General features: G+C 45.3%; 2 protein-coding genes across 2 annotated transcripts; one reads left to right on the forward strand and one right to left on the reverse strand.

Moving 5' to 3' along the window:
* Positions 1 to 81,884: 81,884 nt before the first annotated feature.
* USP24 (ubiquitin specific peptidase 24) lies at positions 81,885 to 243,351 on the forward strand. Its single transcript, XM_036758123.1, is given in 69 exon segments — positions 81,885 to 82,157; positions 82,160 to 82,311; positions 113,237 to 113,402; positions 118,353 to 118,420; positions 131,171 to 131,314; positions 133,460 to 133,582; positions 138,272 to 138,307; positions 138,737 to 138,802; positions 140,845 to 140,910; positions 142,472 to 142,546; positions 144,131 to 144,289; positions 146,726 to 146,840; positions 146,982 to 147,085; positions 153,154 to 153,261; positions 153,956 to 154,051; positions 154,157 to 154,318; positions 154,466 to 154,513; positions 159,439 to 159,546; positions 160,146 to 160,295; positions 160,637 to 160,768; positions 162,689 to 162,800; positions 163,259 to 163,335; positions 166,654 to 166,794; positions 166,951 to 167,004; positions 171,136 to 171,251; positions 173,015 to 173,081; positions 173,222 to 173,332; positions 177,158 to 177,256; positions 177,345 to 177,515; positions 178,887 to 178,972; positions 181,942 to 182,035; positions 183,069 to 183,224; positions 186,967 to 187,064; positions 188,877 to 188,972; positions 189,142 to 189,370; positions 190,710 to 190,869; positions 191,337 to 191,492; positions 192,102 to 192,172; positions 195,032 to 195,192; positions 196,472 to 196,533; positions 199,980 to 200,171; positions 200,758 to 200,875; positions 203,511 to 203,655; positions 205,822 to 205,941; positions 208,267 to 208,392; positions 209,075 to 209,173; positions 210,452 to 210,534; positions 212,842 to 212,983; positions 213,447 to 213,566; positions 214,275 to 214,495; positions 214,800 to 214,924; positions 215,656 to 215,797; positions 216,734 to 216,884; positions 217,576 to 217,671; positions 219,086 to 219,189; positions 220,002 to 220,115; positions 226,246 to 226,342; positions 228,403 to 228,519; positions 228,928 to 229,020; positions 230,791 to 230,893; positions 231,868 to 231,989; positions 233,650 to 233,763; positions 234,052 to 234,117; positions 236,155 to 236,221; positions 238,038 to 238,116; positions 239,238 to 239,313; positions 239,636 to 239,722; positions 240,370 to 240,480; positions 242,404 to 243,351. Coding segments are annotated over 69 exon segments (7,917 nt in total). The 5' UTR covers positions 81,885 to 81,928; the 3' UTR covers positions 242,467 to 243,351.
* Positions 243,352 to 255,138: 11,787 nt separating this feature from the next.
* Positions 255,139 to 268,038, reverse strand: PCSK9 (proprotein convertase subtilisin/kexin type 9; the record flags this gene model as incomplete). Its single annotated transcript, XM_036758212.1, is given in 9 exon segments — positions 255,139 to 255,978; positions 258,423 to 258,604; positions 259,558 to 259,735; positions 261,418 to 261,566; positions 263,832 to 264,002; positions 265,292 to 265,475; positions 266,625 to 266,821; positions 267,486 to 267,627; positions 267,905 to 268,038. Coding segments are annotated over 9 exon segments (1,541 nt in total), but the record flags the coding sequence as incomplete, so codon positions are not given.
* Between the last annotated feature and the right edge of the window lie 4,633 nt (positions 268,039 to 272,671).

Here is a 272,671-nt window from a genome sequence, read left to right on the forward strand (position 1 = left end):
AAGAAATTAAAGCTGAACTACTACAGGAAGATGGCGACAGGCCCCAATTTATGGGACCAGCCAGGAATAAAGCCCCAGATGGTCTAAAGAAGAAAGTGGCCGACCCAGCCCACCTGAAGAGGTGATCCAGCAGAGTTGCACAAACTAGCAGAGTCTCTCAGGGAGGTCCATGTAGAAGTTGCCAAGAGCTGCAGCTGGTGGAAGAGTGATAGCTAGGAGCTACAAGCAGTGGTTATCTGAGGCGGTCTAAATCCTGATTCCTGAGATATGCAGACAGGCTTCATAAGGGATTAGCCTCACCTGCAGAGACTTTGTCCCGGTTTAGTCCATTTTCAGGAAGGAACTTGGAGACCGAAAGCTTTCTTCCCAGAATACACTGAACAAGAAATGGGAGGAACGGTACTTGTTTAAGGAATGGGTGCTTAAAAATGCTCCTAATGATTTAGATGTCCGCTTCCATTTCAAGTATTTTTCTGAGGCTTTGCTGTTCTGCCCTTGTGCATGGTAATAACTGTTTAGCCTGGGGTGTGAGCAGATGAATGTTTAGCCTGGAAGAGAGGAGACTCAGGGGAGACATGATTGCTGTCTTCAACTATTTAAAGAGTAATCTTGTAGAAGAGATATTCAACTTTTCTACTTGGCCCTTGAGGATGGAACCAGGAGCAACCATGGAAATTGCAAACAAGCCAATTTAGATATGACATCCAGAAAAACTTCCTAACCATTAGAGTTCCCCAAAGGTGGGGTGGACTGCCTTCAGAGGTGATGGGCTCCCTTTCCTAGGATGTCTTCAATTTTAAACAGGATGCCCACTTGTCAGTTATGACATAGTAAGGATTCCTTTGGGGAATGGGTTGGACTAGATGGCTGCTGAAGACCCTTCTAACTCTCAGATTCTGTGATTCCGTAAATTCCAGGGTTCTCCAGGGGTTCCTGACCTGGAGTCCATGAACTTGTTGCTTTAATATTTTGATAATGGTATTTCAATATAATTGATTTCCTTTGTGATACCTTGTATTTTATTTTATATATTTTAAAAACATGATTTTGAGAAGGGATTCTCTAGGCTTCCCAGATTGCCAAATGGTTCCAGGACATACAAAGAAGGTCAAGAATTCCTGATTGAAACTCAAATTAAAGTCTCTGTTAAAGAAGAGGAACAGCAAGCCCAGATGGGTAACTTAGCAGAGAATGCTCCACAAACATGGGTCTAAGTGTATGTGAAGGGCTAGTGGTAATTAGCATTCAGATAATAGAGAGAAGTGGTGGAGAGGGTCAAAAATACAGGGAAGAGTGGAAGAAGGAGAAGGGAGAGAGAGAGAGAAAGAGAGACAGAGAGACAGAAAAAGAGAGAGACAGAGACAGAGAGACAAAGACAGAGACAGAGAGATAGAACAGATTGGAGAAAGAAGGAGGATGAGAAAAGAGAGGGGAGAAGGAAGTAGAGGAGAGAGGAAAGGAAAGCAGTAGAAGAGAATGGAGAGGTCCAAAGGTGGGAAGGATAAAAGGGGAAAATCTTAGCTCAAGAACAGGAAAGTCTGATCAGAATGGGAGCAGCCAACTCAGTGCCTCATTTACAGACAAGGAAGCTAAGGCCCACAGGGGCTGAATGACTCGCCCAAGGTCACAGGGATGGTAAGTAGCAGAGCAAAGATTCAAATCCATGATGGTTCATCCCTGAGACAGCACACTTTCCATTGGGGCCCTCTGCCTTCTATCAAGAAAAGGAGCTGTAAAGAGAATAGGAAAATAGGAAGGGGGCACAGTGGGGTAGGGGGAAGAAGTGGAGAGGAGAGTAATTTCCTGACCTCAGACCATGTGCTACCCCCTTCCCAAGGGTAGAGGTCCCTGCTCAGCTACTGATTAATAAGCCCAGACAGTCCTCCTGTGGAGGATAATTGCATCCATATAGCCTCCTCTCAGCCCTCTCTAGCCAGGGGAGCCAGAGTTGCTGCTGATGGGAGTGATGCTTCCCTGGTCAACTCTGCTCCCCAAGGAGGCCCCGCTCTGCCCAGCTCTCCTGGGGCTGATGCCTCTCCAAGCTCAGTGATTTACACCCCAAATCCCAGGGGAGACAAGAGGGGGGTATGACGGGAGAGAGCTGCTACAGATGACGGTCACCAGAAAGAGATTAGCATCGCCGTGAGACACCTGCAAGCTCAGCCCACTCTGGTTTCCATTACTGGGAATCTGTCCAACTGGCAAGCTCAGGGAGAGGCCTACACAGAAAAGGCAGCCCCACTTCAGGGGAAGCCAAAGGAGGCCCTAGAAACTCACTCCCCCCTGTCCAGGGCTTGTGCAAAAGCTGTGACTGGTGGGGGATTTGTAGAAACATGGGGTGTCAAAGCTAAGAACCTTGGAACAGGGGATGTCAGGGCTGGGAGGGGCCTTAAAGCAGAGAATGTCAGGGCTGGGAGGGGCCTTAGAACACAGGATGTAGACAATTCCATTGTGAGCTCTGATTTTCAGAAGGTTGAACTGAAATCTGCCCTTTCCAGCCCCCCTTCCCCTAACTTCCACATGTTGGTTGCAATACATATCAATATTTATTCCTGTCAATGTATCCATGGGTTTTTGTTTTTACAAATTGCCTGAGCTTGGGGCCTTATCTGGAGCGTGTTGATAAGAGTCATTAGTCCCAGAAACCCTGGTTTAAGACTGCGCCTCCTGGGGAGCAGATATGGAGTACTGTGGCCTTCCCCTTCTGCGCCTCTCCTTCCAAAAAGATGGGTAACTGGGCTAAGAAGTCCTGGGTGTCCCTGGAGCTGCAGTTCTGGGTTCTGGGGGGTTGGGGTCAGGCTGGAGTGTTGGAAAGTCCACCAAACAAGGAATGAGGTGACCCAGGTCCTAGTCCTGGTGCTGGCACTTACTAGCCACATCACTGTGGGCAGAGCCCATGGGTGGTGGTCTCCACCAAGAACAGTGGCTATGAGCCCGGGCTCTGGAACTTAGCAGCTGTGTGATCTTAGGGAAGTCCCTTAGCCTCTCTGAGACAAAGTTATCACCATCTACAAAGCAAAGAGGTGAGACAGCCAGGTGTCAAAGCTCTTGGCCAGGGGTTCAAATCTGATCTCAGTCACTTAGGAGCTGTGACTCTGAGTAAAACACCGGAGGAGGTCAGACTCAATGTCTGCTGAGTTTCTTCCAGACTCAGTTTATCATCTTGTGATCTCTGGGCTCCCTTGATGTTGCTGTGGTCCTACAGGTAATATTACTTGCACAAAGTAAGGTTTCTGCTCTGACCTGGACAGGTGAGACTGGCAAACCAAACCTCTGGAATGGAGAAGGTAGATGGGGGCAGGGGAGAGGAGGGAGAAGGCCCACGTTTTCTGCCATCTTGTTTCTAATAATGAAAGTCCCTCCCACAGGACCTGAGCCCTGCTCAGCCATCCAGTCTCACTTAACTCATCACCCAGCTCTGAAATGTAAATGAACAGGCAGCAGATGGCTTCCATTTCCCTTAAAACACACGGCCAGCCCCCAGCCCGGGGCTCCTCCAATCCTGGGGCCTCTGAGAATGGAAGGATCGAGCTGCCATAGGAGAACAGGATGGATGAGCCGGCAGCAGCTCCAGAAATGCGTGCGGGATGGAGCTCGGCAGAATTCCCACAAGGCCCCGGCTGAGTGCTGAGGACCCCAAGCAGCAGCCCCTTCCCCTCTTTCCTCCACTCTCCAGATTCAGAAGGAGAGGAAGAACCAAATCAGTCTGAATGTTGGGACCCAAGACATGATCTAGTGCAGAGGCCTGGAGAGGGAAGGGACCAGGCTAAGGTCATAGAACTAGCTACCAGTGATGGCTGAGAGGAGACTCTGAGGCCCCTGGCTCTCAATCCCACTCTGACTGTAAAAGAGCATGGGAAGGGAGGATTCTGATCTAGGAGGTGGAGACGGTGAGATCTAGCCTCAGGCTCTGCCCCTGTGAAGAAACACTGAGTCTCTCTGGTATGTTTCTTTCCCTGAATATTAAAAAAGATGGACTAAATGCCCCTTTAAGCTTTGACACCATGTTCTAATGTTCTTCCCAGCCTTGACATCTCTGTTCTAAGCTCCCTCCCAGCTCTGACATTCCCTGTTCTAAGGCCCTCCCAGCTCTGACATTCCCTGTTCTAAGGCCCTCCCAGCTCTGACATCCCCTCTTCTAAGGCTCCCTCCCAGCTCTGACATCCACTCTTCTAAGGCCCCCTCCCAGCTCTGACATCTCCTGTTCTAAACCTCCTCCCAGCCCTGACATTCCCTGTTCCAAAGGCCCTCCCAGCTCATCTGGGAGGGCGCTTAGAGCATAGAATGTCAGGTCTAGAAAGGGCTTTTTATCATCTCGTGGAACAATCTTACAAAAGAGGAAACAGAATCTGAGAGAGAGGAAGTGCTCTCTGCCTGGAATTCTCTACCTCCCCCCTACCCCACCCCACAATGGCCACCTGGTTCCTTCAGTACTCAGCTCAAACACCACTTTTTGCCAGAGGCCTTTCCGGGTCTCCTCCCTCACCCTCCAAGCTAATGCCTTCCCTCTGGGATGACCTCCCATCTACGCTGTCTCTATCTTACCTGTCCATGGTTGTTTGAATGCTATCCGCCCCCCTCTTTAGGTTGTGAGTTCCTCGAGGGCAGGGGCTGCCATTTGTATCCCCAGCATTTAGCAAGGGGCTGGGCTCACAGTAGGAGCTTTATGAGCGCTCGTCGATAATGATGATGATGAAGCGTTTCCCCCAAAGTCACACACACACGACGTTGGCATCAGAGCCAAGACTAGAAGCCCAGAGTCTCCGGGCTACAAACCTTGTGCTCTTTCTTCTCCTAACTTCAAGGGGATTTTGTTTTTGTTGTGGATTTTCCAATGAGGGTGATTCCATCATTCAAGAAAAACACCACTGTCTTCCTGACTCAAGACATCACTTAATATCCTCTGGCACCATAAGACAAACACAAACAAACAACTCAGGGACCTAGTTCTGCTCTACCACGGTCTGGGCTTTGGCCTCGCTCCCTTGGGGCCATTAGAGGTCATGAGATGAACAACCCAGCATGGGGAAGGGAGGAAAGAGAAGGGCTTGGAGCCTGTGGAGTGGCTGCCTGGGGCCTCCCAGCAAGCCTCAGCCCTCACCAGGTCAAAAGTAAGTACTGGGCAGGGGCTGGCTGGCCCAGGTCCACCTCTTGCCCAAAGGTCTCCTGGAGAATTGACATCTGCAACCCATCAGCACAAAGGGGTTTGTCTTCCCCAACCCCCAAAGTAAGAGAAGGTCACCAAAGGAGAGCTACTGCAATAAGCTGGTCCCTCACTTTGCAAAAAAAAAAATCAGTATTATTATTAGGAAAGCTATATGTCTTATTAAAATATTATTATTGTTACTATCATGGAAAGACATAAATAGAGGAAACATGGACTGAGGAGTCTGGAAGCCCTGGGTTCAACTCCCACCCCTGATATAGTATACAGGTTGTGTGACCCTGGGGCAAGTCACTTGCCCTCTCAGTCCCAGACAACTTTCTAAGCTTATCAGTTACAGATACACCGCTCAGCATCTCTGGAGGAGATTTTCATACTGGAAGTTAGCTAAACCCACAAAATCATAGATCTGGTTAAAAAAATAGAGAGAGAGAGAAGCATCACAGGTGATCAGGAGGCGTGGACGGGCTGCCACCTGCATTAGTGAAGAGAGTCAGCACATTGGTGATGTCCCAGAGCCACCCAAGTTTTAAAACGCCATCTCTAGAGCACTGGGTTTGATCTGGTTGCCATGTTTTCAGGAGCTTGTGGGTGAGTCGGCTTGTGGAAGCAGCCAGGTGCCACAGTGGATTGGAATAAGGACGGCCTGAGGTCGAGATCAGACTAGGATATTGGCTGGCTGGGTGACTCTGGGCAGGTCACATCCTCTCTGAGCCTCAGTTCTCTCATCTGTAAAGTAGGGGGAGGGGGGTAATAATAGGACTTCCCCCCCACCGGGTTGTTCGGAGGATCGAAGGAGATAATATATTGTCACAACAATTCGGCTAGCAGCTGTTGTGGGGGTGAAAGACCAACACAAGCCCAACAACAAGAACGCTGCCAGCACAGGTTCTTTGATCTGCTTTACTAAGGAAAGCAACATTAAGGGGTTACCAGTCTTGCTTAATCCAACACATACGTATAAACTCACTTGGCTCAGGAGGAAAAGCCAGCAGCCTGAACTTCAGAGCAAATACAAACAAGTTACAAACATACACGATATAAATGGACCAGATCACCATTCATAGTGACCAAGAAACCATCCACATCTGGGCTGACGAGCGGGGGAGCTCTTAGAGCGGCTGCCCAGAGTCCCAAGCCAACATCCCTCCGGGAACGAGAGCCTCAAGCAGATAGGTCTGTTCTCTCTTTTTACACAGTCTTCGGAGGCCATCAAACATCATCTGAGCGACCAGAACTTAGGCTCCTACTATTGGCTCTGGTCTTAGCACCTCCCCTTAGGGCCCTGGGGGCTTCACACCCACATAGGCTTAGCGCCTAGTTAAAGGGTGTGGGCCTGGGGCTTAGCACCTAGTAAGACTCAATCAAAGAGACTTAATTAATGTATCGTTATAAAACAGTAAGAAAGTCCCACCTTAGTTACCAATGCATATAGGTAAAGTGCTTTATGAATACTATTTATTATTATGATTTCCAAAAGAGGGAAGCCAGGATGGTGGAGAGCCTAGAGGTCATTTCTCTGTTCTGTGTGACCTTCTGCGTTCTAAAGACCCTTCCAGTTCTAACAGTCTGTATTCTGCCCCTGTGAGGCAGATTAACATTATGATTAACATTGAAAATCTTTCTAAATTTTTCCCTTAATGTGAGGAAACTCCCCCTGGTCACACCCTCTCCATCCCAGTGATGCCGAGCCCACGTGGGTCATCGTTTGAGCCCCATTCCCCATCCCCCACCGCCCAATTCCTTATTGTCCCTCGACCCAACCTTCTAGTGTCCCCCCAAAGCTGCCCACCCCCTCCTCTGCGCCCTCTGGAGCGCCTGCTCCGTAGGTGACAAACTCGCTTCGTCTTAGGGCTTTTCTCTTCCCGCTCCTCCCACACCCTGGTCCTCGCTGAGACTCGGCTCTCTGTGACGGCACAGCCTCCTGGCCGCTGCTGCCCCTACACTCGGTCCCCGCAGTCCAGCTGTGACAGCTCATGGCCGCCTCTGTCTCCATCACTCGGTGACCCCTCCTCCTTTACAGCTGGCTCCATCCACATCTAAACGATGGAGATTCTGGCGGCTCTAGTCTGCGCAGCTCCCTCAGGGGCGCCCCTCACTGAACTCAGTAGGTGGCTCCCATGCTCCCCTCCTCAGCTCCTGCCCTCATACCACGGGGCTTCCACAATGCTCTCAGACTCCCTAAATTCCCCGCTCCTCAAGGGACACCCCCCCCCCCACCCCCCCCACCACCCCACCCCCCCCCCCACCCCCCCCCCCCCCCCCTCCTCAGGTCATCCCCACCCTCTTGCTCCCCCCCCCACAGAGGCCCCACCCCCTTGTTCATGAACTCCAAAATCCCCTCTAGCAGCAATGTAGATTACAAGATCTTCCCCACCCACTGATGGGCCACGTGACCTGATGACATCATAGGAAGTCACATGTGATGGGAGGAGCTTCCTGACAGGAAAAGGAAGTTATGTCACAGGAAGTGCAGAGAGAGAGAGCAGTTATGGCTGCTAATGGCCGCCCTCCTGCTTGTTTTAGGGAAGACTCCAGCAGGGGGTGGGAGAGGTTTGGGGAGGGCCCAGGCTGTGACATTGTGTGTGGAACATCTTACTGCCGTGATGGACTGGATAAACGGCTGGTGGGACATGGTTCTCTGGTGTCTGAATAAATGATTTACTTTTTCCTTCTCTGCGGAGAGTCTCGTGTACTTTGCGATAGAGAACCACACCGGCACTTTGACAATTATCATCTGTGTCCATCCCCTTAACGGACTGTCTTTTGACCTTCCACCTCTGCCTTTGCCTTCTAATACCAAGCCCTATTCTTCATCCACACCATGACCCCCAATCCCTTGACCCCTCCATTCTCTACCTGGTCATCGCCCCTGCTCTGGCCATCTCTGCTCTTTCCCCCTTTGGCCCCTTGGTGAGCCAACCCGTTTCTCCACTTCCTCTTCTCTTGAGCCTTGTGCTCCTTTATTATGTTATCAATTTTGCCCTACCAAGCCTCAGCCCCGCGTCCCTCGCACCATCCACTGCCTTTTTTCCCACTCGTGTGCTGCCAAACAAAGCTGAAGAAAACCACAAATCCTGGCTCAATGGATCTATCACAAAGGGATGCTACATAACCTCACCCAGGCCCTCGCTGCAGCAAGACAATCCTTTTGTATCTCCTTAATTAACTCACTTTCCCACCGTCCACAGCAGCTCCTCCAAACCTTTGCACCCCTCCTCAAACCTTCCACAGCTCCCTCTCCCCTCACCTCTCAGCGATGAACCTTACATTGTGTTTCACTGAAAAAAATTAGGCCATTCACAGAAAGAGAACCCACCAGCACGGTGCCCGGTGCATTAGTAGGTGTATAATAAATGCTTGTGGAATGAATGAATGACCAGATGACCAGGTCCTTCCAACTCTGAAAGAAAAGCAGCACTCCAGAGTAGACAGAGTGCAGGACCTAGAGTAGGGAAGACTTGGATTCAAATCCTACTCCTGATATTTATTAGCAGGCCCTCAGAGGCAGCAACATGGTAGAGAGAGTGCTAGACCTGGATTCATGAAGACCTGAGTTCAAATCCAACCTCACATACTCACTAGCTGTGTGACCCTGGGCAAATCATTTAGCTTCTGTATGCCTCAGTTTCCTCATCTGTAAAATAGGCATAGTCATAGCACCTACCTCTCAGGGCTGTTGTGAGGACCAAATGAGATAAGGTGGGCAAACATGTTGCAAACCTGAAAGCTCTGTGCAAATGCCAGCTGCCTTCTGAAATTCTGTGGTCCCAGATCTTCCCACCCCACCGTGGGAAAGGTCTCTCCTTGATGGAAGAACCAAACTACAGAGATTCCTGCTTGAACCTCTCAACCATCATCATGTTGTCCTCTCCACCAACCTCCTCCATGCCCTTTCACCACCCACATCGGTACCCACCCTAGGTGCCAGCTGCTCACCTCCCCAGGGAAAGGCGAGAAGAATCAGGGAAACAGGAGACCAGGTTGGAGCCAGGAGGGAAAGGCTTCCCAACTGAGCTTCTAGAGGGGGGATGGTTCTGACTTTGATTAAAAACCAGAGTTGTTTGGCCCAAAGCAAGCAGTCGGGCATTCCACAGCCTAACAGAAGGGGATATCAGATCTAGAAGATTCAGGACTTTCCCAGTGGTAGAGAGGGGATTTCTTTTCTTCTTCTTTTTGAAGACCTGTATACATAGGGGACCCATTTTTCCCCTCAAGAGACAGTGCGGAGCAGTGAATACAGCTAGTGATGACCTCCTCCACTGGAGGGTGTTAGCCGGTGCCATGCCCAAGGCCACAGACGTGCTTAAGAGCCACGTCTGGGACTTAAGCCGAGGCTTTCTGACTCCTGTCTCCCAGGCCTGTAATCTCCCTGTTAATCTATGCGGCTTCTCTGTCCCCACTATCTGCCAGGCTCATTCCAACCTCCAAATCTCCTCCCTGACCCCTCCACTTAGCCAAATTCTATTTGAAGGAGTATGCTTTAACTGGCTCATGAGAGTTGATTGTTAAATTTTCAGTGTGAGCATTTACCTCCCTCAGAAACTGAAGAATGCTAAAAATCAGGGCATATTTTATTATATTGACTAACTAGACCTAAGAAAGTGATGTAGAAAATGTTAATGAATACAGATTAAATTTTACAGTGTCGGTACTTTTTTTTCAGAAAGCGAGTTGTTAAACATTGACCAGCACACCTGGTAAGTGCTTGAGGGCTAGATCTGCTATGAAGCCAAATGCCAAAGGGCACTGGACCAAGGATCAGTAATCCTGAGTCCCAGGTATACCTTGGCCCCAATTCTTCCCTTCTCTAGGTTTCAACTCTTTCTTCAATACAAGGGTTAGAATAGATGGTCTCCAAGTCCTCGCTACCCTTAACATGTCAATACACTGGGCAATGGGAAGGGGGAGTGGGAATATTGCAAAGAGGTCAATTTAGGTGGAAAAGAGGAGAGACCTCCCAAAATGAAATGGCCCACCTCAAGAGGCAGTAGATGACCCCTCCTGGAGGCAACTCAAAGGGCCACTGAGGTCTCCTCCAACCTTCAAATCCCATGATTCCAAGATTCCAAAAGTCCGTATTTGTCAAGCTTGTCTCCACCCAAAGAATGGAACATAAGGACACAGCCACAGTTACCTCTCCCAATCTCCTCTTCTGCAGCAGGCATAGGGCTGAACATTAGGGGGCGCCATAGAGCCTGATGGAGGGGAATGGCATGGTGTCCAAGCACTTACTGGTCACTATAGATGGCATTCATGCATTAGGTGAGAACATGGTGTTTAACTGGGTTTAAATCCTGTTTCTGCTACTTACTTGTGTGACCTTTGGCATGCCACTTAAGTCAAGCCAATAACATGAATCGTTTGCTATATGCCAGGAATTGTGCTAAGTACTCATATTGCAAAAAGAAAAAAAAATGGCAGGGGTGGTGGGATGGGTTAGGGTTAGGCTCCCTGTATTTAAAGAACTCACTATTTAGTGAAGGAGATAACAAGTCACACACAGCATAAATGGAGGTCACCGCGGAGGGAAGGCTCAAGTAGTAGGGAGTGCCAGGAAAGGTTTCCCATAGAAGCTAGGATTTGAGCTGAGTTTTGAAGAAACCAGGAGCAGAGGGAAGGAGGGAGAACCTTCCAGACTCTCCCTGAAGGATGGCCAATGAAAAAGCAAAACGTGAAGGGATGAAGTGCCTTGTGGGAGAAACAAAAAGGCCGATGCTTCTGGATCACAGAGAGCATGGAGGGAAGCCATGGGTCAGAAGCCTGAAAAGGTAGGAAGGTGCCAAGTTGTAAAGGGCTTTAAAAGTCAAGCAGAGGATCTAATATTGGTTCCTGGAGGAAATAGGGAGCCAGTGCATTTTACTGAGTAGAAAATAGTCAGGCCTCCACGTTAGGAAAACACTTTGGCAACTAAGTGAGGAAAAACTAGAGCAACAAGACCAAGCAGCTTGCAAAACTCCGACCACACAGTGATGAGGACCTGCACTAGGGAGGGAGGAAGGAATATGAGAAATGGTGGGAAGGTAGAAACAACAGGTTTAGGCAACAGATTGGCAATGCAAATGCAGAATTGAGGGTGACACCTAGGTGGTGAGCCTGGGGAATAGGAGGATGATGGCACCCTTGAGAGGAATAGAAAACTTGAAAGAGGGGAGGATTAGGGGTGGGAGTGGGGAATTAATGAGTTCAAATTCTGACATGTTGAATTCAAGATATCTATGGGATGTTTAGCTCTAAATATCTAAAAGGCAATTGGTGATAGGAGACTGGACATCAGAAGAGGGATTCAGACTGGATAAAAGATCTGAGAATCATGGACATAAAGATGATCATTGAATCCATAGGAGTTGATCATATATAGAGAAAGGAGGGCACAGGAGAGGGACTTTAGGGAAGCCTGCATTTAGTAGGCATGACCTGGATGGAGATCCAGCAAAGGAGATGGGTCAGCTTGGTAGGAGAAGAACCAGGACAGTGAATATCATGAAAATCTGGAGAGAAGAGAGTATCAAGAAGAGAGTAATTGATGGTGCCAAGGGCTTCAGAGAAGTCAGGAGGGATGAGTTGAGAAAAGGCCATTAGCTCCCTGGTCATCTGTTTCCCTCTATGTAAAATGGGGGTTAAACTAGATGTTCTCCAAGGTCCTTTCCAATTCTAGATCCAAGATCCTATGATTCTGTGAAATCAAGCTTCCCTGGCAAAGTCCTGCCTTCTGATTTATTGACTGACTAATGACTGTTGGCCAACAGAACCCAACTCTGTCAGATAGGTGAGTTCCCACTGCTAACAATAAAATTATCTATTATCTATCTATTATTAGTAATGGAGCTCAAGATGTAACAGGGGTCTGATGTACACAGGTGCCTCAGGTGACTGAGGAGCCTGCTTCAGGAGAGTCAGGAAGATGTCGAGTAACGGGGCCGTGGGAAGGTCATGGAGCCTGCATAGACATTCTGTAATTGGATCCCATTAGCTCACCCCCTGTTAAGTCTTTAGGGGGGTCTAGCTGGCTGCAGACTCAGCATAGGCCCGGTCTCTGTTCATACTCTGCTCATTCCTTCACTCACAGCATCCAGAGAGAGATTGTCCTATAAGGGTAGAGGCCTCTGTGTCTGTTCCTTTCCATTCTAGGGGAAGGGAGTAGAGCTTCTGATCTTGTGGACTCAAGAGGCCAAGAGGACTCCTCACCATCCCATCATCCCAGGGCACAAGTGTGCACCCAATAAAGCATCGACGCTCCAAGGAGCAGGGAGCGACCTTTGGGAGGGACTTTGTGCATCAGATCCCACAGCAGCCAATGTGAATACTCATCCAGCAGTCAGGCCCCTTCTGGACATGGCCTTGGTGGGACCAACGTCATGGAAGAGTCACGCTATGCCTTAGCTCACTCCCACCAGAGACTGAGCTGATGGGGCTCAGTGCGGGAGCATAGAGGGAAATTCTCTTCCTGTATCTTTGAAATAAATATCCCTTTGTAAAAGCTAATTGATTTTAGGTAGTTAAAATTCAGTGGAGATTATTCAATGGCACTTAAAAATTTGAGGAATGCAGTAAGAGCCACATGGCTCAGTGGACAGAGTTCTGGACCTAGAGTCAGGAAGACGTGAGTTCAAATACGGCTTCAGTCATTAACTAGCTGTGTGACCCTGGGCGAGTCACATGGCCTTTGTTGACTTCATCTTCCCCCACTATGAAAGGCAGTAGTAATGGCACCCCCTTTCAGCATTGTGAGGATCGACGGTGACATGGGTAAAATGCGCCGCATGGGGCCCAGCACATGTTCTCATTGAGTTGTGTCTGACTCTCTGTGACCCCATTTGGAGTTTTCTTGGCAAAGATACTGGAGCAGTTTGCCATTTCCTTCTCCAGCTCCTTTTACAGATGAGGAAACTGAAGCCAACAGTGACTTGTCCAGGGTCACGCAGGTAGTAAGCATCTGAGGTCAGATTTCAGCTCAGGTCCTCGTGACTTCAGGCTCAGCACTCTGTCCGTTGTGCCGCCTAGCTGCCACCCCCATGGTAGGTGCTTAATAAATGTCTGATTCCTTACTTCAAGCCAACAGTGTTGATGGAATCCCAATAAAGCTGCCCCCAGCCCCAAATATTCTAACTTCCTTTTGGGCCCCACTGAACAGCAGCCATGTCCTGATTTAACCACACAATCTGACTGTAACCACACCTCAGACCCCAGACTCAATATAGCCACTGTCCCCAGATTCAATTCAGGTGTGACCTTGTATTCAACCACAATCACCTCCTCCATTTAGCTCAAGACAGGACCATAAGACCTAAGTCTCCATCTTGACCAGAGAGGATCACAATAGCAAGCCAATCAGAAAGCAGCATGACCAGGATGTTTGACCACCGAACCATAGAAGGGACCCCTCCCCACTGCCTAATCCCTTATTAACAAACCCCTCCTGCCTCTTTAATATTCATGACTTCTGTTGTGTAATCAGCATCTTTACACTATAAATTTATCTGTGTTGTCCTACTAAGTTGCTGGTTCCTCTTGGAACCTAGCCCACTTCTGAGGGGGATCAATCCTCAGTAAATGCCTATACTTGGATTAGAGGTGGTCTGACAACCCCAACAACAAACCATGAAACCACAACAGTTTGGGGCATTCCTGGGTGGGCAGATTCTCTGACTCTGGCACCCACTAAGGTCCCACCACAACACACCATGAAACCACAACAGCATTAAAGAAGAGATACCCCCTCAGGGTACCCTAAGGGGGAAATAAAGCAGCCTGGCTCTGGAACAGTCAGCCAGAACAAAGAGTTGGAGGCAACCTCAGCGATCCTTTAGTCTAACTGATACCTCAGCAGCAATCCACTCCATCATTTTCCTAGTTAGTGGTCTTGCAGACTTTTGTTGAGGATCTCTAGCAATGAGGAACTCACTACCTACCTACTGAAACAGCCAGTTCCACTTTAGAAGAGACAGAACACTGCTTGTTGAATTAAATTGAGAAGGCAGCATTTGGGATGAACTGGGCAGGAACTCAGGAGGTGACGGGGGAAGGGAGTACATTCCAGGCCTAGGGAACAGTGAGAGAAAAGGCTCCCACTGGGAAGTGGGAGAATCTATACCAGGTGATGGACAGCTCATGTCCCTTTCCACCCCAATACCCAGGCTTCCTGGAGACACCAGCTGAACCTTGGGAAGGAAGAAACCTGCCTCCTTTTTAGAATGAGCTGATGGTTAAGGAATTAGCCCAGATGGACTCTCTCCATCAGGCCTCCAATCAGCGGGGAATAGGAGACTTTCTGTTCTGTACCTTCAGCAAGGCCATCCCACCAGGACCCCACTGCCCTTCTGGACACTACCTGGAGTTGAAAAATTTCCTCATAAACAGAGACAAAATGTTCTTCAAAGTTGCTTTTGTCATTCCCAGAGGAGGGAAGCGGGGGCCCCACCCTGCAATGTCTGAACATCAGCCAAAGTTCAGTTGAACAAACACAATACTTCTGCTCTGATAACTCCCACGAACACTTCACTCTGTAGAAAGAAATGTCAGTCTCTCCATAAAAGGCAGTAGTGGTAAGGTAGAAACTGACCCAGATGGGGACCCAGGAGACTGTCGACCACCTTCTTGTGCAAAGCAGGGACAAGCTGCTTCATCTCTGAGACCATGATGCTTCATCTGGCAAACGGAAGGGAAGGTAGCATAAGCTATGTGCATCCTGCCTCCTGTTTCCTGACATAGATGCATGGCCATTTGATTGATGCTATACACAACTGCGTTCATTCAACAAAAATGTGTACACACAAGGGGTCTGTCAAGCCTACTGAGATGGAGAAATAGCAGAAGTGAAGGCATGGGACAGAAAAGAAGCAGCCATAGGCATGCAGGTGGGACAAGTTAACATCAATTGACGTCTCCCCCAATAACATCTATAAGATCCAGAGGCAGGCAGGTCCTGGCACTGATGATGCAGTATGACTACCTGCATCTGCTTTGGGAGGGCAAGTTTTGATGAGTGGAAAGTTCTTGGGCTCCAGAACTGGAACATTCAACGTCATTAGCATATTAGAGAAGAAGTGGATTCTCCAAACTATAGGCAAGTGGTTTCAAATCTGTTCCTGGCAAAAATTCTTTAGATCATTATTAAAGAAACGGTCTGTGAGCTCTTAGAAAGGAAGGGGGTGATTGCTACAAACCAGAAAGTGTTCATCAAAAACATATGATGGCAGACTAGTGTCATTTCCTTTACTGACAAGATTTCTAGACAGGTAGATTAGGGGAATGCCATAGATAGAGCACATCTGGATTTTAGTGAGGCATTCAAAACATTTCTCAAGGAAGAAAGGAGACAAACTAAGTTAAGTGAGATTTCTTTGTTAGGAGCTGGGTTGCTCAGTATGTCTGCTGTTCCTGAGTGTCCATCCCTGTGGGACTTTGTGCCATATGTCTCTGGGAAATTCTTATGTATTAGACTCTGCAGCTCCCTGCCCAAGGTTTGAGCCATAAAGGGTTTGAGTTACATGTTACAAGGTCAAAAATAGCTTCAGTCTTGACAACACGTTCAATTTAATTAAGCAAGCATTTATTAAGTGCCTACCATTTACCAGATGCCATACTGGGTCCTAGGAGATACAAGCCAAAAAATAAAAGCCACTCTTGACCTGAAAAGTTTATGTTCTGCTGGAGAAATCTGATATATTTGTCCAATCACTGAAAGTCTTGCCTTCAATCTACAATGAAGTGGTTCCAAAACCAGCATAGAAATAGTGATGGAAGGCTTTGTTTCATTGTTCTGTGTTACAAGGGTCAACAGACTGAGTGTTAGCCAAGGTGGTAGAGAATAATATATAGGCAATTCAGGGCAGAGCCTAAGAAATGAGGGTTTTGTCCTGATCTAGAGGAGACAACTCAAAAGAGAGCCTGCTATCTCCTTCCTTAGGTCATGAAACCCTCACTTCAGTATTATGAGACCCAGGGATAGCAAAGAATCTCTGACTTGGACAGGACCTCAGAGGCCATACAGTTTAATTCATAGCTGACCAAGAATTCTCTCTACAACACGTGGGACAAGTTGCCATCTAGCTTATTCCTGAAGACCTCTACTGAGCGGGAAGCCACCTCCTAAACCCACCCTTCCCTCCTTTGGACAGCACCAGCTGAGAGAGAGCCTTTCCTACAGTCGTGGGGTATGGTACAGCCTTTGTCTTAGTGTGAAAGTTTTCATGTAGCCCTCAGAATCTGCCTAGTTGGATCTATGTCCAGAAAGCCATGTCGTATCTTTGTGTTCTTTAGGAAAAAAATAATAGTTTATTGAATTGTTTAATGTTTTATTTTATATTTTAATACCTAAAGGAAAATAATCACCTTTCTATATGCACATTAAAATGGGGGGGGTGGGGGGAGATAGTATGTGAATATGCAAATCTCTATCACATACAGCTTTATTTTTACATGATAAATTGACCATGCTACTTTCAAAGTTGTCCTGTTTGTCTCCATTCCTTCTGAACTTTCTGCTGTCCTCTTTTTGCATTTTATTTTAAATGCTTCAACTATTCTTTTTATTCTTTTGGGGAGAGCAACCAAAAAGAGGGCTTCCCTCTCCCTTCCAAATCTTTCTCCAATTCAAAAAAGAAAACAAAAATCCTCGTAACAAATACACATATTCATGAAGACCCAATCCACACAGGGACCATTTCTGTAAAGTCTTGTCTCCTTCTGTATCTGAGTCCATCCCTTTGGTCAAGAGGTAGGTGTCTCGCTCCATGATTGACCCTTTGCATTTGTTCATCCTTGGATTCATGAGAGGCCTTAAGACTTTGAAAATTGTTTTTCTTTACAATGTTATTGTGATTATATAAATGAACAAAGATACTTTGGAAGGAGTCCCATTAGTCTGTCTATCTGTGGGCAGTAAGAAATCCCCCTGGGGAGTTCCAGGGACTGATCTGAGTTTGCAGGATTACAAAGGATAGACTCTGCTAATAAAACCTGACTCCAGACTAGACCAAGCTGGCTCTTGTCTGAGAAGGTCACTCTGAGGTCCCTTCTGCTTTCATTTTTTGTGTGTAATACCCAGGGGAGAAACAAATATTCTCATGATTAACCTCTAACATCCCTAAGATTCTATGAAGATAGATAGATAGATAGATAGATAGATAGAGGGATGGATGGATGAGTAGACAAATGGATGGATGGAAGGATGGATGATGGATGGATGGATGGATGGATGGATGGATGGATGGACAGAAACAGACTTCAACTTTAATACTTCAGCTTGTCAATTTTCTTCCTAAAGTGTAGCCCCCTGAACTAAGCATAGGACTTCAGATGTAGGGACAACAGCGTTATAACCACCATCACTCCCTACTCCTCTGTGAGGCTTCCAAACAAAGCCAAGAAGTATCCACCATGGGACCTTGTGAGACACTAGACTATTATAATTGAGTTGCTGCTGAATAGCAAATACTTGTTGATTCTTCTTTCCCTTTGACAAAACTTCATCTCAATACATTACGGACAAAGAATGTCAAGGCTAGAAGATGACTTTGAGAAAATCTCAATTCAATCCCCTCATTTTACAAAGGTAGAAAGTAAGACTCAGAGAGGAGAAGTTACTTACCCAAGGTCACACAGCTGGTAAGTGACAGAGCCACATCCAACCCACACCTACCCACATCTTCTGGATTCACTTTCAGCACTCATTCTAATGCATTGTACCTAACCAATGGGAAATTGGTGTCAGCCCTGTCTGGAGGGATGGATGGAGAGGTTCTTTCCCAGGCTACCAGTTTAAAACACCCTTAAAAGAAAACAAAGTCCTTTCATGCTGTGGCAGCTCTAACACTAAGGTCACCAAAGTCTCTGTATCTATTGTGTATAGACCCTATGCTTAATGCTGGAAAAGATACACAGTGCAGCAGGGTTCCTGCCATTATGAAGCTCACAGTATGGGACGGGAACAAGACACAAACACAAGTAACTATGATACACAGCTTTCCGTGATAAGAACATTGGATTTGAGTTGGACCTCTGGTTTTGTTGGCCTAGTACCCTTGTGATAAGGAAGCTTCCTCGGCCAATAGATGCATACCTACTCTGGGACTGAAAGTCTTAGAGTTGTTTGGATCTCTGAGAGGTTGAGTGACTTGCCCAGAGTCACCCAACCAGTATTTTCAGAGGTAGCTCTTGCACCCAGATCTTTCTGACTCAGGGGCTTGCTCTTGGTACACTATCCCACAATGCCTCTCTTACAAGAGTATCAAAGTAGAACAAGAAAACTGCTCTCTGAGGCCAGAATCAAAAGTTATGAATGAGGCAATGCTGGGAAAGGTGGTTAAGACTTTGGGGATTCCTCCTAAGGTGAGCTGGAAACACCTGGAACAGCTGCAGCTCTTGATGTCCACTCCAGTCTCTATCCCTGATGAACTGGCATGAACAATGGTGCCACGTGTGACTGGCTGTCCACGGGAGTATCAGACTGCTAGAATGGACGTATGAGTTAGGGAACATCCTTGACAAATAAGAGGAACATGAAAGAAATTAACTGTCAGATCTATGGATAGGGGAAGAGCTCATAACCAAACAGGGGATTGAAATGACCATAGAGGATAAAATGAATAATTTAAATCATATAAACCTGAAAATGTTTTGCACAAACAAAACCAGTGCAGCTAAAATTATAAAGGAAACAGATAATGTTTGTAAAGGAGCTTGCTCTACAACCTTCACTGGCCCAGATCTCCCAACATGGAGTTATCCTGCTTGGAAAAAAAAATTCTGCCTCAAGTTTTTTTTCCTAATAAAGGTATCATTTCCAAGATATATAAGGAACTGATTCATCCAGGGGCAGTGACAGTGCCCCTCTTCTGTCAAAGGCAATTTTCAAAGGAAGAACTACAAGATATCTACAGACAAATGAAAAAATAACCCCAATCGCTAATAACTAGAGAAATGCAAGGTAAAACAAGTCTGAAGTTTGACCTCACTCTCCTCGGATTGGCAAAGTTGACAAAAAAAGGAATACAACAAATGTCAAGGAGGTTGAGAAAAACAGGTACATTAATACATCATTGGTGGATCTGTGAAATGGTCCCACCATTCTGGAAAACAATTTGCAAATGTGTCCCAAAAGTCACTAAATTGCATGTACCTTTTGACCCAGTGATACCACTACCAGACCCATACTCAAAGACAGCAAAAAAAAAAGATGAAAAGACCACCGTATTAAAATATTTGAAGTAACCCTCTTTTTGTAGTAGCAAAGAACTGGAAACTAATATGCTGCCCATCAAGTGGGAACCAGCTCAACCAATTATAACATATAAATGTAGTAAAATACCATTATCTCATAAGAAATGGTGAAGGGAACCATCTCAGAAAATCCTTGAAGGTTAAACTGATGCAGAGTGAGGTGAGCAGAACCAGGGGAACAATTGATGCAATAAGAATTTTGTAAAAACACACGACTCCGACGGATGCAGAGACCAACCACATTTCTAGAATAGTGTTAATGTAGCAGGCTACCCACCTACTCAGAGAGAGAGGTGGTGAACTCAAGATACAGAATGAGTGGTACGTTTAAGGACATGAGCAAAGTAGGAATTTGTTTTGCTCAACTATGCATATTTGTCAAGATGGCTTCATTTCTATTTTTTTCTTTTTCGGGGGAGAAGATGAAAGAAAAACAAAAGCTTGTTAATTAAAATAAAATAAAAGCTTGTTTTAAAAGTTTTTTTTTAAGTAGACAAGTTCCTCAAGGGCAAACAGTGCCCCTCTTTTGTCTCTATATCCCCAGTGCTTTGCAAAGTAAGTGGTGCCTAGTAATAGCTTAATAAATGCGTGTTGATTTTGGACTGTTAGTATAACTTTTATTTACTGAGATCACGCTAAGTTTGAAGCTGACTGGACCTTAATGACTTCTCTAGTCAACAAATAATCAAAGGTAATTTCAATGCGTCAGAGAAGAAAGAACAGTGGCTTTGGAGTCAGAGTGTTTCGATTACGTAATTTTTTATTTTCTTATTTTTATATATTACTTTTCCAATTACATATAAAAATCACTTTTAATATTCATTTTTTTAAATTTTGAGTTCCAAATTCTCTCCCTCCCCCCACCCTCAGAAGGCAAGCAATTTGATATAGATTGTACAGATTACATAAAATTGAAAGGTTTGTGCATAAATGAAATCAATGCAGCTAAAATTACAAAGGAAACAGATGATTTGTATAAGGGGGGCTTATCCTCACACATAAAGCATGTGGATCTGAAACCCAGACCCATCAGGCAAACACACATACTGCTCCTACACAGTTTCCAGGTGAGAGCTCTTCATGACAGTGGCAACAAGGGTCTGATCATATCAGCAGAGGATGGACTTGGAAGGAACCTCGGAAATCATTTCCTTCATCAGCATTATCATCTCATCTTACAGAGCAGGAAACTATCACCTAGAAAGGGAGTCTTGTCCAAGGTTCCTCAGGCAGTAAATGGGAGACAAGACTGAAACCTACATCCTTCAACTTCAGAGTCTTTCCTTGCAAGCTTCCTGGGTGGCTTCCCATATGGCAGGGGTGGGGAACCTGGCATAGGTGCCTATGTATAAATATACATATATATAATACATAATATACATATGAAGATATGTACATATATACATGTGTGCATATACATACATGTATACATATGTGTGTATGTGCATCTATACGTGTGTGTGCGTTGTGTGTGTCCCAAAGGAAATCTTGTGTGCTTGGCTGGGCTGAGAGCTACGTGCACTGCTTAAGAGACCAAGGGGATAGGAGGAAGAGGGTGTGATGACAACCGCAACCTTGCCACCACCTTCTTAGTCAATCCTCCTCCCAAAGGACATGTCATAGTCAAGGTTATAGAGACCCTCAAAGTTCTGATCCGTCTGTGGAAAGGAAAACAATTGTCTTTCAGTCATCCATGAGAGTTTCAAGGAGTAAAGAAGTTACGCCAGAGGAGCCATTTCTGACCTGGGTCAGACTCTGAAATTCAAGAATAAACAGACATATTGGCCAATTAGCCAAAGGGGGCATTCGGCATACCTCACAAAGCTCTTCTTCTTTATGAGGGATTTTAATTAAAAAACCAGAGGAGGGCTGGCAGGGCAAATGAAAAATGGGAGGGGGAGGTCGCCTCAGAAAAGCCACGGCTGGCATGGAAACACAAGGATTCCAGACTTGCCAGGATGTTCAGAATTTATTAAAATTCCCACTGAGTGAACTCAGAGCTGAATGAGACCATCCAAGAGCTGCCTGGGAATGGAGGCAGGCTTCTAATGACTTCTGCAGCCACAAGCCTTTCAAACAACTATCGTTCAAGGCCGACACAGACACCAGCAAGGTAAAAACCTACTATGTAGACATTTGACATCTAAACAGCCAGGAAGCTTGGGTCTAGCATGCACAGGGTCTCACAGCCTGCAGAAACGTTGGGGATCATCCCATCCTCTCTATAGCATTCTGAAGAGGTCTCTCGCCAGTTTTGAATACCTCCCATGACAGGGAGCTCACTACCCCTTCAAGCAAATGGTTCTATGACTGGACAGCTCTGTTTCTTGTGAAGGCCATCCTTCTATTAGCCTGAAATTTGTTACTTTGTAACTTCATCCAAATAACTTCAGTAACTTCATCCTGTAAGCCAAGTCTAGCTATTCTGCCCATGACAATTCTTCACATATTCAGAGAAATCACTGGGTCTCCTCAAGTTTTATCTGCTCCAAGCTAAACATCATAATGGCTGAGGTTTACATAGTGGCTTGCATATATTATCTCATTTGAGCCTCACAATGGCCCTGTGAAGTAGATGCTACAGCTATTTTTGGTCCCAACATATAGGGAACTCCTTGTATGAAAATCCTTTCCATTTATGCAGGCAGGTCAGTCCATCAACAAGCATTTATTAAGTGATTAGTATCTGTCAGACACTGGGCTGGGGATAGAAAGAAAGGGAAAAACAGGGTCCCTACTGTCTAGGAAGGGCAGCAAGGCAGTGCAGTGGATAGAGCCCTGGGCCTGGAGTCAGGAAGACCTGAGTTCAAATCTGGCCTCAGACACTTACCAGCTGTGTGACCCTGGGCAAGTTGCTTAACCTTGTTTGCCTCAGTTTCCTCAGCTGTAGAATGAGCTGGAGAAGGAAATGGCAAACCCCTACAGTGTCTTTGCCAAGAAAACCCCAAATGGGAAGAGTTGGACACCACTGAAATGACTTCATAACAACATCGCTCTTGGAGCTCACCTTGGAATACGGCAGAAAATGTGAAAATAGCCGTGCCTACGTATCCAGTACAAATGGAAGGCCCCACAGCTGGGGCGGGGGCTGGGAAAGAGCTTCTGCAGAAGTTTGGGTTTGAGCTGAACACTGAAGGAAACCAGGGGGCAGAGAGGAGGAGGGAGAGTATCCCAGGCCTGGGAGACAGCCGGTGCAAACACTGTTGGGAGAGGGAGTGTTGTACGTGAGCGGAGCCATACTGGTGAGCAGGCCGATATCCTGAGCCATAGACTTTGTAAGAAGACCGAAGGGCCCAGATTACGGAGGTCTTTAAAAACCAAACAGAGGGCCTTCTATTTGCCCTCCGTGGCACTAGAGGGCCACCATTGCTGTTGTCGTTGTCCTTCGTTCTCAAAGAGGAGACCGTGACATCAGGGAGGTGATGCCATGATGTGCAAGTGAATTGGATTAAAGTGAGGAAGAGCTGTGCAAAGTCACCAGCCTCACTTTCTCCTCCCAGAGAGTCCCTAGAGTGTATTGAATAGGAAGGTGGCATCGTCAGCCCTATACTTAAGACAGATCAACGTGACAGCTGAGTGGAGGACGAACTGGAGTGGGGAGACACTCAAGGTATGCAGACCTACCAGCAGCAATAGTCCAAGCCTGAGGTGGTAGGAGTGTCAGAGGACAGAAGGGGACATATTGGAGAGATGTTGCAGAGGTGAGCTCAATGGGCCTTGGCACCATATTGGATATGTGAGGGTGAGAGAAAATGAGGAGTCCAGGATGCCCCCGGGGCTGTGAGCCTGGGGGGCTGAGAGTTTGGTGGTGCCCTCAACAGTAATAGGGAAGTCTGGAAGTGGGAAGAGTTCGGGTGTAAGGATGATAAGTTCTGTTTTGGACATGTTGAGCTTAAGATGTCCACAAGGCAATTAGAGATGCAAGACTAGAGGTCAGCAAAGAGGCTAAGGCTGGATAAGCTGACTTGAGAGTCACTATCATAGAGATCATTGAATCCATGGAAATTGATGAGATCACCAAGTGAAGTACCGTAGAGAGAGGAGGCCTAGGACAGAGTCCCTGTATGCTAGGGGCCACTCACAGTTGGTGGGTGTGACCTTCGATGGATGAAGATCCAGCAAAGGAGACTGAGAAGAAGCGGTCAGATAAGTAGGGGGAGAACTAAGAAAGGGTGGTGTCCCAAAAACCCAAGAGAGTATCAAGGAGAAGAGGGTGATGGAGAGTGTCAAAAGCTGCAGACAGGTCAAGAAGGATGAGGATGGAGAAAAGGCCATTGGGTTTGGCAAATAAAGAGGTCGTTGGTAACTTCAAAGATAGCAGTTTCTGTTGAATGATAAAGTTGGAAGCCAGGTTGTGGAGAGTTAAGAAGAGAGTGAGAGGAGAAGTGGAAACACCTATTACAGATGGCCTTGTCAAGGAGTTAAGCCATGAAAGGCAGAAAAGATATGGGATGATAGCTGGGGAATGAAGGATCAAGTGAGGAGTTTTGGAAGATGGTGGAGACACAGCCATATTTGTAGGCCATAGGAAAGCAGCCAGTCGACAAAGGGCGCGCAATCTGCTCAAGGAGACAGGATGGAGTGGATTGCTTATGCTAGAAGAGGAGTCAGCCTTGGTAAGGAGAAGGGCTGCCTCTTCATTTGAGACAAAAGTGAGGGAGGAGATAGTGTCAGAAGGTTACTGAGTGATAGAAATAAAGAAGATGAGAGAAAGGGGAGCTCTCTGTGAATGGCCTCAACTTTTCAGTAAAATAAGAGGCAAGGTTCTCAGCTGAGAGGGTGAGGGAAGAGACCGTGGGAGTCTTGAGAAGGGAGGAAAAGCTCTGGAAGAACTACTGTGGCGGGTGGGATGGTGAGTTGATCAGGGAAGTGCAGGATTGCCGAGCAGCAGAGAAGGCCCAGCTGAAGTAGCGTAACATAAATTTGTAATGGACCCAGTCAGAATGATTGATTTCTCCCCTCACCTTCATTTAGCAGCATGTGTGTAGACTGATGGCGGCAGATTATTTTTTTCCTGTATGTGACATTTGGCTTGGTAATGTCCCCACAAGCATACAGGTGTGAGTGATGATAGTGCAGACCCCCAGGGTTATCCCTAGAACTTGAGCTCCCAGCCAGCCTCTGGGAGCCAAACCATAAGTTTAAGTGCAAGGTTGGAGAGGAGGCTAGAGGCAAATGTTAGAGAGACCTCAACCTGCCAGCAGGCTAGACTACATCCTGGGTGGCTTTCAGTGAGCACCCAGGCCTGATGGTTCTCCTCTCTGGTGACCAGCTGGTTTTTCCTTTCACTGCTTCTTCTTGAGCTCACCGTCTGGACCAGAGTTCTTTTCATCTTTCTTTTGTCTTAGATGCCTTTGACAGTCACTCTGGTGAAGCCTATGGACCTCTTCTCAGAATCAGGTTTTTAAATGCGTAAAATAAAATACCAAGGATTATAAAAGGAAGCTAAATCTATTGAACTATATTAATCAAAATATTCAAAAAACAAATTTACAGACTCCCTGCCCCAGACCTCAGGGGGTGGGCATGGGGAGTGGCAAAGCAGTGGGGTGTCTGTGGACTCCAGGTCAAGAAGCCCTGATTACAGAATATTAAAAATAATTGTTCAATTACCTTGACTCAACCTCCATCTCCCTTTTAATATTTTTCTCTCCATTTCTCTCCTTCTTACATTTTTTGTAAATGCTGATAATGCATTGTTGGTGGAGTTATGAACTGATCCAACCATTCCAGAGAGCAATTCGGAACTATGCCCAAAGGGCTATAAAACCCTGCATACCCTTTGGCCCAGCAATACCACTACTAGGTCTATATCCCAAAGAGATCATAAAAGAGGGAAAAGGACCCGCATATACAAAGATACTTATGGAAGCCCTTTTTGTGGTGGCAAAGAACTGGAAATTGAGGGGATGCCCAGCAATTGGGGAATGGCTGAACAAGTTGTGGTCTATAAATATAATGGAACACTATTGTGCTATAAGAAATGATGAGCATGCAGATTTCAGAAAAACCTGGAAAAACTTATATGAACTGATGCTTAGTGAAGTGAGCAGAACCAGGACAACATTGTACACAGTAAGAGCAACATTGTGTGATGACCAACTTTGATACTTAGCTCTTCTCAGGAATGAAATGATCTAAGACACTTCCATGGGACTCATGATGAAAATGTTATCCACATCCAGAGAAAGAATTATGGAGTCTGAATGAAGATCAAAGCTCTTTTTTATTTGTTTGTTTCCTTTCTCTTGGTTTTTCTCTTTGGTTCTGATTCTCCTTTCACAACATGAGTGATGTGGAAACATGTTTAATATGATTGTACATATATAGCCTATATCCAATTGCATGCCATCTTGGGGAGGGGAAAGGGAAAGGAGGGGAAAAATTTGGAACTCAAAATTTTTTAAAAGTGAATGTTGAAAACTAAAAATAAATTTTTTAAATCAAAAAAATACTGACAATATATGGGTTTAGGGCAGATTGGGTTATCTAAGATTAAAAGAAAGTATAATCTATTCCCACACATGTACAAGGTAATCTAATTGGGCTCAGTGGATAGAAAACCAGACATGGAAGAATTCAGGAAAACCTGAGTTCAAATCCATCATCAGACACTTGCTAATTGTGTAACCTTGTAACTTAACCTCTATCTGCCTCAGTTTCATTATTTGCAAAAACATAGGGATAATAATGGCACCTACCTCTCAGAGTTGTTGCAAGGATCACAAAATATTTGTAAGGAGCCTTGAAAACCTTAGAGGACTATATACATGTAAGCTGTCATCATCATCATCATCATCATCCTCTAAGGCATCCCCACTTCTTCTCCACCTTCACCCCAATTCATTCTTCTATGCTAAAGGCATCCCCATGAACACCCATGGCTGGTGGGGGCGGCACTGAGGGGAGGGGGGAGGAAGCAGAGCGTAGCATTTCCCCAAGGAGTAGGAGCATAGAGGATCAAAGACTCTCCCGTAGGAATTCTTAATCTAGGTTTCCTGATCTAATTTCTTAGATAATCTATTAACTGTATTTCCATATTATTGGCTTTATTTGTAGTCCTATGTATTTTATTTTATGCATTTAAAAACACTATGTTGTAAAGGGATCGATTGCCTTCACTGGATTGCTAGAGCACACCATGACAAGTCAACCCCTACTTAGCTGGCTCACCAGGACAATCTCAGCCAGTCACAAGGTGGGACCCATCACCATTGTTTGTGGTCCTTAGAAAGCTCTGGGAGCAGGTGATCTTGTTTCCTCTTAGGCTTGTCTATGTGCTGTGGTCCTACCACTGTCTCCTCCTGGCTCTATCGTTTGCTGTCCTGACTCCATTTGGCAGACCCTATTATAAGTCAGTCACCCTTTTTGTTTCAATGTTCTCTGTCATAACAGAGATTATTGTGATCCTTGGGGATGTCCTTTATAGTAGAAATGTACAAAATTCTATCTAGTCTTGCTCCTTATTCCTCACTCTGAATCACCAGATGCCCTGGAGAAAGCCAGAAAGGCAGAGACAGCAAAGCCAAAATTCCCCTGAGGTACATGTGCATACTGAGTCCTGAGCACAATACTGTGTACATAGTAAATGCATCATAATTATACACTGAACTTGTCAGATTCAAGGTCAAGGATAGCTTTCCCGCCAAGACCACAAAACCAATTATATTCTCAAGTCCTGAATCAGAGACATATCAGAGTTGTTGTTCAGATATGTCTGACTTTTCATGACCCCATGGTCCATAGCGCACCATGCCCTTCTGTTCTCCACTACCTCCCAAAGTCTGACCAAGGTCATATTTGTTGTTTCTATAACACTATCTTTCTGTCTCCTCTGCTGTACCCCTCTTTTGCCTTCAATCTTTCCCAACATTAGGGACTTTTCCAATGAATCCTCTTTTCTCATTATGTGGCTGAACTGTTTAGACTTCACGTTCAGTATTTAACCTTACAAGTGAACTGCCTGAGTCAAATTCTTTAAGTATTGACTGCTTTGATCTTCATGCTGCCCAAGGGATTCTCAAAAGCCTTCTCCAGCGCCATAACTCAAAAGTGTTGATTCTGCAGCACTCATCCCAACTCTCACATATATACATTGCTACTGGGAAAGCCATAGCTTTGACTACACAGACCTTTGTCAGCTTGGCGATATCTCTGCTTTTTAGTGTGCCGTCCAGATTTGCCATGTAGGGGGCCGCCATTTTGTTTCAGTAAAATCACTGTGTGATAAATCACATCTAGAATGAAAGACATGATAAACCCACTGCCCTCTGCCCTAATCAGGACATACTTACAGTACTTTGTTCAGTTGTGGGCACTATATTTTAGGAAGGTCATAGAAAATCTGGAAACTCTCCAGGAGCAGGGTAATTGGGTGTCTGAAAACCACATTCTAGGAAGGTCATTTGAAGATATTAAGGAAGTTTAACCTGGGGAAGAGGCTTAGAATGATCTTCCAGACTTTTGAAGGCCTGTCACATGGAAGAGGGCTTAGCCTTCTTCAGCTTGGCCCCAGATGGTAGAACAATGAGTGGAGACTGCAAACAAATAAACTCAGGTTTGATGGTAGGAAAAACTTCCTCACAATTGGAGCTGTCCATCAGTTGAAGGGACTGACCTGGGGAGATAGTGGGTTTCCTGTCACTGGGTGGATGACCATTTACTAAGCATGCTATGGTGAGACTCCTTTCAGGTATGGATTGTCCTAGATGCCCACTGAGGGATTCTGGGATTCTGTTATCACTGCAGGTCTTCACGCAGAGACTAGGTGGTCATCTGTTGGGTACTTTTAGAGAAAATGGCCTCCAAGGTACCTTGATGCACTGACACTTTATGATTCTGTCTGATTTCCATGATAATCCCTGCACATTTAGAGGAGGGGGCCCCATTTCCCCTCAGTGAGCAACTGTTTCTTCAAACAATCAGAGGGGAGGGCAAAGCCCATCTCGTGTCAGCATAAGAGAGTACCTCCAAGTACACGACAGTCAACTGGAGTCTGTTTCAGGAACACTATTCTCCCTCCAGAGGCCCATTGAAATACAAAGGGGTCATGTTACAGCATTTGGAATGTCCGAGACGCTAAATTGCCCAATCTCCTGGGAACAGGCTTACTGGGGACAGTTGGGCCTAAACTTTCCGTACTCCCTGCCTGGGCCAGATGGGTAGTATCTAACCCCCCTTCCCAGCAACCTCAAGGAATTCCAAAAGAGCTCTCACCAATAATGGCCCCAGGACTCAGGAGGCCAGATGTGGCTCTTCAATATGTTTGCTTTAGGAATTTTTCTGTTTTGTTTTGTTTTGTTTTGTTTTGTTGCTCTTTGAGAGAAATTGCCAGTTCCTAGAAGAGAAAAACAAAACCTCCTTCAGAGAGAGTTCACTAAAGTTTGCTGACCCTCCACTGATCCATCAGCTGCCTTGGGCACTGCCATGACTTCTTAGGGCAAAATCTGTTTCCCCTTCATCAGTGGAAGGAAAATAAAGCTTATTTTATTTCATCTCTCATGTCTCTTCATTGCCAATAGGGTAAAGTCCAAATTCCTCATCCTAAAATCCAAGGCCTTCCATAGACTGGTCCCAGCTAACATGTATAGCCTTAGCTGTCATTACTCCAATATATGAATGGATGGATGGATGGATGGATGGATTGATGGATAGGTGGATGGATGGATGGAATTTATTAACTATTATCTATGTGCTAAGTGCTGGGGATATAAATAAAAAAATTAAGGCAGTCTCTGCCCATAAGGAGTTTATATTCTAAATAACACACGTGGTAGTGTTAATGATGACCTAGAAGAAATATTTTGGTTTGGAAAATTGGAGAGATGGTGAGTAGAACCAAATAAGAGTAGATTAACATACCTTTTCCAGTAGCAATGATAGTTAATTTGATTATGGTTTCAGAATAAGAAAGGCAGTAGGGGACTAGCAGGAGTACTGGATCAGGTTACATGGCAGCTAGTGAGATGACCAGGAGTTTAGTAAAACATGGCTGGCACTTGTCCTAGATGGCGTGGGTAACTGAATCAACCACCAATCACCAGGAGTTTCAGTGATGAAACTCCACTCCAGCCAGACCATTTCCCACTATGTCCTCTTAAATATGCTCTGATCTTTGCCACATCCATTTTTTACTCCTGTTTCTTACCCTCACGGTGCCTTCCTGAATGCCCTCTCTCCTCTCCATCTGTCTGATTCATGCCCATTGTTAACACAATCAGGGAGGCAGAACAACCGAACCATTGGAGCAGGAAGACCTGTGGCCAATAGGCCTGAGTCAAGCATGAGTCTCTCCATCATTCTAGGGCTGCCCAGGACTACTACATCAAAGCTGGAAGAAGCAAGACTTCTTTGCTGGTATCTTCAGGATGACCCATTAGACTGTCATGGCAAAGCTGGTTGTCCCTGAAGGAGAAAGGCTTACAGAGAGAGCAAACGAGAGAAAGAAGGGGAGAGAAGAGAAAAAAGAGAAGGGGGAGAGAGAGGAGAGAAAGAAAGAGAAGAAAGAAGTCTTTTTTCCAGGCCAACCATGTCCAATTCCTTCAATCCACCCCTACGTGACATAAACTTAAGGCCTTAGCTGCTTTTCTCTAGACACTCTCGAGCAAATCAATGTCCTTCCTGACCTACGATCCCCAGAAATGAAGACAATCCTCCAGGCTGAGGACAGAAGACCTTACGCCAGTGACAACTTCTCTAGGCCTCAGTTTCTCCATCTGTAAAATGAGAAGGTTGGACTAGATGGGAGGTTCCTCCCAGCTCTAGGTCTAGGACAAAGCAGTAAAACTGAAAGGAAAGGTCCTTTAAGTAAAGGTCTCCCACCTTCCCAAATATGAGGACCTCTTTTTAACATTAAAAATGGCATAGACTCCCCACATAGAAATGGTTGTCCTGTTAATGAGCTCATCAGGATAATGCCCCGTGCCCCAACATTACTACGAATTCCGGAACTCTTCTAGATAAATTTGTCTTCTCTCACCAACATCAACCACACATGCATTTGAAAACTAGTGACAGAAATATGGCCATGCCGCTTCTTCAGGGGACAGAAGATAGATCTGGTCAATCATCACTCTGAGTCACACCGTGCATTTTGTCCATTTTTTTTTAAATGTATCAGAAGGTAGCTGCAGGAAGCCCAGGTGTGTCTCCACGGCTCCACAGCAATAATACTTCTGCTTCTGGACCCCAGACAGAGACCCCTTGCCCTAGAGAACAGAGTGAAAGAGCAGAAGTTTAGAGTTGGAAAGGATGGCAGAGATAAATTCCCATCCCCTCCTTTTCATAAAGGGAGAAACTGAGGGTCTAGAAGGGACCCCAGCAGAGGTCTCCTAGCTGGTCAGTGACACAGCTGGTGTTTCCTTCCCTAGGCAGCACCCCATGTTCTCTCTCTCTCTGTGTAAACTTACCTGTCCAGTGTTCCATTCTCTCAGAGAACAACTCTCAACTGTCTTCCCTTTCAAAGCAAATGAAACAATCCAGTAAACACTTCACATACAGCTGCTGGGTTCAAGGCCTCCTCTAAGGGAGACACAAAAATGAGTGATGGATGGTGCTTAATGGTTGATAATAAGCTTACTTAGCACCTACTGTATGCAATGCTCTGAGTCCAGATCCACCCCCTCCCCCCACCCTCTGCCCAAGAATTTACATTTGAAATCCATTGACATTGAGTCTCCAATTTAGTCCAATTCCATTAAGCAAGCTTTTATTAAGCATCTACTGTGAGCCTGGTGATGTCTTTGTTTCAGTCACTTTCAGATGTACCCGACTCTTCATGACCCCTTTTTAGGGTTTTCTTGGCAAAGATAGTGGAGTGGTTTCTCATTCCCTTCTCTAGCTCATTTTACAGATGAGAAAACTGAGGCAGGGTTAAATGTCACCAAGGTGCCCAGGGTCACAAAGTCAAAAAAAATAGCCCCTGGCCTCAAGGAGCTTCCATGGGAAGATGAAGAAAGATGAGGAGTCACAACATGCACAGACGAGTCACCACCTGCCTATTGGACCTTCCAAACTACATTCCATCAGTCATCGGACACTCAACATGTCCAGCTCAGATCTCATTATCTCTCCCCCAAAACCTTCTCCTCTTCTAAGCTTCCCTGTTACTGCCAAGGACATTTCCATGCTTCCAGTCATCCAGGCTCCGTCTCTCACAGTCCTCCCCTTCTATCTAGTCACGTACATCACCCTAATTCAGTTCCTCCCCTGCTCACCTGGACTATTGCAACAGTCTCCGTGCCTCAAGCCTCTCCCCATTGCTGCCCATTCTCCATACAAATCATTTATTGAGAGCCTGTTATGTGCCAGGCATTGGGCAAGCACAGAGGATATAAAGAAAAACAAAGGAACTCCCCATTTTAATCAAATACAGACTCCTGGTTTGAGAGTTAGAATCCTTCACAACCTGACTCTCTCCTACGTTTCAAGGCTTCCTGAATATTATACCCTTCATACACCCTATGACCCAGTTAAACTGGCCTCCCTGATGATCCTCACATATGATATCTCATTTCCTATCTCCTTTCCTTTGCACAGGCTGTCCCTCATGCCTAGAATGCCCTCTCTTTTTCTTTCTGCCTCTTAGAATCCCAGGCTTCCTGCAAAGGTCAGCTCAGGTGCCACCTCCCATATTTGAGGTCTTTCTCCATCACCCCATCTGCTAGCATACTCCTCTCCAGTTTATCCTGAATTTACTTCACATGTATTTCATGTATAAGGTTGCTGACTCTCTGAGTTCTCGAGAACATAGACCCCATTACCACTTCTGCCCAAAAAGTTGTGCACTCATGTTCCAGGGGGACCTTGGGACTCCCCAGTGAATGGCTCTCAGCGCCACCTGGTGGTGACACACGGCTCCAAGATTCTGATTCTCCATTCCTCAAGGAGAAAAATCACACTGAAAACAAATCTATGTTCCTGCGCCCCCCAACCAGAAAAATCACACCCGAAACGATCTGATAATCTCGCTTCATAAAACGGAATAAAAGTCACTGATTAGTAGGCCAGTGCAAATCATAGCAAAGCCCCCAGAGTCTTCCAGAGGGGCCGAGGGAATCAGGAAGGGAGAAATACCAGCATCTCCGTGACGCCATTTTAGAGAGAGCTTTATAGACTGTCCAACACCTCCATCCAGTGGTGAGACCTGGGAAATTAGGAAAATAGATGAGCATAAAATGGAAAGAGGTTAGGGCTAAAAGACACTTTGTTGTTCACTTGTGTCTGACTCTCTGTGACCCTGTCTGGGGTTTTCTTGGCAAAGATACTGGATGGTTTGTCATTTCCTTCTCCAGCTCATCTTACAGATGAGGAAACCGAGGCAAACAGGGTGAAGTGACTCGCCCAGGGTCACACAACGAGTAAGTGTCTGAGGCTGTATTTGAACTCAGGTCTTCCCGACTCCAGCCCTGGCACTGCGCCACCTAGACTGGAAGACACTTCAGGGATCATCTAAACCACCTCCACTGTAGGATCATAGACCTAGAGATGGAAGAGAACTTGGAGGCTGGCTAGTGGGCCAGAAACCATTCCTGCCCACCAACCCCCTCTTCTTACAGACGAGGAGACTTGGGCCCAGAGAGCTGAAGGCAGCTAGGGGGCACAGTGGATATAGACCACAAGTCAGAAAGCAGACCCGAGTTCAAATCCGGCCTCAGACACATGAGTGCGACTGTGAGCAAGTCACTTAACCTTTGTCAGCCTCAGGCGCTGCATCTATAAAGGAGGTTAATATTAGGCCTTTCCTCCCAGGGCTGCTGTGAGGGTCAAATGAGAGAATATATGTAAAGTATTTAAGCCTTAAAGATCGATAGAGGGAAAATCTGAACCCAGGTCTTGGGACTCCAGAGCCGGTGTTCTTTCCACCGTCCCATGCTGCTTCCTCATTGTAGAGGAGAGAAAAGCTAGGCCCGGAGAAGAAAAATAGCTTCCCTACATCACTAAGACAGCGCGGAGCAGGGCTCCTGCCCGATAGCCCAATGCACCTTCTCCAGTACCTTGAGTGGGCGTCACAGCGTCATGTTGAGGGACGAGAAGTTCATTGTGGTAACAGAGGGATCTGGCCCTTAGAATTCACAAGATCCCATACTTAGACCTGGATGGAGCCTTAGAAAGCATCAAGAACCACCCCTTTGTTTTCCAGAGGAAAACCCAAGACCCAAGGAGGTTAAGTGGATTGCCCAGCATCCCTCAGGCACAGTCAGCTCCTGGGATGTGAACTCAGACTCTGGGACTTTGAATTGCTTCTCCTTGGATCAGGTTTTTAAATCACTAACTATGCAGTTCCCAGCTCTTCCAGGGCTCGGGAGGCTTTTGGGGCCATGGCTGGAGTCTACCGGTCACCTGGCAAAGCGACTGGCTCAGAAGAGGTGCCTTCTCCAATGCATCTTTGTCCCTTTCCAAGGGGAGGGAAGAAAAGGCACTGACCTTTCCCCTCCCCCAAGCCCCTCAGGGCTTGGCCTAACAGAATCTGCTTGGGAACCTTCAAAGGCCTGTGAAAATAGAATTTGGAAGCACAGGTGTAATCAGAAAGACATCATGGTCCAGTAGAAAGAGCCCTGACCTGGGTTTGAGCCAAAGCTCCAACACTCACAATCCAAGGTGACCCAGGACATGAAACCTCAACACAGTCCAACAAACACGAATTAAGCACCTAGGCCCCAGAGAAGCAAGAGCAAAATGAAAACAGCCTCTGCCCTCAAAGAGCTTCCAGTCTGCTGGATAAATACAAGTCCACAGCTAAGTAAACATGAAGTCGCTGGAGGCAGAAGAGAACACTAACAACTGAGAGGCGCAGAACAGGCCTCCTCTGGAAGGTAACATGTGGGCCTGAAAGAGACTTTAGGATTCTAAGAGACAGCAGTGAAAAGGAAGCGCTTTCCGGGGATGAAGCACCTTGATGAAGGAACAGTGAATGGGCCAGTATAGTAGCAACGAAGGAAAAAAAATAACATGAAATAAGGCTGGAATGATAGGATGGAGCCAGACTGCTGAGGTCATGAAAGGCCGAGCTGAGGTTCATTTATTAGAGGCCATAGGGAGCTACTGAGGGTATCCCAGCAGAGGAGTAACATGGCCATACCTATCATCGGATATTTTTGGCAACCGTGTGGAGGAAAGAACATAGAGAAGAGATGGGAGTGAGGAGGCCATTCTAACAGTCCAGGTAAGTGTTGATGAGAACCTGAGTTAGGGTTATAGCTGTGGGAGTGGAGATAAGAGAACGGATGTCCAAGAGAGCAGATAGATGCTCATTGGATACCGAGAGCAAGGAAATAATATAGAGGAGAAGAGCCCAGAGTGAGGAGGCCATTCTAACAGTCCAGATAAGTGTTGATGAGAACCTGAGTTAGGGTTATGGCTGTGGGGGTGGAGATAAGAGAACGGATGTCCAAGAGAGCAGAGAGGTATATACTGATGACTCACTGGATACCAAGAGCAAGAAAAGAACAAAGGGTGACTGAGTTATCTGTGTTGTGAACTAGGTATTTCTGTACTCAGGGTATATACCCTCCCTCATATACTTGTCCCCCTTGTTCCTCCAATACTTTTATTCCCCGCCCCTTTTTTCATTTAAAACTCTAGAATCTCAGAATTGGAAGGGGTCTCCCCTATTCATGAACAAGAGTCTCCCCTATGACATGTCTAGCAAGTCCAACCTTTGCTTAATAATGCCAGTGATGGGGGAACTCCCCCCACCCATCCACCACACACCCACACACACAGGTCTGTTAGGAAATCACCTCTCATTCTCAGTTTGAGCCAGCTCTAGCACACTCCTGAGCAGAACTGTCACTTCCCCACTCCTAGACAATGTCATATTATCAATGCCATCCAAGATCACATTAAATTTCTAGGCTGCCATATCACATGACTTGTACTGAGCTTGTGGGCCACTAAACTCCCGGATCTTCTTCAGATAAACTGCTATCTACCCCCGCCCCATGCCCCCTATCTTGTACTTGGGAAGCTGATTTCTTAAACCCGGGTAGAAGATTCCCAAAGGCAATCCTCCTTTCCTCCTCTTTTTAAAATCTGGGCTCAATCCATTATCTGTTTTTAGTGTATGTCACAGGCCAATGTACTGATGGATGAACTTTATGGGCTATTTATATGAGGTATGTCACAATCAAAGTCACAGACACTATTCATCCACTTGGTGTTTTCTGTATCGGTAGCCGGGCTAGACCCGTATGAGTAGGGTTCTATAGAAGGTTTTATACTGTCCTGAGGTTTGATGAAACCAGCCTGATAATACCTGCAAACAAGCATCTCACAGTCTACCATCCCTCCTCAACTTGGAAACAATCAGTCCACATCTATTTAGTGCCTACTATGTGCCAAGCACCGTGCAATGGTAAGTACCTTCAGTGAGAACGCGTCTCCCTATTTTATGCCTCATCTGGTGCTCCAAGTTATTGCTGTTAGCATATCTCTCAACGGATCGTGAAGGACTCTCCTGTGTGGATGGGAGACATCCTGGAAGAGAACCTCTAAGGTAACCTTTGGTTCTCCTCATTTTTTTTAATTAACACACAATAAACATGGTGGGACCTTTTATTCTCTACATCAATTTCAAACTGTTAAGGATGCATATGGCCATCATGGAATATCCCTTGGGAAAATTCTGTTCATTCTCTACTGATACTCTCATCAAAGATGCCCTCGATTCATGTGCAGACGAATCACATAGAGATTTTGCAAAGATGAGAAAGTAGGCATGGAAACCAATAGCTTTGGGGGATGGGGAAACCAATAGCTATGGGGAGGGGAGGTACCTCTTTTTGGTATTCATAAGGTTCAAGGGTTTTTCCACACTTTCAGTATCTTTTTCTCCATCGGATACCTTGTCTCTCACTTTCTCAAAGTCCCTCATGATTGTGGCATCTCTAGTGTGGACCTCCTCTATAGACACTTGACCCAATCTGGTTACTTTTCCTGTCTTTGTTCTCTTAAGTGATGTCTCCGCCTCCCCTATAAGTGTGACGTTAGAGTCCAGGTAAACTGCCTGTAATGTCCTTGATTCTTAAAACTGTTGTTAATGACAATGTGGTGGAACAGTGGTTAGAGCACTAGAGCTTAAGTGAGAGAGACCTGAATCTAGACACTTACTAGCTGTGTGACCCTGGACAAGTCACTCACCTTCCACTTATCTGTATCTCATTCCTATCTTGAAGGTTTGTCACAAGGATCAATATTGAGATAATATTTCTCAAGTGCTTTGCAAACCTTAAAGTACTATATAAACATAGCTATTATATTATTATAAAAATCTCTGTAGATTTTTTTTTTCCTGCTTCTGGTCCTTTCCCTTTTTTGGCCATAAACGCCTCTGAGATGACTTTTCTTGGTTGCCAAGCTTTCTTCAAACTAGTTTTAGCTGTCACCTCCTCCCTCTGTCTTATGAGGTGATACTGCTCATAATCAAAGATCTTCCTTCTTTGTAAGATTTTACCAAGGAGTTCCCATCCGTGTGGCTGTTAGTCACCAGCTCTGCTCGGCAGAACAGCTGAGAGCTTGGGAACCAAGGCACTTTTTGTGATCTTTTAGTCAAAGTGATTTTGATTTACACTGGTTAAACTCCTGTATAAAATTTTGATAATCAGTACTGATATTTCTGTTGCCTAGTTCCCATTTTCAGTTACCAATTATTTGCCCAAATAGTTACAGATTGAGTTGTTTTAGTTGCACATTGTATCTTTACCTGATCATTATTCTTTCTTCTACCTTTTTGCTCTTTCTAATCTTTCCTTTGAGAAGTTGGTGGCCTGACTGTAAACAGAGAGTTGAATCAGGTACAACTCCAAAACCAATAACAAGCCTTTTCCTGCCTGTTAAAATGTAATCGGGGGGGGGGGGGTGGGGGTGGAGCCAAGATGGTGGCAGGAAAGCAGGGATTCTCTTAGGCTCTCCCCCAAATCCCACCAAACACCTGTAAAAAAAATGGCTCTGAACAAATTCTAGAGCTGCGGAACCCACAAAATAACAGAGGGAAGCAGGTCTCCAGCCCAAGACGCCCTGGTTGGTTGCTGAGAAGGGTCTATTGCACTGTGCTGGGAGTGGAGCACAGCCCAGCATGGGCCACACCAGGACAGACCAGGTGCTGAGGAGATCGGGTGGAGCAGGCAGGCTGTAGGGCCATGAACACTGAGCTGTGGCAGCTACCAGACTTCTCAACCCACAAACGTCAAAGACAACTTAGTAGGTCAGGGTAAAACTGCTGGATCAGGGTGAGAGGAGTCTGTGGTTGGCTCCAGCCCTGGGGGTGGCAGAGGTGGTGCAGTGTGGCAGCTGCAGCAGCAAGCAGGAAGCTCCTGTGGCTGCTTCCAGAGCTCCAGCTGCGGTTGCTTCTGCCCCAGGCCCACCTGGTGGGAGGAGTCAAGCAGCAGATCAGAGTAGGAGTGCAGGGTTCTCTTGCTTTGCCCTGCTTGGATCTGGGTCACAGTCCTGGTTGGCGGTCTTTGGGGGAGGAGGAGCACCCGGTGTGGCAGAGCTTGCCATGTAGAAGTAGCTCTGAAAACATCAACACGACGCCCCTGAAGCTTGGGACAAAGCACTCGTCATTCTGAAGGCAGTAATACCCTGACAAAAACCTCAGGGGTCAAGTAGTTGGCTGGGAACATGGACAAGCAGTGAAAACTGACTCAGACTATTGAATCTTTTTTTGGTGACAAAGAAGATCAAAACATACATCCAGAAGAAGTCAACAAAGTCAAAAAGCCTACATCAAAAGCCTCCAAGAAAAAATATGAATTGGTTTCAGGCCATGGAAGAGCTCAGAAAGGATTTGGAAAGGCAAGTAAGAGAAGTAAAGGAAAATTTGGGAAGAGAAATGAAAGTGATGCAATAAAGTCATGAAAAACAAGTTAATGACTTGCTGAAGGACACCCAAAAAATACTGAAGAAAATAACACATTAAGAAATAGACTAACCCAAATGGCAAAAGAGCTCCAAAAAGCCCATGAGGAGAAGAATGCCTTAAAAGGCAGAATTAGCCAAGTGGAAAAGGAGGTCCAAAAGACCACTGAAGAAAATACTACCTTAAAAATTAGAATGGAGCAAGTGGAAGCTAGTGACTTTATGAGAAATCAAGAAATTATAAAACAAAACCAAAAGAATGAAAAAATTGAAGACAATGTGAAATAGCTCACTGGAAAAACCACTGACCTGGAGAACAGATCCAGGAGAGACAACTTAAAAATTATTGGACTACCTGAAAGCCATGATCAAAAAAAGAGCCTAGACATCATCTTTCAAGAAATTATCAAGGAAAATTGCCCTCATTATTCTAGAACCAGAGGATAAAATAGAAATTGAAAGACTCCACTGATCGCCTCTTGAAAAAGATCCCAAGAAGAAAACTCCTAGGAATATCATAGCCAAATTCCAGAGTTCCCAGGTCAAGGAGAAAATATTGCAAGCAGCCAGAAAGAAACAATTTGAGTACTGTGGAAACACAATCAGGATAACACAAAATCTAGCAGCTTCTACATTAAGGGACTGAAGGGCTTGAAATATGATATTCTGGAGGTCAGTGGAGCTAGGATTAAAACCAAGAATCACCTATCCAGCAAAACTGAGTATAACACCCCAGGACAAAATATGGATTTTCAATAAAATAAAGGACTTTCAAGTATTCTTGAAAAATAAAAGACCAGAGCCGAAGAGAAAATTTGACTTTCAAATACAAGAATCAAAAGAAGCATGAAAAGGTAAACAGGAAAGAGAAATCATAAGGGACTTACTAAGGTTGAACTGTTTTAGTTACATTCCTTCATGGAAAGATGATGTTTGTAACTCATGAAACATACATACATACATATATATATAAACAAAGGGCACAGAGTGAGTTGAATATGAAGGGATGATATCTAAAAATAAATAAATAAATACAATTAAGGGGTGAGAAAGAAATATATTGGGAGAAGGACAAAGGGAGAGATAGAATGGGATAAATTATCTCACATGAAAGTGGCAAGAAAAAGCAGTTCTATTGGAAGGGAAGAGGGGGCAGGTGAAACGGAATGAATGAATCTTGCTCTCATCAGACTTGACTTAAGGAGGAAATAACATACACTCTCAATTGGGTATCTTACCCTACAGGAAAGTAGGCAGGGAGGGAAAGGGGATAAGAAAGAGGGGATGATAGAAGAGAGGGCAGAGCAGGGAAGGAGGTAATCAAAAGCAAACACTTTTGAAAAGGGCCAGGGTCAAGGGGATAAAATTGAATAAAGGGGGATGGAGGGAAATATAGTTAGTCTTTCACAACATGACTGTTATGAAAGTGTTTTGCATAATGATACATGTGTGGCCTATGCTGAATTGCTTGCCTTCTCAAGGAGGGTGGATGGGTGGGGAAGAAGGGAAAAAATTTGGAACTCAAAGTTCTAAAAACAAATGCTCAAAAAGAAAGTTGTTTTTTACATTGAACTGGAAAATACAATATACGAGCAATAGAGCATAGAAATCTATCTTGCCCTACAAAAAAGTAAGGGGAAAGGGGATAAGGGGTGTGGGAGTGGAGTGACATAAGGGAGAGCAGACTGGGAGAAAGGGCAATCAGAATATATGCCATCTTGGGGTGGGGGGAGGGTAGAAATGGGGAGAAAATTTGTAATCCCCTATCTTGTGGAAACCAATGTTGAAAACTAAAAAATATTAAATAAAGAAATAAAGAAAAAACAAAAAATGTAATAAGTTTTCATTTTTAGTGATATCATTTGATGTTTACCATGTCCAATATCTGTCATGTTATAAAGACAGGAGGCTTTTGTATGGTGTACAAGTCTTTGTCTTCTTCCCTCCCTTCTTCCAGAACCAAAGGTACAAATGCTGGAGGGAATGTGGAAAAATAGGAAAACTAAAACTCCATTAGTAGAGTTGCGAATTGATCCAACCATCCTGGAGAACAATTTAGAACTATGCCCAAAGTGTTATAAGACTGTGCCTTCCCTTTGACCCAGCGATACAACTATTAGGTCTCTATCCCAAAGAGATCAAAGAAAAAAAAAGTTAAAAATAAGTAAATAATAAATTAGAAAACAAAAAGAAATAAACAAACATGGGTGGGGGAAGACTCTAGGAGAGGAGAAAGCAGGCCCTTCTATGAACCTCCTTATCTCCCTACCTGAGTTGCCATGTGGCTATGAATGCATGACAATTCTGTTTTATCTCTGTGATTTTAGGTGACTCACACACACAATGGACCAGGATACAAGACTCTGAGTTTCAAAAGGTTGTCAGAGACTTCAGGGGACCCTGCATCAACAGAGCTGCAGGCGGCTGCGGCAAATCAACCCTGTGAAACAATCTGCTTGATTCAATCCAGCAGTGGATCAAATCAGTCATTGGTCAGTTTCCTGTGAGCAAGGGAAGAATTCCTTTATCAGCATGCCACACCCAGAAGTGAAATTGGTGGGAGTGATGCTCTGTAGCCTGTACTTAAAGTTGGAGGCCAGGGACAGGAACTTAGATGAGAGAGTGTGCCCTAGGTGTAATGTTAATGGAGCGGGGGGGGGGGGGGGGGGGGGGGGGGGGTGTTAGTGTAAGATTTTCCCCGCCTGTTAATAGGCCTCATGTGGAGTCCACTAAGGGAAGCTTGCTTGCTTATAGGAAGCCTTGCACACCTTTTGTTGATAAGCTAAATTAGGGAATGAGTCGGGTTGTGATGCCTTCTGGCTCTGAGCCTATCTGCTGAAAGAGTATATATTGTAAGAGGTGAGCTTTTGCTTTGGGGGCTCACTTATTTTTTTTTTTGAAATTTATTTTTTTTATTTTTTTTCTTAAATTTAAATTTATTTATTTAACATATTTAGTTTTCAGCATTGATTTTCACAATAGTTTGAATTACAAATTTTCTCCCCATTTCTACCCTCCCCCCCACTCCAAGATGGCATATATTCTGGTTGTCCTGTTCCCCAGTCAGCCCTCCCCTCTATCACCCCCCTCCCCTCTCATCCCCTCTTCCCTTCCTTTCTTGTAGGGCAAGATAAATTTCTACGCCCCATTGCCTGTGTATCTTATTTTCTAGTTGCATGCAAAAACTTTTTTTTTGAACATCTGATTTTAAAACTTTGAGTTCCAAATTCTCTCCCCTCTTCCCTTCCCACCCCACCCCTCCCTAAGAAGTCAAGCAATTCAACGTAGGCCACATGCGTATCATTATGTATAACCCTTCCACAATACTCATGTTGTGAAAGACTAACTATATTTTGCTCCTTCCCAACCCATCCCGCTTTATTGAATTTTCTCCCTTGACCCTGTCCCCTTTCCAAAGTGTTTGTTTTTGATTACCTCCACCCCCATCTGCCCTCCCTTCCATCATCTGGGGGCTCACTTATGAGAAAGATGCTGTGATACCCTGGTCGAGACTCTGACTGGCTGTATGTTCAGAGCTCCCCGACTCCTCAGAGGTAAAGACTCTCTTGATTCAGCGGTGGATGTAGAGCTTTGATTCAGGCAGTAGAGCCCTATCTGTTCGTCTTTATTTCTCTTTTCTGTATTTCCTGTGTTTGTATTTTATGTGATTAAAAAAGAAAGTTTGTTGACCCCTGAAACAGCTGTCTTTCCTTAGTAAAGAAGAAAAGAACCTGCACTAGCCGCCGTCCTGGGCGTCCTAGTGTGGATGCCCTTACATTAGGTCAGAGGAATGTGTTTATACTTTAGCTCTAGTTATGTCTTCTCAGTAAATGTCCCTTTGTAAAAGCTAATTGATGTTCATTGGTTATCAATGATATCAAGTCAAGTCAACAAGCACTTATTAAACGCCTCCTGTATGCCATGTACTATACTAAGTGCTAGGAATACTAAGAGAAGAAAAAGATAGTCCCTTCTCACAGTCTGACAAGTGAGACACAAAATGCAAACAACTATATACATACATACATACACACCTACACCCATAAGCTACACCCATAGCATAAACTGAAGAAAATTAATAGAGGAAGGTGCTAGCATTAAGGGGAACTAGAGAGGCTTCCTGTGGAAGGTGGAATTTTAGCTGGGACTTGAAGGAAGCCAGGGAAACCCAGAGGTGAAGAGGGAGAGCATTCCAGGCAGGGGGCACAGCCAGTGCAAATGCCCAGAGTCCCAAGACGGCAATCCATCTTTCCAGAACCCTTCCACATTGCTTTTCTTTACATTCCATGAGGCAGCCAAATGGGCTGTTTTGCTGTTTCCTGGATGTGATGTTCCGTCTCTCATTCCCATGCCTTTGCACACTGACCCTCAGGCTTGGAATGAATTCTTCCCATATCTTTGTCTCATAGAATCCCTGGCTTCCTTCAATGCTCACTTCAAGGGTCACCTCTTACAGGAGGCATTTTCTGATGCTCCAATTATCAGGGCCCTTCTCCTCCCTGCCCCTTCCCTAGATTTCCTGGGCCTGATTTTTTGTTTCTTATCTGTGCCTATGTTGTCTCCCCCAGAAAAATGTAAACTCCTTGAGGGCAAGGAATGCTTTTATTTAGTCCTTGGGTATCCAGTGCCCAGGACAGTGCTAGCGCATTAAAAAAAAAAAAACACCAAACCTCTCATTTCTATTCTCCTAGCACCGATTCCATTAAATTCAGTGAACATTTTTTAAAGTATCCACTCTGTCTTGAGCTAAGCACTGAGAGTACAAAAACAAAAATGAAAACAGTACCTGCCCACAAGCAGCTTACAGCCTATTGAATAAAAAATAAGATATAATACAAAGGAAAGTAAATGCAAAATATATTCAAAGAAATTTCTGGGAGGCATAGAATGTGTCTGATTTAAAGGGCAAGTTTGTTAACAATAAGATGGTGGTCCCGGAGGACATACTGGAAAGTCAGGGAAAGTGGGACACAGGTATGTGAGGGTTAGAGCTGACTGCAGTTGGGCCTCCTCTCCTGGCAATGGCTGCTCGAAAAATAATAGGGTCGTAGACTCACACACTAGACAGTGACTCTAAGGCGATTTATTCTAATGGCTCTTAAGATTTCCAAGGACGATGAGGCCTTTTTATTGTCTTGGACACTTACGTGATAGCAGCTGTATTATAAAAAGCGGGTGATTAAAAACACACAACAAGAAAAGGCTGCTGTGAAATCAGGAATACTTCCAAATGAACCTGTGTTTTTCCTTTTAAGGACAAATGAAGCGTAAATACTACACAATTGTTGACACAAAGGCCATTATTCACACTGCACATTTTGTTGGAGCCAAATAAAGGCTGAATCCCAGAATCCCAGAGTTGGAGGCCCTCTGGTCCAACCTCTACCTGTACCCACCACAATCAAGAAGGGAAGAGAATAAGTGTTTATAGACACCGACTCATGTACCAGGAACACAACATATAGAAAGCTAGCCAAAGGATACGTAGAGTTTAACAACTTTTTGGCCATAGTTCCAAGCTGCTCTCCAGAATGGCTGAACCAATTCGTATTCTAGCCTTAGTGAATCAGTGTCTCTGTCCTCCCGCAGTCCCTCCATCTAGAAATAAAAGCAATATATTCTAATTTTTTCCATGCTTATTTGCATATTTCCTTATACATGTACGCGTTGTCTCCCCATTACATTGTAAACTTCTGGAAGGCAGGAACAGTTCTGCTCCTGTCTGTATTCTCAGCACCCAACGTGGTGCTCAGCCCACCCGAGGGGTGCCTAGATGGTGCATCAGATAGAGTGTTGCATCTGGAGTCAGGAAGACCCAAATTCGGATCCCAGCTGAGACACTAACCATGTGACCCCGGGCAAGTCACGACTTCTGCCTGACTCAGTTTCCTCATCAGTAAAGTGAAAAACTAATAATTGTAACTAATTCCCGGGGTGATTGTGAGGGTAAAAGAAAATAATATTTGAAAAGTACTTTGAGCATTTTAAAGCTGCTTATCAGTTTATTGTTATTATTATTAGCTTAATAAATATTTGCAGAGGGGCAGCTAGGTGGGGCAGTAAGTAAAGCACGGCCCTGGAGTCGGGAGGACCTGAGTTCAAATCCAACCTCAGACGCTTGACACACTGACCTCGCTGTGTGACCTTGGGCAAGTCACTTAACCCTCATTACCCCACCTTCCCCCCCCCCCCCGCAAAAAAAATAAATAAATAAATAAAGGTGTGCAGAATGACTGAATTAAAATAGAATATTAAGGTTCGCAACAAGGACAAATTCCTGATGTATCAAGGAGCACTGTCTCCCACAGATTCCCGTGCCACCAGTGAGAAAGGGAGATACTTGTATTCCCAGGGTTGCATATCTCTCAGAGCCTCCTCACTCAGTCCGATTCATCCCTCTCCTGCTTCTGAAGTTGCTTTCTCCTTGGTAGGTCTGTTATCGGGCTGTTTTTCTGCTGAGTTTCAGCCGCAATTCGCTGTTGTTTTTTTCCCACCACCACTGGGCTGTTACTATCTTCTGGCACTATCGTCAGCAGCTGGAGCTTCCTGTTCCTCAAAGAGAATGTTACTGCTTTTTCCTGAGACTCATCTTATCTAGACATGTCCCGAGCTAATCATTTCGCATTCCTCTCTTTTGATAGTTCCACACACAGATACCATAGCTAGCCCGCCAAAGGGCTTTTCAGATCAAAGTTGTTCTGTTTGTCAATTTGTCCCCCTTCAGTGGGAATCCCCCTTGATTTTTAGGTTGGGGTGAGCAAAGTCATTTCACTTCCCATCATGCTTTTGTCCTCTGGGTAAACGGGTCTTCAGGGAGGCACTTGGGAACCCCGGAGCTGATGACTTTTCATTTCTGCAGTTGCACCGAGGTTGCTGTCTGCTCCTCTTCCATAGATGGAATGTCGTCCAAATTAGATCCCCCAAAACTAGGAGAGACACCTCTGGGAATCCATGGGTCTCTTCAACCTAACTCAGGGGTCTCCTTCCCTTAACTTCTTCCCTCCACCCCGTTAGTGCTCTCTCCCTCAAATTATTGTGCATGTTTTGTGTTTCAGTATCTTTGGTTCCAGAAGGAGGAAGACCTGGATGAACCGATGCAAAGTGCAGCGAGCAGAACCAGGAGGACATCGCACACCATAGCAGCAATATTGTAGGAATGACTAACTGTGAAGGACTTAGCCACTCTGATCAGTGCAATGATCAGCTCCAAAGCGCTCGTGATGAAAAACGCTCTCCCCCTCCAGAGACAGAACCCATGAACTGATTGAAAATGGAAGTAAAATTTTTCTTGGGTGCGACCTGGATAATACAGAAATGTGTCTCCCATGATTTCACATATATCATTGACGTCATATTGTTTGCCTTATCAATGGTGGGGGAGGAGCTGGAGACAATTTGGAACTCAAAGTTAAAAAGAGAACAGGTGATACACGGTAAATTCTGTTATTATACATGAGGGATTCTGATTAATCACATTTTCTAATTTACAGAAAAATGCCAAGTAAAGTGTTGTATATATTCAGCTAGGAAAATCACCATCCCAAGAGGAGGAGGCTAGACCTACTTTACTCCTTGATGAGCTGGGAGACCCCTCGGGATCATACAGCGACATCATCAGGATCAAAGGATCCCTGTGATGGCTGATATGTGAACCGACGTTAAAAGAATTCTGTTTAATGGGATCACGGGGGTGGGGAGCTAGGTGGCGCAGTGAGTAGAGCACCGGCCCTGGAGTCAGGAGGACCTCACTTGACACACTTACTAGGTGTGTGACCTTGGGCAAGTCACTTAACCCCAATTGCCTTCCCCCCTGCAAAAAAAAAAAAAGAAAGTAGGATCGTGGGATAATAAGCAATTTGCTGCATGAATAAATCGCAGGTCAGATTAGACTCCAAAGAGTAAGGTTGCCTTCCGTCTACTCTGTGCGGATCTCATACGTAACTTATTACGGACGCGTCGTCTCCCCCATTTGAATGAAAGCCCCTCAAAGGCAGGAGTTGTTTTTGCTGTTTCCTTGAATCTCAGGCGCTGAACACAGTACCTGACTCTTTAATAATAAGTTTCTGTTAAATACGGTAACCAGAGTGACCTTTGTTTTCTTTGAGTGACTCAGCTTACCTCACTGAGCCTCGCTGGGCGCTGGGGCTTCTCTTCCGGGGCAGGAAGCCCAGACACCATGCCAGGAAGAAGAGAACTTCCTGTGTGATGAGTCATGGGGCTGGCTGAGGGGAGGTGTTGACTCCAGAGCCACACCCTATTGGGTGTTAACCTCGTCTGCGCTAGGGGGAGGGGCCAACTCAAGAACCAATCGCCCTGGTCATTCAGGCGGTGCTTGATGATGTCAAAAACTCTATAAGAGGGCAGAGGACAGCTTGAAGAGCTCTCTTTCCTTTACCGGTCGGCGTGGGAGCAGCGGGGAGCGTGACTCTGGGCCAGCCCTTGCCCTCGGGCCGAGCCCAGATGTTGGTAACTATGAATTGTATTGGGTCTGTCTGTTGATATTTGTAATTTGTTTGCACTTTGGTTTTGAGGTTCGGGGTGCTGGTTCGTTTCCCCCCAAACTAAATGAATGTTCTGAATTTCAGGGTGCCGGCTGTTTGTTCCCCTGCACTAAATGAATGTTGTTTGTATGCTAACTGAATGCTGGATTAAAGTAAGCTGGTCAACCCCTTCACCGTGCTTTCCTTGTTTAAGCAGATAAAAAGAACCTGTGCTTTTCCGGTGTGCCGGCAGCCTCCTGGGTGCTGGCTGTGGGGGAGGGATCTTACGCCCCCACAGAAGCTGCTAGCCGATTGTTAAAACAAAGACTTACATGAACTGATACAAAGTGAAGTCAGCAGAACCAGGAGAACGTTGCAGGCAATAATAGCGATATTGTGCAGTGATCAGTTGGGAATGACTTAGCCATTCTCAGCCATACCATTGTATACAAAACAATTTTAAAGGATTCATGACAAAAAATGCTCTCCACCTCCAGAACAAGAACTGACAAAGTCTGAATGCAGATTGAAGCATACTACTGTTTACTTTTTCGTGGGGTTTTTTTTGGTCTGTGTCTTCTTTCACAGAATGACTTAAACGGAAATATGTTTTGCATGAGTGCACATGTATAACCTGTATCAAATTGCTCGCCATCTTAGGGAGATGGGAATGGGAAGAGGAAAGGAGAGAATTTGGAACTCAAAATTTTAAAAAAAAGTAATGTTAAAAATTTTCTTTAAATGTAATTGAAGAAAATAAAATATTCTTTAAAAATAAAAATAAAGCAAATAGCTGTTAATTGACTGATTACAATAATACTTTTTTTTTTTTCAAATAAAGCTAGCAAAACACAACCACTAGGTGGCGGAGGAGATAAAGCAATGGACTTAGAGTCAGGAAAACCCAAGTTCAAATTCAGGCTCATATGCTTATCTGTGTGACCTTGGACTAGGAGTTCAACCTCCCAAATTCAATTTCCTCATCTGTAAATTGGGGATGACTTTAGCACCTGCTTTCAGGATTGTTGTGAACATCTAAGGAGATAACACGTGTAAAGTGCTTGACAAACCTTAAAGTGATATATAAATGCTGATTATTATAGGACGGGTTTGGACAGAGTATGCAAAGATGTTCTTCTCCACCTGCTTCTTCTGGTCAGCTTCCTGGGAACTTCTGGCCAGGCCTAAATCAGACTTGTAATGGAAAATGACAGACTTCCCTAATTAGCTGCTGAACCAAAGGAGCTGATGACTCAGAGTGATGACGGAGAGATCAGCTACCCACCCCCACCCTATCCTCTTCCTCCAAAGCTTTGGAGTGTGTGGATATGCCCAGAGAGCACAGCGAAGAAAGGAGCCCCTGCCCCATCTCCCACCTGGTTTCCACATGGCCGGGAGCACATGCTGTTCTCTGCCTCTTTTGGTTTTTTGTTTTTTGCTTCCTGATCTTAGGCAAATGAATATTCTAAGAGAAACACATCTTGGAGACCTTGCAAATGTGAAAAGTCTGAAGATCTTTGAGGGCACTGGCTGGAGACAAGAGAAGCTCTATGGTAGAGAGGACAGCCACTGTAAAGAAGATTCCTGGCTGTTTGATCAGATAACGGTCAGGTGCTGAAAAATGTACTACCTGATTAGCGGTGTTACGAAAACTACTTTAAGTTCTGAGATGGCTAAATAGTGACCTCCCAGCTGATTATGGTTGTCATTAAAAGTTGTTACTGAATTGTCTTAACCTTGTCAATCCTGTTGATGCACGATGTGATTCTTTTATGCTTGGCAATGCTCGGGTTTCCCTCAATCAACAGAGCCCTTCACCAGGGTACCCACTGTTTTTGCGTCATCTCTGTGGGCAGCCAAGGGGCTTTGGAAGTTCCCACGGGGAAACGGCACTGCCCTCCCTCATTTCTAGGGCAGAGAGAGGACATAATGAGCCCTGAGCATGGGTAGGATGGGTCTGGGTCCCCCATTCCTTCCACTGCCCTTGAGACACTTTGTGACTGCCATTTGAGGCCCAGGGAAGGGGTAGCCACTGTGGCCAGGTGGAGCCCTGGAGATGTGGACCTCTTGGTCATCCTATGGTAAACTGGGGCACTCAGCAACTGCCACTAGCCCAGGAGCCCCTGATCATCTTGTAGGTAATGCTAACAGCAGCCATAGTGAACATTCATATAATGCTTTAAGGTTTACAAAGCACTTTGCAAATATTATCTCTTTTTATTCTCACAATAAACCTATAACTATTCCCCTTTTACAGACAAAGAAATTACGGCATAGAAATGACAAGTGACTTGCCCAGGGTCACAAATACTTTCTTGCTAGAAACATAGGTTTTTCTGACTCCAGATCCAGCGCTCTCTCCACTCTGGTGCCACTGAACTGACTGCAATATTACAGTGGCCACAGGCAGCCACAGTCTAATTAGCTAATAATATTTGCTGCTGACTCAAAACCAGAGGAAAAAGAGCCAAGAGTAATGACTATTAGTCTCACGAATTGCCGGTACCCGGAGACATAGAAAGCAATCAGTAGAGCAGAGGACAAGGGACTCACCCAGGGTCACACATAGTCAGAATGAATCCTAACATTCAAAATCTGGTGGATCAATCAGCAAGCATTTATTAATCACTTGCTGTGTGCTGGGTACTGGAAATATAAAGACAAAGAAAGAAATAAGGATAGTACAGATTAGACGTTGCACTAAAACCCGGTTGATATTGAGAGATGATTAGGTGGATTTCCTGCTGAAGATTTAAAAGAGAAAGAATTGTCCAAATTTAAAAAAAAAAAAAAAGGTAGAGAACAGAGCCCGAGTAAGACTCTTGGCAAAATTCCAGAACAGATATTAAAGAAATGGCTGGCGAACGTCTTGAAATAGAAGCAGTCGTTACAAAGTGCCAGCCAGTGACCCTGGGCTTGGCCGAGAATAGACTGTTCCAGGCTTACTTTCCCCCCTTTTTGTCAGTTACTAAATAAAACAAGGGAATTGCATAGAGAAAGTTTACTTGGATTTTAGCAAAGCCTTTGACAAAGACTCTCTCGCTGTTCTTGTAGATAAGACAGAGACGGGGACTAGGTGAGGCTATAAAGGAAATGCATTCCGAGCTTGGTGAGGGGCTTGCCCCAAAGAGCAGTCATTAGAACAGCCATTAGTGATTTAATTTGAACTGGATAGGAAACGTCCAGGAGAGCACCCCAGCGCCATGTGCCTGGTCCTGTGTTGATTTACCATTTTATCAGTGTCTTGGATAAAGGCAGAGACTGAGTGTTTATCAGATTTGTGGAGGATACAAAGCTGGGGGAGACAGTTAACACACTGGGTGACACAGTAAGGATCCAAAAGGTCTTGGCAGCTGGAAACATTGCGCTGAACTTAATCAGATAATATCCAACAGCAACAGAACTTTTTTTTTCTTTCTTTGCAACAAGATTAGGACCCTAGAGATAGACGGCTTTGAAAAAAAAAAAGTCAATATCACAAATACCAGATGGGGGAAACATCATTAGAAAGCAATTTATCAGAAAAGGATCTGGAGATCATAGTAGACTTCAGGCTCAATACGAGCAAGCAGTAAGCTCCTATACACTAGCCTGCACCCCTGACACAGAACTTGATCTTGCTTTGGAACTCCGGGATTCTGATGGGAGCATCGACTGTATTTCACCTCACTACTTCCTGACCATCTTTATGATGACAAGCCACTGTACTCATGCCCATGGCTCCCTGTCCCCTTTCTCTTTTTTTATTTTTTTTATTTTTTATTTGGAGGGGGAAGGCAGGGCCATAGGGGTTAAGTGACTTGCCCAAGGTCACACAGCTAATACTTGTGTCAAATATTTGTTGCCAAATTTGAACTCAGGCCCTCCTGACTCCAGGGCCAGTGCTGTACTCACTGCGCCACCTAGCTGCAACCCCATCCCCCTTTTCTAATTCTAGCTCCAAGGTCATCACTCTTGAAAAGACATACCAATCAATTGTCTCATGCCTCCAATCACCATCCCTGTTACTTCTCTGTTCAAAGTCCTCTTCCCTGATCAGTACTGTCCCATATGTGTTGTCTTTCTCTGTTAGTTCTTTTCCCTCCTTGAGGGTCTGGACTATTTCGCTTGCTTCCATTGGTATCACTAGCATACAGCAAACATATGATAAATGCTTTTTGTCATTCATCCATTCATTCATTCATGCATGCATGTATTCATTCGTCTTTAAGAGAGGTTTTGCTTACAGAAATAAAGGAGGTGGTATTCCCACTGTACTCTGCATGTATCAGACATCCTTTTATTGTGTTCAGTTCCTGGATCTTCATTTAGAAAAGGCTATAATGTGAGAAAGTCTGGATGGACAGACAGACAGATAGATAGATAGATAGACAGATAGGTAGATAGATAGACAGTCAGACAGACAGACAGGTAGATAGATAGAAAGATGGACAGACAGACAGACAGACAGACAGATAGATAGATAGACAGACAGACAGACAGATAGAGAGAGAGAGAGGAAGATAGATAGATAAAATATTTATTAAGTGCTCACTGAATGCCAGGTACTTTGTCATATAAGCAAGATAGTTCCGGTCCTCAAGGACCTCACATTTGTGATATTTCCCTCAGGGCTCACTAGCTCAACTCACATAGCCATGGGCAGGTTGGAGCCCCAGAATGGTAACAGCCACTACAGTCAGGATAATCCAAGGGTAATCCTGTAGGTAAATAGCCTCCTAAACACTAGCTCCTGAGCCCCCAACCGTGTGTTTCTCTTCAACAACTAGGCATTTCTTAATGGCCTAACAGTAGTTACTGATGCTGAGTGAAGTGAGCAAAACCAGGAGAACATTGTACACAGTAACGGCCATATTGTGCAATGACCAACTCTGGTAGACTTGGCTCTTCTCAGCAGTGCAATGATCAAAGATAATTCCAAAAGACTCATGATGGAAAATGCTATCGTTATCCAGAGAAAGAACTATGGAGTCTGAATGCTGATCAAAGCATACTATTTTCTCTTGGTTTTTTTCTTTCTCATGGTTTTTCCCTTCTATTTTGATTCTTCTTTCAAAATGTGACTAATGTAAAAATATATCTAATATGATTGCACATGTATAGCTTATGTTGGATTGCAGGCCGCCTTGGGGAAGGGGAAGGGGAGGGATGAGTAAAAATTTAGAACTCAAAATCTTGTAAAGGTGAATGTTGAAAACTAAATATTAATTAACTAATTAATTTTTTTAAAAAAAAGAACCATAGTTTTAAAGCATCTCCTTCAACACCAGGGGCAAAATGTTTTCCCACAAATACACACAGATTAGGGAGCAGGGAGGAGGGCAAAGAACAGGATGAACCGAACATGCAGTGTCAGTGAGACACGTCTGTAGGAATCCTCATGGCCAAGGCAACTCACAACTCTGAAACTATAGGGCCTCAATGTCCTTTTTCTCTCCGACGAGTAGGATGTGGTGTCAGTGATAAATGAGTTGCTCCTGTTTAGCTAGGCAGGCTTTCACGGTTCCCATGAGACTAGTGGCTCATCTGGGGTGTCTCAGCGAGCTGGACTTAGGGGCTGTGCTCGTTCCATTCCTCAGCTGGACCACTGGCCTTAGTAAGTAGCTGTAGCCTTTTTGTAACTTAAAACACGAGTTTCGTTGGGTAATACTGCACTCTTTTCAGCTGAAGTATCACCATGCTCCTTTCAGCTGGAGTACTACAGAGCTTTTTCAGCCAGGGCAAAAACCCGTAGCTTGGGATCACCAACGCGTCTTCCTTTGTACTCCCTCAGAAGTTCAGTTCTCAAGGTGGTCTGTCACCTTCAAGCCGAAAGCAGGGAAAGTCTTGTGTCTCCAGCTGGACAGACTCTTCATTCAAAAACCCCTTTCCATGGTCAGTTTTACACCATTGTCTTAGGGTGATTGTTTCAAATCAGGCAGTTCCACTTTCCAGACTCCTTGGGGGATCCTACATAGAGATGGGCTTAGAGACCAATCCCTGGAGTTCACATCTTGCAGCCTCTGCTTAAACAATTTTAAGCCTCCCACACTTGCTAGGGTAGAGAATGTCTATTTTGCAGGTGCAGGCTTTCCCTGTACATTTCAATGACACAGTCTTTTAAACCCTGTGGACCTTCAGCTTTGGCTAGATTCTCTCTGGGGCACCCCCTCAAACCCATTCTAACTGGACGATACAACCAATAAAGGGGAGCTAGAAATGGGAGAAAGGGGAGGAAAGAGAAGGGGCATGGGATGGAGATGACCGGTAGATAAGGATGATGGAGGGAGTGAAGATGGCCTTAGGTGGAGCTGGCCATCCTTGGAGAGTGTCCAGAGTGGGCAACCAGCCCTTCAGTCCAGGTCACCCAAGGACACATGAAGGAAGTTGACGTGTTTATCCTGGAGGAAGAAAAAGACTGGGGGTTAGGGGAGGAGCGGTAGAGGTGAGAGAAGACACAATAGCCAGGGATTTGAGGAGTGGTCATCTAACCTGGAATTGTTACTGTATTCCCAGGAGTTTTTGCCCAGAGCATTTTTACAATCAAGTCCCACCAAGAACAATTACAACTGGCAACTTTTTCCAACCCTGAGTTAAGGCTTTGATCCCTATTCTTCTGTGTATCTCAGAGAAAGTCAACACTAAGCAGTAGTTGGTCTTTAACACTTCCTTTTGAATGAGTAACTCGGCCTTTCCGGAGAGTTTTGCTGGGAGGGAAGTGAGGATCTGAGGGAGCGCAGGGAGCCTGGGAGGGGTAGAAGGTCGGGGCTCGAGGGGGGAGGGGCCTCAAAATTGACCACCACCTACTTTGGCAGTCTGCTTTGAGTGTTTCCAGATGAGTCTCTTTCAGAAGCTCAACAAAGGGGTTGCATAAGAGCCCAAGGCGGCAAATCATCCCGGCCGTCCCCGGTCCCTAAAGCCCTGAGGGGAAGGGAGGGGGGAAAACATGCCTGCGGATTGGTCCAGAGCAACTATTTCAAGAACGTCACCTTTCCCCCCAATTCTAAGTCCTCGCAACGTACACCTGGCTCCTCCCCGAGCTCAGAGGGGCGGAGCCTGCCCCAGGAGAGGTGAGTCACGCCCACGAAAGAGGGAAAGCCCTTCCAGAAACGGGAGATCCCTTTACTTTCTTTCTGCTTGTGTGGTTTCCTTACTTCTTCCCGAAATCCTGAAGCACTGCAGTTAGGGGCCCAGACAGTCCTACTTTCCAGTCACTCCTCTGGGTCCACTGGATGTCTGCTTATTCCTTATTTCCTGAAGATGCTCCAAGGCTGAGAACAGAGAGGGAATCAGTCCCCTCCCTCACAGGCTCAGCTGGATCTGTGAAGATCAGCCCTACTACCCACTCTCCATTCGCCCAACCCAGAGGTGACCTTCAGGATCTGGGAGTAGGGTCGCTCGGCCCCACTCAGACCAGGCAGCAGCAGCAACACCAGCTAGCATTTACCGAGTGCTCTAAGGCAAGGGCAGTGCTTTACATATGATATCACAACTACTCCAGAAGGCAACTGTGAAATCATTTTACTGAGGAAGAAACTGAGTCACAGAGAGGTTAAGTAATTTGCCAGGGTCACACAGCTAAGTAAGTGTTGGAGGCAGGATTCAAATTCAGGTCTTCCTGCCTTGGGCTCTAGCTCTGCCCACAACAAAACCTAATGCCCTTCTAGGCAACTTCCAGATTGAACCTCTTGAGTGAAAGCTCCTTGAGGGTTAGGCGCTGGCTTTTCCAGGGCCTGGCATACTGCCTTCCATATAGTGATCAATGCTTGCTATACTGGATTTAGGAGTTATCTAACTCTGACCCTACCCAAAGGATCCCCACTATGACGTATCAGAGGCGTGGTCATCCAGCCTTTGCTCGAAGGTTTCCAGGGTTGGCGAGCCCACTACTTCCAGAGGAAGCCTGTTGGACAGCTTTCATTGTTAGGAAGTTTTTCTTAAAGTCTAAATCTAGTCAAGTCAACAAGCATTTATTAATACCTACTACGTGCCAGATAAAAGGAAAGTCTGACGTTATGAAGATCAATATTGCATAAGAACCTGGAATATAAGATTTATGAACCAAGCCAGACTGGATGGGATCAAACAGGAGACGGAAAGATTAAACATCTTGGGTGTCAGTGAACTTAAATGAATGGGAATTGGTGAGTTTAATTCAGGTGATCACTACATATACTACCGTGGGCACGAATCCCTTAGAAGAAGCAGAGTAGCCCTCATAGTCAATAAGAGAATTTGAAAAGCAGTACTAGGGTATGATCTCAAAAATGATGAAATGACGTCTCTTCAAATCCAAGGCAAACCATTCAACAGCACAGTAACACAAGTCTCTGCTCCAACCACTGATGACAAAGAGCCAAAGCTGCTCAATTCTAGGAAGACCTACAACTTCTAGAAATAATACCAAAAAAAGTCACATTCATCATAGGGGATTGGCGTACTAAAGTGTGAAATCAAAAGATAACTGGAATAACAGGAAAGTTTAGCTTTGTAATACCAAATGAAGCAGGGCAGAGACTAATTGAGTTTTGTCAAGATAACTCATTGGTCATAGCAAACACTCTTTTCCAGCAACTCCAAAGGTGATTCTAGATCTGGACACCACCATATGGTCAACATCATAATCAGAGTGATTATACACTTTTGAAAACAAAGGTGGAGAAGCTCTATATAGTCAGTTAAAATAAGACCTGGAACTGACTGTGGCTTAGATCTGTGAACTGACCGTGAACTTCTTGTTACAAAATTCGGACATACATTGAAGAGAGTAGGGAAAACCAGCAGACTGTGTAAGTATGACCTAAATAACATCCCTTGTGAATATGAAATGGCAGTGATGAATAGATTTAGGGAATTAGATCTAGTGCACAGAGTGCCTAAAGAACTATGGACAGAAATTCTCAGTATTGTATGGGAGGCAACAACAAAAAACATCCCAAAGGAAAAAAAAAGATCCAGAAAGCAAAATGATGAGGCTTTACAAATAGCTGAGGAAAGAAGGAGAGGCAAAGGCAAAGAAGAAAAGGAAAGATGTACCTAACTGAATGCAGAATTCCAGAGAATAGTAAAGATAGATAAGAACGTGTTCCTAAATGAGCAAAGCAAATAAATAGAAGAAAACAACAAAATGGGAAAGACAAGAAATCTCTTCAAGAAAATTAGAGATTTCAAGGGAAAGTTTCACGCAAAAATGGGCATGGTAAAAGACAAAAATAGTAGGGACTTAACCAAAGTAGAAGAGATAAAGAAGCGGTGGCAAGAACACACAAAAGAACTGTACAAGAAAGATCTTAACATCGCTGATAACCACCATGGTGTGGTTACTGATCTAGACCCAGATATCGGCAGAGCCAACAATAAGCCTAGTGGAGGTGAGAGAACTCCAGTTGAGCTATTTAAAATCCTATCATGCCGTTAAAATGCTGTAATTAACACACCAGCAAGTTCGGAAAACTCAAACAATGGCCAGAAAAGGATCAGTTTACATCCCACTCCTAAAGAAATGGAAGCAGTGTGAGAGTTTATGTTCTTGAATTCAAAGATCACTGCAGATGGTGACTGCAGCCACGAAGCTACCACAAATCTGGACAGCAGGACTAAAAAGCAGAGACCTCATTGCTGACAAAGGTCGGTATGGTCAAAGCCACGGCTTTTCCAGTAGCAATGTATGGCTGTTGGACTGTAAGGAAAGCTGAACCTTGCAGAATCAGAGCTTCTGAATATTGTGTTGCTGGAGAAGACTTTTGAGAGTCCTTTATACAACAAGAAGGTCCCATCAGATAATAATTAAAGAAATTAATTCAGACCATTCATTGAAATGTCAAAAGCTGAAGCTGAAGCTTAAATACTTGGGCCACATAATGAGAAGACAGGACTCACTGGAAAACGAGGATGCTGGGAAAGATTGAAGGTGAAAGGGGAAGGGAACAGCCGACCTCTGTTTGCCTCAGTCTCCTCACCTGTAGAACGGGGATAATGATAGCAACCTACCTCCCAAGGTTCTCGTGAGGGTCAAATGAGACAATATTTGTAAAGTGCTTTGCAAAACTTAAAGTATTATATAAGCACTTTTGTTTTTCCTCATTTTTCAGTTGTGTCCTACTCTTTGTGACCCCTTTTGCTACAAAAGTAGCAAAAATCTTATGATTATATCAATACATGGAGAAAAAAGCTTTTGATAAGATACAACGCTCATTCCTACTAAAAACACTTCAAAGTTCAGGACCCTGAGGGCTGGGGCCAACTTAGCATTTAGGGTGTGGGAAAGTTCCTCAACCACCAGCACCACATCATGTACCAATCAATGACTCCCGATTGTCTTAGTGCTGAGAAACACTCCAAGACAAAGAAAAGATCCCATTTTACCTGCCCCACTCAAACAAAGGCCAGACTCATTAAAGGTACTTGATAGCCTTAGCCTCCCAAAAGAGAAGAACAGGAAAAAATCCTTCCCTGATTACCATTATACTTAGCTGCCCTCTGAAAACCAAGGGAGGTATTGCTAGGACTTTAGTTGCTCAGCCCACCAGCCAGCACCCCAGCATCGTCCCTTCCAGATGCCCCAGACTCCACTGCAAAAGTTCTGGGAGCAGGGCCAGTGTTTACCAAGAGCTTCCCAGGGAGAATGCGCTCCCCCTCCTAGACCATGCAGTAGTGTTCTTTCTCTCCTTCACTCCCTCCAAGTGTCTTCAGGCTGAGCTGGGAGGAGTTTTGCCCCTAGCAAGACTGGTAAGGGCTGGACACACCTACACTCTGTCTCTACTGTACATAGCCATGAATGTGCATGTGCGTATGCAGTGGCCAACAGGAAAGTGAAATTGAGGTTACTAATAACATCCCTTGAATGCTTAAGGTCATGAAAGTTAAGTGTGAATGTTGAAGATCAACTGTAATTAGGGTTTGAGTGTAATAAATTTCTGAATATAAAGAGTTGAGTCAACTCAGGGATGAAGGAAATATCTGGATGTACAAGGTCTGAATATGGGGTTCAATAGTCAGGGAAGACTAAGAAAAAGAATTTAAAATGTAAACCCTGGGGCAGAAGGCAAAAAACTCTGGGAGCAAATTCTGAGAGAAGTAACTGGTGCCTAGGAGATATGTGAGGTAGTGAGAAGATAAAACGTGAAGACTTCACGTGGAATATATATGTATAAATATATCTATATCTATATCTATTCATATCTATACTTAGAAATGTTTAAAAATCAAGAAATAGGGAAATAGTAGAGTAGAAAAATCCTGAGGCCGTGAGAGCCTGATTGCTCAGCCTCTGGGAAAGTTTCTCTTTTTTACCCTGAAACTTTTTGTTCTTTCTTCTGGTTCTGGTTTAAAGATTTGCTCAGTAAGAATAGGGTCACTGTGACCTGCTTTCCTATACTGTAAAAGTACTGTAGAAGAATGGAGAGGGTCTCCCCCTCCCCTTATCTTATTCTCCTTCTTTAGATTTATAGATGTCACCACAGTTGTAATTATTAACCAAGGGAATGGGAATTGGAGTTTCTGTGCCTTGATTTCCCGGTTCCTTGCCTAGCTTTTTGTGCTCAGATTGTAAGCCCGCCTCCCAGCCAATGGTGAGAAGGGTCAGAGGCAGGCGAGAATTCTCTTGCATTAGGTATAATATTGATGCTTTTTTTCCTTGAGCCTTCACCTTCCTTGCTAGGTCTGTTCTGGCAGAGGACGCCCTATTCCCGAGATAATTGAATAAAATTTTATTTCTGTTCCCACCCTGAGATGGCTCCTTGTTAAAAATTAATTTTTTTAATTGGTGAGGGTCTTTCATCCCACACAGAGAGATAACCCATATCTCTCTGACAAGAGAAGTGGCAATAAGGAAAAAGAAATATGCCAACTACCCCACAGTAACCAATGAGTCAACCTAGTGCAGGACCGTGAGCAGGGATTGCAGGGGTAAGGAAGGGGCCCTTATCCTTCATAAGCTATCATGAAGAAAATGCCCAGGAATCCCTTCAGAGCTGCATAAATGTGAGTTCTGACTATACCCAGCCTATATGCCCAGGTCCTGAGTCCCATTCACACCCAAGCACACACCAATAAACATTGCCCCTGCCCAGTAGATACACACTACATTATGGAGTATACAGAGAAGCAAAATACAAACCTTAACAGAAAAATGGGAGATAGATACAGGTAAAAAGGTCAAGCCTCATATCACTGTGATCACTTCCAAGGGGTTCGAGTGAACTAGAATACTTCATTTCGGAAATGAAAATCTGCAGTGGGGCTAAAGAGAGTAGGATTTGTTAGTTTCTGGGATTTTTCCACTGACAGTGAAAGTGGCCCATCTCAGTGGTATTGGGGTTGTTTCCTGTGACTCTGCTGACCACTGCTCTTTTGTATTCCTCCTCCCTTACTGTGGCTGGACACCTTGTCTCTCTGTCTGTCTGTAGACAGCGTTATTTTGCCCTCACTAAGGAATAGGGCAGCTGGGGCAATCTGGAAAGCCACAGATTAGCTCAAAAAATAAAAACCTCTTTCTGATTAATATCACATAATATGCCCAGTGTGAGGGCAGGAATAGGGGTGGAGAGAAAGACCGTGAGCAAGACACTGATTTCCTTGAGAAAAGAAGAAGAATCACCCAGTGTCGAGAGTTACCAGTCATCAAGATCTGCTTTGGGGGATAAATTTGGATAGCATTAACCTCAAAAGAAGAGATGGTGGTAGAGGGAGAATATGGAAGTGGCAATAGAGAGCAAGGAGTATGCCAACTGCCTCATAGTAACCACTGAGTCAAGGGGCATGAGAGAAGGAATAGTCGGTGCTAGAAAGGGTGGCCAGGTGAACAATTTCTTCAACAAAGAGCCAGGGCTGTGAGTTCCAGATAAGGTACAAGATATTATGTCTTTTCATTCAAATGAATTTCAAAGCATTCAAACTCTACAGTGGAGAGCACAGCTCTGTTGGCCTGGCCACATGGTTCAAATACTAAATGTGTGTTTGCCTAAAAGACTCTTTCACAGAGAACTTATGCAAGGCAGGTGCTTACGTGGTGGTCAGAAGAAGCAATACAATGACTCTCTCAAGGTTTTGCTGAAGAACTTTGGAATTGATTGTGAGACATGAGAGACAGTGGCACAGGACCACCCAGCACGGCGTGCCTGCGTCAAAGAAGGCACTGTGCTCTATGAATGAAGCAGAATTGCAGTAGCTCAAAAGAAATGCAAGATGTCAGATTTAGAGACATCTCCACTCCAAATGTTCATGTGGACTATTTGTCCCCTACCTGTGATAAAGCCCTCTGAGCTCTGATCAGCCACAGTCCAACACACTGTGCCTTGACTCCAACATGTCATTTCCAAAGGACAACAACAACCAACCAAGGGGGGTGGGGTGTTTATTCTTGCTATACCTTTGAAGTAAATGTTCCTTTGCAAAAACTAATCTGACTGTTAAATGGTTAAATGAAACTGAGGTACAGGGGAACTATAATTGAAGGCACATAATCAGTGGTGGCTGAGGACAAGACCAGAGAGCCTAGCTAAAGATATGGAGAGGGAAGAAAGGTGAAATGTAATACACCCGGCCTTCAGGCAGGGGTGGGGCCAGGACAATCACTGTTGGGAGACTGTTCCTGCACTCTGGGAGCTTCCATTCTAATGGAAGAAGATAACACTCTGAGGAGAACTAGGGGGCTTGGGGATCCAAAGCAGCATGTCAAGAAGATAGCCTAGAAGTGTCCTGAAAGCTCACCTGTATCAGAGCCCAGGTAGCTAAGCAAAGTCCAAGTTCCTCAAGGGAAAGATGGGATTGATGGCCAGAGGGGAGGGGGCATAGTATGGGGATGACAAAGAAGAATTTAAACTGAGCATCCCTCAAAGGGCTATGGTGTGGTGAGAGGAGGATCAGCAGCCTGTCACACATAACAGAGAGGATTCTGTGAAGAATTAGAGAAAAGGGCTACAAGCACATGCATGATCCAAGAAGAGAGGCCAATCACATGGCAAGAGGAAGGGACAATGTCCATGTGCTCCACTGGCTCCCTCCTGACCTCAAGAGAAAGGAAGGCCTCCAGCATATTGGGGAGGCCCCCATAGCAAAGGTATGGGAGGACACAGACAAGAGCCACAAGAGATGGTCAGAAATAAATGAGCCTCATTCTGCAGCTTTGGAACGAATCTCTTGACTGATGAGATCCACAATTCACTTGGGTATTTAAAGACTCACGAAGCATTTTGCTCACAACATGCCTGTGAGATAGAGAAGGCAAGTGCCATTATCCCCACTTTATAGTTGAAGAAAGATGAGAGGAGGAGAAAGGTTAAAGGTCATTTCAACTTCTTCAGTTTAATAGCTCCTTGAGCTTTCTGCTGATGCCCAGGCTGCATCTTGATGGCAGTGTTGTAGCAAGTCCTACTGTATGCTGAGGTAGAAGGAGCACTCTTTGGAGAATTGGAAGACTCAATATCTTCCAGGGTTGCTGGTGGTGTTGTGGGTGGGCCCGGGCCTGGAGTCAGAAAGACTTGATTTCAAATCCAGCTTCAGACACTTTACTAGCTGGGTGACCCCAGAGAAATCCCTTAATTTCTGTCTTCCTCAGTTTCCTCAACTGAAAAATGAGAACAATTATAGCACCTACTTCATATTTGCGAAGTGCTTAACATATATGAGGCATTATATACATGCTTATTTATCCCTTGGCCCCAGCTCTGCCACCAACAAGCTGTGCAATCTTGAGCAGTCTCTTCCCCCGTCTTGGCCTCAAAGTCCTATCCCTAAAATGGATTTTAGACTCCATGTTTTCTAAGGTCCCCTTCAGCTCTAACACTGACCCTGGGTTGTTTCCATTTAATTGCTTAATAAGCAGCTCACAAGGACACGACCAAGATCTTGCTATCAGAGGAGAACAGCAGATTGCTTTTACAAAGTTATATTGAGATCTTTTGGCTTTTCATCACCAGAATTTCTCCCAGTATCCCTACCATTGTACCTTCCTAGAGAGTTATCCGATATAACAAATCATGAAAATCAGGAGGAAAAAAAAGAAATAGGGAAGGAAGAGGGGGAAAATCAGCAAAATCAAAAATATTTTTACAAGTTTGAAAATATATGTGACAAGTTATAGCCATGGGCCTCCCAGCTCTGCAAAGGAGGGTGGTGGAGGTGTCTTTTCCCAGCTTCTCTTTGGGGCCAAGCTTGTTCTTTGGAATTTTTGCAACAGTCACTTTTGATGGTTTCATGGTTGTTCTTTCAATGTACCTTGTTATAATCATCGTATATATCATTTTCTTGACTCTGTTTACTTCACTCTGCATCAGACCATACAAATCCTTCTCTGCTTCTCTGTATTCAGCATATTTATCTTTCCTTACAGCGCAGTAAGATTCTATTATATTTATGTACCACAATTTATCTTTTAAATTAAATTTTATTTTCAATCGGTAATAACCTACCTTCTCTCCCTCACCCCCTCCCAAATGAAAATGAAAGAGAAAAACAAAGACCCTGTTACAAACACACATAGTCAAGCAAAACAAATTTCTTCACTGGCCATCACCAAAAGAAAAAAATTCATATATTTCCTAGAATATATATTTCTCTAAAATATGCCCCCTTCTCTCCTCTGATACCATCACCCTCCCAGTACAGACCCTCATCACCTCTTGCCTGGATTATTGCAGTAATCTGCTGGGGATCCTGTCTGCCTCCAGTATCTCCCCACTCTAATCATCCTCCATTCAGCCACCAAAGTGATTTTTCCGAAGCACAGGTCTGATCATTTCACCCCCCTGCTCAATAAACTCCAACGGCTCCCTATCGCCTCCAGGATCAAATACAAAATCCTCTGTTTGGCATTCAAAGCCATGCATAACCTGGACCCCTCCTACCTTTCTAGTCTTCTTCTACCTTACTCCCCAACACATCCTCTTCAATGCAGTGACACTCACCCCCTGGCTGTTCCAGAACCAGATTCTCCATCTCTCAGCTCCAGGTATTTTCTCTGGCCGTAACCTACGCCTGGAACGCTCGCCCTCCTCTGTTCTATCCACCTCTTTGATTTCCCAACCAAAATCCCACCTACTAGAGAAGCCTTCCTTAATCTCTCTTAATTCCGTTGCCTTTCTGTTCGCTGTTTCCCGTTTGTCCTGCATGTAGCCTGCTTTGTATGTATGTGTTTGCATGTTGTCTCCTCCTTTGCACGTTGTAAGCTCCTTGAGGGTAGGAACTGTCTTTTGCTTCTTTTTGTATCCCAGTACCATAGTAGGTGCTTAATAAATATATATTGAATTGAATATATGTAACAATGACTCCTCTGACCATCACTGCCTGAAGGCCCAAGATGCTGTATTTCAACCTTCCCCCAGCATTCTCTGGTACTTTTTAGGGGGTTTGCAGATGTCTAGGCTCTCTGCAATTGGCTCCGGATCCCACCAATGGTGTTCTCCCAGTTGTAGGAGGTCTCCTGTACCTCATTTTTTTGCTTACCCTATATTTTTATTCCTCTTCCCCTCTCTTTCTCTTCTTCTAAGATTATCGAGTTATAACAGAACCACTCTTAGACCTTCTCTCTAATCAAACTTCCTCTATGATCCCTCATAGTAATAGGGTTCAGAGAAAGTCGATGTATCATCTCCCCATATTTAGTCCCTTAAGATTTTTGTTAGTTTTTTATATTTCTTTTAGCATCTGTGTTTTCACTTCTATGCAAAGTTTCTATGCATCTCTGCTCTTTTCATCTGGAACATTTGGAAGTACTCTATTTCATTAAAGGTTCATTTTTTTTCCTCCTGTATGATTATATTCAGCTTTTCTGGGTAAGTTATTCTTGGCTCTAAGTCTATATCTTTTGCCTTCTGAAATATTATATTGCGAGCTTTCTGCTCCTTTATAAAAGTTGTTGCTAAATTCTTTGTGATCTTGACTGTGGCTCCTTGATACTTGAGTTCTTTTTTTTTTTTTGAGGGGGGAAAGGTAGGGCAATTGGGGTTAAATGACATGCCCAAGGTCACACAGCTAGTAAGTATGTCAAGTGTCTGAGGTGGGATTTGAACTCAGGTCCTCCTGACTTCAGGGCTAGTGTTCTACTCACTGTGTCACCTAGCTGCCCCCAGATACTTGAATTCTTTGTGGCTACTTATGGTATCTTTTCTTTGACCCAGAAGCTCTGGATTTTGGCTATAATGTTTCTAGGTGTTTTCATCGTGGGGCTTCTTTCAGAAAGTGACCAGTGGATTCTTTCTACTTCTGGTTCTAGGAGATTTAGGCAGTTTTCTTTTATGATTTCTTGAAATATAATGTCTAGGCTTTTTTTTTTTTGGCCATGACTTTGAGGTAGTCCAATGATTCTTACTTTTTTTCTCCTCAATATATTTACCAAGTCATTTATTTTTGCAATGAGATACTTTAAGTTTTCTTCTATTTTCCCAATCATTTGACATTGTCATCTCATTGCTTCTATTTGGCCAATTCCAATTTTCAAGGAGTTTGTAGCTTGGCAAGGTTTTGTTACTTCTTGTACCAAGCTGCTAATTCCCTTTATAATTTCTTCCATAGTTTTCTTTTTTCTTTTCTTTTTTATTTTTTACAATTTTTTTTTTCTCTATAGCTGGGTCAGCAAACTTTTGCTCATAGGTCAAATCCTTCCTGTTGCCTATTTTTGTACAAGCCAAAACAGGTGGCTGGTAGATTTGGCCCTTAAGCTGAAAGTTGCGAACCCCTACTCTAGAGGTTTCATTTCACTTATAGCAACATTTTAAAAAATGTTTTTAACTCTTGCTTCACCTCTTTCAGGAATTATATTTAAAATTTATGCCCAAACTGTATTTTTCTTTCAGTCTTTGCTTGAAGATGTTTTGGAGTCATTCTTTTCTGGCTTTGTGTGTTTTGTGTTCCTGTCATCATGAGAGCTTTTTATGGTGGGATTTTTTTCCCCCATTCTTCCAGCCTACTTTCTGACTTTGGACTTTAGGACAGGCCCACGCTCTGTGCACTTCTAGAAAGAATGTCTGCCACGGTCCTGGTGCTGATCTTGAGATATTGATGTATTATTTCAAGCTCTAAGGGACAGCTCAATCTGGAAACTCGCAAACTTTCAGTGCTTCCAGAGTGGTCCAATCCAGGGTAAAGCCTCATCACTGGCCTCTTGGTCTGAGGTCTACAACTTCCTGACCTGGGTTTGGGTCTGAACAACAGAACGCTGCTTCTAGATACAGTTACTTTCAGCCATCTGGGAAGTCCTGCTTGTTCAGAGTGAAATATAGGCTTTCCTTTGTTCTGAGATTTCTGCCCTGGTTATTTATCTGCAGGCTGCAGACTGGGCCAGCCTGAGACCTCAACTATGCTCCCTAGGTCTGAATCACTCCATGGTTGCTTACTTCTGACCTTTCTATTCTCAGTACACAGTCCAGGGTTGGAGGCTGCTTCTTACCTTAGAACACCACCCCTAGGTGCACGTGCCCTCCTAAAGCCTAAATCTTCTTCTCAGAACTGGGTAGTGAGTTGACATTTGTTCCTGCCTCTCTGTGCTAGATCTAGGATGCCTTTTTGACCTGGTACATACCGCCCCCCCCATTTGCTGCACTAGAATGCATCACTCATATGCTCCTGGCCACACCCTGTCTGAGTGTCCACAGATTTCTCTGTTTCCCTGGGCTAGCCTGGGCTAGAAAAATGACTCACTGTGACTTTCTCTTGGATTTGCCCCATCAGGATTTGCTCTGATGCATTGTCTAGATCTGTTTGGAGGAGCTGGGATGGGGGAAGGGAGCTGGCTGTACATCTTTCTGCTATTCCACCATCTTGGCTTCCTAACACAATTTGTCTAGTGATTCTCTAATCAATAGGTGGCTACTTTGTTTCCATTTATTTGGTGCCACAAAAATAGCTGCTATAAGTATTTTGGTATGCATTGGGACTTTCTTCTTATCAGTGACCTCCTTGGGATATAAGCCTAGCAATGATTAAAAAAAATTTAAAGGGGGTATGAACATTTTAGTCACTTTACTTACAGAATTCTAAATTACTTTCCCAAATGACAGCCAAATGGCTCAGTACATAGAATGTTAGACCTGGAGTCAGGAGGACCTGAGTTCAAATTTTACCCGATACACTTGCTCGTTTTGTAACACTGGGCAAGCTACTTGCCCTGTCTGCCTCAGTTTCCTTGCCTGTAAAATAGGGATAAAAATAGCACCTGATTCCCAAGCTTGTTGTGAGGATAAAGTGAGAGATTTGTAAGGCATTTTTCAAATCTTAAAGTGTTATGTTTGCCATTATTATTAAAATTGGTTTATTAATTCATAGCTCCACCAACAATGTACAAATATGCCTATCTTCCTACAAAGCCTCCAACATTGACTATTTTCATTTTTTGTCATCTTTGACAATTTGCTAGTTGAAACTTCAAGGTTGTTTTGCTTTGCATTTACCTAATTATTTATGATTTGGAACATTATGGTTATTAACAGTTTGCAATTCTTTATTTGAGAACAGTTACTCATATGCTTTGACCATTTATCTTTTGGGGAATAGCTTCTTGCCTTATATACCTTCTTGTTTATATATCTTAGACACTAAGAAGTGTGATACAAAGACTTTCTTTTCCCATTCTATAGCTTCCCTTCTTAGTCAATCAGCCAATAAGCATTTATTAAATGGCTTTTATGTGCCAGACACAGTGCTAACCTCTGAGGATACAAAGAAGCAAAAATCCAGTCCCTGCTCTCAAGGAACTCATAATTTAGTGAGGGAGAAATCATGTGTAATACAGGGTTATCTCAATTTGTAGCTTGAAGAGAGGCAGGAGTAGATGCCTCTCTATCATCTCTTCTACCCACAATTCTCTATGGTGACTTTTTCTTCATTTTCCATTATGAAGTTGTAACAATGGTCTGAGTAAGAGCAAATAAACTGCCTCTTTTTATATAGTACACAAAAAATTTAGTTTCTTTGGTCACATTTTTTTTTCCATTTTCCGTTACGAAGTTCTAACAATGGTCTTGGTAAATATAAAATAAACTTCCTCTTTTTATATGGCACACAAAAAAGTTAGTTTCTTTGGTCACATCCACCCACAGTTCTCCAAGGGAGACTTTAATTCCTGCCAAGAGGGGAAGCGGGAGATTGGGACTAGAGAATGGCTACTACTCTGCTCTCCTCAGAGAGAGAAGGGAATGGGCTAGAATTATATCTATCTTCTCTGTTTAATAGTATCAGTTTAAGGGATATAGTTTTCAGATTCAAGCTAACTCTTTATTTCTATTTCTTAACAGGGAAGCTTTATATCCAAGGATTGACTTCTTTCCCACCAAGGACCAGTTCCACAATGAAGTCACATAGCAAACAGCCAAGAAAACAGTTTATCCAAGTTCATACAAAACAGTAATTAGAGAAAACATACATGGCATAATACAGCATGAAGGAACTCTTCCATTGGGAGTGAGATCATGAAGCTCAACCAAGTGAGAGCATCCCAGATTTCACCGAAAGGGAATTCCCAGAAGTGTCTGGTGTGGCAAGCTGGAAATAAGGGCATGATCCAAATTCTGCATGTTTTGACTTCTTCCTAGTGTCTTTTTCTCTCTTCAGTGACCTGAAGAGAGGTTGGCTTCACTCATCTTCTCTCTTGAATCTGAAAGTCAGAAAAGCCACTGGACACTAAAAGAATCTGAAGAGACCGAAGCAATTGGTTCTCTCTTCTCTTCTGCTCTCAACAACTCAGCCCCACCCCTGATGCAGGCATAAGGCATTGATCACTACCAATGAGGAGAGGATCCCAAAGCAAAAGGCTTTGCTCTCAGGTTACAAGTGCAAACAACCATGTTTAAACAAGGTATATAAAGGATAACTTGGAAGTGATCAACAGAGGGAAGGAAGCCACCAGAATTCAGAGGGACAGGGAAAGGTTTCCTGTAAAAGGTAGGATTTTACCTGGGACTTGAAGGAAGCCATGGACTGCAAGAGACAGAGATGAGGAAGGAGATAACCTCAGGCACTGGACAGCTAGTAAAAATGCTCGGACTTGGGAGATGGAGCACTTTGCATGAGGAACAGCAAGGAGTCCACTGTTGCTGGATCATAGTGTATGTGGGTGGGGAGTATAAGGTGTAAGAAGACTGGAAAGGTGGGGGTGGAAAAGAGCAGATTCTGAAGGGCTTTGAATGCCGGCTGATTCTATAACTGGTCCTGGAGGTGACAGGGAGCCACTGGAGTTTACTGAGAGTAGGGGGTGACACGATCAGATTGGTACTTTAGGAAGATCAGTTTGACTAGAGCGGGGAGAGACTGGGAGGCAGGCAGACCCCATAGTGGCTATTGCAATAGTCCAGATGTGAGGTGATATCATGGTTAGAGGAGAGAAGGGGGCGTATACAAGAGCCACTGGGAAGGTAGAACTGGCAAGGCTAGGTGACTTAATTTTCTTTGCACAGAAGCTTCTCAAATTCACATAATCCAAGTTATCTATTTTATCCTTTGTAATTGCATCTATCTTTTGTTTGGGTAAGAATACATCTCCTATCCATAACTGTATATGATCCACAGCAGAATGTTCTCAAGTCAAACTTGGTGCTCTTAAGCCCCACCATCATGGCTGCCAAAGCCAATGAGAAACTTCCCCCTCTCCTGCTTCACCTTCTCGCCTTCACCCAATTCTCTATTCCACAGCTCTTTAGACTTAGTCTCATGTCTTCTACCTCTTCCTAGGCTTTCCAACTCCATTAGACATTTCATCAGTCATCCTGATTCTAATCAGCTCTCTCTCATTGAGGAGCCTGTATTCCTCACACCCAGTTACTTTTTTCACCCAGCTCCTGATAACTTAATTCCACCTTTGAAGATTGATATGTTTTTTCTATGAAGATACAAACATCCCTGGTTGTGTTAGAACAAAGAGCACTGGTTCTGAAGACAGGACCTGGGATTATGTACTAGCTCTGCTGCTTAAAAGCTGACTGGCTGTGGATAATGTGCTCAATCTCTCTGAGTCTCAGCTTACTTATCTGAAAAATGGGAATAGCAATTTTAGTATGAATCTGCTTCACAAGATTGTTGTAAAGAAAATACTTTGCAAACCTTAAAGTGCCAGAGCAATGTGAACTATTATTAGTAGTAAAATCTATCAGCCATTGATTCTTTAGTGTGGGTGTGTTTCTTAGATAATTTCTGAGAGCTAGGAGAAAGGCACTAAGCTTGGGAGTAGGGAGGAGGGCATTGAATTATTTTTATTTTTTAATTTTAAGCATTTGTTATCTATCCCTCCCATTCCCCATACCACCAATAAACAATAAAAAAGAAAATGAAAATTCTTATAACAAATATTCATAGTCCAACAAAATAAATTCCCACATTGGCCATATCCAGAAATGTATGTCTTCCTTTGCATTTTTGGTTCATCACTTCTCTGGTAGGAGGCAGGTAGAGTGCTTCATCTTTGTGGACTACAGTTATTAATGAAATGTTAGGGACTAGACTACATTTTCCAACAGACTACATCCCCCACAATACCTAAACATTAAGAATAATCACTTATTGGGAGAAGTCCCTATGGCTCCATTTCCCACGACATAATGCATCTGATGCCAGCGATTGAATCAGGAAGAGAAACCTCCTTATGGGTCAGCAGGGGTGATTGCATCAGGAGGGCAATGGAGACTTCTGGGCTGGAGGAGGAAGGTTTCTGCATGAAAGCATTGATGATGGAAATATGGCAGGGTATAGCCTGCATACAAGCTGCTGGAGAAAGCTACAGAGAGATGATAGAGAGAGATCTCTTACTGTGACCCTAACAGTGAAAAGCAGTAGAAAGTGTAGGCGCTGCACTCGGTCAGGAACTCACAAGCTATCAAAATGAACCTTCTACCCACCTTCAATCCAGCCATACTTTAAGGGCTCTGCCACATCCTCCCTTTCCCTTTTGTCCTTCCCTTACAGCCTAGCAATGCAATGTTTTTCCTCTGTGTCTGGGAGCCAAGAATGCTTTTATTGCATGATTTTTCCTTGTTATTCACCTTGAAATCCTGTCCTGATTTAAAACTGTGCTATTTTATTTCAATTCAGCAAGCACGTATTAAGCATCCCCCATGTACTAGGCACCATATGGGCTGAAGGAGCTCACTTTATCCGTGACTCAGAGTTCCTGACCAGTCTGTTAAAAGAGTATTACTCTTCGGGTCTCTAGATTTGGCCTTGATTTTAGAGGTTCCCAATCAGTTCTGGGAGAGCATGTTGAGGTGTGCCTATCTTCCCCAGCATCTCCTGCTAATGACTAGGCAGCAGGGGATTCCAGAGCTGGGGGTGTATGGACCATACTTGTGCCACTGGACTCTACAAGCCAGCTGCATACTGCAGGCATACACCACTGGAGAATGGAATCAGAACCTTAGGGAGAAGATCCTGGCCTAGGGGCCCAGTACATTCCAAAAATTATCCCCCTTGAACCTTTAAATCAGAGGTTCCCAAACTTGTTTGGCCAACTCCCCCCTTTAAAAAAAATTACTCAGGGACAGCTAGGTGGTGCAGTGAGTAGAGTAGCAGCCCTGGAGTCAGGAGGACCTGAGTTCAAATCCAGCCTCAGATACTTGACACCTTACTAGCTGTGTGACCTTGGGCAAGTCACTTAACCCCAATTGCCCTGCCTTCCCCCCTCCAAAAAAAAAAAAACAAAAAAATTACTCAGTACCTCCCTGGAAATCTACTTCCTTTAACTCCTTCGTGGTTTTTTTTTTTTAATTTGCATCATTTCAAAAAATATATAATTTTTTAAGTGACATCTTGAATTTAATAATTTATTGTAAATTTGGGGGGCTGGTTCCTGCATTGAAATTTTGATGGTGCATTATTGTGTCATGTAACTGTATGGTAACATATTCCTGCTGATGCATGCTGAACTTTCTGACACTGTGCCACACACTCTCCTGACAACACTTGCTTGTTAAAACCTGTTGGCAGACTTCACCTCTGATCAGTTATAACTTGCATTTTGTGTGTTTATTTGGAAAATGACATAATCACTACAACTTTAACTCTGTTACACAACAGATAAAACATATGCAAACAGTTTTTCAAAATCTTCTTCCCTTTTCTTCTTTCCTTATGCTTCCACCACCCCCTTGTTTTTATTCAATGCCCCCCAGTTTCACCTGAGGCTACTACCACTCCCTGGATCATTCCAGCACCTCCCCTCTCAGGGTGAGGTGTAGCCCACCTTGGGAACCTCTGGAAAATAGTGTATTGTTAACAGATACTTCAGGTATCATTGTCCCTATCTTACAGATAGGTAAGGACATGGGGGAATTGGGTGCCATTTTGCTTGTCTAGAGATGGTTCACATTGAGGTGAGAATGGATATCTCTAGGGTCTCCTTCCCCCACCCTTCTACAAGGTAGACTGTTATTCTTGCCAGGAGGAAAGCAGGGGCCACAGGTTGACTTTTCTTTCCTCAGAGAGATGGGGTACCAGGTTAGAATTATATCTATCTGCTTCCCTAAATATGAGTATAGCTTGTTTCTCAAAGCGAGAAGTCAGAAGAGCTTCTCTTTTCTTCCTCTCTCTCCAACTTCTCTGCTCTCCTTCCCTCCCCCACCATGCAGGCACTCGGCAATGAGTGGTCCATCTCCATAAAAGAGGAGAGAGTCCCATGTAATTGGCCCTTTGAGCCAAGGGTTACATAGGAATAAACAAAAGCTTGGAAAGGTTAACTGATTTGCTGATCACCACATGGCTGGGAAGTGTCAGAAGTGGGATTCAAATGTGGTCTTTCTGATTCTAATACACTCTATATCGCCCCACCCTATTTTTCCTAGGTGGTTATACATCTCAATTTCTGAGTACTGATCTCAGTTCTAGCACAAACCTATTCCTGAAGGCGAGGCATTTAGCACTGCATACCTTGATTCAAATGAGAGTGTTAATAACTAGGAAGATTAACTAGAAAATAACTGGAGAATCATCTGCTAACGAAAGGTGATGGAAATGCCTACTGATTAATGGTGTCAGTATAATTGCTGGTCTATAAATAGCTTTGTATCACTTCCTCATGAGCTCCAGCGAGATGCTTTCGATTTCCACTTGTCATTCTGGCTGAGTTTTTTTTGTTATCATTTCTCCTAACCTGTAATTAGTACAACGGCTTGGAAAAGTACTCTAGTCTGCAAAGTCAACAATGGATAAATGAAACAGACTTCAAAAGAGAGCGAATGGAAACCATGAATATTCTCAATAGCTGAGTAAGAGCTGAACAAGATGAGGTCTATGAGTATGAAAGAATATTATTTTTGTTCTATAAAAGTGGTGAATATGATGAATACCAAGAAAGACAGGAAGACGTATGAAGTGATGCAGAGTGGAAAGTTACATCAGAACAATATATGCATTGATTGTAACCAATTACAGACATTCTTCTTAGCAATAATAGTAATTAATAATGACAATAAAACCTGGAGAAATATATAGAACAACCAGCTCAGAAAGGGACACAGAAACAAATAGAATGTCTGATCTCAAGTGAAAAGGGTTCTTAGAGATCATTTGGGCCAATTCCCTTTATCTCAGGAAGCGGAACTCCAGAGGAGAAATGGCTTGGCCTGTAGCGTAAGGGATAGAAGGGAAGGGGAAGGGAATATTCATGTATTAAGCACCTATCGCATGTCAGGCAGCTAGATGGCTTGGTGGATCAAGTGCTAGGCCTAGAGTCAGGAAGACCCAAATTCAAATCCAGCCTCAGACACTAGTTGTGTGACCCTCAGCAAGTCACTTAACCTCTGTTTGCCTTAATCCGGGGGAGAAGGAAATGGCAAAGCACTCCAATATCATTGCTCAGAAAACCCCATGAACAGTACAGTCCTTGAGGTCACAAAGAGTTGGACACAACTGAACAACAACAGGCATAAGGCACTGTGCTAAGTGGTTTACAAATATTGCTTTATTTGATCCTCATGTGAGTTGTTGGTCAACCCCCTATTGAGTTAATGTGGTCACAGATAATTAGGTTTTAATGTGTTAACGAGGTATTGAACTAACTGGAAAATTTCAGCCATATTTTTACGAGCTGATTCTTTGAGTTAATCAGAAGAATGATTGATTGGCTGAGAAGGCCCCAGGCTGTGCAGAACCTGCCCCAGCTGCTTGACTGCTCAGGGAGTTTGGATGAATTAAAGGTACCAGTTCTTACCCTTCCAGGAAAATGGAGGAGCTCCTACCATTACTGTCTGCCTGGCTACCACCTCCAAAGTACCTCCAGGGGTCACCATCTGTCCTGCTCCTGTAACCTCTAGTCCTCTGGCAATGTGACTTCTACCGGCCTAACTCAAGCACTCTTGGGTCTTAATAAGACCCCTATCTGCCCTGCTGCCCCCTTAGGGCTTCCAGGACTTTCCTTCTCCTGGGCAACTGAACTTATATTTTGGGTTGTCTCCCTGCATCAAAGTGGGAGCTCCTGGAGAGCAGGGGACTGTCTTGCTTTCTCTATTTTCATCTGCAGCACTTTGTACAATATTTGGAATAGAATAAATGCATAATAAATAATACATGAATGCTTTTTCATTCATTTCCTGCACATGTACCTCACTATCACTGCACTTTACATTTGTTGATGGTTACTGAGTTTATGTAGATGGGCAATGAAATTCCATCAACAAAGGGGGGAAGGGATTGCTTAGCTCTCACCCAGTGTCATCCATTTATCTACCTTGGATGGTGTGGAAAGCAGCTCCAGGTATCATATTAGAGTATCCTAGATTTAGAGGTGGAAGGGACCTTTTAGACCACTGGGTGCAACATCCTTGTGTACAGGTAAAGAAACTGAATCAAGGTTAGTAGTTTGAATAAACCTATTCACTCAGTTGGACCTAGAGGGACCTGAGGAGTCTTTGAGAGCATAAATGGGGAAGAAAATGGGGCTGTGCCAAACATAAAGAATCAGAAGCATCCCAGTGCTGGAGATGAAAGAACATCAGACTGGGAGTCACCTTGACCCAAGGAAATACCAGGAATGAAGAACTCTCTGGAAGTTGCTCAGGATGAGGGTGAGAATGTTGTGTGCCTGACCTGTTGTGTCTGTCCTTTATTCTCAAAGAGGACTATGGCATCAGGGAAATGATGATACGACTTGCAGTTGACTTTGGTTTGAGTGAGGGAGGGCTGTGCAAGGTCACCAGCCTCACCTTCTCCTCCAGAGACTCAGATTGAGTGTGGATTCAGTGACCAGATATTAATCAGGATAATCCATAGGAGAACTGTGGGAGACCAAAGATTGTGGGAAGCGTAATAAAGGAAAGATTCCAAAGACTAGCCTTCAGATGCACTTTGAATAATGTCTACTGTTACAAGAACTCTGAAGGACTAGTCCCCATTAGACCGTGAGCTCCTTGAAGGCAGGGACTGTCTTTTGCCACTTTTTCGATCCCTTTCTAGCCTTTAGCACATAATCAGTACCCAATAAGTATGTATTGACTGATCGACTCTTCCCTTCTGGAGCTTGTGATAGAAAGCTGATTTCCTGGAAAAGGGAACAATGGCAGCCACTGTCTGCAGAACTACCAGCTGGGTGGCATTAGAACTGCCCCAGGGAAAGGGGCCAGGAGCAGCAGTTCTGGAGTTTGCTGGGAGCTACAGGAAGCTATAGATAGACCAATGAGCCCCACTATGGGGGCAACCAGGGCAACCACAGCCTAGATCACTGATGGCTCAGATCAACAGCCTTGGAATGAGAGCAATACTTCCTCAGACACAGCAATGCCAGGATGTACTTGGGGAATGACTAGGAAATAGGGCTACAGAGGCTGCTACTTGTGGGCACAGAGGCTAAGAGCTCTCTTTGTCTGGACCTGAAGACCTCCAGTTCAAATCCTACCTCAGACACTTGCTTAGCTAGGGGGGCCTGGGCAAGACTCAAGCTCCCTCCTTCCATTTCTGCATTTGCAAAATGGAGAAACTAACAGCCCCTGCCTCCCCAGGGTGGTTCTGAGGATCCAATGAGGCAACAGAAAGGCTGTTCTTATGGTCCTTACTCTTATCTGCGCTGCACAGGTTCATCTCTTTTCTTTGACTTTCTTCTGGCCTTGGGAAGTTAGATCATGAACAATGTCAGATAATGGAATTCTCAAGTTTTCTGGGCAGGATCAACATGCCAGAGAAGTGAAAAGTTATGTGAGATGAGGTGACATAATGATATATATATGTATATATACAAATATATACATATATATACACACAAACACGCATGAGTGTGTTCATGTGTGTGTGTATAAATGTGAGTGCTAGAACTAAATTGACATCTAGAAACTTTAGTCCTGCAGGTTTCATGGAAAGGGTTTGGAAAAAAAAAAAAAACAAAACTTCAAAACTTTCAGTGTTTCAGCTAAAATCAGGAGACTGCCTGACTTTCTTTTCCAACAACTGAACTGCCGCACCGACATCATAGTAAGGTAATTTCCCATCAATTACAGAATGGGAAAGAGATTTACCAGCTGTTTCTGCCCTGGGGATACACACACATAGGCCTTTGAGATTGCAAAATCTGCTAATAACACATTGAATTAGCTGACTTACAAAGACTTTACACATCTCATTTGCTTCTTACCACTACCTCATAAGACAGGAAGCATAAGAATTATCATCCCTATTTTACTAGTGAGAAAAGGAAGGCTCAAAGCCCCACAGGCAATGGTAGAATGAGTTGTCTGACTGGAAATTCAGTCACCCTGGCTATACTAAAGTATTTGGAATTCTTATCTGGAAAGAATATGGGTCTCTTCTTGTAAAAAAAAAAAAATTTTCTTATTCGATAATTTCAGCTTTCCTTCCCCGCCAATGTCTCAAGGATTTGCCCATTGGATCTAAAATTATTTGTAAATAAATATTTGTTGGGTCGGACTTTGAATACTTTCTTAGCTGAAAAGCTCTTCACACACTTATTATTTGTCAATTACGTTATTATCCTTCCCGATTTCTTGAAGGCTTGAAGTCTTTTGTTACTCCAAGCCTGGAGGGGACCTTGAGAGCTCAAATTCTGCCTTCAGACAGAGTGTGCTTGGATTCCGCCAAACAGGAGTGAAGGTTCGTATTCAGGCGGGGCCTTTCCAAAACCCAACACAGTTCATTCATTGATGCTTATCCTGAAGTTGGAAGACATGTCGCAAATATTATTACTGCATGTTTTTACAGAAAGTGCAACCTAACAAATGAGTTACTTTTCCAAGGATAAGCCACAAGTCGAATTCAGAGCCAAAGGAACTCCTGTTCTAGATTACTGAAAGGGGAGTCGATTCTCTTGTTCCAATTCTAGTAAGCCACGAAACCCCAACATCTCCATCTAGGGCTGTAGAGAACCCTTCTCGTTCTCACTTGCTGCTACCTTCACTTTTAAGAACATGGAAAAGGGGCAGCTTATACTCTCATGTAGGAAAAGGAGACTTGGAGTTGGGAAGACCAGAGCTCAGATTCTGCCTCAGACACATACTAGCTGTGTGTATAACATCTCTGTGCCTCAGTTTTCTCATATGTAAAATGAAGAAGTCTGCCTAGATGGCCCCTAAGGTCCTTCCCAGTTCTAAATCCAGGATCCTACAGCTTAGAGGGATTTAGTAGGAACCAATTAGCTGGGAACAATTCACCTATTTTCTTTGAGCTTTGGAGAAGAAAGCTCCTATTCGCATAAACTCAGAGGGTTAAGAGGAAAGTGTTTTGTCAATCTTAATGCCATAATAATAATAATAATAATAATAATAATAATGGTTCTCATTTAAAGAGCCTTTAAGGGTTATTAGGTGTTTTACATGCATGATCTCATTTGATCCTCACAGAATCCCTGAGACATCTGCATTATTAACCAGTTCCAGCACTCTCCCCACAGACTCTGTGGTTTTGTCACGTTAAATAGGTGTAAGATATTATTATGACTAATAGGTTTTTCACAGCTAACAACCTCCCTCTACAGGCCCGCTCCAAAATTCCTAGCCCCAGGTTCCAGCTAAGAAAAGCAAGTTATTACTCAGCTTGTTGAACCAAGAACAGATCTCACAGTGATTTTGCCCACGGTCACGAAAGTAAAGAAGTGGTAGCCAAATGTGAGTTGGAACATCTTTATGTAGGTGACATGAGATTAAAGTGAAGACCAAGGGCAGTCTTGAAGGTGAAAAGTAATGATTACAGGGCAGCCTGTATATGACGTGTTGGGGGGAGAATGGAAGGAGGAGAGGGAGCCTGATCCTTTTCTAGATCCAACCTTCTAAAACAAATCCCTTAAAAATCCAGGAATATTCAAAAACTGATCACCCTGAGCCTGGCCACAGTGTTTAACCCAGGGATGGGAGAACCTGCGGCCTGGAGGCCACATGTGGCCCTCTAGGTCCTCAAGTGCAATCCTTTCACTGAATCCAAACTTCACAGAACAAATTCCCTTAAAAAGAGGATTTGTTCTGTAAAACTTGGACTCAGTCAAAATGTTACACCAGAGGACCCAGAAGGCTATATGTGGCCTCAAGGCCTAAGCTTCCCCCTCCCTGGACTAGGTGATCTCAAAGTCCCTTCAAGCTCTAGGATCCAGCATTATTTCTGTATAATGCAGTCTAGTAGGGGAAAAGAGGAGCTGCCTTGGACGTACTGGAAGGGTTGTTTGTCTTATAGAAGAGGAGAAGATGGTTAGGCTGTTAGGACTTTAAAAAAAATACAACAAATACGCAAAGGGGAGAATTAGAACCGCAGGGTAAAAGAAAGGCACATTTTTGCTGGATACAAGAGAAAATGTCCTAAAAATGAAAAGTAGCCCAAAGTGGAGTAGGTTACCACTTACGAGGCAGCAAGTTTCCTGTCCCTGGAGGTGTTCAAAGAGAGGCTGGATACTATTGGTAATGTTAGGGGTGGCTGGTGGAGGGAAGGCGGTATTATTCTGTCCTTTACAGGCAGAGCCCTAAAGGAGGAATTCCAACCCCTGGGCATGGTAGGCCCTAATGGATGTCTAGAGACCTTAAAGAGCTGGGTGGCCAGGGTTTTAAGACGGGGCAGGTGTTGGGGTAGAGATGACTATAAATCAATTATGTATTAGGAAGAAAGGACAGAGACCCGAAGAGAAGAATGATAATAAGGATTTAGACTGGGTGAAATGAAGTGAAATGGAGAAGATGCTGAATGAAGACGGTAGAAGATGACTCCAGAGGGAACAGTGGGGAGTGTACCCATGCTTCTTCCAAGCACTAGGTGAAGCATTATGCCTTGGAAAGGATGCCAAGAGAGGTAATGTCTTTAGGAGGAAAGAAGGCTTCAATGAGCACCAGAGGACAGAAAGAAAGAGGAAGAGAGCAGGAGTTTGTTAACAGGGGAAGAGGCCTCCCAACGCTGGTACTGGGGAAAGCTATCACTGAGATGGATAGCAATAAAAGTGTGAGGAAAGGTGGCAGAAAAAAGGGATTTCAAAGACAAAAAGAAGGTAGATGGTCCCTGGAAGAGACAATCTGACCACTTGGCAATCTTGGAGGGAGCAGAGGCAGCTTATCTCCTCCCTTTCCTGCTCTAACCCTGTTTGCCTTTCCCTGGAATCACCTTTTCCTCCCTGACCCCTCCCAACTTTGGTAGGGAAGGGGAAAACAGGCAGAGGTGTGTGTGGGGGGGTTCCTGCTGGAGGCTGCCAGGCACCAAAGTGTGGGTAGGGTGGTCTCTTTAGACCATATCCTAGAGGAAGCAGTATCCCACCCCATGCCTAAGGCAAAGTCCCAGATGCCATACCCTAGTTGTGGCTCTGAATGTAGATTAGACCATATGACCTCTGAGATGCCTTCCTAACTCCAAGATTCTAGGATTCTGTGAAAATGTTGATTTTCTTAACGTCTAGAAGTAATTAGGCTAGAGATGTATGCAATGACCTATAATTTCTTAAATCGAACCCTTTCATAATTTTCTGTATCGTTCATTAGAATTTTAAAATATAAAATGCAAGTGTGACTATCGATACCTCCAAAGCCCCAGTGCTTCCACCTAGATCCCAATTTATCAGGTTCTGAAATGTTTCTCTGCTTTCACAAACAGGCCCCCAAATCTAATTACACCCCTTGCATCCCCAAACAACTGCTTCTGACTCTTTAGTCACTTGAGCATCCGGTTCAAAAATGGCCTTCCTTGTTTTTTGCAGTCACTCATGGCTTGACTCCAAGCTCTCTCACAGACGACTTTTCTCTGCTCCTTTCTTTGCTTCCTCTTCTCAGCTGGGCATAGCTTCCTCTCCAGTCTTACACACTTGCCACTGTTGAATCTTCTGGGCTATCTGAATTGATCTGCTGTGCCTCTGCAGCAACAACTATCCCGGCTCATTTCAAAAGTTAGTTGAAAACACATTATTTCTCCTTCACTTGTTAACGTCTCTTTCCTTGTCATTAATTTCTTAACTCGGCCACTGAGTTCCTTAACACCATAAAACGATTGGGGCAATTTCTATGAAAAATATGATGCAAAATAATATTGAATGTAATTATCTTTGTTACGACTGTCTTCTGAGAGGGGTGGTGTGGTAGAAAATGTCCTGGACTCAGGGGCAAGGAAACAGACCCACAGAGGCTCAGTTACTTGGCCACAGTGATATCATCAGATGGGTACTAGGAAGCAGAGGTCAGATTTGGAATCCAGATTCCTCGATGCCCAGGTCCTCAGAAGCCCCGGGTTCAGCGCTCTTTCCACAGTTCCATTCCACTTATTTTCCTCAATTTTTCTCTCATTTTCCTCAAGGATATAATGACGAGGTTAAGTTAGAAGACTTCTAAGATCCTTTCTAGCTCTGATCTAATGGTTGATAGGCAAAACATACAGCATCCACTTTTGTTTAGGGAAACACTTGCCCCTTTGTTCTAGGAGCTTGACATAAATGTATTTTCAGTTAAGCATCTTTTCATGGAGAGCCCAGAAAGTAGATGCTATATATAGCAATGCGATAAATGTTATATAACCCCATGTCATTGATCTAGATAGATCTTTAAAAATTCAGACGAATCTTTTCTAGCAGTCACCCTTTGCTGCAGAATATCTGAAACTAGATGAGTGATTCTGGGTGTTTGCTCTCCCATAACTGTCATAGGATGGTTTTGGGTCCGGAGCTTTTGGCAAGATGTCTTCCTTGCTCTTCATTTGCCTACGAAGGGTAGCCTTGTATAATTTTATAGCCCAATTGGTAAATTAGCAAATAGACTTTGATAATCAGATAGTGGTGATTTGCGAATGAGGTCAGCAAATGACTTGAGGCAGATTGGTAGCACTGGACTTGGAGTCTGGAAAGAATTGAGTTCGAATGCTGCCTCATTGGCAGCTAGGGAAAGCCATTTAATCTCTAATAGGGCTTACTTTACTGGGTTGTGGAAGGGGTCCAATGAGACAACAGATATGCTTTGCAAACTTTAAAGTGCTATACAAATGCTCTCTATAGAAACATAAGGGTCCTGAGCCTTGTCAGAAGTAGGAAAAAAAAACCGCTAACAGGGAAGCAAAGGGGATTTCCTGGATGCTGGTCAAAATAGGGGCAACGGAAAGACACACGGTAGGCGTAAAGAGGTCGTCTCGATTTTGTTATTATCGCACCAATAATGGCTTGAGGGGCAGAAGTAGAATTAAAACAAAAGAATTGAGCGGGTAATGTGTTGTAAAAAACGAGTGAAGGATAACTGGTGACTGCTGCACCGATATGTGCACAAAGTATTAAACAGCCCGGTTGAAGACCTAGTCCTTGGCGAAGGCTTATGAGAAGACGTGGAATGGACACGGATCTAACAAGATGAGCTGAGGGGGAGTTCAGCTCTGCCCCGGGGGGGAAGGTGGTACTCTTTAAATTATTGAAGAGAGTCCTAGGATAGAAGCAATAGGAAGCTGGTGGAAGACTAGGTTTGTGGGTAAGGTGACAGAGATGAGGGGGAAACTCCAGGTCAGGAGCAGGGATCGATTCAGAGAAAGCGCAGGGACCAGGAACCTGGGAAAGGGGTTGGGGCTGGAGTGGTGGGAATTGGGGAGAGGGGAGAAGATGGGGGAGCCGGCAAGGAAAGGGAGGTAAAGAAAACAAAGGTCTTCAGCAGGGAAGGACGTTCATCTTTAAGCTGGTAAAAAGAGTGTTTATGGGGGGTGGGGGGAGCACAAAGGCGGGCTCAAAGAGCCCGAGCTCTGACCGCTGGGCAGGCTCGGGGCTGCTCGGACTTGGAGGGGGAGGGGCGGGTTCGGGTCCTGTTCCGGGAATGATCAGAATGGGGGGATTTCCAGCGAGTCGGGCCAGATTTATCTGCGATTAACAGGATCCCTCAAGTTGCCGGTGGTGTTATTTGTCCGGAGATAAGACCGCAGTTAAAAGCTTTAGGACTCGCTTTCCGGGCTCAGCCTAGGGGGTCTCCCGAAGGCACCGGCTGTTGCCCCGCCCCGCCATCCGCTATGCGCATGCGTCCTGCCGGCCGACTGTCAGCTCCTGGAGGGCAGGCAGGCGACTTTCACTTTCTGTTTTAGCACCCCTCCCCCCAGCTCCGCCTCTGGTCTGTCAGTAATGCTTGTTGACCGAAGGATTGCTTGTTGGGGCATCCAGCCGGTTTAGGAGCCTTAAATCAGTTGAGACTATTTCTGTGGTTTCATGCAAGTTGGGTCACGTCTCCATCAGCCTTGGGGGGCGGGGGGGTTCGGTCAAGGTCCGGGCTTCTCATCAGAATGGGGGATTCGGCCGTTGGGGAGACTCGATCAGAATGGGGGCCTTCCCGTCGGCCAAGGTTAGGAGGAATCGAAGTCAGAATTTGGGGTGACATGATCGGGACGGCTCCCCTGCGGTCGGAACTTGGGGGTTGGGCCCGCCTTTGGAGGTGCGAGCAGAACGGGGGCTCTCCCGGCAGCCTTCCAAGGCCGGCTAGCGGAGTCGGGGGCGCCCCCGCGGGAGGGAGCGGTCGGCGTAGATCCGGAGCCTCCCCCTAAAGGCGGGTGATTCCCCGGGCCTGCCCCCGGGTCACGTGAGAGGGGGCGCTCTGCGGGGCTCGCTCGTCCCCGCCCCCGCCCCGCCCCGGAAGCAGCGCCTTCCGGGAGCGGCGCAGGGCGGAGGGCAACATGGCCGCGCTCTGCCGCGCCTGAGCCCCGCGAGCCCCGCGAGCGCGCGCCGGCGGCGGCCCGAGCAGCCTCAGCCTCAGCCTCGCTCTGGCCCCGCGGCGGCGGCGGCGGCGGCGGCGGCGGCGGGGGGAGCGTCGAGCGGGCGCGCGCAGGGCGCGGGGGCGCGCGCGTCCCGGGGAGCAGGCGGCGGCGGCTGGAGCGGCCTGAGCGGCCCCGGCCCTGCCCGGCCATGGAGACGGAGGAGGAGCAGCACATGACGACGCTGCTGTGCATGGGCTTCTCGGAGCCCGGCGCCATCCGTCGGGCCCTGCACCTGGCCAAGAACGACATCAACGAGGCCGTGGCGCTGCTCACCCACGAGCGCCCGGGCCTCGACTACGGCTCCTACGAGTCCATGGACAGCGGCGGCCCCGGGGGGCCCGGACCCGGCGGCGGCGGCGGCGGCCCGGGGGGCTCGGGCCCGGGCCGGGCGGGGGCGGCCCGCGCGGCGACGGCGGCGGCGACGGCCACGGCCACGGCCACGACCCGGCCCGCAGCGGGCCCGCGGGCGGAGGAGGCGGCGGGGGCGGCTTCGACCCCCCGCCCGCCTACCACGAGGTCGTGGAGACCGAGGTGAGGGCGCCGGGCCCGGCTGGGGGCGCTGCGGCCCCTGGGCACGTGGGCACGCGGGGGGGGGGCGGGGGGCTCCTTCCGGGGACCCTCAGGGACTCGTGTCCCCCCCCCAGGTGACCCGGTCAACGACGGCTGGGGGAGGGGCTGGTCAAGGACTCCGGGGACGGAGGGAGCCTGGGTGGACTCCACGGTGCAGGACCTCCGCAAGGGGCGGGTCGGCAGGGGGGAGGGGCAGCGGTAGAGGGGTGGTGGGCTCCAAGATGGGCGCGGGTGCGTCGGCCCGGGCTGGTCAAGGTCTCCGGCCGGAGGTGTAGAGCCGCCCGAATCCGGACGAAAGGAGAGGGAGGCTGCCGCGGTGACCGGGTCAGTGGAGCCGGGGAGGGGCCGCGGGCCGGCCGGGGTCTCATGTGGGGCGAGGAGGGCAGCAGACACAAGTGGCTGGTGGGGCCGCTGCCGCCGCGGAGGGGCGCGCAGACCCCGGGTCTGGGGTCCCTGCCTCTCGTCGGCCCTGCCGTGACCTTGGCCAGGGCCCCCGGACTCGCGAACGTCACCTCTGACCCGGCAGTCCCAGGGGCGATCCCTGATCCCCTCCGTCTGGCGCTCCGGAGGTCAGCCGAGGCCAGAGTAGAAGGGGAGCCCCGGGCCTGGGCACGTGGGGCCCGCCGAACCCTCGCCCTGCCCGGGCATCGAGTGCGTAAAGAGAGAAGGATTTAAAGTCAAGGGCCTCACTGCCCGGTGTGACCTTGGAGGGGCCTCCCGGCCGGACCGATTTGTGGTCAGAGACCCCGTGTTGGAGCCGCTTCTCCTCCTCTGATCCTGGGCAGGTGGAAGGGGGGGATGCCCCGAGCTCTGCTGCCCGGCGATATCCGGAACCAGGGCTGTCACAGGTGGGGAAATTGAGGCACGAGCCCAGGGCTGCAGGGCCGCCAAGTGTCCGAGGCTGGCTTTGAGCGGGCTCTGCCCGCGGTCGGGGCACCCGGTTGCCCCCACGGGTCCTCTGGGTGCCCACCTTCGCTGGGCTTGTGTTCAGAGCTGTCTCCCAGGTTCTCGTCTAGCCCCCGCTCCTGGGGGCTGCAGTCTGCCTAGGGAAGGACCTCTGGGCTCCCAAGGTCTGGGAGGGACTGTCTGCAGCAGGTGGGCCGGACTGGCTGGGGCCCAGGCCGGGGATGGGGGGTGGGACTGCGGCCTGAACGGAGCTAGGAAAAGGGCGGCCTGGCCGCCTAAATGGGGAGAGGCAGGATCTGACTGAGCCTGGGCGGGAGGGGGGGAATTCAGACAAGGCGTCTGCATTGGACTGGAGGTGTCTGGTACTTGGGGCAAAGGTGCGGTTCTGGAAAAGTCAGACCGTCTGGATCGGGTCTGTCTCATTCAGGGAGGAAAAGACTGGACTTTGCTTCCTAGAAGTAGGAAGACCCTTAAAGGGAAGAGAAAGTTTGGTTCTTATCAGCCACTGTCTGAACCCCCAGACACAGCTGTTAGGACAGCCCTGCCTTTGATCCGAACCCCGGTCATGGGCTTACTTGTGAGGAGGGGCAGAGAGCTTCGGGATGGCCCAGAATGAGGCTCACCTTTAAGGGTGTGGGGCTTGGTGTGGAGAGGGGATCTGGAGGGGCAGCCAAAAATCCCTTCACTCCACATTTGTGACACAGGAGGTAGTGAGGAAGGCCCGAGTTCAAATCCAGGGTTAGACTCCTGGCCCTGGACAAGTCACTTAGCCCCTTTCTGCCTCAGTTTCCTTACCTGTTCAGTGTGGTTCATGATAGTACTCACCTTGTTGTGAAGATCAAATAAATCATGTTTGTAAAGCACCTAGCGTGTGATAAATGCTGTTCTTCTCTCCCCCCTTCACCTCCAATGTCTTAGTCTGTGTTATATTTTTAGCTTAATGTAACTATCTTTGGCAATAATAGAAACTAATTATCTAGATCAATGCCGAAGCAATCGATTGTTGAGGTGCTTAATTTGGGGCCTTTTTAAACTTCCACTATTCCTTTAAAAAGTGACCGAAACAGTGGTCAACCTGAATAGTAATTGTACTCTCCCCTAATTACTTCAGAGATAAAATTTCAAAACCAGTTTGTTTTTTTTTTTAAAGAATGTACCTATGGAGCGCAAATAAATAAGCAGTTTGCTTAAATGAGAAAGAAAGGTCTTTTTTAATTCCTCTTCCTTCAGTGCCTCAGGGATCTATGATTTCTTTTGTGTTACTCCCTGATGTGGAGCTAAACTGGCCAGTTAGTGGGTCTGGTCAGGCCTCTGGCAGCCCATAGCTTGTCCCTGGGGTCATAATTTTGAAGCCTTATGTTTCACCTTCACTGGTAGTTTGGTGGTGTTTTTGTTCTTTATAAATTTTCTTTCTTTGAAATAATGAACTTAAACCTCAGCAGAATGCACATTTCAGTGTACAGAAAACAGAAGAAGGAAACTGTATGAATCTGCTAACGTGAATTGCATAGTTTGTTGGTTTTTAAAAGTCGCGTACTCAGTTTGACAGTATAGTAAACAAGCCTTGTTTTTTCCTGGTCTGTGTCCCATGCTGAACTTCCTCCTGCTCTTTTCTGTGTATTTTTAAACGTTTCATTGACGTTGTTTTTCACTGGAATATGTTTAAGATCCCAGTATCCCTTCCAGTCCATGATGGGGCATCCAGGCAGGGCTTTAATAGAGGTTGAAAAAATCGGTTATGGTTTTCTGCGATAGTTTAACTTCATTTATTTATTTATTTTTGCTTTTCACAAGATCTTTGATAGTCCTCTCAGGTTGTTTCTGCCATGTTGATCATTCGATGCCTGTCCTTAAGGATATTCCTTAATATCTCCTTTTTTTCTTCTATAATTTTTTTTTAAAAATTTATTTATTTTTAGTTTTCAACATTCACTTCCGTAAGGTTTTCAGTTTTAAATTTTCTCTCCCTTCTTCACCCCCCCCAAGAGGGTATGCAATCTGATATAGGTTCTACATACACATTGATATTAAACATATTTTCACATTAGTCATGTTGTAAAGGATAGATTAACTTTAGTCTGTTACCTGTCTTACTTAATCCATTTAAAAGTGTGTGTGTCTAAATCAGATGGATTTCCCACCTACAACCTCGAATGCCAGGCAGATGAGTTTGGACTTGATACTTGGGGAAGCTGTGTGTGCGTCAGGGTGTTGGTATTGGCTCCCTGTGGGTAGAGAAATAGGGCTGGGCGAAGAAATAGAGGCGGCAGTTCTTCCTGGAAGTAGGAGCTGGGCACAGCGGGAGCCAGAGAGCAGAGGGACACCATTCCTTAGGGCGTTGCTGGCCTGCGCTCCCTCTTGAGTGAGTCCGGGTGAGGCAGCAGCGTCATCTGGGTTTAGGAAGGTCATTTGGTGGCCATGCAGGGTGGCTTGGAGGCAGGAGGAGGCCAGGAAAAAGGGGGTTTCAGTTCCAGTCTAAGGTGATGAGTCCCTAGAGTTAGAACAGCTCCATAGGGTCGTCCATAGGGTCACTAGCCAGTCATCTTGATGGCAGTTCTCCCCGCACTCCTGTGACAGAGGGAGTTTATTGCCCTGAGGCCCGAGGATGTGCCCACACGTGGTCACCGCTGGTGGTGGGGAGTAGAGCTCAGAGTCGACCTTGGATCTTGTGATTCGGGGAGCCCACCACTTCCTGAGGGACCCCCATATCAAAAAGAGACCATGGACGTGCTAAAGTGACTGGAAGGGAGCGAGCGTTTATTAACCTCCTACTGTGTGCCAAGGCACTGTGCTGAGCACCTTCTGCAGCTGTGTCATTTGGTCCTCACAGTAACCCTGGGACGTAGGTGCTGTGGTCCTCATTTTACAGATGAGGAGCCTGAGGCAGACAGATGAAGGGATGAAAGCTAGAAAGTATCTGCAGCTTGGTTTGAGTGGAGTCCTTCCTGACTCCAGGTGCAGCGTTCTGTGCGCTGTGCGGATCAACCTGTCTTTGTTTCTGCAGACCCGTGATACTTAATTCAAAGCCACTTCCACTGTGAACCTGAAGTAATTGTGTCCAAAACAAAAAGTCCAACCCACTAAACCAAAGAGTGATGGATGAGAATCAGATTTAATATAATTCTTTTTTTTTTTTTGGCCTAAAGGGATCTTAAGCATCACCAGGTCCAACCTATTTGTTTGAAAGTTGAGAAGATTGAGGACCAGAGAGGGGAAGCTAAGTCAGCTCCTGTTTATTAAGTGCTTAACATGTGCCAGGCACTGGTACAGATTCAAGCAAAAAGAAAGGCAGTTCTGGCCCTCAAGGAAGAACACAACCCATGGAAAGGAGACCAGAAAAAGGGGTGTTGGGGAAAGGGGAGGGCACTGGTGGGAATACGGGGGAGAGCATCATCAGCGGGGCCCAAAGAGCAGTGGAGACATGGTGGTCTCAAGCAGGTTCTCTTACTTCTTACTGTATTAGAGATTGGTGCTTCAGGCTCCGATTAGCTTCCTACCCCCCAGTATCCTTACTGTGAAATGCCCCTCCGTTTGTGCTGGTACCTAAGCAGTTACCTGAGTCCTTAGTCTGGTGTGCTTTGAGGCTTTGTTTTAAACAGAAAGTATTTGAAGTTGATCTTCACTTCAGTGAGGACCGCAAGAATAGCTGTGTCCATTTGGCAAAGGGTCAAAGCTCTCTGTCCTGGGTCCTCATAGCTGCCATCTCCCTGATCTGGTCTTCCTTCCGGTGAAGACCTCGGCTCATCTGAACAAGCCTTTGTGGGGCTCGCTGTGTCTAAGATGTGCCAGGGGAATGCTCCCTATCACCACAAGGTTCCTCGTTTTCTGTCCGGCAGCTTGCTTTCTCCATTGCATTCTGTGTGGGATGTTCATTTTTAATTCTTTGGAGATGACGGTAATACTTTCATGACAGTCTAGATTGGTATCCTTCATCTTAGTGATTAGGACGCATCAGAAAGGAAATGCTGTAATGAGGGTATTGACAATATACATTTTTACCAAATTTTCCTATATTCCGTAGTATCGTGGTGCCGATCTGTGTAACAGCACTCCTCACTCACTCTCTTAAGTCTTTTATCAGTGATGCGGGTTATAGCTTATTATTTTTATCAAAATTATTTGTCACAAGCTGTTTTTAAAAAATGATGTTTTGCTTTCACGTTACATGCATTTACAGTTTGCTTCACTTCCTAAGAGGTCTCCTGTGACAAAGTAAGCAGTTGAGCACAGCTGATACTGGAGTAAATTTATCTGAAATTTCACACGACGTCTCACATCTGTGGTGCCCCTGCCCACCTCACTGTTAAAAAAGTGAACAGAAGCCACCGTCACCCCATTGGGCAGAGAAAGAGAAAGAATTCTTCCAACAAATATGTGTAGTTAGGCAGGACAGATGCCCTGGTGGCTGTGCGTGGCACAGAGGCATCTCACTCCACAGCCTGAAGCCATCTCCACTGCTCCCCGGATGAGCTGCGGTTCTCACAGCTCTCAAAGTAGTGTTATAGAAGTGACCTGATTTTGCTCCTTAAAATCACTTATTTTTCTACTACTGCAGTTCTAGTACAAGTTGTTGTGTTTCTGCTGCCTTTGCTCTTGCACCATTTCATACAAGCCTTTCCGTGTCTCTTTGAAGCCATCTAATGCCCTATTTCTGATAGCACAGCGGCGTTCCACTGCAGTCATACACCACAGCTTATTCCAATGGTTCCTTACCTATTGGATAGCCTCACGAGCTTACTTCTTTAACTTCACACTTCCATTCTTTTAACTCATTACTTAAAAGTGTTCATTTGGTATTATCTGTGCTTCGAGATGTTACTTTGCAGTGATCTTCATCTGTATGTATTTTGTATTTCTCCCCAAGTCATACAGTCTTGGGAGTCGGGGATTCATTTTCTGTTTCTTTTTTATTTGCCCCCAGTTACAATTAATTACTTGGTAAAAGCTCGATATCTGCATAAAGTTAGCAACAGACTTCGGCACAGTGTGTTTTGGGGGGTAGGGAACATATTATTAAGCACTGTTAGGTGCCGGGCACTGTGCTGAGCTCTGTACATCTGATCCTCACAACCTTGGGAGGAGGTGCTCTTAGTATCTCCCTGTACAATGAAGGAAACTGAGGCAGGAATCCTGGAGCCATTTGCTCATCCTGGCTGTAGGCCCGGTGCTCTGTCCACTGTGCCACCACCGACCTCTGTGGAAAGAGGGGTTTCCTGCCATTGAGAGAGTGCTCCAGAAATGAAATGACGTGCTTTAAGTAATGGGCTTCTTGTCAGGGGAAGGATGGGTAGTCCTCTAAAAATGTGGAGACTTTTTTTGTTATTTGGGATGTTGTAGAATGAGAATCCCAGAACTGAAGACTCCTAAGAGGTGCAAAGGACCAGCAGCTGTCTGGTCTGGTCACTATAGCAGAGCTGAGAGACCCCAGACAGTTGCTTCCTACGGGGTCCTGGGCAGGTCACTTACTCCCTCTGTGTCCCAGTCTCAGATCCTATGAGTCTGCAACCTCCAATGATCTTTCAAGACCATCTGTCCACTTTTCATAGTTCTGAAGTCTAAGCCTTTTCCATATAACACACCTTTTAATAACTTAAAGACAGCTAGTATATCCCTTATATCCCCTGCCCTGCCCCCCTCTGCATTGCGGGCATGGCATAACTGAAGAAAATGGAACCTTCTGTATTTGCCCAGGTACTGCAGTGGACTAGAAAACAGCCCACTGTTGATGCTCGGGGATTTCAAGATGCTGTGAGTTTGTCTGTGTGGTGTTCCCTCCACTGTTTGAATCTCAGCCCCTCTGTGGGCTCGGGCAGTTCTGCTGCTCTCAGAATTTGGCAGCTAGGCTGGCCCTTCAACAACAGACATCTTGTCTAAAAGACCCAGGAGAGCCTAGACCCCATCGGCACAGCCGTGAGGGATGCAGGGGCTTCTGTACCACATGGAGGCATCAGAAGAAGACAGTAGTGGAGGGTGATGCTCTCCAGTGATGTGTGTGTATGTTGAACTGTGTGTACACACACACACACACACACACTCCCCCCCCCATTCCCCTCTCTCCCTCCTCCTCCTCCTGTCCCCCCCCCCCCCCTTCTCTTATTCTCTCTCACTCCTTTAGGGGAAAATGGATGCGAATGAAATTGCTAATTGTTTATCCTTACTTTGTGATTTTTGCTCATTGTCAGAGTCAGGGACCAGGGCCTCATCTCTCTGCTCCCTAGTTTCAGACTAACTTCTGTGGCTAGTCTCCTCACTGTCAATCCCTCCTGCCATACCTTAAGCTTCTTCCCTTCTTAGCCTCAGCAGAGATGGACAAGAATCTGATCTCTTGAAAACCTAGAGGATGTAATAACTAACAGCAGTGAGAACAGCATTTATATAGGTGTGAAGATTTGCAAAACGTGTTACATCTGTTATCTCATTTGATCCTGTACTGTTTCATGGAAAGCTGAGAAAGTTCCCACATGTGGAGACCTTATTGCAAAGTATATTTATTCCTAGCTTGCTCCTGTGCATGTGTATCTAGAGAGTTTTGTTTTGTTTTTTGGGCAGGGCAATTGGGGTTAAGCAACTTGCTCAAGGTCACACCGCTCACTGCACCACCTAGCTGCCCCCTAGAGAGCTTTTTAAAGTAGGTTTTGTGAAACTTTCATATGAACAAAACAAAGGAAATTTTTAATGATCTAGGCCTGTAGGTAGCAAAATTTGCTAGAAAAATGCCTTTAGTATTGCTTAGGCAAGCTTTTAAGCAGGAAGCATTATTAAACCCTTACAGCGTGCCAGGCAGTGTGCTGCTCGTGAGGACAAAAGTAGGCAAAAAAGGGGTCCCAGATGCCCAACCACAGATGCATTCAGTGTGCCAGCCAGAGTCTAGACTAAGCCTGGAGGTAGAGCCCCATTCACTGGGTGCTGGGGCTGGGCTCCCACGCTAAGCAGGATTGGCAGGGTGTTATGTTTGATCCTGGGGCCTCAGGGGACAGGGCTTGGGCTGGGGAGACTCTGGGCCATGGGTTAGAGGGGATGTGTGTTCTCAGCTTGGGTGTAGGCTGTGGATGCCTTGTGGATAGCAGGGGTTGTCCACGTGAGAAGGTGTTTAATGAAGATTAGACAGCCTGTGCTGGCCAAGCCTCTTCACCCCTCAGGATTCTCCCTGATCCAGAGAGTAGCGGTTCCCAAGGGTCTCATGTAGCTGGCTGCTTGGAGATGAAGTTCAGTGACGTGTGAAGGGAATGGTTTCCTTCTCTTGTTCACGTGTAGTGTAGTCCTGGATTTAATGTTTGCTGGCACATCCCTTCTCTAGCGGTCAGTTTCCTCCTTTGTAAAATGAGAGGGTTGGACTCGATGATGTCTAAAGACCCTTCCAGGTATGAATCCTGGAAGCCTGTAAACTCAGAGGAAGAGTGACAGTTTTACACCACAATAATGGTAATGATCCCAAACAAACACTTAAGGGCCCACTAGGTACCAGATCTTGGGCCAGCCCTTTAGAATACAAAGGCCTTCCCCTCAAGGAGCCCACGCTGTATATTTGTGGATATGTATTAAGTACACGCAGGGGAGAAACCACTGGGACTTGGGTAGGGGGTAGCCCAGGAGGGAGCTCTGTGGGCTGGCTCTGGAACAAAACTCGAGATTCCGGCAGTCGGGATAGAGACATGCTTCTATGCCTGGGGGCCCTGAACTTGAGGGAGAAGGGGTGAGCGGGCGGCCTCAGACTTAGTTGTGTTTAGTGTGTCAGCAGCTTATTACTTCTTTGGGAAGTCAACAGGTGCAGAGACTGATGCCCTCATTGACTGACCTTGCTCGGTGTGCTGATAACCTGGGAGTAAGAGGGGCTGGGAGAAGAATCGGCTTCTGAACAAAGTCACAACATCCAGACTCAAGCTGAGTGAGGCCATTCACCTTTTTTGTGTCCTGGACCTCTTTGGCCACTACTCTGGTGAAACCTGTAGATCCCTGCTCAAAATAACACTTTAAATGCATAAAATAAGATAGATTACAGAGAATATTAGTTATCTTGAAATGCAGCCAGCAAAATATCTCAAAACCAAGTTTGCTGCTCTAAAAGTTGGGCTGCTTTCTACTCTTAGGAAAAAGCGCTTGTCCACATCCTTTTTTGTCTGCCTGACCCAGAGCAGATAAGATGCGGCGAGCGGACTGCAGGCAGCAGATAATGCGTACGACATGTGCTTCTAAAGCCTCAGAAAGCTACATTTAGAAAAGTAGTGACTAATATTCCTGATGGGAAATTGCTGCCTGACAGTGTTAGAAGAAGGAGCTTCGAAGGCACCATGGGGGCCATCCAGTGGTGCTGCTGCAGGCTCCCAATGTGTGTGGGCACCAGGGACTCATTGCAAGGCAGAGGCTGCCTGGATTAAGAAGGTACACAGTCAGTGACAAGTTCCTAAATTCCTTGTAGCTTCTTTTCATTATGTATTTTCTCAGGAGGTTCTTAATCCACCTGCTGACACCAGCAGGGGCTGTGGTATTTTGAAGGAAGCCTTCTGCTCAAAGGTTTGGAGCCATAAGTGAAGAGCAGTGTTTCTCAAGTGGTCCCATGAACTTCAGGGGTTGTGTGTAGAGAATACATAGTTGTGATGCTAAGATGATTAAATAGGAAATTATCAACAGCATTTGGGGAATTAAAAAAAAAACTACAATTAAATCCTTTTCATTCTCATGTCTAGGATTTCTTCTTTATCCTAGGGGCTTTTTGTTTCCATATTTCTTTCTCCTTTCCCTATCCCATCCCTAGCTTCCAAGTAGCATTTATGGGATCTTTTAGTGAATTGGAAATTCCAAATGTTCCATGGCCAAATTAGTTTGGGAAAACTTGTTTAGAAGTGCCACCCGAAGCTCTCACTGCATTATAGCACTGTATACTGATGAACAGTCCCTAGGAGGCCACATCACCAGGATAGGGTATTCTGCATAAGAAAGCACCGCCCTTGTCACAAATAGGCATGATCATGGGAAACACCGGCCTGCTTTGGTCTTTCCTGAAAGCAGTTCCCTCCTTCTGCATCTTGAACCACCTCTTCCCTCCCCCCCCCCCTTTGAGGAGATGGCGCTCTGCACGCCCATGTAACCACTGCGCTCATCAGAGTGCTTTAGCCTTCCAAAGGGTCTGCTACTGCTGTAAACATTGTCTTTTGCTTCACTGTGAAGCCTTCACAGGTTTCTCTAAAGCCATCCCTTTCAATCTTTTCTGATGGCACAGTAGTATCGCATTACCTTAAAGCCATTCCCTTACGGAGGGGTAACCTTTGAGGTGATAATGGTATGAGCATTTATATAGTGGTCACTGTGTGCCAGACGGCTGTTCTAAGCACTTTACAATCATTATCTCATTGGGATGTAGGCGCTACTATTAGCACCGTTTTCCAGACGAGGAAGCCAAGAGAAACAGAGTGACTTGCCCAGGGTTACACAGTTAGGAAGTATCTGAGGCTGGATTTGAACTCAAGTCTTTGTGACTCTGAATCCTATACTTAATCCACAGTGTCACCATGTTTCCAATTCTTAGCCCTTACCAAAATAGCTTTTCCTTTTTCTTTAACCTCTTTGGTGTATAGGCCTATTAGTATTGCTGGATCAAAGGATATATGCAATTGAATGACTGTTGGGGCATATTTCTGAAATGCTTTCCTGAACATCTGGACTAGTTGATCACTCCATCGATAAGTGCACAAATGTGCCTTTTTTTTTTAAACAGCCTTTTCAGTCTTGGTCATTTTTGTGAGTCTTATGGGTGTGACGTGGAACCTCAGAGTTGCTCCAAGTTGCATTTCTCTAATTATTAGTTTCGGGGACCATTTTTTGGATAAGGCTGTTGTATCTTGTGTCCATTTGTCATTTTGAGAATCTCTGTTACCTTTGCAAATTTGAATCAATTCCTTATAGATCCTGGGAATGAGATGTTTATCAGAGAAACTTGCTGCAAAGATTTCTTTTCCAGTTACCTGCTTGCCTTCTAATTTCAGCTGCATTTAATGCATTTTAGAAATTTTCTCTTCTAGAATGGCTTATAGAAAGAAAAAAATTAATATTTAAAGGAGTATCATTGTGCTGTGCAGGGGTTCTCAACCTCTTTTGGATCTGTAGCTGTCTCAGTAAATCTTCCCACTTTGTGTTCATCATGAAAGGAAGTAAATTATAGAGTTTATGATGTATATACATCCATTAAGAAATGAAATTAAGTGATTACTTTTTCATTTTGAAAATTTAGTGCATAACAGTTTTTTAAATTTATTTAATATATTTAGTTTTCAGCATTTATTTTCACAAAAGTTTGCATTACAAATTTTTTCCTCGTTTCTACCCTCCCACGACTCCAAGATGGCGTATATTCTCGTTGCCCCGTTCCCCAGTCAGCCCTCCCGTCTGTCACCCCACTCCCCTCCCATCCCCCTTTCCCTTCTTCTCTTGTAGGGCAAGATAAATTTCTCTACCCCATTGTTTGTGTATCTTATTTCCTAGTTGCATGCAAAAACTTTTTTTTTTGTTGTTGTTTTTGAACGTCTATTTTTAAAACTTTGAGTTCCAAATTCTCTCCCCTCTTCCCTCCCCACCCACCCTCCCTAAGAAGGCAAGCAATTCAACATAGGCCACATGCGTATCATTATGTAAAACCCTTCCACAGTACTCATGTTGTGAAAGATTAACTATATTTTGCTCCTTCCTAACCTATCCCCCTTTATTGAATTTTCTCCCTTGACCCTGTCCCTTTTCGAAAGTGTTTGTTTTTGATTACCTCCTCCCCCCGTCTGCTCTCCCTTCTATCATCCCCCCCTTTTTTTATCTTCTTCCTCCTCCTTTCCTGTGGGGTAAGATACCCAATTGAGTGTGTATGGTATTCCCTCCTCAGGTCAAATCCAGTGAGAGCAAGATTTACTCATTCCCCCTCACCTGCCCCGTCTTCCCTTCCTACAGAAGCACTTTTTCTTGCCACTTTTATGTGAGATAATTTACCCCATTTTATCTCTCCCTTTCTCCCTCTTTCAGTATATTCCTCTCTTATTCCTTAAATTGATTTTATTTTTTTAGATGTCATCCCTTCATATTCAACTCACCCTGTGCCTTTTGTGTGTGTGTGTGTGTGTGTGTGTGTGTGTGTGTACATATATATATATATATATACACACACATATATATATATATACCTACATATATACATATATAGACACACACATATGTATGTATATGTATACACATATATATGTGCATATTCCTTTCAGCTACTATGATATTGAGGTCTCATGAATCATACACATCATCTTTCTATGTAGGAATGTAAACAAAACAGTTCAACTTTAGTAAGTCCCTTATGATTTCTCTTTCTTGTTTACCTTTTCATGCTTCTCTTGATTCTTGTGTTTGAAAGTCACATTTTCTATTCAGCTCTGGTCTTTTCACTGAGAAAGCTTGAAAGTCCTCTATTTTATTGAAAGTCCATATTTTGCCTTGGAGCATGATACTCAGTTTTTCTGGGTAGGTGATTCTTGGTTTTAATCCTAGCTCCATTGACCTCAGGAATATCGTATTCCAAGCCCTTCGGTCCCTTAATGTGGAAGCTGCCAGATCCTGTATTATCCTGATTGTTTTTCCTCAATATTCAAATTGTTTCTTTCTGGCTGTTTGCAGTATTTTCTCCTTGACCTGGGAGCTCTGGAATTTGGCGACAATGTTCCTAGGAGTTTTCTTTTTGGGATCTGTTTGAGGAGGCGATCTGTGGATTCTTTCAATTTCTATTTTACCCTCTGGCTCTAGAATATCAGGGCAATTCTCCTTGATAATTTCTTGAAAGATGATATCTAAGCTCTTTTTTTGATCATGGCTTTCAGGTAGTCCAATAATTTTTAAATTATCTCTCCTGGATCTATTTTCCAGGTCAGTGGTTTTTTCAATGAGATACTTCACACTGTCTTCTGCTTTTTTCATTCCTTTGGTTCTGTTTTATAATATCTTGATTTCTCATAAAGTCACTAGCTTCCACTTGCTCCAATCTCATTTTTAAGGTAGTATTTTCTTCAGTGGTCTTTTGGACCTCCTTTTCCATTTGGCTAATTCTGCCCTTCAAGGCATTCTTCTCCTCATTGGCTTTTTGGAGCTCTTTTGCCATTTGAGTTAGTCTATTTTTTAAAGTGTTGTTTTCTTCAATATTTTTTTCAGTATTTTTTTGGGTCTCCTTTAGCAAGTCATTGACTTGTTTTTCATGGTTTTCTTGCATCATTCTCATTTCTCGTCCCAATTTTTCCTCTACTTCTCTAACTTGGTTTTCCAACTCCTTTTTGAGCTCTTCCATGGCCTGAGACCAGTTCATGTTTTTCTTGGAGGCTTTTGTTGTAGGCCCTTTTACTTTGTTGACTTCTTCAGGCCGTATGTTTTGGTCTTCTTTGTCACCAAAGAAAGATTCCAAAGTCTGAGACTGAATATGGGTGCGTTTTCGCTGCCTGCCCTTATTCCCAGCCAACTTACTTGACCCTTGAGTTTTTCGTAGGGTATGACTGCTTGTAGAGCAAAGAGTACTTTGTTCCAAGCTTGAGGGGATGCACCGTTGATTTCAGAGCTATTTCTATATAGCCAGCTCTGCCACCCCAGCACTCGTCCTTCCTCAAGAACCACCAACCTGGACCTGAAGCAAATCTTCAGCAGGCTCTGGACTCCTGCTCTGATCTGCCACTTAATTCCTCCCACCAGGTGGGCCTGGGGCCAGAAGTAACTGCAGCTGTAGTTCTGTAGCTGCACCTCCCCTGCTGCCCCTGGGGCGGTGGGTGAACTCTGTCCCCCGCAGCTTTTCCCACTAACCTTCTCTGTTGTCTTTGGTGTTTGTGGGTTGAGAAGTCTGGTAACTGCCACAGCTCACTGATTCAGGGTGCTAGGGTCTCTTCTGCCTGGCTCCTGGTCTGGCTGGTCCTGCTGTCTCCCACGCTGAGCTCCACTCCCCTCCACTCTGTGTGCGATAGACCTGATCCAGCTGCCATCCAGGCTGTCCTGGGCTGGACCCCTGCTTCCCTCTGCTATTTTGCGGATTCTGCAGTTTTAGAATTTGTTCAGAGCCATTTTTTATAGGTTTTTGGAGGGATGTGGTGGGGAGCTCACGCAAGTCCCTGCTTTCCAGCCACCATCTTGGCTCCACCCATAACAGTTTTGATATAAAATTGTAATCACAACACAGTCAAATAAATTAGTCATACCCTCGAATTTGTTTCTTGGCAACTAATAGTTTATTCTTGATAGAGCTTTGAAAGAGATGCCCATGTATCATGTTCAGTTTGTTTCCTTAGATTCGATTGAGAATAGAACCAAGAATCATGATTCACAGAGATAAGTTGTTAGAAATGGAATTAAAGCCTTGTCTTGTGAACACATTTAGTAAAAAATGGAATAGGCTTCCAAGTTTACACCACAAAATTTACATGTTTTTTATTAATTTTTGGAAAAATTGTTTGGAAATCATTGAGATCAGTTGACTCAATTTTCGTTGCTGCTTTTCTCTACACCATGTCCCCCCTCCCCTGCCCACCACCGTTCTTACACTTTTTGAATATTTCAATAAGATAATGTAGTTATTTTCTAAGTATTTAGAACAGTGTGGCTTCTATCCATATGTCAAGAGCATTCAAGATTCCTTGGAAGATGTACCAACAGAAATAGCCCTATTTAATGACCTGTTAATTAGCATCAAATAAGACATAAAACAGATTAATGTTTGTCAAAAAGTATTCTCCACTTCAATGGAGGGGAGGCAGTGCAGAATCCAACTGGAGTTGGGATTCCCTGCGGATAGCAATGTCTGCCACATGCTCTTGTTTGTGAATGTCATTGTGTTAATTGAATTAAACCCCAGGATACTGCAAAACTTCTGGAAGAGATGAATAATCATTCAAAGGAGTTTGGCTCATCCTTCCACTCAGGAAAACCCCAATGGGTGAAGAATGTTCATTGCCCAGATTTCAACATGTGTCCAAATGGGCAGCCTGCTATACGGCAATACTGGGAATTAGGTCTGCCGCCAGTAAGTACTTAAGTAATGCCTACTGTGTCCCCAGTAAGTGGGAAAGATCAGTGGTTTGGGGCAATTGGGGACCTACCCAGTGTATGTGCTGCCATGGATTCCTGATCTTATTAGGGTGGCTCCCCCCCTTTCATATCGTTGTGCATTATAACTCGTCCATGCCTTATCATCCTGTATAATCAAATTCCTTAACCTCTCTGAACCTCGCTTTTCTCATCTGTAAAATGAGGTGGTTTGATCTGAGAGCCTTTCAAGCTTTAGGTGTAAGATGCCTTGGTTTCTTTCCCATGTCTGCATGCATGTGCCAAAGAAGATTGACCCAGTGAGCTGGTGATACTCCTCTGGGTTTAATCTTTTGTAGAGGCCAGTGCTGCCCACCAGTTAGGTCCTGTCTGTGGGGAAAAAGAATTCTGAGTTTTAGCCTGCCCTTTAGTCCAGTGCTTCTTGAATCACTTGAATCACTTCTTGAATCCCTCCTAGGAGGGATTCGTTCAGTAAATCTGTTGAATGTCAACTGTGTGCAAAGGGTTATGCTCCACTGGTTTCCTTGCTGTTCCTTGAAATCAACACTCTTATCTCCCTGCTCTGTGCATTTATATTGGCTGTCCCCCGTCTCTGGAACTTTGTCTACTTCCTGGCTTCTTTCAAGTCTCAGCAAATGTCTCACCTTCTGGAGAAAAAAATTAGATTATGAACTTCAAGAGCAAGGTCTGTCTCACTTTTCTGGTTGTGTCTCTGTGCTTTGCATAGACTAAGTGCCTCTTTTTCATTCATTCATTTGTTTGACTTTTATCGGGTTTTTAATGTAAGCATTTTTCTCAATTTCTTGCTCTAGCTGTATTAGATTTTTTGTAATTGAAATTTTCTGTTTTATGGTCAATCTTATCTTTCGTTTGGTTAAGAAAACTCCCCCTAACCATATTGGGTTATACAGAGATATATATACATATATATGTATAGATAGATAGATAATTGTGTTACATTTTCTTTGTTTTCATGTATTTAAAAATAGTGTTTAGCTCACATATCTATTTTTGAACTATTGTGATATAAAGTACAAGATGCCGAGCTAAACCTCATCCTTGCCAGATTGTCTTCTAACTTTCCTATGAATTCTCTTCATATGGAGTCTGTGCCTCAGCTTATGTTCTTCCTTTATTAAATACTGGGTGGCTGTGTTATTTACTGGTAGGTTTTGCTTGGCCAGTTTGTTCCAATGATCTTTTCAATTTAACCAGTATTGATACTTTTGACAGTATTATTTTATTGATATCAGATAGTGTTAGGCTCCTTTCATTCCATTCATGCTTTTTATTATTCCCTTTAAAATTGTGGAATTTTTGTTTCTCTAATTGAATCTTTTTTTCTTTTCCTGTAAAGCAACCCTTTAGGTGGTGTGTTCATTCTTAGTATATTGGTACAGCCTTCCCATGGATAGTGAATGTCTCAATCAGTAAGCATTTATTAAGTGCTTGCTGTATGCCAGGCACTGGCCAACACACTTGGAAAACAGGTGAAGGCAGAAATGATGCTTCCCCTTAAGGAGCTCCCATTCCAAAGTGGGCAGTCAATGTAGGTAACGAGGTCCATAAAGAACAAGGACGACTCAAAGCTGAGGCAACTGAGCAAAGGTATCCTGGGACATGTGAGATCTGCAAGGAAGCCAGGGAAGCTAAGAGGCATGGTGATTTGGGAGGGCATGCCCGGCGTGCGGCACAGCCAGTCAAAGGTACAGAGGGGGCTATGCTGTGCTAAGGGAGCTGCAAGGAGATAGATCAGTGTAGCTGCATTGTAGATTGTGTAGATGGGAATGTAGCAAGGGTCCAGTTTGTGAAGAACTTTCAGTACCAGCAGAGGTCCTTATGCTTGGGCCTGAGGGCAATAGAGAACAAGAGGTGGTTAGACCTCACTTGAGAAAAATGCCATTTTACATGAGATGCTGTGAAGGTTGGAAAAATGGACACGTGAGGTGAAGGGGAGGATAAAGGGGGCAAAGCTGACCCCGGGGGAATGAGGATGGTGATGCCCTCCAGAGTAATCAGAAGAGTGTGTGTGCGCGTGCCTGTGTGTATGTCAGTGTGTGTGTGCTCACATGTGTATGTGTGTGTTCTGTTTTGTGATTAATGAAGGGAGCAGAGGGAAGAGGCCGTATCTGGGAATCATCAGCATAGACGTGCTAATTGAACTCCCTGAAGCTGCTGAGATCCCCAAGAGAGTCAGAGCAGACTGACTAAGGCTTCTGGATATTGTGGACCCCATGGTGAAACCCATGGACTCTTCCTCTGAATGTTTTCAAATGCATAAAATAAAATGTGTAGGATAACAGGAAACCCAATACGTCAAAATACCGTTGTTAAAAAAGTTCAAAGATGACAATGTTAAGGACCCCTGGTATACAGGGAAAGAACAAAGGGCCCCTGGACTTAGGCTTGGAGGCTCCCTGGTTACCTGGCCTGGCCAAGTAGGAGAGGAGGGGTCAGACCAAAAGGAAGGGAGCCAAGGGAGAGGAGCTTGAGGAAAAGCCAATCAAGCAGACTATCAGGAGTGTCAAAGGCTGTGGAGAGGTCAAGAGGGATGAGGATTGAGAAAAAGCCACAAAAGGGGGAAAGAGATGTTGGCAGGTGGTCAAATAAAACCACCAAGCATCATTGGCTGTGTCGGGTCTCTGCCAGGGAGACACACTTAATCACAGTTGCTCTCCTTTCTATAAATAAATCTGCAAAGTGTTTTCCTCACAGCAGCGCCACGGGCTGGCTAGTGCCACTATTACAATCTGCAGCAGATGAGAAAACTGAAGCCCTTTTTTGTGTGTGTCATCTTGTAAGTCACCTTTTTAAAAAATGAATTTAGGCACCATGCAATTTAGTGCATGCAAGACTGTTTCATTGTCTCTGGGGCATTCCTTGTAATGTCATTTCCCTGCCTGTCCGTTGTGACGTGATATGTCGCTGTGTCTGAAATCGTGATTGTGCCTCTTGCTTTTTGGATCGTCTGTCCCGTAGTACATCTTGTTTTAGCCCTCACTTCGTCCTTTAAACATTTTTATAGAATGTATTTCTTGCTTATCACAGGTTGTTGGGCCTGGGTTTTCTATCCCATCCTGGTTTTTCCCTTTAATAGAAGAGTAGAATTCTTTTGCATTTAAAGCCCTAATTGTTAGACTTGTGTTTTCCTTCATTTAATCCTTTTGTATGTCACTTCATCTTTAAATCAGTACTTGGTCTCTGCTCCTAACATTGCTTATCCTAATTTGATCCTAGTTTTTTCCCTATGGTTTTCTCTCCTTTCTTCTGCTTCCCTACTCTAGCCTAGGTTTCTTAAGATTATTTAAATTTTTATCGTCTCCACTCCTTTTTTAATTTGTTTTCCCTTTTTACTCTCTCATCTACCCCAACTAAGGGTGTAGCTCAAAGTTTTCTTTCCCTTCACCTCCCCTTTATCCTCTTATCTTGAGAAACATTCATTGTTCACTCTTTTCTAAGAAGTATCACATATTTCTCCCTCTTTATTTCTTCTGCTCTCTAGGTTGGCATTTTAGTTTATTCTGAAATCTGGTTGCCTGTTCATGGGTTGTTTGCTTACAGGGTCTTTATTTTCCTTATGCAGCTCATTGTAGGCAGAGCTTTGAGGGCACAAAACTTTGGTTCTGTTCCAGGCCTCATTTATCTAACTATTACAATCACATATCATGCCCATTCTCCTCCTTCTTTGTTACTTTATTTTATTTATTTATTTGTTTGTTTTTGGAGAGGGGAAGGCAGGGCAATTGAGGTTAAGTGACTTGCCCATGGTCACACAGTGTTACTTTGTTTTTGAGGCTTATAGCTCAGTGGATGAAGGAGGCAGTCTCACAAACAATTGTAGTTTTAGTTGCATTTAGAGAGAAATCTTTATTGTTATGATTCTTAAAATGGAATACACCCTGATAATGGTAGTGGGTCCTGTGAGTAGTTGTTTTTTTTTTTTTTAATCTACATTTTGTCTGACTTAACATTTAGACCAACTCATAGACTAACTGAAAGGTTATTTGAGTCTCTGGATCATACTAAAAATATCACTACAATCAATCTTTTTTCTTTTTTGATGAAAAAATGTCCTACAAATATGGCTTTTTTTTTCTTTTAAATGACAAAGGCCTAGATTGCCAGCTGTATACATTTTTAACGTTGTCAAAATTTGCTAAGTTGTCAGCATTACGCATAACCAGAAAACATGCTTAATTTATTTCAAACAAAAAGTGTATTACCATTAATTTATTAATGCTTTTTATTATTAAATATTTTAAAGTGAAAACAAGAAAAGACTCATCCTGGTCTTGTTAACTTTATAGAAAACTTAAAGCTACACCTTGGCTCATATTTCAAATAAAAAAATAAAGCAAGTTCAGTAATGATTCATGCTATTGTTAGTGTGTATTATGCATTGTCACTGTTCACCTTGGATTAATTTTAATTTAAAAAAAAGTGCGTACAGTCTTTAAAGGGAAAAAAACGATCCATTAATGTGGTCTCCATGTTAAACTCACAAGTCTAACAAACAGGACCTTCACAGGGAGTCATTTAGAAATATTTCAGGTTCAGTTATACTGAAAGAATTGTTTGGAAATCTTGAAAACGTGTTCCAGTTAATCCTTTAACAGCACTTGTTAGAGCCTCAGGTTTCTGTTAGCTCAGTGTTGAATTCCATTTGAGGATAGCAGCAGCTCTTTCCCATCGATTGATTGTTGAGGTTCGTGACAAGCTTCTTCCTTAACCATTCTAGGTAGTTCCCTTTGTAATGATTTTTCTTCCATTGATTGTTTTAGTAATCACTGGGGTGGATTTGAAGCTCCCTACACCACAACCACCAAATTATGGAAGAGAGACAAGAAAAATAAGGTCTCCACGTCTTGTTAAACCAAGCGAAATAAGAAATTGCACTTCCCCAAATCTGGAAGTCCACTAAAGGCAGAGAGAAGAGGGCCCTTCAAATGGGTCTTCAAAGGACACAAATGAAAATGGGTCCCCTCCATCAAATAAATTCCCCTGAACACATCATCTTGGTTCCAGAATGTGAATTCTTATCCAAATGGATTATCAAAATGACTTCAGCACCCTCCATTTAATCCTTTTCTATGTTTGTCATATTTCCTGTTTTTTTAGTGCCTCAGTGACTGACTTGAATGCCCTCTTTGCTTCTTTATTTTCAGGATTTGTATCTAGGCCCCACGTAAGCATTAGTTTATGAAAACAAATGAGTACCTTCTAATCTCACTCAACAAACATTTATTAAAGCACCTGTTATTTCATACCGACATGTAATTATTCCTGGGAGTGAGATTTTTTAAGAATGCTCATCACTTTATTCTTGGGGCCCTCTGTTGTATTTTGCCAGATTAAGAACTCTTTGAAAAGAGTGTATAGTCTGCACTATTTTGTAATACACTGATGAGGTAGAATCATTGTCCAGAAATAAAGTAATTGAATATTTCAAAAATAGGTGATAGCTTTATATTGGAGAAAACGCCAACTAAGGTTTTGGCAGTAAACGTGTTACTCAGCTTATGTTATGTGTGCCGATGTGAACAGAGAGTTGAGGATAATGAGAACAGGCTGGTTGGTTTTCGTTACCTGCTACGTGATTTAGCTTTAGCTGTCTCTGTGCAACAGATAGTGCCTGAGCTCCAAGTATTCATAAAAGAGATCACGGTGTAAATCTTGAATTACGTTACAAATGTAACAGAAGTTATGTTAGAGTGTTTGGTGACTAGAATACCAGAGGTTTGTATTAAAATTTCTTAAGGATTAAAAACATGCTATCTTGTAACACTGAAAATATTTTTTTCCCTCTCTCTTCTCTGGGATAATAGGATGGTAAATGTTCACAAACAATTGAAGATACTTCAGGTTCTGACTAAACCATCTGTGTGATATACCCATTTTCTTTGAGACAAAAATTGAGTTAATCCACCTTTTCTTAATAGATACTACAGCATGGTACAGTCACTAGTGGAAAAAGAACTGGATTTGAATTCAGAGGATCCAAGTTTGAATCCCAGCTTTGCTGCCCCACTGCTTGTATGGCCAGAGCTAATGGAAGTCATCTAGCCTTACCATCTATCAGTTTCCTTGTCTGAAAAAGGAAGCAGTTGGACAGGTTGACCTCTCTGCTTCTTTTTGGGGCAGCGAGGTGGCACGGTGGATAGTGTCAGGCCTGGAGTCAGGAAGAACTGAAATCCAATGTGGCGTCACACACTTCCTAACTGGGTGACCCTGGGCAAGTCACTTCACCCTCTTTGCCTCGTTTTCCTCATCTGTCAGATGAGTTGCAGAAGGACGTGGCAGACGCTCCAGTATCTCTGCTGAGAAAACGCCAAACGGGGTCATGCAGAGTCAGACACCTGAACAACAGCAGCAGACTTTGGATAGCTAGTACATAAAATGATCGGGCACCTAGATAGCATCGACATGGATTATTTGTATTCTGTAAAAATATGGTGCAAAGTCTGCCATGCTGGAGCCTAGGAGAAGAAGCCATTGATTGCCCATTGCAGGCCAGTGATCTGTTCCTCAGTTGCTTTCTGTCAGTATTCCTTATGGATGTTTCCCCACTCCTGGGGTGCTGTCGCTGCCACTTACTGGCCATGTGATCCTGGACAAGTCACTTAACCTCTCAATGCCCCAGGCAACACTTTGAGACTTTTACTTTGTAAAGAAGGTACTGAACTGTATGTGCAAAGTAGGTATCTCACCACTGCTTCCTATATGGCTGGCATCACAGTCCAGTTATCAGCCAGTTGTCATTAACTGAGTATTTATTATATGCATAGCACAGCTAAGCCCTGGGGGGAGAAAGAGAAAGCAAAAACAGCCTCTGGCGTCAAGGAAACTTGCATTCTAATGGAGAAAGACAGGTATAAATTAGAACATAAAATATACATGTGGACTGGGTGCCCCCTTAGAGGGGATAGCCCTAGGCAGGGACAGGAATGGCCTTGTGGAGACAGTCATGCTGCAGTTGAATTTCATAGGAAGCCCAGGGATTCTTAGAATGAGAAGTTGGAAGGGAGGGCATGGGGGTAGGGAACGGCAGAGGCCAGAGATAGGGGTGTATCCAGTATAAACTACAGTAAGTGCACAGAGAGGATTAGAATGTAAGAAGACTGAAAAGTGTATGAAGGGACCAGATCGTAAAGAGCTTTAAATGCCAAAAGACTTCCATTTGATCCTGGACGTGTCAGGGAACCTCTGGAGCTTACCGAGGTCTGTGAGGTGTTGACATTGGACTTTGAGACAATCACTTTGACAGCTGTGTGGAGGAAGGGTTGTAGTGTAGTGTAGGCAGAGAGACCAACTAGAAGGTACCTGTAGTAATTCAGGGGAGAAGTAGTGAGGACCTGGCTTGGGATAGTGTCCCTTCCACATTGCAACTTTCTCCATTGTGGTTTTGATATACTGTGGATCGGCATAAGAAGTTAAATGGGAATTTCGGGGAGTTTTGCAGAGGCTGCAGATAACACATGAAAGCTTGCAGACAGCACAGAGCCTATGACCAAATCCTTAACTCACATTTTACAGTAAGGTACTGTAAACACCCCATAAAAGAAAAAGAAAAAAATCAGACTTCTCTGGTATGAAGCGAGGGCCAAAAAAAGTTTACTTGGATTTCCCAGATGGCAGGGAAGCCAGGTCCCTAACTCCTACAATGTCAACGGGCAGCCATGGAGTGCGGTATGACATCAAACAGATGGTGCACACAGGAAGATGATGATGAGCCCATCAGCCATAATAAACGGCATGGGTTGGAGGATGAATTTTGTGTTGGCCCTGTAGAGTTTGAAATGCTTATCAGACATCACTTCAAAATGTCTAACAGGCATTTTGTGATGCAAAGGAGAGAAGCTTGGGTTGGATAAATAGATCCGGGAATCACCTGCATAGAGATAATCGAACATATGGGAGTTTACATCACTAAGCGAATGGATAGAAAATAGAGAAGAGGCCTTGGGGGACAGCCATGGTTAAGGAGCATGAGCTGGGTGAAGATACAGCAGCCGAGGTCAGACAGGTAGGAACAGAGCCAGGAGATTTAGCAACATCGTGGAAACTAATGGAGAGAAGAGTACCCAGGAGGAGAAAGTGATCAGAAGGGTCATATGATGCAAAGAGGTCAAGAGGCTATTCAATTTCAATTAAAGAGATCCTTAGTAACTTTGGGAAGAGCAGTTTCTGTGGACTGATGAAGTCAGAAGCTAGACTGCCGAGGTCACACAGCCAGTAAGTGTGTCGAGTGTCTGAGGCCCTATTTGAACTCAGGTCCTCCTGACTCCAGGGCCAGTGCTCTGCTCCCTTGGCCGCCTAGCTGCCCCATGTTGTTGTGTTTAATGGAGATGTTAGCTTGTTTGTAAGCAGCAGATAGGGAGAGATTGAAGATTACTGAGAGGGGAGGGGCCACATGCTAGAGAAGATGAGATTACAGTTGGCTTTGGCTACCTCATCTTCAGACTCTAGAGGAAAGGAGGAGTTAGTGGGAGACATTGGAGAAGAGAAGGAAGAGGGGAAAAGAGGGAGCTCTTGTCAAATTGCCTCAGTTTTGGGAGGTGAATTATGAGGGGAGGCCCTCAGCAGAGAAGCTGGAATTAGGAGGAAGGAGTGACATAAGAGACAATTGAGGAGAGAAGAAAAGTTTTAGAATGCCTGTTTTGTTAAGTGTGCTAGGCAACAAAATTAGGGAGGAGGAGGCAGAGGAACACTGTTGTGCTATGTTGGGTTAACCTAAGTGTGTAATGGACCCAGTGCACCACAAGTGCTTTGAGGTTGCCTTCAGTTCTCTTTAGGATCATGTGTGTGTAGGAGTAAAGGAGGTCATAGAGTGGGAGTGATCCTGAGTGAAGCAGAAATGCAAGAGTAGAGAATGGGCTCGATGTTAATGAACTAGCTCCCTGGGGAATGAAAGGGAATCTGGCCAGACAGTGGTGATGGCCTGGGGTGAGGCAGGGATGTGGATGAGTTGGAGGTGACACAGGACCAAGAGTAGGCTTGGGAAGAATGAAGTCCTTAGGGAGAGAGGGGAAGAGAAACTAGGATCAGCCTGGAATAGAGTTGGGGGGGAGAGGAATTAGAGGTCACAGAGGTGATATTAGGAAGCTCGGTGGCAGTGAGGCTTAGCTAGAGATGGAAAGTTAACAAGATGTTGGGATGCCAAAAATTTGAGAGGTCTCGAACATTGAAGTGGAATGCCAGGGTAATGGCAGGATCCACAGTGGGGCCATTCCTGGGTGGGGCTAATGTGGAGTGGAGGTATAGGTCATGGGAGTATTTCTAAGAAAATCATGTGGAGCTTCTTTTGATACTTTCTTTGTAGTCATCAAGTCAGTAAAACACTTATTAAGTGACCACTCTGCCAGGCACTATGCTGAGCCCTGGGGATATGAAGAAAGGCGAAAGGCCATCTCTGCCTTCAAGGAGCTCACAGTCTAACATGCAAACAACTATGGAAAGCCAAGCTATAGACAGGGCTACGTTGGAAATAAGGGGATTGAGGAGGGGGGGTTTCCTGTAGAAGGTGGGAGTTTAGCTGAGACTTGGAGGAAAGCAGGGCAGCCAGAGATGATTTGGGAGAGGATTCCTGCAAGGAAGGAGAGCCAGGGAAAACGAAAAAGAGCCCAGGGTCCGGAGGTGGAATGTCTGGTGAGAGGAACAATGAAGAGGCCAGTGTCACCAGCTCGTAGAGTGCATGGTGGAGGTGGGCTTGTAAGATGTAAGGAGAAGGGCTTTGAACAACAAAGGATTTTGTATTCGATCCTTGAGGTGATAGGGAACCACTGGAGTTTATTGAGGCTGATGAGATCACCAAATAAAATAGTATAGAAGGAGAAGAGGGCTCCAGGTTAGAGGGTGTGACCTGGAGGAAGATCCAACCAAGGAGACTGAGAAGGAGCAGTCAGACAGGTAGGAGGAGAACCAGGAGAGAGTGGCATCCCTGAAGCCTAGGGAGAAGAGGAGAAGGAGGATGGAGAAGAGGCCCCTTGATCTGGTGACCAAGAGACCTTGAGTAGCTTTTACTGGAAAAACCCTGAGCAGTCACATGTATGTTCTTTTGCCTGTTGAGCAGAATTTGCCAGAGGAATGGCTGTCCTCTGGGCAGTGACTAAGAGTACTAGATTTTCCCTTTCCTTTGGTTTCTTTGGGATCCAGACCTAGTAGTGCTGTTGCTGGGTCAAAGGGTATGCACAGTTTGGTTGCCCTTTGGGCAGAGTTCCAGAATGTTCTCCAGAGTGGGTGGATCAGTTCAACAACTCCAGCTGCTTCTCAGTGTCCCGATATTCCCACATCCCCTCTAACATTTATCATTTTCCTTTTCTGCCCTATTAGCCAATCTGATGGGTGTGAGGCGGTGTGAGGAGGAAGTGTTCATTTATACTTCTGTGAATTTTTTGGTTTGTTTTTCCACTTCTATAGCTGTGATTTACCATGATTTTAGTGTTTCTTCACTAGGAAACTGTTCCCAATGAAATCCGCAGCTGTTTTGCATCACTCGAGGCACTCAAACTAATCACTCCAAGTCTTCCTAAAGTATTACCTTGGTAAGGAATGAAATCTCAGAGTTGGAAGGGGTCTCAGTGTCTACACCTAACTATGCCTGAAAGAATCCTTTCTGTCCTAGTCAGCTTAGCTACTTCAAGGAGCCTTGCAGCCTTTGCTTTACCTCCAGGGAGGGGGAACCCACTTCCTCGAGGCATTAGTAAACTTTTGGACTATTCCCACTGTAGTGATAGACCTGATCTCAAGCTTAAATCCACCTCCCTTCAGTTTTCCTCTGTTGATCCGTGTCCTACCCATAGGACCAAGTAGAACAAGGCAATTCCGACTTGCAGCTGATATCACTTAATGTACTTGAGAGCAGCCATGTAACCTGACCTCTCACACTTACTTCATATCTTTGTATTTTATTATCACCAGATCATTCACCACCAAGTGATCTTTTTTGGCCCCAGCAACTTCTGAAGCTTGATTGCAGTCTGCCCACAGAAAGAGAACCTAGGCTGATTCCCCCATCCCCTTTTGAAGTACTGAAATGTCTTTGCATCAGAAGAAAACAAAACAAAACAAAACCAAGGATGTTTATAGCCTTAACAAAATCCCTTCTGGTGCTTAATAGGAGAGCATTCCGAGGTGGGAGGGTAGGCAGGGCCTGACCAACTCAGACACAGATCGTTATGGACCAAATACCACAATCTGCTTACACTAATCACATGGCTTGCCACTTGAGCTGTGAATTCTTTAAAATTAGTGTGGTCTGGTAGAAAGAACTTTGCAATCAGAGAACACAGAGTAGAAAATTCTGGGTTGGTTACTACTACCTGTGTGATTTCAGGGTTTTCACAACACTGCTTTCTCTTGGTTCCCTCTTGTTGTGTGACTTCTCAGTCCACCTTGTTGGAACATTATCCACATCCTGCTTCCTGGCTGGGCCTTCTTCACCACTGGGCTTTATAAGCCAGCTTAGGTCTTATCTTGCTTGGCCCCAGTCTGTCTTCTGGCATTTAACAGGCCATTTATCCCTGCCTCAGGTAAATACTTCCCTCCTTTCTATTTCCCCTACAGGAGGGGCTGTCTTCCCTTATCTGTCTTTTTGCTTACTTTGATTTTTCTCTCTAGGCTCTCCTTCTAGGGGTGCAGACTGCAGTCAAGCTTCAGAAGTTGTTGGGGCCAAGGAAAGGTCACCTGGTGGTGAATGATCTGATTGGGCACTTAATAATTACTTTTAACTAATAATAATAACAGCGAAGGTTTTTTATAGTGCTTGCTGTGTGCTAAGCGCTTACAGTTATAGTCTCATCTCATCTTCAGAACCACCCTTCCCAACCAGGTGCCGTTATTTCCATTTTACTGATGAGAACACTGAGGCAAACAGAGGTTAAGTGAGCTGCCCCTGGTCACACAGCTTCTAAGTGCCTGAGGTCATATTTGAACTCAGGTGTTCTGAATCCACCCTGAGACTGCATTGTGCCACCTGCTTGCTCTCTAGCTATATAATCGTCCGTTCCATTGGGTTTAATTATATTATCTCTACAGATGACTCTCAGATCACATCCAGCCCCAGCCTCTCTTCTGAGCACCAAACTAGCGATTGGACTTTTCAATATGACGTGAGGATCAGTTGTAATAATAAATCTAAATTGCTCTGCAAACTTTAAAGTGCTCTAAAATGGAAGTGCCCATCACTGGGACATATGGAGTAGGTGCTTAACGGGCAGGGCTGTGCTTCCCTCCCTCAGAACTGGCTGGAGAGAGGAGATTCTTCAGGCAGGGAGACTAATCTGTCCTAAAAGAGACAAGGGTTGGTTTCTGTGTCCTTTTTCTGTAGTGCTATTTAGTTTGACAATCTCCTCTTTTTGTCAGATCACTCAAGGAAGAAAGTTTGAAGTATAAATTTTCTCCCCATTTCTACCCCCCCCCCACTCCAAGATGGCATATATTCTGATTGCCCTGTTCCCCAGTCAGCCCTCCCTTCTGTCACCCCACTCCCCCCCATCCCCTTTTCCCTTACTTTCTTGTAGGGCAAGATAGATTTCTATGCCCCATTGCCTGTGTATCTTATTTCCTAGTTGCATGCAAAATCTTTTTTTTTGAAAATCTACTTTTAAAACTTTGAGTTCCAAATTCTCTCCCCTCTTCACTCTCCACCTACCCTCCCTAAGAAGGCAAGCAATTCAACATAGGCCACATGTGTATCATTAAGTAAAATGGTTCCACAATACTCATGTTATAAAAGACTAACTATATTTTGCTGCTTCCTATCCTATTCCCCTTTATTCGATTTTCTCTCTTGACCCTGTCCCTTTTCGAAAGTGTTTGCTTTTGATTACCTCCTCCCCCTATCTGCCCTCCCTTCTATCGTCCCCCCTTTTTTATCTTCTTCCTCCTTCTTTCCTGTGGGGTAAGATACTCAATTGAGTGTGTATGTTATTCCCTCCTTGTGACCTGGACATTTTGGTACCACTTTAAGTGCTTTTTAGTGGTTGATGGAAAATCAAATAGTTATATAAAAATTCTAGAGCTTTCCATTAAAGTCATCTCCCTATTTGCATACTTGTTTACAACTAAAGTGCCATTTTGAAATAGATTTCAGTAGACATTTTATCTGTCTTTACTTAACATAGATTAAAAGAGCTCAAGATTTTTAAAGAACAAAAAAGGACCCTCCAATTCAGTAGCTCTTCGTGGCAGAAGGATCTGGCCGTTCAGTACTTGAAAGATACTACATGGGCAGAAGGTAATTACAGGCTGCCTCATGCCACCACCATGCTGATGTTTTCCCTCTGTTTCATTAGCCACCTTTTCTAGCACTTCATTCTTTTTACGGAATCAACCGTACATACATCTTACAGGTCATTTAAATCATATTCTGAGGTTAGATTATAGTTCCGTGATTTGAAGTGTCTATCACGTTAGGAATTTGGGGATGACCCCATATTCTTAATCTCTGGATTTATCACAAGATACTTCTTTTTAAAGGCTTACATTGCTTGATAAAATAATTCATCTTAAGTTATTAGGACGGTGCGGTATTTCTCTCCTGGGAGTATGCCTATGAGATGATAAAGAGCTCCGTGGCACAGTGGGTAGAGCACAGGGCCTGGAGGCAGGAAGACCTGAGTTAGAATTGTACCTCAGACTCTGACTAGCTGCTCAATCACTTAACTTCTCCCTTTCTCAGGTTCCTTAATTATACAATGAAGGGTAGTAAGAGCACCTGCCCTCCGAGGTTGTCAGGCGCTTCGCGCAGTGCCAGGTGCTATAGCAGTGTTAGCTGTTATTGTCGTGACTGTGTAAGTGCTGCCTCTTACTGTGGTTGTTATCCAACAAATGATATTTGATTACACCAAGGAAATCTTTTGGAGAGAGAGTGTAGTGTAAGGGATAGGGAGCTGGCATTGAAAGCAGGAAGAACTGGGTTTGGATACCGCCACTGTGAAGTGTGAGTCATTTTACTTCTGAGTCCCCTCTGTCCTCACACGACAGAGCCAGTTCTTATCTTTATGCTTCTAGTAAATACATTTCTGAAAATGTTTGTAAATAACTTTAATTCTATTAATTGAAGCTTATTCCCTCGGTTTATAGGATTATTAGACAGATCTTTAACCTTCATTTCCTTAATTTATAGTCACTCCTACCACTCTAGCTTTATCATTTCAAAGCCAGCCTTCCTATCCTCTCCACCCTGTTCACTCCAGTTTGTAACCTAAGTCAACAGCTAATTAGGTAGCACAGTGGATATAGAGTTAGGGGCCTGGAGTCAAAAAGACCTTCGTACAAAATCAGTATGAACCACAAAACCTGAACTTCATTAAGAGAGCGAAAACTTCCAGAAATTAGAAGGGAGTATTCTCACTGAATTCTTTCCCTGGTCAGTTCACATTTGGAGTACTATGTTTTGTTCTGGGCATCACAGTTCGAAAAGAAGGTTGCTAAATTAAGAAAGCCTTCTCAGAAGTGCAAATTAAAACAACTCTGAGATACCACCTCACACCTATCAGAGTGGCTAATAAGACAAAAAAGAAAAATGTTGGATGTTGGAGGGGATGTGGGAAAACTGAGACACTAATGCACTGTTGGTGGAGTTGTGAACTGATCCAGCCATTCTGGAGAGCAATTTGAAACCATGCCCAAAGGGCTATAAAACCATGCCTACCCTTTGATCCAGCAATACCACTGCTAGGTGTATATCCCAAAGACACCCCCCCAAAAAGGGAAAAGGACTTGTGTGTACAAAAATATTCGTAGCAGCTCTTTTTGTGGTGGCTAAGAATTGGAAATCAAAGGTTGCCTATCCATTGGGGAATGGCCAAACAAGCTTTGGTTTATGGTTGTAATGGAATATTATTGTGCTATAAGAAATGATGAGCAGGACGCTTTCAGAAAAACCTGGAAAGACTTCCTGATGGACAGTGACTTGAACAGACCCAGGAGAACGTTGCGCACAGCAACAGCAATGTTGTTCTTGAAGGACTTAGCTATTCTCTATCCAAGACAATCCCAAAGAACTGATGAGGAAGCGTACCTACCATCTGCCTCCAGAGAAAGAATTGATATTGATCGAATATGTACTGAAACGTGCTATTTTTCACTTTTTTCGGGTTTTTTTTTTGAGTCTTCTTGTATGAAATGACTAATATGGAAATGTTTTACGTAACTCCATGTGTATAACGTATATTTGATTGCTTACTGGGAGGGAGAGGAGGGTTGGATAGAATTTGGAACTCAAAACTTTGAATAAAAATGTTAGAAAAGAAAAAGAAAAAACAGGCAATTCACAAAGAAAAAAAAAACCTCAGGAAAATCCATGTGGTTGGAGCCTCCCAGCTGTGCTGTGTGAGGATGACTTGGAGGATCTGTGAGTGTTGAGACTGGAGAGCTGGGATGTGAAAGAGGGGTTCCATGGGGTCTGTTTAGTCCCGCAGTGCAGAACCTGGAGCCGGGCAGGGAAGTGGTCCTACAGGCAAAGATAGGCTCTCCCTGGGCTGCCTCTGGAGGTGGTAGGCTCTGCCTCATTGGAAGTCTTTGGGCAGAGACTGTATGGCCACTACTAGTCAGGCTCAAATGGATAGTTCTTTTAGCACAGCATGGACTTGCTGGCTTCTTCTGTTCATTCCACTCTGAAATTTGTGACTCAGAATGAAATTGGAAACCCTTGCTTAGATTTTCCAAGGAGCTACCGTGGGTATTGAGAGAAAGTTTTCATACTAAGAACCAGCACAATAGAGAATTGTTTTGAAAAAACAATTAATGACCTTAACTACTTTAATGGTGATCTAAAACCTTAGTGACTACTTCCATGAATGATGAAATTTGGGAAATTCACAGGTACCTCTATATCATTTTTGTGTCATTTACTTTGGAAGTTAAATGATATATAGTTCAAATTTGAATTTTTCATGTGCATTAATAAAGTTTTTTTTCTTTATAACCTTTTTTTTCTCAGAAGAATGATGAAAATGGCAACTGCTCTGGAGACAATATTGAGTTTCCTACAACCAACTTATATGAACTGGAAAGCCGCGTTTTGACTGACCATTGGTCCATCCCTTACAAACGGGAAGAATCACTGGGCAAATGCCTGATAGCTTCTGCCCGCCTTGCAAGGCTGGGTGAGTTTTTCCTATATGGGGGAGCGGGGAGAGTTACCTTATGACACATACAAATTCCAGTAGAAAAGCAGGGCAAAGAAGTAAGGCCCTGGGGTCCTTGGGATTCAGCCACAAGGCAACTAACTGGCCATGGATCTTCTTTGATAATAATTACATCAATACAAAACCAGCTTTTTATCTGGTGGCTGGTTTCTGGTGGTAAGAGCTTCATTTGGAGGGGTCTTTACTGGCTATTGAGGAAGCTGGGCTCTGGCCCTGGTAGAGGCAGGGGCCAAGCGGCTGCTCCCTTGGATCGTGGCTGCAAAGACTGAACTGGACGCAGGACTGACTGGTGGTCTCCCTTATACCCTCGTGACAACTTCTTTGGTGGTGTTGCTTGTGAGGTTCTCAGCTTATGTCCCTGGACTATCTCTACCAGGATCTGAGAGAAGGTGCTGGTTGAGTTGAGGCTCATGCCCTTCCTCTCTCTTCCTGAAGGTACCTTGCTACTTCTGTTAGCCTGGCTGGCCTCTACCTGCCCAGGAAGGAAAGAGAAGGGGAGGGAACAGAATGTACCAGGCACTGTGCTAAGCATTTTTATCTCATTTAATCCTTACAACAGTCTTGCAAGGTAAGGGCTACTATCATCCCCTTTTGACAGTTGAGGAAACTGAGGCAAAACAAACGTTAAGTGCCTTGCCAGAGGTTGCACAGCCAGCAAATGGGGCTGGATATGAACTCCCGATGTGCGGCCCACCGCTCTACCCACTGTGTCACCCAGGTTGGGCTCTCACTCTGGTGCTGCCAGCAGCTGGCTTTTTAACCTTGAGTAAGTCATCTTATCTCTGCCTGTGTGCTTAATAAGTGGTAAGATGCTCTCCAGATGTGTCAGCCACAGTTGTTGACTGCAGAATCAAGTGAGGAGTCCGGTGGACCTCTCTGGTCCTCTCTTGCTCTAAAATTAGGTAATTCTGTGGCGTAAGATTTGTTCATTCAGTTGGTATTTGAATTTCCTGTGTATTTCATTAAGGGCATCTTGTGAGAGATTGTGACTTGCCCAGGGTCACACAGCTTATTAAAGCCCCAGGTTTTCCTGATTCCCAGCTCCAAAACTCTTATAACTGTGCACCTCAGTCCTGTTTTTCTATTATGCTTCAAGTTAGATATGATTTTAAGTCCTAAAATATTGAAAAGTTCATCATTTGTAGCCCCAAGTGTCACTGGGAAAATAGTGACATTAAAATGACAAGCTTTTGTGGCATCAGAAAATTAAGGCTTGTTCAGTTTTTCCAGGACAGTTCAGCTGGATCTCCTCATTCATTCTGGGCCACATTCCTACTTTGTGGGAATTTCTTTGTTCCCGCCTGCATCTTGAAACTACATGAGACTGTGATCATGCCCCATAAAAAAGATTGTGGTGGTGGTGTTGTCTTTGGGGATACTCTGATGCCAGGCTATCCATTCAGGTGCCTTCCCCATTCAGGTGCCTTCCCAGGGAGAACATAAGAGTTGTAGGGTTTGGCTGCAGCTTCTCTCTGCCTTCCATCCTCCTTCATCAGGATTTCTCTGACAGTCTGTTCCTTCTCTCCTGCAGTGTGTCCCTTCTTTTATTGCTGGACAAAGATCATATGTGAAGATGACTAGTGATTGAAATGAAGATTAAGGACTTCGGGGTTCTTAGCATTTTCTCTTCCCCTTTTACTCTTTCCATTTTTGCTCTGCAAATTGTGAAGGGTCTGCTTAGACTGAGGACAGTCTTGTAGCTTTGTTGTTTTCATGGAATCATGGAGTCTTTCTCCACAGCCTTATAATGGTGTGGAAGTGGTCCTGTCTTCTAGAAGTCCCTGTCATTGGAGTGCCAGGTTCCACAGGTCTTATAGTATGTGAGCCTTGCAGTGGCCTAGATGCCTGTGCTCTGAGAAGCATCCAAGTTAGGATTTGGGATGTTCATCACCAGTTTGGCAATAGATCGAGGACTTCTTATTAAACTAGTGTCAGTCGGTAAACATTTATTTAGCCACCTATTATGTGTCAGACCCTGTGCTAAGCATTGGGAATACAAATACCAAAAGAGAAAGTCTCTGCCCTCAAGGAGCATACGGTCTAATGGGGGGGGAGACAACACAGAGAAGAAAGCTGGAAAGTGGGTAGGAGCAGGGGGCTGGGTACAGAGGAAGGTCCTGGATCAGGGCACAGCTAAGAAATCAGAAGTCCAAAGTAGTGAGTTTAGTGGGCAGTGCAGAGGTGGCTTTGCTGCTTCCCCTCCTCAAATGCAGATTCTGGAGTCTGTAACTCCCCCCGTCATAGAGGGGCAGAGAGTAGCGATGAGGTTGGAGTGCCAAAATTGGTTTTATCTTGTAGGTTATCTTAGAAACTTCTGGAGACAGCCTGCCAAGTCACAGCAGGATTAGTGTTTGCTCAGGGGGAGGGAAAGCTCATACTGACAAAACCATGATTCCTTGAGTTATTGAAGGAGGCTTGGCTTGTCATGGACCCCGGAGTGGATCACCTGATGTCAGCTCGGTTTTGACGTCCCTCTCAGGATTTAGCCAGGCTTTGTATTGCAGACATACAGTCTGGACCTACTTGAATTTGACTAGGAGTCGCCAGCCCTCTAGCTTCTGAGGCCGCCCATTCCACTTGGGAGACCTCTCATTGTTAGGACACTTCTGTTCAGTCGTTTCAGTTGGGTCCGACTCTTCATGACCCCAAGGACACTGGAGTGATTATAAATATGGAGAACCTGGTGGCTTCTGCCTTCCCGATTTTACCCTGTGGGGCCAAGCAACCCATCAATCCGAAATCCTGGAAGATGGCTCTCCTGTACTCCCCAGTCCTCCCAGACAGCTCCAAAGAGCAGTCCTCACATGGCCCAGACTAGGGGCCCCCGCCACCTTGATTTCCCTCCTGGAAGGCTGTCTTACTATCCTTGTTCTCAAGCAGCTTGTGTTCTGACCCAGGAGAAAAGGTGTCCTCATGTGTGCAGAGCAGACACAAAGGTGGTGCTTTTAGGGGTGGGAGTCAGCATCGTTAGCAGTTAGAAGACAAGAAAATGCCAAGGGGAAAAGGTGGCCTTGTTCTTCCAGGAGGAGAGGGATTGCAAAGGCTGAGGCCACAAGGGGCATCACTCCAGGCTGGGTCGAGGCAGAAGTCACTGTCTTCAGCAGAGAAAACAATCTGTGGGACATTGGAGCAGCTGTGTCTTCTCTGGTTTCCCATCAGCTCTGCAGTCTTGGCCTCCTTCTCTTCCCCTCAGTGTAACCTACACACACACACACACACACACACACACACACACCCATTGTCCACTCACCAGACTTGCTTCTGCCTTCACAGGCCCATGGCACACTCTTGTAACCACGCTCTTACATATCTGTGTTTCTCTCGTCTGCACGTATCGTATTTTTGGCTGGTGAGTTCTCTGTGCAAGCACATCGACTTCTTCAGACAACTACTTCAGAACTGTTTGCCTTTATTTTTCCAGAGTTTTCTCCTGGAGAGTTTCCCCCACCTCTTTGGCTGACTTCCTCTCTGAAGATCACTAAGATTTCCCATGAAATCCCAGCTGTCTTTCCATATCTGCTCTCCCCAAAGCCATATTCCATGTTAGACTAGTTCCAAATTTCCTCTTCTACTATAAATGCTAAGACTAAGTAATTACTTTTCCTTCAAAGTACCTATCATTAGTATTACTCAGCGATCAATTTCTTTTTGTTAGTGAGAATCAGATATCCCAAATAGAATTTCCCTTTCTCGGTTCTGTCACCATTTGAAAAGATAAAGTTTCCATCAAGGTGGAGAAAGAAGGTATTAGACTTTTAGGGAGGAGGAGAGCTTCATCAGATATCTACGTAGTTGAAAATTCTATCATGCTTCCTTTGCTGGGATTAGGATAGGTTTTTTTTTAAATCAATCACAAATTCTTAAAAATTATATTTAGAGTTTACAAGGATAAAATCCACCCCTTTGAGTTACACAGTGCAAAATGGAAGCACCCCATTGTTTCAAAGGTGCAAAATTATGGTACATTTCTTGAACCCCTCATCTATTTTTCTTCTCTGTTGGGTGGTCTATAATATGCACATTAAATAGGTGCTTGTTATATATTATGTTAAAGTAAATTGTTGGCAATTAAATTATATTGTAGCAATTTCATTTTTTTTTTACCACATAGCCACTGTTCCACCATCCAAATATTTACAATTTACATATAGTTCACTCTACAGGTATAATGAGTAATGCTGGATAAGTAGCGGGCGGTATATGAGAAAGCTCAGTTAATTTTCCTCTATTGACTCCTAAAGTTTGGAGAGCCTCGGGAGGTCCTGGGAATTCATGCTTTGCTTTCCACTCAGTGAGAAGATTTGCAATTTTGAGTTCTTGGAGGAGAAAGGAAAGAGTTAAAATTTTTCCGAATAGGGTTTTCGACTAAGAAGGACATTAATGAATTTAAAAGGCAGGTTTTAGCTTCCTCTACTGGCTTTTCAGCTGTGATGTGTTGGAATGATCATTGAACTTGGAGTCAGGAGCCTGGATTCTTATTCCAGCTCTGTTACCAACTAGCTGTTTCTCCTTGGGTACCTTCAAAGCCTCATCTTTCTGGAACTCAGTTTGAGATTGGGTGAGATATTCCGAGATATCTTCCAGTTTTAGGACTGATTATATTCTAATAAATTTATCTGTGTGAAAAGAAATTATTTCAATATAGAAGCTATTAAAATGTTTCACTTTCCTTTATAATTTAATGAACAAAGATTTGTTATTATTAATGCCATGGTCGTTTATGTGAATATATTTTGATCTTTCAGTAGCCCGTTGGTGGGTTTGTTAGTCATAGTAAATTTAAGTCCCAAAGAAACTATTGCCTCAATCCTTTGTGCATATGTTTAATATTAGTTTTATCATGTTTCATGTCTCTCACTATTTAACATCTAAATTGAATGCAGGATGCCCTCTCTTGTTTTTACTAAGGTCTTTCTGAGTCTGATGAAAATTGTAAAAGATTTGTGGATCGGTGTATGCCAGAAGCATTTAAAAAGGTAAGTAAAAGACTGTAATTCATTTCTGTATTTGTTATTATAAAAGACTATTTCATGAAAGTTTTCCATCCCATTTAACTAATAAAACCTCTTATTTGAAAAAAGCACAGTGAGTTTCTGGCTTTTAATGTGTGGTGGTTTATTTCCCTCAATAGCTCTTTGTTAGCATGTTATCTTTTTGCTAATTTGAGCATGATTGGGATCTCCTGCCGCTGGTAGAGAGGAGGCCAGAGCTAAGAATACCCAACAGTTATTGCATTACAATATTATGCCATATTATGGTATTTTGAAAGTATTTATAAAAACAGCTGTGTGCTTATCTCTCTGACTGAGAGAGGAAAAAAATCTGATTAGGCCATTGAAAGTAGGATTAAATAAGTCTCTTCAGCTTTCAAAGTTATGGGACTATAACAGAGCGCTCACTTAAGAGCCAGAAGACACAGGCTCCAGACTCTGCTTTACTTACTTCTGTGTAACCTTGGACAAGTCACTGCTTCTCTGGCCTCGCTTGGCTGATTTATAAAAAGAGTAGGTTGGAATCTGATCATCTCTAAGTTTCCTTTCATCTCAAGCATCAAAGTACCAATTCTTTTTATATTATCTGGGACAGAGGTGTCAAACGTGAGGGCTGCGCATGGCCCATGATGCTCTTGAGTGTGATGGGAATCAGGTTGAAATGTAATTGGGAAATATCGAACAAAATAAAATATTAAAAAGAAATCTGATCTGTAAACATGTAGTTTTCAAAGTCAGTGCGTGGCTCTTGGGGATCCTCGTGTCTGTTCAACTGCCTCCATTTCTGTTTGAATTTGACAGCGCTGATCACATGCACCTCAGATGTTGGCCCCTTTTCTTCACGTTTCCTGCCTGGTAACCATAGTTCTTTATTCTCAGTCATTTTTCAGTACCTTCTGACTTCTTTTAGCAAAGATTTATCTGACTGTGGCTTCCTGTATGGAGTGCATCACAAATATGTAAGCTTTCTTTTTTCTCCAAGTTGGGTTATACTATTCAGTTCCACAAGCAGTTGCTAATACCTCTGTACAAGCTTCCATCTAGGAGCACAAAGATAAAAAATAAGACAGTCACTGCCCTCTTGGTGCTTACATTCTATTACCATCCCCTTTGTAAAGAAAAAAAAAACCAAAAACATGTTTATCTTTACCTTAAAAGATAGCATCTCCCTTGATTTAGGGCTTAAGAAATAACAAAGTGAATTTTAAAGTGAATTGACGTTTAAATTGACTTTTGTGATTTAAAAAATAGCACTGCTGCCTTAGAAAAGCTCCGAAGAGTGGCACCTGTCTAGGCTGGATTTTTTTCTTAATGAACCAATTTTAGCACATCTGGATGTGTATGAATGAATTTCATTAGATAAGGGACAGTAATATCTTTAAAGAATCATGAACAAAAATGTTGCTGTAGTCTACAGTGTAGTAGCAGTAGTAGTGAGGGACTGTAGTCATAAATATATTATCAATAATGTCGATTGAAAACTTGTGACTTGGAGTATCATAGGACGTCAGAGCGAGGAAGGTTTTAGAGATTATTGAACCATAGGACTTAAAATAGGTGATGCAAAGCAGGGACCTATTGTGAGTACTAGGGGACAGAGAAAGACATTGGACCAAAATGGCCTTATTTTTCCTCCTCTTTTTAAAAATTTGAATCTTTGATTTTACTGTATAGAGAACTCCTGATGAAAAAATTTATTCTCCCAATCAAGATTGCCCCCCAAATGTTGTTTTGATTTGTACCAAATCTAGCGTCTCTTAAAGTCTTAAATGAAATTTAACAGGTGTAAATCTTCAGTCTTACATTTGGGTTCAGGAAAACAATTTTACAAAATAAAAGCTAGGGGAAGGATAGTCAGACAGTAACTTGTCAGAAAAAAAGATCTTAGAGCTTTGAGAGTAAGCACAGTTGGTATCTGTGAAAAGCATGAAATCAAATGAGATCTTGGGTTGTCTTAAAAAAGGCAGAATATCTAGAAATACAGAGGTGTCATGTTCCCTCTCTTTTCTGCCCTGCTCGGAACACTATTAATGAACCTGCTGGAGGGGGCAGAGCTATAGGCAGGCTCCCATGGACACTTCCAGCTATGGGGTCTGCTCTGCCCTTGAATCAGCTGGGGTGCTATGCTATGATGCCTGGGATCTTTTGGCCTTGATCAAAGTGCCCTAGCCAAACTGAATCCACAGTGTCACTACACAATGTCTTTGCCCTAGAGAGAAAAGCATCTGAGAAGGATCATTCCCCAGGGAAGTTAGTTCTTGGCTCAATAATGAACATGCCAGCCTAGTCAAAGGTGGTCTCCCATGGATTGTAAAGGAAATCCTTAGCTTCACATACATAGTTATCAGTAGTGATTTATATATAATGAAACTTGATTCTTGAATAGTAATCCTCCACAAATAAAGCACAGGGTTACTTCTGTAAAGAGGATTACAGCAGATGACAGTTGATAAATCCTAAGTCCAACAGGCTATGCCTGGAATCGAGGTGATTTCTTAACCCCCCACCCCAGGGAGAAGAGGGAGGAAGAGCACAGCCAACCCTTGTTCCAACAAAGTTCCAGCCAGACAGACACAGTTTGGCAGCAGGGCTCTCGAGAGAGCCAGAAGGAGTCTCCAGGCTCCTGCTGCTTCCCCAGCTGGAGGGTCACAGGCCATGACTACTCCCTTCCCTTCCTACCTGCTGCCCCCTAAACAGGCTGGGTTACAAGCTCAGTGTGCGTCACCTCTCTGATGGTCATATCACACCCATCCATGTTGGAAAACTTGTGTGAAGAAAGTCAGGCTCATTCAAGGAACCTGACCCCCATGAAGCAAACAGTGGCTCCCCTCTCTTCTCAGGACTTCTCAGGATTTGTCATATTGAATCAGGAGTATCCTGCCTTAGGAACAGGATAGACCATGGCTCCTTGGGGAGCATTTGTCCTGGCAGAGTCCAGGTAGGGGAGGAGCAGACTCTTCTGCAGCCTTCATCCACCCAATCCAGCAGCCTTAAGGTGTCACTTATTAACTGTAATGTCAGAAGGGATGGTATAGCGGGGTGTAGGGGTCACATTTTAGGTAGGGGTAGGTCAGTAGGATGAGGAAGGGCCTCAACTTCCTGTGAATGTCTAGGCTAGAGAAGAGAAGGGGGGTGGGGAGCCATCTTCAGGTATCTGAAGGGCTGCCAGGTGGAAAGGGTGGGGAAAGATAAAACTAGGAACCATCGGGGCAGGTTGCAGAGGCAGATTTGGGGATGCCCTAAGCTAGTTTACCTTTCCCACCCTCACTTCCTCCCCCCTGCTTTCTTTTGTATGCTGTCTTCCCCCATCTGATTGTAAACTCCTTGAAGGCAGGCGCTATCTTTTTTGTCTTTGTCTCCCTTGTGCTTGGCAGTACCTGGCACAAAATAGGTGCTTAAGAAATGTTCACTGACTCACTGTCTGAAAAATCTCCCCAAAGTGACAGTTCTTTAACAGTAGAACAAGCTGCTTTAGGCATCGGTGGATTTCCCTTTCAATCAAATTAGGTAGGTGGTAGGGAGGGTCTATTTTCAGATACTAGTCGGGCTCTGTGGCCTCTGAGGTCAGTTGTTCAACAAGGATTAGTAAGTGCCCATGGGAGCCTGCCCATAGCCCACAACCAAACGGTCCCTGCCCTCTAAGAGATTAAATTTTATGTGGGGAAAGACCATGTACCAAGTTTATTTGGGGATAGTTTGCAGAGGTTGAGCCATGAAGGAAACTTGGGGTGTGAAGAGGGAGACCTTCCAGGCATTGTGTGCAAGGAGGGGAGACAGAGGCTGGGCCTCAGGAGGGCCTGGTGGGGAGTTTAGGGGTCAGAAGTCTGGAAAGGTAGGTCAGAGGAAGGCTGGGAAGGGCTTGAAGTGCCAAACAGAGGTCCTTCCCAACTTTGAAATTCTATGATTCTGGAACTTTTAGAAATCATCTACTCCAACCTACTTGTTTTTACAGAAGAGGAAACTGAGGCCCAAAAGGTTAAATGACTTGTCCAAGGTCAGCCCAGGTAGTAAGTATGAAATTGGGCTTCGAGCCGAGGTCATCTGACTCCTGAGCCCGAGCTGCCCCTTCCTCATTGCTGGTGCTGCTGCTGATAGACATCATGCTGTCTCCCTTCCTGTGCATGCTTGTTTGGGCCAGAGGAGATTAGGAAGTGCATGGACATTTGTGGTCCCGGGTCGGGATGCCATCCTTGCTGGTGTTAAACCTGAAAATTTGGTTGAAGGAAACAACAGAGCTAGGTGATAGAAAAATCCATGTTGTTTATTATTTTCCCTTAAAGCATAGCGGAGCTAGCTTACTTGTACGTACAAGGAGTCAGAGCATAGGCTCTGGCTGCCTGAACAAAGCAATGAGAAAACTTATATACGTTATTTTAGCAGAGCTGGCAAGCCTGTATGACCTCATTTTTATGACCCCCATGTATGTTTAACCATGATACAAGAAGAGGATTTTCCTTAATGAAATAGATTGTAAATACAACAAATTAGATAGTTGTCAAAGTGTCAATTGGATTTGTAGCCCCAGGATCTCTGTGTTTAATTGGCCATTAACATTCCACCACATAGTATATGCCCATAAAATATTAAGATAAGGAAAAGTCACATAATTCAAGATAGTGTCTGGGCTCAAGGTTTTCACCCTTAATGACCATGGACAGAGCAAGAAATGCTCCATCTGGATTTGTTGATACAAGAGAACAAAGAGACTGTTAGGATCAGGCTTTTCTTCTGATTAAGTAGTTCAGGCCCTGAGTCTTATTGAAATTACAAAAATGATATAAAATAGTATAATATTTTCCACATTTCCTCCTTTTGGTCAAAGGTAAGCTGAAAGCTTCACCTGAAGACCAATTAAGGTATGGAAAAACCTCTATCTTCCTCAGGGGTAAAGTTGTAAAAATCCTTATCTAGGTGGATTCAGGTTTTTTTTTTCTCTTTCTGTGTTTGGACATCCCCAGAGATGCACAGTAATTATAAACTACTTGTAAACAAGCAGGGGGAGCAAGTTGCAAGGGGTATCAGTAGGGAGCATAATGGGGAAACTAGAACACCTAAGTAAAATAAGCTAAAGATATCAAAGGTACAAGTAAACAGTCTTGGGAACGCAAGGGACTCAGAAAGGGAAAGAGCAGTTCTTCGTTCAGGTTCTGGTCCAGGCTCTTGGGAAGGTTGCCTGCGTCTGATGCTGTCCCCTTCAGGCTCTTTGAAACCGGAGGGCAAGGTGTCCTATGGGCTCAGATGTCCACTCAGGAGCACGGGCAATCATCAGATGTGATAGAAGGATCAAGGAGTCCATATCCACAAGTTGGCAGCTATAGAAGTAGTCAGATCTGACAGGAGCTCTCAGAACACATGTAATTTGATAATTGAGAGAAAAACAGCACACCATAGGTCCCAGCCACTCAGGGCTAAGTTCAAACAGTACAAATACAAAGTAGCTTTAAATCCCAGTTACATATTTCCAATGTCCATTTAAAGCAAAAAAAAATTTTTTTTTTTCAGATGCCTGATTGTGGTTATCTGGTTCCTAGATAGTAAAAGAGAGTTCTGCTTCTCTGGTTCAGATCTAGAAATCTTCAGACAATTCTAACTTAATATAACTTAATCACTTAAATTTGGCTCTCCTTCTTTTAACTTCAGAGTATTTCAGTTCATATATCATCTACTGTTTCTAACCTTACCTAAATTTTGTACCTGGTATAAGAGTCCTTTAAAATATAAAGGTCCAACCATAAATTGAACTCATCTTCCTTTTAAAATCATCAGACAGATACCTTAATAAAGGAGATATAATTTCACTTGTACTATCTTATACAATTTCCTTGTGCAAAAATCCACATTTAAGATCTTACTACATAAACACACTTATTAGCTTGAATTTCCATGACTGATAAATTTTGGAGCCAATCATACACATCTGTATATAATTCTTAGAGGAATCAATTTGGTCCTATTGCCTTTTCCTCTTAAAATTTGCTATCCTATTTAATTAGACATTTATCACATTACATCTTTGTCTTATTACTGTGTCTAATCATTTCCTCCTTTTGGAGGATGTTATCTCTATATCCTTCTGATCTTTATCTGGCCATGAACATAGGTTAAAATTGTAAGCTATTCATTCCTGTATCCTATTATAATAACTCAGAGATATTCCAATGTCCATCTATTACCTAATAGATTTAACATTGTGCTTACAAAACTTCCTGATAATATAAGTCTGCTATGAAAGAAACGAGGGACTATGTCATATATCTTAACAGAAGGAAAGAACTTCCTTAGCTGTTTGATTCCAGGCATGAGTCATATCTGTTAGCCAATCATATAGCCATTAGATGCTGAAAGCAGGGCTTAGGAGTAATCAGGTGGGGATTTTCCTTTTCAGAAAGGAAATAGCAGAACTGGGAAATAGAGTCAGGAAGATCCTACCTAGGTTGTGTCCAAGGTCGTCTTCAAGACTTTCTCCCAGGCATAGACATCCACCTTTAAGAATTCTCAGTCTGTAATGCCTGCCATTCCACTACTGGCTTCATGTGACCTATACCTGTAATCAGAGCTTAAAACAATATTAAATTGTAGTCCCATAAAATCTTAAATAGCAAATAAATATCCTTCAGATAGGACTGTCCCAAATTTCATTGAGCTAATATTTATCAAATCGAATCAAGCTGCATAACTTTCCTGTCTTCTAAAATACTTTCTCACACTCTCAACTTAACTTAAACCATTTGAAACTATCATTCTCGGGACAGGAGAGGCTTAGCTAACTCCCATTTGTCCCCTAACTTTCTCATCTGCCTTTCGTATCCCCTCAAGCTTTTATTTACCTTTCCAACCTATTACTCAGTGTCCCTTTACGTTTCAACCATAACACAAAACAACTCATAAGTTAGTACCTTTTACTGACATAACTGTGTATACTGGAATCCCATTCCAGTTTGCTTAAACAAACAAAAGAGGTTAATGACTGACCTCATAAGTCAATGGATTTGTCCCTGTTAACTCATTCTGGAGGAAAAAAAAGAACACTTCAGGAATTGAGTCTTATACACATTGTTAAGCAATAACTCTCACTTAAAATCACAAAAACATTTTCCAAAATACTTCTAGAATTGTTTACCTAAACTGAAGATGTCTCTGATTTAGTCGCAGTAATTAATTACACTATTTGTGTCAATACCCAATTGCTCTTATATCACTTCACAACATCCAAGAACTCTATCTCGCACAAATACAATACAACTTTAAAATCCCAGCCCTAGTCCATGGGATAATGATTCAACCCTACATCATAAAACTCTTCCCTTTCTAATTATTCTCATTAACACTTTAGAAACCATATTTTCTTTCATTTGACTATACAAGAGTACCAATATAACCAGTCATTTGATTATAACAACAATATTTTACATATTTGCATTTATCCAATTTCCCATTTTTTCAAAAAAACAACTTCTTTCACAATGGTAACAGATTCTGGCAGATAACTTCCCTTTTGTCACTACCTGCTTATTTCTGATTAAAGAGATCTGCCACATCATCTCCCCCTGAGGGTGGGTTCTTTCCCATCAGATGGCAAGCTTCACTAATAAGAACGGTATCCTTAAGACCCACATCCTCCTCGAAACCCAATCTTATCCTAAAAACGCATCACTTTTGCTGACTTTAAAAAGCCAGGTTTTTTTTTAGGCTTCTGACCCCTACTGTTCTTTCTTTCAGTAAAAACTCAAATCCCAGTAATTGTTGCCCCTCCCCTTTCCTTCCCTTCTGACATGTGGTCTGAGGTGAATCTTCTTATCTAAACTAAGGGCGGGGAGGAGTAAGAAATTCAGACTGTTGTTTCCAACCTCCTTACTCAAAAAAGAACCTTGAATAAGACATTGAATGGGCACTTCTATAGATAAGCATTAATTCTAATAATTCTAATTAGGTTCTCACCCAGAAACTCCGAGAACTCACAATAGGTTTGAACTGCAACCAATTGGCTTACAGGTGGAAATTCAGCGGGCCTTCCAAAATTACACAAAAAGATTTTACAGAACATTTTCCAAAAATATTTTCCTTAAAGCAAATTAATCCTTAAATGCTGGAATTCATTAACTAAGTTGGTACCAAATGTCCTCATTCTCAAATATTGCCCAGAATTCCTAGATATTACAAAGTTCCTTAGTCAAAAAGTGTTATAATGTGGAGGACACTTAATTTCTATAATTACATACCCAATTAATTAGCCTTATCACAATAATAAAGTTTGCCAGGACTTTAAAAAAAGCTTTTTCCATAAGAATTCCTCTACACAGAAAACCACACAAGATTGATAAGAATTCATGACTAGATGGTTTCAAAAGTTCTTGTTTCAGTTAAAAACCTCAATTTCTTAATTAACTACGATTCTTAATCTAACAACATCCAGATTATAAGAGAAATTATTCTCTAACAGCACAAGTAATGCGATGTTAACCAATTTGTATATAATAACTAACTTAGAAATAAGTATACCACAAGCAATTATCATGTATCTAAGACTTGAAACAGATTCCAATTAATTACCAATCTAGTGATCATAACTGAGTTGGATAAGCAAATCAAATCTGATTCCTAACCACTGGTGGTAACATTTTAATTTCTAAGGCCCAATACTCTTAGCATTGTAAAAGATTACCACATTTTTCAACATTGCTGATACATCTGTTTGTCAAATTACACAATTGAGAAATGTAACAGCGCCCTAAACATAATTATGCATTTTAAAACTTGAAACAACCCATTTATCAGTTAGGTGAACATATTCCTAAATCTCCTTGCCCAGAGAATCTTTCATCTCATCATTTGAAACTATAACCTTAAATCACCAGATATATTTTCATAATAGAAAACTTTTTCACACAGAAAGTCTGTTCTCATGGTTAAATATTAGTATTATTAATTATTTACTTGTTATAACCACATATAACAGTTCCAAATTTTATCACATCCCTTTGAAAACCCAATTCACATATATCAAAATCAGATTAAAATTGCTATAATATCATTTCTTACCACACAATGGTCTTCTCAAATTCCACAATCTAAGAGAATTTTGGGAACACAATGCAAGTTTAGAAACACAGAAACAATAATTTTCAGATGATGTCTATTGCATTTCCAGATTTCCACATATAGAAATTATTCAGCTTATTACTTTTGGTAATTAAAAACCACTTCAAAAGTTAACAATTACATTAAATCAGAGATAGATAATAATGATGTTGTATCTAACATATACCAGACTTTATGTTACGCATTTTACAATCATTATCATTTTGATCCCATAACAACCATCATTATTACTTTCCCTTTAAAACTCAGGAAACAGGTCAAACAGATTAAAATACAGTTTTGCAATTGGAACGAGAAGTGTAAAGTTACCTAGAGAAGTTACCTAGAGAAGTTACCTAGAGCAGAAGCTAGTATCCCAGTGGTGACAATTCTGGGAGGCAGGAAGTCCAAATCCATCTACCTCACCCTTCCCCCACAACTGCAGAAGTTACTGAGCCTAGGGCAGTTTGCAGCTGCTGGGGACAGAGTGGGCAGAATGCATAGGACCTGGGTGACAATTCCAAACTTTGCCAAAAAGAATGGGCTACAAAGGTAGCCAGGGGCACAGGACTGTCAGAATACTGTCAGTCTGTGAATTTCTGTCCTTCTCCTCCTTTTGCCAGGTGGGGAAGGAGGATTTAAGTTTTCCCTACAGTTCTCCTGCATTCTCTTCTCCTAATCTGATCTGGGAGGAGAGAGGAGTTTGTTTTAGCTGCTCTAACTTTTACTGCAGCTCTGGCTCGGTCAGAGACAGGACGATGGTGAAAGATCCCAATGATTGTAACTCAAGTAACTTCACCAAAGTGATCAGCAAGAGTGAGCTCCTGGAGGGATTTTACAGTCTCAGGAGTTCTGTCCCAAAATCCAACTAACCAATTTCCAAACTTTTAATGAATAATCAATCCCCGAATATGCTAAAATGTTTCAGCTCTATTTTTTTTTTTCAAGTTCGGCTGGCCAGGCCAAACATTGAAAAGGAAATAGAGTCTCTGTTTCCCTAACTGTAGCCTTAGAATTCTCTGGCTACCTGCGTTTCAGATTTTACCAAATCATAGACATTTCACAGCGCACGCTCTCACACAGACAGTTAACAGACATTTAACAAAACAAATACAGAACAAATACAGACAGAGCTCAGAGTTCAAACAACAGAGAATTAGAAGCTTTCATGAGTTAGCTATTAGCACCCCTATGGTCTTTGGGGAAGCCTTGGCGTTCCTGATTTTTCTGACTCTCCATATCCTATCCCTTAGGAAGGGGGAAAGGGGAGATGGAGGAGGACTAGGACAGGTAAAGGAAGGCGAGGAGTAAGGATAAAATGCATTTATCCTCCCCATAATCAGAGCCTTCAAGGTAAGGAAGCAGGAATAGGGCAGAAGGCAAAAACAGAGCCCTTAAGGGAAAGGGGGAAAGGGGCGGGGAGGGAAGAGAGAGAGGAGGCAACGGTAGCAGAACAGAGTTACCTCTCTCAGGATCAGAGCCCTTCCTGGGAGGCAGAAGGGGAGGGAAAAAGCAAAGTGCAGTTTTTCTCCCCAGGACCAGAGCCTCCAAGCGAAGGAAGAGAGGGAGTGGAGGAACAGTTGGACTTCTAATTCTAGTTTTTGACTGATCCATAGTTAATTTTCTAGATCAATCAGTGTTTCCAGGGGATCTATGTGCGTTTGACCGCAGATCTGTGTTTTACCACAGATTTGATCCCTGCCCCCAGAGCTAGCTTAAAGGGAATTTCCAGACTTCAACCAATTTTGTGGGAGTTCTTTTTGGAAGCTGGGAAGAGAGACAACTTACCCCACCTTGTCAAGGCCAAAATTCCAGGAAAAATTAATCCTATGGCGCCCAAAAGCATTGGCAAGGTTGGGCTGCGTTGTCCTGTTTCCATCATTTCCATCCGAAAGTCACGGCACCATAACTGTTAAACCTGAAAATTTGGTTGAAGGAAACAACAGAGCTAGGTGATAGAAAAATCCATGTTGTTTATTATTTTCCCTTAAAGCATAGCGGAGCTAGCTTACTTGTACGTACAAGGAGTCAGAGCATAGGCTCTGGCTGCCTGAACAAAGCAATGAGAAAACTTATATACGTTATTTTAGCAGAGCTGGCAAGCCTGTATGACCTCATTTTTATGACCCCCATGTATGTTTAACCATGATACAAGAAGAGGATTTTCCTTAATGAAATAGATTGTAAATACAACAAATTAGATAGTTGTCAAAGTGTCAATTGGATTTGTAGCCCCAGGATCTCTGTGTTTAATTGGCCATTAACATTCCACCACATAGTATATGCCCATAAAATATTAAGATAAGGAAAAGTCACATAATTCAAGATAGTGTCTGGGCTCAAGGTTTTCACCCTTAATGACCATGGACAGAGCAAGAAATGCTCCATCTGGATTTGTTGATACAAGAGAACAAAGAGACTGTTAGGATCAGGCTTTTCTTCTGATTAAGTAGTTCAGGCCCTGAGTCTTATTGAAATTACAAAAATGATATAAAATAGTATAATATTTTCCACACTGGTTTTAGGCAGAATTGATGCTTTGCTCTCATTGCTATCCCTTTCACCACATTCATCTTCCGGCCAGTCCAGGCTTGATGCTTCCTGGTACTCTGGGCAGACAAGGCCTTGACAGTCCCTCCTTCCTGATCATTTAAACATTGTCACGCATGCATGTTGTGGGTCTGTGTCTTCACATGGCTGCATGCTTCCCCCTCATTACTTCAGGTTCCCAGTCTCATCTCTTTGAGAAGCATGAGCAAATGAATCATTTGGGCTTACATAGGCAGGGGCTCACTGACTAGAGGTTCACATGGCGGTCCATCAGCATATAATGGTTCTTTTAAAAATGTAATTTTCTTCAAGTTCTTAAAATTCATAATTTCCAAGGATTAGCAAGGAGTGTATTTTGATACCAAAGCTGTATGTGAAACAGTCCCACTTTGGTTCATACCAAATCTTTGTGTCTTAATGTTTTTTACCCAAGTAGCATGGCTTAGTTTATATCTGGAAAATATGGAACTAAATTTTGCCTCTGAAAAAACACCCTTTTGGTCTTAAGAACTGTAATTATTTCAGATTATCCAGTAATTCATGGGTCAATCCTGTTTCATGGTTTTCTTTCTGAAGAGAAATCTTATAAAAACATTATTAAGACTTCAGTAGTATTTCATAACTGAAATCCTTTTACCTAAAACAAACAGCTAAATAGTTTCTTATCTCCTTACTTAAGAGCTGCAAGAGAAAAGTAGAAGAGCAGGCCAGCCCTCTTAGACAAAGGGGAACATATTTCCCTTCTCTAATCTGCGAAAACCTCTTTCCTTTCTACTCCCATGCCCCTGTGGTTTTTTTATATTTAAAATTTCCCCTTGGCTTCTATGGGGGTTTTTGTTTGTTTTTTGTTGGGACTGTAAATTGCTTTGCAAACCTTCAAGTGCGGTTATTGCAGGGGAAATGTACACAGTTAAAAAGCATGTATCCATGGAGTCAGTATGACACACACACCCACACACACACACACATACACACACCCCCACCACCACCACCACCACACGCGTACGCACACAGTCTCACTCACACTGGATCTGGTGAATCCTGCATGAAGAAAATTTGACCTTTCTCTTCAAGCTAAGCTCCAAAATGTGTTCTCTTTTCCTGCAGTTACTGACTTCCAGCGCGGTTCACAAGTGGGGCACAGAAATCCATGAGGGGATCTACAACATGCTGATGCTGTTGGTTGATCTGGCTGCAGAACGCGTCAAGCAGGATCCCATTCCCATCGGTCTCCTGGGCGTGCTCACAATGGTACTGTATCTCAGCGGGTGGTTTTTCCAGCTTTGACTCTTGCATTTCTACTGATTGAATCAAACCCTTGCTAAGCAGAGAGCGAAAATTCTTTAGGTCTCTCCACCGAGTCAGATTTCAGAGGAGACTAACTGCAGTGGAAGTAAAAAAGGCACTGAAGGTGACCAGAAGGTCAGCAGTAAAGGCCATAGCCACTTCACGGCAAAGGTAACCCAAAGCTCTGAGCACCCAGAGACAAAGGACTTTTGGGTGTCCCTGAGACTTGGTGGGATCAGCTCCATGACTAGAGAATTCAAAAGGAGCAGAGAGCTGACAAAGGAGAACCACATGGCACAGTGGGAGCATAGTGGTGGTGCTTGTTGCCTGTCCTTGACCTCAGGGAGGTGATGCTATGACCTGCAAGTGAACTGGATGTAAGTGAGGAAGGGCTGTGCAGTCACCAGCCTCACTTTCTTCATCTGGGCCCAGTGGCGAGATATAGATCAGCATGACTGGAGATGGCCCCAGATGGAGTGGGAGACCTTGGCCTCTTTCCCACCTCTCAGTGATTAAGGCTAGGTAAGAAATGAGGCAGAGAATGGCCTCTTTTACCTAGTCAAAAAGAAATCAATTTAGGAGGGGAAGACTGAGGTTTTTGGCCAAAACAGAAACAGTTGCTATTTACACTCACTCTGAGTCAGTCAGGGCCCAAACAGTCATTAGGTGGGGCTTGGACTGGGACCTATTGTTGGCCAGTCTGTGAGAACCAGAGTGATGTGGGTTTTAAGGCATGGTCCTTAAGAAAAAAAAAAAATTAGCCCATGAAGGGAGCCTGGTGGAGAAGCTTTGGGCCCATGGGCGTGGTCTCTGTCTCTTCTGCCCCCTGCTGAGAGGCCCATCCATCTTGCTTCCTAAGGCAGATCCTACCAGCAAGGCAAGGGGACATTTTATTCAGGGCCCAGTTCTTCATGACAAGACAAAGCTGTTTCTTGCTGTGGTCATTATGGGCCCCATTATGAACCACACCATCTTAGAGCTCATGATAAAGGAGTAAGGAAAGCAAGATGGGAGTTGGGCCAGCACCTGGGTTTTGTGAGAGCTTCTTTCATCAGGTTCGGAGAAAGGGGAGGGGAGATCTCCATGGCCACCCCAAACTCTACAGGGGCAATCGAGGGTAAAGCAAAAAGGATGGAGTGAAAGGAACGTAGCATTCAAGCAGTAATGATGAAAACTATTTACTGTTGGTCATTTTGGAGAATTAAGCACAGGGAGGGGTCAATGGACGTACAAACTGCTGGCAGCCCCTGGGCCAGTGTGTCTGAAGGGGTCAGTCCCATTAAGGCTAGGACCCATCAGAGCAGGACAGACTCCCAGCAAAGTTCCCCAGCCTGGCCTTTGGGTTTGTGAGTTCAGGGGCTTGGTGGGTGACGAGAACGCTAGTTTGTCATGGAAACCGCTTCCTTGCCCCCTCGTGGCCCATGAGCCGGCGCACCACCCTTCCCTTCCAGCCCTGTTGTGTCTGATCCTATCGAAGGCAGATCCTGCCGCGCCTGGGTTTGAAGCCTCTCCTGGGTTGTAGGAGCCAAGCTAGGACCATCTGGTGTCACACGCAGAGCGGAGATTAGTGGAATTTGAAGTGCCTTAAACACTTAGCAGCTGGGTGACCTGGAGTAAGTCACTAAACTGTCCTTAGACTCAGTTTGCTCATCAATACAATGGAGATAATGGTAGTACTTACTTTCCAAGGTTAGTGGTCACACACACACACACACTCACTCACACTCACCCACACTCACACACTCTCACACTCACACACTCTCTTGTCTTTCCTTCCCACTTCCAACCGATACGTCCCATGAGGAGTCTGGTTTCCTCGGTGTCTTTTTTTTTTTTTTTTTAATTTATTTTAAACAGTATTAGAAACCAGACTCTGGATCCTCTTGACTTCTGCTCTTCCTACACAGGAAAGATAGAAAAGAGTAAAAGACATTTACATGAGTTTGTATTCCTCATGTTTTCATTATAGCCAGGGAATACATTTCTTTTCTTGCAGTAATTACATTAATGTAGCCTTCCAGGAAAATAGTTTTACCTTCTTCTCAAATCTAACATGTGCTGCCATAGAAATGAGTAACAGTCCCGCTTCTGTGTTTTCTTTATATCCAGGCTTTCAATCCTGACAATGAATACCATTTTAAAAACCGGATGAAAGTGTCTCAGAGAAATTGGGCTGAGATTTTTGGAGAAGGAAATATGTTTGCCATCTCACCTGTATCTGCTTTCCAGAAGGTAGGCCGAGATCTTTTTCATCTCATTAAAGACAATTGCAGTGGAAGATAGGAAATTTTCTGTGTTGTAAACACTTACTAAAGCATAAGAATTAAATTTCTCTTCCCCTAGTTAAGTGACATTGTGTGTGAAGAGTTTTACAAAGTCTGAAATCTCATGTGATTACTCGATTGCCAGATGAGAAGCTCGTGGCATCTAGATTGAGTCTGATCTAGTTTAGTTCGTGGGATTGAAGAATTTAGCAAAGAGCTGTGATGATCTGTTCAGAGGGCTGCGCCTCTTCTAAACTACACCGTCTTACTGCATTTTTATTTTTAAAATTTTACCTCATAATAGTAGAACTGTCTTTAGCTTGTAGGCTGTAGCAGAGCAGGCCCTGGCTTTTGCCGACAGAAGCTCTGGAGCGATGCAGGCCCTTCTCTCGAGCATCAGGAAGCCCCTTCCATAGTTGTCTTTACCAACCTAAGGGTTGTCAGAGGGGTCAGAGAAAATAAATGTCTGTAAGGTGGTCTGCAGACCAGTGTGGGAGAAGCAGCAGACCCACAAGTTTAACAGCCTAATAAAAGCAAAGATACACAAGAAAACATACGCTACACTGGGTAAAGACTCAGAAAAGTTTAGCATTTTGTTTTTGTTTTGTTGACTTTTTTGTTTTTAATGCTTGCATTTGAGTAGAACGTTTTGGCTTCATAGGAAGTCGTTTTTACTTAACAAACTACCCTATACAGCCTGGAGGGGGTACCTACTAGAAGGCAGCCCACTATTTCTAGCTCCTGTGAATCCCTTCCAGTGAGTAAGAAATGTCTCAGAAAAATGGACTGTTTTTTCCCCATACAAGCAGCACAGTGAATTGGAAAGATCGGCTGGTGCTGGAGTGCAGAGGTCTGGTTTTACCTTGAGGTCCATGGCTTCCCTATGGTCTAACTCTGGGCTGTCACTTAAGAACTCTCTTGATCCCTTGCCCTCATCTGTGAAATCAGGGAAAGAGGTGGCTGGTGGCTCAGTGGGTAGAACTCTGTGAGCCTGGGCAAAGTCACTCAGCCTCCGTTTGGAGAAAGAAATGGTGAGCTACTGCATAAGAAAACCCCACGGACGCCGCGGTTTGTGGGGTCGTGCAGAGTCGGACACGACTGCGCAACAGTAACTATAGTGTGCAGACCTCATTCTCTTTTCTCTTTTGAAAATTAGAACTGCGATTCCCCTCCCCGTTTTCCCCATTAACTTTCAGAGGTCACTGAAGTTCTTCATCATTTGTGCTTACATCCCCTTCTGTCCTTTTGGATGTTGTTTCTTTGGGCCGAGTGAGTTAACTTCATCAGCTGTGTGTTCGTTTGATGGTGTCATCAGCTCCCGTGGATTCATCTGCCATCTCTATGCTAATGATTCTTAAATCTGCCCGCCCCACCCCAAACTCTCCGCTGACCTCCAGTCTGGCATCGCCAGCAGCCTTTCAGATAGCATAAACTGGATGTCCTTTAGATGTGTTAACATCTTAGTATGTTAAATTTTAACTTCAGTAGGTCTAAAGGGGAATTCTGTCTTTCCTCTTACACCCTCCCTGGCTCCTACCTTCTCTGCCCCTCTAGAGGGGCGACCCCACCCCGCCTCCCAATCCGTTATCCAGGATTTCCTCATCGTCTCTCACCCTTTATACAAGCTGTTGCCAAGACCTGCCGGTTTGCAGCATCTCCTCGTCACCTTGCACCCGGATTATTGCAGCAGCTGTTGGTGGATCCCCTCTGCCCCAAATCTCTCCTCAGATCCATCCTCCATTCAGGCACTAATGTAGATCTGATGATGTCACTCCCCAACTCAGTACGCTGCAGTTTATTATCACTTTTACTATCATTATTATTATAATGTCCTGTTGCCTTCAGGATCGAATTCAGAAGACTTTGCTTGACATTCAGAGCCCATCACAACCTAGCCCCACCTTACTCCCCAGTACATATTCTTCAATGCAGTGACCCTGGCCTCCTGGTCATTCAGCAGACAAGACTCTCCCTCTCTCTACTCCAGGAATTTTCTCTAGCTCTCCGCCGTGCTTGGGGCGCTTTCCTTCCTTCCTCTGCTCTAACTACTGACCTCCCTGGCGTCCTTTAAGTCCTGCCTTCTCCAAGAAGCCTTCCCTAACCTAACCCCCTTAATGCCAGTGCTTTGCTCTTAGAAGAGCTTGCTTTGTATATATTAGTTCGCATGGTGTTTCCCCCCTTTCGATTGCAAGCCTCTTGAGGGCAGAGACTGCCTTCTGTCTCTTTTTGCATCGTCACTTTTATATTGGTTCAGCCCACCCACACGAGCAATTACTTTTCTACAGTTGTTTTCTTTATTTATGTGAAGAGTGTTTTACAGTTGTGTTCATAAAGTTCCTGTGTGAGTCTTGGCAGGTGGATCCCCAAATAGCCTGTATGTGGTTATTTTAAATGGGGTTTCTCTTTCTACCAGGTTTTGTTGGTTAGCATATAGAAATGCCTTTTCTGCATCTGTTGAAATAATGATGTGACTTTTGTTTTTTTTAATTGATGTGGCCAGTTATGCTTATGGTTTTCCTAATATTGAACCACCCTAGGATTACTGGTATAAATCCAGCCTGTTCATAGTACGTGATTTTTGTGATTTATTGCTGGAATCTTGGCTTTTATGGTTATTTAATTTTTTTGCATCAATATTCATTAGGGAAATTGAGCTATAGTTTTCTGTGTTTTGGCATTCACTACTTTAGACTGTATTTGTGTTGTAGAAAGAATTCAAAAGGATTCCTTTTTACCTATTTTTTTTTTCGAAAAGTTTTTGTCCTTTAAATGGTAGAATGTTTTTTATTTTTTTATTAAGGAGCTCATTTATGGTTTGTTTAATTTTTCTGAATATTCTGTTTTCTATTGTTAATCTTTTAAGCAGATTTGCATTTTTTTTTGTGAATATTCATTCATTTCATTTAATTTGTTTTATTGGAATATGAGGAAAATGACTCCTAATATTGGTTTTATTTTCTCTTCATTGTTTGTGAATTCACTTTTTTCATTTTCAATACTGGTAATTTGGTTTATCTATTTTATTTTTTTTTTTTTAAATAGCTCTAACCTTTTTACTTGTTGGAATTTTTTGTCTTGATTTTCAGCCTTGTTAATCTTTTGATTTTCAAGATTTCTATTTTTGTGTTTAATTAGGGGTTTTAAATTTTTTCCCCTCAGTTTTTTAGGTTGCATGCCCAATTCCTTCATCTGTTCTTTCTCTCTTTTGATGTAAGCATTTCAAGATATAAATTTCTCTCCTAAGTACTGCTTAAATTTTGATATGTTGTCTCATTTTTATTACCTCCAATGAAATTGTTGATTGCTTCTCTGATTTGTTCTTCAGCCCACTCATTTTTCAGGATAGGTTATTTAGTTTCTTATTAATTTTTAATCTATACTGCAAAGGCGTTTTCTTGAATGTAATTTTTTTAATTGCATTATGGTCTGAGAAGGATGCATTTAAACATTTCTGCTTTTCTGCATTTGTGAGGTTTTTAATGCCCTGATACATGGTCAGTTTTTGTGAAGGTTCCCTGTACCGGCTCCCTTTCAGCATTCTCCAGAGGACTAATATATCTAACTTTTCTAAAATTCTATTCAGGCCCTTAATTTTTTTCTTGTTTATTTTATGGTTAGGTTTATCTTGATCTTAAGGTCCCCTCCTAGTATAGTTTTGTCTCTATTTTGTCTTGTTTTTACTTTGCTGTTCAGAATTTGGATGCTGTGTTCAGTATTGATTTTAATTCAGTCTGTGGTACCTTATTTTACTAAAATTTAGTTTCCCTGTTCATGTCTTTCACTTAGGTCTGGTTTTACTTTTACTTTGTCTAAGATCATAGTTGCAACCCTTGCTTTTTTTTAACTTCATCCAAAATGTAATAGATTCTGCTCTAGCCCCTTATTTTAACTGTCTGCGTGGCTTTCTGTTTCATATGTATCTCTTATAAACACACTGTTGGATTCTGGCTTCTTATCCTTTCTCCAGTCCTTCCTCAGCCTTTTAAAGCTCTACATGTAAAAGGATTTCCAGCACACTTATTTAAATATGTTAGCCACTTAATAAATTGTTTGTTGGATTCCTTTTGCTTGTAAGAAGGAGTAAATTAAATGAGGGTCAAAGAACTCTTGGTGCCATTTCATCTATATGCTTATATGTCCTTTTTATATCTTGTCTTTAGTCAAATATTTTCATAATTAACTGGGGGGGGCTCTTATTAGAAATAATTTTTAAAATGGAGAAATGAGTGGAATACAACTATATGATAGTATTTTTTTGGTGGGGGGTAACATTGACTATTTAATCCAATAGAAGATAAGTGGTAGATCTGAATGAGAACTTACGTAGGTAGATTTAGAAAAAGAAAAAGCTTAATCTCCAATTCTGTCTATGACTTAACTAGAGAGATTAGACAAAAAAAACTCACGAATACTGTCTCTTGGAATTTCTTGTGATGGCTGAAACCCACAGAAGACTCCATTCTAACGGACTTTACAAATTTTACAAATGCAGTAACTGATATGCTTGTGTCTCTTGCCATATGTGTCGCTGGTGTCATCACAACTGAACCACTGGCACACATTCAGGGAGAAGATTTTGAAAAACAAGGGAGGTGTGCGTGTGTGTGTGTGTGTGTGTGTGTGTGTCTTTCTAATTTTGCACTTCATTTTTTTACAGGAACCTCATGGATGGCTTGTGGATTTGGTTAATAGGGTAAGTAATTTTGACTGTGGGGGTTTTTTGCGGGGGAGGGGTTCATTTTTATTTTTAAAATACAGCAGTCTTTACTCTTAAAAACAGAGCAACCTCACAGGAAAATCAGATTTTGGCACGTGAAACAATTGAAGATGAAGCATTTTTCCCTCTGTCCTTTATGTTCCTCTTTTTGTTAATTCTGTTAACCTCCTTTCTGTTTGGATCTGAACAGTTTATTTGAAATTGCTGTCAGCTCTAGGACTTGGGCCCCTTAATTTTTGTGTACTCCACCACATCATTGAATTAGTATGAATGAATTTAAGAACTAAAACTTTTCTTGTGTTTAAAACTCTCAAGCCAGATTACTGAAGACCAAATGAATAAACTGTTGGCTTAAATTCTCCGTGTAGTATACTAAAAATTAACTTGTTCATGTTTTATTGTTAGTTTGGTGAATTGGGTGGATTTGCAGCAATTCAATCTAAGCTTCATTCAGAAGATGTAGAACTTGGGGTAAGTTAAACCATTGTATACACTCATTTAGCAAACCTCCCTCCATTTAAAGTCAGTAAAGATCTAGTCTACGTGAAGAAACAGTTCCTAGGAGATTAGATTTGATATAAGATGTTGATTTATAAATTACTCCTAAAAGGTCCACCTAGAAATCTCTTCGGCTGTGTTGGGTGTTAGTTCCATTTGAAGTGGGTGATCTGGTGGCCTAGGTGGCTTCCTGCTTTGAGTATCTAATTATTGCTTTAGAATCTGTTTTTTTATTGGTGTCAGTAACCACTGAAGGAAGGTAACGAAGGGTAGAGATTGACTCAGACCCAGAGAAGCTAAGTGTATTGTTGGAGATCACGTAAGGAATCCATGGCAGAGCTGGGACACAAACCCAGGCCTTTTGTGGCTTGTGATTGTCACATACTCATAAACACACATGCATGCACATATAATAAACATTGATAATTGTGGACAGTTAAGCTTATCTTAACAGCTACGTGAGTGGCCTTATGAGATCCTGGCTCTTCCTTACCAGTGACTGTCTTGTAGGGCACGATGCCAACTTTTCAGACAGGGTCGTAGAAATCTGTTTCTGTTAAGGATTGTATAGTCATTTCTCCAAGAGACCTAACACACGTAGATGTACATGTACAGGTCTGCCTAGCACAGCTCTCTGGGAACATGGAGCATATCAGAAGGCCTTCATGGGGCAGGGGGATGGGAGGGTATAAGATGGGAACCAGGACCCAGCTGTAAACAGCTTCTAACAAGAGTAGAAAGCCCCTTGACTTTAGGTACCACTTTTAGAGGAGGGGTTTTCCCTTTGTTCTTTTGTTTAATGCTACAGATTTCCTTCCCATTTGAATCTAAAAGTTTGGTTTTTTTTTTCCCAAATTACTGTTAACTCTAGGCCCTGGGTGAGTGGGATGGCCAGTTATGGCCAGTGTGGTTTGCCCAAGGTTGTCATATCTATACTGGAAAGAACTTCTAAAGGGTTGGGGTAGGGTTTGCTGTTGCTTGCTCAGGTAGTTCATCCTACCTTACAGACAGGTTACCCAAAGTACGGTAGCTAATGAGGAGCAAAGTACCACATACTGGAACGTTTCGGTGTCTACCATAATCTGTATTAACAATTCAGAGTTATTTCTTAGAATTGTTAGCATCAGATACAATTCCAAGACTGATCGGGGCAGAGGATGCTGAGGTAGAAAAAGGCAAAATCAGGCAACCAATAGAATGTGTGGAGAATAAGGCACTGAGGATAGTGGGCGCACAGTGGTGTACTTGACACAGTGAGGGCATAAATATATGGGCCTTATGAGCTTGACTTTTATCTAGGGGGAATTCTAGAACTCATCCGTAAGGGGATAGTTTGTTGGTGAATAAAGCCATAATCATGAACAGGCTATGTTCAGGTCACAATTCTAGCTCCTGTGCAGATTAATCCCTGTCCTCAAGAACCTTACATTCTAATGAGTGAGACACCCCATATAGATCAGATCACACAAGAAAAACAGAGAGTAGATGGAAGGTCACTTTAGAAGGGAAGAAATTCACAGGGGGTGGTTAAGAGGGTTTCCTGCAGGAGGTGGCATTGAAACCTCAACATTCATTTCACTCAGTACATTTCAGCTCCTCACAAACTCATTCTACGTGTGAACCGGTGTAGAGGGCCTTTGGGCTCCCCTGGAGTTGTTGGATGTGCTCTCAGTTCTGTGGGCTCCCTTCCCAAAGACCAGGCTGATGAATCGACACAGGCCTGGGAGAGTCAAGCTCAGCTGTTTTCCTAAAGCACATTCGTCTTGCTCCATTCCTGGCTGAGAGCTGTCATTTTTGCTTTGTTATTCATAAGAATGACAGGGAATGACTGGACCTTTGGAGGAGTGGGTTTGGGGTGACCAGTGAGTTTATTTCCATGTTTTAATTGGAATCATGTAAGACAAAATGTAAAGCATAGAGGATTGTTTCCTCCTCTCGGTGGAGAGTCCTGCCTCATCTCCAAGGGAAAAGAAGCTTTGTATGCATCTCTAGATGTCTGCTGTCCTTTTTTCCAGGCTGTCTCTGCGTTAGTCCAACCACTGGGGGTGTGTGCAGAGTACCTCAACTCCTCAGTCGTGCAGGTAAACCAAAACATCAACACCCAGACGAGTCCAGAAATCACACTACACTTAAATGGAGTGGTGCTGGCACGGAGAAGGATAAAGCAGCTTGTCAAGAGTTTCTTAGAACCGTGCTTAATTCAAAGGGAAACTCGATTCTAAATCCTATTTATTAATTTGAAAACTGGATCATTTGGATGTGATTAATTTGAAGAGCTTTTTCCCTCTGTTCCTTTACATTTGAGTTAATAAATATTGACTCTGCATGGTATTTTATTTGCCTTGTAACTTGCGCTCATTTCCTCATAAAGAAATCAGTGAGGCCTGTCATAGGTGATTGTGACATGAACAAGTGATTTTAAGAATGCAAATATCTTTTGCTGTTGGTTCTCTTGAAAAAGCGCTATAGTATCTCTGAGGTTCCAGTATGAAGGTTCTGTTTCTTTTCCATTTTGGCCTGATAAACTGGTCCAATATCCAGTTGATTTTCAGTAGCCTTCAGTACATAAATGGGAAATGTTCTGCTTTGTTCACTGTTCCCCTTGAGAAGCAAAGCTCAGGGTGGCTGGCCAGGATTCTGGAATTTGGGCTCACTTCTTCAGAAAGCCCTGAATATCTGGACCAGTATGTTTCAGGCCGTAGAGGACAAGGAGGCTGTGTGAACTAGTGTGGATGTTCGATTCTAGCTTCCTTCTAGAAATAGAGAAAGCCATGCAGCCATTGTAAAATCCCATTTCATATAATTCTTGTATGCTTACAAAATACTTTGCACACTTTGTCTCATTTGACACAATCCTGTAACTAGTTAATGCGGTTATAATTATCCCTGTTTTTAGATGGGAAATGGAGGCACCCAGCCTTACATAACATTGTGAAGGTGAATGGATTTATTACAGGATAAAACCCCTTATCCATGCCTCCTAAGGCAGCATTCATAAGATGCTCCTGGCTAAGGTAGACCTCTTTTCTCAGGAACTGTAGGAGGCAGAGAGTAGAGGGTTACCTCCATTTTGCAGATTTGTAAGCATTGGAGACTCAATCCTCGGTCTCTAAGGTACTGTTCCAGCATTCAAGCACCATTGTGCTGCTTCTCGCTTTGAACAAGTGAGCCAGCAAGAAAAGTAATAGTCCTATTTATTAGTAACTTGTCGCTCTGTTCTTTACTAATGTGTTGGTGATTTTTCTGTCAGATCTTTTTTTCCCTTTCTTTTTAGCAGCTAATGACTTTACTTGACTGACAGATTCAGATCTAAGTGTCTCTTGATCTCTTAACATATTACTAGTTCTCCTATGCTAGAGATCGTTCCAGCGTTTAGTATCTGTCTTTAAACCAGGAATTTAATGTTGCCTTTAAATTCTCCCAAACCTCCATTTTTCCTGTGAGGAAATTGAAGCCCAGAGTTTAAATGACTTGTCCAAAATTCCACTCCTAAGCAGTGAATCTGGGACTTAGAACTGTCTCTGGCTGTTCCCGTGGCGTCTCTTCTGTCAGGGCAGCTGACAAGTTAGGTCTGTGTCATCATTAAGTTTTCATTCCTGATTTAAAGCGTGTGTGTCACAGTGTGCTGTTCTCTTCACACAGCCAATGCTTGATCCGGTCATCCATAAAATGATCAAATACGTGCAGAGTGTAGAAGAGAAGGACCTGAAGGACAAGGTAAATTGCGAGACCCTCACGACGAGCGGTACTTACACAGGCTGGTGGATAGCAGAGGGGCGTTTAAGCTTAACCTGCCGATGTTAATTTTGAAATGTCATCTCGGTGTTCACTCTGATCACGAGAATGAAGATGGATTTCTCAGAAGATGCTGTCTGTGCCTGTTCTATCTGTTTTTAAAAGAACTTGTTGATTTTTCCTGTTGGTGTAACAGATTTGGAGGTCCTGATGCATTGTTAGGCCTTGTTCTGATAATGGTTTCACATTTTCTAAAGACACTGGAGTACATCCAGCTCTTCAGTCATCATCCGGATACTTGTGGTGCAAAATCACATGAAGTGTTAGTCACTTTATCATAGAGTCAGAAGGTCTTGCTATAGAACGTGACTCCTTTTCACCCTCTCCTCACTGTTTCCAGCACCGCCATCCTTGCGTGGGCCCTAACTGCCACCTCACCAGACAGTTTCAGTAACTTCCTGAAGCGTTCAGCCTATCCCATCATCCTTCGCTCTATAACTTGGTTCAGGGTGGTGCCAACCCTGACCCAGGCCCTCAGCCCTCACACTAGTGCACTGGCTCCAGCCTTCCCCCTCTACTGTCAGGGGCAGGGGGTGTCCGACCCAATGGGCTCCTGCTTCAGTAAACTCCCTCCAGGGCCACGCGGAGAATCTTGTCTTTGCTTGTAAAGCCCTTCCTGCCTTCCTAGTCTTCTCCCACTTTGCTTCCCTCCCCATCCCATGCTCTGCAATTCAGCCGAGCTGCCGGCATCTCTGTTCCTCGCACACAGCTCCCCATTGCCTGACTCTGGATCTTTGCGCTGGCCGTCCCCAGCTCTGCTGCTCTGTCCCCCTCATCTCAATTTCCTCGTTTCCCTGGCAGAAATCCCCCTCTGCAAGCAGCTTTCCTTTTCCTCTTTAATTAGCACCTCCCTTCTGACGCTGTTGCCACTTGTCCTCCTCTGTATCTTCTTGGAATGTTGTCCCGTTAGACTCTGAGCTCCTGGAGAATAGGCACATTTCCCCTCCTTTCTTGGGGTCCGTAGTGCCTAATTAGCACAGTGCCTGACATATACTCCCATCCTTCCCAGTCTCCTCATGAAATCCTCTTGCCCTTTTTATATTCTAGCAAAACTGGATTATATGCTGCCCTCCAGGGGTGCTGCATTTTGCCACTACCATGTCTGTGCTCAAGTTTTTCTTCTGAAGAGTTACCTCTTTCTTTCTGTGCTGCCTCCATGAACCTTTGGAAATCCCCCACCTCCTCGAGTCCTGCCAAGCACAGACGGTGTCTCCTCCATGAATCCTTCCCTAATCCTCCCAGTCAATAACTTGTCTACCCTGCAGACCTTTGGTGGCTCTTGGCAAGCCCCTCTCCTACACAGCTCCAGTCATTGGGGATGGGGTGGGGGTGGGGGGTGTTCATACTAGACAGTTCTCTCCAGTGAGGGCAAGGACCATGGTGTCGTCAGTCTTGGCATTGTCCCTCTCCAAGGTTGGTGTCTAATGAATGTTTGTTGAAATTCCAGCTTCTTTTTCAGTTTTGCCAAGAAGTCTTTGTGATGGCTTTTTCATGGTTCTTGTCTAGAGGCTGGTGAGCATCCCCGAACTCTTGTCCGCTATTAAATTGTTCTGTATGCGCTTCCAACCTGACCTGGTGATGGTGGTGGATGACCTGCGGCTGGACATTCTGCTACGCATGCTGAAATCACCCCATTTCAGTGCCAAAATGAATTCCCTCAAAGAGGTGAGCACTCCCATCTTTTTCAGTTGGGAGAATTCCCTTGTGAAAACACTGTCTCTAGAAGAAACTTAAATAAGTCTGTTATGTCAAGAGCCCTGCAGATTATATTGATTGTTACTCTTGAGGGTGTGGATATGATCTAGGCATGGTGGTTTAATGTAAAGAAGCCTTATTTCATATTTGTGTATGTGTGTGTGTATACACACCTAGGTTCTTAATGCACTTATCTATTTTAAATGCCCTCTATTGATGGCCTTTTGTTTGTTATTGTCATTTCCAAATATTAATCCTCTTCTCCCCCCCGCCGCCTTCTCCTCTTTGTGACATAAAGAACCACTTTGGCCAAACCGGTCAGTCCAGTGAGCCCTTGGCACCATGTGTGCTCCCTTGGGCTCTCCGGGGAGGAAGGAGGGAAGTTTTGTTACCTGCTTCCTAACACCACGGCTCCTCACTGCTTCTCACAGGCCAGCTTCCTGGTTGTGATCCTTAGTCTTACTTTGTGCGAGGTAATTGGCCTGCCTATCTCACTAGGGTTTCTCTGGATTCCTCATATTCCTCATTCCCAGCTTTGTCTGACAATCATCTCTGTAAATGATCACCGTTATCCTTCCAAGCTCAAAATACCTCAGTCCTGTGGAAACACTTGTGGTGGAATGGGGGTGGGGGTGGTTAGGAATTCTATGAAGATGAAATCAAAGAGCTTGGACTCTAGGCTGGCTCTGGAGTTGACATCTGTGGTCTTTGACAAGTCACATCATCTTTCTGGGGTTCAGCTTCTCCCCAAAAATGAGGGTATGAGGTCCCTTCCACCTAAATCCAACAGTCAACTCCTTTGTTTAGAGAGTTCAGTTAATGAGGTCTTTCCTTAAACAGTAAAAGTAGTCATTTACATATAGCCTTTGAGAGTGGAGCAAGTATTTAATAAAGAGGAAACAAAGGCAGCCAGAAGGTGTGCCTTGCTCAGGGTCACACAGCTAGTGAAGTGTCAGGGCCCAGTGTCTTCTTTCTCTAAGTCCAGTTCTCTTTGTAGTGAAATGAAAAATGTTTTTTGTTGATTAGCTGTGTGCCAGGTACTGGGGTGAGGGTTGAGAAAGCAGAGAAAAATGAGTCAGTCTCTCAGAGAACAAGGGACACAAGCCACAGGAGAGCTCCTGGCCTCCTCTTGGGGAGGTGGAAAGGCCTGCGAGCCTTAAGAATGGTAGCAGGCCTTGGGGCAGAGGCTCTCATTCTGGAACTCCCAAAGAAGAGGAGATTCTGGGGCATGGTGGGGGTGGGGAGCACGGTGCAACCCCTGCAGGAAAGGCTCCCTGTCAGAACTGCTGTTTGGGCACTGTGGGTGCACACACATGTCATACTTGTCTCAGGCGGGTTACAGGATGACACTCATCTGTGCTCTGGAATGACAACTGAACCATTTTTGTGTTGAGCAGAGCTGCATGGACTTAACTGCGCCCCCCCCCCCCCCCCCCCAAGGAGTAGAGTTCTCTGCCTTAAAAAAAATACCGTTGGTAGAGGACGAAGGGGCCAAAGGCCACTCACTGCATTTGCAGTCGGAAGGTCTCCCAAAGGTCACCTTTCTGTGACTTAGTTTACTTCTCTGAGAAATGAGGTGGTAGGACATGTTCTCTGGCTTCTGTAGTCAGCTGATGGTTTTTTGTTTTTTCTCAAATGTTAATGTTGTGTATTTTGGGCAAAAGCAAAATGTTCGAAATTTTGGTCTAATGAAAATGTCAAAAGGACATGTCCTCTCCCTGGTACCATGTGCCAGTATTGCTGCTCCACCCTACACCACATCCTCCATCATCTACTTCTGCCTCTTTTATTTTCCTTCAGACTGTTTTCTCATTTCCAGTGGTGCTGGCCACAGAAGGCTTTTGTCTTGCTCTTTTTTAAGCCTACCTTCTACAGGATTTTAATACTTTTATTTTTAAGTCAAAATGGTACAGGGAGATCATCCTCACATTTTTAGCTATTTCATTCCAATGGATAAGAAAATTTGAAGTTTGGAGAAAGTATACAATTCACCATCCTGGCCAAAACTTCTAAAGCTACGCTTTTAAAATTGAGTCTCAAAAAATGAGCAAAGGATGAACATTCTTTAAGTGTTTTAAAAGAAATATCTAAATTTTCAAAAAATTTTCATCTTCTTAAAATTGGAAAATTTGGAAAGATACATATGCTAAAAGTGAATTTCTCATTGCTTGTCACCAAATTAGACCTAGAAAACTCATTCTCTGTCCTTCTGAAAGTTGTCTTCATTTTTAGAAATTGGCTGCCAGTGCTTTGTGAGATGCTTTTGCTAATGCTGGTCCATGGTCCATTTTGCTGGCTTTGTACAAGTCACAAATTATGCCACTTGAACACGCTTGGTTTATTTGGAGGGATTTTTAAAATATTCATAACAGCATTTAGATTTCAGCCACAATACTCTCTTATTAGGTAACCAAACTAATAGAAGACAGCACTTTATCCAAATCTGTGAAGAATGCAATAGATACAGACCGATTATTAGATTGGCTAGTTGAGAATTCTGTTCTGTCAATCGCATTGGAAGGTAAGCATTTTCATAAAATGTAAACAGCTACTTTGAATGTCTTAGGCTTTAAATGAAATGGCTAATTGATATTGGCTTGGATTAAAATTGCATTTAGAGAGCCAGTGTTGAACATCTCTTCTGTGCTGTTTCCTCTGTCAGGTAATATTGATCAAGCACAATACTGTGATCGCATAAAAGGAATTATTGAACTACTGGGCAGTAAATTGTCTTTAGATGAGCTCACGAAAATTTGGAGAATACAGGTAAGGGCTGTTCTCATCCTCTCCTAGTTTCATGTTGAAACTATTGAATTCCACTCCTTTCTACTCCATGCTTCAGTAACATATTGTGTGTATATGGTGTTTTGCAAAATGCATGATTTATGAAGTGGATAGGAAATAGCAGTCCTCTCAGTGCTGCTGTGTCAGCTATGAGTCCCCGACTACATCATTTTACCTTATCCTACAAAGCTATAAACCATATTTCCATCACCTTTTTGGACATGTTTGTTCATCTCACTATAAAGTGTTTATTTGAAGAGGATTTTTAAGTGTAACCCAGCTGCCAAAATGGCCTTGAAGTTGCTGCAGTAAACGGAAATAGTTTTTTGAACCCTGAAATTGTGGCCAACTGTATACTGGCTGTTTGTGCAGACATCTCTTTGTGCAGAAATTGGGGAGCAGAGCCCTGGACTTTTCAGAATTGATACGACTTGGCTTAGGCTCTGAAGGGGTTCAAGTTGTGTTCTCACATTCCTCTAATTTGCTGTCATCGATTCACTTTCTTGCCTTTTCATAGAAAAAATAGAAGCTGTGCTGATGCATGGAAAAACGGGAGGGGATTTTTGACATAGCTAAGAGGTTGAGAAACTACTCGGGTTTTTTCACCACTTTGGTCAGTTTCAAACCATTTCTCCTTTCTCCTAGTACTAGCTCTCCTTGTCCAACATCACCAACCTTTCCCCTTTCCCCTTTCCCCACCCCACCCAAAGCGCAACGCTTGAGTTTTATTTAATTTGAGAGTTTCATGAGAGCACTGTTGTCTTGACTTTTGTTTGAAATTAAACTTTGAATAAATGGGGATGGAATTTGGGTTTGATACTCTACATTTAAATTGTTCTCAGGAAAAGCTGTGACAGATTTATATAAGTAGTCAAAATTAATTTTCCAAGTCACTAATATGTATTAGAAGTTAAATTTTAACTTTCCTGCCACCTCACCAGTGTTTGGAGGAACCACCAATAATTCCACAAAAAAATGTGTTTCAATATGTACCCTTGATAGTATTTCTTTCAAACATCTTTAACTCTTGTCTCCTTGCCTCCTATTCCCATTCCCTTTTAGTTAACACAGAAGTCACTCAGCCAATAGCTCGTCTCAGCATCTAATAAAAGTTATTGCCGCTGGAGATTTTCAGGTTGCCACATTTGACACAGATCACATTGGGCTTCTGAAGATAGGAGGATGTGTCTGTGTTTAAAGCACCTTCAGAGTTGGTTCAGTGTTACCAAAAAGTATGGAGTCTATTCCTAGTCTGGCACTAATAGCAACCCTTTTTTCTTGTGTGTATCTATTATCTGAAACTTTTCGTAAATTTGTTTTTTATGAAGAGACTGCTCCCTCCGCGAGGCTGGTCACAGCCCTGCTGTACCTTCTCTTTAGAAGGCTGGCCCTTCTGAATGTTGGGGGGCCACCATCCTTCATTCTTTGTGCATAGTAAACACTTTTCTGTTCATTCGCTCTTTCCTTCCTTCCCCCTCACTCAGTCACTTAGGTGAAGCTAAGACATCTATTCAGCTTCTGAGAAGGAGCTGCTGAGACACTGTGCTAGGCATCAAGAACAGCAAGGCACAAAGCGGGTCCTGCCGTTTAGGACCTCATGGGCTCTCTTTGGGGTGGTGAGAGGGGAGCAGGCAAGTGCACAAACAGGGAAAGGAAGGACCGACATTAAGGACTTAGCTGCCAGACAGGGAGATGCCTTCCCAGTGCACCTTGTCATCATAGTGGCCTAGAACACGGAAAGGTAACAGGCCTTGCCAGGGCCGCTCTCTCAGAAGGTGTTTGAGGCAGGACCTGAACCCAGGTTTTGTTGACCCCAAGGCTAGATTTTTGTCCACTGTGCCAGGCTGCCTCTCCCACAGAGAAGTCCCGTATGAGGAGAGCCGAGTAAAACTCATGCTTTTATCTGTAGATGTAGAAGTCTTCCTAATGTGGGTCACAAACTGTCTAAAACTGGGCAGTGACCTGATTTATTGTAGAAGGACCAGAAGGCCAGTGGAAGCAGGAGGAAAAGAAGTCCCCTTGTCACCACTGTTATTGGCTGCAATTTTGGAAACGTAGAAATGAGACAAGAAAAAAGTAATCCCCCTCCCTCCCGGTCCCCCCCGCCCCCAAAAAAAAAGACAAAAGAGGTACTATGTTCTCATAAACTGTATAAAATTTCACAGTTAACATTTCAAGACACATTTGGGACTTACAGGAATAGAACTACTAAACATTTTTAAAGAATTCAAGGCAGAATCAGATAATTAGAGAAAATATTCCATGTTCATGGTTGGGCTATCATAATAATAATAATAATAATAATAATAATAATAATAATGAATGGCCAAACCACCTGGTTTACAGATTGTGTGCCACACCAAACTTTACATTTTAGAGTTAGACAAAATAAAATTAATCTGGAGGACTTCAAGGGAAATAATAATTTTTTTAAGCATTTTAAATGAAAGGGGCCTACCTGTGCCAGATCTCAGAGACTGTAATGGTGTAATAGTGATCAAACCATAGAACACACTGGATAACCATCAGTCAAACACAGTGCCTTTGTGTTTCAAAGGTGCCAGAAGGGAGAGGATACCTACCACTTGGCAGGTTCAGAGTGTGGCCTTGAAAGAAGTCAGGGATTCTGAAAGGTGATGATGACAAAGAAATGCCTGCCAGGCATGGGGAACAGCCTAAGTGGGAAATGAAATATGGAATTAGGGAGCAGATGGCAATATTAGTTTGGTAAGTAAGACTGGAAATGTAGGTTGAAACCAGAAGAGCCTGAAAAATCAGACTGATTTTATCCTATTGACTAATGGTCTCCAAAATCAAGACCAGTGCCATGACCTCAAGAGGACCAAAGCATGACTCAAGGAGTATGAAATTAGACAGTTAAGAAGCAGTAAGATGGGCTCCACCACATCCTCCCCACCAGAGCTGCTCTTTGTTATGGCTTGTCTTCCACATAGCTACAGCATCATGTACACCTGTTATCATTCAGCCCCTCTCCACTCTGCCCCATTCCATTGTGGCTTCCCATAGCTAGGTGCCAGGACCTAGATACCTTGGCCGAATTCCTTGTCTTCCCTTTCTTATACTCCTCCTCCTCTTCCCTTGATTCCCCAGGAGCAATTGGCATTCATTTGGTGTTGGGGCCGAGAATGCTTCCTACCTGATTCAGCTCTCTGTTCTTTACTCTGATTTTCTGTTTTCATGCCTCTATAAATTCATATATCATTTCATCTTATTTGGTATAAAGATTAAATGGAATGGGGCCTTCGAGCTATGAATGGCATTCAAGCCAGGCCTTGAAGAGAAGTGGATTTTATAGTAGTATTTCAGAAAGCAGAGCTCAACATATTATCCAGCTATTAAGTGCTTGATAAATGCTAAATGATTGGAGATGGCGAATATAGAGGAGGTTCAAGATACAGGGAATGCCATGAGCAAAGGCACGAAGGACTGGAAGTGAGTGAGACGAGATTTGAAACAAAGATGTTGAGCTATGCATATACACTTTCCACTTGACTAAAGTGGTGTAGGAGAGGTGGAATTGGCAGGTTTTGTAACTAATTTGATTTCTCTGGTAAGAGAAGGGAAGGAATCAAAATAATTTCTCAGATAAATGTGATCTAAACATTCCTCTAATCTTTTTTCAAAAACTTGAATATTGGCATTAAGAGAAACAAATGTATTTGCAAAATAAAGAATAAAATCTTACTACTCAGTATAGTAAAATCAAACACATTAACAGATGGCCAAACAAACTTCCTTTTTTGTCTGTTTATATACACACTTGTTGCTGGTGTTCTGGTCGTTGTCTGTAATCTGTGTATGTTTGTTGATACCAGTGTTACTTCACACAGACCTTTTCTTGGGTGTCAGCTTTATAGGTTTTTGTTTTGTTCCATTATATTCTTTTATAGTAATAGGGCACAATTTAATTCAGCCATTCTCTAGTTATTGGATGTATAACTTCTTTTTTTAATTATAAAGCCTTAGCAATCAAAGTCCTGGGTCAAAGGGCATGATCAGAAAATAGGAGATTTAGAAGGGACTTCATCAGCCAGAAAACCCAACCCATATCTGAAGGAAATCCCCATCATCACCTCTCCCTGAGAACTTGTCCATAGTGAGAACCTCCTGAGTAAGTCCATTCTGCTTTGGGCTGGGTTTCCTTACGTTTCATCGTGCTGGTTCTGTGTTGTCAGTGATTCTCTGACTTGCAGTGTCTATGATGAAGACAAGTTTTATAAAGTCAAAATACTTTCGTTCTGGTCTCTCTGGAATGCATACATTTTCCAAATTAGTCAAGACAAAATTAACGAGGTTTTACTGTAGAAAGACAGTGTTTGTCCTCAAGGAAACACGCTCTTTGTTATTTTTCCATCGAAGCTTGGTTGTTCAAGTAGAGTGCTTTGAGTCCTCCTTTCTTCACCTCACAGGAACTCAATTACTTTTGTTCGAAGCAGGCTGTCTGTGCAAAGCACAAAGGGGTATGCCGTATTTCAGTACCACCAGAAGGTCCCAGGCATTCTTAATCCTAGGACAAGTTTGACAGTTTCTTCTAGGGGTGGAGGTCCATTGTTGTTGAGCCATTTCAGTTGTGTTCAACTCTCCGTGACCCCATCTGAGATTTTCCTGGGAAAGATACTGGAGTGGTTTGCCATTTCCTTTTACGGCTCATTTTACAAATGAGGAAACTGAGGCAGACCAGGTTCAGTGACGTGCCCAGAGTCCCATAGCTAGTAAGTGTCCGATTTGAACTCGGGAGGATGAGTCTTCCTGGCTCCAGGCCCAGCACTCTGTACACCATGGCATCCCCGGCTGCCCCTCGGTCCATTGACCTTTGGATTTGGTAGGTCTCCTCTGACATCTCTCTGCTCCCTTTGCTGTCAACTTCCACTCCATTAGAGGGTGAAGGCCAAGTTCTAGTCAGGGGCTTGCATCATCACTGGTCTTTGTGCCTTCTCTATATCCACTTTTAATCCCCGCCACATTCGATGGTGCCCGTGGACCTCCTCATGCTTAGGCTTTCTCTCTACTTGCTCCTTGTGTCTTCACAGATGCAAAGATACCTTTCACTTGAATTGCTTTCCCTTCCCCTTCCTTTACATTATTAGATTGCTTAAATATCAGTTATAGCTGTTTCCTCTAGCTGTTCTTTCTACAACCCCTTACAGTCTAATCTGGCTCCCCTCCTTACTACCTTAATAAAACTGCTGGGATACTCAGAGGGAACTTTTTCTCACAAAGGCAGTTGCCCTGTTTCCTCATAGTTCTTGAAGATGTAATCTACAGGCCATGCCACATTTCACCTCTTCTCTCCCACTTCTTTACAACCTTCCCTTCATTGCTTTTCTTCCTGGAGCTCTTGGGTGGAACGTCATGGGCTCTCTCTGCAAGGTGGTTTTAAGAGAAGGTAGGGTTTGGGGCTGTGATGGCTTGACCCAACACGTTCCACCTCCTGGCTCTCCTTGGTCCACTTGGCTGCTCTAGCAAGGTGAGCTGTCAGCTGAGCCAGGATACCCATGAACGAAGGAAACCCAAAGCATTTAGTGCAGTGTTGGCCTTGTGATCTTCCATCTCATTGAAGGGACAGTGTGGCTCATGAATAAAGTGCTAGACATCGATTCAGGAAGACTTTGTGAATCCTGCCGTGAGGTAATTAAACTCTGAGCCTCCATTTTCTCCTCTATTAAATGAGGATAACTGTCCTCACAAGGCTGTTAGAAAGAGCACATGAAATAATATTTGCAAAGAGCAGTTTTCAGAATATTCAAGCATCATATAAATGTCACTGTTAACAGTTGTGAACACATGGTACTCTTATCCTCATACAGCATTTAGGTCTTCTTTTGGAACACAAATAATGAGTTTATAATATTTCCTTATATCCTATTAAATCTAAAATTATCTAAATGAAAAGTTAATGTTTGTTGATAATTACTAATTGTAGCGGTTTTAGTAATTGTGCTAGTATTGATCTTTTTGTGTATTTTGCTACTTTTCAAGACTAGGTTAAGAAAGCTCCAATATCTTATCTTTTCCCCTTCCTCTTTCAGGCAGGACAGTCCTCTACTGTAATCGAGAACATCCACACTATTATCGCTGCAGCCGCTGTGAAGTTCAGCTCAGATCAGTTGAATCATCTCTTTGTTCTCATCCAGAAGGTGTGTACATGGTAACATTTATTGTACTTCCCCAAATAAACATTTTCATTGCTGGTTTTCTTTCATTGGAACGCTTTTCTTTAAACACCTGGGGGTGAGGGGTGGGGGTGGATTTTGATTCATAAATAAGAATCAGGAAAGTATTGTGACTCTGTGACAAATGATTCTTCACAGAATTTTAGAATCTGAAGGGCCTTCAGTGGCCACTCAATACAGTGCAAACCCAAGAATCCTATGGTCTTAGCTTCAGAGCTGGAATGGACCTTACCGGCCATCTAGTCCCACCACTTCATTTGACAGAAAGGCTCAGTGACTTTGCCAATGTCACATGATTAGTACTGGAGGTGAGGGCTGACCCCACCCTGACTCCATAGCCATTGTCAGGACCTGTGTCCTGTCCCATTGATAGCAATCCCAGCAAAGAGTCATCTGTCCTCAACTCTGACTTCCCCAGGGGAGAAGAGGGACCAGGGCACCAGGGGAAGTTGGCATGCAGCTCTTGTGGTTATGGCGAGCAACGGTTGGGTGGCCACTTGCTGCCTATTCCTAGATGGAATTCTTTTTTAGGGATGGATTGTACTGAGGTCTGAAGGAATAATTCTAATCTCCTCCCTCTTACTGTCTTAATTATATTGTTAGTCACAAAATATTCCATACCTTGACTTCCTCCTGTCTTTTTCTATTTACCCCACAGAGCTGGGAGACAGAAAATGACAGAGTAAGACAGAAGTTGCTGAGCCTGATTGGGCGCATCGGTCGTGAAGCTCGTTTTGAGACCACCTCTGGAAAGGCAGGAGACAAAACAGATTTTTACATGGAGATTCCCAGTGTTTGTCACAGATGTTTTGTGCCATTGGTTCGCCTCCTCAGTGAGCTCATGCGTGTCCTCTTACAGGTCCTCGAGGTCCTCTGGGATTTGGCTCATCTTCCAACCTTGCCCAGCAGCCTCATTCAGCAAGCTTTGGAGGAGCACCTGACTATCCTCAGCGACGCCTATGCCGTGAAAGAAGCCGTCAAGCGAAGCTACATCATTAAGTGCATCGAGGACATTAAACGGGTATACAACTTGGGTGTTGTGCAGCACCACCGCCCTCTGGTCACCGTGCTCCAGTGTGATACTCTCGCCTTGGAGCCTTGGCTTGGGAGAGCGGGTAGTCACTGTTTTTACTGAGATGCTTATATTACTTTTAAAATGCATTTTCAGCCTGGAGAGTGGTCAGGTTTGGAAAAAAACAAGAAGGAAGGATTCAAGGTAAGAATTACAGATTGAACCTACTTGTGGTAACAATCCCCTTTTAATATTTCCTCATTTTAAAATAGTCATGTATGGTGTTCAGACACAGACTGTATACTTCATGACTGATTTCTTTATTGTTTAGATTTCAGACTTTATTTCAGTCAGTTGTGACTAATCTTCTCCCATCCACCGTGAAAAACTACTGACCTAGGGGAAGAGAAAAAACACTTGTCAAGGGTCCTGATTTTTCAAAATTGAGCTTCTTTTTTTTTTCCTTAAAGAGAAATAGACAGCATTTCATTTAGTTTTTGATTTCCTTTTTATTTTCAGTTTCTAATTCTCTCCCTTCCACCTTCGTCTCCTCCCATCCATTGAGAAAGCAAAAAACCAAAAAACCAAAATAACCCATTACAAGTCTGCGGACAAACAAAACAAATTAGAAATTAGCCATTTCTCTGCAGTCAGCCCTGTCTGGAGCCTGAGGGCAGGCTCCACCCTGAGCTCTCTGGGACTGGAGTTGGTTCTGTCCAGTTGGTCAGAGCTCCTTAGGCTTTCCAGGTTGTTTACAGTATTACAGTTAATTGTAGAATTTGCTCTCCCAGTTCTTGGCTCTAATTTTTTTTTTTCCTTTTTGGAGGGGGGGGGAAGGCAATTGGGGTTAAGTGACTTGCCCAAGGTCATACAGCTGGTAAGTGTTAGTTGTCTGAGGCTGGATTTGAATTCAGGTCCTCCTGACTCCAGGGCTGTGCTCTATTCACTGCACCACCTAGCTGCCCCGCTCTCCTGGTTATTAAAGCATTTCATTTAAATGCTTTTAAATTTAAGGACAGAAACCAAGCTTTATTCAAGAATGAGGGAATGAATGAAAAAGAATTTATTAAGTGCTTAGCAAGCACCAAGTAATGTACCAGGTTTAGGATGTAAGTGAAAAAAGCCCTCCCTGCTTGTATTCTAATGGGGAGGTGATGCATGTGAGAAATAGTGGCCAGGAAGGCACTGAGGTGGTGGCTGGAGCCTTAGGGCAGTGCACCGACAGGTGCTTTCCAAAGGAAGCAATGCTGTGAATCCTCTCCTGGCTCTCAGGTTAGTGAGAGCCACACACAAGAACAAGGATCCTTAGCTCTCTATTCTGGCTGCTTGAAGGAGTGGAGAAAGAAAGACCGGGGGGGTGGGACGTGCATGGGAAGAAAAACGCTGGCAGAAAGAAAGTGTGGTTCAGAATTCGAGGTGTTTAGTATTGATGCTTAGTGAATATCTGGCTGAGATAAAGGATGTGGAGAAGAGGAGAGACTCAGGGCCTCTGCAGGTGAACAGTGGGCTCCTGCCCCTGACCCTGGGGTAAGTCCTTGAAGTGCTGGTCTGTTGGTGGCCTCATTCTGAACGGGCAGACCTGCCACCAGGGCAGGGCCAGGCCAGGCCACCAGGGCAATGCCAGGCAGAGGGCTCCACATCCCAAGCTTGATGGGGGACCCTCCCCATCCCATATTTGGAAAGCATGGGAAGTCCTGTTGGTATTTCCAGAGATTTTTCCTCTGGTTCAGCCTGCTGACAGGAGTCCATCGTGTGTTCTGCTGCAAAGTTGCATTTGGGCATTTATGCATTTGGTGCTTTACATTTCAGTGATTTTTACAAGGCCTATGTAGTTTGATTTCTTAGGCCTAATGATAATTTGTGAGGGGGGGTGGTGATTCCCTCATTTATAGTAAAGAATTATCTAGTAAATTAGTTAGTGTAGGTCTTTTGTCAGGTGGGATGTATTTCTAAATGTTCATGAGGTTTTTTGTTGTCACTTTCAGCATCTCAGATAATCTGGCTGTCTTTCTCTTTGGGTTTGGATCTCATCCAGCATTATTAAAGGAGCTTCAGTCCTCAGTAAGCACAGAGGACTGTCTTTATTCTCAGCAGCACCCACTTTTTCTTTATGGTTAGTGAAAGATGAAGCAGGAGGCAGTGTCGAGAAGTGGCTTTTAAAATTCCACTCTTCTTTTTTTAGCTGCCTTTATTCCTTCTTTTCTGACTGCCAGTAGCTCTTGTGCTCTTCTGCTGGGCAGGCCTACTGCCGCCTTGCTACCTTTCTCTAATTACTTCACTCACACCTGTGATTTTCAGAGACGATTTCTCAGAGCCTTTTTGGGAGGACCCAAAGGCAAGCGTCTTTCCTTTTTCACCCCTCCCTCAGCTCAATTCCCAGTGAGTTAAATGTCCTATAGTTTTCTTATTGTCAGGTAGAGGCTTACCACAGAGGGCCCCATGGATCCTTACGCCTCTGTTGCCACTATGGTGTTTTTCTGTGCTGTGCCCCTTCCTACCAGGCAGCCAGGTGGGCTCACTGGGAATTCTGTCTCCTTGGAGGAGACAACCTCTCCCTGCGCTGCCGCCCCCCCCCCCCCCCCCCCCCCCCCCCCCCAGCTACCTGGCTCCTCTTCCAGCTCCTTTCTTATTGCTCTTGACAGTAGGCTAATAACTGCCACCTTCCCCTGTTTGTTCAGAATCCTGATGTGCATTTCTGTGGCCTCTGCCAGGATGCTTTGGTCTTCCTGGGGTTCACTCTCCCCCCTCATGCCAGCCTCACTTCTTCCTGTTCTCCTCTTTTTCTCCTCCTTAAAAAATGTTTAAATTTAAATGCTTCAGTACAAGAAATTTAGCTAAACACAATAGACCCCATTTAATAAATCAGAACACCCTTTATATTTTCAACCCATGATCTCAAGTCCTCGATCCCCTTCCTTCTTCAACAAAGAGCCCAAGGTTTCTCCCCCAAGTGCCTGTCCTCTGTTATTGCTCCTAACACACTTACAGCATAGGTAACGGGCAGTCTGGCAAAGACGATGAAATCCTGCTGTCTTCCCTTTTTAAAAAACCTCTCAGAGCTGACTTATGTTATAACTTTACCATTTTTATTGTAATTGAGATACCATGTTTAACTCCTTATGGATCATATCAAGACATTCTGAAGAATTATTTAAGATACTTGATTGACTCAGTACCTGCCTTTTTTCCCCTTTGAAAACCATCTTCCCATCTTGTAATAAGAAGTGGTGTATTGTTAGAAAGTACTCCTGTAACTGATGACCATGCCACCTGAGATGGCCATTAGAAGGGTCACATGGTCCACAGGTGCCAGTTTCCCAATATTTTTTTTTTTTTTTTAGTTTCCCAATATATTAACATTGGAGAAGCCACGTGGACAGAATAAAAAGAGCCCAGTCTTGGAGGCATCTTAAGTCCCAGATTTTATGTCGCCTTTTTTTTTCCTTTGGAGTGATGGAATCACAAATTACCTTTGAAAAGCTCAAAGTCTGAGCATCCAACCCTAATCACTTTATCTGGCCATAATAACACTTAATAGTGTTACTGTTGATTGCTGAAAGGCTGCTGGTTGTGTTTGTGTCTTAGTGTTTTATGCTTTTAAAAGCAATAGTCAAGACTTGTGATGTTTGGAACATTTTCACTTTCTGGCACTTCCACCAGAACAGGGGTTTTTCTTTGGCCCCTGAAAGTGCCTTACACAGAGCACAAGCTCAGTAGACACTTGCTGTTTTCCTTGCTTCCCCCTCCCAGGTCACGTGGGCACAGGGTCCTTATGGTGCTGCATTTTTTTCAGCGTTGTTTTTCTTTTCCTAAATGCTGCGAAATTTTAGTGAAAGAGGGACACACGCTCTATAGAGATAGAGAAAATCAGGGATTTGGCGGCGTAATTTTTGTGGATAAGGACTTGAGCTTTTTATTACTAGTTTTTTCTCAGTGTTTTGGTTCTGGTTCTTATAATTAATACACTGTAATCAATCGTATGCTACTTGAATTTCCTGCTCTATCTTAGAATGTAATATAACATCAAATCTCATAGTTTAAAAGGAACTATTTTTGGAAAGTAATTCCTTTTAAGTCAAGAAAGCTGATTTATAAGAGCATTAGAAGCACAATATTAGAAAATCTGTGCATCTGATTGGCAATGATAGATCTTCTAAGTTCAAATTTTATGAGCTATATTGAGTAGTCTTTTAGATCTTTAAATTCTGTGCTGGTACTCTCATAAGATTTAATTTTTACATTTTTACACACACACACACGCACACACGCACACACGCACACACGCACTCTCTCTCTCTCCCCCTCGCTCTCTCTCGTACTGTGGAGACACAGCTGGTGAAAGTGGAATGAACATATGACTGACAGTCAGCAGGCTCATGTTCCCACCGGAGCTCTGGCTCGTTAGGTTTTCTGACCCCAGCAAGTGCTTGAACTTGGGAACTCTGGTTTCCATCTCCATAAAATGACTGTGATCACGTGATCTGTCTCAGAGTTATTGTGAAGACTGAACTTGGAAATTGGGCTTGTTATTAATGATGGTGACAAAAACAGTAAAGGTCAGGCAGGATGGTCTCCTTAGCAGAATCTTAAAGACATGGGATCATGAGTCCCTGATACTTGTCCTGCTGGCTTTGGCTCTGGTCACTTTCACTGGAACACAAAGCTAGCTTTTAATTTCCTTTTCTTATAAGATGAAGAATCAGTTACTTGCCAGCCTAGTCATTGACACCTAGGTGTTAGGTCTTAGCCAGCAGCTTCTCACTTCTGTCAGTGCCCTAGTGGCATGTGCCCCCCAGTAGTCTGGAGCTCTGGCCCAGAGCCTCTGGAGCTGCCAGTTTCCTGGTGTCTGGGAGGGTGATGTATCTGGGGGTCCATGTGCTTTTTCCATTCCTTCATACCTATTCCTGTGTGGGATCATTAGCCCCAGGAAGCTGTGTTCAGGATGAGGATGCTTTCCCCAGGATTGGCATGGAGGCAGACTGCACTCGAGCACCGGCAGAGAAGGGAATATATTGTAGTGTAAGAAAGATGGAATCAGTTTCTTGGTTCTGTCTTCTGTTTCGGTAGCAAGTAGGCTTGGCCTGTGCCGTATGTCTCTTCATCTGATTGTCATTCATTTTTCATTTTAGTCATCCCAGCATAACAACCCCCAGTTTGTTTGGGTGGTCCCCGCTTTACGCCAGCTCCACGAGATCACCCGATCATTTATAAAACAAACCTATCAGAAGCAAGACAAGGTAAGAGCCCTTGCTAGTTGTCTGTGACTAGTGCAGAGGCAGAGGGTGGGTTTGCTGTGCTGGCAAGGGAGCAGATGGAATCCCTCTGTTTTATAGTCAGCAGCTTGTCAAGGGGGTCCTGTGCTCTCTCTCCTCTTCGATAAAAATGAGTTTGCCTTTTGATTTCCTTAAATGCTTTGAAGTGCGTGACCCAAGTGAGACAAAGTTAGAGTATTCTTTTGATGGTTCTGAAGGCAAAGAGCAATGGCTTGAGGTACTTTGTAAGAAAGTGTCATCTGCCTCAGGTGATAACATTGTTCCAAACTTGCTTTGAAAGAATAAATAGAGAAAAATGGAAGATTCTGATAAAGAATATCTTTCCTAGTAAGAGAAGCATCTAGTTGGGATCTTAGTGTTTTAAAGGAAAATGGGTCATGGGTAGATTGAGGAAAGAGCTTCAAGTGATGACCAGATTGCATTCCTCTGTCTCCCTGTGGAGCTGAAGAAATGCTCAGGCCCCTGGGCCACCTGTGTGAAGTCTCAGCCCAGGTCGGTGTGAAGATCTCAAAAGGAAGCATGATGTCGACTCTCACACTTTGCTTTCCATCATTTTCCCCAAGAGCATCATCCAGGACTTGAAAAAAAATTTTGAAATAGTCAAGCTGGTGACAGGAAGCCTGATAGCGTGTCACCGACTTGCGGCGTCTGTATCAGCCCCTGGGGGCTTAACTGCTTCGACGCTAGTGGACGGCAGATACACTTACCGGGAGGTATTGTGCACTATGGTTTTGTAATACTTAAAAATGTAAAAAATGCTTATTGGATTTCATTGGCCAGAAGTATTGAAAAATACTCTTCATTTTAGTATTCATCAGTATGTTAAATATTTGTTTAGGAGCTCTCATAATCAATTTTTATTGGCTATTGAAAGTCAGATATCATTGCCCTGTGGCTAAATTTGTCATAATTTAGTCCTCTGAGACAGTGAGATAAATGACATTGGCATGTAATCCTTAAACTTTCTCCTAAATTGTATCTAAAATAGAATCATTTTTTATTTTTAATATTAAGCATGACTGGAATTAGCTAAGTACAGTTATCTCTCTTTCAGTATTTAGAGGCGCACTTAAAATTTCTGGCATTTTTCTTGCAAGAAGCCACTCTGTATCTGGGTTGGAATCGAGCCAAGGAAATCTGGGAATGTCTTGTAACAGGACAAGATGTTTGTGAATTGGATAGAGAGGTAAGAAGCCATTTTTATGTGGAAAGTGGGAATGTATGAGGCTTTATTACTAAAATAGTTTTCACTTTTTTCTTACCTCATTCTCTTTTCAAGTACTTTGAATATAAATGGATCATTTTAGGACCAGAGTTATAATATGCAAAGATTGCATTCACAGGCTATGTACACATAAACTCACATGCTCACATGCACATGCCAGCATCTTACACTCTGTTCCACATTAAACACAAAATGGTTATATGACCTAAATATCAAAGGTGAATACCACAAGAAAATCAGAGGAAAAGCAGATCATCACATGCTTTTCACGGCTGTAGGTGGTAGGAAAGTTCTTAACCAAACAAGGGTCGAAGGCGGTTACAGAATTCATAATAGATGATCAAAAGGATTCTGCGTAAACAAAAATTAAGGCACTAAAATGGGAAGGAAAATGGTTGAATGGGGAAAAATCTTTGTGTCAAATTTTTCTGATAAGGGTTGGTGTCTAAAATCTAGAAACAAGTAACAGATACATATACATGACCAGAAGCCCTTCCCCAAGAGATGAACAGCTCATTGTGAGGAATGGCAACCTCTGGACCATCCTGTGTGAGAAAGTTCAGTTCGCTAAAGACATGAGAAATGCACATTGTACCTCAGGTTCAGCAAACTGCAAAGATGAAGTCAAGTAACACCAGTACTGGACAGCATTGAAGACAAAAGTCTTTGTAAATGGTGAAACATTGTAAATTATTTAGAAACTGTAGTATTCAACATTGGTAGGATATTAGTATTAAAAAGTTGAGCTTTTATTTTAGGCAGAAGTTTGGGATCATTAAAAGCAGACTAGAATATTCTCCTGTGTTATTCCGAGCCAAACTTGTCTCCACTAATGAATATTAATGCAAAATTTTGAATAAAATATTAGCAGAGACAGCAATATATCAAAAATTATTCATTATTAATTAGATGGTTCAACAGTAACACAATTGATCATATAAGCAACACAAAATAACCAGTACCAGCCTAAAAATCATCCTAGAAACAAGCATGAAAGAACTCTGCCTTATTTCTCAGACACACCCACCCACCCACCCACACCCCCCTTCCCACAGGGGGCAGTGGATTTTGGACTCTGCAACATTCATGTTCCTGACTTCATATCTGGCCTCCGACATTTACTCTCTGTGACTCTGGCCAAGTCACTTCACCCTGTTTGCCTCCGTTTCCTCATCTGTAGAATGTGCTGGAGAAGGAAATGGCAAACCACATTGAATAAATGTTTAATGATTGATTGATTTCTTAATTTTAGTTTCTTCAATTAGTTTCTCCACCAATTTGCGGTTTTCTAAGCAAGTCATCCTCTCATCTGCAGAAAGGAACAGTGTCGCTTCCTCTTTGTCGATGCTGATGTTTTGGTCTCTCTCTGTTGTCACAGCTCTCAATGGTAGCGCTGTTCCTCCAGATGAGGGGCAGAAGAGCGTTCCCTTGCTTTCCACCTCGCTTGCTTTGTTGACTTGTTTCAGTCGTGTCTGACTGTTCTTGACCCAACCGGGGGTTTTCTTGGCACGGGTACTGCGGCGGTTTGCCATTTCCTTCTTCAGCTCATTCTACAGATGAAGGAACGGTGACAAACGGGGTTCAGTGACTTGCCCAGGCTCACATAGCCAGGTTTAAATTCAGATCTCCTTGACTCCAGACCTAGCGTTCTGCCCGCTGCACCACCTAATCTAGGGCTCTACCTAAATGTGGGATTTCCAGAATTTCAGGTGTTTCTGTGTAACAGTTGTACCGCTCTAGGGTGCTTTTCACAAGGGGTTTGTTTTTAAAGGTAAAGTTTCAAATTGTGTTTTTGAAACACTTTGCCTTTGTTCTCACCATTATGGAATTTGTATTTGTTCAAAGCTGATGTTCAAATCAAGATGATATTCTGATTCACAGATGTGTTTTGAGTGGTTTACAAAAGGACAACATGATCTTGAAAGCGATGTTCAGCAGCAGCTCTTCAAGGAAAAGATTCTCAAACTGGAGTCATATGAAATTACTATGAATGGTAGGAAAGTGTTGGTTAAATTTAAAATTTAAGGCCTGGTTCAAAGTACAACTGCAACTTGTCACTCTTTGAAATAAAACTTTAGATAAGACTTTGACTAAACTTTTTAGAATCTGACTCTGAAATTCTCATCAAGACCTAGTAAAGGTGACCAGGGTTTTCCAAGGCTAGGTCTGCAGCCCACGCCTTGGAAGGGCCTCTCATCTCAAACTGCAAGTACTTGAGCGTGGTGCTGGGGACAGACCACGGGGAGAGAGGCTCAGTACCAAGGGGGAGGTGTGAGGATGAGGAGAAGCACCTGCATTGGTGAAGTCACAGAGCTTTTTAGGATTTAAGATAAACCTGAAAATTAAGTGTAGATTGACCTGTTTTTTCACTTTTGTTCATTTTGACTTGAGTGACACGTGCTACTTAACATGAAATGTGGAATTTATCCTAGTGTCTCTATTGGCTTACAGGTTTTGGCTTATTTAAGACTTTCTTTGAAAATGTGAATCTTTGTGATCATCGATTAAAGCGGCAGGGCACTCAGTTGGTAAGTAGCTGATTTCTGTCTCGGACATAAATGGCAGAGTGATGGCCGAAGAAACCATTTCCTGGCAAACCTTCCTCTGTGTTCTCTGTCTTAACTGCCCCAGCCGTGACGCCTGCTAACCGTGTTCTCCTCGTATCCCTTCCCCTCCCCGTGGCCCCCACAGCACTGCTTTGTCCTGGCTCTTCTCCTGCCTCCCCAAGCCTTCCTGCCCTGATTCTCCCGAAGCAGCAACTCATCGTAGCCTGTGTTTGTTTGTGTCCAGGCTGGGCCTTCCCTCCCTCCTTTTGTTTTTGTACCATGAGCATTTAGTGAGGCTTTGGGCAGCATGTTTTTTAAACCAGATTTATGATTTCATCCATGTAGGGAGTTCCTGCTCCCTCTGCCATTGCAGACCAGGAACTGCTTGGCTACTTAGAGTCTTAGAGAGCTGCCGTGATAACTCAAGCGATACAACCACAGTATCAGGTGGGATTCGCACCCAGGCCTTCCTGTCCACAACACCAGCTCTCTCAGTCGTGTTGCCTTTTATCGTGACACACCATAGGGACTTAATACATCAATCTGTGTTTGCAGCAGTTTTATTTCCTGCTGTTTTTCACCTCGAATAGAACAGTTAACTCTAGTAATAATAGTAATAGCGTTTATGTAGTACTTTGCAAAACTTTACAAATGATTACCTTATCTGATGTTCACAGCAGCCTTGCAGGGTGGGTGCCATTATTACTCCCTTCTACCGACGAGGACACTGATACAGGCAGGGTCGTACAGCTCATAAATGTCTGCGGTTAGGTTTGGACTCAGCTCTTTTGACTTAGGCCCACACTCTTTGCACCGCGGCACCCACTGGCTGTGCCTGTGTGCTTCAATCAGTCTGAAGACTTCCAGAATGAGTCATTCTGCATATCCAAAATTTCTGTGTAAAACAGTTGGCCTATAAATAAATGCCAGCACTTTTTAACACAGATCTTCCTAAAACAGCTCATTAGCTCCTTTTCCTGTTTCCTTAAACAAAGGCTGTGAAACATCATTTAATGTACCATAATAGAGTGTTGCCCTCACAAATCGCTTATTAAGATGTGCCTCTGTGCTGGATTGCCCCAAAACTGCTGTTTCTACATTTTTTCTCTCCCTCCTTGTTGCCAGTTGTTAGTTCTCAGTCTTGTCTGTGAGTATGGGCCTGCAGCCTGCTCTTGTGCCCCACTTCCTCCTGAGCTGATCCTAGTCTCCTAGTATCTAGAAAACCAGGTAGTGAAACTTAGGAGAATGGTGTGAAAATCCTGGAGGCCTCTCTGGATGGGGAGGCATCTCTGGACGTTGGTGTCATCATTGATTTTGAGGCACCTTCTGGAACGCTGCTAGCTTTAGTATAAATTGGTACCTCCCCTGGAACTGGAGAATTAGACTTAGATAAGAACAAATGAAGGACATGAACCTCGGGTGTCACAAGAGCTGGTCAGTGCTAGGAGGCCCCTCTATAATGGAGTCACATCTTTGAATTATCGCTATGGCCAAAGAGGTGATGAGCCTTTGCCAGACTAGTCAGACTTCCCCACCTGGGAGGCTGTCCGAATGGGCCCACTAGCCCACTGCTGGGGAGGCCTGTGGGCCCCCAGACAGGAGGAGGTCTGGAGTGAGGAAGACCTCTAGTCCCAGGCCTCAATGGGATAGCGGTCTCCCCTGTGTATGGTTACAGTCAAGGGTGTGCTGCTTTTTTTGAGGTCTAGCTGGGCCAGAAACCACCGCTCAGACAAAATTCATTTTTATTTTTCCAAGTAAACATCAGCTAAGATATCCCATCTAACACTATAATTAGGAGGCTGTTTAAGAATTTGTGGGGCCAAAATTTGGTAAATCAAACAAATTCTTGATGTCACAGCATTTCGTGTTTAATAGCGAGCCCCGTGGATGCCATCTTCTTTCCCTTTGTTCATTTACACATGGATAAATCTTGATGCATTCCTGATGGCCCACTAATGTAGCATTAACCAAGTCACATGCGGCACAATATGGAGGGCATAGCGCAGACGCTTGCTGAAGGACTTCTTCACCTTGGAAAGTCCTGCGTTTAGGCTTTGCCCAACCAGCCTGGCTGTGTGACCCTGAACAGGTCACCGCACCTCTGGGTGCTCGGACAGCTTTCTGAACTTAGCAGTTTAAGAGAAAATGTCAGCTTGCCCTGGTAGTGGAATTTCCTCCCTTGGGAGCTCCTTATACCCAAGTCCAGCCCTGAGGTCCGTGCTTCATCGGCTTCTAGTCTAGAGTGATGCCGGTCTTGGCTTTGTGTATGCATCCATCGTCTGATTTTAGCTTTGATTCATCCATGTAGTGTTGGCTGAGCATTGAAATGTTTGGTGTTTGTTTTTATTGACCTTTCAAATTTATTAAGAAAATAGGTTAGCTGAGAGCTCTGGTTCTCCGAAGTCCTATTCTTTAAATACCCGATTCATTAAAATAGAAAATTAGGTTTATGTATGCTTAGGCTGTTTAAATCTGTATACGAAGTACCTGTTTATATTGTTATACCTGTATCATGGGCATTATATGGTAATTCTGTAATCGTACCTATGTAACGTATGCTCAATCAATGAACTTCCAGACTGTCAAAGAAAAAGTATTATCACTATGCCCTGGAGTGTTAGGCACAAGTCTTCCAGAAACAGATTTTATTAAGTTACCATTATTCTGTGTCCTAGCCATTTCTTGCTTAGAGAAAGATGCTTAAATAAACATAGTGCCCCCGGTCAGTGTTGATGGCTGTAACGTTCTCTAGCCCAGGATGATTCAAAATACCATTTATATCATTTGAAGGAATTCTGTAAAAGGGAGAGATTGTAAAAGGTTCAAATCCTCCCAGAACAGTTGCCTTTCCCCTTCTGTGAGATCTCTAGAAGGATGGGTCACGGGTCCAGGGAGGAGGAGAGAAAAGCCTGCCCTCAGGCCCATCGGTAGCCCAATCTCCTCAGAGGGAGGGGGAGGTCCGTGATCTCCCCCAGGGGAGCCAAGTTTGCTTCTCATCCTGCGTCCAGTTCCTGGAGCTAGAAGCTTCACCAGAGGGCAACTCTAGAAAGGTGTCTTGGCGGGAGAGAAATTCCTCTGCTGACTTAAAGTGAGGTTTTTGACTTAAGTCCTCAGGGCTGCCAGCAGGCCTCAGGGATTGTACTAGTTCCCTTTGTCTAGAGCCTAGCACATAGTTAGCCGCCGCACTGTCAAGTTTTTTTCCCTGACACACGCTGAAGAAGTTACCTTCATGGCTGTTGGGTTTATTCACTTCTGCCTCTGCATTTACACACAGAAACTTAATTTTTGTCTTTTAAACAGTACGTAGAGAAGCTGGAATTGATTGGGATGGATTTTATTTGGAAAATTGCCATGGAGTCACCTGATGAAGAAATAGCTAATGAAGCCATTCAGCTGATCATAAGCTACAGTTATATCAACCTAAATCCAAGGTTAAAGAAGGTGGGTGTTGTGGGTAGGGAACTAGGGACAGGCCCCATTTCTCTTCAGTGTTTTTGGAGGCCGGTTTACTTCGTTTTGAGCCTTGGTTCTCAAGCATGGCTTTTTCCTCTTGGTTTATTGCCAGAGTGCTAATTTCCATTTAACTGGCCCTTCTAGGATTCCGTGTCACTGCACAGGAAGTTCATCGCCGACTGCTACGCACGCCTAGAAGTGAGTATCCGGGAACCCATGGCCTCTCATCTGAGCTGAAAGGAGGGGCGGGTCTGCCTCCCAAGGACCGGCCCCTGGCCTTGCATGACCATGCAGTTGGCTGGGCTTCTGGCCCAGCTACCTTCTCTCTGACAAAGGAGTTGGTGATTAGCGTGGGCTCTCGGTCCCTGCTTCCCCTGCACTCTTCTCACATATTTACACCCGCCCATTCACACTCTGAATGGAGTCATAGTGGCAGTCACACTCTATCACATTAAAACTTGGAGAGTGCTTTCAGTGCAGAGGTCCCATGACTATTTAACAGATAAGGGGACTGAGGCTCAGAGACGCAGTGAATTCCTCAAGGTCATATGTTAGGCAGTAGCAGGCTAGGAGTTAAACCTCTACCTGCTGGCTGTGTCCTAGGCTTTAGAACTGAAGTCGTCAGGTCCTTTCCTCCCATGTTACACCCAAAAGGACAAGTGATTTGTCTCAGGTCACACAGGTAGTCGTGGCAGAATGATCCTTTGCCTCACAATTCTTAACAGCAAATCCTGGGCCTTTTCCTTCACACGTCAGAACTCCTTTCCAGGGTCAGTCCCACACTTGCTTGGTTCTCTGTCACGGACGCAGCCGCAGCATGTGTGCTGTCAGGAGAGTCCATCTCCTCCCCTTGTTTCTGTGGTCTAGTTAATGAGTAGCGATTGTGTGCCCAAGCCCCGCACCGCTCGCTACAAGGCGATATCTTTTGCCTTGGTGATTGGATCGGATTTTTTAATGGAGTTTTATATTCAGATCCAAATGACTTCCTTCCCACTTCTCTTTCTATCTCACTAAGAGCAAAAAACCCAAAACCCATCCCAACCACGTAGAGTCAAGCAAAACAGGGTCCTTCCAAAAGTGAGGGCGGTTGGCTCTTCCCGAGTTCATTAAATACCGCTAGATCTTCTTCGAACCTCAGTCTAGTCACCCCTCCCCCATCTTGCACTTTTTTGAACCTAAATTAAGAGTTTTCTTTTTTCCCATTTGTAATTCATCTTTATTCTATTTAACCCATTACTTTAGGTTGATAGTGCCTTTTCGAATCCTTCCTTATCATCAGTGCATATTTGCCAATGAAATAAATCTGAAATGGATAGCTGTGGCATTGAAGATTAAGGGGTGGGTCAAAAAGGCACTGTAAGCCTATATTAAGAACTCCTATAAAACCATAGATAGAGTCTTGGAGCTAGGTGGCCTGGCTGATCAAGTGCCAAGCCTGGAGTTAAGACAGCTTGAGCTAAAATAGGACCCTGGGCACTTCCAAGCTGTGCAACACTGTGCCTATCACTTAATCTCTGCGCTCCTCAGCCCCTACCTCCTAGCACCATTGTGAAGATCACATGAGACAATAAAGTGCTCCATCCAGTGTCTGGCCCAGAGTAGGCACAGAAATCCCTGCTTCCTTCCCTGATCAGTCAGTTGATTGGTTGATCTCTCTAGTACCCATATAACAAATACCCGTTTCCTTCCTTGACATGTGTGCACACACGTTTATGTAAATGTATACAGGTAGTATAATATTGTATATTTATTCATTCATTTATTAAGCATTGCATAGCCTCATCCATATCTCTGAGGCACTTCCCTGGAGACCTGCTTCCAAGTTGAGTCTGAGCTATAAATAAATATTCTTTGTGCCCAACTTCAGCCAATTCTGATCCAGTCAGTAAGCATTTACTAAGCGCACTACTGTGCGCCAGGCACTGTACTAAGTGCTTGGGATACAAAAAGATAGTCCCTCCCCTCTGGTAGCTTACATTCAAATGGGGAGACAACAAACAAACAAATAACAAGTGGAAGAAATAGGAAATAATTCAGAGAGGACAGGCAGTGGAATGGAGAGGGGCTGGGGAAGGCTTCCTCTGAACATGGAATTTTAGTTGGGACTAGAAGGGAGAGCATTGCAGGCCTGGGGGACAGCTAGAGAGAGTGTCCAGACCAAGAGAAGGATTATCTGGTTTCTGGAACATCCAGGAGGTCAGTGTCACTGGATCCAAGAGTTTTTAGTAGGGAGTAAGTTGTAAGAAGTCTAGAGGGGAGTGTGTGTATGTGTCTGTGTAGGTAGGTTATGAATGACTTATATTTGATCCGGAAGCGATAGGGAGCCACTGGGGTTTAATGAGGAGGGGGATGACATGGTCAGGTCTGTGCTTTAGGAAAATCACTTTGATGGCTGAGTGAAGGATAGATTGGAGTGGGGAGAGACTCTGGGGCAGGTACAACCACCAGCAGCTGTTTCAATAGTCCAGGCATGAGGTGAGAAGGACCTGAACCAGGGCGGGGGCAGACTCAGAGGAGGGAAGGAGGTGTATACAAGGGCAGGCCTTGGCCGCAGCTTGGATGGGGGTGGGGGAATGAGAGAAAGGGACAAGTCCAGGATGACTCCTAGGTTGTGAGCCTGGGGGACTTGGAGAGTGGGGGCGCTCTCAGTAGTAATAGGGAAGTGAGGAGGGGAAAAGACGATGAGTTCTGTTTTGGACATGCTGAGTTTGAGGTGTCTGAAAGGCAGTTGGAGAGGGAAGCCAAGACTCAGCAGAGGTTAGAGCCGGATGTGAGGGTTTGAGAATCCTTAGCATAGAAATGTCATTAACTTGGAAACTGATGAGATGACCGGGTGAAGTAGTATAGCGGAGGAGAGAAGAGAGGGCCTGGAGCAGAGCCCTGAGGGCCATCTCCCGTTGGAGGTCATGAGCTGGAGGGAGATCCGGCCGAGGAGGCAGCAGAAGAGCGGGCAGGGGACAGGGACGTCCTAGAAGAGAGTGACGGGTGGCAGTGTCAGAAGCTGCGGAGAGGTAGAGGAGGAGCATCAGGAAAAGGCCGCTGAGAGATCGTTGGTAGCTTTGGAGAGAGTGATCCCGGTGCAGTGATGAGGTCGAAAGATGGGTGTTAAGAAAGGGAGAGCAGAAAAAGTGGAAGCCCTTCATGTCACCAGCTTTCTGGTCAGTAGACAGACAAGATAGTGGAGGTGGAAGGCTCAGGGCAGGCTTTTGAGGATGAGGGAGACCTGGGCATTTTGTAGGCAGTAGGAAAGAAGCCCAAGGCAGGAGAGGGAGAGAGGAAAGGTAACTGACAGAGTAAGAATGCGGGGAGCTGGCTGTGGGAGGACACAGGGAGAGCCCCTGTGCAGGAGGACAGGTCACCCTTGGCAAGGAGTGGGCAAGGCTAAACAGCTGTACTTTTGTTTAACCCACCTCCCTTCGTATTTACCAGAGAAACAACCCAAGAGTCAATCAGAGGCTTTGTTAGAATGTGGACAGATGGTCTCCAAGTATCCTCCTGATCTGCCCTTGTCAGAGCTCGGCTCTCGTGTTAGTGTGGCAGCCACCATTCTGGCTGTGACCACACTTCCTCTGGATGGTTGCTGCATCAGTCATCAGACTCTGGACAGCCATCCCTGTCCTCATCATCCACTCTGGGGTTTGTCCTGGGATCACTGCCAGCCTCACTGGTCTATCATTAGTAGATTCCATTTCTTTCTCTTTTGTTGAAAATCAGTCCATTTGCCTTTCTCCAGTCCTGGGGTGCCACTGAATGACTGATTAGTCTTTCATATATTCCTGATGATGAGCTGACAATCATGTCTTCTAGCTCTTTGAGTACCTCAAGGTCTGGTTTATCAGGCCAAGATTAGCAAACTAGGAAGAGACAGTGAGATGGGGAGACTGGAAGCAGCAGGGCTGGGATTGGAACCCAGGTTCTCGATGTAGTCGAGCCATTATCTCACGTCAGTGGTGGCAACTCCACTTTTGGTTGAGAGAGTACTCTCTCCAGGCCTCCAGTACCAGTTACAGCACTGCAGGTGTGTTCCTAGACCTGGTGAGTCTTGGCAGTCCCAACCTGTCTAATCCCCAGTTTTATTAAGGAAAAGGTTGGGATATCCCCAGTACCAGGGGGAAGTTGTCCTAAAGACTTTGCTGCTTTCCCTCTTGTCCCAAGCAGGGTTTTACCACTGGCCTACAATCACGTAGCCTTGTGGAAATGTTGTGGCCACTGTTAAGTCCCAGGCCCAGCCGGTGTGTGGTCAAATGTGGTGCCCAGGCCAGACATTATCAGTACTGCTAAACCAGCTGTGCTGGAGGCACTATTTATTGGGATGCCCCTGTCTTGCAGGCAGCCAGCTCAGCTCTTGGTGGCCCTACCTTGACCCATGCTGTGACTAGAGCAACCAAAATGCTCACGGCGACAGCCATGCCCACTGTAGCAACATCCGTACAGTCTCCATACAGGTGAGTTTGTGAGCATGTTCAGACTTCGTTACAAGACGGAATGGTACTGTCAGTTACAAGCTTTTCATCATAAAAAGTGAGGAGGGGAGGGGAGGGGAGGGGAGGGGAGGGGAGGGGAGGGGAGGGGAGGGGAGGGGAGGAGAAACATTTCTAGAGCACCTACTGTGTGCCAGGCTCTGGGCTGAGTGCTTCTCACAAATAACCTCTCGTTGAAGCCTCACGATAGCCCTGGGAGGTAGGTGCTGTTATTATCTTCATAATAACAGAGGGGAAACTGAGGCAGAGAGTGAAATGACTTGCCCAAGGTCACATAGATAGCATCTGGGTCAGAATGGGATTTCAGGTGATTGGACTTCAGGCTCAGTCCTCTGCACTGTACCACCTAGTTGCCTTGAAAATGGAAACTCTTGGATAACAGTTTCTGATTTATGTCCTTTGGAGAGGCTTAAGGTCCTGGTGACAGTTCCCTGCCGCCTTGTACCTGAAACATGAATTGATTAATAAGCATTCATTTCTTAAGTGCCTACTGCATCCCAGGCACTGTGCTAGGCCCTGGTGGTAGCGCTCTGACAGGGAGAACACCCGGCATTCTGCCATGATGGGACATGTACATTCCCCAAACACCGTGCAGAATCGTTCAGTGAAAGTGCAGCACGCCTGTACAGAAAGCACTGTTTTACACGTGTGAAATGCTCACCAAATAGGACTACATGGGTCTGTTCTCTGGACTGGCCCTCCTCCACTCACAGCTCCTACTGGGGACATAGGCATCACAAGGCTTGCACCTGGGCAGCTGTGGTCAGGCTGAACGGCTCCTGGTGTTCTTCCAGAAGTTGGGCAGAAGCGGACTTGAAGCTCAAGCTTTAGAAGCACACTTTAGAGCAGAACTGACTGCCCTCCTTGTGCTCAGGGCATAGATGGCCTCCATCATTGGGTCCTGACTTGGGGCCTTCCATCTTGGCAGGATTGCTCTGCTTGCCTGGGCTTTTCTAGTGGGATGCTAGTGGAGGCCTTTCTCGATGTCCTTTTGGGAAGGAGAAGATAACCCCTCCATATCACTGAAATCACACATTTTATTCATTGACAATTCAAGTGCTACAAAAGCATGACGCCTTTCATTTGGAGCATTCCAGGTGGCATGCCATGACCCTAGACTTGCTCATGTTCTCAGGTCTTGACCAAGTCATCGATCTGATTATAGATTTTGAAATTGGGAGGGGTGGTGTGCTGCTCTGCAGTCCATGGGCACCTGGTAGAAGAAGAGCCTACTGTTTGAACTGTCTGTTAATGGTCCCACAACTTTGCACTTTATAAAGCCTTGTTTTCAAAGACCTCCTGAACTCAGTAGCCCACCACCTTCCGTTTTAGAGGTACACCTAAAGGATGAGGTTGGATGTGAATTGATTCGAAAAGTGCCTTGTTATCCCATAGCATAACGTAACCTGCTAATTTTAAATTACTTGAGAGAAGCCAAATGGACAGATAAGTTTGTTCTTTGTTACCTACTTTGCCGGTTAGTAGTAGTTGTCAGATTTCTTATGACTGTCATCTGTGCAGCTCTGTTCACAAGGGAGCTGTGTGATTTGGCAGGGGCAGAGTTTTTCTGCCTCTCCCATCCAGGGGCCATTGCCCTGATGTGGCTGATAGTGAAAGTCAGGGTGCTTTCATCTGTTTGGATGTGGTTTGAGTGAATTGCATTGATTTACTTGATGTTAACAGTCATTAATGTTCCAAAAAACCTTTTCCCTCCTAAAACTCTATAGGTCTACTAAGCTTGTCATCATTGAGAGGTTACTTCTGCTGGCAGAGCGCTACGTCATCACCATTGAGGTCAGTGACACCAAAAGCAAGTGTCCTTTGGCGCATTCTTCAGTCAGCACTCAGGCAAAGAGGGGTTACTCTGTAGATGTATGTTCTTTGTCTGCACTGCTCATTTCCCTTAATAGGCTTCTCACTTGTGCCTTTTTCAGGACCTTTATTCTGTTCCTCGCACGATTCTACCTCACGGCGCCTCGTTCCACGGACATATTCTGACCCTCAGTGTGACGTGCGAATCTACCAAAGATACCTTCACTGTAGAGGTGCGTTTGTGTTCAGTTCTGAAGATGTTTTTGTGTTATCTTGGTAATGGAGTGAGCATTTTGTTGGAGCTTATCGAGGAGATGACTGTGAAAAGTCACAGACTCAAATTTAGAATTCCCTACCCACCTGACCTGTAACTCCCTACCCTACCCTACCCTGGACCTGAAAAGGAAGGAAATTGGGAGTGCCCCAGCAGGGCAAGCATGAACCTAAGTGCTCCCTGCCAACACAGATCAGAAAGCGCTGTTTGTTTTAATGAAGTCCATGTAAATCTTTTTCTTTGGACTCTCTCCTTGATTCTTTTCTCCCCTCTTCTCCGTCTCTCCCCCCTTCTCTCTTTTTCCGTCTTCCCATCTCTCTCTCTGTCTCTCTCCCTCTCCCTGTCCCCCCACCCGATTAGTTCCCTTAAGTCTATCGGTTATCTCTGTGCAGATGATGTCCACCTTGACATATGTGAGCCCCAGTCTCTCCCCTGACCTTCACTCCCACGTTGCCACTTCTCAGTGGGCATTTCAAGCTGCATGTTTTGGAGGTACTCTTGGCACCTTTGTCCTTGTTCATTGTTGCAGTAGGTGCCTGATTGACCTCCCTGCCTCAGTCTTTCCTCTTCTAGTCCTTCCCACGCATGCTCTGTTATGTCATCTCCTGACTCCAGTGGCTTCCTTCTCTTTGTAGCTTTTAAACCCTACACACGCTGGCTCCAAAGCACCTCTGTGAAATCCAGCCTCACTGGCCTGCTGTCTTCTCACACAGAGCGCTCCATCTGCCCATCACACACGCCTAGATGTTGCTCCTTCTTTTAAGAGGGACAGTTCAAGCATCGTCTCCTGCAGGACATTCTCCTTATCTCTCTACTGCTAGTGCCCTCTCTTCCAAATAACCCTTTATTTCTTTTATATAGATTTAAATTTATTCACTTTATATTTATGCTGCTGTATGTACTCGTCACACCCACCGGGTAGGGGTTGCTTCTTTCTTTGTACTTACAGTTCCATCTCTTAACATGGTGACTGACCCATTCAATGCATGCTTATTTGTTTGTTTGTTCCCCAATAAATACTTTTTGATCGATTCTGAATTATTCAGCTGGACATTCAATTTCTAGGCTTCTAGCCAGTACGTAAAGCTAAATTAAGAGGAAAGTATATTAAAGCAAGACAAGAAGCATCTGTTACACTTGTGAATTATTTTTCAAGCTTATTCCTTCCAAAATGAAACTGTTTTATATAGAAAACTGAGTCAAGTTTATAAAAATGTGGATCATTCCTCAATCGATAAATGGTCAGAGGATACGAACGGGCAATTCTCAGACAAAGAAATTAAAGCTATCTATTGTCATGTGAAAAAAAGGCTCTAAATCACTCTTGATTAGAGAAATGCATATCAAAACAGCTCTGAGGTACCGCCTCACATCTATTAGATTGGCTAATATGACAGAAAAGGAAAATGGCAAATGTTAGAGAAGGTGTGGGAAAACTGGAACACTAATGCACTGCTGGTACAGTTGTGAACCAATCCAACTATTCTGGAGAACAATTTGGAATTATGCTCAAAGGGCTAGAAAACTGAGCATACCCTTTGATCCGTTGCAAGGTCTATATCGCAACAATATCCAAAAACAGGGAAAAGGACCTATTTGTACAAAAATATTTATAGCAGCTCCTTTTGTGGTGGCAAAGAATTAGAAATTGAGGGGCTGCTCATCCATTGGGGAATGGAACAACAAGCCGTGGTTCGTGATTGTAAGGGAATATTATTGTGCTGTAAGAAATGACAAGCAGGATGATTTCAGAAAAACCTGCAAAGACTTACATGACCTGATGCAAAGTGAAGGAGAACATGTACACAGTAACAGCAATGTTGTGCGATGGAGAAATGAGAATGACCTAACTACTCTCAGCAACACAATCCCCTCCCAAAGAACTAATGGTGAAGCACACTGTCCACCTCCAGGGCAGGAACTGACATTGATTGAATACAGACTGAATGAAGCAGGCTAGTTTTCACTTTCTTTTTTTTTTTCTTTTATTCAAGTCTTCTTGTACAGAGTGACTAATAGGGAAATATTTGGTATAATTGCATATGTATAAATTATATCTGATTGCTTTTTATCTCTGGAAGGGGGAAGGGGAGGGAAAGATAGAATTTGGAACTCTAAACAACAGGTAGGAAGGTTAACTTCATATAATTGGACCCAGGTGAACTAGACATGCATGTGATGGGACAACTGAATGTACTGTTTAATGCAGATTTTTAAGTTCAGAAAAGTTTTGATGGTGTATTATTCAGTTGAATCACCTGTAACTTTTCTCATCTTAGATATTGACTCTCAAAAATAGGAGGCCTTTTGCATAGTCCAGTGATATCACCTGCAAAATGTACCTTTAGTGAACCATGTGACAGTAGACACAGTGTGACAATACAGTCTGTGTGATGCTGTCAGTCAGGGAACATTTGCGTGCTAGGTGCTGTGCTAAGAGGTGTGCATACAAGGTGGAAAAGTTCTTAGGGAGGAGACCAAATAATCTGGCCTGGAAAAGGTGATCCAGAAGGGAGGGCTAGTGAGCGAGTGACCTGGGAAAGGCCTCCTGCCTGCCCAAGGTGGGCTGTAAGCTGGGAGGGGGAGGGGACAGCTCGTGCCAAGGTGTGGAACTTGGAGGTGATGGGATGTGTTCAAGTAGATTGTAGTGTAAGAGGGAGCACCCCAGAGCTGGTCAAGCAGGCGCGATGTGTTCAGACCTGCACTTGACGAGCATCATCTTGGTGTCTTGAGATGCATTGGAGGCAGAGAGACAGAAGGATGTTGTTCAGGTGAGAAGTGTTGAGGTTCCAGTTGGGGGTACATACTGAGGAGCAATGATGTATACGGGAGATGGTACCATGAATGAGAAGTCAGGGATCGTGCTGTGGCTGTGAGCCTGGGGGCCTGCAAGGGTGGAAAATGGTGCCCAAAACAGGACCAGAGAAGCTGGCAAGCAGAGACGGTTTGGGGGAAAGCAGCAGATTTGAGGTAGCTACGGGGCATCCAGTTCTCAATGTTTAAGAAGCAGTTAGCTATGAGTGACTTTACTTCAGAAGCTAGGATTCGCTGTGTAGATATGGCTCTCATCTGTGTAGAGATGGTTCTGGAATCCATGCAGGCTGGTGAGGGGAAAGTGAAGATGAGCCCTGGACAAGCCCTTTGAGGGGAAGAAGAACCAGGAAGCCAGACTGAGGAGGAAATGGTTGTTGGACACATGGAAGAAGTGTGAGGAGAGGGCAGCCTGTGCATTTGAAGAAAATCAAAGGGATTTGGGAATTCGTGGTGACCTCACGTTTGTATATAAGCATGTATCTTATAGTTTTTTCTCTTTATATGTGTTGACTCGTTTGACATTGCTTGTAGTCTCCTTGCTAAAATTCATTTGAATTTCTGCATTAGTTTTCCTGAGTGATACTGCTGTAGAGTTTTCTTTGTTTTTACTCTCCTTGGTTTAGGTGCCAAGTCCATGTCTGTATCAGCGGGAATTTGATAGCAGCCGTATTATCCTGTCTTTTGAAACAGTTTCTCCCCATTATATTGTGCGTTCCCTGAGGATAGGAACACCGTTACTCATTGTATCTCCAACACTTACCACGGTGTTGGCATGTAGTAAACATTTCAGAAATATTTGTTAACTGACTGTAATCACCAGCAAAGAGATGTATTCAACTGTGTTGAGTATTTTTTAATATCATAAAAAAGTTTTGATCATTCAGTGCTGAATGATGCTGGCTACCAGTCATGTGAACAGAAGCTTCAGTTACCCACTCTCACCTCAGTGTATTTATTATATATTTTTCAGGCTCATAGTAACGAAACCATAGGCAGTGTCAGGTGGAAGATAGCAAAGCAGTTGAATTCTCCTGTGGATAACATACAGATATTCGCAAATGATAGTCTGGTAGGTTGAAATAAATAATTTCTGGTCCTCTCATCTTGTAGGTCAGTACTGTATTTCCCCCAGATAATTACAGCTTAATGTCTTGTAGCTCACAGTGAATAAGGATCAGAAGCTGCTCCATCAGCTGGGCTTTTCTGAGGAGCAGGCCCTCACAGTGAAGACGTCCGGGAGTGGCACCCCCTCGGGGGGCTCCGCAGACTCCTCCACCAGCTCCAGCAGCAGCAGTGGCGTTTTCAGCTCCTCCTATGTCATGGAACAGGTGAAGTGCCTCCCCTCCTTTTCTCTTGTTGCTTGGACTGGGCAGGAGTAAAGGGGCTCAGTTCCTATCTCCCCTTCCTTTATTGTGCCAAAATCGTTCAGGGCCCCTGAGGCCTTTGTAGAAGGCTCAGAGTAGTGCTGGGGAGGAGAGGCGCTGCCTGGTCTTTAGTCATCTGGCCAGAGTAGCGAGGCTGGTCCTCATGGTGGCCCTGAAGGCCCTCAGGAGACCTCTTCCAGCTTCTGAGGACTCAGCCAAGGTTCCGCTGCACCAAGGTAGATTGTACCCTCTCATCCTCTCACCCAGGGAGGCAGCCAAGAAGGAAATCAGCGTGGCTTGTCTCTTGTAATGTCCACTATCACCCTTCAACTGGCTGCACCCAGACAGCCAGAGTTACCTCTCAGGCTGACCAAAGCCCAAGGCTCCTGTTGCTGCCTGTCATTGTCACCCAGCAGGGTTAGAGTAACATTCAGCTGGAGGTGACTGTGTCTGCCAGCTGTGCACAAAGACAGCTTTGGGGCTTGGCCTCAGCAGTTCCACAGAGACCTCCGGTGGGTCTTCCTGCAGCATGCACAATTCTGCTCCTCACCATTTGGGACTTGGCTCACCTTATGTGACCATGAGACCTCTTCATAGCTTTGGACATTTCCAGACCAATCCCGGTCAGCACTCCAGGGGCTGTGATTGGCGTTCCTTCAGCTGCCTGCTTTTCAATACTTTCACGCTTCTTTTGCCCTTCGTTGATGTGTGGAGAGGAGAAGGGGCACGTTGTCAGTTGTTTGTACCAACCCCAGTCCCCAGCATGTCACAGCCTTAGTTTCTCACCACCAATGGAGCCTCGCAGCACTGGGAGGGAGGGCTGGCAGACCTTGGAGTGGAGGAACATCCACCTGGTGATGCTCCCTGGGATTTGACTCTGAGCCAGGCACTGAGCCTCTGTCTCCCCATCTGTAAAATAGAAGCAACATTCCCCAGTCATCTGACAGCTTGAGGGGAACAGCTAGGCCATGGAACAAGGCTTGCCCAAGGCCTTTTCTTGCTCACATTCCCTCAGACAAATGGAGAGGCTGGACTGGAGCCCTCCCCAAATCCCTCCCAGCTCTGAATCTGCATCCCAGGCCATGAGGTAGACACCCTCCCAGGGTCTGGGAGGCTCCAGGGACTCTTGAGTGGAGCAGATACCTGGCACATGTGGATGTGCTCAGAGCCGCCCTGTCTTGATCGTCTCAGTAACGCAAGGGGCCACTGGGGACAGTCCTCTTCCCTTGTTTTTGAGGCTTAGTAGTGTCAGGTTTGTCAAAGTTACTGTTTTTGTTTGAAGGAAAAAAGAAATAACTTTGTGAAGTATGGTTATGTATTATGCTTTCTTTTCAGGAAAAGTCCCTCCCAGGCGTTGTAATGGCACTTGTATGCAATGTGTTTGACATGCTCTATCAGCTTGCCAACCTCGAGGAGCCCAGGTAAATACATATTTTCATGAAATCGTTAGGGTTCAAAAGCCCAGGAACTGTACTTAGAATGAGTGACTTGGGTGGCTCTTTCAGTCTCATGGAGTTTCGGGGTGGACACCCCCTCCAGTGCCCATGCCCCCTTTTATCCTTAGCTGCTCTTGTCTAAAAGCCTCTCCTGGGGGCCCTTTCAGGAAGCTGGGGCTGAGATGGCCCTGAGAGCTCTCAACACTGCAGTCACCAGGCAGGCACGTCTTTTAGCCCTCACCTTCACTACGCATCGTAACTCACCCTAAAAGCTCATGGACACAGCTTCTCCCTGTGTCTTTTCATGGTAAAGGGATGCCTACCAGTGGTGGTATACCAGACTCAAATAGAAATGCAACCCTGCAGGGTGCATGTTGACTTAGGAAACCACAAATCAGTATTATCAATCTCATGTTTTTATTTATTTTGTTACTCATTTCCCAGAGCGTTTGATGCCTCCCTCTCCATGACCTTTGGGTGATGTTCCGTTGTACATTTTTTAGAGCGCTGGCTTGGAGCTTGGACATGGCTAAACACCTGCCTCACACACTTACTGGCAGCTGTGATTCTGTGCAAGTCTCTTGACCTTTCTCGGCTTGTGGTTCCTCATATGTCGAATGAGTCACAGAGATTCCACGGCCTCGTACATTTTCTTCTAGTTGTAAAAGCTACGATCCTGTGAGACAATGGTTTTCTGTGACTCAGTCCTGTACTGTCACTAGAAAAATGTTGATGTTAAAGGGGAATCTCTTGAGCTCATTACAGCAGTGTGCAGTTTTCCCAAGGCTGGCTGACCCTCTCTCCATCTCCTTTCCGATTCGGGGCGCCTTCTGTTGTTCACATGTGGTGTCTGTCCAAAACACGTGTGCACCGGCAGACTTCTCTTTGGGTTGCCCATCTGATTGGGCATTGTGTGGACAGTATTTTTTCACCTGCTTTTTTCCTGTGTGAACAGTCAAACTCAGATTTTCAAGGGATAACGGATCTCATTATAAGATTGTATAGTATTTCCCCTGGCTTGATGCAAAAGACCATGTAGGGCCAGGGACATCCCAAAGACTTTGTGATCGCTGGGGGATCCCATTTAGGTTGGGTTTCGCTGTCTAGGACAAGGGCAAATGCCCACTCTGTGCCTCACTCGATGGCAGTGATCCAGTTTGTCATCACAGACAACTTTACATCTGTAAGGAATTTCACATGAGGAGCCTTGGGTCTAGTTCTTTGTTAGGATCAACAGACAAGAAGGGCAGCAGGATTTGTATTCTCAGCCCCTTTCTTTCCATCAGGACCTTGACTGAAGGATGTGGTCTGTCTGCTGGAGAATCCTGCTCCTCAACCCTGCCGTTGCCCTGTTGAGAGCTTCTTCAGGACTTTGTGCTGGGCGTGTGCGCACGTTGTTCTCATACAAGCCTTAGAGAAGAGAGAAGTTAGGCATGTGGCTTGGTAGCGAGACATTTTATTGGTCACCTTTTTCCAGTAGTAAGGTCCATTATTCCAAATGTTTCACATTTTCCCTTTGATCTTGAGAATCAGTTTCCTTGCACCCTCAGACGCCTCCCTGCCACGGCAGCCCTCTCGCTCCCGTCTGATAGCCTTGGAGAGAGTTCCCACGGAGGTAGTGTGTGGGCTCCTCCTGTCTCTCTTCTCGGTGCCATTTCTACTTCAGCACATGAGGAGTCTGGGAGTACAGTCCACATGGTTTTCTTCCTCTTCATGTGCACTGCTCTTTTCAGCTTCGCCCTTGAACGCTCTAAGATGACTTGGCTTAATGGGATTTCTAAAAAAGCTTCTTCTCAGCTCGTTTTCCCACCACAGCTTTCCTTTTCTTATGAGGTAACACTGCTCCCAATTTCCCATCACCCTCCCCTTGAACCTTTACAGATGAGTGTGTGTGCTTCAGTAACATTGCTCTTTGCTGCTCCATTTCTCCACTCGTCAAAGATACCACCTGCTGTGTGGCTGAAGTTTTTTCTAGATAATTTTTGATCAGTTGTTGTGATTGATTTACCTCAGATAAGCTTCTTTAGGAAATTGCATAGTCTGTCAGTGTCTCTGTTTAAAATCTATTTTCTGTTTTTAACTGTCAGTGGCTTACTTTAGGAAATCAGGTTGGGATCGTCTGGGTTGGATGCTACATCATCTCAGTTTTGTTCTTCTCATGTGATAACGCCTTTGATCCTTGTTTTAAAGCGTGGCCGTCCGGTGGCTGTTTTGAGGATGACTCCCACATAAGTTATCACTCGCTTTTTTTCTGATGAAATAGCACTTCCATTTTTGGTGACCTTATTTGCCACAACCCGGGCCTGCCACTGCCCAGCTCTCTCTTTGATCTGTACTATCTCCTGTCTAGTCTATTGTGCCTTGAGTCCTTCTCATCCCTGACTGCCTCCTGAACCGTGTTTTCTGACCTTCGGCCTGCTGGCCTCCTGTCCGCTGAGCTCACTTTGTGCCTGGAGTGATCGTGTGATATGGTCCACATGGAGCCGTCTCCCGCCGCAGACAAAAACGCATTTGCTGCATTTCCTTTGACACTGGACTTTTTGCAAATGCTGAGCGGGGGGTGCATAAGAATGGCCTAAAGCACTGCAGCTTAGTGAGCGTGCACACGCAAGAAGGCGTCCTGCTGACCCCTCTGCCGATTTCTCCCAGGAGGATCTTGGAGCCATCTGCAGACACTAGCAGGACCAGCAGATGTCGCGCTCCTCTCATTATCCGTTTGCGTGCCCGTCGCTGGGCAGCTGTCCGTGTGTAGAGCTTGAGTAGCTAAGTTCATGTTGTTACCCACTCTAAGAAAGTGGTTCTGAGACTCTTCTGCCCCCATCGCAGCGGAAGGAAAAGAGGGCTGAGGGACGTTTGTGTATTTCTCTTTCTTTTGCTGTATCTAGCTTACATAAGCACAATCTATTTAACCTTCTCAACTTTGGTGTAACAGACTTCCATTTGTGAATTTGCAGGATAACGCTACGCGTCCGAAAGCTGCTCTTGTTGATCCCTACTGACCCAGCTATTCAGGAAGCCCTCGATCAACTTGACTCTTTGGGACGAAAGGTATATTTCAGGAGGTTTGCAGGGCATTTACCATTGAACTGCTCTAGGATGTTTTATAATTGTTGAGGGAACATGAAACTGCTTCTAATAAAATTCTTATGGAGGGGGTCATACTTAAGTCATGTAACAGTCATTTTATGGTTTTTTCCTTTTATAAATTATCAGTGCCTTAAAGCATTATCTGAGTTTTCCTGTGGCATTTTCCAGAAAAAAAAATCTCAGTTTTAACATGAATATGTTTTGTGATCACAACGGGATGTTCAACTCAATTTTTTCCCCATTTTGACTTTAATATTTACTTATAGTTTAATATATTAAATGTGCTTCTTCATGTGGTCAAGAATGCTGTATATTTGGTTTAATCTTTATTTTTACCCATAATCTATTACAGCATAATTGATGCTATTAAAAAGTCAGTTTCTAAATTGTAGTTGTTAGTGTCAGACCCTAAATTTCTTTGTGTGTGTGTGTGTGTGTGTGTGTGTGTGTGTGTGTATCTCTTAAGAGTTCTTACCTCATTTGAATGCATGAATTCTCCTTCCCAAATAACTCATAGGAGGTAGAAATTTGCTGGTGTTTTCCTTTGGAGAATCAGTAGCCACCTTTTCCCTTTCTCTCTATTTTATTCAACTCAGATTTACCTTGGGATGGTTTATGCTAAATCTCGGAACACATTCTCATCACCGTGTAGCCCTAGCACAGAACACAAGTAGGACCGAGTTTTAAGTACGAAGCATTCAGATGCGTTCCCATCACAGTCTTACATTAGAATTGAGAGAGAGCACGAGTGTTTCCAGCCAAGGCAGTGGGAGTGTTTGAATCCTGTCGGGCGTCCCCAGTTTTCAGTAGTCCAAGTAGGGGTGGAGCTGAGGCTGTCTTCCGGAGGGGTGGCCGGGTTGCCATCTGCCTCCTGGCTTTTGTTGGTCTTACACTATTTGATTTGTGTTACTTATGTTTAAAGATACATAGAGAACATGTGTAATAAAACTCTGATTTTTTCAATTGTGTTACTGTTTCTGTAATTTTCCCTCAGAAAACATTGCTGTCTGAAACAGGTTCCCAGTCTTCCAAATCTCCATCTTTGTCTTCAAAGCAACAGCACCAGCCCAGTGCCAGTTCCATTTTGGAAAGTCTTTTCCGCTCCTTTGCCCCCGGAATGTCCACCTTCAGAGTACTGTACAACTTAGAGGTGAGAAGCCTCTTCTTTCTGCCTGACAGCTTGGGGACTGGGCAGGGAGCCGGCTCCCTAGGTGTCTGGGTTCCTGCAGTGGGCGTGACTCGTCAGCACGGTGACCCCAGAGGTGTTGGAAGAGGGGATGCAGCTTACGTTCCTCGTTACCTCCCCCGCCATTTAATGCGTTGCTCCTAAGGGAATACTGGATGACTCAGATCAACATGTCTGTGAAAATTGTTGCTTTTATAAAACAGTTTCTCAGTCTGGAAATCCTCCTCTAAGTTGTGATGGATGTTTTCTCTCACTTTAGAAGCTGGTTAATTTATTTAATTACCTTAATTGTTTCATTCTCGCTCTAAGTGTGTCCTCATGAAAATGGGCACAAGCAGTGTGAAATAGAGGGGCCTTGGCCACACTGGATCTAGGGAGGGTGAGAGGAAGGGAGGGAGGAGTCCAGGGTGACTCAGGACTTAAAGGATGGTAGTGGCCTCTACGGTAGTGGGGAAGGGAGGTCAGGCGGTGGGGTATGGTTTAGGGGGAAAGAGAATGAAGTGTTGGGTTTGAGATGTCTGCAAGACATCCAATAAAAGATGTGTTAGCTGATATCTTCCCATGAGTTAAAATTGTGAGTCTGTAGGTCATCAGGGAGGTCAGGGTTGGATATGTAGATGCAAGAATTATTTCAGCATATAGACAACAATTGAATCCATGAGAACTGATGAGATTATAGAAAAATAGTATAGGGGCAAAGGGGAAGAGGAGCCAGGCCAGAGCCCTGAGGGACACCTAAGTCAGAGGGGTGATCTCAAGGAGGCTCCAGTAGAGGAGGCTGAGGGAGGAGGAAGAGAACCAAGGCAGGGGTGGGGAGTGAGGGAGGGGTTCTGAAGCCTGGAGAGGAGAGAGGATCAGGAGGGGAGAGTGACTGACAGTGTCAGAGGCTGCAGAGATGTCCAGGAGACTAGGACGGGCAACTAAGAGGTCCTTGGTGACTTTGGTGAAAGTTCTGCTGGAATGATGAGATCGAAAGCAGAGAATGAGGGGAGAGGAGGTGCAGGCAGCTTCCTTAAAGGGAGGCAAACTGTGGCCCCAGAGCCAACTGGAATGGTGAGAGTTTTAACTTCAGAATAGCTTTCAGGTGGTAGGTTAGCAGCCACTAGATGGGGAAAGATTGAAGTTAAGTGAGAGTGGGGGGAAGCGAGGGGGAACGGTATGCCAGAGAAGTGTGTGCCTTGGCAAGGAAAAGGGGCACCTCTTTATTTGAGACAGGGATGAAGGAAGCAGTGTGCAGGGAGAGATCTGAGTAGTATAAGACGGGCAGGAGTGGAGAAGGGGGAGCTCTCGGTAAGTGGTCACCATCTTTTCAGTCAAATTGGTGAGATTTCCAGCTGAGATGTTCTGTCTGGAGGCCCTCTCAGTGACTTCACCTGATGCCGGGGTTTCTGTATTGTCCCTATACCAACGATGCCTCATTCAGCAGTCTGTGGTTCTCCCTTGAGCTCCAGGCTTGCAGAACCATTGCCTGTTGGACATTACCAGCTGGATATTTAATTTAATCTTCAACTCATCATCTTTATCCCTTTGCTGCCTCTTTTCCAAACTTCTTTGTTCCTGTTGAAAGCACTACCTTCCTTGCAATGTCCAGGGCTCCTAAGCTGGGCATTCTTCTGGACTCCATCCTGTCTCCCCCGTCTTGTCATTTCACCACATCTCCCTTTTGGCTCCTCTGCACTCCCAGGCTAGCACTTCGGGTGGGGCCCTCCCATGCCGAGCCCAGCAGCCAAGCGCACATCTGACCACAAGACTGCCTTACTCAGTCAGCCTCAGAGGTTCCCTACTGCTTCTAGGAGCGAATACATTCTTGGGCTCAGCCTTTAAAGCCTTTTACGCTCTCCGACGTCGATAAAAAATGGGGTGCATGGGGGCCGGCTCTGCCTCGCTTGCCACTCCCACAGGCTGCTCCCAAATGCTCAGGGCTGCTTTCAGAGGAGGCCTTTGCTTCATTCAGTTGCACTGATGCTGTTTCTCCTCAGCAGATCTTCCAGTGACTAGTGAGGTGATCTTTCTGGCAGAGTCCTTTTCTGTATTCATCCCATTTCTAAGCTTTTCCCCCTCGATGGGTTAGATGACGCAAACAGAACCTTGTCATTTAGAACCTCTTTAGGCTCACACTTCCCCACCTCCCTGCTCTTTGTATGTGACATTCTATGTCTCTGCCTTTGCACTGGTCAGTCAGTAAACCTTTACCAAGTACCTGCTATATGCCAGGCCCTGGGGATATAGATACCAAAAAGAAAGATATTCTCTTCCCTCAAGGATCTTACAATCAAATGGGGAACACAATACACGAAAGGAAGCTGGAAAGTGGGCTGGGGGGACTTGGGGGAGTCGCTTTGGAAAAGTCAGAGATTTTTGCAACCTGGTGAGACATGTCATCCCATGCCCACGATGTCCTCTCTCCTTTCCTCTGCCTCGTGGGTCCCCTCACGTCCTCTCCAGCATGGCTCACTCCCGATCCCTCCCGGACTCTCTCGTGTTTGACTTCTCTGTATGTGTTTGATGCGGTGTTTATTCACCTACCCAAGTGTGGTCCCCAAGTTCAGTGCCAGTGCCTTGGGCACGTGGGGCTTGTTCCCTAGTGACTAGTACCAGGTGCGTAGACTGAGCAGGTACTTAATAAATTCTTCTCAATTGATTTTTCACCAAACAAGGCAACTCAGAAATGACGTAAAGAACAAAAATAAGTTCAGTCATGGTTTTAGATCCGAAAGTGACCTCACAGTCCATCTGATCGGGCCTCCAAAAATCCAGGGTTGCCCTAGCACCTGCTGATCCCTCCCTCCCCCATGGAGGCAGATGCCACCGGCCTGCCGCAAAGGACCCTTGTTCTTGGCAGCAGCAGGCGAGGGCTTGAGCATAAATTAGGGCAGCCTTTCCGTAAGGTATGCCGAGGCTGTCACTCTGCCTGTGTCACAGAGCTGGGCTGAGAATAGAATCATTCCCCTTATGCAAGAATTACTGGCTCTGCTAGGTGATTGAGCACATGGCTCTTTAAGTAGTCAGCTCCTCCGGGGCATCTGAAATACAGCTCTGTTTGCATCTCGTTCTTCAGGAGCATGTCTGCTTGGTCTGACCAGGTCCAGGGGTGGGGGTGGGGAAGGGAGGCTGGTTTTCCAGGAAACCTTCATTACAGGCAGCATCCGTGGCCCCTGAGCATCCCCTGGAGTTCCAGACCTGGTTTGCAGCAGCAGCAGCTCCTGGGCTCTTGCTCCTCGAGGGCAGGGACTGTCTTGATTCTTTTTGTATCCCCAGCCCTTCACACCATGCTTGGCACATAGTAGGGGCTTAATCAGTGTTTATTGACTGACTGCCTGGCAATGATATCAATGCCGGGTGTCATTTTGTACCACAGGAGTCATTTGAAAGGAATACTTGTTTGTCTATGCAATGTCCATCCACTCTCCTCCAGACCAGAAAGAATGTGTCGTTTGATGCATCAGGCTGCTGTCCTTGCATCTCCAATCTGCCACCATACTCCAATCTGGTGACTTTGGGAGTTAAGGGCCCCAGTGGCCACTCAAACAGGAGGCCTTGTGATATAGCCCATCCCCAACAGGTGGAGGCTCCACTCTGTCCTAAGTGTTGACTCACACCCCTTAAATCGGGAGGTCTGAATGGAGGGCTCATCAACCTTTGTTTAGAAATACCATCATTTCTGCCAGATTTCTGGGAAGCTTAATCATCACTGTGCCTGCCCTAGGTCCTGAGCTCCAAACTCATGCCAACGGCTGATGATGAAATGGCCCGGAATTGTGCGAAATCCTTCTGTGAGAACTTCCTCAGAGCCGGCGGTTTGAGGTGAGTGTTGGCCCGGGCTTCAGGTTTCCTTCAGCTTTGGGAAGAGGGGCTTCTGGAGTTGTGCCCACAGCTGAGTTAGTGTTCCCAGCTGTTACGAAGCTGTGTGCTTTGTGATGACCTCTGCCCCGATCCCCATCATCCTGCAGGCAAAGAATAGACCATTTCACAATTGATTGGTCACATCACCTCATGGCTGGCAAACTGGGAGTAAGCCTCCAGAATCTAGCCAAGCTGGTGCTGGACACATAGCAGGCCCATACGCAAAGGCCAGGCTTCCCTCCAGCCACAGAGGCAGAAGTGGCCAGTCTGCCGTGAATGGAAATTGTATACTGAGCCAGTGGAGCAGGAGCAGCTGCCCTTCTTGTGCCTGGTGGGGTCCTTATTCTGAGGCACCTCCCTGGGACGTTGCCGTTATGGGTAATCATTGCTCCATGCTACATAGGAATGAACTGGGGCAATAGTAGGGAAGTCACTTGTCCTAAGCTCCATGGGGTGAGGGTGTGGTGGGGAGGGTCCTCAGACCCCAAGCTCAGAAGAGGCACTTGGCATGGGGAGCTGTGCCAGCTCAAGAGGAGGCGCCAGTCCCTGGCATCCTGGGGGCGGGGCTCCAGGCAGCCTGTGTAAGATGGACTTGTACCCACAGCTTTGTAGTCATCTGCCGACCATTAGACAGCAGATTGTGAAGGCTGGCCATTGGGTCATCCCAAGGCTGCTCGTATCTGAGCTCTCATAGAACCAACCAGTGTGGTCCCTTGTGTCTGAATTCCAGATGGTGGACAGGACTGCAGTAATCGCAATCAGAACGTGTTTCTGTTGGATTTAAAGCTTTTTAGGTTGTTCTGCATACACTGGGCGGTTTGATCTCTAAAATCAACCCAGTGAGGTATGGCAGTCAAGGAGCCATTGTCAGAGGCTCGGAGAGGTCATGGTCATGGGGCACTTTGAAGGTTGGCAGAATGCTTTCCAGGCATTGTCTCCTTTCACCCATACCACCACCTTGGGAGGGCACTGCCTATGTTCTTCTCCTTTACTTGTTCCCATGGGTCACATGGTGTCTGAGGCCAGATCTGGACTCAGGGCCTGTAGGCTCTCCTGAGCTGCTTAGTCACCTTGCCTGCGGTCACCCAGCTGGTCTGTTGGGGCAGGCTCTAAGCCAGACTCTCTGTGCTCATCCAAGCTACCGCCTCCTTTCTTCCTCTGGTGGCTTTAAGGCACTTTCACAACCACCAGCTCCTAGCACTTAGAAATGAATGGGACCTTATTTCTGTTCCTTTCTATTATCACCTTAATGAGCACAATCTGTTTCATGAGTCTTGGACGTTTTGAGTGTCTTTTCCCGATTATTCAGCTCATAACAAAATACTAATAAGAGACTTCTGATTTTGACTTCTTTGAATGTATCTCATGTGGTTGTAAACCCAGTAAACTTTAAAATTTATTAGAAAGGTGGGTTACTTGTACTATTGTTATTAATATGTCAATTAAATAGATCATTATATATGTCAAGTAGGGTGTTTATTGTACTAAAATACTTTCCATTCTGTTTCCCCTCTGCCCCCTCATTGCTCCCCCCTTACCCCAGGGGATTAGTGAGGTAATGACACAGTGGAAAACTTGAGAGTTTTTAGGGAGCAGCCCAACACCAAAGCACAATTATGGAGACTCGTATCTGCCGGTGGAAACTACAACAATGATTATAGATACGAACTTCTTGAGAATTTCTCTGTTATCTTTCAAAAACTACTGGGTTACTTAGGAGAATTATCCTGAAAAGTAGACAGAAATCTGATAACTTACTTTTTCAAAAACCAGCTTGGTGGTCAACGTCATGCAGAGAGACTCTATACCTTCAGAAGTGGACTATGAAACGAGGCAGGGAGTTTATTCCATCTGTCTGCAGCTTGCAAGGTATGTGGTCCACTCACCAGGGATACCCTCCCCCTGCCAGACCCACGCTTCCTAGCTTCCAGGGCACACACCCCACCCAACGTCATTGTGGAAGACTCACTGAAAACATTCGTGGTTTCTTGGTAAGCTGTCCACTGGTAATCCTGGCTTTCCCCATCTGTCTTTGAAGATTCTTGCTTGTTGGCCAAACCATGCCCACATTCTTGGATGAAGAGCTCACCAGAGATGGCATTGAAGCGCTCGCTTCCCGACCCTTCCGCAACATAAGTCGTCAGTCCAGCCGACAGATGTCCCTGTGTGGCACGCCAGAGAAGGCCTCCTACAGGCAGCTTTCAGTCTCTGACAGGTCCTCCATCCGTGTGGAGGAAATCATCCCTGCTGCCAGGGTCGCAATCCAAGTAAGCATGTCCAGTGTTTTCCCAAAGACATTTCTCCAGCCCTTTGAGGTTGGCAGGCTCTCGCCTGAGTCATCAGAACACTGGGAGGTAGGTGCAGCTGGCATTTCACTCCCACTTTACAGGTGAAGCAGCTGAGGGCAGGGAAGTGTGTTTTAGAAAACATAACATTACTTCCATTTCTTTCACCCTTTAGTGGCCATTCCCTTTCCCAGCCCACATCGCCTGGGCTCATGTAGACAAGACTCTTTTTCCAGGATCCTGCATCCAGGGCATTTCAAGGCCAGTCCTGCTGACTTAATTAAGCTCCTCTATTTCCCTCCCCCCATCATCTTCAGGCCTTGTCAGTTTGCCTTTTTTCACCAAAGCGTCTCTAGACTTGTTGGTTTAGGAATGATGTGTGCGGCCTCAGATCAGTTTTGTTGTGGTGTTGAATCAAACATTTTGTAGAATCACAAGGGACCCTGGTGACCCTTTCATCCAGCAGAGGCCACAAAGAGGGAAATTATTCTGCTCTGGGTCACACAGCACGTTAATGACAGGGCTCTGTCCAGAACCAAGGTTTGCAGGCCGCAGCCTTTCTTGTCCACTGGTTATGGCCCAATTGTCAGAAACAGCATTAGAAAGAAAAGTGGCTAAGGTGCCTCTTGATTTATAAGGTAATAAATGACCACATAGTCTTATTTTTGAAAGTACTTTTTTATTTTTAGATACTTAAACTCTAAACACAACTAATGGGTATTTTACAGATAAGTTCCCAAAAGTTAATAATTTCTACCAATCTTGCCACCTACTGGGGTTAATACAAATATACTTGAATCTTTTGTCATCCAAAGAATGGCTTTAGATTTGGTGCTACAAATAAAACCGGTCTAACGACTAAGCCCTCGAGGCCAGAGCTGTGGTTTTGTTGAGGACTTCTTTTCTAAACCTTGAGAGGGGCTACAAAATTGGAGATGGGAATGGAGAGGAAAGGATTAGTGTATTGGGACTCACCGAGTCATCAGGATGTTGTACTTGTGTGACAGTTGACAATGACAACAACCTGTATGTCCATTAACTCATGAGACTTACCACGGCCGGGAGATAGGTTGGTGTGAGCTGACAAATCCTCTGCTAGAGATCCCCCCAGGCTGTGGCCCTAGGGAATGTGGCTAGTGAATTTGGGCTGCCTGGCCCCCCTCTGCCCCTTGTCTGAGCTCGTGAGCTCCCTGAGGCAGAGACTGCCTTGGCCCTTCTACTGTGCCATGCTGGGGGATAGCCCTGAGCCCCCCTGAGCAGATGTAGGGAGTGCATGCCCATTCCTCGTCCGCCACTAACTCTTTTCTCCATACTCCTTTAGACAATGGATGTAAATGATTTCACTTCTACTGTGGCTTGTTTCATGAGGCTGTCCTGGGCGGCGGCTGCCGGACGTCTTGATCTCGTTGGAAGTAGCCAGCCAATCAAAGAAAGCAACACTTTATTTCCCATTGGGATTCGCAACAGACTCAGCAGCTCAGGTACTGATTTTGAGGGAGATCGTCCACACTTCTTGGGAGGGTTGGAAGTCCTTCCAATGGGTTAGCTGCCACACGGAGCCAGAGGATAGGAAGGCTACTGAGGAGCTGTCTCACACGGCAACTGTGAAGGGCCATCCGGGTGCTGAGAATGGGCGCCCTGAGGGCCATGTTCAGCAGCAGACCCTCTGGCCACCTGTGGTTGATGTTTGTTTTCTGGAGTTGACCATCTGGGTTCTGTTAGAAAGCACATTGTAAGTGGCCATTTACCAGCTTCATTTAATTTCCCAGTTCATTGAAACCAAGAGCATTTGTTGTTGTTTTGAGGTCAAAAAATGATCACATACACTTCCTTACCAAAGCAGTCGAAATAAAAAGCTTGAAGCGCTTCATTGACTGGAAGGGGGGAGTGGGGCCCAGCCCCCACAGCCATGTCCCTGACCTTCTCAGGCTTTGTTTGCTTGGCTCAGGAAGCAACTGTAGCTCTGGGAGTGAAGGTGAGCCGGTGGCCCTGCATGCGGGGATCTGCGTGCGACAGCAGTCCGTGTCCACCAAAGACGCACTCATTGCCGGCGAGGCCCTCTCTCTGCTGGTCACCTGCCTCCAGCTTCGCAGTCAGCAGCTGGGTAAGGGATCTCTTGGTGCTCAGTGCCCGCTCTTATTGGGCCAAACTACAATAATTAAAATTAACTTGGGCTTCGGACTCCCTAGCTTGGCTTTTGAGCTGCTGATGTTTTCTTAAGTCAAGGACTTAGCAAAGATAAGGAAAGATGACATCCTGTTAAGTGGCACATTCGATGTGTCCTGGGTACCCGCCAGGGGAGGGGGTGGACCTGTGGTCCCCGAGGAGAGTTGGAAGGGAGCTTGGTGTTCACTTAGCTTCGTTGCTGACATTTAGTATAATTAGTATGATGCTGACAGTCAGTCAGCGTTCCCTGGCCTCAGGAAGCTTGGACTGGCTGCAGTGAGCTTTATAAAAATGAGGCTGCTGCTGAGGAAGCAGAGGGGTGTTGGGAAGAATCCCTTGGAGAGCAGGGGCAGTCTGGGTGCTGACCCTTGTGTCAGCCATCAGGCCTGCACAAGATGCCGGTGGGGAGGCCTGGCCTGGCCTGGCCTGAAAAGGCGCCAGCCAAGCGTAATTAGAAAGTAAACTTCCCAGAGCTCTGAATGTTGTCCGTGGGACTGGGCCACCTTTCTGGTTTTACGCTGCCTAATTCTCCAATTCCTGTTGCTAGCCTCCTTCTATAACTTGCCGTGTGTGGCCGATTTTATCATCGATATCCTGCTTGGATCTCCAAGCGCCGAGGTGAGGATTTTTAATTGTCTAAATGACTTAATTGTGTTTCATTGTGAAGTCTCTTGACATGCATCTTAAAGTTAACTCTCTCCCCTACCTGGTTTCAGCCCCCTCGGTGTGCCCCCAGAGGCCCTCTGGGAGCTGCGTGTCGGCTCCTAACCGAGGCACCAGGTGGCTCACGCTCAGCACCCTCAGTGTTCTGGGTCACCCAAAGAACCCAGCAGAGAGGCAGGAGACAGCAGCAGTTGTGAGTTTGTGATTGAGGGGATAAGTTAATCTTCACAGTCCGACATTTTAACTTACATTGAATTACGCTGATTTAAGTCACACATTATAAGTCTCATTTCTGAGTCCATAAAACTGTTTCACCTTGGAGAGAGTTTCCTGGACTGTTGGAATTTGCCATCTGGTAGCAGGTTTTTGCTCATTAGCTAAAACAAGTATTAATTGAACAAATGAGCCAAGTACCATCGTTTGAGAACCGCCCAGAATGATCCATCTTGTAGCAAGGACCCCCTCCAGTGTTCCAAAGACCGAGCTGGGTGCTGCCAAGACAGAGAGCAATGCGATGGTCAGTGGCCAGGGGCGCCAGAGTGCACAGAGCCAGACTCCTGTCTGGATGACCCTGGGCAAGTCACTTAACCTCAGTCTGCCTTGGTTTCCTCGGCTGTGAAATGGGGATGACAGCAACACCTCCCTCCCTCCCAGGCTTGTCATGAGACAGTCACTGTGAAGCGCTTTGTACAAGTGCTGTGTGTGTTATTGTGGTTGTTCATGGGGTTCCTCTTGTGCCCTGGGCGTGTCACTGAATCTCTGTGGCCTTTAAAATCTTTTCCAGCTCTAAGTCTATGATGCTGGGAGATAGTCTCAGACTGGAGGCGGGGGCAGGGATGTGCATGTGTGTCTGTGTACATCCAAGGATGCAGTGGATCGATGGAGTGTGGGTGGGAAGACTGGGGAAAGGCCTCCCGTGGTCGAGGATATGGGAAGTAATAGACAGTGGAGGAGGGAAGACAGGTTAGCCCCAGCAAGCCCAGCACACACAATTCTGTTTAATCCCAGAGAAAATAGAACGTTAGACAGACCTGTGGCTGGTGAGTCAAGAGAAAGGTGGCTGCCGCGCCCCATCATCATCCATGTGAGTGAGGGTGGGCAAGGACTTGGGCTGAGGTGACGGCTGAGTGCTCCCAGAAGTGCCACATGGGTGGGAGCAGCCGCATCTGGCCACTGACCGGCCTGGGGGAGGCCACGAGAACCTGCGTGAGTGATTGGGAGCACTGTGAGACCCTGGACAGGTTTGAGCAGTGACGGAGTCTGCGAGGAAGGCCGAGCCTTGTCCCTGCTACCCAGGGGCTCAGTCCCTGCTGCCCAGGGACCCACGGTGGAAGCCATTAAGCCTAGTCAAACCTCGTAATGCCCTCTGTTTGTAAGGCCTTGGAGGGGACAGTCCTGAAGTCCATGGCTCCATTCTTCCTTTGGCTGTCACTCTTTCATAGACACTAGTTAACTGGAAGTGCTTCACATGTAAGACATTGTGGCACATGGGATGGTCTAGCGACTTAGAATCACTGCCAAGGGTTTCTAGAGCCAGAGTAGGAGGGAACCTCAAGAGCCGTCTGGTCCTGGCCCCTCATCTTAGAGACCTAGGGGTGAGCGGATTTTCTCATGGACACTTTCTGTTCAGTCCTTTTGGTCATATCTGATTCTTCATGACCCTATTTGGGGTTTTGTTGGCAGAAATAGTGAAGACATTTGCATTTTCTTCTCCAGCTCATTTTACAGATGAGGAAGCTGAGGCAAACAGGGTTCAGTGACTTGCCCAGGGTCACATGGCTGGTATCAGGGGATGGATTTGAGCTCAGGTCTTAATTCCAGGTCTGACACTCTATCTGCTGTACCACATAGCTGGCACATGGTGACACAGTTGGTCATAATCAGACATAGTTGTCTCCTGGTCCAACACAAAACCTCTGTGCTTCAAGCCAAAGCCCAGAAATTTATCTGTGAAGTATTATGTTGGTGGCCTAGGTGCACCAAATCACAGGCCTGGTACAGATTTGCATGTGGATTTCTGAGGATCTTTAAGCTTGAGTCATTTTTTGATAGTCGTCCAAGTCTTGGAGTCCGGAAGACCTAAAGTCAAACCTGGCCTCAGACACTGACTAGCTGTGTGATTCCTTTAAGAAAAGAAGAGGGAAAGAAGGGAACGAGAAGGGGGAGGAGAGGAGCAGAAACAGAACTGCACTTGGACCGTTCTTGGCAGTTTGTTTAAGCTTCTGAATTTTAAATGGATTCAATTAAAAAGCATCCAGAGAATTTTTTGAAAAGAATCTCATCATTAAGTGACCACACACTGGATAAAATAAAACAACCAGAAGCAGGAAATTAAAAATAGGTGGATAAAGTTGTGAAGCTAACCTTTCAAAACCAGAAACACTCAAGAAAAAGCATCCTGACAGAGAAGTGGGGAAAAGCACCGGGAGGAAAGGATGGGGGATCACAAGGACGATGGGGAGCTGGCTCAGAGGCACCGGGGGTTGTCTCGCTCATCTTCCCAGAACCGGATTGCCCCAGGACATGTGCTAGCATTCGAGGGGGTGATGCAGGCCACCTCCTGCACTAGGGAGCACCACCGTGCAGTCAGGGAGGTCCTAGTTCCAATCCTACCTCAGGCATTTAATAGCTGTGTGAGCGTGGGCAAGTCACTGGAGCGTTGCCTGCCTCAGTTTCCTTATCTGTAAAATGGGGGTGGTAGTAGCTCCTTTTCCCCAGCATTGTTGTGTGGATTCGATGAGGTAGCATTTGTAACGTGCTCTATAAAAATTGTGGTTGTCCTATCCACTGCTGCCAATGGCCCTGTCATTTCAGATTCGCCATGTCGCCTGTGATCAGCTGTACACTCTCAGCCAGACGGACACTTCGGCTCACCCAGAAGTGCAGAAGCCGAATCAGTTCCTCCTTGGCGTCGTTCTGACAGCTCAGCTGCCTCTCTGGTCTCCAACAAGTATCATGAGAGGAGTCAACCAGAGGTAACCGTCACTTGGCTCTGCCTCGATCTGCACCGCGGCCTCTGAGCCAAATAGGGAGCTTTCTAGTTCTGTTTTGTCATCTTTCCTGTATCCCTCCATACCCCGCAAAATCCCAGGATTCAGGAGAAGCTGAAGCAGTGCTGTGCCTTCACCATTTGGCAACATTCTTAGAGTGTCTCTCAAAACTTGGTGAGATAAAAGCCTGAGTCACCACCTGGGTTCAGACGTAGTGTTGCTTTTGATGAACCCGTTATTGGCAGATGACTCTCAGACCTCTGACCCTGCTCTCAGCTGCCCCCTGGTCTTCTCTGAGCCCTCTCCTGCTCTGCGTGTTAAAAGCTGATCATGTTCCAAACTCCCCATGACAGTCAGAGGCGCTGCCCTTCCCCTGGCCCTCGGGCTCACAACCTGGGAATCACCCTAGACTCCTCCCGTCCGCTCACCCCACTCCACCATTGGCATCTAAACTATTGCCAGATCCTCTGGCAGTGTCTCCTCTGGCACGGTCCCCACCTTGTTGCAGGCCCTCCTTGCGAGGGGTCTGCCTGCCTTGAGTGTGTCCCCATGCCAGTCCATCTTCTCAGGTCTCAAAGGGACCTTCCCAGAGCACAGGTCTGACCAGAATCAGTCAGACAGCATTCATTAAGTGCCTACCATGTGGCAGGTGCTGTGTTAAGTGCTGGGAATGCACAGGCAAAAGATAGTCCCCACCCTCCAGGAACTTAAGTTGAGAAGCTGAAAAGGGGGGAAAAGGGCCTTTTTTGGCCACATATGATCCAGAGTTAATTTCCTCTTTCAGGATGAGGAGTTTATAAAGACCATGTCACCCCCACCTGTTCAGTAAACTCCAGGGGCTCCCTGTTACCTGCAGGATCAAACATAATGTAGGTAGCAGAGAGCTATTATTCTTATGGATGTTGCTATTAATTGGCTTATTTTAACTTCTATGAAGTGTTTGGAGTTTTCTCAAAACAAACCAAGTCATCTTCCTTTCATGTGGATGGGCCATCTGTAGGCTTTTTCCCGTTCCTTATTATAATAACAGTTCAGTGACTGTGGGGGAAGATTTATTCTCCCCATCTTGTAATGAAGGATTTTGTTTTTAAGGAAATGGAATCCTTGGCATGTTTCTTGATGACCCCTGCAGGTTGGGAACTATCTTTTATAATATTTCTTATCAGCTCATTATATAAATACTTAGTTCTTTTCTTTCCAGAAAGACAGAAAGCTTTCCTTTAAAAACTAGGCCGTGCAATAACAGTGACCTCTCTGCTTTCAGGCTGTTGTCTCAGTGTATGGAATACTTTGATCTGAGGTGCCAGTTACTAGACGACCTGACAAGTAAGTGACACTTGACTTTTTTTAAAGACCACAATTATGACATTATAAAGTCTATGTGAGAGTCATGAATGGGGAGGCACATTGGTGCTTTTTATTTAGCTCACACTGACCCAAAATGTCCATGCTTTCTCCGTTTCCTGTTACTTTTCCCCACCCTACTTAGCCGTCCAAACTGTGACATTGGTTGTGTTGCTCAAAAGATTGATGATTTTTAAAATGTACAGATGGACAAGATTTTGTCACACAACCGTGGGATCATCATGAAAGACTTTTAACATCGGCGTTGTCCATCCCAACCCTGTTTGTGTGGGATTATGTGCCTTCTTTCACTATTGTGGAAATTCCCTTTGTTTTCTCCTCATCTTCTTCATACCCCAACCAAGATGGAGTAAACTCATGGCAAGAAGCATCATTCAGATGTAGCTGATGTCGGGTGCAAGGAGGCAGCTGAAGCTACTGGCTGAATTGACATCTGGGCCTTACGTTTGTGTTGCCGTCAGCCCTAGTTTCCCTGGTCTTAGTCTGAGCGAGCATTGACTCCATACTAGAATAAATGGAAGATGCTTATGCAGGAATTCTCCAGAATGTTCATCGGTAAAGAGTTGGGGCCTTGCAGGCCAAGGGCACTGTTCGTGTGACCTCTCCCACTCCTAGTTGCAAGTGTCAGAAATGTTGCCAAATGCTGAATGGGAGACAAAACTTGGACAAGCTGTGGTCCCTGACCTCATGGGGCGAGCCATGCAGCAGTTACCCATTTCTGCTGAGTCAGATCTGATCCTCTTTGCCCTAAGACTGTATGCCAGAAGGGAATTATCACTGTTCTTTACCCAAAGTGGGAAAGAATGTATCTGTTTGATGTTGGGTGGCATGTGGATGGGGACTGAAGCTGGAGATGGGAGGCCCTTGGGTCTGCATCCACCTCTTGCCCTCACCATCTGGTGTGAGCCCCTGGCCTGGCAGAGCCTTGGTGTTTCAGCCGCTAGCATCTGCGCCATAGGCTTGTCATGAGGACAGAATGAGCAGCTATAGGGAAGGCGCCATGTAGACGCTTTTCAGCTTTGATGACAGCATGATTGTTATAGGCACAGACAGCTTGGTACAGTTGGTGTGCTGGGTCAGAGGGGGCCCATGAAGCTCCTTGTCTCCTGGTTAAGCTGGCCTTCTTTACCAGCACAGCTTACGTCACGCTGATGACAGCCTGAGAAGCACAGTGAAGACTGGCTAGCTTATTTTGATTGGGGATTTTATACTTCAGCATCAGTAAACATTTAATAAGTCCCGGCTGTGTAGGACACTAGGAATATCCAGGCTGCAGTCTCTACCCTCTTGCGGCTCACAGTCTGGCAGGAAGGTGCAGGCCATGTACAGGTGTAATACAGAGTTACGTACATGCTAAAATAGGGAAGGGCAGCATAAGGGGGGGAGCACCAGCCTAGCTTAGGGGAGACGGGGAGATGGATGCAGCCTCAGAAAGAACAAATGACCTAAAATTATGCAAACAAACAACATAAATCTAAACATGCACCGTGTGGTTAAATACAAGGTGCACTAGCAGTTAGGGAAATGAGGGAAGGTTTTATGAGAAGGGTGGCCCTCCATGTCATCAGCTGCAGAGGATTCAGAAGGGCAAGATGGAGAAAAGGCCATGAGAGGGAGATCTCCTGTTTAAAAGCTCAATGGTCACTTTGGTGAGAGCAATTTCAGTTGAACAAGGGTGTTCAAAGCCAAGCTGCAGATGGTTTAAAGTTGAGTAAATGGTGTTACCAAATATAGACGGCTTTTTGGAGGCATTTGGCTGAGAAGGGGAAGAGAGATAAAGAGGAATAGTAAGGCTGATCAGATCAAGGGAGGCTTTTTTAAGAATGGATTTGTGGGTTTATTCATAGATATCAGGAAAGAATCTAGCAAGTGGGGAGGAATTGGAGGTTGGACAGAGAGTCAATTGCTGGTGGGGACAGTCTGTGGAAGGATTTCAGGAGGGGATGAGATGGAGGACACATGCAGAGAGATTGGCCCCTGTCGCTAGAGACAGGAGTGGAGGAGGAGATGGTGGGGGATAAAATCAGGTGGAGGGAATGGATTTCTCAGTGAATCTCATTGAATTTCTCAGTTTTATAATGTGTATGAAATGAGGTCCTCCGCAGAGGGTGGGAAGGTATTATGGGAAACAGGAAAGAAGACAGGGTTAGGAAAAGCCTCCCTGATGAATGAGATAGGAAATCAGTGAGGGAGAAATAGAGTAGGGTTATCTTGTTCCATGAAGCCTCCAGTGCGAATCAGCTAGCATCAATTTGGATTGGACCCAGTCAGCAGTGTTGCTGTGGCTTCCATTCAGTTATCACATGAGGAAGAGCTAAGGAAACAGAAGGTAGAAGTGATCCAGGAGTTGGTGAGGTATGGTCAGTGTCAACGACAGTGTAGAATTGAACCAGTTCCCTAAGTGATCAAGACTGGAGAGAGAGGAGATTGTGGTCACAGAAGAGCAGTGGCCTCAAAATGTACTGAGGGTGTTGGCAGGAGTGGAGGTCGCCTGACAACGGAAAGAAAGCTAGCTTTGAGACTGAGCCAGGGGTGAAGAGAGAAAAGATTCGGATTGGCCAGTGGAATCTGGAATTGCTATGCATGGTGACAGTCTCATTTGATAGGGTTTTGGGGAGAGATAGACTAACTCTTCTGTGCTACCTTAGGGCTGGGCTGAGTTCATTAACATGTCCAAATTATCTTGAAGTTGTCAGTGAAACTTTAAAGTGAATGTGTCCACATCATCTCAAAATCATCAGCACCATTGGGTGTTCCGCTGGTCTTGCTGCAGATACTCAGAACTTCTCTGAGATTTACATGTCGCAGGACCAGAAGACCCTGACAGTAAGGCCGACGTGGCCTGATGTAGCTTATGTTCTCAGGATGTGATTTAGGGTTAATATATGATGCAGTTGGCAAATTATACTCCTTTTATTTTTAGGATTGTTACCTTTATACTGGGCTACTTATAAATTTAATATACTGACTGGGGAGAGGGGGGAATGGAAGTCAAAGGGACCAGAATAAGGTATGATTTTTAACACACATTGGAAAGGAAAGAAGGACGTAGGAAGGCTGTTATTACACTCATTTAGGCTTGCAATAAGAAGGGTTTATTTATTCTAGAGTGCTGACACCAGGAATAGAGAGGAGGGTGTAAATGGGAAGAGATAATGCTGTAGAATTGATAGAAACTGACCACTGGCTGGATAGGATGGGAAAAGGTGATTGCAAGAAAAACCCAGGGTGCAGTGATGCCTCTGGCAGAGGTAGCAGTCTGAAAAGGGTTGCTCCAGTGGGAAGAGGTCTGTAGAGGTGGACACAGCCAATTCAAGGTGCCATCAGATCATCCCTGTACCTCGACAGTCTGAAACAAAGGGCTTGTAAATGAAATCTTACTTTTTACATTTATTTTTCCTTTCTAGCTTCAGAAATGGATCAGTTAAAGATCAGTCCAGCTACCATGCTAGAAGATGAAATTACTTGGCTAGATAATTTTGAGCCTAATCGCACAGCTGAGTGTGAAACCAGTGAAGCAGACAACATTTTGTTAGCAGGACATTTAAGACTCATCAAGACCCTCCTTTCGCTCTGTGGAGCAGAAAAAGAAATGCTTGGTAATTATTGCCTTATACTACCATTCTCAGTTTATTAATATGGGTTAGTGTCTATTTTGGGAAAATAAAATGAATGGGTACTGAATAGTCTAGTGAAAATTGGTGCTTTAGGCAGCAGGAAATCAGCTGCATCTTTAGTGCAGATCAGTTTAAAACTTGGTATATCATATGTTATTTGTGGCTGATAACACAACTTAAAATGGCAGGAAAAAACAGAAACTAATTTTCTTTTGGTCTGTCTACTAGGCAATGAAACCCGACCTAGTCAAAAGAGCAGGGGATTGGAATTCGAAAACCCAGGTGCAGGTTGCATGCCTGCTGGTTCCTCCCTGTGGCCCTGAGCTGGCCACTCTCCTGGGCTTGATCTGTGAAATGGGAGCGTGGGAGGAGATGCTCTCCAGGGTTCCTTCCTGGTCTCTCATCCGTGATCAGGTTCCTGGAGTAGCGTAGGTGACGTGTTTTTCTGCTAGGCAGGGTCTAGCCGTAGCATCTCACTCTTACTTGCTTTTGGGAATGTGAGGGGAAAATTTAGCTTAGTAGTTTTTACTAAACTGGTCCTCGCTGTGAATAATGTGTTCTCTTCCAGGGTCGTCGCTTATCAAACCATTATTGGATGACTTCCTTTTCCGGGCTTCTAGAATTATTTTAAACAGTCATTCTCCAGTTGGCAGTGCTGCCATCAGTCAGCAGGACTTTCACCCAAAGTATGGAAAATGCACGTTGTGTTCAGTTGGGGTAAAAATTCTAACTTGGAACTCTTGTCTCCAGTGGTAGAACTCGTGTGTACACATGTGGAAGCGTGATCCCTTTGTCTGTGTAGTCCCATGATCCGCTGCATAGGAAGGCAAAGAAATCACGATAAGAGCTTAAACTTGATTTGTTATTTGTGACCCAAGAGGTCCTTAGCTGCTGTCAGAAAACAGGATGTTTAACAGGAAGGAGTACCAGGCCATCTCCTATAGAGAAACAGCTAGGTCTTGGTTAGTTTGAATAACAATTCCCCTGAAGTGGTCACATTATTTACATTAGCATTGGGCTGGAATCTGTCACCATATTTTACATAATTATAACTTCACGTAGCATAAATTCAAAGGGGTTCCTTTTTCACATTAATCATACATCGTTTAGCCATTCTCACTGAAAGATGAGGTATTTTCCCAAAAGTTATTTTTGCTCATCAGGATATATTAGCTCTTTCTTTATAAAACACTTTATGGCAGCCATTTTGATGGCTCTCCTAAATATGTATTGGATGTTTCCTTGCTATCTTAATGAGAAGGTACAATAATGCAAAAATTACTGTTTTTTACCATGTGGGGACATTAAAAGTACCACAAGAGGTTAACATTAAATACTCCAATTTCGACTTTAAAATTGGTCTCTTGGAGCCTGGAGCACAGCATTCCCTCCCATAGTCACACAAATGTAGAGGACCACTTGTCACAACCATGGCAAAGGGGCTCTTGGTCAGGAACAAGATTAGTCAGGTCCTCTAAGACCCTTCTGTCATGTGCCTGAGTAAGAGTGAACTGCAGGGACAGGGAAAGCCAGCTTCTGAGCTGTTTTAGCCACGTTTTCCTTCATTGATGTTATTTTTAATAAAATCTGGGCTTTGATTTTACAAAGGCAGCAAGTCTGTCATGGAGTGGTGAAGCATGTAGGTAAAAGCATTCTGTATGTTAGCTGCATGGAGCAGTTAAGGAAGCCTTTTATCTGTTTACACACTATGTATCACTAGGAGCCCTACACCTCACAGGGACAGGTGGAGCAGATCTCTAACAATCAGTGATTCTATAAGGCAGCTCGCACAGTGGATGGGTCCAAATCCTTGGGAACTTGCTGGCTGTGTGACCCCAAATAGGGCACTGGCTTTCTCCATTTGGGGTTTTCCCATCTCCAAAAATGGGGATGAGTTCCTTTCTCTCTGAATTGTACAAGTCAGAGGGGATAATGGAGGTAAAGCTGTTTGTAAACCTTAAAGCCCTCCTGAAATGGGAGCTGTTACTGTTGTCAGTGGTAGAAGGATTGCCCTCGCTCCCTCAGGCCTGTCTGGAGCTTATTCTCTGCTCCATCTCCCCCTTCTCTCTGGATTTGGCCACAAATTTTGGACGGACGTGCTGCTTTCTGTGAACACAACCATACCTAATGATCAGAATGAAGGAGCTCAAATTGCCAGCCCCCTCCCAAGGCATGGAATTCCCAGTAAATGGTGAAAGCTAGAGGATGGATAAAAAATATCTGAGAGTAGATTTTTATCTGTGTGACCTTGGGTGACTCGCTTAACTTTTCTAAACCTCAGTTTCCTCAGTGACAAAAATGAGGTGATTCTACCTCTGAGAACCCTTCAAGCTCCAAGTCTGTGATCTCCCGAGCGGGTGAGAGGGTATGCACCCTGGATTTAGTAACTCTGTGCTGACCTCTTTAGGCTTAGAGCTCCTGAGTAAAAGTGGAAGTTTTTCTGTTGTTTGCTTCCTTTTTTAGTAACATTCAGAAAAGTAATTAATCGCCTTGTGCTTTGAAGTGAATGAGCTGTCTAAAATGATGAGAAATGTGTCATCTCATTTCGAAACTTGTTTCTTCTACATGGTTTTTTAGGGTTAAAGTGTCAGCACTAGCTGCTATCTGAAGCCCTTAGTAGGACCCCTCAGTTGTCTTCCTGTCTCTCTCATTGACCTTTTCTCTATAAAGAAGGTACAGGCTGACACCGTCAGTGACAAATCATTACAGTCTTGTTGGATAATTTGGGAAATGTTCATTATTTCTTTCCAACGAGGCTTTTTTATTGACTCCAAAATTAAATTGTGGATCAGGATATTACAGTTCTCTATTTGGATTCCAAGCATTCAGTTCTATAACCATTTCTTAAGTGCCTACTACCTACTTTGGCGTCAGTAATTCGAAAGATACAAAGATAAGACAATCCCTGCTTTCTTGAAGTTTATTATCTACTATTCGATAACTTAATCTTTCTTTGGAAATTATAACTGCTATGCTCTATGTTTCAAATGTCCATTTGATTTTAAAAAGAATATTTAGCTGATCATGGAGGTGGCGAGGCTGCTGGATCTCTTGAGCTCAGGAGTTCTGAGTTGTAGTGGGCCCAGCTGATCAGGGGTCCACCCTCAATTGGGCATTAATATACGAGCCCCCCAGAGCTGTATCAGGAGAGGCAAACAAGCCCAGGTCAGAAGCAGCAAGGGAAAGCTTCCATGGGCCCTTGTGCAGCCCCTGTACTTCCAGCCTGGGTGGAATAAGGAGATTCAATTCTTTTTTAATATCTAAAGAATATTTAAGTAGATAATTTATTCTTGAAACAAACCACTGGTCATTTTTTTTTAGATGTAGTACTGTGAATAGTCGGTTGGCAGCCTATGAAGTTCTGGTGATGTTGGCGGATAGCTCACCCTCCAATCTTCAGATCATTACAAAAGAGCTGCTTTCTATGCACCATCAGCCTGACCCTGCTCTCACCAAGGAGTTTGATGTGAGTATCTGTGCTGTGTGCCATGGTTATTTACCATGAAATACGGGCTTATAAATGCCAACTGCTTCTGCTCCTATCATGAGGTAGCTAGATGGCACCAGAGTGGATGGAGCCCTGGGCCTAAAGTGAGGAAGACCCAAGTTCAAATCCTGCCTCTGACATTTAGTAACTGTGTGATCCTAGGCAAGTCATTTGACCTCTGTGTCCTCAACTATAAAATGGGAATAGGAATAGTGCTTCCGTGGCAGGATTGTGGTAAGATTCAAATGAGATAATCCTTGTAAAGCACTTGGCGCGGTGCCTGCCATGCAGCAGGTGCTACATAAATGATTGTACATTCTTCTTGCCCCTCTGAAATAACAAGCACGCATGCTTGTTCATCTTTCACTTGGGTGATCTTAGGAACCATTTGCCATCCAGCTGTTAGCCGTACTTAACAAGGAAACACATTTTCAAAGGGAAATAGCTTTTTTTGCCCCGGGTGTTCCTTGGATCACTCACTGCTTTTTTTTTTCTTTTTTACCTTCAAAGAAGTGAAAACTAGGATCGCTTAGAGGGTGGGTGTCAAATTGATCATTTTCACTAAGCCATTAATAAATCATCTTGATATATTTTTAAAAGTCATTCCGCAAAATACATTTTGCACAGTAGGGACTCAATGACTGTTTTTGGATGAACATGCGTCTCGTGGGCCACATCGTAACCTGAATGAAGATTCAGGCTGGCCTGTTTAACATCTTTTCCTGAGAACTTTTCCAAGTGGTTTACGTGGTCAGAAACCAGCGTGAATTGGAAAATGACCCACTCTGTCACCATGTATTTGAACATGGATCCAAAACTGGGAAATCAGATTTGAGATCGTTTGCTTTATAATTATTGGCTGTTTTGTATTAAGCTTTGTCGTATTCCTGTATGTACAGTAGAATACTCCTGTGCTGTAAGGAATGATCAGGAGGATGGTTCAGAAAACCTGGGAAGACATGTATGAGCTGATGAGTGGTGACCAGATGGACTGGTTTGAGACTGTTCCCAACACTTGCTGCCAGCACTGACCAGCAGCTGCTCTGTAACTTTGTCTTGGAGAATTGTCAGTCACCCAACCACAAGGTGCCAGAGGCAGGATCTGGGCCTTGGGCATTCCTTCACTCTCTTCTCCATGTTCCACTGGCTTGACTTTCTGATTGATTTTCATGTCCCTAAACTCCCTAGTGATGTCATTCATTACCTGCAAGTGTCCAATTTTCCATAAGATGTTTTAATCTTTGTGATTTGACTCACTACATAAATTAAAGCCTTTCTAGAAGAAGATAAAAATATTTTCTCTTATGGAAACATTAGTACTTTTAAATAAATGTTCGGGGGGCAAGGGCAGGGGAGGAGCAGGGAATGAGGAGTGAGAAATGTGCCACTATAACAAATACAGTTTTTCCTTAGGTAATTATTTTACACACACCCACACACACACACACACACACACACACACACACACACCTTATCTGATAGGAAGACAAGGAAACTGGCCTCTGAAGTGGAAATTAATTTTAAATGCCTGTGTTTGGGGTCTCAAGAATCCATGATATTTTAGCATTCGTAGAAATCCACAAAATATTAATTATTTCACATTACCTAGATGCAGAAAAACTTGGCTTTGCTATGTTATATGGGGTAACATTACTGTCCTTCCCAGCCAAATGTCTCAGGGCCTTGTGCTCCAGGGAAGAGTGTCCTAGAGACACTGCCCTGTTATCTTGGACTTCCTATAGCCAAAGCTGAGCTTCAATGTTGATCCATGCCAAACCAGAGCCATATTAAAACACATTTAAAGTGAGGGTCCAGTGTATTTGTCTGTAAATTCAGTTTTGTGGAAGACTTCTGCTCCCCTGGCCATTGTTGTAATGGTGCTTGTAGAGAAATGCAGAATTAGAAGGAATTCAGTTTAAATGATGCTTTGAATTTATAAACTCTGTAGTTGGGAAAACCACAGCAACTCATATTTTCTGAGCTCTTGATGGCTTCCAGGGCCCTTTGCCCACAACAAAACCGAGACGTGGGCACATTAAGGATGATTCCCCCCCATTTCCTAGATGAGGAGGTCTGAAGTGGCTTTTTGGGTGTCATTGATCGTGCCGCACTACTGATGCCATCCTCTCTTCTCTCCTTGTCCAGTACCTGCCCCCGGTGGACAGCCGCTCTCTCTCAGGGTTTGTGGGGCTCAAGAACGGCGGCGCCACTTGCTACATGAATGCGGTTTTCCAGCAGCTCTACATGCAGCCTGGGCTCCCTGAGGTGATTTCCCTCTCTTCCCATTCCTTTTTACTCTTGATATTTTGAGTGAAAACAATTCTGTAGTTGAAGAGCGGAGATGAGCCATAGCTAATAACTGCCTTTGGGTCGTGCTCCAGATAGGAGGTCGGAACTCCAGAATCTTTGCACGTTTGTAGAAGTCTCGCCATGTCTTCTGTTGCTGTATCTGCTAGCCTGAATGGCAGGTGCTCCACGGAGTTGTCGACTCGTTCCAGAGTTGACATTGGGATCCCATCTCTAGCATCCCATGACCATGAACTTGAAAAAAACACTGCTCTGTAATTTTAAGACTCTGAAGTTCCAATTGACAGAATTGTTTTATTTTGAAAGTAATTACATTTAGAGTTGGGAAGGTGCTTAGGGGTTATCAAGGCTCACCCCATTGACAAGATGGAGGCCAAGAGATTTCACGTGTCTTGTTCAAGACCTCAGATTAGCAAATAAAGAGCTGGTGTTTGAACTCAGGGCCTCCTACTTTAGGCCCAGGATACTTTTTACACCCTCACGTTGCCCACTCTTAGACTGTGCAGTCTGTGGTGATGTTACTATTCTTAATGATAATCTAGATTTACCCTTTCACCTTCATTGCAACCACCTTAACTGCCATTTTCCAAAATGCTTCTGTCTGTTATCTTAACTGATCCTCACTGTGAAGTGTGCAAAACCAGTTGTGTGAGCATCCGTTATACAGATTAGGGAAGCAAGGCCCGGAGAGGTTAAAAGACAAATGCCACTTCACATGGCAAAGTGAAATACCTGAGACGAGTCCTGCAAGGATTGTGTGAGGAAGGAGGGAAAAGCATTAGACCATGGTGCGTTCAGAGAGAATCAGAACTGGCCAGAGGCCCTGCTGAGAGAGTCCTGGGGAATGACCACAGAGCACCCTAGCAGATAGTACAGCCGTGTTCATCAGAGACTTGAAGAAATGCTGAGCGGGGAGTCAGGATCCAATAGGGATCTTAACAGACTAGAACATTTCCTTGAATCTAATGATAAAACCTTGCATTGGGTACGAAAATAATAATAAACTCTGCAGACGTAAGATGCAGGAGTCATGGATAGACAGCAGTCATACTGAAAAAGACCTGGGGGTCTTAGTGAACTGCAAGCACAACGTAAGTTAGCAGTGTGATATGGAAGCCAAAAAACCTAAGTCTTGGGCTGCAGTAGGAGGGCCAGCTTTCAGGAGTAGGGCAGGGATGATCCTACTATCCTCTGCCGTGGTCAGACCATCTGCTGCATTGTATGCACCTGGATTTACCTCTAGGGGGAGGGCAGCCAGGATGAGGAAGGGCCCTGGGTCCATGACAGGACGTCATTTGAAGGACCTGGGCATGTTTAGCCTAGAAGAAAGTTCAGGGCAGGAAGAATGGGGCATGATTGTTGTCTTCAAGTATTTGGGGACCTGACATGTGGAGGAATGGGAGACATTACCAGGGGTGGGGAACCTGGTGAGGCCCTCTAGGTCCTTGAGTGCAACCCTTTGACTGAATCCCCTGAATAAAAGAATTTGTTCTGTAAAGCTTGGACTCAGTCCAAAGGCCATACCCAAGGACCTAGAAGGCCAAATGTAGCCTTGAGGCCGCAGGTTCCCTGCCTCTGGATTAAACCTGTTGTGTTTGGCCTTAGATGGTAGAACCAGGAACTGTTAGTACAGGTTCAAGGCCAGTTGAAGGACAGATGCCAGGAAAAGTGTCACGCTGTTGAGAGTGGACTAGGTTCCTTCAGAATGGAAATCCCCGAGCAGAGGTCTCTGGGGTCCCTTTCAGCCCTCCGTTTCTGTGTCAGGTGTGAAGGGTGCATTTTTCTTTTTCTTTTTTTTTCTTTTTTTTTTTTTGTTTTGTTTTGTTTTGTTTTTGGAGGGCAGTTGGGGTTAAGTGACTTGCCCAAGGTCACATGGCTAGTAAGTGTGTCAGGTGTCTGAGCCTGGATTTGAACTCAGGTCCTCCTGACTCCAGGGCCAGTGCTCTACTCGCTGCACCACCTAGCTGCCCCAAGGGCACATTTTTAAGATGTTCTTGTTAAGTTGTAAGAAAGATCCAGAATTAGGAGCACTGAGGATCAGTGTACCTGCCAGCCATGATTCCAGGGGGACTCATGGTGAAAGAGAGGGCCTCTTACCTCCTGATGGAGGTGAAGGCCCTGGAGAGCTCGTGGAGGAGCCCGTTTGACTCTGCATGTTTATAATAAAGGTGTGGGGATGGAAGGTAGAAAGGGGGAAGAGAAAGGTAGACTTTTGCTAATTGAAAAAAAAGAAATAATTTTTTCAAAGATTGGTATGTTTAACTTCGTATTTTCCTTGTTAAGTCTTTACTTTCCGTTGATGACGATATGGACAATCCCGATGACAGCGTGTTCTATCAAGTCCAGTCCCTCTTTGGGCATTTGATGGAAAGCAAGCTACAATATTATGTACCTGAGAATTTCTGGAAGGTATTTCTCTCATGTTATTTATTTTCCTACTTAACTGTGCAGTGGGAGCGGCTTTTTAGGCATGCTGGCTCATGGCCTCAGCCAACAGTCTTGCCAGAACTAGATGGGCTGCTCCTAAAAGGAGCCAGGTGGGCTTTCAGACCCACGCTTTGGGACTTCCAGGAGTCAGAGTGTGGAAAGGAACGCTCCCTCCTGATTTACATTGGCCTCATAGTCCCTGCGCTTTCTTAAGATTGTGCTGGTGACTTTTACATTGCGGTGGTGCTTTTTCCCAGATGGTTAGATCACAAAGTTCTGGTCCCATTTAATTATGTGAAATCCCAATTTCCTCCTTTGTGGTTGATTAGCAGTGCAGGTCTGCAGATTTGGGGCCTTGGCCTTCACAGAGAATTTCCGTGTCCACAGCTGTACATCTCACCCCTCTGCCGGACATGTCACAGCTGTGCCAGTCCCTCTTACAAGGAGCCCGGCGTCGTGTAGCCGTGGCTTGGCCCCGTGGGGGGCGGGGGGGCCGGGATCTTCACTTTTGAGAACGGGCTCTGTGCTCCTGCTTGGTCCTTTTCTACAGGATTCATTCATTCATAACCATTTATTTGTTTTATGTATATAAACCAAAGGATATATATGCAGAAAGTTAAATTTTAAGACTTTTTTTCATCACATGTTTAATGCTTTTAAATAGATTTTCAAGATGTGGAACAAAGAGCTTTATGTTCGAGAACAGCAGGACGCATATGAATTCTTTACTAGCCTCATCGATCAGATGGATGAACACCTCAAGGTAACGAAAGCTTTTCCAGTTTTAAAAACCACCTCCAAAAAGTTCAGTAGGAGCCCTGTCTGCACCTGAATCTGGGAGAGTGTTTATAGTGTTGTCACAAAATCACCAGCCCCAGCGCCATCCGTGTCTCGCTTCTGACCCTTGCTGTCTATGGGCCTAGGGGCTCGCCACCTGCCTGCTCTGAGTCTTGGCTTCCTCGTCCGTAAAGGGGGTCATGATGCCTGTACTCCTTAGGTTCTGGGCTGTCCTAAGGATCTGATGTGTGCAGGGCAGCTACTGCTAACAGCAACACACCTCACTGTATGTAGCGCTCAAAGGGACCGTGGGGTTAATTGAGACCAGCCCAGACTGAGTTCTGGAGACAGATGGCAAGTTCAGAATTCCTCCCCGGCTCCTCTGATTCATCGTTCTTAATACCCACGCCCCCCACTGCCACCCCACCAAAGGACATGTGCTCTCTCTTTAAGTTGTACTTTTCCCCTTAAGATTCCTAGTGAACCTAACAACTGATTTCACCATGTTGGTCCAAATAGAAGCTGTTAGCCCTAAAATGAGCTTTTGTTTTTGTTTGGTATTTTTTTTAAAAATGGGTAACTTAAACTGAAGAACAGCACCAGCCACGTGTGTTATACTCAGGATTTATCAAAGCCAGATTGGTACTAAAGCATCCTGTGGTCAGACCAATAGAGTGACTATTAATCTAAAACTGTAAATTTATAATTTCCTCCCTTCCCCTACCCCAGAAGTGTGAGTTGCCCATAATCACAGACATTAAGCCAGTTTTTTCCTAGTTCAGGAATCCCTTCCCTAACATCATTGAGTACTTTCTGTGACAAGAAAATTGGTATATTATGAGGTACCTCATTTCAGTTCTGGAAAACTCTTGGAAGTTTTGCACAAAATTGAAAAAACCCTAACTCAGAGGATTATGGCACGGGTCTAGCTGCCGCATGGGAGCTGGTGATCATAAACTGCATTAGCAGCGACTAGAAGGCGCTTGGCTTGGGGGCCTCCCTCTCCTCAACCCCAGCTTTGTCTGCTTTCAGCCTGTCATAGTTGATTCCATCACCTCTGTCCTTCCGGTGCTAGCTGATGGCTCTGTGCTGTGGCACAGGGTTTAGACCAGGCACCTGTCTTGCACCCAGTGTGTAACATACTTTATATTATTGACATCCTTGATAGTGCAGCGAAACCATTTGTTTTAGCAGAATCAAATAAGTAACTCTGACCTTTAAGTTCAGGGAACATAACTGATATTTTAACTTTTATTTTCAACAGAAAATTGGTCGAGATCAAATATTTAAGAATACTTTCCAGGGAATCTACTCTGATCAGAAGATATGTAAGGACTGTCCTCACAGGTTGGTGGAATTCCTAACTTATCCCATACTTGTGAGATTTCACTGCATTGACACGTTTCTAATGATGCTTTTGGGATATTTTTTTTTTAAGATTTTAATTGCATCACAATCTTAAGCAAAAATGGTGGGTTAAAATGCCCATTTTTAAGAATACTAACTTTCCAAGAAATTCAGGTGTGCTGTTGGGTAGGTCACTTAACCTTTGTCTGCCTCTGTTTCCCTAACTGTAAAACAGAGGTAGCCATAGCGCCTCCTCCGAGGGTTGTCGTGAGGAACAAATGACATGCTTAGGTGCTCAGCACTCAATAGGCGTTTAACAGAGAATGCTCCCCCATTTCTGTGTTAGTGCAGTGCACTTTGAGATACGTCAGCAGCATTTTGGAATAAATTGGAAAGGGTCGATTAAATGACCATTTTTACCACATTTTGTGCTCCGGGAAAATGTAGTTGTGGGATCAGATCTAGGCATTAGAACTTTTCATGATCAGCTTCCTTCTCAGGTCAGCCACTTTGCTGCACTCCACTGGCATCCTCCAGACTTTGCCTAACTCTCCACCTTGCACTCCACTGGTGGTCAGCCCACAGCTGCTAGTGTTTGCATGTTTTTCCCAGTATCCAGCCCAAACCTGTATCTTGCAGCTTCTTTCCATCGCTCCTGGCTCTGCCTCTGGGGCCAGATAGAAAATGTCTGATCCTTCTACGTGGCAGCCTTTCAAAGAAGTAAACGTCGCTGCCATATTGTCCCTCAGCCCTCTTCTTTCACCAGGCTTGTTCTAGACAGCATGGCCTGGGGCCCTCTCCATCTTACCAGGGTGGTCCCCAAATCTGGACACAGTCCCACACTCAGACCCAGGGAGAAAAGGAGCAGTTCTTAGCAGCCTTCCCAGTGCAGTGCCTCACCAGTCACTTGAGCTTTGGGGGTTGTGACAGCACACTGTTGATTCAGAGTGATGAACATGTGCCCTTTTCTGGATGACCTGTGATGGGGTCAGACCTCCCACAGCTTGTGCTCTTGAAGTTGCTTTGTCAACGCCACATTTAAGGATTTAGATTTAATAAAGATGGATATGATTTCCTTAGATCCAATAAAACATTCTTGCCCACAGGGTGGGCTGGGGAATCAGTGTTTTCTGTCTTCCAGTATTTGAAGAGCTGTCAGAAGAAGAAATTAAATGTACTTGGTTGGCTCCAGAGGAACAGTGGGGAGAAATTGCAGATGCCAGTTGAGGTTTAATGAGGAATGACGGCCTTGGGAGTTGGTGGTTTCCCCGTCTTTAAGGTCTCCAAGCAGTGACTAGAGGACCACTTATCAGTTCTATTGTAAAAGGATGATTCTCGTTCATTACAAGCTTAGATTCAAGTAGATGGCTTCGGTAGTCTATTCCCATGGGCGATTTCCATCAGCTCATGTGTTAGCTATCTCCTGCTCTCGTCGTCTGCATTTCTGCTAGGCGTCCCATCTGTGACTTTGTCCGAGTCAGTGATAAAAATGTTTAGTAGAACAGGACCAGACTGATGGTCACTGGCTGTCCACTAGAGACCTTCCAAGTTAAACATCACATTATTAGTGGCTGTCCTTTGGGTGTGGTCATTAACCCACTCCAGAATCTACCTCCTTTTATGCCATTTGCCTCACCTGGATTTTTCCGTTTTTCCCACAAGAATAGCCCAGGAGACTTTGCGCAGAGACATAGATCCAGAGCTAGGAGGGCTCCCACAGGCCCTGCTGCGCAATCCCTCGCTTTACAGTAACAAGGGCAGGCTCAGGAAGCCCAGGGTCAGGCAGGTGTCAGCATCCACAGTGGGATTGGAATCCAGGTCCTCTCACAACAGTCAGTGCTCTTCCATGTCTATGGTTCAGACCCTTGATGTTTTGAAAATTGAAGCCATCACAGACTTTCTGAGAAGCCGATCAACAGTTCTTTTCTGTGTATTCACTGACCATCTTTTTGATAAAATATTCTAGAACTTGCAGGAATTAGGGTCCAGTTCACTAACCTGTGACATGAAGCCCAGGACCAGCCGCACCCTCTGCCAGACCTGTTGCACATGCCCTACTCTACACAACTTTGGGGGTCCCTGCCAGGGGCTCACCAGCCACATTTGCCAGAGGTTTCAGGGACCTGGCTCTAATTTTTCTTGTACAAGTCTGTGCTTTCTTAGGATTTCCCTACTAACTGAGAGTTTCAGCTCCCTGCCCCTTCTAGCTTAGGAGTCACACTAGCCAGCTGAGAGAGGTCCCCCATCCCTAGGAGCCTCCTCTTCCCCAGTGGAGCTTCCAAAACTCCTCTTCACTTTCCATTCCAGGTATGAGCGAGAAGAAGCTTTCATGGCACTCAATCTCGGCGTTACTTCTTGTCAGAGTCTGGAGATTTCTTTGGACCAGTTTGTTAGAGGTGAAGTTCTAGAGGGGAGTAATGCCTATTACTGTGAAAAGTGTAAAGAAAAGGTATTGTATTTATGAACCCCCCATTTATGTGTGGTATTAGGAAACATGGCTACCTTGCTAATCTTGAATTGGCTTCTATTCACTTTAATTCCTTCCCACCCCCTTATTACGATTAGTCAGTCTTGAGCTGGGAAATTGTCACCAGGGAACATGGCATATTCCCCTCCCCTTCCAAGCAGAGGGCTCCGCAGAAGTCCTTGGTTCTTTCAGAAGGGTGGTCTGTAGGATTACCTGATTTAGAACCGAAGGGACCTCCTTGGAGATCACATAATTCAGCCACGTCATTTTAGAGAGGAGACAGCTGAGCTTCAGAGAGAAGTGGTTACCCCAGAATCCAGACTTCAAACCCCCAACACAGTGTGCTTTTATGTACTGCTTAGAGATTCGTGGATTTGGGATTAAGCTGCATCATTATTTGTGTAGTTTTCTTAGTAAAGGTAACTGGCTTGTCCCTTTCTTGCAGAGAACAACAGTGAAAAGAACATGCATTAAGTCTTTGCCCAGTGTCTTGGTGATTCACCTGATGAGATTTGGCTTTGACTGGGAGAGTGGACGCTCTATTAAATATGATGAACAAATAAGGGTAACCAGATTCCTGTTGTTTCTGTTTTCCTTGGCCCTTCCTCTTACTGCTCCCTTCAGGCCCTATACTCTGTTACATTCTCAAAGAACCCTCAACCCTAGAGAGGCATAGAAAGAGGCTGTGCTGAGCCGTTTGCATTACTTGCAAATAAAAGCCAAGTTCGGGCTGCTTAGAATGATTTTTCAAACTTTGGAGTAGGCAAAATTTTGCATTGACAGAGATCTTCCACTGTTATCCTCCACTGATGCCTCATGGAACCTGAGTTCAGACAAGTCTGGTGCCAGAATGCAAAGAAAGGTTTTGGGTGTGAGACAGCAGCAGACTGTCTGTCTTCCAGAGAAGGGCCAGGGGGGGCACGTTGGTCTGGGTTTGTCACCCGCTCGGCCGTGGCGTTGTGGCTTTGTCAAGGATGGCAACTCCTGAAACCAGTGAAGAGGAGTCCTTCTTTGAGTTGTGGTCAACACTGGGGACAGGTGGGGAAAGAAGTCTTGGCTTAGTTAGCAGCATGTCGAGAGCCCCAGAGCCCTCTCCTCTAAGCAGCCCCAGGGTGCCACGGGGAACCTGAGGCTTTCAGCCCTGGTCCCTTGGGTCTCAGCTCTGGACTGCACTGTCTCCTCTTGTACCCGCCATCTTGGTGGGGGGCGGTGTGTTCCATGTTCTCTGCATTACCCGTTCAATGAGAATCTGGTCTTTTTCACTTTTGGGTAGTTCCCCTGGATGTTAAACATGGAGCCTTACACGGTGTCAGGAATGGCTCGCCAGGACTCATCTTGTGATGTTGGTGAAAATGGTCGGCACACGGACCAAGGCTCTGGAGGCTCCCCGCGGAAGAAAGTGGCCCCCACCGAAAACTATGAGCTCGTGGGTGTGATTGTGCACAGCGGCCAGGCCCATGCAGGCCACTATTATTCCTTCATCAAGGACAGAAGGTAAAGAGCTGAGACAGGACTCGCTTAGGTGTTCTCTTGTTCTCTCGACCCTTCTCCTTCCATGCCACAGGCTCCCTTTCCCACCTTTCAAAGCAGATGCTTTACGGATTTCTCTTCCTTCATGTACTATCAAAAGGTTTTTAATGGATTTAAATCAACTTTGTTAATATTTTTTCTAACACAAATGTATCAATTATTTAGCTGCTCCATGCATCGACATTCTGTGTGTAATGTTGCTGAAAATAGCATAAGAAGAAAAGGTTATCTTTGTCAGTAACCCTCACTGCTTGTCTTTGGGCTTTAGGGGATGTGGAAAAGGAAAATGGTATAAATTTAACGACACCGTGGTAGAAGAGTTTGATTTAAATGATGAGACCTTGGAGTATGAATGTTTTGGTGGCGAGTACAGACCAAAAGTTTATGATCAGTGTAAGTATTTGCAAACATTTCATTTTCAGTGGTTTTACATTTATAATTTACTAAGAGGTCAGAAGTCCACAAAGCCACATTTCTTTCTCTTGGCAGTATGCCAACTCTCTTCAGTGCTATAACCAGAGTGAGTTGGGGGGTGGAGCTCTTCAGTGAGTTAACCCCTGCAGAACGTGCAGGGTGCTTTTACATACATTTTGGTGTCTAACGGGAAGTTGTGCTCTCTTGGATCAGTTTGCAAAGAGTTAGCTGCCCAGCCAAATTAAAACTGCTCTTCCCATGCTCCCTGCCATCTGCAGCCTGGAGAGCCTTTCTTATCTTTGCACTGATGGTCACTTACCACTGTTCAGCTTATGGGAAAAGGTACAGCCTTATTCCAGCAGCACTGAGGAGGTCTCTACACCTAGAGAGTGGTGGCTGGGCAGCCAGGTTTCCATGGGAATGCCTCAGAGAGTGGGGAAGATCTGCCCAGCTGCTCTGCAGAGCTGCCTCTCCTGCAACCGCCTGAGCCAGCCCAGGAAAGCGGGCCTGTGTGTACAAGAAGGAAACTAAGGAGGCCTCTGGGGCCTAGTCTCTCCTCTTCCTCACACCTCGTGCCCAGCCTCAGGCACACCAGTGGCCTGTCTGCCTTTGGTTTAGACACCGCTGCCACCCCAAGTTAAAGTTGGTTTGATAAAGTAGCAACTTGTGGGGTTTTCCAGTGGTTTTTTTCTTAATTTCTTGTCCCATAGCAAACCCGTATCCTGACGTCCGCCGGCGATACTGGAATGCCTATATGCTCTTCTACCAGAGGGTGTCTGACCAGAACTCACCTGTGTTGCCGAAGAAAAGCCGAGTTAGCGTGGTGCGCCAGGAGGCCGAAGATCTCTCCCTGTAAGCTCATTTCCTGGCACTGCCACCATCATTTGGTCTCTGGGTGGTTCACTTCACATCAGCGTGCCTTGTTGGGCCCTGACTTCACTCTTTGGACCTAAGACCCTGAGGAGTCTAAAGGCAGGCTTCTCATTCCATTGATCTAATTAAGATTTGCTATAAAATCCTAACAGGACTTTTTAACAGAAAAAGGATATTTCCAATTTTAAAACTCCTCTGCCTTTTGTTTCTGCTCCATAGTCCTGCTACTGAATTATTTGTGATTTGGAGACCTGACCTTTGTATCTGGGTGAGCTCCAGCACATGGCACATTCAAGGTGTTATGCCATAGGTGACCTAGGTATCTGGAAATACACACCTGATCAGGTGTGCCACACCTGTGTTTTCACCAGGGTGGGTTTCTGCTGTGCCAATCCAGATCATAATCACTGTTTGGGTGGATGGCCTGTTGAGCTGAGTCTCTGCTTGCTGGCATGAGTTGTAGGTCCTTAACCAGGCCTGGGCTCAAAGCTCTTTGAGCTTAATTTAGGCCCTGCCAAAGCCAAAGCTCTTCTGGCAAACCTTCGAGGTCGTACCCCCGTCCCCCAACCCCTACCATGTAAGAGGAAGGCCTTGGAGGAGACTGGTGAGAGAATCCATCCTGAGAGAATTGTCAGAAGAGAGCTTTTCTGGAAAAACTCGCTAAGTAAGCATCCGCTGTGTTTCCAGTGCTAGACTCTCATGATGCAGAGACAAAAGATGCCCTTGTGGTCATCCAGTCTGGTTCTCCTTGTTACAGGCCACAGAAGATGCTGGAGACAAAGGCCCTGCTCCCAGGGGGCATCACATATGGGCATAGGGAAGAAAAGGGACCTTTCCAGCACAGAGACCCCAAGTAGGGCCCTGAGCACCAAGGCGCTGCTGGCTACTCCACTGACGTGGCATTCTCTCCTTTAGATCAGCTCCATCCTCACCAGAGATTTCACCTCAGTCGTCTCCTCGGCCCCATAGACCTAACAACGACCGTCTCTCTATTTTAACCAAACTGGTTAGAAAAGGGGAAAAAAAAGGACTCTTTGTGGAGAAAATGCCCGTTAGGATATACCAGGTAAGTGCATAACAGTCAGACCAGGGAGGGGAAGTCTCCTACGCAGTGTCACACTTAGTTTTCTGCATCCAGAAATGCTCCCACCTGCTTCTGAGTAGGACACTGTAGTTTAGTGGTACGAGCATTAGATAGGCAGTTGGGGTTCGTTTTTTGCTTCTGATGCTTTAAATCAATAAGCGTTTATGAGGCACCAACTATCCCATGAGAAACTTATATTCTCCTTTCTTACCTGTGGTTCATCTGTGGCAGGTGTCTTCATACCTGTCTGATCAGGGTACCTCATCTGTGAAACTGGCACCTTGTGCTCCCTATCTTCCCAGGTCACTTCCCATCCGTCCTGACACTTTCCTAGGGCTCAAGACCGTGTTTTGTTCTTTTATCCTGGAGAATCAGTGTCATGGATAGACTGTCCAAACCCCTCGTCCTGTGTGTGTTTGTGACAAACGGGAGGAAAGGGTGAGATGCAGATGTCCCAGGCATTCTCTGAGGGGTCCCGCTCACTCTTTCCCTCTTTTCACACCTTTGTCCCAGAGAGGTGGCTCAGCTTTTAGAAACATAAAGGGTTTCACCCAAGATTCTGTTACGCGTCCTGACTCCTTTCTGCAGTCTTCTTTCATCACAGAGCCCCTTCTGGAGAAGTCTTGTACATTGAACCTTGCTTATTCAAGAGTTAAACTCTTCTCTTTGGTAGATGGTGAGAGATGAGAACCTCAAGTTTATGAAGAACAGAGACGTGTATAGTAGTGACTACTTCAGTTTTGTCCTGTCCTTAGCTTCGTTGAATGCTGTAAGTAGCTGTTGGGCATTGGTGGGATGAGGTGAGGAGATCCCTGGAGTGGATACACTGAGCCCCTCGCACGTCCTGTCACTTGTCCGTTGTCTGCATCGATCAGGCCCACATGAGATGGGTATTTGTTCTGAATTGCCCTGGGGATGATTAGCTTGCTGTCAAGAAACAGTCAGACGTGGGAAGATCCCCAGCAGGTTCAGCCCTTTGGTGCCTCTTGTTCAGATGATAAAGCCAGGGGGCCCAGCCCAAGACAGCCGCTTATCTGACAGAATGAGGTCATATTTTAAATAGTAGCATGTCCAGATCTTCATGATCCCTCTTGGAGTTTTGTTGTAAGAGATACAGGAGCAGTTTGCCATTTCCTTCTCCTGCTCATTTCACAGAGGAGGAAACTGAGGCAAACAGTGAAGTGACTTATCCAGGTTCACACAGCTAGTAAGAATCTGAGGAAAACAGAGGTCTGGTCTTCTGAGCATATCATTTAATTAAACAGCACATGTCAATCACCTGACCAGCTGGGATCAGATCTCCTTATCTTAGGCCTGGACCCCGAATACAGGGGGAGACAGACTCTAACGTATCAAAAAAACAAGTAAAGAAATAAGGCCAACTAATTCAAAGGGAATGGTGCAGCATTGGGTGATCTGATTTGTAAAGATGAAAGATTGGGAGGGACAGAGTGGACAGGGGCGGGTGTCCCGCTCCCCAAGGTTCTGTCAACAGTCCAGGAAACGCGCGAGCAAGACCTGATGGAGCAGTGTGGGATCCGTTTTCAGATGAGACGCGGGTTGCTTGAGATGTCTAATTGTGAAAAAACCCGTTGCCTCTGTCTTTGGATCTGAGTTTCTGGTCAGCATGACCTAGGGCCGTGGCTAAGGGGCTCTGAGCTGCTGGGAGAGGTGGCCCCATTTCCTAGCCATTCATGGGTGGCTTCAAACAGTACGTTAAGGTTTTCTCCCAGTTCCCACAATTGTATAAAGTTTTCTCACAAGACAGAACTTGGACTAGATCCACAATTGAATAGAAAGGGAACTGAACCCAGGCCCAGGTTCTCCCAGTTGTCCAAGGCCACTGCCTCCCCTGGCTGCCCCTGTGCACCCTCTTTCTTCACTCAGCATTTTGACTGTTATTGTAGTTGAGCAAAATAGACATTGTCTAGATCTTTGTTCTTCCTGCCTCTTTCCTCCCCTCCCCCGATTGTCTAGATTGATAGCCCTTCTTGGAAAAGATGAGGGTTTTTCTTTAACTTCAGTTTAATTTTAATATTGATCTCCATTGTAAGCTACCTCTTTCTAAATCGTGTCTCATATTACTCCAAATTATAAAGATTTACTCTTTGCAAAGCTTCAGGAGGAAAAAATACTGATACAAACCCTTGTTTCTCTGTCCCCTTCCTTTTCTCTGTCCTCAGACTAAATTAAAACATCCCTACTATCCTTGCATGGCAAAGGTGAGCTTACAATTAGCAATCCAGTTTCTCTTCCAAACCTATCTACGGACAAAGAAAAAACTCAGGTGAGAATTTTAAGAATTGCTAACAATTAATATACTGAACCAAAGGCATAAATGAGGTGATTACCTACAGTTTTAACCTAGAAAGCAATTCTTAGTGCAGACTATTCTAAATAGTGGGTTTTTTAAGAAGAATTTTTTTGGGGAAAAAGGAAATCTTGAGAAGATTTTGGCAATAATAAAAGATTTCTGAACGTGCAACAACCAAAAATGAATTAAAAATCAAACATGTAAAGAATCAGAGGTGTTTCTGGCAAGTGTCTGGCAGCGCTGGCCGTGTTGCATCACACAGCTTCCCTTCTGAGCGCAAAGCAGGCACACTTTACCCTCAGGCCGTGGGGTTGTGACAAGGGTCCCAAGTGGAAAAGTTTAAGAAGCCCAGGACTAGAGAACAGAGACCATATACTATTCTTTGTATCCTCCGTAGTGCCGTGCATGTGACAGCTGCTCAGTGAATAGATTGCTAGAGATATTTTCTGTAGAAATATTTTTATTCAATATAGGATTATAGCAAGAAGTTTTGCTCTAACACAGTTAACAAAAGAATTTTGTCCTGAATAATAGAGCTTTATATAAAAATCAGTTTATTAAATTTGTACCTTTTTGTGCCAGTTTGGAGAGAATAGAATTTTAAAGGCTAAGAATGAGGTTTCTCATTACCAGTCAAGTGCAAACTCCAATGGGTAGTGTACCTGTGGTCAGTTTATTTCTTGTCTCTTTGATACATTTAACCCCAAAGAAAAGCCCTTTCTGGCATCAGATGTCATGTTTCCTCTCTCTCTGCTCATAATGATGCTCCTGCTTCTTTATTAAAGGGTTGACACTGAAGAGTGGGTGGCCACAATTGAAGCCTTGCTCTCCAAAAGTTTTGATGCATGCCAGTGGCTTGTTGAATATTTCGTCGGTTCTGAAGGGCGAGAGTTGGTGAAGTAAGTGTCTGGATTCTAAACAGTCGTCAGGATCATTTGTGTTAAGAGTACATTTAGACGAGGTAGCTCCAGAGAGCCCTGCCCCTGCCCCACAGCTCACCTGATGGCCTGAGCTGGCGGGAAAGAGAAGGAGGCTGTGGGCAGGCAGAAGCAAGTGATGCACCAACAGATGACTGAGACGGCACAATGGAAACGTTTTGTTCAGAAAGAAGACCATCAAATTACATAGGCTGTTCTAAATATAGATTTTGCTTTTCTTTTTAATTTAACTAGTATCCAGGTTCTGAAAAAGAAACAACTCAAGCTTGCCAATAAGCTGACATCGTTTACCAGCCGCCAGTCACATTTGTGAGCAGAGATATTCGCAATTTAGTTAATTTTTTTCCCTTGGACAATCAATTGGATCTGTAGGAACCATTCAAACAATTTTCAAAATTTGGTCCTAGAAGTGTATTTTCCAATGGGAAGTTTTGTCCTGTCCTTTTGGAAAAAATGAATTTCATTGAGTCACCTAGTCTGAATGGATTTTGGGGAATCATTTAATGCATATTTTTATAGCCATGCAAGCCTGCTTTTTAAAGGAGATTTTTAAAAATAATTGCATACTCTTTTCTTTAACCTTTCTAGTTAACCAAAATCCTCCCATTTGAGTACAGGCTTGTTTCAGTATGTAGGTAGCAATTGCTCATTCTCATAGACTAATGTTACTGTATTTGAACTTTTCTAATAACCCATACTTCTTCTCCTTTTTAAAGTTTACAAAAGCCTTGCTTGCAACCCCCCAGCCCTGCAGTCCAGATACTACTGTTTTACCAGCTTTACAAATGATGACACTGAGGTTCAGGAAGGCCTTGTCCAGACTAGGCAGCTGATGAGCATCAGAACCCAGAGTCACTGACCCTCAGCACCCAGAGCTGACCAGCTGATTCACCTCCAGGCTGCTTCACTCTGCATTAGTATCTCTACTGTGTTGTCTTCCTAATCACGTTACTTTGGACTCTCTAAGATCTTTGTTAACCAGTGATGCTTCTGAAAAACGTGCCTCTGAGAAACAAATAGACACTGTATGTTATGATCTGTACGGAAGGTTTCTGTTCTGTAATTTTCAACCTCACTAGTATTTTCTTTATCTAACTCTTTAAATCAAGAATTCTTAACCTTTTTTGTATTATGAATCCCTTGGGAAGTCAGTCTGCTGAAGCCTGTGAGCCCCTTCTCAGAACCAAGTTTTAAAAATGTATAAAACAGAATATGTGGCATCCCACAGAAAAGCGTAGTATGTTGTAATGCATAAGGTCAAGTTCACAGATTCCAGTTATTAGCCCCTGGTTTAAATAATGTAATTGTTGCCAAACCAACCTGGCATAAAAGTGATATACGGATTGGCCTGAAAATTTAATACAGTTCAAACTAATCAGTAAGACATCTAGTTTGAGTATTTAACTAAATGGTTTTCACTTTTGCCTCTGATTCCCACTCAGAATACCAGTGTCTTTTTTGAATGGAGCTCGCTCTTAACTGTCTCAATTGGTAGTTTGTTGGCCCATACCGGAGGTGTAATGTCATTATGTGAAATGTACTTTCCTGACATCCATTGATAGGGAAGTTCTCACAGTTGTCATAACCTCATTGGAGAGGAAACTGATGCAAAAGAGCAGCATCCCAGGAAGCTTTGATGTGTAATGTAATTGACACTTGCTGTTGCAATTATGGAATAGAGAAGGTGCAAGTTCATGGCCAGCCGTCAACTCCCTTGAGTTAGGCGTAGTGTCAGTCTATGCACAGTATAGGGAACACCCCCTCAGCCTCTCTTAGTTTGGGGGCTCCGGGAGGAACAGAACCCCATCACCTAGCAGATGTTCTCTAAGTGGGTGAGCTTTGTGGTATGCCATTGGCCATGCTAGAGAAATGAAAGACAGGCCACACAGAGAGCTTACATATCCCAGCTAGGTTTGTAAGAATCCACATGGCCCAGTGGATGGAGAGTCAGCCTCAGTCCTAGTCTTGACTCTGCCCCTGAGCTCATCCCCTAACTTTGCATGGTACCGGGCAAGTCTCTGAGACTGTCAAGGAGGAAGTGCCAGGGCTGTATTCCAGTGAAACCGTAAGCCTGAGGTAGGATGGGAGAACAGAGAAGCCCTCCTGCAGAAGGTGGCGAGGGAGCTGCTGAAGCTGGGAAAGCTGGGAGAAGCTGGAGAGGAGCGGGCCAGTATGGCTGGAACAGAGACTACATGGCCAAGGAGTGAATTGTCAGAACACTGGAAAGGGAGGAGCAGGCCTGGTTGTGAGGGGCTTTAAAAGCTAAAGAGGTATTCTGTCCAGGATACCTGCAGGTGACAGGGAGATGCAGGAGTTTATTGAATGAGGGTGGCATGGTCATCCTCTTAAAGACCACTTTGGCAGCTGAGGGGAGAAACAATGGGACATGGAGGTGTTGGAGGTCTGTCTGACATAACTTGGCGACAGGTGGGGTCTGGGGAGTGAATGCAGATGAGGAGCTGAGGATGTCAGCTGGGGAAGGTCTGGTACCCTGGATAGTACTAGGGAAGGTGGGAAGAGGGAGTCATGTAGGGGAAAAGTTAATAAGTTTTGTTTTAGACACAATCAGATTGAGATGTCTACAGGAAAACCAGTCCAAGAGACAGTTGAGACTGCGAGACTAGCACTTGGGAGAGGTCAAGGCTGAATAGATACATCCTGGGAACCATTTCTGGATTGCTAAGTTGTATCACATTGAGAGGGAAGAGAAGAGGGCTGACCCAGGACAGAGTCCTGGATGAAGATGAAGCCAGATGAAGCATCAGGAGAGAGCAATGTCACAAAATCCTAGAGTAGAGACAGTGTCTAAGGGAAGGGAGTGGTCTACATTGTCAGGCTATAGAGAAGTCTAGAAGGATGAGGACTGAGAAAAGGCCTTAGATTTGGCAGTAGAGAGATCGTTGGTAGCTCTGGAAAGTGCAGTTTTTCAGTTGATGGTTAGATCAGAATCCAGATGCCAAGAGTTTAGAAGTGAGAGGAGAGGAAATGGACATACCTAGTATAGACAGCTTTTCTCAAGGAGGTTAGCCACAATTGGAAAGGAAGATACACGGGGTGTTCTTAAGTCTGGACACATAGGCAAAATTGCGTATTTTCAAGAAATGAAATGAATGAAATGTTTATTTAATTGGAATATTAACAAATAACACCTTCAATATGATTTCTGTCATTTGTGATGCAAAGGTTGATGTGCTTTGCAAGGTTCGCGTGAACTCAGTGCAATAACTCCACATTGCCATCAGTTGCCTGTGTGTCTAGACTTTAGGAATACCCTGTATAAGAATACAGAGGCATGGCCTGGTGGATGAGGTTCCTTGATGTGCTGGGCACCGTACTATGGTCTGAGTCGCTCACACCCCGAGAAACATCCTGATTCAGCCCAGCAGCGGAAAGTCCATTTGGAAGCCTGAAGATCCATAGATCCAGGCCTCAGCCCTGGGGAGGAATCTCCAGATTGCACTAGAGCAGGGCTGATCCTTTCTTGGCCCAATGGGAAAGCAGTTCTTCCCTTCCCAGCAGGTTTGGCTTCAGCCCAGTCAGGTACCCTCAACAAACCTTCATTTCAGGCAAATGGGAAGCGTCCTGAGGATTGACCACTGTACCCACATGTTATTATTGAATCACTGAGTAACCGTCCCTTCCCCCAGCAAGGAAAGAAAAGACATATAATTCTTGGAAATGCTGACCAGCGTGGTACTAAAAGGGACCCTGGTGGTGGGGGGCAGAGAGGCACCTAGTCCCTTCAGTTTACAGACAAGGAAACTGAGGTCCAGAGAAAATCAGTAACTTGCCCAGGGTCACACTGGTAATAAGCATCTGACACGACATTTGAACCCAGGTCTTCTGGCTCCGGAGCCAAACAGTGGTTTTTCCGCCATACCACCTCCTGTAGCCCTAGTCACAAATTTCATCCCTTATTACCCTGATGGGAGTCATGTGGCAGAACAGCATAGCATATGGCCCTACCTTTTTCCAGTGTCCCGAAATGGAGCTACAAACCCTATAAGCGTGCAACCCAGTGGGGAGAGGATAGGAAAAAACTAAAAAGTTTTTTTTTCTTTTTTTCAATTTTATTTATTTTTAATTCAAAACTTCCCCTCACCCTATTGAGTAAGCAAAAAACACAACAAAAAAGCCCATTGTGAATATGCGTAATCATGTAAAATAAATTCATTAGCTATGTCTTCTTCCTGCCTCCTCCCCCCAACCCAGAGAGAGAGAGAGAGAGAGAGAGAGAGAGTATGCTTCAGTCTGCATTCTGAGTCCTTTCTGTCAGAAAGTGGACAGCGTGTTTCCTCTCAGGTTCTCTGGAATTGTGGTTGGCTCTGTGTGTTGATCAGATTTCCTAAGCCTTTCAGAGTTGATTGTCCTTGTATGAGTTCTGGTTCTGCTCACTTCTCTCTGCATCAGTTCATACAAATCTTTCCAGGTCTCTGTGAAATCATCCCATCATTTCTTATGGCACAGTAGTACTCCATCACACTCATCCATTATTCATTCAGCCTTTTCTCAATTAACAGGCATCCATTAGTTTTCAGTTCTTTACTACCAGAAAAAGAAGTGCCAGCAATACTTTTGTGCACATGGGTTCTTTTCCTCTTACTTTGATCTCTTTGGGGTGTAAACCTAGGAGTGGTGTCTCTGGGTCAGAAGAAGAAGGTGTGAACAGTTGAATAGGCGTAGTTCCAAATTGCTTTCCGGTATGGCTAGACCAGTTCACAGCTCTACCAGTGTCATTAGTTAGCTGCTTTCCCCTATCCCTCCAGCATTTTTGCTAAGTTAGCCAGAATGATGAATGATGAGGTGGCTCTTCATCATTTTACTTTGCATTTCTCTATTAGTGATATAGAGCACTTTTTTCTTATGAATATTGATAGCTTATCTTCCTCTGAAAACGGCTTTTTCATATCCTTTGGCCACATCTCACTTGTAGAATGGCTGTTATTATAAATTTGACGCAGTTACCTATACATCTTAGAACTATGAGACCTTAATATTTTACTCAGTTTCCCACTTTTTTTTCATTTTGGCTACATTGGTTTTGTTTGTGCAGAAACTCTTCAATTTTATGTAATCAAAATTTTCTGTCTTAACATCCTTTGACCCTTTCTCTCTCTTGTTTGGCTATGAACTCTTCCCCTTTTCATAGTACTGATAAGTAATTTCTTCCATTTTCCTTTATTTATGTAAATAATGTTTTGTAGTTGTTTCCAGAAAGCTCCTGTATGTGTTTTGGCAGGTAGCTTCCCAAGTGTTTTATACTGTCCATGGTTATTTTCAATGCAGTTTCTCTTTCTGTCTCTTCCTGCTGGATTTTGTTGCTAATATACAGAAATGCAGATAGGATTTGTGGGTTTCTTTTATATCCTGTGGCTTTTAATTTTTATCTAGTTTTTTAGTTGATTCTCTATGGTTCTCTAAACCATCATATTATCTATAAAAAGTAATAGTTTTGTTTCCTCTGCCTATACTTATTCCTTCCATTTCTAATATTGAGTCGTGGTGATAACAGAAATCCCTACTTCCCCCTAATCTTAATGGAAAGGTTCTTCTTGCTTATCCCATTTCAAATGATGCTCACTCTTGGTTTTAGAGAGATAGGGCTTTCTCATTTTAAGGAAAGCTCTGTTAATTCCTATGCTTCCTAGGGTTTTTAACAGGCTTTTTCTGCGTCTGTTGAAATACTCTTCTGTTTTCTTAATGCTGAGTTCCTAGATGTTGTCCTTTGCCCTTTTTTAATGACCAAAGCACTGGGCCTGGAGTCCAAAGTCCTTGGATACTCCCCTGCTCTGCAGCTGATGACCCCCCTACATGAGCAACATCAAATCCTATAGCATTTTCCAGCCTTAGTTTCCTTACCTGTTAAATTGGAATCACAGGATCAGAAGGGCCTGAAGGCTGATTAATCCAGCTTCCCTCTGTTTGACTGCTGATACAGCCTGTTTCAGGTTCTGTGTAGGTCTTGAAGCCTCAAGGAAGAGTGAGCCTTGATGGGCTGAGATCTGCACCCAGCTTGGCCCCCAGTGTCTGCTGGGTCCACGTGTTTCACATCTTGGCTCACTCTTGGACATGTCATCTGCTTCCACCTCAGGATTTTCCTGCTGGAGTGCAGTGTGAGGGAAGTGCGAGTAGCTGTCGCCACGATCCTGGAGAAGACGCTCGACAGTGCCTTGTTTTACCAGGACAAGGTCAGTATCACTGCTTGGATGAAGCATTTTAGCCGCCCGTGTTCTGTGTGAGAAAGGAGCTTAGAGGGAGAGACCAGTTATCTTTTAACATCTTCTTTTTGGCAGTTCATATTATGCCCTTCCTTGTGTGACCTAACTTGGTTGCAATTGCCAAATGTGGAAGGCCTCCAGCCCATTATCCTTTCCTTTCCCTGAAAGCAATGTCCAGCAGGCCTGGGGGCTCCAGGCCATTTGGACTCATTTTGGTACAGTCCTCCAAGGAACACCCTATCCTCCATAGTGGCCCTGATATTTCCAAGCCTCCTCTGAGTTCTGAAGTTTCTCTGAATTGAGCTGGGATCAGGGAGCTTAAGCTAACCCTGTCTTCTCCTTTTTTTCCTATCAACCCCTCCTCTGTCAGCCTCAGAAGGAGGAAGACCCTTCCATTTATCCAATGCTGTTAACCCAAAACTCACCTTCCTTCCTGAATTTCCTTCTCACTGTTCTTAGCAACTGCTGCACAATGTCAAGTCCCAGGGAAATAAATTATTGGACTCATTTTAACTTGAAGAGTTCTAGTTCATTCAAAACATACATTCCTAGCAAATTGAACACTTCCTTGCCAGGTTTGCTATCTCCAATAACAGCTGACACCACATGGAAAACTTTGAAAACTATTCCTTTCAGAAACAATTAGCTCCTATGGATGTGTACCTGAAGACTGTGGCTCAGTGAGCACAGAGGGGCAACTTGGCCCCTAGCGTTTAGGAGCCAACACCAAGGAGGATTAGTGAGGCAACAGCCATTCATTCTTACTGGGGGTCAAGCACTTTACTAAATCTAGGAATTCAACAAAAAGTGGCAACAGCCACAAAAATAAACCATTGCCTCTGTTCTTGAGCGACGTGCGGAGGGCAGCTAGGACAAGTAGAGGTTGTCTCCGTACAAGGTGCATGCAGAGTTTGGGTAGGTCATCCTGCCAGGGTTGGGCCTGATGTGGCAGCTTCCTCTAGGGGAGCCTCTGGGGTTAGCCCTAAGGTTCCTGAAGAAGACCCTCATAAAAGCAAATCCAGACCCCAAGCTAACCCTCCAGAATTTACTCAGATCCCAGCATCCCCTGTAGTCTGGAATAGGACCATCTAGTGATGTAAGGCTTGGGGGGAGGACAAGGAAGGCCATTTGTCCTGTTAAACTCTTTCATGTTAGTCGTTTTACGTGTCTTTCTTCACCACGGTGGAAATGGTTCCTCTTGCCCCCTCCTCATCGTTTCTAATAGATGGTTGTAGAGGGCTTTGGAAATAAAGGGCTGTGGATGTGCCAGATTTCAGTCAGTCCTGTTTGAGATAGAACGGGTGGGACGATCACAGAAATCTGGGAAAGGAATAGGCAGGGACAGGTAGAATCCTAATTCTGAGGTCCTCCCCGGTGGCCACGCAGAGGAGCTGGGCGCCCGAGGAAGCCGTCCTCTCAGCCCGTTTGTCGTGGACCCGTCCAGACGGCAGCTGGGGGGAGGGGCAGCACAGGCAATGTGATAACCCAAATGGTCTCTAAACAAATAAAATGTCTCTCAAAGCTTTCCATGAGGCGTCAGCGAGCTCTCAAGTAAGTCCCAGTCAAGTCGACATTCCCGTTGTCATTCTGTCAGGCTGTCGCGCTCCATCGCTCCATTGGCTTGGTTTCCAGCCCCTCTGCCTGTGTCTGTGTTTTGATTCTCTGCATCTGTGACTATGTGAAGAGCAGGCTAGTGGAGGGAGGGGTTCAGACCAATGTCTCCCGAAAGGCTCTGGAAAAAAAAGGGGGAGCGAGAGAAAAACCCATCGTGGAGCCCATTGTGGAAGCTCATTCTTGGCCTCGAACTCTCAGAAGCAAAAGCGGACTTTGCGTTTAAAATCCCATGATCATTGCCTCAGAGGGTAAACTAGCAGTTTGGTATTTGATGATTAAAAACATTTCCATCTGAATCTGAACCCAAATTAAACTAACCAGATCCCTTGCTCTCGTGTTGGTTTTTTTTTTAATTAAGTTTATTGCAAATATCTTTGTTTCCTGCCTTAATGGGATTCTGTCTTTATGCTGACCAGCTCAAAAGTCTTCACCAGTTGTTGGAGGTGCTGCTTGCCCTGTTGGATAAAGATGTCCCAGAGAACTGTAAAAACTGTGCTCAGTACTTTTTCCTGTTCAACACCTTTGTACAGAAGGTAAAGGATTCTTACAGCTAACCAGCTTCCATTTGCAGTTGGGAGTCATCGGGTGTCAGGACTAGGGGATTCTCATTGTGCTGAGAAAACACAGGAACTCGGGTCCATCAGCATTTGTGCTAAAAATGACCACTTAGAGAGTGTTGAGCTTAAAAAGATTGCAGTACAGGAGAAAGAAAAGATGAAATGGTGGTGATTTGGGTGCTGAGAATCTGCATGACGGTTCATTTGCGGACTGTGTGTTTGGAACAACCAGAAAAGTAATCAAAACGGATTTTCTGGAAAAGATTTAACATGTACTCCATGGAAAGGATTGTTGAGGTTGTTTCTCATTTGAATCTGTCTCTATTGAAACGAATTCTTTGTTAGAAAAGGAAAATTAATCTAGCATTCTCCCTCTCTTCTTAGCAAGGTATAAGGGCTAGCGATCTTCTTTTGAGACATTCTGCTCTACGTCACATGATCAACTTTCTCTTGGGACCCAATCGGCAAAACAATCAGGTAACGGCCTCTGCCTCTCTTCCCACTGAAAGACTGAACACCTGCTTTTTGAGGGCGGATTGGACTGAGGCTCCAACAAGGAGTCATCTGGCCTCCGTTCCCATCTGGATAGCAGGAGTTCAGGCCTTCCTTGGCATCCAGCCTCAGGGGCTTCTCAGCTTGTACCTGTTGTCCTGCTTCTCTCTTCTGGTATGCCCACTTCTGTGTGACCTCAGCTCCAGGCCCTTCACCACTCCAGTCACCCTCCGGGTCCTCACTCGAACTGAGCACCATTTTCCATGTGAGGTCTCACAAATGCAGAGTAAAGAGGGACTGTTTCCTTCCAGTTCCTGGAAATTGCCCCCTGTAATGCAGCCCAAGATGGCTGGGACTGTCATGGCAGCCATATCCCTCTGCTGCCTCTTGGGCTTGCTGCCCACTGAAACCCCCTGATCTTTTTATGACAGCTGCTTGCCTGACCATGTTTTCCCCAACTTGCAAAGTCGTTTGTCTCTAAGGGCAAGATTTTGCATTAATCCCCGTTAAATTGCACTGTATTAAATTAGCCCGAGGTCCTTGCCTGTCAAATCCTTTTGAGCTCTGTCATTCGGGGCTCAGCTGTCCCTCCCAGTTTGGTGTCATCTGCAGATGTGATAATATCCAAGTCATTGATAAAAAAGGAACCATAGCGCAGGTGCCTGGGGTTCTCCACTGGAGACTTCTGACCAAGATGACAGTCCAGCTGTCCAACCAGTTTTGAATCCACCAGACTGTATTATTGTTTATTTCTTTCCATCTTTTCCATAAGAATACTAGGAGTTACTTTATCAAAAGCTTTGTTAAAATCGAGGTAAATTACATTGACAGCGTTCCCATCATCTGCTAGTTCAGTAACCCTGTCAGAAAAGGAAGCGGCTGGTTCACGACACGACTGTTTCAAGTCTAGGTGGCCTGTACAGCCTCCTCCATGCACATCCCTCTCTGGCCCTCCAGAGCCACGGTCTGTTTGTGGCTTTCATCCCACCAAGCCTGGGAGGCCGGATTTTTGCTCTCACATGCTGCAGAGCCTTGGGTGTTTGTGTGTGGACATTTGAAGCCGAGGCGTGCCCCCTGGCACCTTTCTTGGAGTTGGGTGGATGTTGCCACTTCCAGTCTTCTTCCTTTTGGTAGCATAGCTCTAGCACATCTAACTTGGGGGCGCATGCAGGTAGTTTTCACCTTCCTGGCCTTAATAAAGTCCTTTGATAAGATTTAAAAGCACCTGGCATTTTAGGAGGTTTTGTTAGGCGCCCTTCATCTTGGCCCCCAGATGAGCCCCATATTCTTCCCTGTACCATCACAGTCGTCATTTAGGGGGTGCCTTTATTCAAGCCAGTCCTTGTGCCTGGCACCCCTTCCCTTCTCCTGTGACAGCCCACCCAGTTCACATTCTACCATTTCCATAAAGTTTTTCCAGTCCTGTCACAAAGCCTTTCTAGCCTGCTTTTACTCTTCATTAAAAAGCACTTCTTTGCACTATTTTGTGTCCCAGTGGTCTGTGTGTCTTAGCCCAGGAGTGCTATTAGGCCAGGGCTCCATCTTATGTCTCTCCAGAGCCTAGCTGAGGACCCTGCACGTGGAGGTAAAGGTGGGAAGGGGCCCTGGAGCCATGATCACACTAGTGAGGGAACTGCCCACTCCAGGGCAGTCAGTGGCGTGTCCCCTCTAACTTAGACCTTGTTTGCTGAACTGTTTAACGTTGAATCTCTACTTTTTATGTTTGCTGATTCATCCTTTATCTTTTGTCAGCAGATTCGCCGATGGAGCTCAGCCCAAGCTCGGGAGTTTGGATTCCTTCACAATACGGTGGCATTACTGGTTTTGCATTCAGACGTCTCATCACAGAGGAATGTCGGTAAGAGCTGTCTTCACCACATGTGGCACCAGGTGGATTCCCCGGGCCGCTGTCCTGCGCCGAGTCCTCTGGACTCCAGTTCTAGAAATTCAGTTGGTTTCATGGGATGCCTGAGGCACAAGTCCTCTCGATGGTCCTTGAGGGCTGCCGTCCCTCCAACTTGGAGCTCATTTTCCTAACCCTTTGAAAGACTATGGGTTTGGGCAAGGAATACACACCCAAACCTGTGGCCAGGTGTGCCCAAAGAACCCCAAAAGTACCCTGGGACTTTGCCCTTGAGGGCCCATGTTTAGTACCTGGGGGACCAAGTCACCTGACCTCATGGAGCCTTTTTCCCCATCTTCCAAATCGAGAGCTCGGACTAGACGCCTCCCAGGGCTGGTCTATGAGTGTCCTTCTGGGCGGCTTCCAGGTTCATTTTCCTGCCTTTTTCCACACTTGCTTACAAGTTTTTGCCAGACTGGAATTCTCTCTGTTTCCAAGGCCATCACACTCTTTTTCTCACTGCCTGTTCGAATCCTTTTTTTTAAGGCCTACGTCATGCACTTCTTGGTCTGAGCTACAAGAGGACTCTCCTTCCTTGCTCTGCCCTGCTTTGCTTGGACCTCTTTTGTCCCTCCCGTATTCTGCCCTGAATCAAAGCTAGCTTATGTACATGTTATTTCTTCCTACCCCACCCCTCGCCGTCCCAGGAAGATCCTAAGCTGGTGGAGGCCAGAGCCTGTGTTGTTTGTCATCTTTGTGTGTGCTCAGCTCTGCGCTTGGTGCCTTGTACATAATAGGCTCTTAGTAAATGTGTGTTAAATTGAACAACCATTTATGAAGCGCCTATTATGTACAAGTAACCTTTTAATCATGTGGCTGGGTAAGATTAACAATTTCTCATATCACAAGGTTAGTTCACATCCATTTTATAGAAATTTATTCCATGGAACAACACAAAGGTCATCTGTTTCATTTTTCTCCTTCCACAGCCCCTGGCACACACAAACAGCGGCCTCCCATCAGCATTGTTTCTTCTGGCCCCCTCCTGGCCCTCCATGAGGAAGTGGAGTCCTTGCTCTTCCTGTCTGAAGGGAAGCCGTACCTGCTGGAGGTGACCTTCCTTTCCCTGTCATTTCTAGAAGTCTCCTCATCGTTGTTTGCATAGGGCGTCCTCACAACTTAGCACTCGTATCAAGAGAATGGAGGGGCGGCCTTCATGTGAATTGTCCTCTTTTTACCATTTGGAAAGAAATCCTTGACTAGTGATGGGATAGTATGAATTAGAGGAGAGTTCTGTACAAAAAGTCTGGGTTATGTGGGCCTGCCGTGACTACAGCCCTTAATGGAGAAGTCGTTTTGTCTGTTCCCTTCTACTGGCCCACCTTACCCTTCACATTCAGAACAGTGAAGTCTAATCCCCTATTAAGTCTCAAGTCTAGATCATTTAGATCAGGAGTTTTTAAGTTGGTTGGTCCTATGGCACCTTTATTCGTTTGTTTGTATGCTAGAGAACGTTGAATGAGCAGTGATTCACTGGCACTTTCTAAATGGTAGTCAAATGTGCCTCTGGGTACAGCAGGCTTTGTACAGTTTGCTCCCTGGCTTGGTCTCTGATTTCCCCTTCAGAGCAAATTCTCTGCTACAGATTAGAGTGGGGAGAGAGTGAAAGGAGCTGAATTCAGAGCTAGTTACCCCAGACAAGCATAAAGTACAGCAGTTGTTGGCTTCACGATACATCAGACACCTTACCCCACTGGAGAAGTGCCGAATAGGACCCTGTTATACATCTGTGGAATGCTAGCATTCTAAGGGAAATTGTTTGGAAGAATTCTGATTAGGCTGCTCTGTTTCAGGGTCGTTTCAGTTCTTGGGGCATGGGAGTAGAAACTTCAGGTGGGGACCTTGTTAATAGTGGCATGATCAGGCTGGGTCACCAAGCATTTACTCAGAACTAAGCTCCGGGATTACAGATACCAGCAGAAAGAAAGACAGTCCCTGCCGTGGGGATCCTGTTCTAATGGGGGAAGATAGCACACAGTGGGGAGCGGAAAAGGGGAGGGTGAAGGTATCTGGTGCCAGGGCTTTGTGGGGAGAGGGAGGCAGGGCTGGTCTGGGCCTTCTCCACATGAAGCCCAGGAGCTCGAGGCCTTGGAACCAGTTGAGCTGGCTTCAGTTCCTGTTGCTGCTCCTTGGTGGGGCACCTCCCACAGTCATTTCCTCTGTAAATTAAGAAGAATCCTGGTCCTATTTCCCTTATTTGGGGGTTGTGGGTGAAACACTTGTGTTGTAACCTGTGACTTGTGGTAGGTGCCTTGTCATTGATCCTTTTATAGACTCCTGACCTGGAGGTTAAATGTACCTTTGTTCACTAATGCATGTTTTTGTTACATGAGGCACACAATATCATCTTCCTTGGGCCCTCACCGGCTTCTCATCCCAAAGCCCAGGTTATCTTCCTTTACCCCAAATGGCTGCTTTCTTTCCCTTCGGGTATTGGATTGCATTGACTTCCTTTTTATTTCTCACTTCTTACTTTGACAAAGTAATAGTTATTAACAATTATTCCATGTTGAGGCAGAGAGATTCCCTCAGAAACAAGGAACATGTTGAGCAGGGTCCTGGGAGGAAACTGGTCATGCTGCCAGCCTGCTTCTGAAATGTTTGTCCTGGGATCTCAGTGAAAGGCACTGAGCAGCGGGATGCAGGAACTGCTAACCGCTACATGGGAATGATCTGTCCCCTCTTCCCCCCCCCCCCTTTTGTCCCCCCAGGTCATATTTGCCTTGCGGGAGCTAACTGGCTCGCTCCTGGCTCTCATGGAGATGGTGGTTTACTGCTGTTTCTGTAACGAGCACTTCTCCTTCACCATGCTGCATTTCATCAAGGTAACAGAGAGTTGAGTGAGCTGCGGGGGAGGTTGCGGCCATGTTGGGGTCCTGGGTGTCCAGAACAGCACTCTGCAGCTCCCACACAGTGAACCTCCAGGCCTGGGGGAGGGCACTTTCCACCTTTCTCTGAGTCAGAACAGTTTATCTGTCACTGGAGAAGTAAGGAGGCATTGTGTGTGGAGATGTTGATGAAAATACTTGTGTGCCCTCAGAACTCTGCTGATGATTTAATGACTTTGTGGTGAAGGGTGATTGTGATCTCTTGCCCTTTTCATTTGTACATAGAGCCAACTGGAAACCGCTCCTCCCCATGAATTAAAAAACACATTCCAGCTGCTCCACGAGATCCTGGTAGGTAATGGCTTTTCTGACCAGTCGGTGCTGTAGGAACAGTGACAGCCAGACAGATGCTGTGATCTGCGGCCCTGGGTCCTTGGGGATAGCCCAAGGTCACCAGCTGTTGGGGGAGGGGTGGTCCTGATGATCCGAGGCCTTCTCCAGCCTCCATGCCACTGCTGCCTGTGTGCTAGGCAGTGATGTCTGTTACCTGTTTTCTCCTTCCAGTTTTGGGGCCCACACATGCTTTCTTTCACTTTTCTGAAATCACATCTTGGAGATCTGTTTGCCAGCTCGCATGCTGGCATCATCTCCGGCATGACAACAAATAGGACGTATTCTCTTCATCTTATTCATAGAAATCAGCAGACTGTCTTAGGGGGCAGGAAACTTAGATCTCCTCTTAACACTCGTACTATTTGTTTGCCCTGTTGTTGAATTTCTAGGGTTTTTGCCCTTGTACATCAGAGGGACAAGCATGACACCCAGAAATCAGTGACCTCTTCACTAGTGGTGCCTTGGTGCTGCAGGAGTAGAAGCTTGGCTTGAAGTAGTTTGAGGAAGGGTGCTTTCACCTTCCTCCTTACCCCTGCTTCTGGACTTTCAGGCTCCAATTGTATTAAAGAGGCAAGATCATTCTTAAGATGACCAGTCTTCCTAGATTTTTTTGGTCTCCACACTGCACTCTGCAAAAAGAACTAACAGGATCCCAATGCAGATGGTGCCACGGTAAAAGGACTGGGCAACGTGGGGAGTAAGGCACGTCCCCAGCCTCGGGCAGCCCTCGAGCATTGCTGTTAGAGCACAGATCGGGGCAGTGGCAGGCCAGACTCCCACGCCTAGAGTTCCCACTATACTCATAAAATGGCTCTTGGTCTTAGGCTGTGTTAATGGAAGGACAACATGAGGGAAATTATGAATGCAAACAGTGAGCCAGATTTAATAGGATTCATCCAAAGTGTGTACTGGGGTTCGGAAAGTCCACTGCTTCAGGACAGATTCAGGAGGGGCTTCTAATGGATCACAAGCTCCACATGCTACGTAGTGTGACATAAGATTGTGTTTTGTCGGTTTTTGTCTGCATTAAGGGAGGCCTAATGGGCGGACGGATGGAGATGAGTCACTGTTGAATGTCATGTCCACTTATGGGCACCACTTTTAGGAACTCATCCAGAAGAAGCCAACTAGCATGGTTAGGAGCCCAAAAACCATGTCATGTGATATCTGCTGGAACTGGGAATGTTTAGTGTGGAAGGGAAAGCTTTGAGTCAGACTTGATAGTTGTTTTCTAGGCATTTGAAAGGGCTGCCAGCTAGGAAAGTTAATTGGCCTGCTCTGCTTGGATCGGATAGGAGAGTAGGCAGAGGCAAATGTTGGCCTGGGACATGAACACTCCTCCTCCGGCCCACGTGTGGTGGCTGCTTTAGGCAGGGTTCCTGTTGAAGTGGCATGTGGCCACAGTGAATGAGCACCTTCCAGCTCAGAACCACTGGGGCCACCCTTGGGACGTGTCTCAAGAAAAGGGGTCAGCATGGCCAAAGTTCTGGACACCATTCCCAGTCATATTACCTGAAGGAACTTGAGCTGGGCAGCTGGGGAACCTGCCCTCTCTGACTTGGACCATTGAAAGAGGGATCCAGGTGAGGAAAACCCCAAAGGGCAGAGCAGAGACCAGTGAGGAGGACACATTTCTGTCTAGACAAGTAGTGGGCAGTGCCATGAAGGAAGGACCTGTTAATGCAACAAGCATGTATCAGTTTAGGAATCTTTGTATGTCATTTAGGAAGCTTTCTTTCATTTGCAATTTAAGTTCTATAACAAACTACTTTCCCTTTCTTTGCCTCAGTTTCATCTTGTGTCAAATGAAGTTTTGGACCATATGCTTTCTAAGGTTCCTTCTGGTTCTGATAATCTATAATTCCTATATTTTTGTGGTTTAGTTGTTTCAAAAACCAAAGGGAGTTGTTAGTCATGCTCCAAATTGGTGGAACATGAACTCTTTCTTCCAGGATCTTTTTCCAAGCCTCACCATGTGTTCCTTTCTCTTCCCAGGTCATTGAAGACCCTCTTCAAGTAGAACGAGTCAAATTTGCTTTTGAGACAGAGAATGGTCTAGTAGGCAAGTGGACCCAACTGAATGAAGGGGGTGTCTTGGGCCGTCACACTGGTGTGGCAGAAGATGTCAAACTCAGAGTCTTTTCTTCCCCTTTCTCACTTATCCCAGCCAGGAGAAGGAAAATCAGAGGCCACTAAGAACTTGCCAGATTGGGTTTTTTCCATAAAGTAAATAAGTATCCACAGAACAATCCAAATAAACAAAAAACCGTGCCTGCAACTATTCTGATGGCCGGAGTGCTGGCCTCTGCCCTCGGGCCAAGGCGGAGCCGCTCTTTGGGTGGTGCCAGGCTTCATTGCTGGAGGGAATTTCCAGATCAGTAGAATTACAGATCTGTGAACTATCTTATGGTTTTTTCTTAAAGTGTTAAAGATGGCCCAAACAAGGCTAATGTTTTCTGTGCTGACCTTGGCACTTCCGCTCTTCCTTTTGTGTCCTTCAAATTTGGTTGCTGTTTTTTTGTTTTGTTGGGGTTTTTTTGGTTTTGTTTTTTATATATTTTTATATATATATATATAAGTATGTTGTTGTAAGTGTGCTTTTTTCCCATCTTTATCATTTGCTATGCCTTCCTTTATTTCTTTGGAAAGAGCTTTGCAAACCTCAAAGCTCTTTATAAATATCAGTCATCCTTCTTATCTCTCACACTGTCAACACATTAAGGGGTGAGACAAGCTCCCCAGGACCACGGCCTGGTCAGAGCCTAGTAGATGAGTCATCAGCTGGAGGCCCAGAGCAGGTCCAAGATTCAGCCCTGGCCACACGGCTAGTAAGCGTCCATCAAGCAGGAGGCCGTCTCTTCCAGAGGTTCCCTGCTCTCCTGTCCCCTCTGTCTCAGCCACTCCCCACCTAGTTCAACAGGCAGTAAGCTAGACCAGTCCCAACTTTAAGCTATGGCAAATAGAAGTACCATCAATATTTTTGTAGCGGTAGGCCTTTTTTTCCCCTTTTAATGGCATCTTTAGAATGATGTTCTAGCCCAGGGGTAGGGAACCTGTGGCCTTCTAGGTCCTTGGGTGTGGCCTTTTGACTGAGTCCAAGTTTTACAGATTTGTTCTGTGAAGTTTGGATTCAGTCAAAGGGCTGCAGGTTCCCCACCCCTGCACTAGTATGAGCATGAAGGATGTTTGCCTGCCTCGAGTGTGCCAGCACCAATTGAGGGAGGTTTCACCGCTAAAGCCTGGTTGGAGGGATCTGTGCCTTCTTGCTTTGAACTATGGCCCCTCAGGCAGGAAGGTCTCTGGCTACTCTCTCCCCACCCTTGAAAATAGAACTCTCACTTGGTTTTTGACAGGAAGTAGTGAAATCTGCCATTGAGTTAAAAGTTTTACCTTCTAAATTAAAGCTTTATTTTTAGACAGATCTTAGAGAAATTCCCTATTTTAAAATAATAGGACAAGTTTTCAGCTCCAACTCACCACTTCCCTGCTTTGGTCTGTCCGTTTTGCATGAAGTGCTTGGAGCTGGGCTGTGTGCTCCCCAAGCAAGTTTCAGGGCCCTCTCTTGCCCACTGCTGAGGGTCCTGCTGTGCCCCTGGTGGCTGCCCTGCTCCCAGCATTAGGACAGAGGGGGAGGTTTAGGGGCAGGGGAGCTGCTGCCATATCAATGCAACCCAATTTTTTAAACAATTTTTTTCTTTTATTTCTCAAAGCATTCAGTTGAAGACAGAGCTTTGAGCAGTAGGGTCAGGGGAAGCTATCCCTGCTAGGAGGCGTAGCCCCAAAGCCTTGGGCTGGGGAGATGGGGGTCCTTGGGGCTGGTGGCTTGTTCTTGAGGTTGTGGGTGCTCGGTGATGTTAACCGTCCGTTTTCCTCCCCAGCCTTGATGCACCACAGCAATCACGTGGACAGCAGTCGCTGCTATCAGTGTGTCAAGTTCCTCGTGACCCTGGCACAAAAGTAAGTGTGGCCTTCTAGAGAGCTTCCCGCAGAGTCTCCCCTTTTGTACTAACAGCAGCCTGGGGGGATGGGGCTGTTGTCTTCCTTGTGCAAGCCCAGCACTCCCCACACTGACTCCCTGACAGGAAGAGAAGTGTTCTGAGGGCATTCTGTTCATCTTGTTTGTACACTGCCCAGGGTCCAGGGAGATAGTTGGGTGTGCAGTATGGACAGCGTTGAGAAGGCTCTTTAGAAGTCCTGCCTTGGCAGCTTCTGGCCATGTGACGGGGAAAATATCAAAGCAGGTGGTGATCTGCACTGGGCGAGAGTCTCCTCCCTACGAGTTCCAGCAGGCAGCAGTGGGCTCAGATGCAGATAGAAAGGGTGCTGGGTTTGGGCTACACCTGTTTATGAGCCTTAGTCACCTCCATGCCATGCCAATGAAAAGCGCCCCCGAAGAGAAGCGTGCCCCTTCCTTGGGAGGTGCGTGTGGCTATTTGTTTTGGTTAGTCTGGTGTGGGTTTTTTCTTCCTCTTCGGTTTTGTTTTTGTATTTTTGTTTTAAAGGCATAATTCTCTGGAAAGGGGTAGAAAGATGGATAGAAACGGAGATGATTTAAAATCTAAAAGGAGAGGTGTTACATGTCCCAGTGATTCTTGTTTTAACTAACCAAAATTGGTGACCAGCATTTTTTCTTTATCTCAGTGGGAAGTGTTGATCAGACTTATATTTAACACATTTACACAGAGCTTACTTGTTGCAAAGTGTTCTATGTGGATTAATTCAATAGATTTTACAAAGACCCTGTGTTCTTCCAATTTCTCAGATTGGGAGCTGAGGGACAGAGATAATGGCCTAGGTCAGAACCCCTAGGCTTCTGACTCGGCATCTCTAGTGCTCTCTCCCCCTCCCTCTTTCGACTTTAGAGAGCTCACTGTGTTTAATGTGGACAGGAGAGGGCAGCCATTCACCCAGCATTGTCAAGTACCTACTGCACCTGTCATTCCTGAGAGACAGCAGTGTGGAGGATAGAGTGGCTGCCCCACCCCACCCCGCCCCCATCTGCACAGAGCCACTGTCCAGGGCCGAAGGTTCACCTGGGCTCTCCCAGGCCTTCGCTGACCAGTGTCTTCCATCCCTAGGTGCCCTGCTGCCAAGGAGTACTTCAAGGAGAATTCCCACCACTGGAGCTGGGCTGTGCAGTGGCTACAGAAGAAGGTACCTGGGCTGGAATCGTCCTTCCCTGCCCCTTGGGAGTCAGGGAGAGACGTGGCGTGGCCGAATCCGGGGGTCGCACCCCTCGGGCCGGCCTGAGTCTCCTCTTCACCGCACCGAGGGGCCTGGCTTGTGTGGAAGAAGCAGCAATGTCCCCACAGGTCTGGAGGGGAGCGAGGACAAGCAGGCCTTGTCTCAGGAGCCTGACGGGCATTTCCTGGCCTCGTGGGCTGACATCCTCAGCTAGCCATGGTGGGGTGCAGACGAGCGGGATTGAGAGGCCTTTGCATTGGGTGTCTTTGTAATTCTGATTTGAATTTTCTAGATGTCTGAACATTATTGGGTCCCACAAAGTAATATATCTAATGAAACCTCAACTGGAAAAACCTTTCAGCGCACTATTTCTGCTCAGGTGGGTGCTGTGTTCACCCTGCTAACTGGGGGAGCTGGTGCCCTTTCTGCAGGAATCGTCCACCCTCAGAGGAGGGAGAGGCTGGAGATCCGTGGCCTGGTTTGTGAGCTAGCTACATCACTGCAGACTCCTGAGGCAGCGCGTCCCACCCCCTCACCCCCCCCCCCTCCCCAGGGCAGTCCAGCCTTTGTCCTCCTCCTGCTCGAGCCTTCCATGCCCACAGCCCAACCCTGTGTCCAGAATAGATATGTTCACTCTTCACACTCTCCACCTGAAACTGGCTTTTCCCTCCTAAATTTCTTGGGAAACTTTTCCTGGCTCCCTCCTTTGCCTGTGTCATCACCTGCCTGGTTTCATAGTCACCCATGTACATGTCATTCCTTCCCCTCCCCCACCCCCAGGAGCAGGCTGATGGAAGTGGAGCAGGTTGGCTGTGGGATGAGGGGGCTAGGCTGTCCCTGGAAAACAGTCTGGGAATGAGCATTCATCATGACCTGTCTGAAGTGGAAATCATTGGTTAATACCCAGTGATTCCATTTAGGGAATATCGACTAAGAAGAAGCATCTTAGCTGAACCGGTAGTGGTTGCAAGGCCTTCTCTTGTTTGGTTGCTAATTCATTGTTCTTGTACTTGAATTCTCCTTTAGGACACCTTAGCTTATGCCACAGCTTTGCTGAATGAGAAAGATCAGTCAGGAAGCAGTAATGGGTCAGAGAGCAGTCCTGCCAACGAGAATGGAGAAAGACACCTCCAGCAGGTAGAACTGGGCCTTTGTACCCTAGGAGTTCATAGTGGGGGATGGGGGGCGGTGGGTGTGCCAAGGACGTCTGCCAGGCACAGAAGGAAAATGGTGCAGCATACATGAGTACTTCACAGAATTGTTCCAAGGAGCCATGATGTCTGTCCTAACAGAATGGGCTTTCCTCAGCTTCCCCCAAATCACAGTAGAAACACCAGTGTTGAAATTAAAATTGCTCTGAGTTAAAACTCACCAAAAGAGATCAGTGAAGACAATAAACCAGGTGTGTACACACACACACACACACACACACACACACACACGCATGCATGCGTGCACATGCGTGAACAAGGGAAGAACACCAGGAGAAATTAAATCATTATCTGCCGATGAATGAATAATAAAACACGTATTTCACCTTTTCTGTGCCACACTCTGTGCTAAGTGCCAGGAATACAAACACAGGCAGGCAAGATCGCTCCTGTCCTCAAAGAGCTGACATTCTTTGGGGAGAAAACTGCACATGAGGGACCACAAAGAGGGAGAGCATAATTTGGAACTGGCCAGCTGGGGACCTATCAGAGCCCAGGACCCAGGGGCAGGGTTCCAATGGTGCTGGTAAGAGTGGGCTGAAAAGGATGTCTGAAAATGTCTGGGAAGCCCCCATCAGAAACAATAGGTGAAACCGACAGTTAGGCTTCAGTGGATAGAAGATGGAATTAGAGAGGGTCGGTCTAAATCCCAAAAGGCATTTCTCCAGGGCCTCAGTTTTCTTCCTTTGTAAAATGAGTCAGATTAGGGTTGATGATTTGAGGTCATGTTCCACTATAAATCTGTGACCTTGTGGTCCTGGGCCACAACTGAGCTTGTCTTGGTGAAACTAGAGTTTGTGAGATCGTAGGAGTCTTTTTGATGGGGGAGACCCAGATTTCTTTATCCAGTGAATTATAAAGATGGCACCACCACTTCAAAGGCAGCCTTCAAGACTGGCTGGGAATCTTGATGGACTGGTGCCTCCCTTCCGTGGAGCTCTGGTGCATTCCACCCAATGTGAACAGGATTTGCATGAGAAAAGGTTGATGTTACCAGTGCTTTCCCTTTTAGGACATTAAACGAGAAGTTATATGCCTATTAAAATGCTTGCTATGTGTCACGGTTTTGGTTTGTTTTTCTTTTTGAAACTAGGCATGATTTCCTCTTTTTTAATCCCAAAATGCTCTTGGGCTCCCCTTGTTGCAATTTTCAAGCCCCAGCATTTTCTGTGGCCGGATGAACATGGGAACCTCTGGGCCAGAGCTCAGCAGTGGGGAAGCCCGTCATCGGCTTAAAAGCCACACGACATTGCATTGGAACTGGCTTTTGTCATTCCGTACCATTGAGCGTCTGTGAATCGCTGCCATTTCTAATGAAATGCTTCAAGGTTATAAAGCTCTCACTATATAACCACGTGGAGTAAGTGGTACAAATACTATCATCCCCATATTACAGATAAGAAAGCCGAGACTCAGTGAAACTTTGCTTTGCCCCACAGGATCCCACAACTAAGTGTGTTCGGCCACCCTTGAGCCTAGGTCCCTTCTGACCCCTGGACTACCAGAACTCTTGGCATGCTGCCATGCTGGGCCGAGAGGTGGAACAGACCTTAGAGAGAGCAGGGCGCTGGTCCCCTTGTTCTTCCAAAGAGGAAGCTGGGGATCAAGTTCAGACACGTGGGAGATCCATAACTGAGTAAAAGCCCTGCCCTGCACTGCACTGCAGCCACCCAGTAGGCTGGGGCTAGCATCCTGGTAGGAGGGCCCTCCTACAGTGAGATCGTAGGAGTGAGACTGAGTCACGGCCTGACTGCAGAAGAACATCGGCTTGGCGGCAGTGCCAGGATAGGCTTCAGGGCACTGGCCAGAAGCACTTAGATGTGTGTTCTCATTTCTTTTTCTCCCTAAGGGCTCAGAGTCTCCCATGATGATTGGTGAGTCAAGAAGTGACCTGGACGATGTGGACCCTTAGAGGAAACTCCCAATCTCACCGCTGAGTCAAATCCAGTCCTCCTCCTTGATGTTTGGCACCTTTTGGAAACCAGAATCTCATCTTTTTAAAAGGTCTGGAAGTTGAACTTGGATAAACCTGAAGTGACTTTGGAGGATTGTGCACTCGTAAGGAGAAGTCCCCTTCAGTTGAGAGAAGGAAGGTGGGGTCACTGGTCATGAGCAGGTGAGACCCCAGAGCCAGATTCATCCGCACCAAGGGCAGCCGGCCCCATGCAGAGAACAGTTTTTGTCAAGGTTTTATCAAATAAAGCTCATGGTCGAAATTTTTATTATGTGAACATAAATGAGTGAATGTAGACATGTCGCTTTTCTGTGATGCTGCCAGAGGAATGGCTCTGCCCTGGCTTTTATACTGAAGAAGAAAATCAGGCGGCCTTTAGGTAGGGGGCACACGCTTCGTCTTTGTGGTGATCTGAGTAGGAGTGTTCAGAAGGATGGACTGAAGTGTGACGCAGATGCGCTTTTGCGTTGTAATATAGTAGAGTCCAGTTTACACAGAACCTGGGTATTGAATATGTCTCCCTAACTATTTGTACAGAATTCCCAAGGGCTCTGGGGTCAGCGTGGATCCTCGTCAAGAGCTGCCTGGATCCACAGTTTAGGAGTCGGCTGGCTCTTTATGGTAATTTTTTAATGTCGTTAAGATTGTAAAGAGCAATAAAGACGACCCCATTCTCCGATTTATACAGAGCTGCGTTATTTGACGCTGGGCACTGAAAAAGACAAGCTGAGTCATTAAAAAAACACACCCCAAAAAGCACTTTAAGATTCAATTTTATCAACTCCATCAAATCATCTTTTTTAACACATGGAGACATATTGAATAAACTGTAGTTTAAATCAAGTGATCTGCAATCATTCGCTTTGTCTTCAAAAACACAGTTGGAATCAGTTGTATACAATGAGAAACTTTGGAGTTGGGGGGAGGGGGGAGAACCGCTGTTGTGTGGGTTTTTAGCAATTTTATTATAAGGAAAAAATACTATTATTTTTTTGGTTCACTTTTCATACGAGTAGACAGAGCAGTTAGAAATGCAGCAACCAGGGTGAGCCGCTCACCATTCACTGGAAGGCCATTCAGACGATGACACACCTCTCCTGTCCTGTCCACCTTCGGTCACTTTGCTTTCTGTCCTGTTGTTCCTTCATTTACACATTCTGCCTTACTTTAGACCACACGAGGCATCGAGCTAGCATCCTGAACCTGAGGCGGGGAGGGCCTTGGGGCTTGTGCAGACCCGGAGACTGGCCGGGCTGGAGGCACAAGCGGCCCTCGAGTGCCTTGTGGAGGGCAGGCAGCGACACCAGGCGTCTCACTGTGGGGCCGACATTGCCATAGGCTTTATCGATGGAGCCGATTGCTCCCTACGGGTGGAGAGGACCGCAGGCCGAGGCCGGCAGCCCGGGTTAGGAATTCTCCGTTGTCCTCGCAGTTCCCAGCAGGATGTTTAATTTTGAGTAAAGGCATAACTGTCTCTTCGGCCCTTTCCCCGGTCCCTCGGGGTGCAGGGGGCACTGCCTCATTGCTTCTGTCGCTCTGGCGATGCGTGCTGGCGTGGCCGGCCAGCCTCGCTCTCTCAGGAGTGGAAGGGCCTCCGTCGCCGCTCCCATTATTTCCTATGGAAACAACGCCTTCCTCACACAGCCCGCAGCCACAGGCTGCCTTCGACGTCACCCGAGCCGGGACACAAGACTCCGTTCGACGGGGGTCGTTTTCACTCGCACGAGTAAAGACTCAGCTTCTGGCTGTGGGAGCCACAAAACCTGCTGATGACTTTTTTTTTAATATAACTCAACAAAAGTAGCTGTGACAGGCTTAGGCTGAAAGAGTCGTCATTTCTACTGCCAATTTTGTGGATGAAAACGTTTTTATAAATCTTTCAAAGCGGTCTGCCGTCGAGCAGGAATTGCACAATTCACTCTGCCCCGTTATACCCAGGAGGCTCTTGATGAAGATGGAGCTTCAGGGATGTCTCATCCCTCATGCTGACTCCGTGCCAGTGGGGACAGGCTTCCTGGAGCATCGTCTCCCCCACAGCCAGACCCTCTGACCTCCTGAGGCACGCACCTGCAGGTCCCAGCGGGAGAGAGTCCAGCAAAGGGAGGGAGGGTCTGTGAGTGGAGAATCTGAATTCACTGTTGGTTTTAAGACTGGCAGAGTTCTCATGGCTTCTTGGAGCATAAAATTAAAGTTTTTCAAAAAAGTTGAGTTGGGTCTGGCTGACATTTCTGTATTTTTAATGGGAAATGGACTGGGCATCCTGGGTGGGCTGGACTGTCCGGCACCCAGTGGCCTGGTTTGATGTCGTGACTTGGAAGCAGCATGCTTCCCCCAAGGACCTCCTTGTTCAGTTGATGAATTGCCTCAGCCTCCTGCTCTCTCTTCACAGCTGATGGACTTTGGGCCGTTCCATGGTTCACGAGCAGAGTGTGGAGCAGGAGGGGAAGCTGAGGCTGGGCCAGTCTAGATTATAGCTCAGATTTCTAAACCTACTGTGCGTACTGGACTCCCTGGGCCTTCAGTCTCTGGTTTTAAATGAGTGAAATAAAGTCAGTCAGGCTGTGAAGGAGCTATTTCGGGGCATAGATGCCCACCCAAGAAGCCCTGTTTGAGAAGATCTGAACTAGAAAGGCTGTTGACCCCACAGGGTCTCAGCCTGGAGGCCTGGGAGGGCGAGGCGATATGTCTAGTCAGTCTCAAAGCTAGGAATCAAATCCATTTCCAAGCAGGCATTTAACCCAAATCAGGCCATTCATCCCTTGTCTGTGTGAGCCTCACTTTCTACTCAGTTGCCCTCAATGTTTTCCAGCGCCAGCTGGGACATCAGTACAAGTCCTGCCCCTTGAAAATTGGTCTAACCACCCCCTCTCAAGCCTCATCAGTCCACATGAACATCTTTCCTCTGAGCTATAGCACTTGAACGAATGAAGCACTTAATAAACAACATGCAAAGCTTGGGGGAGCCATAGACATCTAGGGAGGGTCTTATTTACCAGTCAGATGGAGAGATCCCATGGACCTTAGAGCAGCAGCCCAGCAGAGGGTCATGCCCTTTTAATGCCAATTAGGCAGTTCAAGAGCTTACATTCTACTGGGATGCCATATGAACACCATGAATATAAAGTATGGGGACACTGCAGGGAGCTCTCACCAATGGGGGCTTTCCTTGGGGCACCAGGCGGTCAAGTGACTTCCTGGGTCACACCTACCAGGATGAGCCATAGGCGGGGCTCGAATCCAGGTTGTCCTTGTTTTGAGGCCAATCCATCCACCACTACATGCCGCCATTTCAAGTGTATCTGAGGTGGTTTGATGACAGAGACCAGTCATCAGGTGCGTGTGTTAAACACCTGCTATGGCTAGGCCCTGCTAACAAAGATAAGGGAAAAATACACAGTCCCTGCCCTCAAAGCTCACGCTCTCATGGAATCAGAAAGGGCCTCAAATAGGCCGTACTGGTTTGAAGGACTGGGGGGGCTACAAAGCGGGGGGGGGGGGGGCGCGCAGGACATATGCATATGTATACATATGTAATTTATTTGCTCAACAGTCTTTTGAGTAATAAGTACCTCATTTTGGGAGAGGAGGAAAACTAAGATCTGGATAGAGGGATTCGCCAGCCAATGACTACGGTGGTTAAGTGGCCGGGTTAGAGCCGTAATTCTGCCTCTGACCGCTGATCATTCTAATGGCTTGCCATCCCAGTGATACTTTCAAGCCCTTTATACTTAGGTGGTCTTGTAGGAGCCTCACAACGTCCCCAGGAGGCACTGAAGATTTACGGATGAGGAAACTGAGGCCCCGAGCTGTTAGGCTCACATTGTTTCAGAGACAGAATTCAAACCCAGGTCTCACCTTCAGCCCCAGTGCCCTTTCCATTAGATGATAATGGCTTTCTACAAGACTTTCATCAGCTCCCATGGATTTAATTACGCAGATGATCCCCTAGTCCAGATGCCCAGCCTTTGTCCCCCCTGAGCTACAGTCCTGCATCACCAACTGCCTTTTGGGCGTCTTAACTTGGGTGTCTCAGTTCCCAGAACAATTCATCTTTCACCCCAATAGCCTCGTCTTCCCAGCGTTGCTGTTACTGTCGGGCGTCATCATCTTCCCAGTAAGCCTGCAGTCAATCTCCATTGTCATCCCCACATATCCCGTTGTCAAGTCTTGTCATCCATCCCCAGCCCTAGTTCAGACTTCATCCCCTCTTACTTGGATTACTGCAGTAACCTTCTACTTGGTCTCTGTTCCCCAGACTCAACCCTACTATGTGTAGGTCTTAGTGTGTCACCATGCGGCTCAGTAAGGTCCAGGATCAAATATAAACTCCTCTGTTGGCCTTTAATGCTCAGTAATCTAACCCCTTACTACCTTTCAGGTCTTACACCTGCTACGATTTAGTAGCAGTGCTCGTGTTCCTAGAAAGCAACACTATTTCCTACCCCCACACCTTTGCTTTGTCTAGGCACAATGCCCAGGATACTCTGCCTTTTACCTCTGCCTCCTAGTTTCACCGGCTTCCTTCAAAACTCAGCTGACATCTCGCCTGCAGGAGGCAGCTACTGGTGCCTTCCCCTCTCCTGTATATCTGTGCCTAGTTACGTGTTGCCTCCTCTGCCGGAATGTAAGCTCCTTGAGGTCAGGGAATGGTTTCTGCTTGCCTTTGTATCTCCAGCACTTAGCATAGTACCTGGAATGCAGCTGGTGCATTTTGACTGATGGATAATGTAAATTTTCACAAGAAACTAGACTTTAAATGGAATCTTGGGATCCTAAAATGCCAGAGCTAGGAAGCGACACAAAGGCCATCTGCTCCGATCCTCTCATTTTCCTTAAGAAAGAAACTTAAGCCCGAGGAGTAGAAGCAAGGACTCCTCCGTGGCACAGGTCTAGGGACAGAGCCAGGACTGGATCCCAGCTCTCCTGGCTTTCAGTCCATTGCTCTTTCTACTACCCCATCTGGCCTGAGTTAATAATGGCCAGGGCCCAGCCAGCTGGCCTGAAGTTTGAAGGCTTGCTTACCCAATGTTCCCTAATCATGCTAGTCTCCAAATATCCCTCAGTCCAGTGAAGTCAATGCTTCATCTTTTTCTGTACTTAAATCTTTTCAACTCACTTAATATTTCCCCAGCACCTTACCTTTTCCAGATAAAATCCAACTAATTTTTAAATGTAAAAGCCTGTTGGAAGAACTGGGGTGGGGGGGAGAGAATGTACTGGGATAAGTCTTTTAGGATCTAAAGCCATAAATGATGCTAAGACAATGGGAAAAATCTAAGACGATAAATTGATCTGGGTAAAATCCAGCCCTTGGATTAAGAAAGACAGGTCAATGTGACTAGAAAACAGTTGCTACGTAGACAACCTAGTGGGCCAGCCCAAGTACCTAGTAAATACTGACTCCAGGGGGATACGAACACAAAAGGTACGTTGGATGAGGCCTCAGCATCCATCTAGTGCAACCCAAACCTGAAAAAGAACACCCACTATCTACCCCCGATGGGTGCTCATCCAGCCAACATTGGAAGACCTCTGTTGAAGAACTCACTATTGCCCGAAGCAGCCCTGTCCACTTCCCATTAACAAAATCCCTTCCCTCAAGAAGCTTACATTCTAATAGACAATGCAAACAGACAAATAACATACTTGATAATAGGAGGTCTGGTACTAACAATAGAAAAGTAAAGATTTCCTGTAGACAATGACATAGGAACTGAGCCTTGAGGAACTCTATAGGTTTCTAAAAAGAGACTCCATTAATGGGGGGTGGGCTGTACAAAGTAAAGGAGGCAGGACATGGAGGGCCAGCAGGGAAGGCAGTGTAGGCTTATCTCCTTCCCGCCTCCCACAAGGAAAGGAGAGGGATTCAACACCTGCAGACTCCATGTTGTTAGGGAGAAAGAAGAGCTTCGAAGGGAAATAGACCCAAAGTTTAAGTGGGGGAAGGAAGATCCAAGATGGAGGAGGTGAAATAGGACCCTTGTGTCGGGATTCTCGAGCATGGAAGACTGCCTCAGTATCATCGTCCACAAAGTGGAGATAATATCCGCTGCCTCTCACTGTTGTGAGGGTGAAATGGGATGATATTTGTAAAGCCCATCGCAAACCTTAAAATGCTACATAAAATGTTGGCTCTTCTTGGAAAGGAAGGTGTTAGATACTCCTTGAAGGATGAAGAAGTTGCTTATCCTCCCCAAAATGATACAAAAGAACCACGTTTGTCCAGTGAGAGATCATCTGTAAAGGCAGAGGAATAAAAGAAAAAAGGCAGCAGTTGGTTCAGTGAGTATTAACATAATTAACAATATTCAGTAACTTCTCAAACGGTACTCCCCTCTACAGTCTGATGACACCGGCTTCCCTGACATTCCTCAAACAACAAACTCCATGCCTTTCCATTGGCTGTCCTCCATACCTAGAATTCACACCCTCCTCTTCACCTCCTGACTTACCTGGCTTCCTTCTAGTTTTAGTTACAATCTCATCTAAACCTGCCCCAGTCTTCCTTAATGCTGGTGCCTTCCTTTCTGGATCTTCAGAAGTTGTGACCGTAGGAGCGCTCAGTCCGCAGGCTGCACCTCCACGGGGGTGGCTGCCCAGAGTGGTGGCTGGGAACCCCGTTAGCGTTGCTATCCCCAAGGTTCTTGAGTTCAGAGTCCCGGGCTCTCTATGGGGAGATGGAGATCAAGGTGATAGTGGCGGTGGTTTGACTACCTCCTGTCTCTGATATCTTGGGGCTTCGGCCAGGCTGGTTTGCCTGTCCTTGTTTTTACATAATTACATGTCTCAACCATTAGATTTTGACCCCCTTGAAGGCAGGAACTATTTTTTGCCTTTCTTTGTCTCCAAAGTGCCTAGTAAATAAGGGCTTAATAATGTTTCTCGACTTAACTTGTAATTATGATCACAATCTACCTTGAAGTTGATATTCAAGCCTCATCAGAACACAAAGCAGTTTTTGCACGACTGTTAACAAAGCACCTTTCTTTCATTTCAGCATTTTAAAAAAATTCCTCCTCAGCCAGAGGAGAAATGCCATCTCCTCCAGCAGATTGCTCTCCCTATCATCCTTACTTCCTTTCCCCTGCTTCCTTACTGCCTACAAAACCTCCCATGTCCCCCCCACCCCCTCAAAAACCCCTCTCTTCATTCTTCCCTCTACCTTTTGGCCCCACATTTCTCCTTCCTTTCATGGTTGAACTCCCTGGGAAAGCTGTCTGCAAGAGGTTCGTCCTTAACTCTTCAGTCTGGCTTCCAAACTCATCATTCGACCCACACTGTTCTCTCCCAAAATACCAATGATATCTTAATGGCTAGACACCACGGCCTCTTCCTCATCTTCATCCTTCTTGACCTTTAACGGTCTTGATCACCGTAACAAAGATCTTCAAATCTAAGTTGCCATTAAGATCACCTTCCTCTCTACTTGATGTTCTTTTCCCTCTAGGTTCTCTTCCGCCCCCCACCCCCACCCCCATCCTGCACCATTCCCTCCTGGTTCTCCTGCTTGTCTGACCCAGCCTTACCAGTCTCCTGCTGGATCCTCAAACAGCTCGTGCCCACTAATAGTAGGGGTCCCTCCTCTTCTCTTCTCTTCTCTCCCTCTGCTGCTTCACTTGGTGATTGTATCAAAGGACCTAGTGGAGTTTTAGGCTATTAAGACTGAAAACTCCACTAAGACACCCCAGTGTTGCCTTTTCATCCCATGTCTCTGCTTTGGACCAGACTAGGTCCCATTTCTGGGATGGATGCACTCGCTCCTCACTTTTCTGCCTCTAAAAATAGATGGTTTTTTTTTTCATCTCATGTGTTGCCTCCTACAGGAAGTCTGTCCTGATTTCTTGACTGGCTGGTGCTTTCTCAGTTCTCACATTGTCATGTATATGTTTATCTGTCCACATGAAATGTCCTGCAACTCCCTTAGTATAATCTTAGCCCTCTGAGGGCAGAGAATTGGCTGCATTTTATTTTTCTTTGAATCACCAATATCCTCCACAGCCTCCAGTACATAATAGGTCTTTAATAAGTGTTTACTGGACTAGGCATTCCTGTGGTTCTTTCAGGCTCTTGGGAAGTTTCATGATACCCCTGTGAAGGAAAGCATTGTGGGTATCTTTTTGCCCCCATCTCACAGATGAGGGAGCTGAGGAACAGAGAGGTTCAGAGACCAGCCCATGGTTACACAGCGAGTAAATACTCAGAAGTGGATTCTGATCCAAGTCTTTGTCTTCAAGTTCCGCCTACTCTCCCCCACACTGGTTTCCTTAAAACAAGAACGCTGAGGCTCAGGTCACATAGGTATTAATTGGAAGAGACAGAATTCAAACCCAGGCCTTTTGACTTCAAAGGCAGCACTCATTCTACACTTACTGTCTTCTACTCCAGCCCAATCCTTCATTCCATGTTGTTGATGTTCAGTCGTGTCCCCAGATTCTTTGTGACCCCATTTGGGGTTTTCTTGGCAGAGATACTGGAGCGGTTTGCTGTTTCCTTCTCCAGCTCATTTTACAGACGAGGACACTGAGGCAAACAGGGTGAGGTGACTTGACCAGGGTCATATGGCTAGTAAGTGTCTGAGGTGGGATTTGAACTCGGGAAGAAGAGTCTTCCTGACTCCAGGCTTGGCACTCTGTGCACTATGGCGCCCCCTAGCTGCCCCTAGGATTCCATAGGATCTTAGATTTAGAGCTGGAAGGAATCCCAGGGAAAACTGAGGCATGGAGCAGTTCAGGGACTTGCCCAGGGTTACAAAGGTATCATCTTAAGGCAGGATTTGAAGCCAGGTCTTCCCAATCTCAAGTGCAGTGTCCTGTCTACTACACTGGAAACTCTGGCAAGAGAGAAGGGGCTTTCCAAAGATCCCAAGTAAGGAGAAGCATAACAAACATATCTTTCATCCACCCACCTACCCATCCACCCGCCCACCCACCCATCCATCCTCCCATCCACCCACTCATCCATCCTCCCATCCACCATTCACCCATCCACCCACCCATCCACCCATCCATCCACCCATCCATCCACCCACCCATCCACCCACCCATCCACCCATCCATCCACCCATCCATCCATCCACCCATCCATCCATCATCCATCCATCCATCCATCCATCCACCCACCCACCCATCCATCCACCCATCCACCCATCCACCCACCCATCCACCCATCCACCCATCCATCCACCCATCCACCCACCCATCCACCCATCCATCCACCCATCCATCCACCCACCCACCCACCCATCCATCCATCCATCTGTCCACCCACCTACCCATCCACCCATCCATCCACCCACTCATCCATCCTCCCATCCACCCACCCACCCATCCACCCACTCATCCATCCTCCCATCCATCCACCCATCCACCCATCCACCCATCCACCCATCCATCCACCCATCCATCCATCCATCCATCCATCCATCCATCCACCCACCCATCCATCCACCCATCCACCCATCCATCCATCCATCCATCCATCCACCCATCCATCCATCCACCCATCCAATCCATCCACCCACTCATCCATCCTCCCATCCACCCATCCACCCACCCATCCATCCATCCATCCATTCACCCACTCATCCTCCCATCCATCCATCCATCCATCCACCCACTCATCCTCCCATCCATCCATTCATCCATTGCGACATCTCTCATGGGGGGCAGGCTGTAAAGTACATACTTTGTAAACCATAAAATGTTATGAATAGAATACAAGCTCTTTGAGGGCAAGGGTTGTTATTATTATGCTTGCTGTTACATCTGTGTCCCTAGCACCTAGCACTCAAACGCTTAATTGGCTGTCCATTGATGGACTCAGAACTTGATTATTCTTTCACAGGTACAGCCCTTCTCTCACCCCTCCCCCGCTCCCCACCCCCACCCCGCCTCTCCCCTTTCTAGATGCATGGTCCGCATCATCCACAGACTACTTGTCATATTAAAAGTTTTTATTTTTTTTAAAGTTGCTCTATAATAAGACAGACTACAAAATCCGGAATAAATACTTTCAAAGTACAAAAGTAAAATGCTAAATCTAGAAAAGTTTAATCTTTATGTATAAAAAAACCAAACAAACCCACCCCCAGCAAAGCCCTAGGAAGAGCTGATTCCAGAAATATCCACCAGGGTGGGGAGGGGGGCAGGGTTGGCAGCCTCCACATGACTGTGGACAGTGAACAGTGACAGCCTGGGGCCCCTTGGAACAAAGCCAGCCTCGGTGAGGAAGGGACTGGGGGCACGGGGGTTTGGCAGCTGTAACCGACTCCAGAAGAGCTGCTATTTCCCAAGAAACCTTTCCAAACCAGCCATAGTCAAGTAAGGAATCACAGGCTGGGCTGCCTTCTGTTGGATTCCAGAGTTCTTGGTGAAGGCAGAAAGGAAGGATGAGTGGCTGTACGTGGGCCTCTTGTGGATGGGTCAGTTATGTCAGGGTGGAGTAAGCCCACTTTCTGGGCTGACACTGCCCAGGATCCAGGAAGCCACTGTAGGTGGCTCTGTCATCCTCTCTTGGAGCGGAGTGAGAAGGAGAAGGGCCTGGCCAGGCACGCCACCACACCCTCATTCTTCTGCCTTCAAGAGGGATGGTTTGGAAAGTGAAGTGAAACAGTGAGATGCAGCCTCAGCTCTGGGTAGGACCGTTCTGTCCGGGCAACATCTCCCTCTTGCTGTGGTTCAGTCTTGTAGGACTCTGCTTGGGGAAATGTCCAAGCTGTCCCAGAGAAGAAAGGCTGGTCTCCCATAGGAGAGACCTAGAGAAATCTCACTGCCTCCGGAGAAAGGCTACTTTACCTTCTTCCTGTCCTGGACCCGTTGGCCAGTGGAACCCTTCTTCCACCCCTGGTGCACCTCACTCCTAGACTGTCTCAATAGCTGCTGGTGGGTCTGCCTGCCTCCCAGCTCCCCCTCCAGTCCATCTTCCACTCAGCTGCCCTAGCGATCTGACCATGTCAGCCCTCTCTCACATAAACTCCAGGGGCACACATAAAGCCCTTTTGGACCTGGCCCTCCCTTCCTTTCCAGTCTTCTTATGCCCTATCTGTCCTCTATAGAATCTGTGATCCAGGGATCTAGATCTGCCTCCTTGTTTCTCCAGAAAGATGCTGGACTTTCAATTCAGCTTTGTCACTGGCTGTCTGCCATGCTGGAAACTCTCCCTCCGACCTCCATCCTGGCTTCCTTGGCACAGTTAGGTGTCAGGTGAAGGCTCATCCTCTGTAAGAAGCCTCTTCCAATCTCCCTCAATGATAGAGACTTCCCTCTGGTGATTATCTCCAATCTAATCTGTCTAGAGCTTGTTTGGACATAACCATTTGCATTGTCTCCCCATTGGGTTGTGAGCAACTTAGGTGCAGGGACTACTTTTTGCCTTTGCCAGGCCTACTATGTGCATAGCCTAATGCATAGTAGGTACTTAACTGCTTTTTGACTAACTTTCCAGAATAATGTTTTTAAATGTATAAAAATACACAGGATTATAAAGGAAACCAAATGTTAGTGAAAATAAGATGCATTTCTTTCCCATCCAAGGCCATGGACCCCTTGAAATCTATCCATGTTAAGCCCCTCCCCCTTCAGATGATCATAAATCTAAAGGGGGAGGGGCCTCAGGGACCAGCTACATCTACTCCAGCATCCTCTTTTACCAGAAGCAGCAGTTGTGCCCCAGGGACCAGAAGGGATTTGTTGAAAGTCCCCCAGGTAGTACAGGGCAGAGGTGAAATTTGAACCCAGGACCTCAGTTCCATTTGCCTGTGCTCTTTTCACTCTGGCTCACTGCCATCCACAAAGTGGGTGTGGCAGGGAGAAAGGGTGGAACCTCTGAAAGCAAAGTTCCCTAGGGCCAGAAAGGACAGTGACAGCTATTAATGATAGTAAGTGTTTGGACTCACTTCCATCTCTACAGATCATCTCTACAGATGGCTGGGCAGGGCCTGCCAATCTGGACTTGGCCTTAGCCTGGGTGTCAGCTGCGAATGAAAAAGCAGGGAGATGTTTGTTCTGGTGGCTGGCTTGTAAATACAACTTCAGGGAGGCTGAAGCAGGATTTCAGAGGTGGACTCGGGGTGAGAAGCCCCTGAGGGTCTCAGAGAAGGAACGTGGCCTAGATGGCCAGACTGGGACCCAGAGAGCTGGTGCCGAGTCTGAGGAGGTGAACACTGAGAGGCCATACTGCTTCCCTCCCATACTCCCCTGCCCCGGGGATCTCCTGCTCCCAATGTTTAAATCATGGAATGTCAGGGGTGGAATGGAACTCCTCTGGGTTCATGTAGAGAACCACCCCCTTCTTTTATAGGACAAGAGGGCACTCCTGGGCACTGTATGTTCCAGCATTCCTCATTCTAAGCCCCTACCCCACCCAATTCTGACATTCCTTGTTCCAGGTTCCCTCCCAGCTCTGATATTCCCTGTTCTAGGTTCCCTCCCAGCTCTGACATTCCCTGTTCCAGGTTCCCTCCCAGCTCTGATGGTCCCTGTTATAGGTTCCCTCCCAGCTCTGACATTCCCTGTTCTAGGTTCCCTCCCAGTTCTGATGGTCCCTGTTATAGGTTCCCTCCTAGCTCTGATATTCCCTGTTCTAGGTTCCCTCCAGGCTCTGACATTCCCTGTTCCAGGTTCCCTCCCAGCTCTGACATTCCCTGTTCTAGGGTTCCCTCCCAGTTCTGACATTCTCTGTTCTAAGGCCTCTCCCACCTCTGACACTCTATGATTCCTAGATGAAGTAAGTTTCTGTTATCTCCCCTTTATGGTCTAGCACTTCTCCTTTTGGCTTGTGTTCTGAGAGGAAGAGATTTATAGGCAGCTCGCTGAGGCTGGTCCATGTGAGGGGTTTCACGAGTCCCTACCAGCTCTGAGAGATTTCCATTTTAAGAAGAGGGCAGTATGCAAACATAGTTTCTTATGCCCCAAAAAACAAGTCACTAGTGAGGGAATGGGCAGGAGGAGAGAATATGGGGCAGGCACCAGGGTCTTCCCAGCCCCCCTTGAATCACCAGAACCTAGGACTTCACACAAGACTGCCTGCTCATCCTATGAGCCCTCCTGGGGTGGGGGGGATGCCCCTCCTTTGAGGAGGGTCCCAGGAAGCCAGAGCCCAAGCCCAACTGAGTGATGGCCAGTACCAAGGCACTGATCAGAGGAGGGCAGAGGAATCGAGTGGAAATCCAGAAGTGGAAAAGGGTCCCAGTGACATCCTGTGGCCAAGGCCCAACACACAGAAGATCCTTCTTCCCTCCCCTCTGTCACAAATCCTGCCAGGAAGCTGTCACTGGGAATTCTGCTGGTCCCTGGGCAGCCGTCTATTCTTGCAACAGATGACTATGGCGGCCACCGGGTGGCCTCCTCTGCTGCCGGCGTGGCTCTGAACCAGGCAGGTGTTGTCTACGGGGTAGGCACCCAGCGTGTTTGGGCCAGGGGAGTAGGCACTGCACCCAGTCAGCGTCCAGCCTTCTTCACAGGCCACCGTCACCTGTCAGGGAGAGCAGCGAGCACTGTGGGAAATGCAGGATGGCATCTGTCCTCCCCATGGCCCAGGCCCATGTCAGATCCAGTATAGGGTCCCACAGCCAGGGAGCCATTGCATTATGAGCAACTAACTGAGGACAGCAATAGAGTCGGGGAGAGAGAGAAGGAAGAAGAGAGAGGGTAAAAGGGAGAGAAAGAGAAACAAGGAGAACAGGAAGGGAGAGGGAAAGTGGGAAAAGAAAAAAGGGGAGGGAGGAAAGAGACAAAAACAGGGAGAAGAGAGAAAGACAGTTATTGAAGAGAGAAACAGAAGGAGAGGGAGGAAAAAGGAGAGTGACAGGTAGGAAGGAGGGAAAAAAAGAGAAAAGGAGGGACAGAGGGAGAGGGAAAGAAAGGACAGGTAAGAAGGGGAGTGACAGGGATTCCGAGGAGAAGGGAAAGTGAGAGAAGGGGAAGTAGAACAAAGAAGGCTGAAGTATGACAGAGAAAGAAGGGAGAGAGAGGAAAGACGGAACAGACTAGAATGAAGTCTGATGAGGGAAGAGAAGCGAGGAAGAGGATATGAGAAGGAAAGAAAAAGGAAACAGAGAAAGCTAAAAAAGAAGAGAGAGGGAATAAACAGAGAGCTCCAGCAGCAAGAGACAAGTAAAGAAAATCCATGCCAAGTAACTACGGAATGCATCAAGTATCAGGGAGTCCCCCCACAAAGACGCATTCAGGGGAATGACGTGAGTACAACTACAAAATACTTTATAGGAGTAAGAGAAGATTTAAGTCATTGGAGAGACATTAACGGTTCATGTTTGGCCTGGGATAATAAATGAAAATGATAATGCTACCTAAAATAAGTTACAGATTTAGTGCTATATCAGACTACCAAAGACATATTTTATAGAGCTAAAAAATAAAATAAAATTCATCTGGAGGACCTTAAAAGTTTAAGCATCTCAAGGGACAAAATGAAGAAAAAGTTGGAAAGAAGGAGTCCTAGTGGTCCCAGATTTAAAACTCTATGCCAGGGGTGGGGAATCTGCAGCCTCGAGGCCACATGTGGCCCTCTAGGTCCTCAAGTGTGACCATTTGACTGAATCCAGTGAAGTCTGGCCTATGTGTACAAAAATATTTATAACAGTATGTTTTGTAGTAGCAAAGAACTGGAAACAAAATACACGGGGGAAACTAAATTGGTGAACGGCTGGACAAATTCTGGTCTGTGACTGTGATGGAATGTTGTTAGTCTGTAAAGAAATTATGAAAGGGGCAGCTTCAGGGCAAACTTCAAAGACTTGTATGAACTGATGCAGAGGGGAATGAGCAGAACCATTTATATATTGACTATAACACTGTAAAAGAAAACAATTTTGAAAGACTGAAGAACTCTGATTAATGTAATAACCAACTAGGATTCCAGAGGACGGCTACTGCAATGCGCTTCTCACCTCCTTGTAGAGGGGCAGTGGGCCAGAGCGAGGCTGACGTTTTCAGACAGGGCCAAGGTATGAATTTGTTTTGCTTGAATAAGGGCGTGTACACATGAGCATATGTGTGTGTATGTATGTATACATATGTGAGTGTATGTATTATGTGTATGTGGAATAGTTAGGTGGCACCATCAGTGGAGTGCCAGGACTGGAGTCAGGAAGACTCACTATTCAAATCTGGCCTCAGCTGTATCACCCTGGGCAAGTCACTTTAACCCTATTTGCCTCAGTTTCCTCACCTGTCAAATGAGCAGAGAAGGAAAGGGCAAACCACTCCAGTGTCTTTGCCAAGAAAATCCCAAATGGGGTCAGGGAGAGTCAGACACGACTGAAACAACTGACCAACAGCAACAAAACAAAATTTGTTCATGTGTATATGTTCATTATAACATATGTACGCACGTATGCAATGTATATATGTACAAGAAAGATATAGGCTATATAGTCTTATATGTATAGTTTATAATACAGCATCTCTGTGTCCATATAGTCACATAGAATGTTCAAGAAAAACAAACATAATCACATGTGTAAGATTTCACTGTATTTTAAACAGGACTGCAGTTTAAATGGAGAGGATGAGTGGTTAGGACAAAAGAAAGAAAACACGGACGACATCCTCAGTGAAACCTCAAAAATACACAGACACGATAAAAGGAAGCTCCGAAGGGGGCTCGGACAAGCAGGCGGTTTGGAACCTGCTATGTTACATTTAATCTATACTAATTAAGAAGTTTTATATAACAGAAGTTCAGAGTTTTGCATACAATCTCCTTTTCCTGATTTTCTTTGTTCATACTGAAAGTTTTAAAAAAAAAAACAGAACACAGGAAGATAGAATGATGAAGGGAGGAGAGAGAGGCAGAATGTGAACAAGGGCAGGAGACTGAATGAAAAACACGGAGAAGGGTGGAAAAGAAGAAGAGACAGAGGGTCCGAGAGGCAAGGGAGGTAAGAGTTTCTGTACCTTCTCCTCGGGGCCCTTAGGTTCGTGCTCCTTCACCCTGCACTCCAGGTCCGGGGCATGGCAGCAGGAGGCATGAAGGCTCATCTCCCCCCGGCTCACACACTGGCTGTGGCCATGCTGGCTTTTCATGATGGGCTTCACCTGGTCCCCAAACTCCTCCCTCTGGGAATGGGCGGTGCAGCCTGCAGGAAGGGGGAGCATCGGCTCAAAGTCTGTAGACTATTTCACTGTCCCATCCCCCACCCAGGGTTGGACCAGGCTCCTGCCCTTCCCGGGATCACCTGCTTTCTCTATTAGAGCAGGATCATTCTAGTGCTGGCTTCCTTCCCCTGCACTTCTCCTGTCCATTCAGCCCTGGCTGAGCTTTGTCCTGACAGTTAAAGTCCCCTCCCAGGGACAGTTCCAAGGGGAGGAAGGAAGCGAATGTGGCATGGCCTAGAGGCATCCCTGTTCTTCACCTCAGTTTCTTCTTCTGTGAAATGGGGCTGAGCTAGATCCAGGGTTCTCAAAGTGTGGGCCAGGGACTGATGGGGTCCCTAAGACTCCTAAAGGGGGCTATGAGGTCAAAAATGTTTTTATAATAATATAAAAGGGTTTTCATTTCTAATATGATGAACATCAGTAGAAATAAACCATGTAAACAAAAGCATTTGTATAAAGAAGTCCCGAGACCAAAAAATGTGAAAATTGCTTTCTCCCAGACCCCTCCCAGCTCTGGCATTCCCTGTTCTCAGGCCCCTCCCAGCTCTGACATCCCCTGTGCTAAGGCCCCTCCCAGCTTTGACATCCCCTGTTCTAAGCCTCCTCCCAGCTCTGACATCCCCTGTGCTAAGGCCCCTCCCAGCTCTGACATCCCTTGTTCTCAGGCCCCTCCCAGCTCTGACATCCCCTGTTCTAAGCCTCCTCCCAGCTCTGACATCCCTTGTCCTAAGGCCCTTCCTAGCTCTGACATTCCCTGTTCTCAGGCCCCTCCCAGCTCTGACATCCCCTGTGCTAAGGCCCCTCCCAGCTTTGACATTCCTTGTTCCAGAGTTCCTCCCAGTTCTGATAGTCCAAGACTCCATAAATTCTATTCTGAAGTATCATTTGATTTCTGCCATGGCTCATGGCTGGCCCCCTGCCCCAGACCTCCTACCTGTGACTACGTGGCTCTCCTCATCACAGCGGGCATGGACCTCTCCAGCACCCTCCCCTTGGTGAGCTGCCTGGACGTCACATTGGGCTCTGGGGAGCACACAGCACCTGGCGATGGCGTACACTCCCTGTCCCCCAAACGCATTGTAGGCCAGGCATTCTTTCCTTCCCTCCCGGACCTGAGATTTAAAAACAATATTGCTAACAAAAACAAACACACACACACCGCGGCTCCCTCCCGATGTGCTTACAAAGGCAGCCGTGATCACAGACGTTGGCGCCTTCATTTTTGGATCCTCCCGGCATTTCTGGGCAGCTTCTACGTGCCCTGGCTCAGTGACTCCGGCACCCTGTGATCCCTTCCCCGCCCTGACAGTCTCCATTCTAATTCTAAGGTGCTTTTTGCCCCAAAGTCCCATCATCCCAGGATACCCTGTGACCTCTTTCTTCAGAGATGTTCCGGCCATCGGGACGTCGGCCAAATTACTTTTTCCTTGGATTCTTGTTGTCTTTGCTATACTTTAAAAATACCAATTGGGTTATTGGACTTTGTATTCTGATCCATGATAGTCTCAATGGTTTGAAATGGAAGGCACTCATTTCCTTCTTCCCCCGTGTAGCTTGGGAAATTCTGGGGGATGGGGGGGATTCCATTTTACAGGAGAGGAAAGAAAAGTAACCAGGGTCATCTTCTGGGGCTGAGATGAGGGCCCCGCCTCTGGATGGCACGGAACCATGGCGGTCAGGGGAAGGACTTCCCAGGACTGATCAGTCCCAAGATGGCAGGGGAACCGTTCCTCCTGGTCCTGCCTCTCTAGCAAAATGATAGGTTCTAGGCCTCAGAGCTGAAGAGATGAGAGCCAAGAGAGAAATACCCTGTGCGCCCCCAGAAGGGCACCTTGCTCCCTGGCTCCCTTTTAGGGGAACACACTCCCCAAACCAGGCTCTGCAGGATTGGTGCAGGAGGAATAAGACTGACCAGGATGGCAGGGGTTAGCGGAGGGGGCCCTGGAAGGAGAGCGGCTAACTCAGGCAGGGTACTAGCTGTGGGACCCTGCGCAGGTCACCTAATCTCAGCTTCTTTGCCTACAAAATGGAAGATGGCACTGATCCAATTCATTCTAATTCATTCCATTACAGTCCTCTCCAACGTAGCCTGATCCACACAAGCCGTGGGTACCAGCCAGGGAGCAGCTGAGGCAGGCTCGATGGTGGTGATGGCCTTGCCAGGTGCAAATGCTGATGCAGGTATGTGCAACGCACCCCCCCACACACATATTCGATATATGCCGAGATCCCAAGCGCATACGAAGCACACAGATACCCCATGAACACACAAGCCCACAGAACATGTAGGAGCCCATATAATCATGCCGGCAGCACACAAATGATGAGATTGCAGAATCATAGATTTAGAGATGGAAGGAAACTTTTGGGCCACTGCATCTGCCTGCCTCACCGGCCCCCCCCCCGCCAAAATTTTGTAAATGGAGAAGCTGAGGCACAGAGAGGTTAAATGACTTCTCTAGGACAACTCAGCCAGTAAATGTCCGAGAAAGGACTTGAACCTAGACCCACATGAGTCCAAGGTCCATGTGGCATTTACTATCTGAGCACATACAAACACCCAGGACGCCTGCATTGAAAGTGTCTTCGCTCTTAAGTCAGAGGACTGGGGTTCAGAGCCCACCTCTGAGGCTTATTATCTCTAAGTTCACTGGGAAATTCCCTTCAGCTGCTTGGGCCTCAGTGTTCTCAGTTGTACGGCGATGGCTGGGACTGTTTGGTCTCTGAGGTTCCTTCTAGCTCTACATCTCAGACCCTGTGATCTGGGCACAGCAGGCTCACACAGAAACATCACCTGCATCCGCTCTCCTCTCCTCTTCCCGCTTTTGGAGAAACTGGAGCAACTCAGCATCTCCTCATTGCCGCTGCAGCGAGCCACGGCAACAGCCGTCCGAGTCGGGCCCGAGTTTGAGGACCACACTGTCCGGCAGTACAGCTGCTCCTCTGAAAGAATACACAAGGCCCCAGCCCAAGGCCCGGACGTGAGTGAAGGAGAAGGGAGGGACCAGGCCACCAAGGCATTCTGATCTCCGGCAAACAGCTGGCTTTGGGGCTGGGAGGACCCACCCCAACCAGAACCAGGGACACAGGCAGAACAGTGAGACTGTTTTGTAAGGGATGGTGAGACCTACTCCCCTGATCTGTGCCGTCACAGTCATTTGAGGGAGGCTGGAGATGAATTACTAAAGGTCAGGAGTCTGAGCCCCTGGGAGGTCTGGGAGCAGAGTCCATACTGGGTAACAGTTAGCCAGTCCAGCACTGATGCCCCAACAAGCAAAAATGTCCTTCGGCCTCTGACCCAGCAGTAGCTGAGACACGATTCACACAGTGGCCACACCGCCCTTGGACACAAACTGTGGGATTAAAGCTCCGGAGAAACTACAGCCAGTCTGAGCCTGCTCTCCCTGGCACTAAGGGGGCAGAGGGAAGGGCGCGCCACCCCGAGGTGTGTGGGGGATATTTTTTATGTTATCTTCAAAGTCAGTGTCCTTTTGTAAAAGCTAATTGAAGTGAACTGGAAGTGGAACAGGGGCCTAAAGCGTTGGCAACTAAGAGTGAGGGGACCCCGCAAAAAGGAGGCTAGAGCTGGAGGCGTTGGAGAAAGACACCCCAACTACCTAGAACTTTGAGGGGGAACTAGAGGTGCCTTTGCTCTGGAAGAACTGAGCCAGAATACACTTAATAGAAGGAACCTTATTGTATCCCAAAGAAATCACACAAGCGGGAAAAGGACCCATATGTACAAGGATATTTATAGCGGCTCTTTTTGTGGTAGCCAAGAATTGGAAATCAAAGGGATGCCCATCAATTGGGGAATGGCTGAACAAGCTGTGGTATATGAAGGTGATGGAATACTATTGTGCCATAAGAAATGGGGATGATACGGACTTCATAACAACCTGGAAAAACCTACACGACATAATGCTGAGTGAGCGGAGCAGAGCCAGGAGAACATTATACACAACCACAGATATATGGATTCCATAAGGACCAACCCTGACATACTTTGCTCTTCTCAGCAATGTAAGGTGCAAGGACAACTCCAGGGTACTCACGATGGAGAATGCTATCTTCATCCAGAGAAAGAACTGTGAAGTTTGAATACAGACTGAGGCGTACTACATGCTCGCCTTTTTTCTTCTCTTTTGTTTTTGTGTTGTTTTTTTTTTTGGTTCTGTCTCTTCTTTCTCATGATTCATTCCATTGGTCATAATTCTTCTCCACAACTTGACTAGTGTATAAATTAATTCAATGCGAAGTTATACATGGTAGTTATATGAGATTCCAGGCCATCTTGGGGAGGGAGGTGGAAGGGAGGGGAGAAAATCTGGAACTCAGAACTATGTAGAACCGTGTGTGGTAAACTAAAAATAAATAAATAAATTTAAAAAAATAGAAGGAACCTTAGAGTAGAGAAGGCTAGGGCTCAAAGGGACCTTACAATGTAGAATATTAGAACTGAAAGGGATCCTCTAGAACAGAGAAAGTCAGATCTAGAAGGGACCTTATCACATGGAAAGCAAAAGTTGAAGGGTCCTTAGAACATGGAATGTTAGAGCTGAAAGGAACACAGTAAGGCAGCCTCTCTGCTTGAAAGAGGCCCTAGGACAGGGGATGTCAGAGCTGGGAGGGGCCTGAGAATAAGGGATGTCACAGCTGGGAGGGAGCTTAGAACAGAGGATGTCACAGCTGGGAGGGGCCTTAGAATCTATATTTTAACAGCATAATCTTAACACCAAAGATAGCTTGGTGTAGTGGAGTCAGTTTTAATGTCAGGAAGATCTGGGTTCAAGTCCTGCCTTGGAATAGACTGGCTGTGGAGCCCTGGGAAGTTGGATTCACCTTTCTGTCGTCTCCAGGCACTCAACAAGACAATAACCAACCGCATCTTCAGAGCTGGAGGGAGTGTCCACAGTGGACAGGGTCCTCCCACTTTAACACAATTATAACAGTTCACATTTTCCAGGTGCTTGCGGCTTACCAAGTGACTTTCTCCCAACACTGTGACTAAGTGGGTGGCATAACTATCATCACCATTCCCGTTTTATAGGGGAGAAAACGCTCAGCAAAGCCAGACACCCCAACACCCTGGATTCTCACTGAGGCCTCTAGACCCTGACTCATTGCCCTGACAGGGGCACGTGGAAAGGCCCAAGGGGCGGGACTTTGGAAGGAAGAGAACCCCCTGAGGAGCGCTGGGAAGCCCACCTGCCCCGAGGCTGGATGGCAGCCCGGCCACCAGATTGGGGGTCAGCAGCCTCTGGTCTTCAGGAAACCAGGCCTCATTGATGGCATTCTTGATGGAGAAACGTATCAGTCGCTGCCTCAGTTCTGAGATGGTCAGGCTGGGATCGGCACTGAGGAGCATGGCGGCGATGCCTAAGAGAAAAGCTGCAGTGGCTGCTTTGGCCCCTCCCCAGGCCCTCCCCCTTCTTCCTCTTCCTCCTCCTCTACTTCCATCCTCCTCCTCTTCTTTCCTCCTCTTATTTCCTTCCTTCTCCTCCTCCTCCCTCCTTCTTCCTCCTCCTCTTCCTCCTCTTTCTTCCTCTTCCTCCTCTTTCTTCCTCTTCCTCCCCCTTCTTCCTCTTCCTCCCCCTTCTTCCTCTTCCTCCTCCTCCTCCTTCCTTCTCCTCCTCCTCCCTCCTTCCTCCTCCTCCTATCTCCTTCCTTCTTCCTCCTCCTCTTCCTCCTCCTTCTTCCTCTTCCTCCCCCTTCTTCCTCTTCCTCCTCCTTCTTCCTCTTCCTCCCTCTCCCTCCTCCTCCTCACACACCTGTGCATAGGCCTGCCCAGACACCCCTGCCCCCAGAGGGGGTGCGGCATTCAAGGACTCACCACTGCCCTGAGAAAGGGCATTCAGGGCCCTTCACATCCAGCCCCAGCTTTTCTAGCCTGTTTAGACACAATTCCCCCTCCCCCACTTTACATTCAACCCAACAGTCCCTACAGGACTTTCCATCTCCAGCCTCCCTGCCTTTGCCCTGGCTGTCCTTCCTTACCTCCTCCTCTGGGATCCCTCGAGCCCGTAGGCTTCCCTTGTTATCAATGCTGTTCAGGTGTTTAGTTGTGTCCAACTGTTTGTGACCCTGTGGGCTGTAGTCCATGGGATTTTCTTGGCAAAGATAGTGGAATGGCTCACTATTTTCTCTTCCAGTGGATTAAGGCAAACAGGGTTAAGTGACTTGCCCAGGGTCACACAGCTAGTCAATGTCTGAGGCTGGATTTGAACTCAGATCTTCCTGATTCTAAGCCCAGCACTCTGTCCACTGAACCACCTGGCTGCCTCTCGAGGCTGGATGGTAGCCCAGCCCCCACACTGGGGGTCCTCAGCCAATCCCAGTGCGGTTACTCATTTCACACATTTCCTTTGCCTGCTTAACTGGAGAACCCTCCCATCTCTCAACAGCAGCATAAGCCCCTCGAGGGAACAGATGGTTTTGTTTACATCATTGTGTCTTTGTGCCAAGCAGAGTGTCTGGCCCACTATGGGCACTTAATAAATGCCTACCGAGTTCCCCTCCTGTCTTGCTTGCAAGACTATAAGCTCTTGAGGCCAGTGACTTATGTCTCCCTCAGCACCTAGCACAGGGATAGGCATACAGTTGGTGCCCAATAAATGTTGATGAGGTAAAGCTCTGGGGTGCCTCATAGGAGGGGAGGAGCTACATACCCACAACATGGGCAGCGGCCTGAGATGTTCCACTCTGAGAGGTAAAACAGGTGCTGCAGTCGCTGGAAGCGCCTATGATGTCTTCCCCAGGGGCAAAGAGGTCCACGCAGCGGCCAAAGTTGGTCCCCAGGGTTCCCATAGTGATTGGCTGGTCATGTGAGTTTGTGGCCCCCACAGTGATGACCTAGAGGGAAGAGGGTAACAAGGTCCCAAGCAGGGAGAACAGGGCCCAGGCCCAGGCCAAGGAGCATCCAATCAACTGTCCTGAATCATGGTTCATTTGAGGGGCTGCACCCTAGGACAAAGGCAGCAGCCCTAGGCCCATGGACTGCAGTGCTTAATGGAGATCAGGCCAGCTAGCCTTGGAGTCAGAAAAGCTGGTTTAGAGAAGTGTCCGAATATGGCAGGGGCAGGATGAGGCAGTCAGGGTGGGTTATGCTCTGCACTGGTGAGGGAAACAGCCATGTTCATGCATCACAGACTGAGAAGTGGGAAGGACCTTTAAGACCCCCTACTTCAACCCCCTTGTTTTATAGAGGAAGAAACTGAGCCCCTGGAAATGAAGGGATGTGCCCAATGCCAACCAAGGTTTCTCAGTGCCAGTGTCCTGCGCAGGCCCCAGCAGAGGACGTGTGTCCCAGTGGGATTGTAGTCTCGTACCTGCCTTTATAGCATTAGAACTCTAGGCTGGGGGCCTGCTCTCCCATCTTCCAGCCCTCCCTCTCCCCAATCCCTATCTCCCTTTCCATCCCAAAAGGCCTTGGCCTGCCTTGTGTGTGGTTTGTCTCAAAGAGGATCTTGACATCAGGGAGATGATGACATGACTTGCAATTGAATTTGATTTGAGTGAGGGAGGGCTATGCAATGTCTCCAGCCTCACTTTCTCCTCCAGAGCCATCTGGGTCCAGTGGCTGTATATTCATCAGGATGACTGGAGATGGCCCAGGATGCAATGGGAGACCTTGGCCCTTTCAAGCTAAGGCCTTTTCAGGTTCTCACTTTGAGTGAGGTAATGCTCATTCAGTGAATAGCTCTCTTTAAGAAGTGAGTCAACAGATGGCCCCTTTAATAAAAAAAAAATCAACTGGGACGGGAAGACCCTCAGGGTTGCTGGCCAAAAGAGAAACAGTTACTGTATACATTTCCTCTGACCCAGGAGGGCCCAAAAATAACCATTAAGTGGTGCTTGGACAGGGACCTATTGTCCAATCTATGAGATCCAGAGTGAATTGGGTTTGAGGCTTGGTCTTTGAGAAAGAAATCGAGCTAGTAAACCCCAGGTTAACTAGGCATGTTTCAGCATCAAAATGTCCCTTCCTTTGGGCAGCCTTACCTCTGGTTCAGAAGCTGGTGAGTACAGGCAAGCATCATCTTTGTAGTTGCCGGCGGCCGCAATCATCACCACCCCCGTGCGCACCATTAGCCGACAGGCAGCATTCAGGATGTGGCTGTATCCCCCAGCAAAGGGAAGCAGGACTACCAGGGGACTGTAGGGCTGGGCTATCTGGGTGGTTCGGATGAACTCCAGGCCTGTTTGCCACACAGAAAAAATAAAATCGGGGGTTAGACTGGATCGCCCCTTAAGTGCTTTCCAGTTCAGATGCCCTGTGCACTTGGACGCCTTCCAATTCTAAATCTGCAGATATTCATTGAACAAAAATGCATTGTAATTATGTGTTCCCTTCTCCTCTCATACAGCCTGAAATCAGAAGACCTGAGTTCTAATCCTGCCTCAATGTCAGAAGCATCATAGAATCAGTATTTTCAGAGTTGCAAGGAACTTCAGCGGCATCTAGTCCAACAAAGAGACGAATAAGGGTTATCCAGCTTCCTCTTGCCTGTGCTCAGTGACAGGAAACTCACCACCTCCCAAGGTACTTATTAGCTATGTGGTCCTGGGCAAGCCGCTTAGTCTCTCTCAGCCTCAAATCTAAAATGAAGATAAGAACAGCCCCTATCTCCAAAGATTATTGTGAAGATCAAATGGGATATTTGTAAAGCCCTTAGCACGTAGTAAGTGCTATAAAAGGCTTATTCCCTTGCCTTCCCCTTATATCTCCCCATCAGGGCAGCTCTGTTTTTCCCAGAGTGTCCAACCGAGGGACCACTCCTATCAATCTAACCTAAACCCATCATGCTGCAGGGGAAGCTCATTGGATCAGGTCTGTTTGGAACCAGGCCCATCACTACTCACCGATGAGCGTGCCACTGACGGTTCCCTTGCCTTGACAGTTCAGGACCCGGAGGCTCCGGACGCTGGCGCCTTTGGCAACACCAGCATCCCTGCCACTCACCACTCCAGCCAGGTGGGTTCCATGACTGTCACATTTACTGGCCTGCCAGGAAGACACAAGATAGGGGTGGGGGTGATTAAAAATATCCCACTGCTTGCAGTGGCCCCAAAACACATCTGTAGACCCTTCGTGACCCTCAGCACTGATGCTGGATCACTGAGCCAGGGGTTGGTGCTTCTCAAACCCTGGCAGGGGCAAGAGGCGCCATGGAGACAACAGCACAGTTTGGTAGGAACAGTTAAAAATCATGGCCGACGTGCAAAGGAGATGGCAGATCTGCTGGGGTTTCTGGGCAATTATGGAGGGATGAAGGTCTCACCTGTCTGTGGAAGCGTGTGCCATCCTCCTCTGGAACATTCTCAAAGTCAGTGACGGTGACCTTCCCCTCGATCTCCCGATGTCCACTCTGGATGCTGGTATCCAGCAGGTATACTTCCACCTGCTGACCTTTATCTTTTATGGAAGACAGCGGGAGAGGTAATAAAGAATAATTGTGTCATTAATGGCAACCATGACCCAACTGTCTCCCTAAGTCCATTTTGCAGAAGGTACCATACTCCTGTGGCAGCGAGCTCCCCTGTCCTTGGAGGTGTCCAAGTATGAGCTGAATAAGGAATGTAGGAGAGGAAATTCCAAGCCGAGCTGGCAAAGTGGACTCGAAAACCTTTAAGGGCTTTAATGCTAGGATGTTGTGTTTAAGAAGAACCTGACCAGGGTTCTAAATCCCTAGGTTCCCTTCTCGCTGACCCAGGGCTCCATCTCCAAAAGGGAAGAGTATTTGTCTGATTCTGGGGCCTTTTCCACTGTATTACATACGTTCTCTTTCCTTAGCTGTTTTTATTTTGACAAAGGACAACTTAACTCTTTTTTTGGTACGAGGGAGGTAATAAGTAAGATGGTGACTAATCTAGGAATGACTGTGATGTAAAAACAAAATTTTGATTTTAAATGTTTTTAAAAGAATAGGGGCTGCAGTGAGTAGAGCACCAGCCCTGGACTCAGGAGGACCTGAGTTCAAATCCAGCCTCAGACACCTGACACATTTACTAGATGTATGACCTTGGGCAAGTCACTTAACCTCAATTGCCCTGCCCTCTCCCCTCCAAAAAAAAAAACAAAACAAAAAGAATAGAGGCTGGTTAAGAAGGAGAAGTGAGGCATCACAGCCAGATGGCCCCAGCACTCAACCAGTGCCCAAGAAATATTTTAACAACCAAAAAAAGGCTTCCAGTGTATTGTGGTTGGTGATGGTGGGGAATCCTCTACAGCAGAGGTTCTTAACCCCACGTCAAGTCACCAAGCATTTATTAAGCACCTGCTGTATGGCATGGCCCTAGAGACACAAAGAAGGGCCAAAAAAAACCTGTCCTTCCTCTCAAGAAGCACATAATCGAATGGAGGAGACAATATATAAATGAATAGATATAAATCAGATATAGACAGGATGAGTTTGAGATAATCAACAGAAGAGACAAGCATCAAGGTAGATTGGGAAAGGCTTCCTGTAGAAGGCAGGATTTTAGCTGAGACTCAAAGGAAGACAGGGAAGGAAGAAGGCAGGGGTGGGGAGGGAGAGCCTTCCAGGCAGGGGGTGGGCAGCCTGAGAGAAGGCTCAGAGCTGGAAGAAGGAGGGTCTTTTTCGAGGAGCAGTAAAGAGGCTGGTATCAGTGGATGGAACAGTACGTAGTAGGGAGTAAGGTGTAAGAAGACTGGAAAAGCCAAGAGGAGATTCTGTATTTGATCGCATGGGCAATAGAAAGCTACCAGGGTTTGTTGAGTAGGGGAGTGACTCGGTGAGACCTACGTTTTAGGAAGATGATTTTGGCAGCTGAGCAGGAAGACTAGAGGGAGGAAAGTGAAGAGTAAACCAGGGAGACCAATCAGAAGGCTAGTGCAAACATGGGATGATGAAAGTGGGCACCAGGGTGGTTACAGGGTCAGAGGAGAAAAGGCAGAGACTTGGGGGACACCCACAGCTAACGGGTACAGCCTGGCTAAAGATCCAGCCAAGGAGACTAAGCAGGTGCCATCAGACAGGTAGGAGAACCAGGAGAAAGAAGTATCAAAAAACCTAGAGAGAAGAGAGTTTTACAGAGGAAAGGGTGATCAGCAGCAGCGAAAGCTACAGAAGGTTGGAGAAGAATGAGGAGGAAGAAGAAAAAGCTGTTCGACTTGGCTAACTCTGGAGAGAAAGCTTTCATTTGAATGGTGAGCTTGGAAAGCAGGCTTCAGAGAGTGAAGAAGACAGTGAGAGGAGAGGAGGCAGAGGCCGCCATCGCACATGAATTGGCTTCTCGAGGACATTCGCCACGAAAGTAAAGAGAAATGGGGGACGATAGCTAGTGGGGATGGGCAGATCAAGTGAGGGCTTTTTGAGCTATAGTGGGGTTGTAGCAAGCAGGGCAGTGGTTAAAGAATGAGGAGTATAGAGGAGGCCATCTGGGGATAGAGGTCTGACAGCTTGGTTTTTTAATCTTGATAATTGCATTTCACTATAATTATATTTTACTTGGCTTCCTTTTTAATCCTCAGTATTTTATGTATTTAAAAACATTCCTCTGAGAAGGGGTCTACGGGTTTCCCCAGATTTCCAAAAGGGTCTGTGACACAAAAAAGGATTGAGAACATTTTCCCTATGGCGAGTTTGTGGGAAGATATGAACCTACCCTTCCCCATGAGATTGTGAGCTCCTTGAGGGTCCTTTGCCTTTCTCGATATCCCTAGCACTTAGCACAGTGCCTGGCACATAGTACAGTTATTGATGACTGAATGAGAGGGAGTTGGTGGGCTGCTCTCTGCACTTGTGAAGGGAAGCCCACATAAATAAGTTATAGGATATAGGAATTCCAGAGGTAAGACATTAAGCTGGGAAGACACACAAGGAAGAAACTTTGATAAACCCTAAAGCCACTATATAGATGGGAATTGTCACCCTAATTTCTAGGACCTCTGCCTCAGAGCCACCTCTTTTCTGGTCTATGACAATAAGATTGCTCGTAGATGTGGGCAGCTAGGTGGCACAGTGAGTGGAGCACCGGCCCTGGAGTCAGGAGGACCTGAGTTCAAATGTGACCTCAGACACTGGACACACTAGCTGTGTGACCTTGGGCAAGTCACTTAACCTCAATTGCTTTGCTTTCCCCCCTCCCCTCCCCCCCCAAAAAACTAAAAAAACAGATTGCTCAGAGATGGTTAGAGTCTCAGATAAACAAGATCAGCCAGTGTTTGCATGAGACATGGGAGAGACAAGAAAGCCCGTGATGCCACTGAGATTTCCAGCCATAGAGTCCTGAACGGTCTGCCTCCTCCCCACCAGCACTCAGGCACATCCCCCCAGACCAGGCTCCCTGCCTATGTTTGCTTACCAGGCTTCTCCATCCTTGGCTGTCCCTGGCTCCCTCCCCTCAGCTATCTACTAATTAACAGAAGTAGCCATGAGTTTATAGCGATGCTGCCTGGGGGATGTGGAACACTTAGATCCCCAGTGTTCTTCACTCCCATCCATATGCATCCCCTCCACTAAACCAAAAAGTCTGCCCTCGGCCCCTCCCTCCTGCCAGACTGTGTGAACAGAAGGCCTGAAATCAGAGCCAGACTCTGCCTTTGACACCCCTCAGCGGGAAGGCCTCTACAGAACAAGCCAAACCCCACCAAACTTATCCACGCCACCCTAGTGTTCACTTCTGGTCTGGGTGCGATGCATGACTGGTCTCAAGATGAAAGCATTCCTGCCCTTTCTGTACAGATCACTACCCAGAAACCCATGCTTGAGGTGATCAGATACCAAAAACATTAAAAAAAAAAAACCAAATACTTCTCTGGGCCTCAGTTTCCCCTTCTGTCAAACAAAGGGATTGGCTGAGATGATTTCTGAAAGCTCTTTTGGTTCTGTGAAGCACCAATTCTCTTAGCCTGTGCTATGGCTCAAACCAGAGGGCACCACAGGGCACCCTTTTTCCTGGAGTTATGCATCTGACTGAAATGAATCAGATAAAGGTTGGCATTGGGGGTGAAAAACCTGAGAAAGGAGCTCATGTAGTTACAGCTTGGGAGGGGACAGAAAGGAAGCTGAGATCTACCGGCGCTCCCTCGTCCAGCGTTCTCACAGCAGCTCATTCAACGGATGACACTGACAACGACATCGCCGGTGATCACAATGGATGGGCAATATTGTCCTGAGCATTTGGCCAATGGGTGCTGAGCGGTCATGGCCGTTACGGGGGCTCAGCAGGCGAGCACTAAGTCAGTGGTGTCACTGGGTGCTCGGTCAATGTCATCAGAGGCATTCGGTCCGTGGGGTCAGTGATTAGTGAAGAAGAGCTCACTGAAGGCTGCCATGAGAGCTGAGACCACAGTGGTGACCTTGCTCTGCAGCCACTTTAGACAAGGAAACCTCGACTTCTGGTAACCCCAAGAGACTTTGTACATGATGCCAACATCCCGCCTCCCAAAGTAACTCAGTCGCATTGTCTCTGTTTCTATTTTCTTTCTATTTTTACATAAGAAGGGACTTTGGAGATCATTTCATTCAACTTTTATGTGAAGAAGAATCTCTACCACGTCTAGACAAGAGAAGGCCCGGCATGATAGCGCTGACTGAGGAGACCCTGGGCTGCTGCTACCAGTACTGCTGCTGCTGCCGCTGCCGCTGCCGCTGCCGCTGCCACTCCCCAGCTCCTAGGGGCAGGGTGCCTTTCTTCTTCTCTCACTGCCCCCCCCCACCCCCCACCCCAGTCCCACCAAAATTTGTTATTTGTGCCACTTGGCCTCAGGCAAAACTTGTGGTAGTTTCTTCAGAAGTAACAATTAACAATGATACTTCCTGGTATAGCTCTGGAAAGGAACACTTGGACCCAGAGGTTCTGGGTTTGGATCTTAAATCTGCCACATCCTAACCATGAGACCTCGAACAATACCGTCATCTCTTCAGGCCTACAAACTATGGTAGTTGGAATGGATCCTCTGTAGTTCTTTTTCTTTCTTTCTTTCTTTCCTTCTTTCTTTCTTTTCTCTTCCTTCTTTCTTTCTTTCTCTCTCTTTCTTCCTTCTTTCTTTCTTTTCTTTCTCTTCTCCTTCTTTCTTTCTT

The sequence above is a fragment of the Trichosurus vulpecula genome, chromosome 4, assembly GCF_011100635.1.
Source record: "Trichosurus vulpecula isolate mTriVul1 chromosome 4, mTriVul1.pri, whole genome shotgun sequence".
NCBI classification, from domain to species: domain Eukaryota; kingdom Metazoa; phylum Chordata; class Mammalia; order Diprotodontia; family Phalangeridae; genus Trichosurus; species Trichosurus vulpecula.